At 47.6% G+C, this 288,358-nt stretch overlaps 1 protein-coding gene across 5 annotated transcripts; it reads right to left on the reverse strand.

The window, feature by feature from the left end:
- Positions 1 to 6,607: 6,607 nt before the first annotated feature.
- ARNT2 (aryl hydrocarbon receptor nuclear translocator 2) lies at positions 6,608 to 199,843 on the reverse strand. Of its 5 annotated transcripts, XM_073801465.1 has the most exons (21): positions 199,373 to 199,594; positions 173,186 to 173,321; positions 152,733 to 152,847; positions 145,824 to 145,871; positions 132,902 to 133,115; positions 129,014 to 129,227; positions 94,992 to 95,094; positions 92,146 to 92,211; positions 91,718 to 91,803; positions 53,115 to 53,191; positions 50,857 to 50,991; positions 48,304 to 48,378; positions 40,879 to 41,030; positions 30,778 to 30,850; positions 29,366 to 29,489; positions 23,939 to 24,038; positions 20,341 to 20,479; positions 19,473 to 19,638; positions 8,600 to 8,736; positions 7,913 to 8,002; positions 6,608 to 7,013 (listed from the first exon to the last, which is right to left on the reverse strand). In XM_073801465.1, the coding sequence occupies exons 3-21, from the start codon at positions 152,843 to 152,845 to the stop codon at positions 6,915 to 6,917; spliced, it is 2,211 nt and encodes a 736-aa protein (XP_073657566.1). In that variant the 5' UTR covers positions 152,846 to 152,847; positions 173,186 to 173,321; positions 199,373 to 199,594; the 3' UTR covers positions 6,608 to 6,914. The 5 variants fall into 5 exon arrangements, with proteins under 5 accessions (XP_073657566.1, XP_033708121.1, XP_033708125.1 ...); XM_033852230.2 differs by lacking the exon at positions 173,186 to 173,321 and having other exon boundaries at positions 199,373 to 199,843; XM_033852234.2 differs by lacking the exon at positions 173,186 to 173,321 and having other exon boundaries at positions 152,783 to 152,847; positions 199,373 to 199,593.
- Between the last annotated feature and the right edge of the window lie 88,515 nt (positions 199,844 to 288,358).

Consider the following 288,358-nt stretch of genomic DNA (forward strand, 5'->3'; position numbering starts at 1 on the left):
TGTTTCCCTTAATTACTAGTGAGGTTCAATCTTTTCTCGTGTATCTAATGCCGTTTGCGTTTCTGTGAATTGGCAATTCAAACTCTTTGGCTATTCATCTACTGAATTGTATTGATATGTTTCTTATTGATTAAAAAATATATTTATTTATTTGGCTGCACCAAGTAAATCTTAGTTGCGGGAGGTGGGATCTTTTAGTTGTGGCGCGCAGGCTCTTAGTTGCAGCATGCAGGATCTTAGTTCCCTAACCAGGGATTAAACCCACGCCCCCTGCATTGGGAGCGCAGAGTCTTAACCACTGGAGCACCAGGGAAGCCCCTCTTATTGTTTTTTATGAATCCTTATATTGTGAATATTCTCTCTCAACAAAGTGAATACCACTTTGTTGGGTATATGGATTGCAAATATTTCTACCAGTTTATTGGTTGTCTTTTCCATTTCTTTAAGCTGATTATTTTTTAATGAGCTTAAACATAACAGGTTTTTTTCCTGGTTTGTGGTCTCTGTGCCTGGTTTAAAAACTCCTTCCCGGGCTTCCCTGGTGGCGCAGTGGTTGGGAGTCCGCCTGCCGATGCAGGGGACACGGGTTCGTGCCCGGTCCGGGAAGATCCCACATGCCGCGGAGCGGCTGGGCCTGTGAGCCATGGCTGCTGAGCCTGTGCGTCCGGAGCCTGTGCTCCGCAACGGGAGAGGTCACAACAGTGAGAGGCCTGCATACAGCAAAACAAAACAAAACCAAACAAAACCTTCCCTGACTTGATTTCATAAATATATTTTCCTAGATTTTTTTCTAAATATTTTACATATATTGCTTTTAACACTCAGATGTTTTCATCTGTGTGGAATTTATCTTTTGTATATTGTGTAAGATAAGCATATAATTACTTCTTTTCCTATGTGCTTTTCCCCAGCACTATTTATTGGAAGTCTGTCTGGTCGCCATGATTTGTAGTGCTGACTCTTGCAAATAACAGTCTCCGGCTCGCTTCAGTGGCACGTGTACCAAATATTCTCTTTTCTGAATGTGTGTACTTCCGCGTTCTTTGCGGTGTTCTGTGGATCTAGTTTTCTATCTCTATGCCAATCCACACTTTTAATTATGACGTTTCCAGGAGCCTCGTAGTTTGAATGTTCCATCTTTCTCCTTCTCTTCTTCTTCCTCGTTCGTTCTCTTCTTCTTTCTAAAATATCATATTAAAATGTATTGGCTATTCTTTTTTGTCTTCTTCTTCCATAGGAAATTGGGGATCACTTTGTCAAATTCCACAAAAAACTCTCCTGCTATGATTTTTACATCCACTTAAGTTAGACATAATTTATGCAAAACATAATTTAAAGAACCCATCTTAAGTGAACAATTTCATGAGTTTTGTCATTTAAATAACGTTTGTGACCTTTGAATTTTTAAAGTCCAATTTGTCATTTTATTGTTTTACAGGTCATGCGTTTGGTCTAGTATCCAAGAGATCTATGCCTAACTCAAAGACGCAAAATTTTCTCCTGTGTACATTTATTTTATTTTTAAAAATATTTTCTTCTTAAATAACCACAATCACTTGGTGATGGGGTGTGTGCACCACTTCTCAAAACTTGGAATCGGATGGATTTCGTCACCTTCACTTCCTGTTCCGCACTTACTTTCCCTGTAGTACTTGCTTTTGTTTGGTTTGGTTTGGCTGTGCCGTGTTGCTTGCTAGATCTTAGTTCCCCGACCAGGGATTGAACCTGGGCCTACGGCAGTGAAAGCACCGAGTCCTAACCACTGGACGGCCGGGGAATTCCCACCTCCCGTGTGCAATTAAATATGTGTAGTTTTTTTTATGTCAGTAGTAGCTCAATAACGCTGTAAAAAATAACAATGCTAAACGTTTGATGGAAAACAGTTTCCAAGTGATTTTAGTCTGCCATTTTGCTAGAAGCCAAATGGTCCTCTTTCAACAGAGAAGGTTAGATTCTGTAAGCATTTACTAGAAGTTTGAGCATATTAAAATACTAATTTAATTATGGGAGAATTTTAAAAAGAAATAATTACTGTAGAGGTTTGAAGAGGACAGTATACACAGGGTTTTGTAATGAGACCTAAGATCAAATCTTGGTTGTCATTTCCTTCCTGTGTGTTCTTAGATAAGTCACTTAACTTCTCTGAGTCCCAGTTTCTTAATCTATAAACCAGGAATAATATCCACAGAGCAGAGGTTTATAATGATAATAAAAATTGCATTTGCAAAGAGCCTTCTAGAGGGCCTTACCTAACATAAAAGCCAAGAATTATTAGTTTCTTTTTAAACTTTACATAGCTAGACCCCCTGACAGAGTCACTACACCCTTCCCTGGCTACAACACAACACAGCCCTTAGGAAGCGTAATACGAGATAATCTCCCAAACTCCAAGAGTAGGTTCTACGAATTGTTCAATTACAAAGTTGGCCTGGGCTATTCAGCGTTCAGAGCAAAGCCATTTTTATTGTAATGAAATTTTAAAAGGCAGTTACATTAGTCACACATATACACAACTGACTTAATAACTGTTAGTCATAGAGAACATTCAAGCAATACAAGTGATGATTTATCCACAGCACAGTTCACATTCATAAGAAGAAAGGTTAAAAGAGAAACGATTAAGTGCTTAAATTGTCCACTGAAGCTCATCTGTGAACTCTCCCGCTTTTGAAGGAAAATGAGATTGTTACTGGTAGCAAGCTGCCCTGGTCCTGTGAGACGCCCCCTTTTCCCACCTCCACAGTCACTGGCCCATAGGCTCTGGCCCCAAGACCCAGGCACACCTACATGTGAAATTGTGCCTGCATCGTTGTGTGATGCCCCTTCAAGTTGCCCCAGACGCCTGGCAGCCGGGGAAAAGGAGGACAGCCAGTTCCCTTCATATGCAAGATGAGAATCTGGCACAGGGGGAAGGGTTGCAACGGACAAGTTGGGTTGTCCCAACTTGTCAGGGCACAAGTCAGGGCACAGCGACCTCATGACCAAACCCATACTTTCTAGTAGAACAAGGAGCATTTCCATCCTGACTTGTTACTGGCTAGGGCTGTTAGGTGACTGGCTTGGTCTTGCTAATATGACAGGTCGTAACTGTTAGCGGGCAGGTGGGCCCAGGGGGGAGAGGTTCACTGCTCATCTGCTGGCCCAGGTACTGATGTGTCTGGAAGGGAACACACTCATTTCCCCGGGGCCTGCCTCGTCTCTCGGCGAAGCCCGGCCGCAGCACTGATAGTGTCCAGGGTGGCTCGTCTGGGGAACACGGTCTCTTTATTGGCACAGGAGATCCACGCTCCCCGATGTCTGTTCCATCAGCTATCAGAATCCTACTCGTTGCAACAGGTATTCAGGAAACAACAGAAGGGTTGAATTTGATAAACCGGGAAGCAGAGAAGAATGTGGCTGTTTGTGATGCTCTATTGCTCCCTGAAACCAAAACTAAAGACAAAGCTAGTGGGGAGCAACACAGAGGCAGAGTGTTCTAGAACCTCCGGAGCCACTGTCGCAGTTCCCTAACCAAGTCCAGGCCGAGCCTCAGCGTGGCTGCGTCTGCGTCCTCACCAATGGTTCAGGCAGCCACCATCTGGCCCTTTTGGGTGGAAAGTGTTCTGCTTGCTCAGCCTAAGGAAAGCCAGCCGAAGGCCTAGTAGCTGTGAGATGAGGTGTGTGTGAAGAAGACAGTCCCAGAGCCAAAGTCCTAGGTGTCGTTCACCTTCCCAACCCAGCTTTGCCTCCGTCTCCAGTAGGAGAGGGATCAGGGCCAGAGGCCACGCTGACGCAGGGGCCGTGGTCAACCTGGCCTCCTGGCTGGGCGGGACTGGCGAGGGAGGTTCTTCTGCAAACTGGGGTAATTAGACCCTCTAGGGCTTTAATTCTCACCCCAGTTTGTCTTAAAATTCCTTGGGGAGAGAATCCCTCAGACGTGGGATCCTCTGGGTCTTCTCTGTTCCTTAGTGGCTTCTAAGAATCACAACCAGAGAGTGGAATGGGGAATAGAGAAAGTAGAGAACTCGAGCTGTGGGTCAGACTGCAGTCAGACTCCCCTCGCGGGCTCTGGGGACAAAGCTGGAAGGGGGACGTTGGGCTTATTTAGTCACGATGCTCCCCCTTTATGTCTGGCTTTCAGTCGCCCATGAATCCTTGCCTTCTAGAACTGGGTGGTCCTCACCCTAGATGCTGTGTAAGTGGGTGAAGTAGATGAAAGGTCCCTGGGGGCAAGGCTGTCCTTCTCTGTCCCTTTTTTTTTTTTTTTTTTTTTTGCGGTACGCGGGCCTCTCACTGTTGTGGCCTCTCCCGTTGCAGAGCACAGGCTCCGGACGCGCAGGCTCAGCGGCCATGGCTCACGGGCCCAGCCGCTCCGCGGCATGTGGGATCTTCCCGGACCAGGGCACGAACCTGCGTCCCCTGCATCGGCAGGCGGACTCTCAACCACTGCGCCACCAGGGAAGCCCCCTCCTCTGTCCTTTTGCATCCCCTCAGCACCCAGCACAGCCCAGGTGGGCTGGGCCTAGTCGGCGTGCCGACCAGTGTGTACCCCTCAGAAGATCCCCAAGTGCCCTCTGAAACCAGAAGGAAAGACAAACATACCCCCACCCCCCGCCAACCTTCCAAACCCAGAGACTAAAGCCACAGGAAGTCCACTTTCATTTCACTGAGAAACCATTCTTTGATCCAAAAGCTATTCTTGTGCCTTTCTGGGAAATAATTAAGCCCACCGCCTGAGGCAAGATCAGGGCTGGGGGTAGGGGTGGGCAGAGGTGGCCCCAGGGGCAGAGCACGCCCGGGAGCCCTTTGTGGGTCTGGTACTGACAGGGTGTGTGGAGTTTCAGCCACATGCCATTTTCCCAGAAGCCAAAAGGCTCCTAAGGGTGGAAGGATATCATGTGTGTCTAAACCCCACGTCCTATCACCACTACATACAAAAGGATTAAGAGCCACTCTAGAAACTGTAACGTCAGTGTTAATTTAGAGCCTAGGAACCGGGATCACACAAAGCTACCGGACAAAGGCATTCTCCTGAACAATGGTGGACTATTATAGCTGGAGCTCTCCAGGCAAGACTCGGCACACACCCCCTCTGGGTGCCAGCCAGGGCTGGGCTTTTAATGCAGAACTTTCAGAGGATGAGAGCAAACGCTCTCCCCTGGTTCCTTACTGCAGGCCAGGCTCACTCCCCACTCAGGCAGCCTAGAAGCAACTCCATTCTGCCTGGCCCTGTTGTTTCCCAGCCAGGTGCCTGACAGGGGTCGCCGGAAGGGAAGGCTTTCCCCGTGGATGGGCTCCTCCAGCTGCCCTGAGGCAGCCACGCACCGGCAGCGTCTCTCCCCTTTAGGAGTCGGTGAGCTGATGGGATGCTGATGCAGGACAGGAAAGGAAGAGAACATGAGAGTTTCTTTCCTTAGCGTCAAGGGCACGCGAGGGGCAGAGGTAAGTAAAAATGGAGGGATGGATTCTTCAATTGACCTCCTCAAATCTGAGGGAAACACAGCAAGCCAGGGACCGGGGGCTCAGAGGTCAGCCAGGTAGAAGCTTCTAGAAGTCAGCTCTTACTCTTTCTTGAGACCATCTGAGGAATTCAAGGCCCTGGCGAGTATGCGGCAGAATCAGAACTGGAACCAAAACCGGAGCCGGAGCCCCGCAATCCCCCCCCACCCCCTGCCTCCGCCCCCCATGATGCCACTGTTCCCAGCCGGCTGAAGAGAGGACGCTCGGGCGGCCTGGTGGGGAATGTCTCAGAGCTCCCACCTCCACGCACAGGGTTCACCCCTCAGTCATCTCCAGAGCTTGGTCCCAGGAAGGCACCCTGTGGCACAGAAGGACCGGGAGGCCTGGGCGCCCTGCCCTCCCCCTTACACCCCCATGGGGGCCAGGGTCTCTGTGAGCTCAAGGGGTGCTCCCTGCAGCCATCGGGCGGGGACAAAGCCCGGCTCTCACCAACAGGGCAAGGATGAGAAACCTGGCGGAACCAGGAGAGGCCGCTCTTCAGACACAGAGAGGAAAGGGTGGGCACTCTCGTGGGCTCTGAATCTGCACGCCGGGGGGCTTGGACCAAAGAACTGACCCGTCAAAGTGAGCAGCTCCCGGCCAGGACTCCTGGTGACGCTGTCAAGTGCCCGTCTGCTCAGGTCAGCCTGTCCGCCCGGTGCCCAGGCCCTGGGCCCTGCTTCCTCCGGCCACAGGGGGTCCTGCTCAGCTTGGACGGGGCTGCACATCCGGATGTCACTCTCGCCACACACCCTGGATTCTAGACCCTCACTGTGGCCGCACACGACAGACACGGGGCACAACACATCCGTCAGGACAAGGATTCACATCACACTGCACCACGTACACACGTCTCACGGCACGACGGACGCACAGACAGACGTGGCTGAGACAGGGCCCAGAGGAGCCGGCGTCCCCCCCCCGCGTCCCCAGGCTCCTCCTCTCCAGCTCCGAGAACAAAGCCTGTGCCTCCTGTTCACCTCTTTCCCCAACACCCCCTAAGCCCCACCCGGACACAGGAGTTAAAGGCCCGAAGAAACCAGATTCCAGCTTCCTGGGCAGGCCTGAGGGTGCCGCTCGGGCTCTCTGAGCTGTAACTGAACTTTTTATAGATGAAAATTGTCTAATATGAGATTATTCACAACCAGGTTTTAAGAACCCAATGGGCTCGCCTCCCAAGCACAGACAGGTGAGATACAATAAATACTACCAGCCCCCAACGTCTACTGGGCTCCTCGTCGGTGGCCGAGCAGCTGCAGCTGTGGGTTAGAAGCTGAGCAACACCACGGCAGTGAGGGGAACACGGGGGCGAGATGTCTTCTGCTGGGGGGTCCCGTGGCAGGGCAAGCAGGGCGCGGGGGGGGGGCCCGTTCACGTGGGCGTAGATGTCACAGCATGGGGGGCACTGCCCGGTGGAAGCCTCGCTCTGTCCGCAGCTACTCAGAAAACGGCGGGAACATGCCCAGGTCAGCAAAGTCTTCAATGTTATAGTTGCCGGTCCCCTGGGTTGGATCTCCTGGCATGGGCAGCATGTCCTGCAGGAGAGAAGAAAAGAAAGGGCAGGGGAGTCGGCCCATCCTCCTGGACACCGGCACGTCCCAGGAGCCCAGCCAGCCAGCCACCCTCACGGTCATCTCTCTAAGGGGGCGGCCCAGGAACATGCCACCGGCCACCTGAGGGATGCTCTGAGACGGTCCTCAAATGTCTGAGATCCTGGGAAGCTGTTCTCTCCTGGGAGCTGTCATTCCAGCACACAAACACAACGTCAGGACACGACCTTTCTCTATTTAAAACTGAGCCAGGGTGGACGAGAGGCCCACTGGTGGGGAGAATCCAGCTTGGTGCCAAGCAAGGTACATACAACCGACGATCAAAATGCAGCAGCACTGCAACATGGGGAGGGGCAAAAGGAGGGCTACGTGTGTGAACAGCTGAGTGGCCTGTCTTCACTGTATATATCTAGGGCAAGGCCAAATCCATGCAAGGTTAGACTTCACCTTTAACAAGTCCTTCAAGTTCTCTGGGCCTCAGACTACCCAACCAGAAAATCCGAGGAGCTATATTTCCATCCCTTATGGCAAATGTCCCAAAGTGTGTTGTGTCCAATTCTTGGCCCATGAGATACTCTGGGAGGAAAGAATTCTGTGGACAAATGAGTTTGGGAAACAAGGTATACTTTGCCTACCTCCTAAAAATCCTCAGTCCTCGTTAGTATAATAAAGGCTCTGATAAGTCCTGCAGTCAAGAAACCGAATAAGTCTGTTTAATCATGTTTCACAAACTTATTTGACCAAGAACTCTTTTTAGCATCGTGACCATGAAGAACCAGGTTAGGGGATTCTGCCTTACATGGCAGTTGTGAGGCATAAGAATGGGCCGGGGTTGAGCCTTATGGATGGAGGAAGGAGGGGCTAATCATTATAGGTCAGGGTACCTCTCTGCATATGTAAAAGGATCCTGCCCCTTTGCGGACCTGGAGTGACATCTGGGTTCTAGACCTTTGTCTCTGAAGATGCTGCTCGACCTGGTGGGAAAGGTGCTTGGGATGAGGGTGGGGTAAAGGGAAAGCTCTCCCTTGAGAAGGGGGATCTTAGTCTGCGGGTCTCAGAGCCCTACCACCAGATGCTTCCTCCCCCATCCTCGCTCTGCGGGGCAGGCTCTGGGACATGACAGAAGGCACCTGGGGCTCCCTCATGAAGACCTGGTGGGGTGGATGGCGCATCAGCCGGTTCATGCCCCCAACAGGAGCCTTTCCCCAGTGAGAACTTTTCTGGCTGAGAAGTGGAGCTCCGAACACCCCGAAGGGGCTGCGTCCTGCACCACGGGGCCGCCGGCAGCGTCCACTGCTGCTGCACACTTAGGTCAGGGCTGCCCCAGGCGCGAGGGATGGACCAGGAATGGCTCAAAAAACTCAGAGTGGCAAGGCGCCCAGGCAGCCTCACGAGAAGAGCCGAGCCTCCTACTGGACCCCCCCAAGTCGGGGCTACTACCTTCCCTGGGAGGGGCCGGCACTCACAGTCTCTATCGGCAGTCGTGCTGTGGCAGGGAGGCAGAGACCGAGGGGGACAGGAAGCAGAGAGAGGCGCCGGTACCTACGAGAAGGCGGTGCTCGCTGATTTACCTGGAACACTTCAGTCTGACCCGGCGGCTGGTGGGACGGCTGCTCACCGCTCTGCTGTCCGTGGTGCTGGCTTTGCCACTGCGACCAGACTTCCGAGGGCCGCCCTTGGAACTGCCCGCTACCTTGTCCACTTTCAGCTGAAAGATCCGACGCACAGGACACTTCCTTTAAAAGCCATCCCGTGGCTCTGGGAGACCTAAGAACCACTGCAGCCCAGAGGGTCCCACATTTCTGAAAGGCGCGTTCCATCCAGAGCTGGCTGACTGTGTTCGCTGTGCCCCTCTCTCTCACGCTGGCTGATAGATAAGAAGTTGGCTGTGCACCCGAGAGCTGGATGGGTGAAACAGGAAAGGGGGCTCTCTGGCGAATGGCGCAGGGACCGGCTGGACAGGGTGGCTCTCCCTGCGTGCACCTGCCAGGTGACCAAGGCCGGAAGCCTCAGAGCCCTCGGCCCTCTGTGATCACTGTTGGAGGCTTGTTTCCGTGGGGCCTGTCTGTGGCTGACAGCAGCCCTCTCCTTGACATGCACGAGAAGGGAGAGGCGGTCCCTGCCACTCTAGATGCCCCTGAGCTCACAGGCCGCTCCTTAAAGGAACCTGGCCCTGACAGAGGAAGAGCCTCACTCAGCAAGCCCTGACCTCCGGCAGCCTCGCTGCCTTTTGGGCAACTTGGTTGAAGCCACATGGGGCGTTCCACAAGGTCCTTCCACGGGGGTCCAGAGCCATGGCCCTTTCTGCCCATCTCTTTAGCTGAGGGTCTCTCAGCACCACTGGTTTGGGAGGAAAGGCATTTGGGTACAGCTTAGACAAGAAGACAGGTCTCTTTGTGGGAATCAGCAAATTATAATTTGTAAGTGAGAGCAACCTTGCTTCTGTCTACACTTTACAAAAAATACCCCATGGAAAAACAGAAACGAAGAAAAATGAGCAGAATTTTGTCTAAAACATTTAAAGATTCAACCCGAGGGGGTAGTTTATCCTAAGGTGTATAAAAAAAACCCACAGGAACTTCTTCTTGTTCCAAACCATTCAATAACGTTTTGGAGGCAATGGGCTCACTGTCAAGCTCTGGGTGGCAGGACAGGCCCCATCGTGGTTCCGCTTGCTCTTTCAACAGTCCTACCGATCACAGGCGACCCTACGCACCACCTGATGAGCGAACACTGGGTTAATCTGGGGGATGGCTAGACAGTGCGCAGGGGGAAGCATCAATCCCTCCCTCTCACACACATACATCTCACCTACTGCCTGAGATATAAACGGCTTTAATAAGACATACACTCCCTTGAAAGCTTCACCACTGGTGCCTTTCAAGCTCTGCACGATCACAGCTGGTAAAGGGGTTTAGAAAATCAGGGAAGGATACAATTCCCTATTTCAGCACAAGAGGGATTTAAATCTGTCGTGTATGTAGGATTCTGTTGTTAAAAAAAATGCGTCTGGCTTTGCTGAAATGCCTTTACCTGAGACTCTCTCATGAGACTCCCTGGGCCAGGAGGAGCTGTTTCATAGAATCACGTCCCCTGGCCCAGTTTCGGAATGGGACAATCTAGAACAGGCCTGGTACGGCAAGATTAAATGCACAGCGGCCCCAGCTGGCGCAGTGAGGGAAGCCCTACTGGCCAGACACTCGGTCCCCATCCTGGAGGCCCAGGAGGCTAAGCACAAGCTGGGCCACCTGTTGCTCGGAGGGAGGATGGATGGACACAGCCACCTCTGCTGAAAGCAAGGCTGGGGCACAGCATGAGGTCTGTCCTCACATATTCAGAGACGACTGCCTCTCAGGAGTCCTCCGGCTTCCTCCAGGACCTTCCTGCCACAGTGATCCGTGCTGGAGTCCTGCCCATCATGAATTCATTCTCTCCACTCTTCTTTCCTACGTGGCCTGAGTGTGTCTCCCAAATTCATACGTGGAAGGTCCAGCCGTCAGTATCTCAGACTGTGACTGTATTCAGAGAAAGGGCCTTTAAAGAGGCGGTTAAGGGGACCTCCCTGGTGGTCCGGTGGTTAAGAATCCACCTTCCAATGCAGGGAACCTGGCTTCGATCCCTAGTTGGGGAACTAAGATCCCACATGCCATGGGGCAACTAAGCCCATGTGCCACAACTAGAGAGCCCGTGTGCCACAGCGCAACTACTGAGCCTGTGCGCCACAGCTAGAGAGAAGCTTGCATGCCGGAACTGAGATCCCGCATGCCGCAACTAAGACTTGACGCAGGAAAATAAATAAATAAATAAATAAATAAATAAATATTTTTAAAAAAGAGACAATTAAGGTGAGATGAGCTCATATGGGTGGACCCTGATCCAATATGACTGGTGTTCTTATAAGAAGAAGAAATCCGGACACAGGCACAGAGGGAAGACCATGTGAAGACCCAGGGAGAAGGTGGCCATCTACAAGACAAAGAGAGAGGCCTCAGAAGAAACCCACCCTGCTGACACCTTGATCTCAGACTTCCAGCCTACAGAACAGTGAGAAAGTAAGTTTCTGCTGTTTAAGTCACCCAGCCTGCGGTATTTTGTGATGGCGGCCCTAGCAGACGAGTACAGGCTCCTCAAGCCCCACGTCTACCTCTCCTTCCCTTTGCTGGCCATACACACAGCGTCTTCTCACCTTTCCCTCACTCCTCCACGCTCGGCAATCACTCTGCAGCGAAGTCTGTATAGCCGAGCCCAACCCAACAGAAATTCAAATTCAATTCTCATTGTTAAGCTCTCTTGGGTATCGACACTTATGACCACCACCTTCTTGGAACTGTTTGGCTGACCTCTCCGACTACACCTGAGTTTGGTTCCACCACCTCCTACGCCACTCCTTGCCAGGTGTCCCCTGGCTCTTACATACGTCTCCACCCCTGAACATGGGCTGAATGCAGAGGTCTGAGTTAGGCCTTCCCTTTGATCAGCAGACAGGAAGGGGGCAACCTCTTCTATCCCCATGAACTGATTCGTTGATTCATGGGCAGGTATTTCCCGAGCTCCCACTCTGATCCAGCCTCCAGGCGAGTACTGTACATACACTGGGAAACAAGACAGTTCCTATATCCAAGACAGTTCCTAGGAGCTTACAGCATGGTTGGGGGAGAGGAGTAAGCAGCTATGTCCATCCAGTTGTAAGCTGCTACAAGAAGGTTGAGCAGAGCTGTAATAAGAAACCTCTTAGGAGGGATACCTAACCTAGTTATGGCAAGTAGAAAATGCTTTTCAGAGACTTCACTTGAGAGCAGAAGGGGAATAGTTAGTAGTTAACCAGGCGTAAGGCTTGGAGGTGGGGTTAAAAAGCATTCCAGACACAAGGATCAGTCCGTACAAGACGTGGCAGTGAAGAGGGTCCGTTCCACCCAGGGACCTACAGGAGGTTCCGGACGCCAAAGGGCCCGGAGAAGTGTGACCCAGCTGGAGGGCACACCAGGGTCAGGTCCCACACCATGAGGGCAGCAGAGAACTGCTGAAGGCTCTTAAGCTGAGGTGCGTCGCACACAGACCTTCACGTTTGGGAAGGTCACCCTGTCAGTGGACGAGGGGACAAGGTGAGGGGGAAGAAGCCCAGGTAGCATGAGGCTGCGGGAGTAATCCTTGCAGGAGGTGACAGCAGCACCAGACGTGAGGTGGAGAGAAGCGGATGGATCTGAGGTATTCTGGGGAGAGAGGTTCCAGGACTTGTGGACTGATGTTTGGCTGTGCTGAGGGGCGTGAAGGGAGGACCTGGGAGTGGCAGACTCACATCTCACATCTCTGGTGGTGTTCACAGCGCAGCTTCTCTCCTAAGCTTCGGGTCCATCTATCCACCTTAGGAGACGTGTCTAAACAGTATGACAGACACCCTGGACCCCTCACGCCTAAAACAATCGTCCCACCTCCTCGGACAGCCCAGACGGGGACACCACGCCTGTCAACTCTTTGCTCTCACCCAGCCCTCACGTCCAGTCACTCGCTGGGTTCTGCTGCATCCCCAAACACCCCTCCGCCCAGTCTCCTTCACTCCATCCATTCTCACAGCCGCCACCAGTGCTCCGAGCCGGGCCAGCACCCAATCTCCCCCAGACCCACGCAGCTACCGGGGTGGTCTTCCTACAACGGCATCCGCTGCTTAGAAACTAACACAGTCTCCCCTCGCCGCACCCACCCCCACCCCATGGGAGTTCCCTGGCGGCCCAGTGGTCAGGACCTGGTGCTTTCACTGCTGTGGCCCCGGGTTCAATCCCTGGTCGGGAAACTAAGATCCCACAAGCCACGTGGCGCAGCCAAAAGAAAACAAAACAAAAAAACGCAGTCCCCCACCGTCCACGTTCTTCAGAGGGGGCACACTCGAGCCTTCGGCACATGGTCCCTGTTTTTCAAACCCCATCTCCCCCTTCTTTGTGCCCCCAGCCCCTCTCACCCTAGTCACATGCCGTTGTAGACTTACCCCCCGCCCCAAACACTGCGCACCGCTCCGTCGCTGTGCTGCTGCACCTGTGGTCTCTCTGTCGTGGGCATCCTTCCCCTGCCCTGTGCCTGCAGGAATCTACTCACGCTCAAAGTCCCGACTGAACGTGACCCTGCACGACTGATTCCCTCAGTCATTCTGTCTTCTCCGCTCGTCTGCAGCACTTGCATTGTCTCTCGGGATGGTGCCCATCGTGCTACACTGACTCATCCCCAGATGGTGAGTAACTTAAGGCCAGAGATCTTATCTACGTCTGTCCCAGGCCTTACTGAGTATCCTGCCTGGAATAAAGGAGGCTTCAATAAGTATCTGCTGAAGGCAAGAATAAAGGAATGGAAAAAGGAAGGGTAAGAGGGGAGGAGGCAGAAACATGAACATTCTGTACACTTTTACTTCTATTCCCCTTTGAGGCTTCCCGGACATCGCTGACTTATAATGAAACAAAAACACATTCTCTCATCAGTCTTCCTCGGTGATAGCCAGAGACAGGGTAGCGTGGAGGGGGCATGAAGATTAGAGGAAGATTAGCTCTCCATTTGTATCTGGGGGTGATTCTACTAATTACAGGGACAAGATTGCAGAATAAAAATTCTTAAACTTCTGGGGAGGGAAGTGCTCTTCTTAAATGTGTGCAACAGAAAAAAATCAAGTAACTGCATTGCTTTAGAAACAGCATAGACTAGCTAAGGAAGGAGGGAAAGGACTTAGTATTTTTGGAGTACTGACTATGTGCTAGGCATCGTGCTGGGTACTTTCTAGACACTATTTCATTTCATTTCTTCTTCACTCTGACTCTAAGAGATGGGTCCATCTTCCACGTTTTTCAGATGAGGAAACCGGGGCTCAAAGATGTCAAGAAATATCCCCAACTCATTTAGCTTATAAATGCCAGAGGCAGGGTTTGAACCTAATCTTTCTGACACTGAAGCCCACGTGCATTCATTTGATAAATACAGCTTTCATACTGAACCCTGACTATGTACCTGACACTGAGCAGTGTGTTGGGGATACAATGGATTGCAATGGCCCAATCCACTGAGACAGAAAGATGAGTACGTAGGCAACTGGAATTGTTAAGAGTGCTTATAAGGGAAGCAAGGGCAGTGCGGAGGGACAAAGGAGCGAGACCTAACTCAGTCTGCATCTTCCTGGAGAAAGTTACATCCAAAGACATCTGCAGGATGAGTTCCCCGGCCATGTGGTAGGAGAGTTAAAGGGGAAAGCCCTCCCTTCAGCCTCTGCTACTGAAAGTTTTCCTGAGCTGCATTAGTGACCTCTCGGATTAAACAACGAGTCATAACTACGACATGACCTCTCCCGGATGACAGAGCCATGTGGGGTCTTAGCCTAAACCCTGGCTCTGACTGACCTGCCTGCAGACACCTGGTGAACAGGGCATGTTCATGGCCCGCCCTCAAGATGTACCCACAAGTTCCTTTCTGGAAAAAGCCCCAGTGTTAACCAACATTCCTGTGTTCCCTTATTGCTCCCAAAGCCATGTATATGGCTGCAAACCATGAGCTAGGTTCTAGCCATGCTCTGTTTCTTGTGTTCTGTGGGCTTCCTGCGCAAGGCCTAGGCTGCTACAGTCCTGGCTGGATGCCTGGGCCACCTGCCAGCCCAGGGGTCCAAATAGAATATATTTTTAGGCTGCTACAATCTGGGCCAACTGGGTGGGCTTTTAAACCAAGAGTCAGAATCTTCAGGAGCTTGTAGATTTCTAGGTTGTAGAGGGAAGGGGATGACAACTTCCTTAAAAGAAAAATTCATTGGCACTCAATGTTATAATTTCACTTTTGCTAACTAACATTTTCGGTGAGATTCATCTGATTTGGAAGTTGCCCTAAGAGTCAAGGTTCACTTGAAGTCCAGCTCAGAGGTCCTAAGCGGTTGGGTTTAGCTCAGTGGCTCTCAAGCAGGGGTGATTTTGCTGCAGCTCAGAAGCCCTGCTGGATAAAGACAGCAAAGAGCACCAAAGGGGCAGCTTATCCTCTTACGAGCGCCTCCCAGGTAAAGGCCTCCCTGTGGGTCTGAGCCAAGAGCTGCACCTCACAACAGGGATCACACGCTTCGCACGATTTCTGGTTAAGATCTTTTTTTTTTTTTTTACATCTTTACTGGAGCATAATTGTTTTACAATGGTGTGTTAGTTTCTGCTTTATCTGGTTAAGATCTTGTCTTTTCATCACTAACTAGTAAGGGTGGGATGGTCTATAATTCCCTCAAATTATAGAAATTGAAGAATTCCCAGGGCTGAGTTTTGGGGGCAGGAGGTGGGGAGCAAGAGGAACAGGGTGTCTGCAAACGTTTCGGGTTATTGCAATCCCCTCTCAGTGCGTATCCTACCCTGCTTCCCTATCTCTAATTATTCATCCTATTTCTCCCTGAAAGAATCTTCGGACATTGCTGGAATGACGTATTCTTTCAATCTTCCTCTCCAAGGTAAATCTGCTAGGCCAGCTGTGACTTGTGCTATGCGGGAATGAGGTATTTCAGCTACCTCTTCCTAAACTGAAAGGCACATGGGGGACAAAGGAGAAGCAATGGACACGCCTGTGTCTGCCAACTTACTACATCAGGAAGCACGGGGGTAAGACAGCAATGTAAGTAAGTCCCAGCCCTGAAAAGACATATATGCGGCCCTCGAGCCAAGGCAGGGAATGAAAGCCTGGCCTGCCGCAGCACCCCTGAACCACTTTCATCGTGCAACTCGTCTGCCTGGCTCCCTGCATTTCTCCTAGAAACATGGTAATATCAACAAGCAGACGCCTGCGGGTAGTTGAAACAGAGGATTAACCAGTTCAGGGATTCGCATCATATAAATCTTCGGCAGTTATCATTTGAATGCCTCCAAACTCTAAATCCACCCTCCTTTGCCCTGCTTTGTGAAATGGGAACTGGACCCTGGAAACATTTCTCCTTTGCTAGCTGGTGCAATGTTAGGCTTTGTCAATAGAGGGAGCTGGAGAGACAGGCCGGGCACAGCAGAGGAAGTGGCTTGTCTTCTGGTTCGGGTGGCTTTTCTGCCCGGCGTGTGTCTACCAGCAGCGTGCAGGAGGCCCAGGGGCACCCACTCTTCAGCAAGCATCCTCAATCACCCAGAGGGCTGCAGGCCAGCTCCACCCTGCCGGCGCTCTCCATGAAACCTCAAGCCACCTGGTGCGGGGGTCCACTGGCTCTGGTCCACCTGCGCCCTCTAGCTGGTGTAGGAGCACAACACTGCCAGGCTGCTTCTGCAGACCTGCTGCAGCCCACAGCCTCTGGCAAGTTTGTTTACCCCCAGTAGCTTGTGTGTCCTGTGGTGGATACACCTTCAACAAGGTGAGGCTTCATGGGGTGTGGTCTTCTCTAGGCTGCCTTGCTTGAAACCCTCAGGCCCAACCAACAGGCCCCGAGGTACAGCTGTCTCACCCACGCCCTGGCGGAGGCCTGGGGAAGCCACTCAGATCTGCACCTACGGGCCAGGGTATGTCCATTGCAAATGTAAGCACCACCAGCTGTTTTAATGGTTTCATATTTATTTAATAATTAATGAAACTGACCTTTTACCGAGATTGCTCTGCTCCCTCCCCACTCCCCGACTCCCATCTGCTCTTCCCTGCAGCCCTCCCCTCCGTGCTCTGGAGCAGCCGTCCTCGTTAATAACACACCCCTCAGACCCTTTCCCTAATCACGCCCCCTCTCTTCTCTGACCATGACGGAAGCTTGCCTCCTCTCCTCCACCAGGACTCCAGACACAAGGATCAGTCTGTACAAGACGTGGCAGTGAAGAGGGTCCGTTCCACCCAGGGACCTACAGGAGGTTCCGGATGCCAAAGGGCCCGGAGAAGTGTGACCCAGCTGGAGGGCACACCAGGGGTCAGGTCCCCCTGCCCTGGAAGCCCTCTGGGGCAGAAGCTGCTTGTTTTACCCACACGCCACAGATCCCGTGGTCCGTGCGCTCTCCAGGCCACATCCACACCATGGTCCTCCACCCTGCTGTGAACTCTGACCCCTCTGCCTGGGCCTCCCCCGCCTGCACTGGGGGCTGTCCTCCAGGAGCCTTGCATCACAGATGACTCTGGCGCCCACCCCGCTGAAGGTCCTCCTCCCTACCTCCAGCCTGAGCCTCCCGCCTCCTCAGCTTCCTGTCCCCACCTCATCGCTCCACCTGAGCTGGCTTCCAAACACACGCCAACTGTGTCCTTTCCCACTCGAACTGCTTCTGTGAGGTTAACAAACAAGGTATTGACGGTAAGGCCCCAAGAAGCTCCGCAGTCCTTATTTTCTCTACTTTACAGTGTCTTCCATGCACTCATTGAAAGGGTTCCAGCCCCTTTCTCATTAGTATAAATCAGGACACATCCAATTCCCGCGTTAATTCTAAGATACCCTGAACGATGGATTAGAGAGAACGGCCAGGATAGGGTAGTGATGGGAGCACAGACACAGATGGCACTACCTGGCTCCACAGGCATGATGCTACCACTGACCAGCCGTGAGGCCTTGGGTAAGTTATCTGACCTCACTGTGCCTCAGTTTGCTTATCTGTGCAATGGGAATAATCGTAGTTTCTCCCTCATAGGGCTACCATGAGCTTTAAGTGAACTCAAATGTGTAAAGTGCTGGGCATGTAGTAAGCATCTGTAAGAGTTAGCTACTGTCATAACTATTATTGTTATCATCCGAGTGTGAGATAGCTGGATGGCAGCTGTAAAAATGGTTGCTGAGCCTGGACCCCGTTTGTGTGATCCTGTTCTTGGTCTTCAGGTTGTACGGTGGCCTCAGCCCCACGCTTTGTCCTTTCTGTCTTCCATCTCCATTTGCACTTCAGGGCCTAGCATTTGCTAAGTGGAGACCAGACAGATTCACAGAGCTAAAGGCCCTAGTCATTGGGGCAGCAGGTGGCTTCCCCTCTTTTCTTGCTAGAGCCACACTGAGGTGCTTCTAGGCCTTACGGGGTGAGTGCCAGGTCTCCTCTGAGCCTCTCCTCACCCTCCTGCCTTCAGTAGGCCTCGGCCGCTGCACCTCCAGCACTGGCCTGCCGTCTCTCTGTTCCCATCAGTCTCCCCTGCCTCCGTGTCTGCACTGCTGGTCGGAACCGAGTCTCCTTCCCTCTGTTCCCAGGGCTCAGCCCAGGGCCTGGCACTCAGGAGGCCCTGGCACTCAGGAGGGCCTGGTGAGTAGGTCAGTGCCAGGTGGGCCCTGTGCTTCCAGGAAGGACTAGATGCCTGCATGCCAGGTGTGCCACGGCCGCCTTCAGGACGAGGCTGGGGCTGGGGGAGGGTGGGCGGTCTCTCCGTATCCCGGTGAGGGAGCCGGATGCAGAGACCGCAGGGAGGCGGGACTGCTCCTGGGAACCAGAGGCTTCCACCCTCAGGGGGGATCTAGGTTGAGGGCCTGGCTGACTTGAAAGCAACTGCCTCAGGGCTGCTCCTTCCTGAAATAGGGCTCTGTGCTTCTAAACTCACCGACTAATCTAGCAAGAATATTTAAAGGCTGAACGTGAGAACCTGCTACAAGGAAATGGGATTCACGCTGAGGGGACAGCTGAGTCCAAGGGGGAGCCACAGATACGGAGTCGGGAAATGCTGGGCCCCCGAGACCTCGAGACCTCGGGCTGAGGGGCCGAAGTGCTGCTATTAGTGGTGGGGACGGAGAGGGCGTGCGAGCAGCTGCTAGGAACAAGGCGCTGCTCTTTCCTAAGGCTGACACGGCTTAAGGGGAAGCCTGCAACTCAAATGGAGATTCAGATGTTTGGGCGCTGCTTCGTGCTCCCTCCCCGAGCACGCTGTTGGCTGTCTCTCTCCGGGGACAGCACTGCGGGGAGATGGGCACCAGCTCGGGCTTCTTGCCAGTCCCACGGTCCCTTCTGAGCCCCTGCCATGTGACATGGAACCCGGACCCTGGCAGACATGCTGAGGGGGTCCATTAAAAACCTGCAGGGTGAGCAGCGGTAAGGGCTCCTGGGAAGGGCACCGCAGGAAGTGGTTACTTAACCCTTTATGGCCTGAGGTTGTGCAAACAAAGCTAGGTGAGATGTTCTTACGTGGGATAGGATCCCTCTTTTAATATTAAAAAGTGAACTTTACGGTGTTTATTACTTACACAATTGGTCATCCCTATAACCTATACTTCTCTAGTTTTTTGAAATAAGACTATAGGGTTTTTGACTTGGGTGACCTAAAAGTCCTTGCCAAGGGCCATAAAGGGTTAAAATAGCATTCAGATGACATCAGCGCAAGGGAGTAGAGCCCCAGAGCCTCCACAAAGCCGAGGTCTAGGCAGCCAGTCTCTTAGGGACACGACTGGCCTCCAGATCGCCAGAGAGAAGAGGCGCTTGGAACTCTCCAGACCTGGTACCAGGATTCTGGGAGCCTGGGGCTCAGACCCCCAAACTCAGAATGTTCAGAAAGCATCTTTGCTGACACTCCCAGGCATTCTTTCCCTCCTTCCCCACCTACCGAACCCTGGAGTCCTGTTGGCAAGACTGGAGTAGGCGTTCCCGCTGGGCGAGGAGGTGGCTGGACTGGAGAGAGGACTGTAGGAGGAGGGGTCGGCCGGGTAGGTGTGGCTCGTTCCAATCCCAAAGGGAGAAGACTGAGTCTTGCTGGACTGGGAGGGGATTGGCTGCAATCGGGATGAAGCACAGAGATGGAGAGCATCAGCAGCAGGTGTCCCCGGTCCACGGCCTGGGCTGGTCACTGCCACCCACAGCGGCAGTCCCGCCCTGGGCCGATAGTGGCTCCAAAGGCCCTCCTGGGCCTGCTGGGCACAAGGCCTGGGATCAGGCCACTGTGTGCCGGCCCAGGAACCACAGCACTGGGGCCCTGGATCTTTGGGGCAGGTCTGGTTGACATTCATGCCCAGGGCTACAAGGATCTAGGCCCTCTGCCTTCTGCTTATGGGACCTTGGCAAGGACTCCCTCGGCCCAGAGGACAGCCGTCCTCACAGCGACCACACGGAGCTGCGTGTGTCCCAGCGCTGATGTTCTCACGCACTCCTGGGCCAGGGAAATGCAGGTCCCGAGTGGTGAGGGGCTCGCTCCTGACTGAGGACCTCTGTGCGCCCACCCCTCCCTCAGGTTCCCCAGGACTTCCCCGAGACTGCCGGGAGAAAAGGCTGCTGAAAGCGGACTCGGTACCATTGCTGGGGACCCAGTTCTCAAAGTACCCTTAGGGTGGCCAGTGCTCCTGGGAGCCCGGCTGCATTTGGGGTGGTCAGCTGCAGCTCAGAGTGCCGCCCCTTCTCAGAGCTGGGATGCAAAGCACAGCCCAGGTGCTCTGCACCCTCTGGGCACCCGGGGGCAGTGCCCTCGCCGACACCCATACCTGTCCGGGAAAGGGTGGCCGGCTACCCGCCCACGCCACCTGGCTCTGGTTTAGCTGCCGGGAGATCTGGGACATGTTCTGGCTCGTCGAGGAAGAGGACTGGATGTCGTTCACGCCAGGCACGTGCACCACCGAAGAACTGCAAGGGAAGCAAACGCATTCGTCCCGGGGAGATGCCCCAGCTCCACGCGCCCTGTCCCGGGCCACCTCTCCCGGAGCGCACCGCTCTCTCCCACCGGAGCTGTGCGTCACTAGATCGAAGGCCCTCAGGGGGAGCCCCTGGTCTTCCTTCTCTCCCCCGGGGCTCCCTCAACCCACCACTGCTGCCTCTTTTTCCCCACAGGGTCTCCCCCTCACTCTCCTCTACGAAGTCCCAATCCCACCCCTCTGTGTCTCTTGCTTTCAACGGATGATTTCCAGAAGAGAGCAGCTTCTTGGAATAAAAATGAGTCTTGGTGTCAACTTGCTCTCTGTGCTCTGGTTAATTTCTTCCTTTGGGGCACCTATAAAGCTTAAGGATTCAGGAAATAGGCCACAGGCTTTCAGAGAAAAGAGCCTGTCAGTGGAAGCCTGCTGGGTGGGGCCTGGACCTGTCCGCCCCCATCGCAGCGCAAACTGCTGTTTACCTCTTTTGACCCTTCAGTGAATCTTCAGTTGAATCCAACAAGTCCTTAGTAGACACCTGCTGTGTGTGCCACCCGTGCTCCCTGCCTGTCCTCCCGCAGGCTCAGTCCCTGACCGCTGTCTCTGCCCCTAGGCCTGCGCTGGCTGCACTGCTAGGCACGGCTTCTGTGAGATTTTCCCAGTTCCGCCAGTTACACAACAAGCTCATTACAGATAAAGGAGACCGGGGAAGACTTGCGTTTCATTTCAGGCTCTTCCTCCTGCCTCCCCAGGGCCAGCTCCGCACAGGCAGAGTGCTGGGTGCCCACGAGCGAATCACGTGGGAGGAAGGGGGCTAATCACGGAAGGCCTGGGTGGAGGCGGGTTTTCAGCCAGGTTGTAAAGAATGGAAGGTTATAGACCAGTAAAGAAGACCGGGTACCGTTTCACCAATTGTATTACAATATGTTTTCCATGCTATCCGGTCCCTCTTAAAATAAGGAGAACTCAAAGATGACAAGACATTCCTGCACTAACCACGATCAAGGGGCACTTCATTCCCATCCTCCTGAGAGCACTTCCTCACTTAACACAGGACTCCTTGCCCATTCTCCCTCCTGATGAATGTGTGAGCTCAGAGGGCCTTTTCTGATCACTGTTCTCTGGGGCAGGGTGGCCCTCGGTGCCCTCCCAGCACTGATTGGAGAGCTGGCAGTAGCCCCGTGGGTCCAGGGAAAGGTGCCCTGGCTAACGTACGCACAGGGCCCACGGGACCACAGCAGGACTTGGGCTGGGACGTACTTAGGGATGTGCCGCCACAGCTGTGCCGTTCTGCTGGGGGCTCGGGGTCATTCGTCCCGTAGCCCTTCCCACTCTAACCAGCTCAGGCCCTGCAGATTTACAGGAAACTGCCCATCCCACAGGCGTTCTTTAATTATTATTTATAAATTTATTTGATTGATTTATTTTTTATTTTTGGTTGCGTTGGGTCTTTGTTGCTGCATGAGGGCTTCTCATTGCAGTGACTTCTCTTGTTGCAGAGCACGGGCTCTAGATCGTGGGCTCAGTAGTTGTGACGCACGGGCTCAGTTGCTCCACGGCATGTGGGATCTTCCCAGCCCAGGGCTCGAACTCATGTCGCCTGCACTGGCAGGCGGATTCCTAACCACTGCGCCACCAGGGAAGCCCTCTTTAATTAAGCCATCCATTCATTCTATAGACCAGTATCTAGTGAGTGCCTCCCCAGTGCCAGGCTCCACATGGGGGCTGGCGTCCCCCCCGGATTCCTTCCTTACACAGCCGTCCAGACACCAGCCTGCCTCCCCTTCTGGTAACTGCCCTCCACCCCGTCCCGCTCTTTTGTTTCTGTGATGACAGTCCACACAGGCACAGCACCTCCAGCTGGACCGTCTCACTCCTTCACTGCGCCCCCCACACCCCTGCCACCCTGAACTTTCTCCAGGACTCCGCTTCCTCAAGTGCCTCTTCTCCCACAAGTCATCAGTGATGGAGTCCGAACTCCCGGGCGTGGTATTCGAGGCCTCCGAGGTCTCGTTCCGTTTCTCCCAGACTCGAGGCCTCCCCATCTCTCCTGATCCCCGGTGGCTGGGTGCCCGCCCTGGCAGCAGGTGGCCACCTGACTTTTGCTTCTGGGCAGCCCTCCCGCCCCCTGCCACGCTGCCTCGGGCTGTCCCTCCTCACCTCTGGCCTCTGCTCCGTCCCTGCTGCCCTCTGTGCAGACGGCAGGGGGTTGCGGGGGAGCAGCAAGTGTTATGAGGACTTGGTGAACACGGGCCTAGGCTGGCACACAGCCTGGCACGGAACTACAAGTGGTCACTGTGTGCTGAGTGCACGAGTGACACAGCAGCAGGGCAGAAGTCTGGAGCCTCGGCCAGCGCTCAGCAGAGCGGGGTGACCGGCAGTGATGACGGCTCAGGAGCAGCTCACTGCGGGTTGTCGTCTTGTCCTCCTGTCCCCAGACCAGAGAGTCGCTGCCTGTTCAGAGACTCAGAACAGGTTGCAATCCAGCGAGGCCCAGCTGCACGGCTGGTCAGAGTCACTCCAAGATCTCAGAGGCTGCTGTTCCAGGGCACAGCTGCCGAGCTGCCTGCTGCTTCCCCAGGAGGTCTGTCCACGGACCAGCGTGGAAGCACGAGCCTCATCCCCTTAGAGAGGGCAGCCCCGGCCCGGACCTCTCCCTGGGGTGGCTGGTCCCACCTGCCCAGTCCTGCTCCCTGCCTGCATCTTATCTGAAAACTCAGCTCCGGCCAAGTCAGCCAGAGGCTGGGCTGAGGAGCCCCATCCTCCTGGGCACGCATTTGAGATGCTTCGTCTAGTGAGTCTGCGGGCATCTGATGCTCAGCTGAGTACCCCCACACCCTCCCTGAACGCTGCGGGTCTCTCCTCTAGCCATTCTCCCCAGCCTGTGCTCCTCTTTCCCCGGCAGGCAGTGGAGCCAGGCCTTGCCTCTGGTGGTGCTGTCATGGTGGTGTTGTCACAGCTTCCTCTGTGACCTACAAGAGGTCCCTGATGCTAAGAACCAAGACATCCTGCCTGTACCTCCCATGAGTGGCCCTTTAGGCTGAGACCCCAGGCATGATGGGTCAAGTTGTCCTCTCCCCATTGGAGTTGGCCATGGCCTCAGAACCTGCTGCCTTGTCAGGTGTCCCCAGCTCTGCCCCATCTGGGTCCTGGCTAGAGGCCACCCCACTCCCTTCTCCCCAGCAGGCACTGCTACACAACGCAGTGGCTGGCACCTTTCACATCTGATATAGAGTTAACTGACACCATCACTTACGGTGACTCACCTAGGGCTCACAGGGCAGAACCGGAGCCACCGGACTCCTGAGCCTGGCCCGGGCATGTGGAGGCGTAAGCACGAAGTGAGGTTTGCAGTATTTGTTGCACGCAGAGCCAAGCTCTGAGACCCAGGGCTTCACTGGGTAGGGGGGCCTCTTCCTCCCCTCTTGCCTCGCTGCCCGCCCCCACCAGGTACCTGAAGGCCTTTCCCGAGTGTCCCGGGGGAAACGGGCTGCCTTGGGAGTAGATCTGCTGAGTTCCTGCTGCAGAAGCCGAGCTCATCATCTTCTTCTCCGCTGGGAAAAGCAGAGCAAGGGTCACATTGGAGGAGTTCCTGCCCTGCAGACCCCAGGGCAGGGAGCCCCGAGCACAGATGCAGGGGTGGCGGGCACAAGCAGGAGGGCACAGGCCCTGGGCAGCCCAGCCCATCCCCATGCGGCCCGCCCCACCCTGATCTCTGCAGCTGCTCTTGCGGGCCCCCGGCTGTTCCCTGAAGCCTCAGCTGGGCCACAAGCTGTAAGGCAGGCTCTTTCCGAGAGTCGGGAAGATGAAAAGAACTAAAGAGGGTTCTTCCTCACACAGTATTTTACGGAGTTCTTCTCACATGGGGTGGGTATGATGCCTCTCATATTTTTTTTTTAAGATTTTTTTGATGTGGACCATTTTCTTAAAGAAGTCCTTATTGAATTTGTTACAATATCGCTTCTGTGTTATGTTTTGGTTTCTTGGCCACAAGGCATGTGGGATCCTTTTATTATTATTATTATATGTTTGTGCTTTTTTTGGGGGGGGGCCGCACTGGGTCTTCATTGCTGTACACGGGCTTTCTCTAGTTGCGGCAAGCGGGGGCCACTCTTCGTTGCGGTGCGCGGGCTTCTCATTGCGGTGGCTTCTCTTGTTGCAGAGCACAGGCTCTAGAGCGCAGGCTCAGTTGTTCCACAGCATGTGGGATCTTCCCGGCCCAGGGATCGAACCAGTGTCCCCTGAACTGGCAGGCGGATTCTTAACCACTGGACCACAAGGGAAGTCTGCCATGTGGGATCTTAGCTCCTCGACCAGGGATCGAACCTGCACCCCCTGCACTGGAAGGCGAAGACCTAACCACTGGACCGCTAAGGAATTCCCAATACCTCTCATTTTATGCGTGAGAAGGTGCAGAGCCCTGATTAAGAGGACAGGCTCTAACATCCAGCTCTGCCCTATTTATCTGGGGTGTGGCCTTGGACATGTTATTTAACCTCCTCCTGTCTCCGTTTCCCCGAGTGAAAGATGGTGATAATAATAGCAGCTTCCTCATAGGGCTGTGGTGGGAATTCAATGCGTTAGCATAAGTTAAGTGCTTAGAACAGGGGCCAGTATCAGAGCCAACAGCGTTTAAATGTTTGCTATCACTTGCTAGTGTGGAAACTGAGGCTCAGTTTGTCCAAGCTCACGAGCCAGTGAAGGAGGACTCAGGGCTTGAATCCAAGTCCAGCACTCCTCCCACTGGCCCAGAACCCTGCCTGACCCCGCTGCCCTAACCCAGCAGGTGCTCCAGCTAACCTGGAGCAGCCCCGACCTGCGTTCCTTCCCCTTCCACGAGGGTTTCTTTGAGAGGCCAAGCTCCTCATACAAGTGAGAACACTCAGGCCAGCCAAGATGCGTAATAGTGGACGCTTCTCTGCCACCGCGGAGTGCTAGGTAGGAAGCTCAGCTCAGCAGTCTCTCCCACAGAGAGAGGCTGAAGAAATGGGCTCAAATCCCAGCTGGGCTGTGAGATCTTAACACGAGGAAGAGGGCGGTAGTTTGAGAAATAGGAGTGGGAACGGGAGCCTTCTCACTCCCTCTGGTAATTGAGGGGTCCAGGGCTCTCCGAAGCACCCTCCCAATTTCCCTAGAACCTCAAAATCCCTACGCGTCTTATTCCTATAGACCCTAACATCCCTGCTTGCAACAAGATCTTGGAATAAAGGATATAAAGGCAATTATTTTGCGCCTGGACAGACCCCACGTCTGCACCTGTCTCTGGTTGCTGGTGGGGGGATGGGCAGAGCGGGTGGATCCTCCAATGAGTGAGCGTGAGAAGTGATGGACGCTCGGGCTCACAGGCTTGGGGCCCAGAGAGCTGGCTTCAGGGGCCACGTGACAAATCGCCCACACGAGTCAACAAACCTCTGTGATGTTTTGAGAAACCGGAGGCACTGAGCAGTTTTCCTGGTCCCTTTTCTTTTGCTGCAGTGACGGGGTGCTCATTGGGAAATCCTTACAGGATGGAAAGAGATCAGACTCGGGTGTGTATTGCTAACCCGATCATAAGGCCTTGAATCTTGGAAAGAAAGAGATGAGGCTAAAAGCTGCATGAGTTAGGAAGACTTCTGGACTTCTCTTGACTATAAACAAGCCACTTTTTCTCATGTATTTAAGGTTTTTTGGTGGTTGGTTAAATAAGAAACATTGTTTTTCTAAATGCTCCAGGACATCTGTGGGGTACAAAATTACATCTATCTATCTATCTATCACTTAATATATATACACATAAAATTATTCAATATTCCATATCTTTATTATTTTGATCTCCATGATTTGCTAGAGATGAAGAAAGGCATATTGAAATCTTCTGCTGTCATCTGGCTTTGTCAGGATCTCTTGTGTTTCAAACTATTTTTGGATTTCATATTTCATTGTTCATGACATTTATATCTTCATTTTAGGTTCCATCTTTTTTTTTTTTTTTTTTTTTTGCGGTACGCGGGCCTCTCACTGTTGTGGCCTCTCCCGTTGCGGAGCAACAGGCTCCAGATGCGCAGGCTCAGCGGCCATGACTCACGGGCCCAGCCGCTCCGCGGCATGTGGGATCTTCCCGGACCGGGGCACGAACCCCGTGTCCCCTGCATCGGCAGGCGGACTGTCAACCACTGCGCCACCAGGGAAGCCCTAGGTTCCATCTTTTACCTGTATACAATAGGCTTCTTTCTCTGCTTTCCTCCTTGGTTTTGGAGAGCATCATCACCACCCGCTCTTTCCGGTTCCATACTTTCATTTCATCTTGTTTTGGTTATATCACATTTTGGCACCATACTATTCAAGAATTATCCGTCAGAAGCCCTTGAGCATCAACTTATTTCATTACTCGTGCTATTCATATTTTCTTGCTCTCTTTATTTTTCTCCTGAGTGTTTTGCAAGTTGCTAAAAATTTCCTTGTCTTTTCTTGGAAGTGGTTTGGAGGCGAGACCTCTTTCCTTCCATCTTTTTTTTTTTTTTCCATCCATTAGCGGTTATGTTTAAACATACTTGAAGTTATATGTCAGAGATAAAATAGGATAGACTGATGAGAAATGTCTGTTTCTAGTCCCCTGATCCAAAGTACGTATCTTTGCTGAATTGACTCTGGTTTTTATTTTTAAATATCTTTTTTATCTTCTAACAATGTTATATTAATTCCAGGTGTCACTAGTTTCACTTTTTCATCGCTACTTCTTTTCCAACCTATCACTTCCATTCTTGTGTTCCATATTTTGATTCATTTCACAAAAAGCACAGTCTTCTGCAAGTAATTTTTTTCCAGGAAGTATAAGTAGATGGTGAATGTCCGAGAAGGTCTTTCTGTTGCTTTTTCATATAGGAAAGCAGCTTGGTTGGTGGGAATACTCTTGGATGACATATTTTCCTTCCCTTCTTTTTCCTTTTCTGTTAATTTTTTTCCTATTTTGTCATCTTTATGGGAAAAGGTCTATGTTTGTATAATATGAAAATTTCAAATGGGTTTCCCAGAAATGCTGTGGGTATCTGACCAAATAGTTCAGGCTTATCTGAGAGGAAGAGGAACTTCTGCTATTGTTTCCTCTTGCTGGACGAAATTACGTTTCTCTATAAAAGTCGAGGAAATACCGCTGTGGGCGGGCGGCATATCTGGATGGCCGGTGGGAAGCACCAGAGGGGAGCCTCCCCGTCGTGCTAACAGGTCTGTTCTCTGTTGCTCTTCTCAGCTCGGGCAGCTCCAGCACGCTCCCTACTTTCCTAGCATCTGGCTCACAGCCACGTGGGCACGAGGGCTGGGGTCTTCCACTACAGGTGCTGGCAGCAGGAGGCCTGAGATCTGCTCTCTCCCAGCTGCCCGGGGCCTCTCTGTTCCTCCCTGTGGCCCGTGCTGACCCCAGTTCCTTAGCCCTAGGAGGACGCTCATGGGGGTCCCTTCCCATTACCGCGTTCCCCACGCTTCCATGGCGTGAGTCGGCCGGTTTCTCCCTTCAGCTGATCCCGATTACACTGTATGTCACAGATCACATGAAAATGGAAGCTTTTCCCTGAATTTTGGAACTGACAAAGACATTTCCAAGTTTTATATGTTGCTGATCTTAGCGGCAGTCTGAGTGGGCGAGTGAGGCAGCTGCCCACGTGGCTTCCACGTGGCACCTGAACTTTGAACAGCACCATTTTCTTTTTTTAAAAAAATTTCTTATATCTTTTTATTGTTTATTTATTTAGTTTTGGCCGCCCCTCGCAGCATGTGGGATCTTAGCTCCCCGACCAGGGATTGAACCCGAGTCCCCTGCAGTGCAGGCACAGAGTCGTAACCACTGGACCTCCAGCGAAGTCCCAAGAATGGCGCCATTTTCTCTAACTGCAGAGCTAACACAGGTGAGCACCCCAGTGACCACCATGAAGGATGCGCCGTGGAACACCCATACAATGGAACACCACGCAGGCGGTAAATACGATTCAGACCATTTAATAATCTAGAAAGACGTTCATAATAAATTGTCATGTGAAAAAGTAAGCTACCGAACAGCAGGAGCTCGATTTTGTATATAAAAAGATTTCACATGTGCAGAAAAAGACAAAAAGGACGACTTTTAAAAAGTTAAAAAAGATTAAATCTGGGTGGTAGGATACTGGATAATTTTTACTTTCCTCTTTACTGCATATTTTTATTTTAAAATGCGGTCCTCTCTGCATGAGAGATTAAGTTGAGATTCTTTTTTTTAAATAAATTTATTTATTTTTGGCTGCGTTGGGTCTTCGTTGCTGCACGCGGGCTTTCTCTAGTTGTGGCAAGCGGGGGCTACTCTTGGTTGCAGTGCGCTCACTGCGGTGGCTTCTCCTGTTGCAGAGCACGGGCTCTAGGTGCGCAGGCTTCAGTGGTTGTGGCACGTGGGCTCAATAGCTGTGGCTCACGGGCTCTAGAGCGCAGGCTCAGTAGTTGTGGCGCACGGGCTTAGTTGCTCCACAGCATGTGGGATCTTCCCGGACTGGGGCTCAAACCCGTGCCTCCTGTATTGGCAGGCGGATTCTTAACCACTGCACCACCAGGTAAGTCCCAAGATATATTTGTTTTTTATAGGGACATGTCTTTGTCTTCATAAAACTAAATTCTACCATGATTAATACAGCTCATTTATTCCAATTCCTCAAATTTTGAAGATGAGATGTCAGAGGCTCCAGGTTGGTTGCCCCAGGTAACGGGTAAATGAGAGGCGAGGCCAGGAGTAGAGAGGATCCACTGGAACCCCTGGATTTGGTGCTACTTTTCTACCCTATAGAAGTCGCTGTAAATTCACCCTCAAGGGTGGCTGCCTCCAAATGGCTGGACAGCAACTATAAACCCCACAATCTCACGACCGCAGCATCCTTTGGAAACTTACATGCACTGATTCCTGCAAACATCTCGGCAAACCGCGGATCTCTTTCCTGGGAAAAGATTGAGTCTGCCTTTTCCACAGACTTCCCGGCCTCGTGAACCCCGGCTGGTAGGTTGGAGACAGGAACCTGTTTGCACATGAAAACACAAGAGCATCCTGCGTGTGAGGGGCAGAGCAAACGCTCCCAGAGGTCACCTGTTTGCCTCCACCAGATCCCCCTCCCTCAGAATTGCTGGCGTTTCAGCCTTCGGTGTTGTGTAGGGCAGGAGCTTTTCTGTACAGGAAAGCCAAGAACGGACGGGCGGGGGTGTGAACGAGAGGTCACAGAAAGGTCACTGGAGTCCCACTGATCACTTGGAGAGAGAGAAATAAAAATAATCAACCTAGTCTAAATATCGGGAAAAGTGAACATAAAGTTTAATTGGAGAGAGAGGCCAAATACCAACACAAGCTGCGGTTTCTCCCGCAGTGGGGCCTGGGGAGATGGGAGAAGGAAAGGGGACAGGGCAGTGAAGTGGGAGACACAGGCTGTGACCGGACAAGTGTGCTGAGAACAGAGCGGCTCAGACTAAAGGCGGGAGAAGCAGCGAGGAGGCTGCAGGGCTGACACAGTTCAAAGCCGTGCTGGCTTAGGGTTCGGGTTAGGGTTAGGGTTAGGCTTAGGGTTAGGGTTAGTTCCCACACAGCCTCTGCATCTCAGTACCAGTAAGTCCCCTACATACGAACGAGTTCTGTTCCGAGAGCACGTTCTTAAGTCCAATTTGTTTGTAAGTCCAACAAAGTTAGCCTAGGTCCCCAACTAACACAATCGGCTCTATAGTACTGTACTGTAATAGGTTTATCCTACTTTTCAAACAAATACTACATAAAAAACAAAACATAAAGAAGACCTTTTTAATCTTACAGTACAGTACCTTGAAAAGTACAGTAGTACCAGCTACATCACTGCTGCTTTTACGCTTGCTTCCGGACATCCTGGGCTTGAAATAAAGATACTGTACTACTGTGCTCTCTACAGTACTGTAAAGTACACAAAAGCACAGTCACTTGTAGAGGACGCACGCATGTGACAATGTACGCCAGACACGTGAGCTAACTTCCGTGACTGGACGTGCGAATGCACGTCTTTGAAAGCTCGCAGCTTGAAGGTTCGTATATAGGGCACTTACTGTGCTGGCTGACCGCGTCTCCTAGCGCTTCCTGTTTTACACTCTTCATGGCTCGGCTCGGCTCTGCATGGAAGAGTCACAGCCGACCCCCCGCCCCACTCCGGGGACCAAAATACTTTTTGCAGGGTGGGTAGAGGGAGAGACAGCACCTCTTGAGCGGAGGGGCTCAAGCTAAGGATGGGATTTAGTCCGCAGTCCTTTGGTTGGAGACAGTTCCAACTGGGAACGCGCTTTCCAGAAATTCACCTGCGGTAAGTCGTAGGATGACAACCCGTCTCTCTGGTGCACCTCCAATTCCGCCTGCTGCTGCTGAAGCTGCCTGGGAAACAAGGAGTCAGCAGTCACGAAGAACAGAAGTGGTGCTGACGGGGCGGAGCCACAACTGTCCCCGCTCCCCAAGGGCACAGACGGCAACGCCCGATGGATCTCTAAGCTGTTCTCAGTTATGACTGATTTCATTATTTTTATGTCCCAAATCAAGACCCCAAGCCTTGTCTTTCAAGTGTAGGCCGCCAATATTTAGGAAATAAGTTTTGATTTATGACTTCATTTTATGCAGGGTAAAAGACACCAACATTAAAAGAGAAAAACATTTAAGGCAAAATTCAGAAAAGCCCAACGATGCTGTTGGCTTCAGCCAATGCTTGTTTCCCTGTAAGCTGGTAGGAGGTGACATCATCCCATCCAAGTCTCACGCTGAATTTTCACAGTGGTTACTTTACCCCACATTAAAATGAAGAGATGGAAGCCAAAAGAGGCCAAGCGGTTGTCCCAGTTGGCTGACCAGCAAGTGGCTGTGACACGACAGAGCCAGGATCTGACCTCACGCGTCTGACCCGGCTTGCTCTGCTCTCTGCACGGTACTGGGCTGCTGGACTTGGGAAACCAAAAGACTACTTAGACGGAATGGTTGCTTGACGTCTTAAAGTATGGAAACTGGGTTACTTTCAAGGCACAGTGAGTCCTGCAGCTCAGAGCCTAAGAAAGGGGCAGGATGACCCTTAAACACCAACAAGGATGTCAGACAAAAACTTACTGGCAAATTACTGACAAAAATCAGTCCCCCACCCTTGCCCGTGCATCAATTTAAAGGACATGAACAGACCATTCAAGCATAAACAAATAGGTAATATGCAATATGTATACATATAACATGTATATACGTATAACAAGCAAGTAATTAGGGAAATATTTTCACCACTAAAATAAACAAAATAAGTGCAAATTAAAATAACCTCGAAGTATAATTTTTCACCTACTAAGTTAGTAAAAACATGCTTAGTGTGGTGGCTCGGTGTTGAAACCACTCAGCTCACACTCTGTAGGAGAAGCGTGTGTGGACGCAATCTTCTTGGAAAGCAGTACGGCGACCACATTAGGAGGTACGGCCAGGGTCACGCCCTTCCCTTCCAGGTGGTCCCCCTGCTGCTGGGGTTTCTGCTAAGGAAATGATTCAGGGGCAGGAAACAAGAGCTATCCACGTAAAGCTGGCTATAATAGGGGAGTGGCTTGGTAAACTACATAAATTAATTTGCTGAGGAAATCCTCCACGGTCACCAGCAGTGGCCACTGTGAAGACCACCTGGAAACACCAGAAGGTGTGATAAGAGTGTGTGGAAAAGTTCAGCACGAAATGTTACGGACGCTATGATTACGGCTACAAACGTTATGTCCTATGTGGGTGAACAAGATTTGGAACATGGAAAAAAATATCTTAAGTGCTTGCATTAATTGGACAGAGTTTCGTTTTCACTATTTCACTATTTTAAGTCAAGAATGATCCTGGGGGTCCCTTTGTACATCTTTGGACATCAAGCTTTTCTCATCCCTGGCCACGCCCTGGACAGGGAGGTAGCAGGACCCCTGGAGGGACAGCTCACAGATTCCCCCCGCCTTCACTCGGGGTGTGAGGTGCACGGAGAGCTCCCTAGACACTCCACGGGGAGGAACGGAGGGGTGGGCTGGTGTGGATCGGCTCAGTCAGGGGAGCAGGTCCCTGCAGAGGGGCCACCGCGAGCTCGCAGTGGGATAACTGCAACCTCAATCAGCAGGATCTGGAGGGCCCCCCTCCGAGGAGCGGTGTAGTTGGGCCAGGGGGAGGGCAAAGACGCCAGCGTCCACTGTGCATCCGCCCCAGCCCTCTGCTACGGCTCTGCGCTCACGCAACTCACGTTAGCCTCACCGTGAGCTAACCCTCGAGGTAGATATTTTAGAAACTCCCTTTACAAGTGGGGAAACTGAGGCCCAGAGAGGCTACCGGGCTGCAGAGACTGGATGGCGCTCTTGGAAGGGGTGATCAAAGAGGGTGTAAGGAAGGGGTTACTTGGCGGGTGTGGGACGGTGGTAAGGGAGACTCGGCTTGGATACTGAAGAACCCCTGGGCTAGCAGCAGTGGGGGGAAGCCCAACTTCCCCCCGGGCTGAAGGGGCGGGGGAGCCGGCAGGGAGCAGCTGCCTGATGACGGATGCAGCCTCCCCTCGCCTTGGGCGGTGGCCGGCCTCCTCTCACCCCACTGTCTGCAGCCTGTCCCTCCACTGGCCGGACAACTGGAAGCCCTCTCGTTCCTGTCCATAGAGTTCAACGTTGGCCCTTCCCGGGCACATAACAGGGCAGAGTGTGGAAACAAGGTCTCAAAGGGCAAACACGAACGTCAACACAACCGTCAGGCTGGTAGGTGGTGAAGACTGAGAACGAAGAGACTTTCTAACACCACGTGCGGAAGCATTCCTTTTCCTGACTATTCTCAGCAACTAGGAATGGAATGAACAGAGGGGATCTGGTCCCCAGCTCCCCAGCTGGAGCAGTCCCTAGTACTGATACATCATCTCAGATGGGCCACTGGCCAGTCTCTGCCCGACCGCCACTGTCCTGGGGAGCTTGCTACTCCATTTGTAGACAGAAACGATATAAAAAGTCTGTCCCCAAAACAGCCCAAATCTACCTTCCTACAACTCCCAGTTTGAGTTCCAATTCTGCCCTGGAGAAACACAAAATAACTTGAATTGTGCTTCTCAACTCTTTTTCTCAGCATTCAGAGATGTACGGTCCGAACACTATTCACTCCTCCAGCCGTGCCTTTCACTTGGTGCCCCTGGCGTGTGTGTCCCCTGTAAGGGAAGGCATCCTAGAAAAGGACCCCAGTTGGAGGACCCAGTGAATAGTTTATTTGGAACTAAGCCCGGGTGAGCCATGTCTTCAGTGAAGTGTGCTGAAATATCTACGCCAAGCTCTGTGCCAGGCACTGGAGAGAGGATGATGATTCAGAACCTATGTGGTCTCTGCCCCTGGGGAGCTGACGACCTCCAGAGGAAAACAGACAAGGTGGCAAGCAATTGCGGTATGCTGAGTTAAGGCCACAACACGGGAAGAATGAGGTTCTATCTGAGCACACAGTATGTCTTCCCACCTTGGTGTGAGACCCCAGGGAAAAGGTTAACAATAAAACCAGCTTCCTGAGACTGCCCACCAGGCAGCCTAAGCCTATGCTTGTAACACCAGGAAACAGGAGCACTAAAAATAATTTTCAAAAAAAAGGGATATTTCAAAAACATTTTAAAGAATCGATATAATCATCAATAGAAAAATCACAGCTTTCTATATTTTCTTATTCTTGCTTGACAGTTTTGTTTTCTTTTATTTTGATTTACATCTTGAAGGCACCCTCATCTTTCATTTGCAGGGCCTCTAAAATCTGAGTGTAGTACCCAGAGCCAGTACTTCGCTACTGTTTTCACATCTCTGCAAAAGTCCCATTTTACAGATAAAGAAACTGAGGCTCAGTGACACAGCTCTGCGTGGTGCACACAGGACTCAAAGCCAAGTCTGTCTGGTTGCAGACCCCGCACTCTGTCCCACAGGTGTAACAGGAACCATCATGTCACGCCTCCCATTCCAGAGCTGTGGGCCCCACAAGACAGCACCTTGAGCCACCAGGTGGGAGAGAAAAAAAGACCTGTGCTTTGGGATTTTTGGAGCAGTGAACTCCCCTTCATGGTGGGAATCCGTGGACCACCCTTTCTTCCTTTCACAAGTTTCCCAGGGCCCAACCTTCAACCCACAAGCATTTTTCCAAGAAATAATGACCACTACTACCTTGTGGCTCAGCCTTGGTGTCCAGTCCAAGCACAGAATCTTGGTGAGTGGGCAGTTGTGCTGCGGTGCCTGGGGCCTGGCCATGGGGTGAACAGGGCAGAAGCCCAGACCTCTCCACTCACCCTGCTGTGTACTCTGGGGCTGGTCTGCGATGCAGGGAAGATGGGCTTCTAATTTGCACAGAAGTGTGGTCAGGGCCTGAGGTGTTACGATGGGAGTTTGTTCTCAGCTCTGTTGCTCTGGGGGCTTTGAGACCACAGAAAGCAACTTTCACCGTAGAAGGAAAATAAAGTCTCGGGCTTGGCTGGCAAATCCCAAGGATGCTAACCTCACTCCCCCTGTGGTCCGGACATCAGATTCTCTGTCCCGGCCTTTGGTTTCCGCTTCCGTAGCCGAGTGCATGGGGAAGAAATGCTGACCTGCAGGCCGCCCCATCCTGAGAAGAAGCCAAAGGAGATTTCTCGGACATTTCACGGCAACGGAATAAAAATAAACCTTGGTGTGCTTGCAAATTCCAGAGAGGGAGACAAACGGCAGCTCGGCTGCAAGCTGACTGACAGTGCACGGGAGGGACCTGAGGGAACCGGGCTCCCACTGCCCCCGACCGCTGCCCCCTGCCCCCTGTCCATTAGCTGGGGGACTAGAGCTGATGATTAGAAACCATCAAGCCCAGGCTTCCTGTCCGTGTGGCCTCCCTGCACGGGAAGGCGCAGGATGTTGGGCAGATGCTGTCAGTTTATCTCTGACGCTCCCAGAATGGAGGCTTTTACTCAGCCTGAGTAAGTGAGCAACCAGCCATTAGGGGGGCCTCCGGGGGCAGCGTGTGGTCGCACCCCTGGGTGGAACCGGAATCCAGCTTGGAGCCATCTAGGGGCTGGGCAAGCTCAGCTGGCCAGAGCGAGGCGAATAATACCCACCATTGACCGAGCGCCGTCTGCGTGCCCATTGTGAAGGACTCCGGGTGCCTGTCAAGGGCTTTGGAACTGTTCTGATCAGGGACAGGGCGCAGTGTGAGTGTGGCTTTAGAGAGATGGCGTCTGGGGCCGGATGGAAGGCAGGAGGAACCGGTCAGGAAGGAGGACGGATGCTCACCCAGGAGATGGCAAAGGCCTGGATGGGGTCATCGGAGAAGGGGCAGAGGAGGAGAAGGAGGGCCAGAGAGGACCCCAGACGGAACCTGGGGGCCGGTTCTCTGCCAGGTTGTCTGTTGCAGGCGGATGAGAGGGCAGGACCCAAGACAAGTCCCAGGATGGGGCTTGGTGGCTGGGTGTTTTGGCCCCTTCCCCTTCTCTAAGTTCTGCAGAGACCAGGAATGACACCTTCCTTGTAGGTCTTCTTTGCTTCCTTTTACTCCCTGCTCCCACATCCTGCCAACTACCGGCCAGGTGGGCTGGGCCCGAGACAGCCGTCCCTGAAGACGTGGGGCTGGACGGCGGGCCCTGAGACGCCCACTGTGACTACGGGCGCGGTGGAGTTTCAAGGACACACACACACGGGCACAACACGCAGCTGTGGTTATGAAGACCCACAGTGACTTTGCAAGGGGCTGTCGCACAAACAGGGCTCAGACCCAGCAGAGGCAAAGGGCTGCCTTCCGTCCCCGCTGAGGAAAGCACAGCACCTGGGTCGCGCGAATGACTCCTGCTCCGAGACGCCCACGGCTTGTCTACCTGAAACGGTGTCGATCACTAGACCCTAAGACGTGGGCACGTCTCAAAGTTGTGCCACCAGTGTATGAAATGGGAGTCTGTGTTTTCTGGACTTCGCTCCATTTTCCTCCATCAACGTACCAGGAAAATAGGCAAGGGTGACAAAGAGGTCTTCTTTTCGGCAGCTTCAAATGCTGACCATTAACACTCCATTTCCCTGGGGAGTTTCTTTCCGATGCTCCTGCCTGAATGCAACTGGGTTTGCAACCCCCCCTCCCCCGCCCTGCCAGCACAGAGCACGTAAGGACCTCTGCATAACGAGTCTGCCTACTGCTGGCGACGTTTAGCCACAAATGTGAAGCAGGGCGGACAGTTCTCGTGACAGTTGTCACTGCCCTCTACTGTTCACAGTAAACATTTCCTACCATCTTTACCCACTGAAGACCTTTTGGTCCAGCAGACAACAGTTCAGGCCTCTGGTGTGAGGCCATGTGCTGAGGGACATCGTCACCCCATCTAACCTCAGTGAGCTGCCAGGAGCAATCGTCCTGAGAAGAGATGTAGGGACACCCCCGGGGACAGAATGTTCTGTTTTGTCAACGATGTCTGACTTCCAGGAAGTAATCAAAACCTCTGCCTGTGACGGCTTTTACGAGGAAGGGCTTCTCTTTCCTTCCAGGCTCCGCTGTAGCGCTACCTGCTGGGGATGCTTTCTCGGAGGCCCTGTGTGGAAGCGTGAATTCTCTGTCTCCCCTGTGCCCTCGTGATGGCGTTTTCACCTGTCCCTCCCTCCTGCTGCCTACTTCTCACGCTCTCCACGTGATGGGAGCCTTCCGAGGGGGCGGGATGGTGGTGGTGCAGAGACCAGAACAGAGGCGTCCTGAGTTTACTGGACTCCTGGCACAGTGCTCAGTGACTACCCACTGCGCTGAACTGAGTCGCAACAAGGCACGCGACCGTGATGGCTGAAGCCCGTATTCATGTTAGAAGTGAATGAATGGTGAAAAGGGTAAAACTACCAAAACCCCCCCAAAGGGAGCTTCAGTCTGTTCTTCTGCCCTAGGTCTAGAGGACTCTGCCCGGCCCCCAGCCTGGGACCGTGCTCTCCACTGCAGAGGGAGGCCCGCACTTGAGCAGGTTCAGTGACAGGTGGGCTGTTCCTGCCACACCCTCAGAGGTTCTCTCGCAGCAAGCCACAGACATCAGGCACTACACACGCGGCGGGCGTGGGGCAGGGAGGCAGGCAGGGATGAATGGAAGAGAAGAGGGACAGGATCGTAGCAGGAGGCACCTTGCGCTAAGAGCCAGTCAACAGGTGGGCATCAAGAGGGTGGGGGCTTCCCTGGTGGCGCAGCGGTTGAGAGCCCGCCTGCCGATGCAGGGGACACGGGTTCGTGCCCCGGTCCGGGAAGATCCCACATGCCACGGAGCGGCTGGGCCCGTGAGCCATGGCCGCTGAGCCTGCGCGTCCAGAGCCTGTGCTCTGCAACGGGAGAGGCCACAGCAGTGAGAGGCCCGCGTACCACAAAAAAAAAAAAAGAGAGTGAACGTTGTAGGAGAGTGCCCACGGCTCAGAGTGCGTGGCCGGCCTGCCCGTTTCCACGGCTTCGGGCACAGGCAGCTGGCGGGGCTGGAGAGGGGCCGGGACAGGCAGGGGGAGCCTGCAGGTGAGCTGTGGCTTGAACAGATGCCGAGCAGGTCTGTTGCTCTCTCGCTCGCTTCAGCCTCGTCCCCCGGGGCTCCCACTGCCCGTCCCTGGCTCCAGGCCAATGAGCACACCTGTTACCTTCATCCTAGGAGCTCCTGGAGGTCAGGCCTGTGTCATCCCCTCTGTGGAATGAAGAAGGAGCCATGGGATCCTGAGCCCTGCCCGTCTGACTCTTCCTCCTGTTTCTTGAGATTCACCATTTTCCCCAAGGCCGGGGCGGGACATAGGCCTGGCACTAGCGGGTGCCGCTCGGCTCTCTCTCCTGCCCAGGTCGGGGGAAGTGGGAGAAGCAAAATCCCCTCCATTTGACTGAGTTTACCAAGCAGTGACTAGACAAAGTCAGTTATTAAAACATAATGGCATTATCTTTTTGCATACCTGGATCTACAGCTATATTTCCCCCTGTTATTCTCACCACCAGCAAAGTCCTGACTAGAATATGGAGGTGTAAGAAGAATCAGAATCAAGTAAGCCGAGGGATAAGATGTAAAGAAAGAGGAGTAGGGACTTCCCTGGTGGTGCAGTGGTTAAGAATCTGCCTGCCAATTCAGGGGAGTTGGGTTCGAGCCCTGGTGCGGGAAGATCCCACATGCCACAGAGCAACGAAGCCCATGCGCCACAACTACTGAGCCTGCGCTCTAGAGCCCGTGAGCCACAACTACTGAGCCCATGTGCCACAACTCCAGAGCCTGCGCTCTACAGCCCACAAGCCACAACTACTGAGCCCATGCGCCACAACTCCCGAGCCTGCGCTCTAGAACCCGCAAGCCACAACTACGGAGCCCACGCGCCACAACTACTGAGCCTGCACTCTACAGCCTGCGAGCCACAACTACTGAAGCCCATGCGCCTAGAGGCTGCGCTCTGCAACAAGGAAAGCCACGACAATGAGAAACCCGTGCACCGCAATAAAGAGCAGCCCCTGCTCGCCGCAACTAGAGAAAGCCCACGCGTAGCAACAAAGACCCAACGCAGCCCAAAATAAATAAATATATAAATTAATTTATATTAAAATAAAAAAAGGAAAAGACAAAAAGAGGAGTTGGCCAGACAGTCTGGGAAGAATGACCAGTGAGAACGAGTTATTGATGGGGTCCCTGGTGGCTGCTGGGAAAGCAAGTTAGCGGAGCTGGGTGCCACAGCCAGGCTCTCGGGGGTCAAGAAGAGATGCATGGTGAGGGGGCTCCAGTACAGACAGGTGGCAGGGCCAGCTGGGAGGAAAGCAAGGAGGATTGGCAAGACAGGGTTTTTCCAAGATCAGGAAGCCACGTGGCTAGGTGAGGGCCTGGGAGGGAGGCTGTGGCGGGACTGGACGAGAACCCAGGGGCCACGGGACACAGAGGATGCACTGGGAGCTAGAAAGCAAATGGAGGGCTTGGCCCTGGAGGGAGAAGCCAGCAGAGCAGGAGTGGAGGGGATGGAGACAGACCCCCACATGAACGCGGAGGGCCCTGGCTTCTCTGTTCGCTGGAAGGCAACACGATGTGCGCAGGGTTCGAAGGAAGCGCGCACTTAGCGGATCTGGGGCAGCCCGTAGAGAACAAGCCAAGAAACCCGAGCAGCCGCGGCAGGTGGCAGAGGGGTTGCCGCCACCTCCAGAGCATTGGTGCTGACTGCTGCAGACCCCACCGCCCAGGGCTGCTACTCCGCCTCCAGAGCATCGGTGCTGACTGCTGCAGACCCCACCGCCCAGGGCTGCTACTCCGCCAGGGCGATTCACACACACCGTCTACGCGCAGGATCCGAGGCGGGGGGGGGGGGGTGTTCTGTTATTCTCCCCATTTTACAGATGAGCAACTGAGGCTTCAGAAGAGCAGGTGACTTGCCCAGGTGGGAGCTGGGATTGAAACCCAGGTCACCTGTTCTCTGAGGGATCTTGTGTGGACCCACCTGTCAAGCTCTGTGCCTTGTGGCCCAGGAGCTGGGCCAAAGCCGAGACACTGAGGGTGCTGCCTGGAAAGGAGGCTGCTTTGTGGGACGTAGATGGGAACCCCCAAACCCAGGGAGCTGGGATATGGCAACGGAGAGCCCTGAGGGAGGCCAGGAGGTCACAGTGAGTGCCCGGAGGCATCAGTGCCCGGGGGGGCTGTTAGCAGATGAGGATGGGAGGTGGCCAGGGTGGGAACAGACTCCACGGACTCAGTGTTGGACCTGGGAAAGTGGAGGACGGCAGTGCACTGACCGGTACGGGGAGCCACGGTGACAGTTTCACCAGTCAGCTCATCGCATGCCCCTGAAGGCTGCCATTCCTGCCACACACCTCAACATCATTTTGCCTTTGTTCCTGTTGGTTCTCTGGACTTCTATTTCCTCGAGAGGAAGTCCGGAGAGGAGGCATGACCCGCCTGTATCTAGGAGCCAGACCTCATCTAATCCTCACGGGAACCTGAGAGGGAGGTGTTATCACCCCTTGCACACGTGAGGAATGAGGGGACACAGCAGTCAAGATCACATGGCTGGGAAGTCAGGGGGCCAAGACCGGAGCTCGGGTCTGTGTGTTAACATGCGTGGGACACAGCGGTGGTGACGCCAGCAAAGATCTTGGGAGGACGGCGCCAGTGATCAGGCATAAGAGAAACCACGTGTCCCGGGCGCGTCCACCCCCACGCCGCCTGCCCCGACACCCTAGCGCTGCCAAGAGGCTCAGCCTCACTCCTCTGCCCCCGGCTTCAGCAGGACCACGAAACCAGGTCAGGCAGCAGGTACACTGCGGAGGCACGAGGAAGCCCCCAGCTCTGCCCTGCTGCGCTTGGCAGAGAAAACAGCATGGGAAACCAGAGCACCTCGAACCGACTGTGCTGACGGAGCGGGAGGGCCACGGGGGTCATCGCTCAGCGCTGGGGTCTCACACCTCAGGAGGGAATTGAGAAGGGGGTCCCGGGAGGGGAAGGTACGTACTTGACATTGGTGTTGGTGCAGATGATGTACTCGATCTCATCAGAATAGGGGTTCTGGAAGGTGAAGCTGCTGGTGCGGATTAACACCCACTCCCGGTTCTTGGTGCGGAATCGATACATGACCGACAGCACTTGGCCTTTCAGCTTCACCACCTGAGCAAACATTTGGAGAAGGAAGTCAGCAGGAGGAAGGATGGTGCCAGACAGAGGAGGGGGAGGCAGCCAGCGGGAGCTCAGGACAGGAGCATCGTAGCCAAAGGCAGGCACGGAGGGAGGGTGGGGGTGGGAGAGAGCGGTCACCTGACTGGAGCCCTCTGTCCACTTCCCCCGTGAGGCCGGGCACCGCATTTAGGTTGTTCTGTCGCCACCGTGTGAGAAGACAACTAGTCAATGCCCATTTGATATCAGAACGTTTCAGCGTTTACAAATGAGATCATGAGAACCCTGCAAGCTGGGGGGTTTCCCTTTTTGCCTTGGCTGCTAGGGCACTCTGGGTTTGGTGACAGTGCTCCCGTGAAGTAAGGCTCTCATACTCAGCTATGGTGTGACATCGTATTCATGGGTTTATTTATTCATACCTCTCATTAAGAAATTCTTAAACGCTGTTTAACATTGTAGATTGGATTAAATATACTCTCTGGGAGGAGATAAAATAACTAATTTCTATGCATTATCTCTTTGTATGCATGTATCTATTATTGCCCTTTTTCTGTTTTTTGGCTGTGCTGTGTGGCACGAAGGATCTTAGTTCCCTGACCAGGGATCGAACCCGTGCTCCCTGCTCCCTGCGTGGAGTCTTAATCACTGGATTGCCGGGGAAGTCCCTCTACGACTTCTTTTATGTTGCAGTATGGTTTCCAGAATACTTCCAAATGTAAACCCTCACAAGAACTAGGTGAGGTGGGCTTTACTATTTACAGAGGATAACGCTGAGTGTCACAGAAATAAAATAAGTTGCCCAAGATCGGACAACTTTGGTGGAAAAGCTGGGACAGGAACCAAGATCTTGCTTCCCAACCACAAGCGCGTTTCAGCGGACACACGGCTGGCTTTCCTGCTCTGTGCAGACACACACGATGTATCACACACAGAAACCCGGAGATGCGGGGGCGGGCGGGCGCAGGTGCAGAAAGCAGCCGTTCTCAGGGGCAGTTCTCAGCTGAAGCAGGAACACGAGGAGGAAGGACACAGATGGCTGGTGCGTCTGGGCCTGGCTGTGCTCACGCACCCAGGACAAAGCAAGGCAAACAGGAGCGCCCCCTCCTGGCCTTCGGGATGGGAAGGCCCGACTGCAGACCATAGTGTGACCAGAGATGAGAACGGGAACCTGGTCCTAGGGGTCGGGGAGGCACTGGTGCTGTATTCCAGGTTGGATGGCCGTAACAAGTCTGGGGGCAGGGACCCCTCGGTCACCGAGTCTCCCCCAGCCTCAGCCCAGGGCCCGGCACAGAGCAGGCCCCTCGAGCACATTTCCTGAGCCGACCTGATGCGTCTTTGGCCCTGTGCCCTGGGCTGATGCAGCCGGGGCGGCCATCCTCTCTCTGCACCACCCCTGGGGAGAAGGATGAGATGAAACCTGAGGGTGCTGGGCTCCCTGGTGGGAAAGTCCACGTGATAAAGAAACCAGACCAAAAGCGCAAGGAGGGGAGACCCTTCCCGACACCTCACGTGAGGAAGCCTAGCCGTGTGGCGAGGCCAGGCCGGGCACTCGGGGGTGCCTGCCAGCCGGCCTGCAGCCCCAACAGGAAGCTGGCCAGAGGTCAAGGCCATGCGCCCCTCAGGTCGATGTTCTGAGGGGTCCTCCTCTGAGTCTGCACAAAGCACACAGGACACAGGCAGCGCCCCCGTCGTGAGACCACGTCTTCCACGCTCTGAAGCTCGCGGATGGAACCTTTTCATGTTTCCTCTAAGCAGGATGCCTGAGATGGTGTGAAATTTTTTAACTCCATGTGACAAACACTCCCAAGGCACGGCGTGTGCAAGCTCCGCCCTTGGAGCTGTGGCTAAAGAGCCGGGGGAGGGAGTGCAGCCCTGCACCCGCCTCGGGGCCGACGGGCAAGCATCTGTGCGTGTTACCTCACGCAGTCCTCACAGCAGTATTTTGTGTAACTGGAAACTGAGCCTCAAAGGAGTTAACTATCCTGCCAAAGCCTTATGACTAAGGAGGGGCAGAGACAGGATGGGATCCTGGGTCTACCTGACCCCTGTGCCCCTTGTCTTTTCTTGAATCACTATAGCTGAGACAGAACACTTGTCCCCAAAGAGCTTCTCACCTAGCACAGGCAGGGCAGGTGCATGGGTAACTGTAACTCAGAGAGAGCAAATACCACTACAGAAACATAAGATTGAGGCAGGAGATAGATGGGTCCCAGGCTCAGCGGCTGGAGTTTGCCCCGCTGTGGGCAGACACTCCAAAATTGCAGGAGCGAGAGACGAGCTGGGCCCCACCCAGATAAGAGATAAAAGACCACATATTCCTCATCCTCGAAGTCAAGGAGACCTTCCCGACTACACACGTGCAGAAAGGCTCCTTGGAGGTCAAAAAGGAAAGGGGAGCCACCCCGTAGTAGGTGATGTCAACCTACCCGTAGGCCTCTTCACTAGAATCCACCTTGGCTAAAAGATGCGCGCACACATGGGAGGACCCTGAGATCAATCAAATATGGACTCAGAACCGGGCAAAGCAAGGTGACTGGACAAAGGAAACGGGAAGAAATGCCCTCTATAAGTGATTCTCTCTCTGAGCCCGCCCGTGTGTCTATCCACACATATTCTTTTTCCTAATGAACATTTTACTTGTTTCACTGCTTTCTGTCTTTGTGGGATTCTTTTCTGCAAAGTTGAAGGGCCAGGGCCTTGTCACTGGCCACTGGTCTAGTGGCTAGGATTTGGTGCTCTCACTGCCGCGACCTGACCTCAATCTCTGGCCGGGAACCGGAAGCCCTGCTTCAAGCTGCTGCAGGCCGAGGCCACCTGAGATCAAGATCAGGTTACCAGCAAGTCGAGGAGACAGCCTTTCTCAGGATCCAGAAAGGGTTCCTGGAGGGAGATGGGTTTGGGTAAAACGTTGGCAAGTGAACATGCTGCGCCTTCTGGGGAGGGCTCTCCTGGCAGAAGGCGCAGCGTGAGCAGATGTTTGGGGGCGGGGAGACCTGAGGTGCGATGGGGGATGAGACTAGGCACGTTAAGGCAGTGTGGGTATCACAGTCCAGGCCTGGAGGCCAGGCTGGTATGTTCAACTGCGCCTTATTCAGGTGCGATGCTAGTGTCCTAGATCACAAAGGCCAGGCACAAACCCAGCCTAGCCCAGCTCTTCCTGAGAACAGCCTTACTCATCACCACCACCACTGCTACCACCGTCACCACTGAAGGCATCTGAGCAGAGAGAAGAAGGAACCTGTCTTAAATCTCACTGGGTTCCACTCTTTCATCTGACTTCTAGGTCAGCTGGGATCCAGAGAGGGAATCCAAGAGCAGACACCAGAGCGAACTCAGGATTCCCAGCCAACCTCACAAACCAACCACAGTATTCCTCACAAACTCGATCCTACTCTAAGGTCTCATGTCAGGGTCATTCAAATACTTTTGTTTAAATCCAGAGTTCAAGGGCTGACTCCGAACTGACACAGCCTCCTCCGTGCTTTTGCAAAAACAAGCCGCTTCCCTTTATCAACATTTGTCCCTCACCCCGACCACTGGTGGCTAGAACCCAAAGAACACAAGCGAGGGGCCCAGGCCTGGCGCTCCCCAGGATGTCCCTGTGGCTGCTGCCTGCTGCCCGCTGAGCCCTGTGACCTGCCCTGGCTGCCGGCTCTAGGGCGTGGTTGCTTTGGCTTTGCCTCCTGCCTGAGGAATGAGGTGACTGCTCTCAGAGCGAGGGTTACTTAAGCCAGATACCAGCGTGGGATCGATGTTAAATTCCTTCTTTTCTTTTAAAATCTCAGGGGTGCTGTCAGACGGTGAGGCCGGTGTGGGGCTGTGGAAGGAGGCAGGCTCCAGCCCTAGATCTGTTATTGCCTTGCTGTGTGACTCGGGGCAGGTGACTGAACCTCTCTGAGTCCTGGTTTCCACTGCAAAAACGTGGGGCTGATAATATACTGTGAAGGATTGAGGATCATACAGGATAATGTATGACAAAGGGTCTGGCTGGTTACCAACAGTGACTGGGGTGGGGGGTGTCCCATCACTGTTAGAGCTTCATTTCCATATGAAAATGAAGCCAACCCAGTCCAAAGAGGACGATGCTAGACCACACGGTTTATAATAATTTCCACATATGTAGCAAAGGTGGCATAAGAGATATACTACAGCAGTGTTTATTGAATGTTTAACCATTCTGATTTCCCATTTTTTCCAAACTGAAAGTCACCTGCTGTGGGTGATGGTCCATTTAGACTACTTTATTAAGACCAGTCACATGCAAACACCATAGCCAGCGGTGGAGACGATGGCGAAAAGCACAGATGTGGAGCGTGCCCACAGGGAGCTTATGTTTTAGTAGAGGAGACAGAAAAAAAAAAAAAAAAGGAAATCAATGGACAAAGAAAACAATTGAAAACTGCAACAGTTGCTGTGGAGGAAAAACGAGGGACTGAGAAGGAGGTTAGGGGATCTTTCTCAGCTAGGGTAGTCACTGATGGGGTCTCTGAGGTGACAGGAGTTAAAACCTAAAAGCTAAGAGGTGTCAGTCACGTGAAGAGTGAGGGTCAGAGGAAACACGTGCAAAGGCCCTGAGGTGGGAGAAAGCATAATGTGTTCAAAGAACCAAAAGAAGGCCAGGGTGGCCCATGTGTAGTGAACACATGCGGATGAGACACGCAGGGCGAGGTTCCTGCATCCGTGGTGAGTAAGGGGCTTGGACCTGCTTCTAGGTGCCCGGGAAAGCCGCCGGCACTTTTTAGGTAAAGATGTGGCGAAATCTAATTTACGTTTTCAGAATGGTTTGGCCTGGGACGAGAGTAAAAGCAGGCAGACCAGCCAGGGAGCTGCTGCAAAAGTCAAAATGAGAGATATGGACGGGTGGCCTAGGCAAGGTCAGTAGGAGCGAAGAGAGGGAGAACGGGGCGGGTTACGGGTGTCTCTTGAGGTGTAACAGGGGCACTCGATGGCCTGGATGTGTGGAGGGAGATCAAGGGAGGAGTAAAGACTGTTTCTTGGTTTCTGGCCTTTGCAACCCGAAAGACAGTGGTGCAAGGGAGACTGTGGGCTGTGAGGAGAGAATCGAGCATTCTATATTTGAAGGTTAATGGGCATTCGAGTGCAAGGGTGGGGTAGGTGCCTATATATCCGCAGGCGATGGTCTGGACTGAAGTCATCCAGTGGATAAAATCGCCTGGGAGAGTCTGTTTCTGTTTTGTAAATAAGTTCATTTATATCATTAAAAAAAATTAGATTCTGCCTATGAGTGATATCATACCAGTATTTGTCCTATGTACAAAACAGAAACAGACTCACAAACTTATGGTGACTAAAGGGGAAACACTGGCGGGGGGAGGGATAAATTAAGAGCTTGGGATTAACATACGCACACTACTGTATATAAAATAGATAACCAACAAGAACCTACTATAGGGCTTCCCTGGTGGCGCAGTGGTTGAGAGTCCGCCTGCCGATGCAGGGGACGCGGGTTTGTGCCCCGGTCCGGGGGGATCCCACACGCCGCAGAGTGGCTAGGCCTGTGAGCCGTGGCCGCTGGGCCTGCGCGTCCAGAGCCTGTGCTCTGCGGCGGGGGAGGCCACAGCAGTGAGAGGCCCGAGTACCACAAAAAAAAAAAAAAAAAAGAACCTACTATATAGCACAGGGAACTCTACTCAGTATTCTGTAATAACCTATCTGAAAAAGAATCTGAAAAAGAATGGATACATGTATACGTATAACTGAATCACTTTGCTGTACACCTGAAACTAACACAACATTATAAATCAACTATACTCCAGTAACATTTTTTTTAATGAAAAAAAATCGCCTGGGGGATATTAGAGAGAAGGAGAGAAGGTCAGTAACGGAGCCCTAGGGCATCATGGCTTGGAGACGCAGGCAGAAGAGGGACAACAAAGCAGTCTGACAGGTGGAAAGAAAACCAGGAGCTGGTGATGTTTGGGAAGAGCAGAGCGGAGCGCGCAGGAGGGGTTACGCGATCTGCGTGCGCAGGAGGCGTGTAATTGGAGCACTAGATCTATTTGTGCAGACATACCCAGGCCTTTAATAGGAGAGCTCAGCTGTCAGAGGCCCTCATTCTGAAACACTTGTAAAGCAGAATGTCAAGGACTTATTCTCTCAGATGAATGACGAACTATTATTCCCTCTTAAAAAGTCATTTAAAGGCCCCTCTGCTGTAACATTACCCGTCCTTTTCTTTGCGGGGGCTGAAGCGAGTCGCCGGAGCCCTTTGTGAAACTGGCTCTCTCTCTCTCCTCCCAGGTGGACCCGGGCTCAGGAGGTGGCAGGTCCTCAGTGAGAAGCCTGCCCTAAGGTGCTCCTCCTTCACTGAGCTTCACTTGACTCACCTGTAGCATGAAGATAATAATGCCCATCTCCCGTGACTGTCGTGAAGATTCAGGAAAGCAGTGTGTGCGAAAGGGATTTCCATAGCGCCTGGCACGTAGTAGGTGCTCAATAAACAGCAGCTGGTCATAATGCTGCTCGGGATGCAGTCAGTAGTGTGGCCTTCCTCTCAGACCCTCACGGTCATCCTCAACCCTTCTCTCTCCTTCACTGTCTCTATCCAAAGCATCACTAACCCCACAACCGCCTCCTCTGCTGCTCCTACCCCATTTCAGGTCTCACCGCCTCTCACCTGGGCGACTGAAGCAGGCTCCCAATTTGTCTTTTGTTCCAGTTATTTCGTACCCTTGTCTCTTCTGCATACCTGGGCTGCCAAAATTGTTTTTCAAAAACACTGCTCCACTTCAAATCCTCAAGGGAATCCGCACTTAAACGACTCAGGAGAGGATTTAAGCACCTCGCGATGGCACATGAGGCCCTTCAGAATTTGGCCTCACCGGCCTCATCTTTGACCACTGCCCACCTCCTCCCCACAAGCCGGCCAGGGTCACTCCAGCCGTGAGGAACTACTCGTAACTCGCCCAAAAAGCCATGCTCTTTTGCATCTCAGGTGCTGGCCCCTCAGAAAGAATGTCGTTTCTTCTCTGCTCATCTTTTAAGACCCATCCCAATTGTTGCCTCCCCTCGGAGCCTGTTCCGGCCTCTTCCCCACACTGTCAACCTCTCCCTCCTCTGCTCTTCTCCCACGAACAGAAATTCCTTCCTGATGGTCTGCCGTCCCCGCTGGACTGCGAGCCCCTTCACGGCAGGGGCCCCGACTGATGCCTTCGGTGGGACCCTGCTTGGCCTGCCTGGCACATCGAAGGACTACATCCGTGTGTAGCCGGCTTCTACGTCACCTGTAAATGAGCACTGGTGGTACCTGCTGAAAGCTCTCCCGCAGATGGCTCTGGTCCTCAGAGTGGCAGAATTCCAAAATGTCCTTTCCTAGAAGATCCTAAACAAAGAGACAAGCTTTCATCATCTCCAATCCCACATTTCATTTTTTTATATCTCACCGTTAGACAAGAGCGCTCACATACACCCCCTTCAACCCTTTAGCTCACACCATCATTAGGGGAAAAAAAGCGGATGCAAATTTTCTCTTTGAGCAATCATGGAGCTGGCGTCTGGTACGCTATCCTCAGTCCTCTCGGCATGTTCAACACCGACTTCTAATTGTGCTAAGGCATTAGAGCAGCGGCTTCAAAATGCAATTTTATTTTTGTTTGCCTTGGAGAGGCAAACTGCGCAGGCAAACTGTAATAAACATTTTAATAAACAAAAAGAACGCAAATGATAGCACGAGGTCAGATGTGTTGCCTATGAAAACTGGAATTGTTTAAATGGGGAAACTGCAGCTCTCTCGTGCCTGGAGAAATGCTGTTATCATAAAATAACTGTACTTGCTAAAAGCCTGTTTACTACCTACCTTTGCTCCTCTATGTTTTATTCAGAGGACCCAGCATTAACCCCAAACAAAAGTGTTTTGCAATGAAACCAACTATAAAAAGATAAACCGTCAAAAGGCAAATGCCTTGTAGGAAAGTGGTCCAGTTGGAAGTGCCTTAAATGGCAAAAGATTTAAACTAAGTCATCGATCAGAACCCAAATCCGCAAATGGCCTCAGTGGGAGCGGACACTGACACTGAAGTCTTATTTGTGTGCCAAAAAGCATCTAGATGTCCATGGAAGGTGCCAGCGGATAAATGGATCTGGCTGGAAACAGAGGGCCATCAGAGGTTATGGTGATTTTGGAAACAGATTAATTTTCCCCATCATTCCAATCCAAAATCTGAAGTTTGCCATCAACCTAGAGATGTAGAATTATATGAATGGTTCCAATATTTCAATTTGGTCTGTTCTAAAATATATATGTGGGCTTCCCTGGTGGCTGATAAGGAAACTGGGGCTCAGAAATGTAAAGAAAGTGGTCCACTCTTCCGGTGAGTCCAGGGTGTGGCCAAGGCAGTTTGAAACATTTTAGACGCATTGTACTCATGACCTGGAAGGATCTGTGAAATTAAATCTACATGGGAGACTTCCCTGGTGGCACAGTGGTTAAGAATCCGCCTGCCAATGCAGGGGACACGGGTTCGAGCCCTGGTCCGGGAAGATCCCACATGCCACGGAGCAACTAAGCCTGTGAGCCATAACTACTGGGCCTGTGTGCCACAACTACTGAAGCACACGTGCCTAGAGCCTGTGCTCTGCAACAAGAGAAGCCACCGCAATGAGCCTGCACACTGCAACAAAGAGTATTCCCCGCTTGCCGCAACTAGAGAAAGCCCGCGTGCAGCAACAAAGACCCAATTCAGCCAAAAATAAAATAAATAAAATAAACGAATTTATAAAAATATATATATAATTAAAACACCCATATCAACATATCCCAAACTTTGTTCCTTTTTTTTCTTTCTTTTTTGTCCAAATGCTTTTTATTTTGAAACTTTAAATCTACAGAAAAGTTGAAAGGGTGGTATAATAAACACCTGTGTGTTGTTTAGCTTGATTCATCAATTGTCAATATTTTGCCACATTTGCATTTTCCTCTTTCTTTCATATATATGTAAACATAAATATATAAGTGAAACATAAAATATATAGAAATGAAATATCTTTCACATACACATATATTTTAAAATTTTTTGTTGAATCATTTGAAAATAATTAGCAGAAATCATGACACTTCCCCTGAAATATGTACCTCATAAAAATGACACCATCTCACAAATCCATAATATACCATATTATGCCTAAAAAAAATCAATAGTTATTTGATAAAATCACCCATTATTCCATACATATTAACATTTCCTCCCAAATGTCCTTTATAAGTCTTCAGGCTGAGGACCCAATTAAGGCTCTTACATTAATATTATCATTCTATCTCTTTGGTTTATCTTAATTTGGAACAATCTCTCCTGCCTTTTGGTGTTTCTTATGACTTCTGTGTTTCTCATAGACTTTTTTTAAAGAAAGGCCTTGAAAATGTGCCCCCTGTAAAAAGAGGTTCCAAATACATTTGAGAAACAAGCAGTTAGACAAAATTAATTGAACATCTTTAAGACTTTTCAGCATCTTTCACACTAATATACTTTTAAAGTTTCTAAGGAGATTTTCCGTTTGGTGTTAATCAAACTTAATTGATCAGAGAGCCTCTTTTTCATAGAGCATCTTAATTCTAGTTTGAGAAAAATCATTTAGATTAAACGAAGTGGTTAGGACAAAAAATGGAGAGTTAATTTTAAGCAGTGCAGTGGCATACAATGTTCTTTTTTGCTTTGGAACGACATTACTGTACCCAGGTAGGGAGATGGATTTTTACCCTGTGTTTCCCTATATTGTGATGTACAATATCTCGAACAAATGAAGTAGGTGCATTTTAAGTAAAACTAAATCTCTAGCTGACTGCCATGAGCTCAAAACCACCTACCTGGGGTTGGTAGCCAATCACACTGATGCATCTTGGGTCCACAAATGTGATGATCCCGTCAGAGTTATGCCGGGATAAGAATTCCGTTGGCACCGACATCCCGCTCATGTCCATGCACACAGGAGAGCTGGTCACCTGGATGGAGAAATCCACAGGGAGGTGGTGATGGAGACTGAGTTAGAGAATGGGAACAATCCATGTGGATTTTTTAAAAAATTAATTAATTTATTAATTTGTTTATTTTTGGCTGCGTTGGGTTTTCGTTGCCGCGCACGGGCTCTCTAGTTGCGGTGAGCTGGGGCTACTCTTCGTTGCGGTGCGCAGGCTTATTACGGTGGCTTCTCTTGTTGCGGAGCACGGGCTCTAGGCGCGCGGGCTTCAGTAGTTGTGGCATGTGGGCTCAACACTTGTGGCTCGCGGGCTCTAGAGCGCAGGCTCAGTAGTTGTGGTGCACGGGCTTAGCTGCTCCGCGGCATGTGGGATCTTCCCGGACCAGGGCTCGAACCCGTGTCCCCTGCATTGGCAGGCGGATTCTTAACCACTGCGCCACCAAGGAATTCCCCCATGTGGATTTAATTTCACAGATCCTTCCAGGTCATGAGTACAATGAGTTTAAAATGTTTCAAACTGCCTTGGCCACACCCTGGACTCACCGGAAGAGTGGACCACTTTCTTTACATTTCTGAGCCCGTTTCCTTATCAGTCCCTGGGAATTAGGAAGTTGTAACCTCATAGGGTGGTTGTGAGATTCAGAGCGACACTGCACGTCAAACCCTGGCACAACACCTGGCACACAGCTGGTGCTCAGAAATGTTAACACCCTTCCCTTCCCCCACCTTCCCATTACTAAGGATGGGAAATGAGTCTTAAGGAACTGGTCAAAATATTTGGAAAGTCTATATTTGTGAACTGAATTTACCCAAGTGTTCTTTCTTCCCCATTTGCAAGGAATAACCAATGCTTATCACATGTGAATGGAATAGCTTATTCATCTGTCTGAAAATGGTAAGACCTAGGAAACCAGGGATGTGAAAGGTCAGTGTCCTCTGAACTACATCTGTCATGGCCCCTTCATCAGTACGGGGAGGGCCCTCGATGCCACAAGGAGAAAGACTGAGTGGCTACTGTGTGTGCCAGGCATGAAGCCAGCGGACTTTATATACATTATTCAGCATATCTAATTCTCAAAAGATTAAAAAGACACATTTTTTGCCCTTGAGGAGCTTGCAAGGAAGGGGACTGCCCTCAACTAACTATACGAACACAGACAGTGAAGAACTGACATATAAACGTAATGCCAGGCGTGTAGGGAGGAGGGGGTGATTCATTTTGACTAAGCAGATAAAGGAGTCATTTCACTGGATCTTGAAGGATGACGAAATAGGAAGTAAACAAGAGGAGAAGGAGTTGTAAAAGGAGAAGAAGGGAAACAAGGAAACACCAGGCAGAAGGAACAGCCCATGGACACCTGCAACAGTGGGGAAGTGCACGGTGGGCTTGTGGAAAGGGCGTGCTGTCGTTTGGGAACAGGGCATGAGGGGGGAGGAAGGAGGTGGGGCTGTAAGATGAGTGAGTGCTTTATCTTGCAGATGATGGGGCAACATTCAAGGGGATTAAACAGGGGTGTGAAACAACAAGGTCCTACTGTGTAGCACGAGGAACTATATTCAGTATCTTGTCATAACCTATAATGGAAAAGAATCTGAAAAAGATATACCTGTCTATGCAATGGGTTGGCCAAAACGTTCGTTCGTGTTTTTCCGAAAAACGTGAACGAACGTTTCGGCCAACCCAATATCTATCTATGTGCCTATGCGTCTATCTATGTCTCTGTCTATGTATCTGTTTATCTATCTATATTTCTATTTATCTTTCTCTATATATCTGAATCGCTTTGCTGTACTCCTGAAACCAACATGATATTGCAAATCAGCTATACTTCAATAAAAAATATTTTAAAAACCCGGGTGTGATGTAAGCAGAGCTCAACTTTGCAGTAACTGGCGCACATGTGGAGACGGACTGACTCAGGCCCTCAGTGAAGCAAGGACAGCTTGCTTCTGCTGCCCGCAGCTCAGAGTCCCTGCCCCCCTTCTTCTGCCAGATTCAGCCTCATCCTTCTCCCACAGGGTGAGACACAGAACCCAACAATACTGAGGACACAGGAGTTCGAAAAAGGCATCCAAACCTACAGGCTCTTGCTCTTTGCAATAATAAGCCTTCCCTGGAGATCAAAAAGGCTGTGAGCTTTTTCTTACCTGGAGTCTTCCAATTGCCACAAGGCAATATTTACTGCTTTGTCCCACGTCGGCATCTTCTTCGGGTATGGTCATTCCTGAAATGAGAAATGCCAGAGTCATCAACGACATGTCCAAGATGAATCGAAAAAGGGTAAAAGCGTCCATGATTTTATTTACACAGTCAAAGATACAGATCCACTGTTGACCCTGCAGGGTCTGGGAAGCTGCCAATGAATTAACCACCCCTCGCTCATTTCCTGCTCCTCTCTCTGCCTGATGTCTTTTGATAATTTCACGGTACATTATCATCTGCATCTGTGGATGATGCAGAGGGATTTAAGGAAGATGAAACAAATTATTCATTTATACATTTGCAAAACTTGGCTAAAACACTTGGTTATAAGAGAAATTTCGATAAGAAGTGTATAGGGGCACTTCAAATTATGTAAATATTTCACTTATCTGTTGCCAAAAATCAAAGACCATCAGAGGCAGAATCATAAACAAAAACAAAAAACAAAACTCACCAAAACCAAAATGACTAACTTGCCAGGGAAGAGAACATAACCAGTGTTCACCCTTCTGATGTAAAGTCAGGGTTTTCGAGGGATAGAAAGGAGAAACTGATTAAGCGCTAAAAACCAGTGCTCTGGACAGGAAGGAATTGGTTAAAACAATCCTCATTGTTGTTGGTTAGAACTGTTGTAGTGAAACAAGCATTCTGCTCTGATATCTCCTAGACAAGAGCTGTTAAGTAGAAAATTCCCTTTTATACTGCATAACACTTAACGTTAAGTATTTTCGCACTGGGTCAGATCGAAGGTTCACGGTGATGGAATCACACAAGCACAGTGACAGCCCATCACTACAGACTGTGAAGGGAGTGTTAACACGACTCTAGCTGTAAGGGCCAGAGAAATGTCACTCCCTCCTCATTCCCACCACCCTCTTCACACTCCTCTCTGCCTCCCCCGTCCCCACCCCCCTTCCCCCGCTGGAGGTAACCAGCCCCTTATGTTTCTGCTTTATCTTTTGCTGTATTTCTTTTGCACAAATGAGCATCTGTCTCCTCTTCTCCTATGAAGGGCAGTGCACTGTAGATGCTCTTTCGGGCTTTGTTTATTTCACTTCACAGTATGTCCTGAAAGTCACTCCGTAATTATTCATAGAGCTCCTCCTTATTCTTTTTTCAGAACTGCATATTGCTGCATTATGTAGAGTAACCAAGGTTGAATACTACCACCCTCTTATTATGAACATTTAGGTGTTTCCAATACTTCGTAACTACAAACAAGGCTGCAAAGAATAATCTTGTGCACACACATTTTCTTAAGAATTGGAGGTGTAGATACACCCAGAAGATACACCTACCCTAGAAGCGGGATTTCTAGGTTACAAGGTAAGTGTATATGTACGTAGTTTTGTTAGGTGTTGCCGAATTCCCCTCCAGAAGGAGTGTACCAATGTGCATTCCCACCAACAAGGTATGAGAGGCCTTTTTCCCCAGTCTTGGCCAACAGAATATGCTGTCATATGATTTAATTTTGGTCAGTTGGATAGGTTAGAAATGGTATTCCAGTGCTGTCTTAATTTGCATTTCTCTAATTATGAGTGAGTCTGCACATCATTTCATATGTTTGAGGATCATTTTTGTATCTTATCTTTTAGTGAATTGTCTATTTGTGTATCTTCCCTATTTTTTTTTAAAAGGTTTTCTTTTTTCTTTATTTATATACTTTAATTTTTGCTGCGTTGGGTCTTTGTTGCTGTGCCTGGGCTTTCTCTAGTTGTGGCGAGCAGGGGCTACTCTTCATTGAGGTGTGCAGGTTTCTCATTGTGCTGGCTTCTCTTGGTGCAGAGCACGGGCTCTAGGCGCACGTGCTTCAGTGTGGCACATGGGCTCAGTAGTTGTGGCTCATGGGCTTAGTTGCTCTGCAGCACGTGGGATCTTCCTGGACCAGGGCTCAAACCCGTGCCCCCTGCACTGGCAGGCGGATTCTTTTTTTTTTTTTTTTGCGGTACGCGGGCCTCTCACTGCTGTGGCCTCTCCCGTTGAGGAGCACAGGCTCCGGACGCGCAGGCTCAGCGGCCATGGCTCACGGGCCCAGCCGCTCTGCAGCGTGTGGGATCTTCCCGGACCGGGGCACGAACCTGTGTCTCCTGCATTGGCAAGCGGACTCTCAACCACTGCGCCACCAGGGAAGCCCGGCAGGCGGATTCTTAACCACTGCGCCACCAGTGAAGTCCCCTCCCCATTTTTCTATTGGGATTTTGATCCTTTGCCCCTCAATTTTCAGGAGTTCTTCGTATATCAGGCATATTAAGCCTTTGTGGTATATGTTGTGAATATGTTCTCCCGGGTGGGCCTTTGTCTTTTGACTTCCCTTACGATGATTGAAAAAATTTATAATTTTTATGTAGTCAAATTTATCTATCTATTACCTCTAGTATCTGAGTCATAATTAGAAAGCCATTTCCTACACCAGGGTTAAAGAGAAAGTTAGCCCTGTTTTCCTCTGACATTTTATGGTTTCCTTTTTTACATTTAGATCCCTAATCCATTTGGAGCTATTCTTGTGTAGCGGTGTGAGATATATTGGATTTAATTTTATCTTTTTCTAAATGGCTATCCAGTTGTCCCACTAACATTTATTAAAAATGCAGTGATTTGAGATGCCACCTTTATCATACTATAAATTCTAGTATGTATTTGGGTCTAATACTGGGTTTTCTCTTCTATTCCACAGGCCAATTGTCCACCAAGCATTAGTACCACAGGATTTTAATTACAGAGGATTTATTGTATGTTTTAGTCTCTGGCAGGGCTATTCCTCCCTTGTAGTTTTTCTTTTTCATTGTTTTCTTGTCTATTCTTAGACGTTTATTTTTTCACACGAACTTAGTATCAACTTATTTAACTCCATAAATAGTTTGCTGTTTTTATTAGGACTGAATTAAATTTATAAACCAACTTCAGGAGAACTGACATCTTTATAAAGTTGAATTGTCCTACTCAAGAACAGGGGATGTTTTCCATTCGTACACCTGCTTTTGTGTCTTCCAGAACTGTATTAAAAACTTCCTCATATATACTTGTACTTTGTATACTTATGAAAATTCCTAAGTACTTAAATTTTTTTAAAAATTTAAGTGTAAATGACCTATGAGTTTCAGGTGTACAACACAGTGACTTGATGTTTTTATAAAATGATCACCACACTAAGTCTAGTTACCATCTGTCACCTTAAAAGTTGTTACATTTCCTATGCTGTATGTTACATCCCTGTTACTTATTTATCTGATACCTCTGGCATTCGTTTATCCTCTGTATCTATGAGTCTGTTTCTGTTTTATCTTGTTCATTTGTTTGTCTTGTTTTTTGGATTCCACATAGAAGTGAAATCATATGGTATTTGTCTTTTTCTGCCTGACTTATTTCACTTAGTATCAATATAATACGCTCTAGGTCCAACCAGGCTGTCACGAATGGCAAGATTTCATTTTTTTTTTTTATGGCTGAGTAATATTTAGTTGTGTATATATACCACATCTTTTTTATCCAGTCATCTATCAATGCACACTTAGGTTGCTTCCACATCTTGGCCACTGTGAATAATGCTGCAATGAACATAAGGGTGCATATATCTTTCTGAATTAGTATTTTTGTTTTCTTTGGAAAAATGCCCAGAAGTGGAACTGCTGAATCAGATGGTAGTTCTATATTTAATTTGTTGAGGAACCTCCATTTTGTTTCCACAGTGGCTGCACGAATTTACATGACCACTGACAGTGCATGAGGGTTCTCTTCTCCACATCCTTGCCAACACTTATTATTTGTTGTTTTTCTGAGAATAGCTATTCTGACAGGTGTGAGGTGATTATCTCACTGTGGTTTTGATTTGCATTTCCCTGATGATTAGTGAGGTTGAGCATCTTTTCATGTGTCTGTTGGCCATCTGTAGTCTTCTTTAGAAAAATGTCTATTCAGACCCTCTGCCCAATTTTTAATTGGGTTGTTTGCTTTTTTGATGCTGAGTTCTTTGTATATTTTAGATATTAACCCCTTATCAGATATATCATTTGCAAATATCTTCTCCCATCCAGTAGACTGCCTTTTCATTTTAATGCTAGTTTCCTTCTCTGTGCAAAAGCTTTTTAGTTTGATGTAGTCCCACTTGTTTATTTTTGCTTTTGTTTCCCTTGCCTAAGGAGACATATCCAAAAAAAAATTGCTAAGATGGATGTCAAAGAGCATAGTATATTTTAGTTCACAGAGTTTTATGGGTTCAGGTTTTACATTTAAGTCTTTAATCCATCTTGATCTTTTTGTGGTATGGTGTGAGAAAGTAGTCCAGTTCGATTCTTTTGCATGTGCTGTCCATTTTCCCAACACCAACACATATATGTACGCAAGCCTTGCTGGCCTTCAGTGCCAGATGTCTGGGGGCTTGTCTTCCTGATGCAGGACTCTCAGTCCAGGGAGTCCGATGTGGGGCTTGGACCCCTCACTCTATGGGGAGAATTTCTGCAATTGTGATTATCCTCCTGTTCGTGGGTCACCTCCCTGGGGATGTGGGTCTTGACTATATGGCATGTTTGCCCCTCCCACCCATCTTACTGTGGTTCCTTCTTTTTTTTTTTTTTTTTTTTTTTTGCGGTAAGTGGGCCTCTCCCGTTGCGGAGCACAGACTCCAGACGCGCAGGCTCAGCGGCCGTGGCTCACAGGCCCAGCCGCTCCGCGGCATGTGGGATCTTCCCGGACCGGGGCACGAACCCGTGTCCCCTGCATCAGCAGGCAGACTCTCAACCACTGCGCCACCAGGGAAGCCCCTGTGGTTCCTTCTTTATCTCTTTAGTTGTGGAAAATCTTTTCTCCTAGTCTTCAGGTTGTTCTCATTGGTAATTGTTCTGTAAATAGTTGTAATTTTGGTGTGCCCATGGATGGAGGTGAGCTCAGGGTCTTCCTACTCCCCCATCCTAAGTATTTCACCTTCCTTCTTGCTATTATAAATGGGGTTTTCTCTACCCTTACGCTTCTGTGTATTGTTTATGTATACAAAGACTATTGACTTTTGTATATTAACTTTGTATTGTGTTACTTCACTGAATTATTGCTTCAGTTAATTTTATTATTGATTCACTGGGCTTTTGTAGGTATATTATCATATAATTTAAAAAGATAGTTTTCCTTCTTCTTTACACAGTTTTTGCCTCTGATTTCTCTTGTTTAATTACATGGGCTAATATCTCTATTACAGTGTTGACTAGTAGTAGAGATAGTGGGCGTTCTTGCCGGGTTCCTGATCTTAGTGGAAATGTCTCAAGGGTTTCTCTGCTTTATTCAATAAGATACCTAAAAAATTATCTCTGAATTACTGTTTGGCATTTTTGAAAATCTCTTTAATGCCTTGCTTCATAGTAGATTGCTGTATTCTATTACCTGCTGTGCACAAAATCTATTACAATATGTTGTTTTACTTGAGGAATATGAAGAAAATATAGCCTCACATGGGGGCTAGTTGGAGGGGGGAGAAGTTTTTTAAGGTAATTATTGATATTCTTCTTTGATAGTTTCCTGAACCTTGACAAGTGATAGTTTCTTAAAGGTTAATTGAAATGTGATTTGCTGACTATATCAATGCATTTTTCACACTCTATTACGTGAAAATAGATTTTGGTCTAAAACTTTGACTGGATCTTTTACCCATACATGATTCTGAACATCATGTATTGGTCATTTGGAAAATACTCGTTTACCAAATTACACAGATCTTCTAAATGTTGACACATTACATTATACAATATAAAAAAAAATCACACTTGTTAATTTCACCATGTATCGCATCAGAAGATATGGTTAGGTATTGGTCATCATGATGGTGGTGGCTACAACTTTTCCAAAATTCAAACTTTCACTAGAAAGTTTGAATTTTATCACTGACAACAAATACTATCAACTGCTTTCCTTGAAGTGACAGGCTCATTTTAACTTTTTAAGAAAACTACCTGCCAAACACACAAGTTTGAATAACCATAGTTTGTTGTCATTCTTTCAAGTAAAAACACGGTGTTTGTGAAAAAAGCAGCTAGTTCAGCTCACAACTCAAACAACTGCACGAGCGCTTTTCCTTGACACAACCAGCATGCTTTGGTATGCAGCAGAAGTCACATTATACATACTGACAATTTCAGACTTTAATACAATTAATATTATTAATATTTTTACTTCTTCATCAAGGACATTCTCAAGTGAAACCAGCACTTTAAAATTAAATTTTGAAATTAATTTTTCCTGCAAGTGAATGGTGATAAACCCCAAGCACGAGAAATGTGAAAATTACACCAGGGCACATCATAAATGTCTCAAAACCAGTGATGAAGAGAAAGTCTTCAGGACTTCCCTGGTGGTGCAGTGGTTAGGAATCCGCCTGCCAATGCAGGGGACACAGGTTTGAGCCCTAGTTGGGGAAGATCCCACATGCCATGGAGCAACTAAGCCCATGCGCCACAACTACTGAGCCTGTGCTCTAGAGCCTGCGAGCCATAACTACTGAAGCCCGCGCGCCTACAGCCCGTGCTCCGCAACAAGAGAAGCCACCGCAATGAGAAGCCCGCACACCGCAATGAAGAGTAGTCCCCGCTCGCTGCAACTAGAGAAAGCCCACGCGCAGCAATGAAGACCCAACACAGCCAAAAATTAATTAATTAAAAAGAAAAAGAAAGAGAAAGTCTTCAAAGAATACAGAGGGAAAAAAAAAGAGACATGTTTACATACAAAGGAACAAAGATAAATATGACAGTTGATTTCTTGTCAGAAACAGTGTAAGTAAGAAGATAATATTTTAAAGTATTGAAAAAAAAACCTGTCTACTTAGCATTCTATATCAAGTGAAAATATCTTTCAAAAATAAAGGTGAAATAAAGACTCCTTCAGACATACAAAAGCTGAAATAGTTCAGCACCAGCACACCATCATTATTAGAATGTTAAAAACATCTTTATGCCACAGGAGAAATAACACCACATGAAAATATGAATCTACACAAAGGAATGAAAACCACTGGAAACGGTAACCATGAGTAAATATGTAAGTTTTTTTTTCTTTTTTTTTTTTGCCACACCACGCGGCATGCAGGATCTTAGTTTCCTGACCAGGAATTGAACCCAACCACCAAGGCATTCCCAAGATTATTTTCCTGTGAAATAAATCAGTAATGTAAAAGCCAGGAGGGGAAAACATGGATGCACACTACTGTGAGATTGTTATACTGTACGTGAAGTGGTATAATATTGCTTGAAGATAGACTCTGATAAGTTAAGATGTATATTATAAGCGCTACAGCAACCATTAAGATACCAAAACAGTTACAGCTAATAATACAAAAAAGGAGATACAATGAAATCATAAAAAAATTCAAAAAGAAGGCAGGAAAAGAGGAAAAAGGGAACAAAGGACAAATAGGAACATAGAAAACGATCCATAAATGAACCATAACAATAATCACATTAAATATAAATGGTCTAAATGCCCCAATTAAAAGGCCAAGTTTATCAGATTGGATAAAAAAGCAAGACTTAACCATATGCTGCTTAGAAGAAATACTAAAGATCTAAGTTCAAGCTTATTTGTGTCTTAGATGGTTTTTAAACCCTTTTGGGGGTAGTATCCATATTCTTCAGTTTCACTTCATGGAAAGTTCTCTAGCATGGTATATGCCACTGACAATATATGACACAGAAGTCAGGGTCCTGGAGCCACACTGGCTAAGCTCCATCTTAGCCTGCATTAAAATGAGGTCCGTGTGACGTCTCTACACCCACCTTGGGAGAGGCCTCTACGTGCTACAGTGCTCATGAGTGGTACGGCAACTACTGTCATTGACTGCAGTTCCAGAAATCCCTTGAGAAGGAAGTTAAAGTGTTAGAAGACTGAATGCACTGATTCATGTCCTCCTTCACTGATTTGTTCATGCCCATCTTGATAAAGTCTTATTCAAGAGAGGGCTGCAGGAGAAACAGTGACCGTAAGCAACCGTCCCATCCACTCTTTTATCCTCACCCTCTCCCCATGCCCAGCTCTTCTTCTACTGAATCTGGCTGACAGTGGAAAAAGTCTTGAGGGGCGACTTGACTCACACCACTCCTCAGGTTCTGCAGTCTAAACCAAGTTCAGATCAGAGTTTTTCAAATCCTAGTTTTTCCAGAAAATGGACAAGTCAGTATCTTGGTTTAGGGTCAACCCAAAAGCAGAGCCTGAGACAGGACTTTAGTGCAGATAGTTTACATGGGAGGTGAGTGCAAGAAAGGAGGGGCGAGACAGTGAGGAGAGTGAAAGAGAAAAGGAAGAAAAACCAAGATCAGGGAAGCACCTCCACACTCCGGGCTTTGCCTACAACTGGACCAACTGTGACCCTTGCAGGGGAGTCCCTGGTGCAGAGGAGAAGGACACCACATCGTTTTGGTTTTTTTAAAAGGTATATATATATTTATTTATTTGGTTGTGCCGGGTCTTAGTTGCGGCAGGCGGGCTGCTTAGTTGCAGCAGGCAGGCTCCTTAGTTGTGGCATGCATGTGGGATCTAGTTCCCTGACCAGAGATCAAACGCGGGCTCCCTGCGTTGGGAGTCTTATCCACTGTGCCACCAGGGAAGTCCCAGACACCACATCTTGACATGGGATGCTGTCAGCCTGAGGTGAGTCTGAGCTCGCCTGCTGCATGCAGCTGAGGCTGCAGTGCCGTAGGGCACCAGTGGTGTCTGTTAGAGTGACCCAGCCTCTCCTGCCCTCTGCTTCCTTGTCTGAAATGGGTATGAAATAGCTCACGTCATGCTGTGAGGCTTGAATGAGAGGATGCGTGGAGTCCCCAGACCAAGGCCCGAATGTCAGCTTCTTTCTCACTTCCCTGACCTCACTCCCCAACTGCTGGTAGCAGGTACATCTGTGGGCAGTGGGCACAGATGCATCTTTGCCACACTTAGGATGAGGGTGCAATACCATTGGCCAGAAAAGGAAGCAGAGAGGACAGCATGAAGAAACCATGTTTTTCTGTTCTATCCTTTGGAGGAATCGGGCAGGATGAGGCTCTCATTGGCTGATACTTGAGACCATCTGCCTAGAGATATCACAATCCATTTGTTGATTCGTTCTTTATTCCACCAATGTTGACTGAGAATTTTTGCAGATTTTAAAAAAAATAGCCACAAATGCTCTTTACATACCTTCTATCAAGAGTTGAAGTTAGATTCCCTTGTGACTACTTTGACCAATAAAATACAGTGGAAGTGACACTGTTTGGCTTTTAGACAAGGGATCCCCGACACTGAGAAGCAGAGACGGGTCATCCTTACTGCACCCTGTGTCAACCCCTGGCCCACAGAAGCTGCGAGTATAAATAAAATAGTGGTGGTTTTATCAATAAAATAAAATAAGGTGTCTCAATTAGAAGGTGCATCTAGAAGTGTAGAAGAAGACAGTTGATGGGGGCCCAAGCTACAAGTCCCTTAAGTGTATAAACAGGCTCATCTGTAAGAAGGCATTTTAATCCACCAGCTATGATTATGTTAAAATAATCCCTTGGCTTTGCACAAATGAGGTGTAAAGTTGCGACTTATTAAATAAATAGTTTGGGCCTTCACGTGGGCAAGTAATCTTTAGTTGTGAATGAGATCCAAGTTTGTGTTTGCAAAATTTCCAGAAAATCTTCAGCAAACTCAAACTTCCTTAAAGGAATTTATTTATGTGCCTGTCTGAAGGGTCTCCTTAAGACATTGGACTCAGTTTTCCCATGAAAGGGTTGGCATCTAACACAGTGGAGACAAACATTTGTAAAGGCGGTTCTGACACAATCCCACGAGCAGCTGTAGGGACCCAACTGCCAAGAAAGCTGTGATCATCGTTGCTCAGACCACCAGGGTCTGGAAGTGGCTGCGGATGACCACAGGACGGCAGGGGCAGGCTCTGGCGCTGGCAGGTGGAAAGGATTCGGGATCAAGCCCTCACATGCTTTTCTGATGAAATGCCTCTGACAGGGCAGTGATATGCGATCTCCAGATTATCATCTAGATCTTTGGATTTTCTCTATTTTCCAAGCGTTGCTTAGGTAATGCTCTCAAGCTACACAGGATCTTTTAAAGGGGTTTTGACTTTCAGTACTCAACAATAAAAAGACAAATATCCCCAATGAACAAAAGGGCAAAGGATCTGAACATTACTCTCAAGAAAGTATATGAATGGCTAGTAAGCATGCGAAAAGATACTCAACATCATTAGTCATCAGGGAAATGCAAATCGAAACCATAATGAGATACCACTTCATACCCTTTAGGATGGCTCTAATAAAAAAAATGCAATAACAAGTGCTGGTGAGGATGTGGAGAAATTGGGACCCTCATATACCGCTGGTGGGAATGTAAAATGGTGCAGTCGGTTTGGACAACAGTCTGTCATTTCCTCATGAGGTTAAACACTGAGCTACCATATGACCCAGAAATTCCACTCCTAGGTATGCACCCAAGAGAAATGAAAACATAATGTCCACACAATCACATGTACATGAATGTTCACAGCAGCAATATTCCCAACAGCCCCCAAGTGGAAACAATCCTAATGCCTGTTAACTGATGAATGGATAAACAGAATGTGGCAAACCAAGGCACTGGAATCTTATTTGGCAACAAAAAGGAAATACTGACACATGCTGCACCATGGATAAACCTCAACAACACCATGCTAAGTGAAAGCAGTCGGTCACAAAAAGTCACATATTCCATGAGTCGATTTATATGAAATGTGCAGAACAGGCAAGTCCACAGATACAGACAGTAGATTAGTGGTTGCCTAGAATTGGGGGGAAACAAGGCATAGCTGCTAATGGGTATGGAATTTCTTTCTAGGATAATGAACATGTTCTAAAATTATTTCTAATGATAGTTGCCAAACTACGTGAATACACCCCAAACCATTGAATTGTACACTTCAAGTCGTACACTTTATGATATGTGGATTATATCTCAATGAAGCTGGTACATAAACAAGATTTTGAAAAAAAAGGGAGTAGAAGTAAGGGGAGTAAAAAAACCACTCATAAGACCTACCACAAAAATATCAAAAGTGATGTCTTGGTATATTTCCGTCCAGTCTTTTTGGAGCAAATTTAGAAAACTATAGATAAATAAAAGGACAAACATTAAAAGTTAACCTTAATTATGTTAATATCCTTATGTCCTTTACTGTGTGTATATGTGTATAATAAAATGTCTTTTTTTTTCTTATATTGTTTTATAATCTACTTTGGAAACTTTCCAGCTTACTGAGAAAACCTTTCACTGCGTTGAAACATTTTTGTGTTTTCATTTTTCTTGTACGGATGTGCTGTGATTTGTTTAACCCAATCTCTCTTATACTTAATGCATTTAGTTTTCCCCCAGTTTTTCACACATACAAGAAATACAATTACTTGCATCCTTCTAGACAAAATCTTGGAGCATGTCAATGATTTCTTTAGCATAAAAACCCTTGGAGTGAAATTACCAGCTCAAAGAGTATAAATGGTACTTTATTACTAGTTGTATTTGCTTCTCTCTGATTTTCTTTGAACATGTATTTGTTTTCCATTTGTTCTTTTATGGACAGCCTGTACGTGATTTTTGCCATATAAAAGTTCTGTTTGCGGGGTTTTTCCACATTGATTTTAAAACTCTTGTTATATATTAAGAATACAGGACTTCCCTGGTGGTGCAGTGGTTAAGAAGCTGCCTGCCAATGCAGGGGACACGGGTTTGAGCCCTGCTGCAGAGCAACCAAGCCCGTGCACCACAACTACTGAGCCTGCGCTCTAGAGCTCACGAGCCACAACTACTGAGCCCGTGTGCCACAACGAGTGAAGTCCGCGCGCCTAGAGCCCCTGCTCCGTAATAAGAGAAACCACCGCAATGAAAAGCCCATGCACCGCAACGAAGAGTAGCCCCCGCTCGCGGCAACTAGAGAAAGCCCGTGGGCAGCAACGAAGACACAACGCAGCCAAAAAAAAAAAAAAGAAAAAGAATATATATGGGTCTCATATAAGTTACTATCTATATTTTTTCCCTTTAAAGTGTTTTCTTTGTTTATTTCTGCAGAGAGTATGATTAAAGTATAGATAATCAAAACTGTCAGTTTTTACTCTGTGGTTTTTGTCTTTGGGGGTCATTCTTTGAAAAGCACAACCTTTATCCTAAGATTATGTAAAATATTCACCCATATTTTCATACAGTACTTTTATAGTTTCATATTTACCTTTAATAAATCTGAAACTTATTTTTGATATGCTGTATTTGATGGTTTTCCAAATGATCAGTCAGTTGTCCTCAAACTATGTACTAATTTTTTACTTTCTAACTGAAAATGCATCTTTCATCACACACCACATTTCTAAAGATACTTGGGTCTGTTTTAGGTCTTTTATATTTGTTCAGTAATTGGATTTATAAAATTCATTGATCACATCTTAATTATTTAGGCTTTAAAAAATATTTTCACATATGGTAAGGCAATTACTCCCCAGTACTCTGTTAATCAAAATTTTATTAGCTACTTTTGGGCTTCCCTGGCGGTGCAGTGGTTGAGGGTCTGCCTGACGATGCAGGGAACACGGGTTCGTGCCCCGGTCCGGGAAGATCCCACATACTGCGCGCGGAGCGGCTAGGCCCGTGAGCCATGGCCGCTAAGCCTGCGCGTCCGGAGCCTGTGCTCCGCAACGGGAGAGGCCACAACAGTGAGAAGCCCGCGTACCGAAAAAAAAAATTTTATTAGCAACTTTTATATTTATTTGACCATATGAATTTCAGAATTAATTTTCAATTAAAAGAAATCCCATTGGGGCAATTATTAAAGCTGTATTAAATTTATAGATTAGTTTAGAAAAAACTGAAATCTTTGTAATACTTAAACCTTTATATCAAAGAATACACGTGACTCTCCACTTAGCTATATTCATATATAATTCATATATTAGCTACATTCATATCCTTCAATATTATTTTGTAGTTTAAGTGAAGAAATCTTCTACAATATATTTCATGTTAATGTTATTAGCATATATTTTAAATTGTTGCTATTTTTATAGGTGGGTATTTTTTCATATGCTATTGTCTAATGTGTTACTGATTTTTTTAGTATTTCCTAAATGCCTTTGTATTCAATTTTCTAAAAGATTTTCAGTAGATTGGATTTGGTTCTTCAGCTAATCATATCATTTGCAAGTAATGTTAAGTCTATCATCATTTTCTTTCTTTTCTTCCTTTCAAGTAGTTATGCTTTATTTCCTTTCCTTTTTAAAAATAAATTTATTTATATATTTTTGGCTGCATTGGGTCTTCATTGCTGTGTGCAGGCTTTCTCCAGTTGTGGCACGCAGGCTCAGTAGTTGTGGCTCGCGGGACCTAGAGTGCAGGCTCAGTAGTTGTGGTGCATGGGCCAGGTCACTCCACAGCATGTGGGATCTTCCCGGACCAGGGCTCGAACCCGTGTCCCCTTCACCGGCAGGCGGATTCTTAACCACTGTGCCACCAGGGAAGTCCCTATTTCCTTTTCTTATTTTATTGTCTGGAGTAGAAATTCCAAAACAATGTTGATTAATAGAGGTGATACTGATCACTCCTCTCATATTCCTCATTTTAATCAGAACTCTTCTAATATTTCACCATTCTGCAAGATATTGAGTGTTGGTTTCAGATATTTGTTTTGTCCGCATCAAGGAAACATATTTCTATTATTGGTTTACAAAAACTTTTTATTTTAAAAAATTAATAGCTAAAATTAATTAGCTCTCTTCCTTTGATTAATTACATTAACAGATTTCCTAATGTTAAAGCACTAAGGTAGTCTTGTAATTAATACGTATACGTATAACTGTTAATTTGATTTGCTAACATTGCATTTAGCACCTGTATGTTCATAAATGGAATTGGGTTCATGGTTTTCTTTTTTAAAATGCCCTTGTCTGTTTTTGTATCAAAGTTGTGCGAACTTTAAGAAACGAAGCAGTCCACATGCTATATCTCTTCCTATGCTTTTTAAGTGTCTAAATAATTTGCTCATAAAACCTCTAGGCCTTGCACCACTGGCGAGAGCAGTTCTTTGTCAGCTTTTGCAATTTCTTGCCAAGTTTTGATCTCCTCTCATTAAAAAAAGAAAACAAAAACCTTTCTTTGATTCGATTTTCCCAGAAATCAGCTTTCTTCCCAAAGATTTTAGCATGTATCAATCTAAATTATGCACACTACGCTTATAAGTTTTTAAACTTTCTCTGATAAATCTATTCACCCTTAACATGCACTTCTTTTCTTTCTTTTTTAAAAAAAAAATTAGGAATAGACTTGTCAGAGGTTTTCTCTTTTACCAGTCTTGATAAATAACTATTTATCAATAGGATAAAAATTTTGTTTTCTAGTTTAATTTTTAGCACTTCTATTTTTTCATTAATTCTATCCTTTAAGCTTGCTCATGGTATTTTGTTATTCTTTTTCCATGTATGTAAGTTAAATAAGTTCTATTTTCATAAGTTAAATTCCTAATTCATAAGTTAAATACCTAGTTTTCCCACACTTAATAAGAAAAGCATTTCAAGCCACAACTTTCCTATAAACACTGTTTTGGCCACATCCACTAAGTCTTGATATGGAATGGGGCCACGGTGGTTAATTACAAAATAGTCTTTAATGAGAGTTTAATTTTGATTTCCATCCTGCACCAAAAGTCAGCCAGGATAGGTTTCTTTGTACAAATACCATAACTGGTTTACCTTTTCATAAGGACACAAGTTGTATTGGATTAGGGGCCCACACTACTCCGGTATGATCTCATTTTAACTTAATTACATCTGCAAGGACTCTATTTCCAAATAAGGTCACATTCTGAAGTACTAGACATTAGGGTTTCAACACATGAATTTTGTAGGGGGACCCATTTCAACCCAAAACACCTCTGTGAATACTCTATTCTTGGCCTTTCTAACAGGTTAGACATGACACAAACCTAGCATATGAACGGGGAGAACCCGTTCCTGTACTCATGACAAGTGTCACTAATTGGTTATGGTATATTTTCCCTCTAGTTATTGCAGCAGACCCAAAACAGTTCATCAAAGTGGGCCATAAAATAAAACGTATTTGCCGCTTCTGTTTTCTTAGCTTAGTGTTTTATTATAAAATTGTACAAATTATTTCAATAGTAGTGATTAAATAACAATTTAAAATAGTGGTATTAGTAAACCTGGGTTCCTTCTGAGTAGGTATTGCAGGGTACATGAGCGGAAGATGCAAAGAGAAATTTAGTCACCAAACACTCACCAGTCCCCCTTTGTGTTCTAAGCCCTGTGCTCAGTAGCTTAAATAACACAGAGATGCATATGATCTGGTCCTTGCCTTCCAGGAGCGCTGTTATAAGCAGGGAAGACAGACAGATGCAAAAATGCTATAATGAAAAGTTCAACATGACACAAATAGCTTCACTGGGAAGTTGTTGGGAGAATACTGGTGAAGGCTTTATAGACAAGGATTCATCAGAATTGGGTGTGTCTGTCTGGTGGGACCGGCGGAGACTGGGGAAAGATGTCTCCAGGGATGGCGTCAGGGGGAAGAGGGTGAAGTATGGTGTCTTAACGAGTCGGGCACAGTTCCATATAGCGTCAAGGCTCTGAGTCCCATGCAGAGGCTCCAAATAAATGTTTCTCATGTAAGAAAAAAGCCTACAAAAGCACCTCATCCACCAACAAATTATATGTTTATCAATCTCAGCGAACCGGAATAAGGTCTCTACGCAGCCCTAACAGACATGTCAAAGGCCGTTCACTACAGCCCGGGCACTTTACTCTCAGGAAAAGCTGTCAGTTCCCAACTCACAACCTATTTTATTCCTTTTGCCCATGATACTGACAAGTTGTGCTGTTTGGTTGTCTAGACCATGAAGGATGAGAACCAGCAATTTGTGATTGGATGGGACAGTATAAAAATAGGCACATGGAGGGCTTCCCTGGTGGCGCAGTGGTTGAGAGTCCGCCTGCCGATGCAGGGGACACGGGTTCGTGCCCCGGTCTGGGAAGATCCCACATGCCGCGGAGCGGCTGGACCCGTGAGCCATGGCCGCTGAGCCTGTGCTCCGCAACGGGAGAGGCCACAACAGTGAGGGGCCTGCGTACCGCAAAAAAAAAAAAAAAAAAAAAATAGGCACATGGAAAGTAAGAATTATCTACCAGTAGGTGAATTTGAGGACAGAGAATCCTCACAGAGCATAAAAAGAAACAAACAACAACCCAAAAAAACAACCGACAAAACAACAACTACCGCAGGGGAGGCAGCAGTGGGCTGACAAGTCCTGAGGACATCTTTGAATTGTCCTTTCAATTCCTGTCCAGCTCTGGACCTTTGTCATGCCAGCTCTGAATCATCTGGGAAAAAGATGACAGCATGTTCTGGGCCTCTCATTTAAGCAGAAAAAAAGTTCTGTGCAATGAAAGATACTGCAAACAAAAGTAGAAGATAAACGACAGGCCAGAAGAAAATATTTGCAACATATAGTAGACAAAGGATTAATATTCATAATATTACAGAGACCTCCTACAAGTAAATAAGAAAAGCACAAATCACTCCGCAGGAAAATGTGCATATACCATGAACAAGCAACTCACAGTAAAATACAAGTAGTCGATATACCCAGGAAAGATGCTCAACTTCACTAATGAAGACCATCCAATTTAAAATATGTCATCTGCACCCCCGCCAGAAAAAACTATCAGACTGGCAAAACTTACAAAAGAAGGAAAACATTCAGAGCTGGTAGGAGTGTGGAAACATGGACATGTGTCCTGCCTTGTAAGGGAATTTGATGATATCTATTAAAATGTATTTTATTCCACTATTCCACTTCTGAGACTATCCTGTAGAAACACCAGCACCCACAGGCAAACAATCGTGTGCAAGGATATCCACTGTGGTATCTTTTGCAAGAGCCCCAAACCGAAAACGGTCTTTTTTTTTTAAATTTTTTTTTGGCCGCACCATGCGGCATGCAGGATCTTAGTTCCCCGACCAGGGACTGAACTCCTGCCCCCTGCATTGGGAGCACCAAGTCTTAACCACTGGACCGCAAGGGAAGTACCTGAAAACAAGCTTAATGTTCTAATTTGGGGAGCAGCTGATGGAATATTACACAGGCATTTAAAAGAATGAAGTAGCTCTCTATGTACTAACTTGGAAACATTTACGATATCCATGAAAAGTAAAAAAAAAAAACAAACAGGCTGTGAAATAAAATATACACATATGAGCTCCATTTTTTTTAATATATAGAAAAATGTCTAGAATAAGAAGCACTGGGGTGTTATGAACTGGTTCTTGGGGGTAGAACCAGGGTGGAAAGGGAGACTTACTTTTTACTTCACAACCCCTTAAATTTTTTTAAAAATGAGTTTTCAGGTGAATTTTACTTTATTTTTAAAGATTTTATAGATCTTGAATTCTTTAACAAAGATGGTCTGTTTTATAGTAATAATAATAAAAAGGTGATTAAAAAAAAGGCTGTCACATGATGTTTGGTATTTAAAAAGGTGGGCTTCACATACCTGGGAAATTTTCCCAGTTTGCACCTCACTGTCCAACAAGGTTAGAAACATGAGCGTGGCGTACTTAACTTCAGACTTTAGAGCTCTGCCCCGATTACCTAATTGAGGGAAAATGCACGTGATGATGGCGGAAGTTTAATTCTCAAACATTTGGTAGAGATGCAACACTTCTTGCCAAATTAGCTGCCATTAACTCATGAAAATTAACGTGCATCTTCTTTTGCCTGAAGGGAAAGTTGTAAAGGAGTATTTTCTGTATAAACTTGGACTCAGAAGATAGAGCTTCATTTCCAGTAAACTGTAATCTGTAAACAAAGGGCTAAGGGGCTGTAACAATAAAGCTGCACTGAGGTACAGCAGAGACGTCAGGAGAAAGGAATTCGGGGGCATGACAGCCGCCCCTCTCCCCGCCTTGGTGTCACCATGGGTACAGAGAGGAGTGGGCCATGAGGTCCCCCAGTCCCCCTGCCCACTTCGAGGCCCCTGAGTATGTGTTATCTTCCCTGACAGAGGAGGGATTTCGATGGAAAGCAGTGGGCTGTGTTCCAAAGGAAGCCAAGGACACTGAACCTCTCATCCTCTCCGTAGTTCAGCTGTAGCACTTCACTGCTATTTTTAGCTTTCAGTTATAAAAAGTTCACAGATAAATGACATGCTCCCTTGACTGGCTTCTCCCCCATTTCCACCTTTCAGAAGCTGGAAACCCTCACCAGGGCCAACCAGGCATCTAGAAGGTACGGCTGTGCCTAGCAGTCCACCTGCCACCCATCCCCGCTCTGGGGCTCCACCATGGCTCCAACCTCTGGTCACCATACTTCTGTCTTGGGCAGGCTGGGGACCGGCTGGCACCAAGAGTTCCTCCATGACGTCAAAGTCTGCTGATTCATCACTCACCATAGCCGGTCCCCCTCGTGGCCCTCACATCCTGATTCTGCTATCACCTCTCACCACCATCAGTGTCTTGCTGCATTCTGCTCCACAGTCTTCCCCCCATGAAGACGAGCCTCCACCTGGCCTTGTTCACCTTTCTCAAAACTACCCAGCTCCCAGATAAGTTCCTTCTACTCAGTCCTTGGGAACCGTACTCTTTGCAACTGAAGACCGGAACCTTTGGCCGTCTACCTCTCACAGGCTCTGTGACGTGGCTGCTTCCAGGGCACCTCCCTGACTGTGACCCCCTCCCCAGGAGAAGCTGCTTCTTCCTCCAACAGGCCCTGGTCACAGCCCCTGGTCCCCCTCCAGACGCTGCCTACACACAACCCTCCCGTTACCAGGGCTCCAAAGACTCTTCTCCCAACAGGTACTCCTACCGTGCTTTCCTCTTCAGCCCCGCCTCTCCCTGACTGTGGTCTACTCTATCGCGACTTTCGCCTTGCCAAAGCACAGCCTTGACCGTATTTCAAGCCCCTTTTCCAAAAACCTCAAAGGCTCCCCGCTGGTCACCAATTTCAGGACCATTCATTCCACCTGTGAAATTGATTCTAGCAACTACTACCTGGAAGACACATCTCAGAATCTGTTCCGGCGCAGCTCACCCGAGTAAGAATCTGGACAGTGAGGAAGTGATAAGTGATACGAAGGGCAAATAAGTTTGATAGAAGCATAATATGACTTTCTGTTACAGGCTGGCTGAGCTCTTCTTTCTGTCCTGCCCTGCAGTGTACTGGCCACCATGAGGGTCTTTTAGAAAGTGGTCTATGGCCTAAGCACGTGGAGCAAAGAACGCACTTGCATCCACAGGAGAGAATTTTTCCGAGCACAGCCGCTGAGCACTGTAGGTTACCTCTCAATCCGGGAAGGTAGGCAGTTTCTTTATATTTGAAATGGTGGTGACAAGACTTTCTCTGTATGTCAGGGGCAGAGGTGCCACTAGGAAGGCCTCACAATGAGTGCACTGAGTGGCAAAACTGGTTCCAGGAAAGACGCTTTAAAGGTAAAATGGTCATCATGTCTGGCATCGACACTGACAGAAGACAAGTCTATGGGACAGGGCGACTTGCTGGTGATCAAGGGCTCCAGCTCTGGAGTGACCAGAGGAGTCTCAGGTCAGGAACCCTGACTCCTCTATGTACCGACTACAAAGCCTTAGGCCTCTGTCAGTTTCAGGAAATGGGAATAATAGTAGCTATGATCTGTGAAATAGGAACAATTACAGTTCCTCCTCTATGGGGCCGCCTTGGGCATCAGATGAGAAAGTACACATCAAGCATTCAGCACAGTCCCTGCCACATAGGGCTTAATACATCCAGCTCTCGTCTTTGCTGTGAGGCTGGTAATGCCTTCCCTGGCACTGGTCAAAAGACATGGAATCATCCCATTTCTGAGCGAGCCTCTTGGTAGCTGAGCTCTGCTTGGCTGCAGGCTTCCCACGCAGGGTTTGGGCTGTGGTCAAGGGGAGGGGAGAAGTGTTGGGGTCAGCTGAGATGCAAGAGCCTTGAAGGGTTTTCGATTCTTCCTCTATAGAGAGGAGGGGCCGGCTCAGGGTAACGCTGAAGGTTCTCTTTGACTCTGACATTCTCGGTCCGAACACCAGGTCAGAGTTTGGCCATGCGATCAGTCAAGTTTGACATACCTTCTGAGCGCCTATCAAGTGCCTGACGGTATGCTACACACTAAGGGTTCAGCATGCATGAGACCGGTTCCTACTCTCAAGGAGTTCATGGCTGGAGCGGGAAACAGAGAACCAGAACCAGATCATCACAATGCATGTGGTTACTGTTATAACAGAGAAAAAAACACGCTGCTTTGAGGAAGGGCGGGCGGCCAAGGCTGGAAGCCAGGGCCGGGAGGAACTGTGTCGGGAGGGAACGCTTTCCTGGCAGGAACTGCAACATTTCTCAAAGTGGTTTTTAATAGGAACAGGATAATCCTACCATTTTAACAGATTTCAACGATTTCCTAATTGGTTTCACAAGCCCATTCTGCCTGACGTTAAATTACCTTTTCTTTGGAAACACTTTCCACTAATGCCAGGTCTAAATAAATCTTGAGTAACAGAAACAACACTCAAGTTTAGTGTAACTGGAAACTGCTGTTTGGGATGAAACTTAACATCGGCCAGAAAGGCTTCTTCATGTCTTACTATGGGTTGCATTAACTCTGTGCAGACACTCACGGAAAGTTGGGTTGTTTTTCAGTAACACTGGGTGGAGTCTGTCCTGGGATTCACATCTTCACATGTGAATTAAGACGTATTTTTTTCATTCCACCAAATGCAGGGGGAAAAAACAGCCACTTGTTCACAGTATGTTTCCAAAGTGTTCTCTGAGGAATATTAATAAGTTTTAGGGGAAAAAAAATGATTCTCTGGCCAAATACATTTGGGAAACATAGTTTAAACAAAGATCAAGAGGTTTTATCACTGTAGGCCTTCTCAGGACATATGCAACTTTGGAGTACTATTCTCTAGGAGAGAGAAAGGTACTCAGATTATTGACCAGGGAATCCTTTCTTCATGGTGTATCTTTGGGGACTGTGATCTCAGAATATACTTTAGGAATCGCTGGCCTGCAGGTATGTTGCATTTCAGGGTTCCTGCTGGGAACCCTAAGGAGCTGGATCCCCCCACTTTGCAAAGCAGAGCTTCAAAGTACAACTGGTGCTTTTGGCTCCTAAGAGCAAACTGAGACCACTTGAGTAGCTACCTGTCCCTCCCAAATTACTGTGGAAATGACCAGAGTCTGAGATAGGAGAAGGATATGTCAGTACCAGAAACCAGGGAGGATTACCTTAAAAGACCAGCAATTGGGAGAAACTGTTGAGGTATTGTTTGGGCAACATGGGATTGAGGGAAGAACTGAGTAAGCTATGATTCCCTGCACATGAAGGAATAGGGAGTGTGTGGAAGGGCCCCCAGCAGGACTAACCTACAAGCTTAGAGCTGCTTCGGCTCGACAGTGGCACAGAACGGGCCAAGTCTCCAGGGAGAGCCAATCTTGACCTCACGCCTCCCAGGAGACAGCACGGCGGCAGAATGCCAGTGTGTCCCATCAGGGTTGCTTGTGACTTTGGTCACCTCGCCCCACCACTGGCCCTCAGCTACAGAAAACTGAACTCCTCGTCAGGTAACAGTAAAGCTAAACGTTCCTCTTCTGCCCTTGTCAGGGCCTGAGAGCTCTTACTAGAATCCACATGACCAATGATGGAACCGTGCTCAACACTCGATGATGGACGCCCACACGGCGACCTCGCTAAGGGGAGCCGCGTGGAAAAAAATCACAAGCACGTGGACAAGAGAAGACTGAGTTAAAGAATCACAGCAACTGTTCCCACTAAAGAAAAGACTTTTTTATTAAAAAAAAAAAAAAAAGGAGAGGAAAAATCTAAACTCAGCTACTCAGTGTGACTCAAGAGGACATAATGCTTATGAAAAAGGCACAGCCTTTATTCAGCAAGGATTGAGTTCAGATGAAAAGTGTAATGGCCAAATTATTAAAATATTCAATGGGAATCATGAATAGAAGACTGGGGCTGAGAAATTCTCCAAGAATTTACAACAGAAGGATAAAGAAATTAATACGATGAGCAAAACTCTCAAGTGGTAGGGAGAACAGATCTAGGAAACGGATATGGAACTTCCGGGTGTGAGTAGAGCGGGCTGAGAAGCAGCGGCAACTTGGAAAGATCCAGACAGATTTCCCCCTGGTGAGGAAAGGCTTAAGTGTGAAAACTCTAAGGGCCCATCCAACTCCAAATAAAATTCATGAAAACAGATCTACGCTAGACATATCTAAGTGAAAGTCTTGAATTCCAAGGGTCAACTCAAAACAAACTACAAGGGTCATAGTGGGAGAAAAGAATAACAGCCTACGGAGAAAAGAGAACTACAGGCTGGCCTCAGACCTCTCTACAGCGCTGACGTCTGAAGATGACGGAGCATTGTCCCCGGGTTCTGACGGAGAATCCCGTGGCCCACGAAGCCTTCATAGAGCCATAAAAGAGCAACAGGAGGAACTTCTCACACGTCCAAGGAACTGTGAAATGTAGCACCCACTCACCCATCTTGAAGAAATTATTTCAAGGCTCATCCTGGCACTGACATAAAATATGGAGGGAGCACGGTCAAGAAGCCAGGAGAGGGGAGTGAGGAAACCAGGGAGGCTGATTAATTGTTGGTGACATAGTCCCAGACTTTACTGCAAATGGCAAACCTATTTCTTGAAAGATAGATAATGTAAAATAATAAGGACCATATATCTAAAATCTAAATTACGGATCTAAAGCCCAGATTATTTCCACGTTAGTTGGCTGGGGTGGGGGAGGCAATCTAGTGTAATTCTTAAACACACAGACTCTGGAGTTGGCCTCCCTGGTTTTGTTTTTATTTATTTTTAGAAGTTTTTTTTGCCGTGCTGTGCGGCATGCAGGACCCTAGTTCCCCGACCAGGGATCAAACCCGCACACCCTGTGCTGGAAACGCAGAGTCCTAACCACTGGACCGCCAGGGAAGTCCCTGGAGTCGGTCTCCTTGGGACCGAATCCCAGCCTCACCACCCACCAGCCATGTGCCGAGCACGGCCCCAGCCTGCGGCCTGCTTTTCCCCATCAGCTCACACTTCCCCCCTGTCCGTACACTCTCCACGTGCCTCTCCATCTGCACAGCCACTGCCTTCATTCAGGCCTCACAATTTCTCCCTGGGTTAGTCCTCTCTGGGCCCCCCTGCCATCAGGTGTGTCCCTCCCCTCCTCTCACTTCATTCCAACTTCTAGAATGATCTTTAAAACCTTCAGTGGCTTTCAGTGACTCTCCATAGAGAGCAGAGAAGGGTCCAGACTCCCAGGCTTAGCACAGAAGGCCTCGCCCCCAGGATCTGACTCTACCCATCTGTCCAGCCATCCTCCATACCAGCCAGTGAATTATACACAGCTCCCAAGACAGCATCGCTCTCCCACCTCAGAGTATCAGGAAGGCCTAGAGCCACGACCCACCTCTGCTGCTTACTGTGTGAACTGGGCTGATTAAGTCGCTATGCTAATCCTCCGGCATCTCCTCTGCAGAATGGAGATAACAATGCCTGGACCTCATTAGGGTTGTCGTGAACACTGAGGCACGAAGTGCATAAAGTACTTTGCACAGCACCCGCACAGAGTGGGCTCTCACAGATGGAAACTGCGATCATCGGTGTACCTCCTCTGCCCTATGCATACCACTCTCTGTGCCTGTAAAGCACTTCTTCAACTAGCAAACTCCCATCTCTCCCTTATGTTTATGTTTCAGCTCAAAGGTTACTCTCTGCCTATTAGGCTTTCAGTGAGGCTTGGCCATAGCGTGTAGGAGTGAGAAGCCAACCTTGACATTCCCAGCAGATGGAATCTACCTCCTACACGCTTTCCCCTATGAATACCTCTGTTATGACCCTTGATCCAGGGCTTTGCAATGACCTGCAAGCCTACCTGTCTCCTCCACTGCACTGTGAGCTCCTTAAGGGCTTACTACGTCAGACTCACCCTAGGAGCCCCAGGACCTAGTAAAGTACCTGGCCCATGGCAGGTGATCAGAAAGTATTCACTGAAGGAAATGGAAGGGTGGCTTGTGCCCTGCCTAAGAACGAGGAGGAGGGGAGATGTGGCCAACCGCTTTTCTCCATCTCACAAGCTAAGTTCATGGCTCTGATGTCTCACCAGGACATCAGAACGAGATCATGAGCAGGAGACTGAGTCCTGATGTGCACATGCAACCTGGGCAGGACAGAACTGGCTGAGGGTTGGAGAGAGCAGGGATCCAGGCTTTGCCTCGTGGGTGGATGTCTTCAATACAGACAAGCAGCTTTTGAAGATTTTCAGATGAAGGAAAAAACCAAACACACTATGTTCAACAAGCAAACCGCAAGAAGGGCAGGGCTGCTGTCGATGAGCTCGTGGCAGGGCTGAGGTGTCTGGTAAAGTGACACCGTAGGCCTGACCACTGCAGATTCTAGCTAAAACCCCAAAACAACTTCAGGCCTCTGGCATGCTGCGGCCGAGGCTTACTGAAAGTCTAGTGGCACAACGCAGTAGAGCGCCAGCCTCACTGATGAAAAAGCATACGAGGCCACCGAGAACCGAGCCTCTCGCTGACCAGGATGGTCCCAAGGGGAGGTAACCAGATCTTGGTCAGGCACTCCCTCCACCCGGGCAGACCTTGGCTCTCCTGTGCAGACACACTGCCAATTAATCAGAGATTTTCCGTGGATGACTCGGTGATGAACCAAGCACGTCAGATGATGGTTACTGGAAAGGAGGCCTCTGTTACAGAAATGGCTTGTGGCTCAAAGCTGGATTCCAGTCTTCAAAATGCAAGGTGCCAGGGCAGTGACAGGGGGGTGGAGACAATTCACATCTTCAGAATTTCAAAGTTTCCCTTGGACTCTGAACATACCTCACAAAATGTAAAATGCGGGCTTCCCTGGTGGCGCAGCGGTTGAGAGTCCGCCTGCCGATGCAGGGGACACGGGTTCGTGCCCCGGTCCGGGAGGATCCCACATGCCGCGGAGCGGCTGGGCCCGTGAGCCATGGCCGCTGGGCCTGCGCATCCGGAGCCTGTGCTCCGCGGCGGGAGAGGCCACAGCAGTGAGAGGCCCGCGTACCGCAAAAAAAAAAAATAAATAAAAATAAACAAAATGTAAACTGCAAGCCACCGTGGGTGCTTTCTTCTGCACCTATGGGGATGCCTTCTTTACTATCTTGAACACAGCGTTTGTTCTTGAGACTGGAGGGTTAGACAAAGCAACTGTGGAACTCTGTTTTTTCTTTAGTCATACCCCAAACAGTTTAAGTGAAACCTACGTAGTATAAGCTGATGTGAGGCCCTGGGAAGGCCATTGTGTAATAGAAAGGGCTTCTGGAATACAGCAGCATTTTTTGCAATGTTTATGTTTACCGTGGAGTCACAGGCACCAGGCAAAACCTCGAGTGCAGGACTCACCGGTTCAGAAATAAGCACACGTGTTGCGAGTGGGTTGTCAAAGAATTACTTATGAGGCCCTTGTTGGCTGCACAAAGTCTACTGCTTCTGCTCACCTTTAGAGATTTCCAAGATGGCCTGTAGATATTGTTCACAACTTGGGTGCTCAGGAATCTTCATACTTCCTAACGAAGTCATTGTTTATAATTAAGGAGCTGAAGCCCATGAACAAGCAGGGACAGCGTTCCTCGTGGACATTTATGAGGCATCGTTCAAGCATCCAGTGAGCTGCTGCTCCAATGCTCCAGTTTCATGACGTTATTATAGGGCAAGCATGCCAATGACCTCATTTCAGTCACCTCATCTAGGCCAGATGACTATCTGTACCCTCTCAAAAGATTTCTGGCAAAGTGGATTCTATAAATATCTTTGAAAATTCTGGCAAGAAATTCTTTCAAATACCCATTCCCTTAAGTCAACTATTTCTTTTGTCTAGGCAAGACTCTTTCCTTCCTTCCTTTCATCCATCCATCCATCCATCCATCCAGTCTGTGTGAAATACATTCTACGTGCTAAGCACTGCTTGAGAAAATGAAGCATGCACTTGGTCTTAAGAGATCTAAATGTAAGTGCAAGATAGTGGGTTATATGTGTAAAGCATGGAGTTCTCAATCAACAAACAGAGTATTAACAGCCATGGAACAAGGTACGTCAGCTCAGGACCCTGGAGGCATGATATAATCATCACGTGTGGATACAACTTTACTTTCTAGAACCTCTATCTTTATAGAAACACAACAACTAAATACAACAACAAAACCAAACCAAAAAACAAACAAAATGACACAATTTCTGAATTCAGTGCAAACCACTCAATCCAATTGTCTGAAATGCTGTTTAGAAAATTCAGCTTGATTTCCTAAAAATGTCATTTTCTCTGATTATGAAAGTCAGGTAAAATTTTGGAAAACATAAGACTGAATAGAGAAGAAAAAGTAACCAATAATCTACTACACAGAAATAACAATGATTAATATTCTATGTACAATTTTTCAATGCATAGATACACTATTCATTTATAATTTAAAAATAAAATTGGGACCATGATGTTTATGTTGCATGACCTGTCTTTCTTTGTAACACTTCTTAGCACTTTGCTTCATTCTTAAATATCTTTTGAAAGCATGCCTGTTTAATGGTTGTCCAGTAGCCTATCATGTAGATGTTTCATGCTATTTTCAGCCAATTCTTTATTATTTAAATTTAGATATTTAGAATTTTAGAATTTGAAATTTAGAATAATTCAAGGTTTTCACAATTATAAATAATGTTTAACTATACAACACACACACATCTCTGATCAATTCCCTAAAATAACTTCTTAGAAGTACAATTCCTGTATATTAAGGAATGCGCATTTTAAGGCATTTAATATATACTCGCAAGTTATTCTACAGAAGGTTTGTACTGATTTATATTCCCATCAGCAGAACATAAAAGTGTCCATTTTTCTAACCCTTACCAATACTGTGTGTTTTGTCTTTTTAATTTTTTGCTATTTGATAGGTAAGAGGAGATGGTATAAAATTATTTTAACTTGCGGTTCTGATTAACAGGAGGCTGAATTTTTTCCAGATGCTTAGTGTGTGTATGTATTCATATTTGTATATGTATTTAACACCCTGTTCATAGCTTTTGCTCATATCTCCCTATTAAGTTAAAATCTGCCTTGTGCTTTCTGGAACTATCCTAAGTAAGTTTAATTCCTCCTTCATATGACAGCCCCTTAAATACTTGAAGACAAAAGTCATGTCTCACTTTCTCCAAGATAAACACTTCTGGTTCCTTCAACCGTTTTTCCTGTGGCAAAGTTTCAAGGGCGGTCGTTGGAGAAAATGCATAACAAATCCTCCTGCCCCTGTGACCCTGTACCCTCCAGCACCCTCGGGTACAGAACTCCACGCGACTCCAGAAAAGCATGCCCCAAATCCTCCTGCTAGACTCTCCGGATGCAGTCACCTGCCTACACCTTGGGCATCAGCCTCCTTTCTCCTGCTCATCCACAAGGATACTGTGGGTTAGTTTGACCACGATGGTGGCATTTCCTGTGATGTGTAGGCCTGGCGCTCAAATGAAGTGGTAGAAAAAAGCACTTTGACGCCAGAAAAAGGAAGAGGAATTGCCTGGTATGATGAGCATGATGAGTTCAAATGAGGAAAGCATCAAGAAGGAGATGGCCCGCTTGTCCCGAGACGCTGCATTTGGCAGGACTGGGGTGTCTATGTAATGGGTCTCAGGAGCCCAGGAAGCCTCTCCTGACCCCGGGACAGTTAGGGACCTTTCCTCTGTCCCAGGGCTGACTACCTGCCCACTCTCTCCTGGAGTCACCTGTGCACGTGCTGGTCCCCCACTAACACATCTTCACGCTCCCTGAGGGATGGGCTGTGTCTGGTGCCCGAGAGCCTTGCTCAGCAAATTGCACATATGAGGCCATCTCCTGTGCTCGGTGAACTGAGTCCCTGCTGGAAATCTCTCTCCAGGCTGCCCACATCCCTTTGTTCTTATTTGCTTCTCATTGGACAACCTTCCAGTACAAATCTGTTGTCTCAAGTACTGCCAAACCTCATAGATGCCCTGGACAATGGACATGGGCATCCATGCCAGTGGCGAGGAAACCCCAGGGCATCACAGAATCGCACCTGACTAACATGTCAGCTTCGGAGAACTCTTGCTGAGAACATGCATCTGATCAGTTTGACAGCACTGTCTTGACAGTGGATCTACAAAGCTGAGGTCCAGGCTCTGGACACTTGTAAAGGGACTGGCGCCTTCTGAGTCCCTGTCCTCGAGTCCAGCCTTTAGGCAAACAACGGCTTGACAATGTTGTGCATTATGGTCTAAGTAGAAAAACATATACAAATAAGATATAAATATAAATAAAACTGATATATCTATATATCTGTAGATATTTATATACATATGTCTCAAACATTAAACACTGCCAACTCATCACAAGATTAACATAAAACCTCACACTAAAGGCCTAATTACCTCAGTTCCTATTACCTAATGCATCATGTCTGGATATCAACAAAGATTTACAAGGTATGCTAAAAAGCAAAAAAAAAAAACCTCACAGCCTGAAGAGACAACTAAACACCAGAACCAGACTCAGATACAACATGGATTTTGAAATTACTAGCCTGAGAATTTAAAATAACTATGATTAATATATTCAAAGTGTTAATGGAAGATGTAGACAACATCAAGAACAGTTGGGTCATGTAAGCAGAGAGATGGAAACTCTAAGAAAGAATCGAAGGGAAATGCTAGGAAAAAAAAAAAAACCACTGTAACAGAAATGAATGCCTTTGAAAGACTCATCAGTAGACTGGACATAGCCAAGGAGACAATCAGTGAGCTTGAAGATGTGTCAATTGAAATTTCCAAAACTGAAATGTAAAGAGAAAAAAGAATAAAAAAACCCAGAACAGAATACCCCTAAACTGTAGTCCAATTTCAAAACATATACATGTAATTAGAATACCAAAAGGAGAAGAAAGAGAATGGAACAAAGGAAATATTTGAAGATATAATGTCTAAGAATTTTCCAAAATTAATGACAGACCCCAAACCACAGGCCCAAGAAGCTCAGAAAATACCAACCAGTACAAATAATGAAAAAAAAAAACCACAAAAAAGACTAAGCAAACTACACTATCATATTCAAACTGCAGAAAACCAAAAACAAAGAGAAAAATCTTGAAAGAAGCCAGAAAAAAAGTCCCACACTACATATAGAAAAACAAGGATAAGAATTATGTGGACTTCTCATCAGAAACCATGCAAACAGGAAGAAAATGAAGTGAATATTTAAAGTGTGGAAAGAAAATAACCACCAACCTAAAATTCTATATCCAGTGAAATTATCCTTCAAGTGTGAAGGAGAAATAATGACTTTCTATGAAAAACAAAAATGGTGAGAATTCATCACCAGCAGAACTGTCCTGCAAGAAATGTTAAAAGAAGTTCTTCATGAAGAAGGAAATGATATAGTTCAGAAACTCAGATCTACACAAAGAAAGGAAGAGCATCAGAGAAGGAATAAATTAAGGTAAAATAAAATATTTTATTTTTATTATTCTCAATTGAGCTAATAGACTTGTTTGTTCAAAATAATAACAGTAACAGTGTACAGTTGACCCTTGAACAACATGGGGGCTAGGGATGCTGACACCCCACCTAGTTGAAAATCCATGTATAACTTTTGGCTTCCCCAGAACTTAACTACTAATAGCCTACTGTTGACTGGGAGCCTTACTGATAACATAAACAGTCAATTAACATATTTTGTATGATATATGTATTATATATTGTATCCTTACAATAAAGTAAGCTAGAGAAAAGAAAATGTTACCAGGAGTCATAAGGAAAAAGAAAATACATTTACAGTACATATATGTATTTGCTGAAAAAAATCCACTTATAAGTGGATCCACGCAGTTCAAATCCACGTTGTTCAAGGGTCAACTGTATTGGGCAATGACAGCCTATGGATAAGTGAAGTGAATGCGGGCAACATGAAGACATGGGAAGGAGGAAGGAAGGACACTTAGCTATAAGGTACTTGCACTGCCCATGAAGTGGTATGATATTATTTAAAAGTGGATTTATATTAGTTGTAAATGTATATTTCAAACTTGGGGCAAACAATAAAGATAATTTTAAAGAAATATAATTGATATGCCAAGAGAGAAGAGAAAATGAAATCATATAAAATGCTCAATGATGTCGGATAAACCGTATGTCCTGGAATTATTTTAGTAGGTTTCAGTAGTAGTAACTGTACTTTCCTGCTTGTTTAGATTATTTCTGGTGAATCTTTGTCAACAGTTCCTTTTAAATACAGATCAATAAGTTCCAAAAACCTACCAGTTTTTGATTCTTCAATGTAAAAATCCTTAAAATAAAGGCTGCCTCTTTAAAAGAAAAGAAAAAAAAGCCCTAAAAAAAGGAGCTCACAGCATGCAAATGAGGTATTGAACTGGCATGTTTTAGAATTAGACAGTTTGATCATAAAATGTTTGAATCAGATATAAAGTCAACACCAGCTGGACTGAAAAATAAATAAATAAAATGCTCAATGAAAACTAGGGAAGGTGAAAGAGCAGGGAGAAAAAGAAGAAACAAAGAACAAATACAATGAATCAAAAACATGCTAGGTATTTTTCTAGATTCCACATATATGCATTAATATCCGATATTTGTTTGTCTCTTTCTGGCTTACTTCACTCTCAGCTCAGTGCTCTGTGACAACCTAGATGGGTGGATTGGGGGGCGGGTGGGAGGGAGGTCCAAGAGGGAGGGGATATAGGTATACATATAGCTGATTCACTTCATTGTACAGCAGAAACTAACACAACATTGTAAAGCAATTATACTCCAATAAAAAATAAAAAAATAAAAAAAGTAAACATTGAGCTAAATTTAAAAAAACATGTTAGGTATGAATCAAACTATATCAATAACCACATTAAATGTGAATGGTTTAAATACACCAAATAAAAGATTGTTAGAATGGATTAAAAACACTAGACCCAACTATAGGTTGTCTGTAAGAAACTCGCTTTAAATATAAAGACAAAGTTCAAAAGTTAAAGGATAAGAAAGATATACCATGTTAACACTAATCCAAAGAAAGCTAGAGTAGCTATGTTAATTTCAGACAGAGCAGAATTCAGAGCAAGGAAAATTATCAGGGATAAAGAAGGGCACTACATGACAAAGGGGTCATTTCTTTAAGAAGACATAAAAACCCATAACCCGTACGAGCCAAACAACAAAACGTCAAGATATGTGAGGCAAAAACAGGAAACTGCAAGGAGAAATAGGCCGAGCCACTATTATAGTTGGAGACTTAAACACCCTTCTTCCAGTAATTGATCTATCAAGCAGGTGACTAATCCATAAGGATATAGCTGTCCTCAACAGCACTATCAATCAACCTGATCTAATTGACATTTAAAGAATACTCCATTTAACAATAGCGAAATACACGTTGTACTCAAGCTGACATGGAACATTCACTGAGCCAGACTACTCTGGGGGCCATAAAGTGTCCACAAATGGTTTAACGTTGTATATATTCTTTTAGCAACAGATTTATTGAGATATAATTCACATACCGTAAGATGTGCCATCTTAAAGTATACAATTCAGTGGTTTTTAGATTTGCAGAGTTGCGCAGCTATTGCTACTATCTAAATTTAGAACATTTTTGTCACCTTGAAAAGAAACACTATATCTATTAGCAGTCACTCCCAATTTTTCTCCACCTGGAGAAACCCAGAAACCATAAATCTACTTTTTGTTTCAATGGATTTGCCTATTCCAGATATTTCACATAAGTGGAATCATGAGTGGCCTTTTGCGTCTAACTTCTTTCACTCGGCATGATGTTTTCAAGGTTTGCCCATATTATAGCATGAATCACTACTGCATTGCTTTTTATTGCTGAATACTATTTCATCATATGGATATACCACTTTTTATTTACCCACTGATGTACACATGTGATTTGTTTCCACATTTTGGTCACTATGAATAATACTGCGATGAACATTCAGGTACAATTTTCTTTGCGAACGTATGCTTTCAATTCTCTTGAACGTATATATATATATATATATACACACACCTAGGAGTGAAATCGCTGAGTCATATGGCAACTCTGTGTTTAACCTTTTGAGGAACTGCCAGACTGTTTTCCAAAGCAGCTGCACCATTTTACATCCCCACTGCAAAGTGTGAGGGTTCTAGTTGCTCCAAATCCTTACCAACACGTGTTATTGTCTGTCTATTTGAACCATCCTAGTGAGCGTAATAGGTATTTCATTGTGGTTTTGATTTGCATTTCTCTAACGACTTGAATACAATTATCGTTTCAAATGTCACTCTGACTTTACAGAGTGCTCTGGGTGACAGATCATAGAAAGGATTTGTGAGGCTCCCACCACCTTCGCAGGATTGCTCTTTTTAGAAACCTTTGTTTCAAGTAGCAGGACTTTTTTTTTCGGTTACAAAGATCACTATGTTCTAACTACAAAGGAAAATAAGACTATCTTCCTGTCTCTTTCTTTAAGAATGCATTTCTGGTGAAGTCAAGATGGCATACTAGGAGGACGCGTAATTCGCATCTCCTCACAACTAGGGCACCTACCAGGTACCAATGGGGGACCACGGACACCTAAGGGGATGGAGGGAACCCCAGCGACTGGCTTGCGGGATCTTGGTTCCCAGGCTGGAGGTTGGGCCCGAGCTCCTGTGGTGGGAGCTCTGCGTCCAAACCACTGGACTAACAGAGAACCTCAGACCCAGGGAATATCAATCGGAGTGAGGCCTCCTGAAGGTCCTCATCTCAGCACCAAGACCCAGCTCTATCCAACTGACTGCAAACTTGAGTGCTGGACATTTCAGGCCAAAAAACAAGTAAGACAGGAATACAGAACCACCCATTAAAAAAAAAAAATGAAATGACAAAAACATTCGTTACAGACAAAGGAGCAAGGTAAAAACCTACAAGACCAAATAAATGAAGATGAAATAGGCAAACTACCTGAAAAATAATTCAGAGTAATGTTAGTAAAGATGATCCAAAATCTCGGAAACAGAATGGAGAAAATATAAGAAACATTTAACAAGGATCTAGACGAACTAAAGCGCAAACAGTGATGAACAACACAATTACTGAAATTAAAAATACTCTAGAAGGAATCAATAACAGAATAACAGGCAGAAGAATGGAGAAGTGAGCTGGAAGATAAAATGGTGGAAATAACTGCTAGGGAGCAGAATAAAGAAAAAAGAATGAAAAGAATTGAGGACAGTCTCAGAGACCTCTGGGACAACATTAAATGCACCAACATTCAAATTATAGGGTTCTCAGAAGAAGAGAAAAAGAAAAGGTCTGAGAAAATATTTGAAGAGATTGTAGTTGAAAACTTCCCTAACATGGGAAAGGAAATAATCAATCAAGTCCAGGAAGCACAGAGAGTACCATACAGGATAAATCCAAAGAGAAACATGCTGAGACATATATTAATCAAACTATCAAAAATTAAATACAAAGAAAAAATATTGAAAGCAGCAAGGGAAAAGCAACAAATAACATACAAGGGAATCCCCATAAGGTTAACAGGTGATCTTTCAGCAGAAACTCTGCAAGCCAGAAGGGAATGGCAGGACATATTTAAAATGATGAAAGGGAAAAACCTACAACCAGGATTACTCTACCCAGCAAGGATCTCATTCAGATTCGACGGAGAAATTAAAACCTTTACAGATAAGCAAAAGCTAAGAGAATTCAGCACCACCAACAAATGCTAAAGGAACTTTTCTAGGCAGAAAACACAAGAGAAGGAAAAGACCTATAATAACAAACCCAAAACAATCAAGAAAATGGTAATAGGAACATACTCCGATAATTACCTTAAATGTAATTGGATGAAATGATCCAGCCAAAAGATACAGACTGGCTGAATGGATATGAAAACAAGACCCATACATATGCTGTCTACAAGAGACCCACTTCAGACCTAGGGATACATACAGACTGAAAGTGAGGGGATGGAAAAAGATATTCCATGCAAATGGAAATCAAAAGAAAGCTGGAGTAGCAATTCTCATATCAGACAAAATAGCCTTTAAAATAGACTATTACAAGAGACAAAGAAGGATACTACATAATGGTCAAGGGATCAATCCAACCAGAAGATATAACAATTGTAAATATTTACGCACCCAACGTAGGAGCACCTCAATACATAAGGCAAATGCTAACAGCCATAAAAGGGGAAATCGACAGTAACACATTCATAGTAGGGGACTTTAACACCCCACTTTCAGCAATGGACAGATCATCCAAAATGAAAATAAATAAGGAAACACAAGCTTTAAATGATACATTAAAAAGATGGACTTAATTGATATTTATGGGACATTCCATCCAAAAACAACAGAATACACTTTCTTCTCAAGTGCTCATGGAACATTCTCCAGGATAGACCATATCTTGGGTCACAAATCAAGCCTTGGTAAATTTAAGAAAATTCAAATCGTATCAAGTATCTTTTCCAACCACAACACTATGAGACTAGATATCAATTACAGGAAAAAAACTGTAAAAAAAACAAACACATGGAGGTTAAACAATACCCTACTAAATAACCAAGAGATCACTGAAGAAATCAAAGAGGAAATAAAAAAATACCTAGAAACAAATGACAACAAAAACATGACGACCCAAAACCTATGGGATGCAGCAAAAGCAGTTCTAAGAGGGAAGTTTATAGCAATACAATCCTACTTCAAGAAACAAGAAAAATCTCAAATAAACAACCTAAACTTACACCTAAAACAATTAGAGAAAGAAGAACAAAAAAACCCCAAAGTTAGCAGAAGTTAAGAAATCATAAAAATCAGATCAGAAATAAATAAAAAAGGAATGAAAGAAACAATAGCAAAGATCAATAAAACTAAAAGCTGGTTCTTTGAGAAGATAAACAAAATTGATAAACCATTAGCCAGATTCATCAAGACAAAAAGGGAGAAGACTCAAATCAACAGAATTAGAAATGAAAAAGGAGAAGTAACAACTGACACTGCAGCAATACAAAGGATCATGAGAGATTACTACAAGCAACTATATGCCAATAAAACGGACAACCTGGAAGAAATGGACAAATTCTTAGAAAAGCACAACCTTCCGAGACTGAACCAGGAAGAAAGAGAAAATATAAACAGACCAACCACAAGCACTGAAATTAAAACTGTGATTAAAAATCTTCCAACAAACAAAAGCCCAGGGCCAGATAGCTTCAGTGGTGAATTCTATCAAACATTTAGAGAAGAGCTAACATCTATCCTTCTCAAACTCCTCCAAAACATAGCAGAGGGAGCAACACTCCCAAACTCATTCTACAAGGCCACCATCACCCTGATACCAAAACCAGGCAAAGATGTCACAAAAAAAGAAAACTACAGGCCAATATCTCTGATGAAAATAAATGCAAAAATCTTCAGCAAAATACTAGCAAACAGAATCCAACAGCACATTAAAAGGATCATACACCATGATCAAGTGGGGTTTATCCCAGGAATGCAAGGATTCTTCAACATATGCAAATCAATCAATGTGATACACCATATTAACAAATTGAAGGATAAAAACCATATGATAATCTCTATAGATGCAGAAAAAGTTTTTGACAAATTCAACACCCATTTACGATTAAAAACTCTCCAGAAAGTAGGCATGGAGGGAACCTACCTCAACATAATAAAGGCCATATATGACAAACTCACAGCCAACATCGTTCTCAATGGTGAAAAACTGACTAAGATCAGGAACAAGACAAGGTTGCCCACTCTCACCACTATTATTCAACATAGTTTTGGAAGTTTTAGCCACAGCAATCAGAGAAGAAAAAGAAATAAAAGGAATCCAAATTGGAAAAGAAGTAAAACTGTCACTGTTTGCAGATGACACAATACTATACATAGAGTATCCTAAAGATGCTACCAAAAAACTACTAGAGCTAATCAATGAATTTGGTAGAGTAGCAGGATACAGAATTAATACACAGAAATCTCTTGCATTCCTATACACTAATGATGAAAACTCTGAAAGAGAAATTAAGGAAACACTCCAATTTACCACTGCAACAAAAAGAATAAAATACTTAGGAATAAACCTACCTAAGGAGACAAAAGACCTGTATGCATTAAACTATAAGACACTGATGAAAGAAATTAAAGATGATACAAGCAGATGGAGAGATATACTATGTTCTTGGATTGGAAGAATCAACATTGTGAAAATGACTCTACTATCCAAAGCAATCTACAGATTCAATGCAATCCCTATCAAACTACCATTGGCATTTTTCACAGAACTAGAACAAAAAATTGCACAATGTGTATGGAAACACAAAAGACCCTGAATAGCCAAAACAATCTTGAGAAAGAAAAACGGAGCTGGAGGAATCAGGCCCCCTGACTTCAGACTATACTACAAAGCTACAGTAATAAAGACAGTATGGTACTGGCAAAAAAACAGAAATATAGATCAATGGAACAGGATAGAAAGTCCATAAATAAACCCACACACATATGGTCACCTTATCTTTGATAAAGGAGGCAAGAGTATACAATGGAGAAAAGACAGCCTCTTCAATAAATGGTGCTGGGAAAACTGGATAGCTACATGTAAAAGAATGAAATTAGAACATTTCCTAACACCATACACAAAAATAAGCTCAAAATGGATTAAAGACCTAAATGTAAGGCCAGACACTATCAAACTCTTAGAGGAAAACAAAGGCAGAACACTCTATGACATACATCACAGCAAGATCCTTTTTGAGTCATCTCCTAGAGAAATGGAAATAAAAACAAAAATAAACAAATGGGGCTTAATGAAACTTAAAAGCTTTTGCACAGCAAAGGAAACCATAAAAAGATGAAAAGACAACCCTCAGAATGGTAGAAAATATTTGCAAACGAAGCAACTGACAAAGGATTAATCTCCAAAATATACAAGCAGCTTATGCAACTCAGTATCAAAAAAACAAACAGCCCAATCCAAAAATGGGCCGAAGATCTAAATAGACATTTCTCCAAAGAAGGTATACAGATTGCCAACAAACACATGAAAAGATGCTCAACATTACTAATCATTAGAGAAATGCAAATCAAAACTACAATGGGGTATCACCTCACACTGGTCAGAATGAGCATCATCAAAAAATCTACAAACAATAAATGCTGGAGAGGGTGTGGAGAAAAGGGAACCCTCTTGCACTGTTGGTGGGAATGTAAATTGATACAGCCACTATGGAGAACAGTATGGAGGTTCCTTAAAGAACTAAAAATAGAATTACCATATGACCCAGCAATCCCACTACTGGGCATATACCCAGAGAAAACTAGAATTCAAAACCACACATGCACCCCAATGTTCATTGCAGCACTATTTACAATCGCCAGATCATGGAAGCAACCTAAATGCCCATTGACAGATGAATGGATAAAGAAGATGTGGTACATATATACAATGGAATATTACTCAGCCATAAAAAGAAACAAAATTGGGTCATTTGTAGAGACGTGGATGCATCTAGAGACTGTCATACAGAGTGAAGTAAGTCAGAAAGAGAAAAAGAAATATGGTATATTAACGCATATATGTGAAACCTAGAAAATGGAACTGATGAACCGGTTTGCAGAGCAGAAATTGAGACACAGAAGTAGAGAAAAAACGTATGGACACCAAGCGGGGAAAGTGGCAGGGGGTGGTGGTGGTGGTGTGATGAATTGGGAGATTGGGATTGACATATATACACTGATGTGTATAAAATGGATGACTAATAAGAAAACAAATAAATAAATAAATAAACATTTAAAAAAAAAACCCCAAAAGAGTCAGGTACCACATTGTTCATTGCAGCACTATTTACAATAGCCAGGACATGGAAGCAACCTAAGTGTCCATCGACAGATGAATGGATAAAGAAGATTGTTAAAATTGAGTTATTTGTAGTTAGGTGGATGGACCTAGAGTCTGTCATACAGAGTGAAGTAAATCAGAAAGAGAAAAACAAATACCATATGCTAACACACATATATGGAATCTAAAAAAAAAATGGTTCTGATGAACCTAGGGGCAGGACGGGAATAAAGACACAGACGTAGAGAATGGATTTGAGGACACGGGGTGGGGGAAGGGTAAGCTGGGACAAAGTGAAAGAGTAACATTGACATATATACACTACCAAATGTAAAATAGATAGCTAGTGGGAAGCAGCCGCGTGGCACAGGGAGATCAGCTTGGTCCTTTGTGACCACGTAGAGGGGCGGGATAAGGAGGGTGGGAGGGAGATGCAAGAGGGAGGGGATGTGGGAATATATGTATGCATATAGCTGATTCACTTTGTTATACAGCAGAAACTAACACAACACTGTAAAGCCATTATACTCCAATAAAGATGTTAAAAAAAACGAAAAAAGAATGCATTTCTAACAGGATACCATGGTGAGGTGAAATAACATGAGATCCCCTGGGAATGAATATGCAGGTTCTGCTTACCTGCTGGAGGCCAAGCCTTGATGTAGCCTGTGCAGTGGACCACAGCATACTGGGCTTCTCCTTCTTTCACAGGGCCAAGGCCATTCCTAGAGAAAGAACTTCTGTGAGGTTGTTTTCGACATCTGGGGGTGAGGCAAGGATGTCCATGACTCTTTTGGTATCTAGGTTACTGGGTTCTCCTGTTGGCCTTGTGGTTTTCAAACTTGACTTCCCACCATCCTGTTTTCCCTCCTCCTACATGGTCTGAATATGCAAAATAAATCCACCCAACTCCCTTTCTCATCTCAACCACTGCAACCCTGATGTGCGGGTCTCTTGGTGCTCTCCAAGGCTAAGCCCCGTCTTCAAGTCCGGCTACTCCTTAGCTTAGTGCATTTAAGCTATCTACCAGCACAGCCCCAAAACATACATCAGAAAGGCTTACTGACCTGAACCTTTTCCTCATGGTGGTTATTCTGTTTAGAGGAAGGTGGTCCAAAGGAGCATTTCCACACCTAAGATTTGATAAATATATTAGAGTGAGTGAAGACCTAGGCAAGTTTATAAAGCACATAGTGCTGCAGGCAAGTATATGGGCCTTATCTAATGCGAGCACCCTGTAGCCAAGTTCTTTCCAAAGTGCAGAAGCAGGGTTGCATGCCTGTGAATTTTGATTGTCACTGAAGGCAAGAGCCATTCTGCACTGCACATGGAAATTGCCTCAGGGCCCAGCCCAGGAGCCGCAGACATCCAGAAAGACACTAGGAGGATCCTGGCCATGCTCCGTCCTGCAGATCATTTCAGTGTAACTTGGTGGCTTTCAGGAAACAAGGGAAGAGGGTGATGACAGCAACAGTGTCTCTTCAGGCCCGAGCAGAGGCATCAACTCAAAACAGATGTTGCCAATTGATGAACAGAAGCATCTTCTCAGCCTTTAGCTTCACAGCGTGGAAACTGCCTCCTCCCCTGCAATGTTCTGGCACTAGGAATAAGCAGACAGCTGCAGGCCTGCGGATGGCAAAGGTCAGAGTGGGGACAGGGAGGGATGAGTCTGGAATCAGGGCTTTCTGGGGTCCTTCTCTGGGAGGCAGGGGACGTGAGGCGTCCCACTGCCCACTCTGGTAGCACCTTTTCTGCCTTCTCCATAACTCTCTCAGCATCCAGGCTCTGCATGTCCAAAGCCTGCACTGTGGCCAACCTCTGACCTGTGCTCTCAGGACGTCCACTCTTTACATGCGCTTCCACTTCCCAGCTACATAGCAGGTAATGCCCTGGATGCCTCAGTATTCAATACAACAAAGATAAGAGTCCAGTTATACACTCTGAGACCTGGGATGGCTGCCAGCACGAGCGTATTTTCACAGCAGGTCAATCTAAGACATTGCTGCCTGGGGATGCCCAGTGTCTTCCTGAAACTAAGCTGCTTTATTTGGAGGCGAAGACCATGCTCTCAGCAGATGGCAGTGCTGCACACCTTACAGGTAAATCCAGGTAGTGTGGGTCTGGCACTGGGAAGAGCTACCTAGAGCATGTCTTGAGAGGCACCAGGGCAGGAAGCGGACCGCCTGAATCTGGTCGACAGGGCAGTGCTAATGGCACTGGAGGCTACTCAGGAATGGTGAACTTGATGCTTCCAATAAATTCATTCACAAGGCAACTGCTTAGATGGTGCAATTAAGAATTCACATTGCTGGTGCTAGACTGAATGTCCATCAAGCTAGGATGGGCCAAAGCACTGTGGAAAGCCCTTGCTGTGTCGGACTACATTAACTGATGGCATTCTGTCCCTGGGTGGACACTAACGCATGTGAGTCGAGCCCCCCAGCTTGCCCCTGTAGGCTGAACAGAGGGAAGGCAGTCTGCGCAGACTCAGTGCTAAATCACAAGGAGATGCTCGTGTATTGTCACTCCAACACCGCCTTATGACCTGAGGCAGGCGGTGAAGGGGATTCCATCCGTGTCTTCTGGAAGCATTCCAAATGCTCAGCCTGGAGAGGAGCCGACGGGGAGGAAAGGACAGCCATACTCAAGTCCTCTGCCGGTTCTCAGGACTCAGCTAGAGGTTAGAGAGGCAGGTCTCCCCTCAACACAGGCAACCTGTGATCTGAGATGGCCTAGCCCGTAGATTAACAGTTTTTGTTTAAGAAGTAGAGTTGCTTTTGGGCTTCCCTCGTGGCGCAGTGGTTGAGAGTCCGCCTGCCGATGCAGGGGACACGGGTTCGTGCCCCGGTCCGGGAGGGTCCCACATGCCACGGAGCAGCTGGGCCCGTGAGCCATGGCCGCTGAGCCTGCGCGTCCGGAGCCTGTGCTCCGCAATGGGCGAAGCCACAACAGTGAGAGGCCCGCGTACCGCAAAAAAAAAAAAAAAAAAAAAAAAAGAAGTAGAGTTGCTTCAAAAGGTGACTTTGAATTAGTGAAAATATAGACTTATTTTAAACATCGATTGTCTGTAACTTCATAGTTCCCAACAGATGCTCAAGTGGTAAGTCCCCGTCCCAGAAGCAAACCACTGGAGGAAGGTGACGGTAGTGAGTGGCTCCACTGTGCCCGGCCCTGAGATCGGAGCATCGGGAAGCTTGGCAGGGGCGGGGAGGAGGTCGGAGAGGGCAGGAGGCGCTGGAGCTGAATCAGGATTGGTGTGGACTTGGGTGGCCTTGTCGGGAAAAGTGCTCAAGAAGAGCCTGGGAGAGCACGTGCCCGGGCCAGCGGGGACCGACTTCTTTCCTGGAGGAGAGGAGGACGCCCGCCTCGCTCACCTGCCTGCAGTTCCAGCTGCCGCTGCTTCTCCCTCTGGGGTCCAGTGATGGATCCTCAGTCCTCGTATCTGGGAATCAGCAGCAGCATCTGGCAGTGGACCACGCCTTCCTCCTGGAAACTTCCTTCTCCCTCTCTTGTTCCCTGCCATCTGCCCAGCCGCTCCTTCTCAGTCTCTGCCGGTTCTTCCTCGCCTCCCTGGTGCAGGGGTGGCCTGAGCTCAGAGCTCTTCTCTAGCAACACTCATTTCCCAGGTGATCTCATGCGGTCTCGGGGCTTTAGATACACCTCACTGTCGTCAATCCCTGACTCTATGGCTTCAGCCCCAAACTCTCCCGTGAATTCCTGAACTATATGTCCAACTGTCGACTCATCTTCTCCATTTACAGGTGAGACAGACCAAGAAGGAGAAGGCTTACATGCTGCAGTCAGATGACATCACCAGAGTGAAGGTGTGATCTTACAGCCCATCAGGACTCTCAGCGGAGGTGAGAAGGGAGCAACCCCATCAGAGCCCAGCCCACTGTTCCCCCAAACAGACCTCATCCTGCAGATGAAGGACCTCCGGGAGCCCATGCACATCCTCATGGATGACTGCTGCCCTTCCTTCTTGACCGTCCCAGTCTTCAGGTCCAAGATCCGGCCTGAGAGAGAGAGAGAAAAGGACATTTGCATAAGTCTCTGCCTTTGATTGGGGTGGGGGGTGCAGGTGCAGGGAGAGCTCTGCAAATGAAAACACAGGGGGCAACACAAATCGCAAGTCGTTTGTTTCTTGGAAATCCCAACATTCTTTAAGCAATGAAATCCACACAAGTCAAATGCCTTGTTTTCTTCAAAGAGTGGTCCACACTTGCTGCCTCTGCATTGTTCAATTCCATCACCACCAGTCCCTCCAATTCGGCTTTCTCCCCCACTGCTTCATGGGAACGGCATTCACCAAGGTCACCAACAACTTTCTTATTGCTAAATCCAAAACGCGTTCTCTCTTTGACTCATCTGACTGCTTGGCAGAACTTTACTCAACGGCACAATGATTCTCAAAAATCCCCCCTCTCCTTGGCTTCTGACAAGCACTCTCCACTCTCCTCGTGTCTGCCCCTTCATCTCCCAGGGGCTCCAACCTCAGCCATCTTCTCTTCTTGTTCTATGCATCCCCTGTGCGATTTTATCCACTCCGAGGTTTTCATGATCACCTCTATCCTAATGACCCTACGTCTACAACTCCAGCACCAAGATCTAAACCACCAGCAGCTGACTGTATACCTCGAAGGCAGCATCACCCACTTCTCCCCAGATACGCGCAAAAGCTTCTCCATCCAACGGCAATTAAAGCCAGAATTCTAGACGTCATCTTACCTTCCTCTCCCTCGCCTCCCGCACACTCAGTCGGTCCATCTCGTCTGGCTCATCATTCCTCGAGGGGGACTCACTCACTTCCAACCCCCAGCATCCTCTCTCCTCAGTCCATCTTTCACACAGCTGACGGCTGTCTAGACAACACGCATCTGACTGTGCCCGTCCTGGCTTAAAACTGCATTGCTATATGGTAGGTCCCTGTTGATTATCTATTTTATATATAGGAGTGTGTATAGCACAGGGGACTCTACTCAATACTCTTGTAATAACCTATACGGGAAAAGAATCTGAGAAAGAATATATATATATATATATATATATGTATGTGTATAACTGAATCACTTCGCTGCACACCTGAAACTAACACAACATTGTAAATCAACTAAACTCCAATATAAAATAAAAATTTTTTAAAAACTGCATTGCTTACAGGAGGTCCTTACAGAGTCCATGATTTGAGCCCTGCCTGCCACTCAACCTCATTTCCCCTACACTTCCTGGTACCCTGTCCAAGAGAAACATACTAAGAGCCATCTATGTAATTTTAAATGTTCTAGCAGGAGCATTTTTAAAAAGTTAAAAGAAGCAGGTAAAATTACTTTTAATAATATATCCAAAACATTATCCTCTCAACATGTAATCCCTGCAAACATTACTAATGGGATGTTCCACATTTTCTCATACTAAGTCTTTGAAATTGGTGTGTATTTTACATGTAGAGCATATCTCAATTCCGACTGGCCCCGTTTCGGGTGCTTAGTAACCATATGTGGTTAGAGGCTTCCCTGCAGTACAGAGAGCGGCTCTGGACCGTGGCCTCATCAAAGCACTCACCAGGCAGGCATATCTATAAGTGCCTTGTGCCCTCACACATTTGCAGATATGGTCCTTTCTGCCAGAAATTCTCTCTCTGTTCCACATGAACTGTCATCCCGGTGAACTGCTACTCGTCCTTCAGCACCAGTTCACATGTCACAACCTCTGGGAAATCTTTTCTAAGTTCTTCAGGCAGAGCTTCATGTCCTTTTCTTCCTTCTTCTCCCTTCCTCCCTCTCTCCCTCCCTTCCTCCTTCATTCCTTCCTTCAGTATTTATCAAATGCTTTTCATGAGACAGGCATCTTGTGAGGCTCAGGGGATGCACATATGTGCAAGACCATGTCTACCACCATGTCTGGTGGAAGAAACAGACATTTATAACACTTTCCACATTGTATCGTAATGATTTAATGACATGTCCATTTTCCTTGACCTTGAGCTCTGTACCTTGAAGAAAGGAATCAAGTTTAAAATGTTGTGTCCTAGCACCACTTATGGTGTCTGATTCAGTGTACAATCAGCCCTCCGTATTTCATGGGTTCTGCATTCCCAGATTCAACCAACCATGGATGGGAAATATTGGGGGAAAAAATTCCAGAAATTTCCAAAAAGCGAAACTTGAATTAACTATTTACATAGCATTTATATTGTTATTACATATAGGTGTTACAAGTAATCTAGAGATGATTTAAAGTATACAGGAGGGGGACTTCCCTGGCAGTCCAGTGGTTAGGACCCCACGCTTCCAATGCAGGAGATGTGGGTTCGATCCCTGGTCGGGGAACTAAGATCCACATGCAAATACTACACTGCTTTATATAAGAGACCTGAGCATCCGTGGACTTTGGTATCTGTGGCGGGTACTGGAACTAATCTGCATGGATACGGAGGCTCGACTGTATACGCTTGCTAGTTGAACTGAGTTGTTTTTACCCATCCATAAGAGGACTTTTCAACACAATTGGCATTAAGTAACATGCTAGTATAAATGGGTTGTTACCTCCTTGTTTCCCTGCCCCTACGTTAAAACACACACGCATCTGCACCCATCACCCGCTGTGCTCTCATCTCAGAGGAAGAAATGCTGAATCTCAGTGCGGCCTCCCCACCCACAATGGGCTTTGTTCCATCAGCCAGAGCCCTCCAACCCAGTTATTTCTAACGTCTCCCCTCCCTACCATCTGCTCCTTCCAGTATTCAAACATCATCAAGTATCTTTCATCATCGGTGTCTCAGGGTGGGGTGGGAACAAATAAAAAATCCTTCTTGTAAGTTCCCATCCTGTCCCCCAACTTCTGAAGTTCCCATCCTCCCCCTAACCCCCGCAGTCAGAGCATCCTGTCCACGTGCACTGCCTCCCGCCCCGCTCCTCCTGATGGCTTGGCCCCTGCACTCTGCCTTCTCTACAGCTCACAAGGCTGCTCCAGCCTAGACCACAGGGTCCCTGTTTGTTGCCACATTCAATACACACTATTCAGTCGCTCTTGCTTTCATCCCTGACCTTGACCAGTCCCTCCTCCTTGGAACATTCTTACCCCGGGACACCACTTTCTCCTGCTTCTCCTTTGCTGGTTCTCAGCCCTTGTGGTGACTCTTTCTCCTCAGCCCAGCCTGGCACTCCTGGGGTGTGGGAGGGTTGGTCCTTTTCTCTCTCACTCTCCCCAGGACCCTCTAGTAATGTTCTGGCTCCCCTACGCCCTACATGCCGATGACACCAAGATGTCATCTCCAGCCAGACCTCTGGGAAGCTCCTCTGTGTCCAACTGTCTCTTGGGCATCTCAGACACCTTAAACTCCACAGGTCCAAAACCAAGTCCGTCCTCCTGTCCAAAGCAGCCAGAGCTCCCTTTTCCGTAGTTCCCTGCCTTGGTCGTTGGCACTACCACTACTCAGGTGCTCCATCTAGAAACCTAATAGCTAAGAGCGTGGACCTAGCTTTAAATCCTGCCTCCTTCACTTACTGTGTGACCCTGGGCAAGTTACCTAACATCTCTGTGCTTCAGCTTCTTCGTCTGTAAAACGAGGATAATAATAGCACTTTGCTCGGGTGGTTGTTGCGAGGATTAAATGGGTTAATGCTATAAAGTGAGCATGGCTCATAGAAAGCGCTCTATAACTGCTTATTAAACAGTGAGTATGAAAAACTCACTCCAACATCTGGTCAATTACTAACGTTCTGTGAACTCTCCCTCCTGTACACCTTGGTCTATGCACGTCCATCTGCATTGCTACTACTTAGATCTGCCACCGCTGTTCCCCTGGATGGAGTGCTGCAGCAGCCTTGCCCCCTTCAATCAGGCTTCTGCACAGCTACCAGGAGTCTTTACTTAAAACACAAAAATGACAATGGTTCTATGCCTTGTGTGACCCCCAGCACTTAGCTTCTCTAGTCCACAGTTTTACTCCTGCAAAATGGAGGAGTAGGATCTTACTTTCAGGATCATTGTGATACAATACATACACAAGTGATCTGCACACAGAAGGAGAGCAATAAGGGTGAGTTTCCCAGCAGACTTCAAACAAATGATCCTGTCACACTCCTCCTTGAAAACCCTTCATGCTCCCCACGATGGATTCCCAATAAAATCCAAGTCCTGCAGCCCAGTATCAAAGGTCCCCCAAAGGGACTTTCCTGGCGGTCCAGCGGTTAAGACTCTGCGCTTCCACTGCGGGGGGCGTGGGTTCAATCTCTGATCGGGTACTAAGATCCCGCATGCCACATGCCGCATGGCATTAAAAGGTCCCCCAAGATCTGGTCTCTGCTCACCTCACTCTACCTGTCACCCCCTCCTGCTGACCAGTCACTCACCACCGCTCAGCTCCCTCCCTGGCATACAATGACTCATCATGGGTCCGCAGGGGTTGCTCTCACCTCTCAGCTCTGGGCCTTCCCTGCAGCTGCCTTGGGACCTCCCTTCCCTTTGCCTGACTAACTCCTATTTATTGTCACAATCTACCCAAGGTGTCATTTGCCATCATTTAATACATATTTATTAAACACCTACAATAGGTAAAGCACCAATATAAGCACAAAAAGCTAACCAGGCAAAGGCCATTCTGTTCCAGCGCGTGAATAGACAGCAAAAACCAAAGAACGGGAGGGAAGGGAGGAGACAGGAGGAGAGAGTGCGTCGGGAGGAAATACGTGCTAGGAACAAAATAAAGTCAGAGTGAGAAAGTGGTCAGAGAGCCACACCTTTGCAGTAAGCAGTTGAATGGTTTCTATCACTTGAAATTGAAAGGTCCTTGAAGAAGGCCGCCCCCGCCACCCAAGTGACTCCCACTGCTTCGAGCAGAGGGGAGGAAGCAGGGGCGGCACGCAGGGTTTCGGAAGGGGCGTCAACTCTCCTTCCCCAGCACCTGCAGCAGCTGCTGGGACACTGCAGCCTTCGCTCCCCAGCTCCCCACGTGGACCAGGGCCCTGTAGGGTGCGGGGTGAGCAGCCCTCCGAACGCCGGTAGTCACCATCATGCCCACCACAGAGCCACGCATCTTTAAGCAGGAGGTGCACCCCCAGTTCAAGCCCGTCGCCCGGCTCTCTGTCTGCTGGGAGCTCTGGCACCATCCCGCACGGAGGAGGCCCGCCAGCGTTTGACACCTGTCTGTCTCACTCACAGACGTCTTCTTTTTAGGGCTGTTTTAGTGGAACTTGTCACTTGCTTCATCATCTACCAAATGGCAAATGGTTTCAGCTGTGAAGCAGGCCAGCATGAAAGTCTGTCAAATTCCAGAGTGTGCTGTGAAAATAAATCACAGCTGCGAAGCACATGAGACCTGGAACATGAGGAAATGAAAAAACACATTTCCACGGTCTGCTGTCCTGACCCTGAGGGGCAAGAGCTTCAGCGTTTATTTCTCCGTGTGCTTCTCCAATTTCCTCAGGCACAACGAACCCCCATTCCAGGCTCCTTGGGAATGGAAAGCATGCCTACTTTATGCAGTAGGTGTGTTCCTGAAAGGCTTATGGAAATTGGATTCGTGACAAATTTAATAGCAGGGGAGATGTATGAAGGGAGGGGGCCGACCCCCGGCTCTGGGCAGTGAGTCCCAGTGTAATGGACTGAGAATCACGCTCCATCCCATGGCAACTGGGTGTCGACTTACTTACAACGGGGCTCCCCAGGAGAGAAGCAAGCATGGAGACACAGCTGCTATTTCTACCGCTCTTAACCTTCTTTCCTGACCCACAGAAACCTTGGTCTGCTTAGAACCATGGGTCTGGACTTCTAGGACTGGTTCCCAGTGGGTCCCTAGAAACACAATCAACCAGGCCAAAGCTGACCCCTTCCAGAAACTCCCCTGACGCCCAACCTCATCCACTGGGTCAGGAGGACTCGCTACTTTGTAATCCTGTCACTGGCTGCTGTCACCGTGATTCCCATCCTGCTTTCCTTTGGCTGGTGCCTAAACTCCCGGCCACCCTGGTCACCTCTCTCTACTCTCTGTCCTCTTCAACCACGACGATCCAAGCCCCCTGTTCCCCTCCTCCCTCATCTCCTCTAGGTGCCCTCTGGAACACGCACTCTGAAATAAACGAACTCCTATATCCTCAGCTCCTTTCAGAAGCTGAGGGCCTTTCCCCAGCCCCCCCGACTTAACAGTCCAGCCTGACCTGCTTGCTCCCCTGGCAGCATTTCTTCGGAAAAGAGACTTGTTCTCTCACATCCCATATGCTACGGGGTCAGAGGTAGGTCTGCCATCTTCCTGGGCCCCCAGAGCCCTTCCAAACCAGCACTCCTCTCATATGACCCCAGGCTCCTTCCAGACTCACCATGTCAGCCTCGTTCACCTGCAAGCCCTCTTTTATTTTTTTTTACAGTAGTTTTTAAAAACGTTTTATTTTATATTGGAGTATAGTTGATTAACAATGTTGTGTTAGTTTCAGGTGTACAGCAAAGTGATTCAGTTATACATATACATGTATCTATTCTTTTTCAAATTCTTTTCCCATTTAGGTTGTTACATAATATTGAGCAGAGTTCCCTGTGCTACACAGTAGGCTCTTACGGGTTACCCATTTTAAATATAGCAGTGTGTACACGGCAATCCCAAACTCCCTAACTACCCCTCTCCCCCCGTCCTCTGTCGTCTTCAAACCTCCGGGTCACTGCTCCTCTTTCATTTTTAGATGTTAGCACGTCACTCATAGTCCTTCTCTTCACCCCAAGACCTGCTGTCACCATGGATGGGTTCAGCCTCCATGTGGAGGACTCCCCTAACATCCCTGCCTCAGTATCTGTCCTCCTCAATTCTGATATGTTCGCCCCACTCCATGGCAGACTCCACGCCCACCACCGTATGCTGGAACCCACAGGCATCTACAACTGCTCCCTGGGAGAGTTTACATTCGAACATCCCCTTCTGGACCACAAATTTCACACCCGCTGGTCCTTTCACTCTGGCCCTCCCACTTCACCAGTTCTTTGAATTCAGACAGGCCAGTGCCGAAGCCTCCCAACCCATCAGCTCTTCCTGCTTTCAGTACAGAAGCCACGAGCTTCTCTCTGAGCACGCGCACCCAGCCGGTCACCAGAGCAGGCAGGTCTCACGTTACACAATGGCCCACTTTTCCGAAGAAGCCCCAGAAATCTTCCAACGCAACCAGCAGTTGTGGAAGCAGATATTTTTTCTGAATTTGATGTACAAAGCAGAACCATCAGTGAGTGAATAACACATCCCAAACCTGAAGTAGGCTGTTTCAAAGAGAAAGGCTGGGAAGGATGGGAGACACAGATCCTGCAGGTGCAGTTGTGGGAGAGGAGCAGGTCACTTCCTTTCTCTCTGTCTCAGTCCCTTTAACTGGAAAGCAGGGTCAGACCTGCCTACTTTGAAGGTTCTGTGGGGATTCGAAGACTTACACATAAGAGCTCAATAGTCTGCTTCGAGAATTACCGTATAAATGACTGGCAGACCCCAGGCAGCCAATCTGTGAGCCCTAAGATGACCGTCCTGGACTACAGAGCACAGGTCTGAGAGGCTCTCCTAGAGTCAACCCAGCCCCTGCCCCTTGGCTTCTCTAAGGAAGATTCTAGAATAACGCATACTATACTGTCTCAGGCTAAAAGGTTGAAGAACTACTTCTCTCCTTAAAATACTTCTTTAAAATTCTAGAACTAAAGTGGTCTTTTTAGAAAAATCAAACACACACACACACACACACACACACACACACACACACAGTAAAAACCTCAGATAATCTTCCTCTCTAGAGAAAAAACTATTAATACTTCGGTGTATTTCCTGTCAATCTTTTTCTATGCATGCCTGCTCTTTTCTTTTAATTAAGTGAGGTTTCATGGTATATGTTTTTCCATTTTATATTACAACATAGACTCATAAAGGATTTAATCATACATATGATTTGAAAGGCTCTGTGATATTATTTTGAGTAGACAGTTTACCACGGGACCTTAAGTTGTTCCCAGGATTTTTACGTGGCAACTAATACTGTGGTAAATAACTACAGAGAAAAAACTAGCCATATCAGCTTAGGACAGATTCCTGAAAATGGAATTACTGCATCAAATGAAAACATTTTCTTAAGGTTCTTAATGCCAGGTCCTAGTGAACCCTGCAGTTAACACATTGACCAATATTCAGTGTTTCTGCTCCATGAAATGGAAGAATTATGACACATCCTGGATTTTAACTATACTTTTAAAAAGACAGTGAAAAAGCATAAGATGCTTCAGAACAGGAGTTGGCAAACTCTGACCTATGACCCAAAGCTGGCTCACTCTCTGGTTTTTAAATATTTATTGGAACACAGCCATGGCCATTCACTTATGCACTGCCCATGGCCACCTCCATGCTAGGACAGTAGAAATGAGTAGTTGTGAAAGAGACAATATGGCTCACAAAGCCAAAAATATTCATTATCTGGCCCTTTACAAAAAACATTTTGCTGACTCCTATTTTAGAAGAAGAATGATTATAAAGAGTCCAACAACAGAGCACCTTTTTCTACGGGCAGAGGGCCCTTCTATAATTGTTTTCAGTAAGCTGATTTTTAAGTAGTATTTTGGTCAGTAGTAACTTTTTGATAAAAGAAGAATCAGAAGTTTGTCTTGGATAAGATCACAAAAGAAGGCTTTGTGCTCATAAAACAGCTCCCCAGGCTATAACAGAAATACAAATATAAATTAGAATTATTTCATCAAAAGAATCCTTAAGAAAACTGGAAACATCTTATCTTGGTTTGAAAAGGAGGAAAACAAGAGAAAATGATTAGCAACAAAAGCAAAGCGACGGCTCCATGATGGACAATATTTGATGTCCTTCCAAAAATGTGTGGCCCCTGAAACGGGAGCCCAGGGGCTAGAGGAGACTTTGGTTGCTGTTCCAGTGACAATGTGTTCTCATTCTCAAAAGGCTGAGCCCAGCCATTCCAGCAGCTGTGCACACAGGAACACATACCCCACAGCAGAGGAACCTAAGCAGAGTGCACAGGGCCTGTTCCAGAACAAACTCCAGAGCACGAGCTACAGCTACTGAGCCTGGGAGAGAATGGGCCTTCTGCTACCGAGGGTGGGTACATTTTCCTATTTTTCATTATCTCTGGCAGGTGTTTGGACACAACTGAGGGTACAAATATACCAATTCTGAAGTTGTAGCCAAGCTATTTTCTTCTCAAACCAGAAGCGGGGGTCTCTGAACGGGCAGTAGAGTTGCTAAGGACAACTGCTCCTCTATCCACCCAGAACCTCCCCCACCACAATGTTCTTGTGTTATTCCTTTTTAAAAAAAATATTTTAATTTTATTGAAGTATAGTTGATTTACAACGTTGTTGTGTTAGTTTCAGGCGTAGAGCAAAGTGATTCAGCTATACATGTACATATACTCATTCTTTTTTAGATTCTTTTCTCATGTAGGTTATCACAGAATATTGGGTAGAGTTCCCTGTGCTACACAGTAGGACCTTGTTGGTTACCTTGTGCTATTCCTTTATTACGGAAGTCAAACGAGAAGCTGCCATCTTATACGAGCCCATCTCCTGGGACATAGTGATTGGCTGAGTGTTGGGTAACTGACACAAGCTAGGCCAATCATAGCACCTCATCCATCCTGTGCCCACAGTGAATGGGTGAGGGCTGGGCAACCTGACACAAGCTGGGCCAATCACTGGACCTCACTCCTCCTCTGTCCATAGTGACTGGCCCCAAGACTAGGACATGGTCCAGCCAGGCCAATCAGAATCCTCCATAGGCAAAATGTGACCATTTCTACCTCTCCCCTTTTTCTTTAGGAATCTGAGCACAGCTTTTTCAGCAGCCATGATTCCAGCTTCATGGAGAACTGGATCTAAGACAATGAAGCTGACTCTAAGAAAGCAGTGAAGACATAAACCAGTGAAGGAGTTCCTTCGCAGTGTTCACATCATTGATGCCAATAAGTGCCCTCTTTAATGCCTAAAGCAGTTCAATTTTAATTTCTGTTACTTGCAGCCAAATAGCCCAGACCAACACAACAATCTCCGGCCTCTGACAGAAAAGGAAAGACAAAGGATTCACTTTTAGAGGATTTTAGGAAGGACCAGCGATTATCATAAAATATTATTAAACATTTTCTATGCATTATTTGTTTGGTCTACATCGCAACCCCGGGAATTAGGTCAGATGGTGTACCGAGGTAGAGTGGGGAGAAGGAGAAAGGGCATCGGGAGTCACCAGCCTCAGAGGGGAGAAGTATTTTATCACCGATATTGCCGAGAACTGCTGGTGCAGGGTGATAATAAAAAGCAGATGACCTCTTAGTAGGCTTTGGTATTGTTTTTTAATTCTCTATAAACAATGCGGCCCTTTATTCCTGGCACCCTGGGCAGAAACTCACAACAACACCCCCTCCTTGCTAGCCCCTGGGTAGGCTGTATTGTTCCCATGGGGAAACTGAAGCCCAGAGATACTGAATAATTCAGCCAAGATGGGTCTCATCACTGGGGAGTGGGGAGTCACGATCTGAACTGGAGTCTGTGCTCGTCACAGCAGCGATTGCTCAGGGGACCTGGGAGGCCATATCCCTCCGCAGATGCTAAGATAGCAGCCACCAAACGGAAGCAGATGGGCAGGCAGGGGGGCAAGAGGTCAGCCATCTGCAGGGGATCGTTGCCAGCCCGTAGCTGCTTCAGGATCAGAAACCTGGACTAGGAAAATGCAAGGACTTTCTCCTTGTAATTCTTAACTGTGTGTGTGTTTCCTGCTTTTCCGTTTTTCCCTCTGATTTAATAGAGACCTGTAGATTATGCTAGCCTGTCTCAGCCATTCCTCGGACATCACTGGAATGGATTTATGTCTATATTTGGATGGAGTTATGGAAGGAGCAGCACTCCTCGGGGCAGACATGGTTAGAATGACCACACCTGCCCGTCCTGGCTTTTGCCAATGTCCCAGCATAGTTATTAGGAGGGCCTCTTTTCACTCCCAAAGTGTCCAGGTTCGGATGATAGACTATATACATATGTCCCTCTTTACAGGTGATCTCAGAGGGAATCAGAGTGAGAGATGGATCTCACCCTAGGAAGACTGAGAAACTCTGCTAGATTCGAGGTCACCTAGCCCTCCTGTCCCTCGCTCGGCCCCTCTGCTCCTGGACAGGTCTCCATTTTGTCTTTAGAGGTAGCGGGCAGTTCTCCAAGAGCCTCTCAGGAGAACAGGGTGTGCTAGCAATGCAGTCCCTGGTTCAGCGGGACATGTTCACAAAAAGCAAAAGCTCACTCAGCTTTGGGAAGGGGGAGTTAATGCTCGGGCGGAGTGGGAAAGCGCCATTCTAAAGGAACCCTCTGGGGGCCCGAGCGGAGCAGCTGGCTGAACTCATGCTGCTCTGGTCTGAGCTGCACCGGATTAATGCTACCCCAGGAGCACTGCCTGAGTCACAGTCAAGGTTTCGACTTGTTGCAAATGCTTGGAGATGAACATGAAAGTGAAGTCTCGAGATGAAATGTATCAGAAAGCGCTTCTCCTTCCCCTTCCCTCTAAAATTCTTGCTCTAGAAAGAAGGCCTTTCTTTTTCACCTTTTCCTCATCAAGAATACATTCATAATTATCTCGTCTGCAACGCTGCTCTACTATTTCAAATCCACATGCAACCATTTACTGGTGATGGCAGGATGTGAGCTTCTCAGGGCAGGGGTCCTCTCCTATTCCTCTGGGAACCCCCGACAGCCCAGGGAATGCTCTGCCCCCTATTACCTGTGTTCCTTTCTATTGCCCTGTAGCAAATTACCCCACACCCAGAGGCTTAAAACAACACCTATTTGTTAGCTCACGTTCTTTAGGTCCAAGTCTGGGTGGACTTGACTGGGTTTTCTGCTCAGGGTCCCACAAGGCCAAACTGAAGGTGTTGGCTGGGCTGGGCTCTTGTCTCGAGGCTCTTGGGAAGACGCCACCTCCAAACTCATTCAAGGTCTTGGCAGGTTCAGTTCCTTGCAGCTGTTGGACTGAAGTGCCCATTTCCATTCTGGCTTTTTTTTGTGGGGGGAGTCACTCTCAGGGAGACCTTCACAGATCACTGCTCACGGCCCCCTCCACCTTCAAAGCTAGCAACGGTATCCTTCTTGTGCTTTGGATCTCTCCAACTTTCCCTTCTGTCACCAGCCAGAAAAAATGATTTGCTTTTTTTTTTTTTTTTTTTTTTTTTTTTTTGCGGTACGCGGGCCTCTCACTGTTGTGGCCTCTCCCATTGCGGAGCACAGGCTCCAGACACACAGGCTCAGCGGCCATGGCTCACGGGCCCAGCCGCTCCGCAGCATGTGGGATCCTCCCGGACTGGGGCACGAATCCGTGTCCCCTGCATCGGCAGCCGAACTCTCAACCACTGCGCCACCAGGGAAGCCCATAATTTGCTTTTAAATAGCCTACCTGATTGGGTCAGACCTACCTGGATAATCTTCATTTTTTAAGGTCACCTGACTTGGGACTTTAATCACATCAGTAAAATCCCTTCCCAGAAGAACCTAGATTCATGTTTGAGTGAATAATCGGGGGCAGGGGGCAAGCTTGGGGAACCTTTGAATATACTGCCCACCATTTTCCCTAACATCATAGCTACTAAGTCCCTTAGGTATGAACCTTCAAGTTGTGAACTTTCAAAGATGCGAACGTGCGTTCCATCAACATCAGGCGTGAGTGAAACTGCATCGTGCCCTCCATCTCCTGTTGCTGACGATCCTTCAGCTCTAGCATCTCCCACCTCCTCGCCCTCCTCCAGTAACTCTTCTTGCCTGTTCACTCGATGCCAGCCCCTGGATGCCAGCTATTGTTCTGTACTACTGTACTTTTCAAGGTACTGCACTGTAAGATTAAAAATGTTTTCTTTATTTTTTGTGTTTGTCTTTTATGTGTTATTTGTGTGAAAACTATTATAAACCTATTCCAGTGCAGTACTAGAGAGCCGATTGTGTTAGTTGGGGACCTAGGATAACTGTTGGACTTATGAACAAATTGGACTTACGAACGCACTCTTGGAATGGAACTCGTTTGTGTGTAGGGGACTTACTGTACTTGGTCAGATGACTTGGATCTCTTCGTGTCCCCCAGGCCAGGTGTCTCCCACACGTTTGGTGTCCAATAGCTCTGTCCTGAATCGCCACCACCTACCACGGAGGTTAAGCTGTCATGACTGTATGGTGGCTGAATTACAATCTTCATGTGCTCCAATGCATGTCCCATGAGTCTTTTTTCCCCCTATTTTCTAAAGGATTCCTGAAGTTTTAGGACTAGGGCTTCTGTCTCAGAGCACCTCCACCCACCTCAAGCCTCACTGCATCTCCCTTTGGCAGTAGGAAACCTGAGCAGCTACTGGAAGCCGAGCTCCTGAGATCTCCTCAACAACACAGAGGCAGTAAACAAGGGCCCTCCCCTAGTAACCTGGGCCCCTGGTTCTGTCTGGTTATCCAGGCAGGGAAAGCTGGGTGACATCCAATGAATGGCAGGCTGTGTGTCACACTAGCCGGTTCACAACTATTTATACACTGGGACACCGGCACTTGGCTCTGGAAGGGGTTTCGTAAGGAAAGACACACGGTCTAATGGCAGCAACCGAGGGACGCTTCCTTACCCAGCTCGAGTTACACGTTGTGTTAAACTCTCCCCACCTGGACCGTATGCTGGGTAGGGTTCTTCCATATCACATCCGGTGCTCATGACTCAGGCTGGCAGGAGAGGAGGGTGGTTGGCCCGCGGTGAATTTGGACAAGAAGGGACTACAAAAGGCAGCCCAATTGCCCTGAGATGGAAATTCACCACACAGAGCAGCAGTTTTTTGTCAAAATAATATTGTCGAAAGAGGGCACATGGAAGCTCATGAACATTGAAAGGCTCGCAGGGAGCAAGAATCTATGAACTGGCTCTATTCCATAGACACTTCAAAGTGCACGCTCCAGCGGCTCACAGTTAGGGGGAGACAAGGCACCGTTCTCTGCCAGCTATTCAACCAACTCAACTGAGGGCTGGAGGAGAAGTCTAGACCAAGTGCAAAGGCAGCACAGAGCAGAAAGAGAGTGCTTCACGTCAGAGAGCACAAAGGGGTATCAAGGGAAGCTTCCTGGAAGAGGCGGCATTAGAAGGAGCCCTGGAGGTCCAGAGAGGCGGAGCTAGAGGGGAGGGGTGTCCCAAGCCAAGGGATCTGAGCAGGGTGCAGGACAGTGGAGGGAGGGGTCTGCAAATGGGGTCCAGTCCTGTCCAGATGGAGCTCAGCGGGAGAGAGGCTGAGGCCCAGCCCCAAGGCCCAGAAGACCAGAACGCCGTGAACAGAAGCAAACAGAAGAGTCCAGCCTTCAGGGCTGTTCCACTGTCCTTCACACAGAGGCAGGAGAGCCAGAGATTCCAGATGTTTAGGAAATGTGCTTCCGACAGACCCAGCCGTCCCCTGATGTCTTTGGCAACCAACGTTGAATGTGCTTTGCACAGGCCACATCGTATTGTAAAAGCAAAACTTCTAACTGTCCCAGAACTGTCTGGGGAAATTCGTAAGATTTATATAAGAATAACAATAATTTCGATTTCAGAAGCAAAAAACCTGTAAGGCTAGCATTACTATCCAATGTTGCCTACCTCTGACACTCAGGGAAAGAGAGACGCCAGGCTTGGGATTCACTGTCCCTAGTATCCAGGGACAGTGTTCAGTCCGCAGCAAAAAAAAGCTTGCTGGCATGGACAAAATATTGTTGCCTGCCTTTCAGGTAAACAACAAATGTTGCCTGCCATCAAGCCATCAGCCACTGCAGCCGCCTTATGGTGCGCCCTGAGGGGATTCAGGATGGAGAAAAACAGGATACTGGCCCCAGACGGTTAAGATGAAATCAAAGGAATGATTTCAATGAGCCCAGACTCATTGCATCTTCCCATACACAGAAAGGACTAACATCCTTGAGATGTCTTTTTTTGGTGATTAACAGTAATTTTCTTCATGTTCAACTATCTGGTTTTATTTGTTTGTTTTCGTTTTTAGCAAAAACTCCTGTACGGTATGTCCCCTACATACGAACGAGTTCCGTTCCGAGAGCGCACTCGTTAAGTCCAACTTGTTTGTAAGTCCAACAGTCAGCCTAGGTACCCAACTAACACAATTGGCTCTACAGTACTGTACTGGAATAGGTTTATAATGCTTTTCACACAAATAATACATAAAAAACAAACAAACACAAGAAATAAAGACTTTTAATCTTACAGTACAGTACCTTGAAAAGTACACTAGTACCAGCTACACCAACGGGCTTTGAGGCTTGCTTCTGGACAACCTGAGCTTGAAATAAAGATACTGCACTCTGTACAGTTCTGTAAAGTACACAAAAGCGCAACCACTTGTAGAGGATGCACACACGGGACAAGGTATGCCAGACACATGAACTAACTGACGTGACTGGACATGCGAACGCACGTTCGCATCTTTGAAATCTCGCAACTTGAAGGTTCGTAGGTAGGGCAGTTACTGTATGTCCTGGCTCTTCCCTTACCTCTTTGGAATGGTTCCTCAGAGCAACCTGAGAGACTGATTCCCAGGCTATAGTCCTCAGTAAGGTCTCCGAATAAAACGTAACTGTCAACTTTTAGGTTGTGCTGTTTTTCTAAATCAATACTGGGAAGAAGTGACCGTTGGCAAGAGCCATCATGATCACTGAGCAGAACCAGGCTCCTGGCTGACCCACAGAGTGAACTGTTTTCGGGGGTAGGGATAGGTTTGAGGGGAAACATCCCTCCTCTGAGCCCTTTTGCTTTTCTGGACCAAGGAAGCTAGTGGCTGGGGTTTGGGTCAGGACTCTCGTCTGCGGCTGTGAAATAACGAAATACGCAAAAGGGCTCACAGGGACCCTTGGCTAGGGCTGGCAAAGAGGACTGAGCACGGTGACTAAGAGGCCCCGCGGACACTCAGAAGGAGCCTCCCAGCCAAGCAGTCTGGTTTTTGTGTCAATCTTTCCATCTCCCCACTCCACCATCTGGGGAAGGTGGTAAGGAGTCGCTAACTGGGCAAGGAGTAGGCAGCAGCTCTGCAAAAGGAGGGCGGTGAAATCAGCACAGAGCATCAAAGGGATAATTGCCTTGTGTGCAGGGACAAGCCCAAGACCAGAACATTTGGGGCAAATCCGTACCAAGGATGGGGCAGACAGCACCAGCAGGCGTGACAGGCCACACCATCTCATCCACCTAAACAACAGCTCTCATACCTCGCTGAAAAGCCCCAGAGCCTAACAGCTTTCTCCAACGCTCACATTCCAAACATGACGTGGACTAACTGGAGTGCCGCGTGCTGTAGCCCGCGGCTCTGCTATTCATTATAAAATCGTCACCCCGCAGTCCCCCCTGTGGCCGGCCGGCACCTCTTCTGCTATTTAATCTGTAGACAAAGTACAAATTCTTCATCCTGTTTAGAATGTGCTGGAGTGTGATTTAAAGAAATACATTCCTCTTGGGGTATCATGCTGCAAAAATGCCAGAAATGCAAGCCTGAGGGCGGACGATTAACCCTACTCTCTGTCCTCTGCTGCAGAGAGGCTGCCTGGTGCATGGAAAGAGCCCAGGTTGACATGTAGCTCAAGAAGGCAACTTCAGGTCGTGCTTCGCCTCCCCTGCAAATGGCTAATGAAATGCTCAAAGAAATACAAAAGCAGCAGGGACGATGCGTACCCATGCAGAAAAACAGTGGAAGGGGTCTTGAAACATGGATCAGAAACATGGAGGGATTTCTGCAAGAAACAGCACATCTAAGGATGGGATGAGAATGAATACGGCTCAACAAATACAAAAGAATGGGCTGCCTGGGAAGGAAGGGAAAGGGTCCCCTAAAAGAAACCTCTAAATCTGCAAGCAGGGAAGAGACTAGGGGGTCAGAAAGCAGAGAAGTGGTCCAGAGTCTGCACCCAGAGAGGCCAGGGGCAGAGCTCTCACGTCACCTTGACTTACAGCAGCCAACCTGCTCCACGAAGAGGAGGAAAGGCCGCTTCCAAGGGGCAGCATGCTAGTGAGAGGAGTGGGTGATGCCCTTGCCAACTTGAGGCTGCCACAACCAGAGCACACAGCGGCCCCTGCCTGCACAACCTCATAGCCCCTGCCAGCCAACCAGACCCCCAAGCTAGACAAATTAAGTTTCAAAGAAATATACAATGACTTAAATCATCTCAAGTCTTAATAGATGTTAAGAACATAGGATGAATAAAAAGGTGAGGGAAGGGGAAGGGTAGCTTAATAGATGAAAAGATTCAGTACCTAAAAAGGGAGGAAGTGATCTGAAAAGTTGGAATAATACCACTCCACTCCATGAAACACATTCCAAGAAAGAAAACAATATTTCGAAATACCAAATCTCAGCGATATTTGAGGAGATCTTTCATAAATAAAAAGAGAACAACCTGAGACCACGAAAGATTAGTTTTAGATGAAAAACATGATTTCAGGATTGAAAACTCAAATGGAGGCAGTACAAAGTGATACTGCTGAAAGCTCACTTTGCTGAATTCGAAAGCTCCGAAGAGAAACTGCCCCAGACATCACGGAAAAAGAAAAAGGAGGTGAGTGTGATAAGCAAACCTCTAACATTCTGAGGGAACAGTCAGGAGATCCATCACGGGAACTGCAAAACAGAGCTGACAGAGGAGAGACATTCAAAGAAATATAAGGACTTCTGCTTCCAGCCAACACAGAGTAACAGAGGCCAGATTTGCCTTCCCTTCCGAAACAGTCAAAACAACTGACAAAACTACTGAACAGTTGAACACAGAACAGTAGTGCTCAAAACACTGGACATGAGGCAGCGAAGGACAGTGATCTGTGAGAGACAGGAAACACACAGGTTGAGCCCTACAGTCCCCCACCACACTGCCTGGAGAACTCCAGGCTGCACCGTAGGCACAGGGCACCCAGGCTGAGCCCAGCGGACTCCCTGAGTTGAGGAAATCGAGCTGACAGACCAGGAAGACCAAGCAGCTAGAATCCACAGGACAGAGTACAAGGAGGGAGAGAGGTCCACAAAGAGAACCCCAGAGATCTGTAGAGGGTCCCCCTTGACCTCACATGCATGTGAGGAGATTATCTGAGGACAGGGAAAGCACCAACTGAAATATCAGAAAGGACAGTAAAAACTTGAACACTGAAAAAACTGAAATTCTGGATACAAAAACTACAATGTCTAAGATAAGAAATTCACAGGATGGAATTAATAGCAAATCAGGTATCACAGAAGAAAGAGTGGTGAACTTGGAGACATAGAAAAAAACTATTTAAGGTGAAATACACAGATAAAAGGATTTTTAAGAAGAAAAAGAAACAAAGATAATAAAATAAAAAGAGCATCGATGAACTGTGGAACAACTTCAGCCAGTCTAATGTACAGGTAACTGGAGTCCCTGAAACAGGAAAGAAAGATGGAGATAGAAAAAAAATATGAAGAATGAATAGCTGCTATTTTAAATAAATTTGATGAAAACTATAAACCTGAAGACCAAAGAAGCTAAATGAACCCCAAGCATAATAAACATAAGAAAGCTGTACTAAGCTAAATCATAATCAAATTGTTCAGTACCAATGACAAAGAGAAATACCTTAAAACCAGCCAGAGAAGAAAAGCGGAACAAAGATAAAGATGACAGCAGGTTTCTCATAGGGGTCAATGCAAGTGACAAGACAGTAGAGCAAAGATACTACCAGAAAAAAAAAACCCAAAACACAAAAAACCTGCAGACCAATATCCCTCACGAACATGGACATAAAAAATTTTAAACAAAATGTTAGCAAGTCAAATCCAACAATATGTAAAAAGTATAATACATCACATCCAAGTAGAGTTTACCCCAGGAATGCAAGATTGGCTTTACTTCTGAAAATCAAACAATGTAATCCATTGCATGCACAAACTAAAAAGGAAAAACCATACTATTATCACGATGGATGCCACAGAAGTATTTGACAAAATCCAACATCAATTTGTAATAAAAACACCCTGCAAACTTTGTGTAGAAGATAACTTAACTCAAATCTCAAGTCTATGAAGAACTGAAGCTAAGATAATACTTAATGTTGAAAGACTAAATACTTTGTATCATCATAAAAAGAACAAAGATATCCACTCTCACTACTTCTTTTCTACATTATATTTTACATATAAGTTCTAGACAATGCAATCAGGCAAGAAAAAGAATCAATTCTACTTCTATATTCCATCTATTAGAACTTTAAATGAAAAAAATACCATTTACAAAAGCATAAAAATGCAAAATACTTAGAGATAAATCTGACAGATGTGCAAGATCTGTACCATGATAATAACAAAATAATGCTGACAGAAATGAAAGAGAAACTAAATAAATGGAGAGGTAGACAGTACTCACGAGTCAGAAGATTCAATATTAAGATGTCAGTTCTTCCCAAATTGATCAATAGATTGGATGCAACCTCAATCAAAATCCCATCACACTTTTTCTGTAGGATCAGACAAGCTGATTCTAAAATTCATATGGGACTGCAAAGGACCTAGAAGAACCAAAATTACTCTAGAGAAGAAGTTGGAAGATGAACACTACCTGATTTCATGAAAGCTGCAGTGATCAAGACACTGTGGAGCTGGTGTATGAACAGACAAAGAGATCAACAGACCAGCATAGAGAGTCCAGAAATAGACCGACACACACAGCGATAAGTGATTTTTGACAAAGATGCAAAGGCAATTAAGTGGAGAAGGGACAGTCTTTTCAACAAGGCGCTAGAACAATTGGATATCCACATGTAAAACAAAAACGGCTTCTCATGAGCATTACATGAGACATATTTGTGAAGTTACTTCACAGAGCACCTCAGGTAGTATGTATATATTAGTTCCTTTCATTCTTGGATTCCAAATAAAACCATTTCTTTCCCTGCACCAGAAAACGCATAAAAATGAAAATCGGAGCATGATAACGTGCTCAGGGACTGCTTCTTGCACTTTGAGTAAATTCTAACGCGTAATGGTCCTCTGTGGCTGCCACTGGCCTGGTCTTTCCCCCGTCACACTCCATGGCCTTATTCACCTCCCCAGACTCGACAGTACCTTCCCTGCCACAGGGCCTTTTCACGTGTTGGTCCCATGGCTGGGGAAGTTCTTGACACTCCAGGCCCTACAGATTGCTAATCCCTATTCATATTCTTCAGGTCCCAACTTAACAATCATTTCCTCAGAGAGGACTTTCCTTGTGCCACTCTCCCCACTACTGCTAACATGGGAGTCGGGGTCCCCTCTTACTGTGTTTAGACTCTTGTTTTTTCCCCTTAGAACACATCACCATTTAAATTCTATATTCGTCTGACCATGTTTGCTATTTTCCCCCAGCCATACCAAAAGCTCCATCATAGATGGTGACCACGTTTGTTTCACCCACAGCTGTATTTTCAGTTTCTAACACAGTGATGTGCGCTAAATAAATATCTGTTGGATTAAATCAAGACATGCAATTTGCCTCCCAGGAAGAGGTTTCCCCTTCATCCATGAAGAATTAGTGGTCAAGCCCTGGGAGCTGGCTTCTGCCTTGGGCCTGGCTGTTGCCAGTGCTAGAGAGCTGGGACAGTGGGGAATCCAAAGACTTGCTTCGTCAGGCTGTCCAGGACAAACCTCAGCTGCTTTTGTGGGCAAGCCTGAGGATCCTCATCTCCCACCTCGGGCTTCTTTACTCCGAGGGATGTCGTGGCCACTGCTATTATCCCAGCCAAGTTCTCTGGATCTCTGACCAGCAGATCCCTCTTCCAGCTGCTGGAGGTGCTTCAGCTAACGGCTCACACGTGCATCTTCTCAGAGGCGTGTGCTTGGAGCCACTTGGAAGCCGCCTGGCCTAAAGGTGCCAGGGAGTTACACGCACCCCTCGAGGTCTGTGACCAAGGACAGCCCTCTTCCTTTCCTCCAGGTGGGACAAACTCTGGCGCGAGCTCCCTGTGGCATCAGGCTGAAGCTGACCTCTCCTGAACCCAACCTGGCGTGGCGCTGCCTCTGACCCACACTGCCTCTCCCTCACCATTCCTCTTCGGGGGCTCTTTTAGGAGGTGTGTGCACGAACCCCCAACCAGGCGTGGTGTCTGGGGACTCCACCTGAGACCGAGGCTGCCGGCTGCAGAGAGTGGATGCCCATGAGCTCTGAGCACGCAGCACAGGCCAGGCACCGTCTTAGGCACCAGCCGTACGCCAACCCTGAGGAGGAAACCAAGGCCCAGGGAGAACCCGGCCTCTGTTCAAGGTTGCCTCGCCGGGCGAGAGTGAAACCAGGACCCAGACTCATGGCAGACTCTGTCTCCCAAGTCCATGTCCTTCACTCGCCACCCCACGTGTGTGTGTTGTGTGCGTGTGTGCAGACTCCCAGTCCTATCAGACAAGTCAGCTGTGCTGGTTAGAACAGGGGCTGGGGTGACCAAACTGACTGAGCACAGGGATATTATCCCAAAGCAGACAGGGCTGTCTGCCGAGGCCGTCAGCTCTGCCCCTGCGGACATTCCAGAAGGAGCCAGGCGCCCACTCCAGAGGCGTGCTCTGGAAGGAGCTGTGTGATCCAGAGAAGAGTCAGCTCGTGTGGCCTCTGAGGTCCACACGATGCACAGCTCTAGTGACTCTAGATCCCCAGAATATGAGCCTTCAACTCAAGGTTAGAGAATGACACTGTCTGTCACTCATTGGAGAGTAACTTACATCATCACCAGAGAGAGGAGAACTGAAACCCACCCGTCAGATCACAGCCTGAGAAAACTGGTGGATAAGAAAAGAAGAGCCAGGACATGGAAGCAACCTAAGGGTCCATCGACAGATGAATGGATAAAGAAGGTGTGGCACATATATACAATGGAATATTACTCAGCCATAAAAAGAAACGAAATTGAGTTATTTGTAGTGAGGTGGATGGACCTAGAGTCTGTCATACAGAGTGAGTAAGTCAGAAAGAGAAAAACAAATACCATATGCTAACACATATGTATGGAATCTAAAAAAGAAAAAAAAAAGGTTCTGAAGAACCTAGGGGCAGGACAGGAATAAAGATGCAGACGTAGAAAATGGACTTGAGGACACAGGGAGGGGGAAGGGTAAGCTGGGACGAAGTGAGAGAGTGGCATGGACATATATACACCACCAAATGTAAAACAGATAGCTAGTGGGAAGCAGCCGCATAGCACAGGGGTATCAGCTCGGTGCTTTGTGACCACCTAGAGGAGTGGGATAGGGAGGGTGGGAGGGAGATGCAAGAGGGAGGGGATGTGGGGATATATGTATACGCATAGCTGATTCACTTCGTTATAGAGCAGCATCTAACACAACAATGTAAAGCAATTATACTCCAATAAAGATGTTAAAAAAACAAAAACAAAGGGAAAACCGAATGTAGATGTTTTCCTCAATTAGCTTCTATTGAGAAAGCAATAAACAGGAAAGGTCAGTGCTATGTGTGCATTTTTATTTAACCATTTGGCGTGAGTCACAACCTTTCAGAGGAAATATGTCTCTTTTTTTAGTGAAACCAAAGGAAACTATTTTAATTTTCTTGATCACGCTGGGGTTTTTGCAATCAAGTTATTTTTAACCAAAGCATTACACAATGTGACCATCACGTGAGAATATTACTGAAACCGAAATCATACCAGCAGGAAGCAATGACTCCATGTGTCTTTTCAAATGTCCTAAACTAACTCCAAATAATTTCATCTGCCTAAAAACAACGCTACTTATAGATTATTTTTGTTATAGTTTCCTCTCATACGTGGAAGGAAAAAAAAGGTCTTTATTTCTTGAGCATCAAACTTAGGACAAAAGATACCTCATTAAGAAATGAAGACTCTTGCAAACAGGTTCTAAAATGCTGAAGCTGCTCGTTTTTCAATCGTGTTGCTACACGATTGCATTTTTAACATTTTGTTTCTTTGTTATTTTGATCTTGCTGAAATCTCTCTCCTAGTGTAAAACAGATGAGGCTGTATTATTTGATTGGATTGGGTTTTATCTGGCAGGGATACACCAGGATACAGCAATTCTCAACCTCTAGTTCACACTGGAATCACCAGGGCTGCTCTTACAAATATAGATGCCTGGGCTTGACCACAACATAATTAAGATCAGAGAAACGTGGTGAAGCCCTGACATTAGAATTTTTAAAACATCCGATAAAATTCTGATGTGCATCAAGCTTGAGAACCACTGTGTCAGGGGCTGGGAATTAAAAAAACGTATTTACAAAGCAGTTGTGTTTCAAGCGCCTCTTGCATGTTCCTCAGTTCAAGAAAAGCCAGGATACAGACATGAGCATGTAGAGAACAGATCTTTAGGGGGTGATTTTAGCGTTTCAGAGAAACGCACCAGTGGTTCTTTGATATGGTTAAATCTGGGCGTGCATCTGAAGCAAGATTTAAAGTTCTCAAGTCTAATTCACATACCTTTATAATGGGATGGAAAATGTGTATGCTGACCTATTTAAGAACTGTAACCTCAGGCTCCCCCTTTCTCAGGGAAAAACTGCTCTTGCTAGTTGGGAAAAGACTACTTCTCTCCCCAGATATGGCGGCCCTGCTCCCCTCTCTTCTCAAACCTGGCTGCCCAACTGAGCAATGGTACAGCCTGGGCAGAGGCCGAGGGCTCCCTCGATTCACCCAGGGAGGCTCTCACTTGAAGGGGAAGCGGTTGGTTCTCTAACACCAGAGGGGAGAATCCACTTGGCTGTACATAAATACAATGAACACAACACTCCCAGCGGTGGCTGTTTCACCTGCATCCCTGGATGTCTCCCTGCCTTCCTGGAAGCCCCTCTGTGCAGGAGTCTGTGCGCCTCTCCGTAACTTCTCTTGCAGAGGTGTGCTCCATGATGAATGGAAAACCCAATCATTCAGGGCCATTCCTAGGCAGGCCTCTTGCAGACTTGTAAAGCTGGGCACACTTAAGTTTTGGACCCTTTCCCAACAAGCTGTTACTCCGGACAACGCAGGACAGGTCCCGAGACAAGGGGAGGCAAGGACAGGAAGAGAAAAGAGTCTGGGTCTGGTGAGGGGATGGGTGCCCTACCCTAGCTGCAGGGTCTGACTCCAAAGGAAGCCTCAGGAAACGCAGGCACTGTGGCTGCACCGACGGTCTAAGTCCTACATCTGGAAACTGATTCTGTACCTTGAAGACCGGCAGAGACAGGCCCGAGCAGTCCAGGTCTGTGTCACAGCAGAACATGGCCCAAGCTGGAGGACAAACTCCACCTCCCCTCTCGGATGTGCCCTGCTTGTTCCCTGCCCTCGGCCATCCTAGCATCGCCCAGCTCCCTCTCTAGCTTCAGGCCCTGACCTGGACCCCTGACCTGGACCCCTGCTCTCTCCCCGTCTGAGCCCGCGCTCAGCCGCGGCGACCTTCCAGCGCTCTCAGCACCACACGGCCTTGGCCCTGGCTCTGGACTGTGGCTGGCTCTGCTCTATCCGTGAAGACAGTGCAAAGTGGCAGGTCTGGCCCAAGACAGGGGGCGGTGGGCGGGACTCAGATATCACGCAGTGAATCAGGTCAGAACGAGGGCAGGCAGAGAGAGACGGAAGCCCAGGCTAGGAGCTGGAGGGAGCGTGAGAGGCAGGAATGAGACTGCCCATCCCAGTCAGGAGGGGTGACTGAATGCCAGGCCCCACCAGCTCTGAGAGGCTGCTCTGTATCCTGCCTTCGGGCAGGCTTCCCCCTCCTTCAGATGGATGGGGGCGAGCGTCAGCAGGTCCAGCCAGAAGGAAGTGAAGCGGGGGGCGGGGGGGGGGGAGCAGGAAGGAGAGGAACTGGGAGAGCACAGCCCTACCTCTGCTGAGGCTCAGATCTGAAGGAGCGCCATGCATAGTTGGGGGAGGGGCACGCAAACTCCACCCCACCCACTGGGCTGCAGAACCCAGTCCTGGGGTCGTGACACTGTCGACTCACGCTGCAGGGTGACCCACAGTTATACACGAGGAACAACACTGAGTCTCTTCGCTTCCCACTGAGTCTCTTTGCTTCCCAGCACTGTACACTGAGCACATTCTGCACTGTAGCCAAGTTGATCATGAAAGCAGGCTGATGGGTCCAAAGCGCTCCACTGGGGTGCAAACGCATGACAGGAAGGGATGAGCTTTGTGACTTGATTCAACATGACACGTCGGGGCCATTGAGGGGGTACCTCCAGCTCTCCCCAGTCCAACTCACTTCTGGTGGAAGAAACTTGTCAGTGACAATCCAGGCAGCAACAAAAGGTCACCAAAGGCCCTAGATCATCAGCTTTTAAAACATAATTTGGGTAGAGACAGAACTAGGGTCAGTGGATCATCTCCCCCTGTTGGTTTTGCTGCCTAAACATGTCTTGAATCTCCGACTCCCCTGCGCCTCCTGTACTGGCTTGAATGGTAGGTCCACAGAATGCACATCTACCCAGAACTTGTGACTGTGACACTATTTGGAAATAGGGTCTTTGCAGCTATAACCAAGTTAAGATGAGGTCATACTCTATCAGGGTGGCTCCTAATTCAGTACATCTGGCATCCTTGTGAGAAGAGGGAACTGGACACAGAGACACACACGCCATGTGATGAGAAGGCAGAGATGGGAATGATGTGTCTACAAGTCAAGGAACGTCAGGGATTGCTGGCCACCATCGGAAGCTGAGAGAGTCTGCCCCAGAGCCTACAGGAGGACTCGACCCTGCTGACATCTCGATTCTGGACTTCTGACCTCCAGAACTGTGAGAGAGTAAATTCCTGTTGTTTTAAGCTGCCCAGTTTGTGGTAATTTGTGACTGCATCTCAAGGAAACTAAGACACCATCCTAACCCCCGTCTGCATCACCGCCCCAGGATAATTCCCACACCCTCGTTACCGTGACTCCCCCCACCCAGGCTGGCTCCCACACAGCATGTTCTCCACTCTGTAGCCGGAGTGAGCTTCTCACAAGCACCATGGATCCCGGGACTCCTCTAGTTGAAAACCTGCAGTGGTCTGGGTACTTACTGCTCTGGGACTGAGCATCCACCCTCCTCACCCTCCACCGTCTCCTCGGGTAACATTTAGCTCCCAGATGTCACTAAGCCTCATTCACTCACAAGAGCCCACTCCAACCTGCCCAGATGAGCCAGGTCCTATGTTATTTGTTCTCCACGCCCCCGCTGGACTTTTCCTCCTTAACACTTGTCATGGTGTGTTGTGTGTGTTACATGTGATTATTTCTTTGCTGTCTCTCTTCCCCACTAAACTTTAACCTCCAGGAGAGCCAGACTGCGTCAGTTTTGTTCACCACTATATCCCCAACACTCAGCACAAAGTGAGTTAGTACTCAATAAATATGTGCTGGATGAATGAATGAATGAATGAATGAACCAACAGAACAAAGAGAGAAAGAGAGTAAGCACTTCTTCAACCCCTCTCCTCCTCCGGAATGTGTGATGGGGGATCTCAAGCACAGGGTGGGAGGGGGAAGCCATCCTTTCATAACCGGGCAAAACTCAGAAAGGTCAAAGTCTACCCACCTTCCCTTGTCAACAGTGCCAAAATCCTAAGACAGGTTTTATAGGGGTAAGAAGAGAAATAAAGCAAGCAAGACAGATAGTTTGGAAAACCACTGATCCACATCAGTGTTTAAATATAATTTTCAGTTATTTAAAAGTGAATGAGGGCTTCCCTGGTGGCGCAGTGGTTGAGAGTCCGCCTGCCAATGCAGGGGACGCGGGTTAGTGCCCCGGTCTGGGAAGATCCCACATGCCGCGGAGCGGCTGGGCCCGTGAGCCATGGCCGCTGAGCCTGCGCGTCCGGAGCCTGTGCTCCGCAGCGGGAGGGGCCACAACAGTGAGAGGCCCGCGTACCGCAAAAAAAAAAAAAAGTGAATGAAATCTCCACAATTCTCAAACACAATCATTAATACTATCCCATATGTCCTGTCGTGCATGCTTCAACGCAGTCCTGTAGGGGACATATTATTGTCTTCATCTACAGGTGAGGAAACTTAGCCCGGGGAGATTAAGTCATTCACACAAAATAAAGGGCCATGAACCGAACTGTCACCAGGTCCATCTGACTCCAAGCGTAGGGATGCTTCCACGACCCCCAGGGGTCTCCCCTCAGCCCCCGTGCCCACCCCATCTCACCCCTCAGCCGCCCTGGTGAGCACACACGCAGGCTGGGGTGAGCTCTCTCTGCTCTCCCTGATGGCAGGGAAGCTGGCCGTCCAGCCACAATCTGCGACGTGTGTGAAAACAATGCCCAACTCCTTTATCCGCGGTGACACCAGAGTGATAATGAACCCAGCAACCCAAGCTGGAAATCTGTCCGGATTCATGAGATATCTTCCAACATAAAATATGTGAGAAAAACACAAACAGCTCATCAGCAACAACATGCTATGTATGTAGCAAAGCAAAACAAGGCAGGTTGTATAAATATTTAACAATGAGAAAGAACTGAACTGGCGCCAGAGAAACATCTGGGATAACAGATCTAAGTAGGTTGCGGTTTCTAGTGGAAAAGTCACTAGGAAGACATGAAACTAACCAGCTCGTGATTCTCCGATTGCGCTCTCACGTGCATTCACCAAGCACCTCTGGCGACCCAACTCTAAACGCTGTTTCCGGTGGCCTAAGTGTTTACTACACAACTGGGCAATTTCTAAGGAGCCTGAATCAAATAAACATGCTTTGCTTGCCACTAAAACACTTTATTTCTATTTCAGCAGAAACCCAATAACAGTGTTAATAGTTGACTCAGATAAAATAGGGATTTTTTTTTGGGGGGCACATCTATCTACGTTACCTAATATGGCAAGAAAGGGACTGATGAATGTGTTTAGGAGTTCAGAGTCTGGCGTTAGTCCAAGGACTAAGTGTGGCTATTCCAAAGAAAATAAGCTATAGATTTGCAAGTATGGTTTTCATGAAGTTACCTTCATGACTGACATTTGGAAACAGACTATATTTTTCCAGAGCTGATATCACAGGGGTGGACTTCATGGGACCCCTGGGGGACCAATTATTGGCCTGACATTCTTCCCGGAAGGACCCAGCTGCGTGGCTGAGTCCAACACAGTTTCGTCCTTGCCCTCCTTTGCAAAGTGTTACGACGGAGGCCCAGCTGCCTTGGGTGGGTGAGGCTGAATGCTGACTGCCGTCAGCTCTTTTCCCAGGCGGGCCTGCTGTCCTCTGCGGTGCCACGCGTAACTAGTTTGCTTCTGCTCCAGAGGGTCCGCGAGGGCGCGGTGTGAGCCCCCCCTCAGCTCCTTGCTCTCCTCCTCTTCTGCAGGGGAGGATGCCAACTGCCGACCCTGCAAACCTCCTCCTGACCCTGGTGGAGAGTCTGCCATGTGTGGACTGCAGAGCGAGGTCCCAGGGCTGCGGGCTGCTCTGTGTATGCTCGTGCCCCTGCCTGGCCAGCCAGCGCCCTGGGCATCAAGCCTCCAAGGGCTGCTCCTCCAGCTGCTCTCCCCAAAGGCCTGGCCTCGGGCCCGAGAGCTGGGCAAATCCAAGACGGGCAGCAGAGGTTGCTGGGGCCGATCCCACCGCTTCCTGCCGGCCCCAGCAGTCGAAGGATGTCTCCGACCCCAGCAGCTGCAAGACCCCAACCACAACTTGCTAAATTCTTTAGTTCAGGGCTTCTCAATCTAGAATGTGCATATAAATCCCTTGGGGATCTCATTAAAATGTAGCTCTTGAGTCTAGGCCCAGGGGGCCTGTGATTTCTAAGATGCTCTTAGGAGATGCAGGTGCAGCCTGGGTTCATATCCACTAAAGTGGTAAAAACATGCTATCAGAATGTAAGAGAGTTTGTTATAGTTATTAATAGTTCCCTGTTAGGGTTCAGTGAGAAAATAAAAGCAAAACGTGCGATGGGTCCCAAAGGCGTCCCCTCTCGCGGACGAGCAGGGAGACTGCACAGCAGATGCAGCATCTTTAACCTCTCCCAGAAACAGCGTGATGACAGGTCAGCCGGCAGAGCTGGCTGAGCACGGCTTCCTGGTGAGCTGCTATCTGTGCCCAGACCGCGGCCCGGCCAAATCCTGTGATCCAAGGCTGAAAGTATCTCTGGACTTCAGCGAAGCTCTCGGGGAGATAGGGAAGCTTAATCACAGCTGATTGGGACATGTGAATCACGCACTGGAGCTTTCCAGCCAAAGGCCTCAGGGACCGACCTGGCTGGGGCTCTCCCCAAACTATCACAAATAATTTGGAACAATTAAGAAATGGGGGTCCATTCATTCAACAACAGCTGGAAACTCCTGTCGGTGATTGGGAAGGAGAGGCTGCATCCCAAATGACCTTTCTATGGCCATGCAAAACAGGTAATGGTTGAATGAATGAATAAATGATTTTTTTAAAAAGTATTTATTTACTTATTTATTTGGTTCACCAGGTCTTGGTTGCGGCAGGCAGGGTCCTTAGTTATGGCATGCAAACTCTTAGTTGCGGCATGCATGTGGGATCTAGTTCCCTGAACAGGGAGCGAACCCGGGCCCCCTGCGTTGGGAGCACAGAGTCTTAACCACTGCGCCACCAGGGAAGTCCCCAATGATTTTTAAAAAGTAGTGACTGGATAAAGAAAGAAGGGGAAAGAGGAAAGAAGGAAAGAAAAGAAAGGAAGGAAGAGAGGGAGGGAGGACGGAAGGAAGGAAGGAAGGAACGAAGGAACGAAGGAAGGAAGGAAGGTTAATCCAAACTTGGCTTTACACTCTTTGTGCCTTTGGACAGTTCTAACTATTGCAAAGTTCTTCCCTATACTGAACCAAAAGGCTGACCCAATTCTCTGAATGAAGGAAGAGTCAAGCAGAAACAGAGCCACAGAAGAGCAGAGTGGGGAAATGGGCCAAATAAACCTAGTCTTGACGAGGCCACGGGTTATCCTCTCCCACGTCCGCTTCCCAGCCGGGGCCACCAGGCACTTCCTGCGCAGCACAGTGTCACTGACAAGGCGTTTCCAGTTTCTGCTCGCCAGGATCAGCGCTTTCCAGAGTGGTGGTGAGTGGGTGGGGTCTTGGGATAGATATGGAAGATACAGAGAAGGACTCGCTCTCTCTGAACTCTGCTGGGCAGGTCTCTGTGCTGCTTGCCCTCTGACCCCACCCCTTGGGCACATCCAGTTATAGTCAGAGGCTCTGCCACCATCTAGAAAGCCCGGGCCTCCCCTTGGTTCCTCTCCTTCCACACAGTAAGCTGGGGCTCAGGTCACTCCAAGACCCACAGTAATTATTTCTGCAGCCCCTCCCTCCATCAAACTTTTACCTGATCACTGCCCTCCTTCATACCTGACACTGGCTCCATCTTCAGCTCAGAATCCTTTAACCCCAATATCCCCAGCATTCCCAGTAAGAGGAGAAGGTGCTCCCCGTTCTCCAGGAGAACGCCCATCCTTCCCCATGGGCATCACTTCTAACGCCCAGAGCCTGGCTCTCCCAGCCAGGGCCAACTTTTAGTGACTGCGCTAATTTCCTCTGGGAAATCACATCTCCCCACCTCTTGGGTCCAAGTGCCCTGGATGGAGAAGCTGGCCTCACACCCTGGCTCAGACTCCCTAGCCACCGGAACAGGGCAGAGCAGGTGTCCCAAGCTGGTCCAAGAGAGCCAATCCTGGGACATCTGCTGGAAGTACTGGGAAGGCTAACAGCTTCTGCTGGTGTTGCAAAGTTAGTAGAACATAAACTTAGAGCTTCTAGTAAACACCTCTTTTGTTATATGAGGAGAGCCTGGGTGAGAATCAACCCTGCCTGGGAGCAGCCCCACTGCTGGCTATAGTGTATATCCAAAAGGACTGCAAGCAGGATCTCAAAGAGCTATCTGCACTCCCACGTCCACTGCAGCATTGTTCACGATAGCCAAGATACAGAAACAATCCAAATGCCCGTCGACAGATGAATGGATAAAGAAAATGTGGTCTATACATACAATGGAACATTATCCAGCCTTGAAGAAGTTAGTCTTACCATTTGCGACAATAGGTTTGGACCTAGATGACAGTATGCTAAGTGAAATGAGCCAGTCACAGAAGGACAAATACTGCCTGATTCCTCTTATACGAGGTGCCTAAAGTGGTCCAACTCATCGAGGCAGAGAGGGGAATGGTGGTTACCAGGGGCTGGGGGGAAGGGGAAATGGGGAGTTTGTGCTTAATGGGTATAAAGTTTCAGTTATGCAAGATGAGTACGTTCTAGAGATCTGCTTTCAATACTGTACCTAGAGTTAAGGATGCAGTAACGTGCACTTTAAAATGGAGTAAGGAGGGATCTCGTGTTCAGCGTTCTTAGAAAAAAAAAAGAAAAAAAGGAGAGGAAGGAAGGAAGGGAGGGAGGGAGGAAGGGAGGAAGAAAGAAAGGAAGGAAGAGAGGAAAGGAAAAAGAAAAAAAGCCATGAAAGAGCACAAGGAACTTTATGGAGGTGAAGGATGCCAAGGCCACCATCCAGGGTCCACTCCAGGGACATTTCTGTCCAAATGTGGTTCACTCTGCCCCTTTAAACATTGCCAGACACATTAAGACTTCCCACAGACAGAAGTGTCCACCCAACTCTGGTGAGCCCGCTGGCTAAACCCTTGACCCAGAGCCTGACCTGCCCTTGACCATCACTTCCCCCACCAACTGCCCCAGCTGGGTCTCCTGACTGGTTTCAAAAAGCCACATCCTGTGTTCAAACACTGAAGTCTGGAAAAAGACAGCTCTTTCCACAGAAGGTGTTTTCAGCTGTCAAACCAACACTTCCTGGCTGCTTTATTTCCCTTTCACATCCCTCCCAGATATCTAACTTTACAAGGTGTGTTCCCAACGATTTCTACAGGGAGTTCTCTAATTCACCCCGGGCTGGGGGATGGCAGAGCACGTCTTTCTTTGCGTCTGTTTCAGCGCCGTTGTTTTACAAGTACGGTCACGTGTCACCATTTCAGGAGACACGAGATAAGCACAATGTAGGCTCTGTCCTCACACCTTAATCCTTTATCTTCTCCCTCCTTTTCACGTATCATTGATAACCAACACTGAGAAGATGACTATTATCGTTCAGAAACAGTGGTACTGCTGTCACTTTTGACAACATCTGATTCAGTCTTATCATAGGTGTTATGGACTGGACTGTGTCCCCCCTAAATTGATATCTTGAAATCCTAGCCCCCCAGAACCTCAGAATGTGACCGTATTTGGACATGGGGCTGTTAAGGAGGTGAATAAAGTCATATAAAGTCAAAAGAGTATGGCCCTAATCCAGTAGGCCTGGTGTCCCTATAAGAAGAAAAAGGGAGTGGGACTTCCCTGGTGGAGCAGTGGTTAAGAATCAGCCTGCCAATGCAGGGGACACAGGTTCGAGCCCTGGTCCAGGAAGATCCCACATGCCGTGAAGCAACTAAGCCTTTGCACCACAACTACTGAGCCTGCGCTCTACAACCTGCAAGCCACAACTACTGAGCCCATGCACCTAGACCCCGTGCTCCGCGACAAGAGAAGCCACTGCAATGAGAAGCCTGCGCACCACAACGAAGAGCTGCCCCTGCTCGCCGCAACTAGAGAAAGCCCGCACGCAGCAACGAAGACCCAACGCAGCCAAAAATAAATAAATAAACAGGGAGAGACACCACAGATGTGTGGACACAGAGGAAAGTCCACGTGAGCACAGAGTGAGAAGGCGGCCGTCTACAGGCCTGGGAGAGAGGTCTCACCAGAAACCAAACCTGTCAACACCTTGATCTTGGACTTTCAGCCTCCAAAACTGTGAGAAAATCAATGTCAGTTGTTTAAGCCACTCAGCCTGTGGTATTTTGTTACGGCAGCCCTAGCAGACCACTACAATGAGCAAAGCACTGCCTCATTTGCTCACCAGGCTTCTGCTGAAAGCCTACTGCATGCCAAGCACCGAGTAAGGCTCTGCAGGCAGACACAGGAGTGGATGAGAATCCAGTGGCTCTCAGTGTGGCAGGAGGAACACCACCGCACAAACAGATCTATCATAAAGTGGAATGCAAGCATCACGGTATAAGTCAGCTCTACTATAACGCTTGTTTTGAAAACGCAAATCTGTTCCAGTGCCACTGATCCACTGGGGGACAATTTGAGCAGAATGTGAATTTTGTGTTTGCTTATGCATGATTTCATCTGCAAGACATACTAGATGAACACAGAAAACTGCACCCAGCTGAACTCAGCCACATAGGAATTCACAAAATGCACACACTCAGGCACACAGCAGCCGCCTCAATTTACCGTGTGTGTTATGAGCCGTAACCTGTCCAACATCTGGTGTTACAGTTTTTGATTTCTGCCTGATTTCACATGACTGTCCTTGCACCATTTCACAGGAACACCCAAGTGGCAGCCCTTCTGAGGCTTGCTTCCATAAGTAAACTTCAAGTCAGTTTCAAGGCCAAGTGTCATATTTATGGTGATATTTATAAATTTCTTAACCATCGAATGTGTCAAGCCGTGCTCCCATTTTTATCAGGTTCCTAGTTTTGTTCTTACCTGTCACTGACAAATTTTTGAGTGTTGTGTTCCCAGCCCACTTTCTCCCACTAAGCCCTGTGGGTTTTGTTTCACGATTCTGTTTACTGCAGTGATTTTTATGACATGCATTTTGGGTTAGAGCAGAGCTGACTGTATTTAAACGTCTCAATGAGAAATTTCATTTCTGGTAAGTAAGGTCTGGGAAATCAGTGCCTATAATCAGGTTCACAAATAATCATGCACTTGAGGCATAACCCTCATTTCAGAGCATGTGGTTGTGACTAATGTGTCAAGAGCGCTTCCTAGGGGCGACATGCCCTAATTGCAGGTAAAATATAGGAAAAAAATGATGTATTAAAAATGAAGTTTTAAAACATTACAGGATGAATGAAGCTATTACACAAGCTAAGTCAAATACATCCCTCACCTGTAGGCAATTTTTTCTGACCTCCAGCTTCCTGATATGTTTAATGAAAGAAATTTTTCTCCAGGGAAAAGTTTTGAGAGAGAGAGAGAGAGCTACACTGACCTGTCATTGAGTTTTCTGAGGTGCACAGCTGCTCTCTCAGCTTCTCCACATCGTCAGGATGCACCTGTTCATAGAGGGTGCTCCCAAACCACTCTGACTGGGGCTGGTTCAGCACGGGGGTAACGGAGTCAGACACATAAATCACTCTCCCCGTCTCAGCCGCCACTACAAACAGAAATCCATCAGCCGCTTCAAGGATGAGATGCTTCAGTTCCTGGGAAGAAAAAATCATGATTAGGACCAAGCATGGACAAACCCAGGCCAATTAAATAGTCTTATTAGCAACCTTCAACTTTTATTCAGAAATTCATTGTGAGACACAAACAGTTTTGGGGCTTTTGTTTGTTTGTTTTGGGAAGATGAGCTGTAAAAATGCATGAAGCTTATACTAGCCCTAAGATACAGCTACTCCAAACACTGTTAACCCTGTCTTAACCAGCCTCTCTTAGGGAGAGAGGAAATTTCCAGCCCAGGGGAATGAGAGAGCAAGAAGTGATCACCAGGAGGTGTTGGGTTGTCAGAGGTGTGAATGGCCTCACCTACATATTCAAACTGCAGTCATGTCATTGGAGCAGAAGGGCCCGGTACACACGGGGCTCATGGAAGGGAGGGAGGGATCATAGGAAAGTGGAAGGAGAGAAGGAAAGGCACCAGGTGTCTCCCCAGCCACCACCTGCCACACTCAGAGTGCACTCATTCTTCTTCTCTTCCTTCCTTTCTGAGCTGAATGCTGGCGGCAGATGTAAGAGTATCACCTTACATCTGCATGTCTGTCAAACTTTCATGACTCCTTGACAGCCAACATCTCAACAGACTCTCAGAGTAATCCCAGAAGGTGGCAGGGCACCTAGCATTGTCCATGTCACTTTACAGTGAGAAGAGAGGCTGACTGCACCAGCCCTGGAGTCACACTCACAGAGCTCATGACTGTCAGTGAAGGCAGGAAGGAAGTTGCTTGGGATCAATGAATGGGCAGCAGGAAGCCTGGCCATCATCCCGAGAGGGACATAGAGGGGGCAAAGTCAACTCTGTTATAAAGTCTTCTCTTTGCAGGGCCTGCAGGCAGCTCAGGTGTGGCTACCTACCCTGTCATTCTCCCATCAAGCTCAGGAGCCCTTTCCTGCTGAATGAAAGGGGCTCCATTCCTGCAGGAGTTGGGGGGCTATCTCTTCCCCGTGTGCTGGGGTCCACAGCCGCCTCTCTAACAACTTCACACACTGCTCAGGGCCCAAAGAACAAAGGGATCCTTCCAGTCAGTGGTTGGCAAGCACTTTTTGCTGGGAATCCTTTGTTCACGTGTAATCTTAGGTGGAAGCCCCTCTGGAACAACAGAGTAAGGGCCATCTGCATGGAGGCAAAAGACGTGGAGTCTAGAGCATCTGACCCCACCCTCAGTGCCCGTCCTGAGGGGGCTCCAAAAGCCCGAAAATTAGAACATGTGAGTCTGCTGGGGAGCAGAAACTGGGGAGATTTGCCAGCGTCTCTGAGCCCTTGGCCGAGTCAGAACTGTAACATCCTCTGTCTGGGAATCTAGCGTGGAAGCAGGCTGTACAAGCATTTTTTTAAGGAAAAGTTTATTTTGTCCATTTCTCTTGCTTGGCCTTCTGCTGTTCCATGTCGCTTAGATGTTTACTCAGTTCAGAAGATTGGGTCAGAGGTTTTACTTTCAGTATGGAGAAGATCTTGCCAACAGGAAGGACTGTAAAAAATGAAACAGGTTGTCTGGGAAAGTAGAGAATTCTCTGTCTTTGGAGGAGAGGAAGTGGACGCTGATGCCTCCACGTAGGTTTTCACAGTTTCAGCCCTTTTGCAAGGACTGTGGGAAGGGCTTATGGAACAGAGCCTCACCCTCATCACGGGCCCCTCCTTCTACACCCTCCTCCCCGGTTTTTGTCTTCTGGGAGCACGTCACTCATGACCAAGGTCCTGTGCCTCGAATCCAGAATGAGCCTTGCCTGTATTCTCCAGTTAAGCCAACAGTTAGGTCTAAAGGCACGGACTGTGGCATGAAAGGAGACCATCAGCTATGGCCCTTCCACTTCACCGTGCAAGTCTGGGCTCCCTACTGAGCATCTTCGGCTTCCATTTCTTCACACGTTTTCTTCAGTGAGATTCTGTGAGGTTCAGTGAGATCTTACACGTGAAGGACTTAGTAAAGGCTTGGCACACAGTAGGCGCTTAACACTTGTAGCTGCTGTTGTCATCAACAACCTACCTGGGAACCGAGAGAGAAAGATGGGGAGGACTCATGTAACTTGCATAACTGCCTTCTCTCTTCTCTTCACTTTCTTAATCCTGAGTCACTTACAGGTAAAGAGATTAATGTCAAATATGGACCCTGGCAGGTCCACGTAAGGATTAAAGAAATGCAGAGAAAAAGCTTTTCACGATCCTAGTGGTCATAATGCATTTCTGTCTGCTCACCTGCCAGCTCTCCATCCTTCATTCCACTGCAGCCCCGTGTTAAACATTCTCCTCTGCTGCCTCCCTGACCTGTCTCCACGACCCTGCCCGGTGGGAGCCATCACTGTGGTCCTTTTACAGAGGTGGAAAGAGGCTGGGCCCTGTGCCCTGGACCACCGGGCCCCGTGGCCTCCCAGCGAGGGTCACTCTGCTGCCACACCTCCTCACACCTCGAGGTGAGGAACACGTGGGCCCTGGGATGACCCAAGCCCTTGCTAAAATGCCTGCCACACAGGAATACATGTTAGCTCCTCTCCCTTTGCTCTTTTTCTAAACCTAAGTCCTGTGACATGAACGGATTCTTCACACTGGCACAATAAACGATTCTGTCTCTGGACACGCCTTCCTCACCTGTTCCTCCAAGGCTCTGTGCTCACTGGTCTGCTCGTGTCGAATCCCTTCCTCTCCCGTTTCTGTGCATCTTCTGGGGCTCCTTCACAGCCTGCCAGGGCCAGCTCTCTCCCGAGAAGCCCCCGACGAGACCTAACACTTCCTACCTGCATCCCCGACAGCACATCACTTCCCTTTCCCCTGCCTGCACCATATACAAAGTGCTCTCAAGTCCATCATCTCCTTTATCCTGCAGTACCCCTCAGAGTCAGGAAGGCAGAGAGCTCATGTTCATCCACAGGTGAGCAAACAGAAGCTGAGGGCATCTGATGATCTGCGCTACTACTGACCAGCATGGAGAAGAACCATGACCCAGAACACAGGCCTTCCAGCGCAGGGAACGGTCAAGTTACAAAATACTTCCCACTGACCATTTCCTGGGTTTGCTCTTCCCAACTATGCAGCTCCTAGTACAGCTGTTAAATACATGGTTTGGGGGTCTGACCAACCTGTGTCAACTCCTGGCCCCACCACCGGGGACTGACGCTCTCTAAGCCTCCAGTCCACTTGCTCATCTCTAAAGCAGGGATGAATTACAGAGGCTTCCTCCTCGGGCTAGAATAAGGATTGAATGAAATCCTGCACAGAAAGATCTGACTTTGACCCCGGCTCAGGGCAGAGGCCTAAGTGCTGGCTGTTAGGATCCTTGCCACTATGATTGTTGTGACGGCTACCAAAACGTTGATCGCCATCATGATCACCACCGCTATTCTACCACAGAAGAGCTGTGGTTTTGCTTGGCTTTCTCCTATATTAGCATGCTAAGCACAATGTCTTTTTTTTGAGTGATGCCTTATTAAGGTACATGGGAAATTTAAAAAGCAGAGGACGCAAAATCAGACAAACACCCCTGGAAGAGCGTTTCCTAGTGAAGAATGGAAATAAAATCCCCTGGTTTCGTCCCTACCTCAGCCTTTAACCCTGTTTCCCCACGTAGCTTATTTCATCTTGGCGATGCTGTCAATCATTCTCTCCCCTTCCAATGATGCCATTACCGGGGAAGAAAAGCACGCAGGCGAGGGACGAACGGGGTACCTGCTCCGTCAGGAACGAAGGCTTGTAGGCGCCGTCTGTGGACTTGTTCCCGGTGCCCCGCATGGACTTCATGTGCGAGACGGCCATGCGCAGGATGGTGAGCTTGTCTGGCTTCCGGGCCAGCGCGCTGCACGTGGGGACCATGTCAGAGAGCTCGGTGATGTACTGGGTCATCTTGTTCCGCCGCCTCCTTTCAATCTCACTGTGGTTCTCTCTTCCCGAAAGCACGAGATCAGGGGAGGGGGAAAGAGAAGGATCAGACTGGGGGTTACTGTCTGACGGTGTAAAACGGCACGTACATCGTTAATGCCAAGTCATCAAAAGACTAGCTCGTAATGGCTAATTCAGTGGCTTTGAACACATCTTGGGCAGAGCAGCTCCCCGACACATTAGCAAGTTTCTTTCTCGGGGGGTGGGGTGGGGACAGGCTTCTACAGATGCCTCAGACTCACCTCTAAATATGTACTCAAAGCTTTCCACTGATCCCATGTACCTAAGTACTTCTTAATAAGCATAAAGAATGAAGACATTATCCTTCAGGCATCAAAGTGAACTCAACATGCTTTCCACGTGCACCCACGGATCTGTACATGCTACGTGTGCGCACACACACACACGTACACGCGCACACACACACGTGCACACACACCGAATGTAGTTACCATCTGCTCAAATACGTGGTTTACTTTGACCCGCAGTGAGAAACATGTCTAGCCTTGCCATTCTTGGTGTCACTGAACAGCCACGCCACAGACCTACGTCACATCGAGTTGTGAACAAGCCTTCGCACTATGTGCTGCACATCTTCTGCAGCTTAGTAACAGAACAGGTGCATCCCGCTCACTAAACAACGGAGAGCCAATTAAAAAGCCCAGCACTGCCAGGAATTCTGAGAGCAACCCTCGCTGACGTGTTAAGATGCTAAACTAGCAAAAGGGATGATAGCATGTTTCTGTCTCGAGATTATCACCTCTAGGCTTGAAAGGGAGTGACAGCCAACCCAGTTCAACGACACTGAGACAAAGCTGTCACCTTGGATAAAAGAACTGTCTAAAAGTACATCACACGTCCGTTGTAGGATTTAGGGTTTCACAGGTGCTCAGAGTATGAGGGTGACACTAAGCAAGAAAGGAAGCACCCCAGGCAAGGCTGCCTCACACACTGCATGTATCCATGGGGCTTCGCACCCCACCCTCCCAGGCTGGGAGCAGACGCCAGGCAGGCCTGATCACAGGCAGGGGTCATGTGAACACGACAAACCAAGGGGGAGGAGCTAAGCCGGGCGGCCCGGTGAGCACCTTCTATACAAAAAGCACTGAGCCGGTGCACAAGGGGGAGGGGACGAAGGAACCAGGGAATGCCCCGCTCCTATCCTAAAGCAGCTAAGTACCAGTTAGGATGGTAAAACATCACCTCGCATAGTAGAAATGAAGGCAGGATGGGATTAAATGCTCCCAGAGGCACATGGAAAGTAAAGACCCCAGGAGAGAATAAGAGAGGAGAGGGGGAGGTGCTCCTGGAAGGGCTGGGGGAGGAGCTGGGAGGGAGCAGGTAAAGGGGGCGTATTCTGGGGGGAGAATCAGCAGGATCAAAGAAAGGGCTGGAATTGGGATGCAGCCTCTGTGGGCAGGAGCAGACAGGCCTGGGTGCAGGGGCGGTCCTGGGGCTTGGAGGAGAGGGCCGAGCAACCAGGAGCGTGAGAAGATGGGCTGGTAACAGGGCCTGGGTCTCCCACGCCCCTCAGCGGGCTGCTGGGGAGAGGTTCGGAGGTGGGTGAGTCCTGCGGGGAGGCAGAAGGAGAGGGCAGCTGAGGCCAGCAAGGGGACTCCTGGGGCAAGGTCTCCCCTCCTGCCCATAGTGAGGGCCCTTGGCAGCGGACTAGGGAGCACAGGAAACAGCCGGAGGCAGCCCAAGCACCCCTGCTGCACGGGGCAAGGGAGGATGCCCGCTGTTCGGGAGAAACGGCTCTCGGCTCTCAGGTTCCTGGGCGGGGGCTCGTATACTGTGGAGAGAGTAAAGACAACCAAGCAGAGGGGGTCCATCACAGAGACGGGGCAGTGGGGAGAAGGGGGCAATTGGTCAGGGGACTCCTGTGTGCCCCAGTCTTCATCACCATCACCCACTTGTGCCCTCCACACACACCTGTCACAGGTGGCCTGGAGCCGCTGGCCCAGTGTGCACTGTACACCGGGAGGGCCTGGGTGAGCTCGCTCGGGGGCGTGCTCTCCACCCTGCCAGCCTGCACCTCATCGAGGCAGACAGGAGCGGAGACGGTGTGCAGAGAACGCTGCCTGGGACTGCTGAAGGGTGTCTCGGACAGAAACTCTGGCCACGCAGGAACAGTACATTACGATGCGGGATGCACATCCCTGCCGGGGAGCCCTGGACATGCTTCCCCGTATCTCCTGCTCAGAGACACTCCCGAACCCTAACTTGCTCCTACGGCTTGCCGTCTAAGTTCCACCTCCTCAGCTTGATTTTTAGGACCCCCCCTGCACCCCACGTCGGGGCCCACCCACTTTTCCGCCCTGTGTTCCAGCAGGCGCTCAGCTCCTTTACTCGCCTCACAGCACAGGAATGCGCTGTCCCCTCTTCCTCACCTTCAGGGCAGCCCACAGTGAAGTGCTTCTTCCCCTCACACTCGGTCTGCGTCAGATCTTTTCTAAATACCTGCCGGTTCTCTTCTACCTTCTCCCGGCCCACGCCCACCGGCTGGTACCACTTCTCACCCCCTCAACTCGGTGCCACCAGCCTCCGCAGTCTGGTCACCTCTTTCATCTCATCGCCCTCAGTTCAGTCTGCGTGCTGTGACTGGGTGGATATTTCTAAAGACGCAAACCCAGCTCTTCCCTTTCCAGCCCTTCAGTGATGCCCCAGACCCACAGGGCCAAGTCCAAGCCCCTGGCTAGCTACCACAGCAACCGCGCCAAGACTGGACCAGGGCACGCCTGCTTCTGATCCTATTTCCAAAAGAGCCACAGACCATCTCGCCTTGTAAACATCTGGGGGGAAGAGTCTTTGTGAAGTTCTTAAACATGGATCTAAAGCAATTTCATCCCTGCACTGGATAAACCCAACTCGTGACATCAGGTGCTTGACGGAGACGCGAGGGCAACTGTTTAAAACCGACTGTATTGACTGACCAGTGCAGAAAATGCTCCAATCGTTTCACGAAATAAGACTGAGTTATCAACAGAAGGTCAAAATGACGAAGAGCTGCCAGTTACCTAGCAACAAGATAAATGAGTGTAGCTACGGAATCTATTAAAATACGTATATGTCTATTCATATACATGTATGTATATATAGGTCCGTTTTGAAAGATCACGGAGGCAAGAAACAGGAAAAACACCCTCTTGGGAAAACAGAAGGAAGTGTCCCCAGGACCCAGGCCACATCCTTCACAGGGTGTGGGCCGATGCGGGGTCTGCTTGGAGGAGCTGCAGGGGCAGCCTGTGCCCTTGGCATCTGAGTTTCGTGTGCCCCACGTGCAGCATCAATAAAGCAATGAGCCCCTCTGTACGTGGGCATGGGGCAAGGGCTCTGCAGCAGTGACAGCTGAGGATGCAGGCACAGCCGTCGGCTATAACACCTCTGCTGGGACAAGAGGGCCCCCAGCCTGGCCCAGGAACACGGTTGCAGAAACTAAGGGCAAGAAAGAGGAAGTGCAGCTGCACGCTGCCTTGGGTTTCTCTTCCAACTTGGCTCCCAAGGCTGACCTCCTAAGGGTAATCGGAGCAGTGAGATACACGTCCATCCTGATTAAATACAAAATAGGGCTGCTTTGGAAATCTCAATAAAGATCTTCCTTCAACTCCGCGGATGGCAGCTGAGTCTCCCATCTCTGGTGGGAAGGGAACGACAGACCTGCACAGGCAGACGGACAGGACAGCTCCACGCCGGGGCCAGGTCTCCCGGTCACCACAGACCCGAGACACCCGGGGCACCTCAGGGTCTGAGCGCTGGGGGCGGGCAGGCAGGACAGACGCTGACAGACCAGCAGAGGCAACACAGAGTGGGCAGGCAAAGACACAGCCCCTGTGCACAGCGAGTCCCCCACATACAAACCTTCAAGTTTCGAACTTTCAAAGACGCGAACGTGCATCTGATTCCAGCGGGGAACCAGAACCTGTGCCATCCACGTCAGGCGTGAGTGACATCGCAGCTCGTCCTCCGTCTCCTGTTGCTGACGATCCTTCAGCTCTAGCATCTCCCACCTCCTCGCCCTCCTCCAGTCAGTAACTCTTCTTGCCTGTTCACTCGATGCCAGCCCCTGGATGCCAGCTGTTGTACTGTGCTACTGTACTTTTCAAGGTACTGTATTGTAAGAGTCAAAATGTTTTCTTTATTTTTTGTGTTTGTCTTTTATGTATTATTTGTGTGATAAGTATTATAAACCTATTCCAGTACAGTACTAGAGAGTCGACTGTGTTAGTTGGGGACCTAGGCTAACTCTGCTGGACTTACGAACAAACAGGACTTACAACAAAAGTCCCGAGAAATCTCCAGGAACCCGAGGGCCCCAAGACCCTGCGTGCCCCTTAGGCAGGCCTGGCTGAGAGGAGCGTGTGGTAAACCTAAGTCCTCCAGCTGCCTCTCTTTGCTCTTGTCACCAGCTGTGAGCCCTGGGGGTGGCAGACAGCCTGACACCATCAGGGACACGACCAGCTCCCTCTCGGCCTGGTCACCCACACGGCCAGGTCCCAAACCTGAGAAGTCAGTGCTGACACCCACCCCCCGCCATTGCCAGCTTAGTAGCTCCACAGGTGACAGGACTGTTGGTAGAGCAGCCCTGCTCCAGGTGGGACCAGGGCCACGTTCCTCTATGACACCTCAGCTTCCACCGCCACCTCCTGACACACGCGCTGCTCTCCAGGCCACCATGGTCTCAACAACAGACCAGCAGGAAACAAGCAAAACGCCTCTTCTGTCCACTTGGATACACACGGCCAAGCAGCAGGAAAGGTCTGATTCGGTAAAGGTCTTCAGCACTTCTCACGCGAAAGAAGCATCCGTCCCCTCCAGCCGGGGGGAGTCAGACTGTGGGAGGAGACCCTTTGCAGAGGTGCAGACCATCTGTCCTTCAGGACTGGGATGGGGAACCATCCTGACCATGGGGGGAGGATTTGGGGGGGCGTTCCAGATTTTGGGGGGTTTCCACACGAGTCCTTGCTGGCTGACAGCAGCCTCAGGCTCAGACTGGCCCTGGCTCCTCCTCCCTGACACCAGGAGGGAGACTGTATCTTGCAAGCTTTCAGGGAACACCCTTCCTGTCCTGCCCAGCCCTTCCTGGGTGGCAGGGCAGGGCACCGTGAGAGCCATGAAGGCCCGAGGAGGGCATTTTGGGCAGCCCCACGGTGACGCTGGTCACAGGCCCTGCGGAGGGGACCCACAGAGGCATGTCCAGCGAGGCAGTTTCCCTGGGCTCCAAGGCTTCTGCAGAAGGAGCAAAAGATGCTTCCTCCTTGGGAAGGAGGCAGGAACCCCGCCCCCAGGAGCCATCCACGGCATGGTTTTCTGCAAAGCAGCTGCAAGATACCCCGGTGTTTAGGCCGAAGATAAGGCTCACCCAAGACACAGGGAGATGGAGTCTGAGAAAGCCCAGGTCCTGCAAAGAGGAGGCCCAGGCCCAGTCTCTGATCACCCCCATTCCGGTGGGATCACTTCCCCCACAGCCTCCCAAGGCCTCTCCCACTGGTCACTGCTCTGGTCCTCAGGACCGCCCTTTGTGGAAGACGACCCTGAGCTCAGAGAGGTACTGACGTCCCAGGATTTGAACTAGGCTCCTCAGGAGAGCGCTGACTGGTCCCAGCCTCAGAGCTGGAACAGCCGGGGAGACTGACAGGCAAAGATACCTAAGGCTCTATGGGGAAGAAAAGGCCTGGCGGCTTCTAGAGAGACACAGCTCAGGACTACTTACGACTCCAGAAACGATTTCCTCCCCTTCTCCACAAAGTCTGGGGTTATCCAGGTACTGTCATTGCAAATCTAGGCTAGTCTCTGCAGGAGAAAAGCGGGAGGAGCTGGGGTTGCTGAGCAAGGAAAGAAGGGCATCAAAACTGAAGTCAGTGGCACGAGAGCCCAACATCTACGAAGGGGTGACTGGTCCAGATGGGCCTGAGGGCAGAGGGTTGGCTCCACCTGAAAGGAGTTCATTCCAAAGCGTTCTAACTCCAATCCTAACCCCAACCCACTGAAACGACAAGAAGGTCTCAAGCTAAACCCCCCAGTAATTTGGTTGCTCATGGGCTACACCATGCCAGGTTCTACCCAACTTCTCTGCCAGACTTCACTGGTTCATAAGAGCTAAGGCTGTCGAAGCCACTATGGAGAACAATATAGAGGTTCCTCAGAAAACTAAAAATAGAGCTACCATCTAACCCAGCCATCCCACACCTGGACATATACCCAGAGAAAACCATAATTCGAAAGGACGCATGCACCCCAACGTTTACTGTGGCGCTATTAGGGCATGGAAACAACCTAAATGTCCATCGACAGAGGAATGGAGAAAGAAGATGTGCTACCTATATACAATGGAATATTACTCAGCCATAAAAAAGAACGACATGATGCCATCTGCAACAACATGGATGGACTACAGATTGTCATACTGAGTGAAATAAGTCAGAAAGAGAAAAACAAATATCGTATAATATTGCTTATAAGTGGAATCTAGAAAAAAGGTACAGACGAACTTATTTGCAAAGCAGAAATAGAGACACAGAAGTAGAGAACAAACTATGGACACCAAGGGGGAACGCGGGGGTGGGACAAATTGGGAGATGGGGATTGACATATACACACTACTATGTATAAAATAGATAACTAATGAGAACCTGCTGTATAGCACAGGGAACTCTACTCAATGCTCTGTGATGACCTAAATGGGAAGGAAATCTAAAAAGGAGGGGATATATGTATACATGTGACTGATTCACTTTGCTGTACAGCAGAAACTAATACAACATTGTAAAGCAACTACACTCCAACTAAAAAAAAAAAGAAAGAAAGAAAAGAAAATCACAGTCCAGAAAAAAAAGAACGAAGGCTGTTGAGGCAAGGAGAATGTTTGGGAAGGTTGGCAGTGCTCACCTTGGGTGTTTACTCGGCAGTGTCAGAAGGCTCAGCTGAATCTCTCCCTGCTCTAAACGGAGTCCACACGGCCAATCCAGGGTGTCCCCCACAAGGTTACTGATAAGATGAAGTCCAACAGAAAAGGGCAATCCAGGCTTCCCTGGTGGCGCAGTGGTTAAGAATCCGCCTGCCAATGTGGGGGACACGGGTTCGAGCCCTGGTCCGGGAAGATCCCACATGCCGCGGAGAAACTAAGACCCTAAGCCGCAACTACTGAGCCTGTGCTCTAAAGCCCATGTGCCGCATCTACTGAAGCCCCCGCGCTCTAGTGGCCGTGCCCCGCAACAAGAGAAGCCACCGCAATCAGGGGTCTGTGCACTGCAACGAAGAGTAGGCCCCGCTCGCTGCAACCAGAGGAAGCCCGTGCGCAGCAATGAAGACCCAATACAGCCCCAAATAATAAATAAATAAGTAGAAAAAAAAAAAAAAAAAAGGCAATCCTTGCTCCTTCCCAGCTGCCCTCTCTGCATCAGAAGCACTTTGAGCATCTTCCCACCTCGAAACAAAATGCTCAGCTCTCTCAGCTAAGATGGACAGACTGAGAATTCTGGGACATGACAATCTTTTTCTTTTTCTGCCAGGAAAGATCTCTGCAGGACAAGCCCACGTTGCATAGTTTTCCCTTATCAATGGGGTTTTGATATCAGAGCTCTAAATAAAACAGGGTGGTAGATTCCCAGGGAAAGATTAAACTAAAACATCATCGCAACCCACAGAGCCAGGAAACAAAATGCCCACAAGCGTAAATACTGCACAAAACCAAGAGGAAAATATCAAAATGGGTGTGATGAAAAAGGAAAAGTCAATTCTGTGGAAACTTTCCTAGCGTGGGCAGCTTTACTTTTAGATAATGTCAGAGGGTCACTGGCAAAAACCCTACAAAAAAATATAAGGACTCCTGGACTGCTGCAATTGGGTGACACTGTGTCCCCAGGGAACAGCTGAGAGTCACACAGATGATGGATGGAACCTCGGGAAGGTCAATTGGAGCCGGTCCTCGAAGGGTGAAGGGTGAAGGGTGGAAGAGAGACTAATAAAATTCATCAACGAGGTCTTTTAGTTCCAGGTTTGTAGATGGTCCCATGCACTATAGTAGAATTCACAGTAACAGATGTGAGAACTCCCTGCGAGATCTCCTGGGTCTTCTGAGAAAGGGTGCAGAATGAGTGTGAACATGGTTGATAGCACGTAGCGACAAAAATGAAGGGTTTGGGAGTGAACACTTGGTTGTTCCTAAGACATAAACCCAACATTTAAAAAGATCTCTAGTTTTCATGTTTCCACTCTTCTGTTTTAATGAACATTACACACATACACGTACACATGTATGTACATATATGTAAGTCACACGGAGAGCATGGTGTGTAAAGTTGACTCTCTTGATGACAGCTCTGGGATGCCAGCTGTCCTGTGTATGAAACAGTATTCAAGACGCCACTGAGGGACTTCCCTGGCGATCCAGTGGTTAAGACTCCGCACTACTAATGCAGGGGGCGCGGGTTCGATCCCTGGTCAGGGAACTAAGATCTCGCATGCCGCTCAGCGCAGCCAAAATGAAAAAAACAAAGAAACAACAACAAAAAAGAATTAAAAAAAAAAAAAAAGGACGCCACTGAGCCCAGCTGCAGGCACAAGAGGAGATTTTGGGACTCACTAGATTATCCACCAAGGGGGCATTAAAGTAGGAAGAACCCTGAGCCGCTCAGCATGATGGAAGAGCTCTGGCCTCTCCTCGAGTGTAGGGATGCTGGATCTGCTGGGCAGGATTTGCGAGCGCCTCCCAGGGAGACCAGGGCTGTCCGCGAGGGGACGGGGTCAGGGAGGGGCTCACGCTGGCCTCCCCGAAGGCGGGTCCAGCCCCACTCACCGCCCCCCCCCCGGGAGATTCATCTTCGGAGAAACACTTCCTGGTGTATAATCAGTTTTCCCAGAGATGGAGAGCTCAACCCCAACCGATGACAGGAGGATGACTTGGCAACTGGAATTCCCAGAGGCGTGAGGTGGAGCCCAGCCTGGGAAGGAAGGCCGGCTCCGAACGCCCACTCCCCTGACGCTCCCACATACCTGTCTCGACCACCCTCCAGGCTCCTTGTCACCGTCCCCACCAGCCACCCAGGCGACAGCGGGGACCTGCACCAGCCCGCCCGGCTGTACCACCTTCCGCGTCCCCCTTCTTCTCCAGCAGCCATCCCCCCACCCCTGAGCCTCGGCCAACCTCTCCCAGAGCTGCGACTCCCCACTTCGTGAACACACCCGCTGCTTCTCCAGCTCCCTCAGATTCCCACAAAAGCAGAAGGTTCTTCGTTCATCTGCAGTGGGCAGAGGCTTACAGGTGTGCCTGAGAGGGAAGTCTGGGATGCCCCAGGTTGAATTCCAACGAGGCTAATGGAGGAAACGGAGGTAAAAACGTTAGACCCCGACTGAAATTGCAGACCACGAACGTGGGGTGGCACGAGCTGTATTCCAGTCTACTCCCCTCCATGTTCTCCCAGGTCATCAACCCTCCCTTCTCTCTGCTCCTGGCCTTTCTTCCTTCTGCAGCTGGACCTGTAGCTTGACCTCTTCAACGGCCCTCTCATCAACATCAACCACCTTGCTGACCCCGCCCCCCTGCTGGACCCCCCGGGCCTGAGTGCACAGGCCGTCTGCATCCCCCGGCATCCAACCAGCTGGGCGCTACTGGGGGAAAACCGCACGCTAACACAGTGTGCTAGGGTGTGGGGTCTACGGTACAGTTCGTACACCTCTTCCACCCAGGCATCCCAAACTTCTCTCTCAGGCGCACCATTAAGCCTCTGCCCCTGACAGCACACGGCCTCTGCTTAACCAGAGAGGAGGAACCATCAGAATGAACCCCTCAACTCTCCGGACACCCAGCAGCATCACACTCAGCTGCACTTGCAGCTCCTCCTCTCTGCGGCCAAGGATGGGTCGTCCCCCTGCTGGGCTTGGAGCTATCCCTCCCCTTCCCCACTCCCTTGACCCATCTCTCCCCAACCCCACTCCAGAACCTTCCAAATCCCCGGTTATACTCACTCTTCCCCCTCCCCGTGGACATGTGCTCATGGTCTCTTCCCATCCTTAAGAGTGGTCTCCCTCCCCAAGCCCCAAATGCCCTCTTCCTTTTTTATCCACATCCAAGCTGCTCAACGAGCTGTCTCCCCCAGGCTTCAATTCTGCATCCCCCAGTACGATCCTCCGCCCCTGCAGACTGGCTTCTGCCCACCAGGTTGCCCGTAACTTTGTGTGGGAGGTGGGAAGCATCCGGGGTCAGCAGAGCCCTGTCCTGCGTCCCACAGCCCCCAGAGCGGCATGAACCGGTGTGGAAAGGAGGGCTGAGGCCTGGGGATGGTGCAGCGGCCCTCAGGGCATTTCTGGCCCTGGAACACATGTGTGTGCGCATGTGCGCGTGCATATGTGTGTACCTGTGTGCAGCGGCTGGGTACACACACGCACATGTGCACGTGTGTGCATGTGTGTGGTTAGGTGGCTGTGGGCAGCTTCATGGCTACTACCTTGTTCTTCCTGAGACCTGCTGTGATCAGGCAGGAACCAAACCCAATTGATTTACCTCCTATGTGGCTGTGACCGCATTTCCCATATCCGAAACTGAGACACGACGTCTGACGAGAGGCCGGACGTTTGAGTTGGGACCACCCTTGAGAAGCCCTGGGAAAGCTGGCTGCACACACAGCAGGGGGACAGAAATCACAGCCTAGCACCCTGGCCCGATTCTGAGACAGCAAATTCTGCTGGTGAGATGCCCGCATCTCAGCCACCCTCTCTGCCAGGGCCTCGCCCAAGGGCTCCCTAGGCTGATTGTAAGCACAGGAGCGGGAAACAGAAGTGGCCCCGAGGCAGGCCATGCCCGCCACCGGCAGGAGACGGCCTGCAGCAGTCTCTCCGACCCTCTCCTGGACGGCTGCCAGAACAGCTCGCAAAGCGGAGGGCAGGTAGCCTCAGTCGCCTCCCCAGCTGGGAGCAGCTCAGATGCCCCCTCCGGCTGACAGGTCCATCAACTCTCCGACGGTCACACACTGAAGTGGGCCCAGGCTTCCGCGGGTACCAGTGTATGTTGGAAGCATGTCCCATCGTTCCCTCTTATTTTCCATGTGCAGGGGAAAGGATGCGGTTCCCAGAAGCCTAGGTTTGAACCCTGACTATGTACAACCTGACTCACTGGCGGGCTTACAAGACAGTTTCACAGAGTCTAGGGTTTCTGTTTCCTCCTGATGGGACCTCAAACAATGAGCTCTCTGTGTCCCTGCACTGTTATTTCATCACTGACACTGATCTTCCATGTCAAACAAACGTCACTCCTCGTCTCTCTTCCTCCCTCTGTTCTGAGACCCAGGAACCATCATTTCCTGAGGTCAACAAGCGATGGAATGTTATCTCAAGGGGAATTCTGATCCAAGAAACCACAGGTCATTGTTTCCTTGTAAAGGGAGGCTGTGTAAGGCGAGCGCAAACTAGGCTGGGGAGATGTGGGCCCTCATTTCCGAGGCTAGCTCTCTTTTCGGGAACAAAGCACTCCCTGCTATTAAAACTTATCCTAAGAAATGGGTGGACATCTAAGCTGGGGTTCTGTCTGCACCAAGGGAAAACGAATACACGCTTTTGTTGTTGAAACTCGTGTCTTGATTTGATTAGAAACTCCGGGGTCATTAGAGGTCAAAGCGTGCTCCACCTTCCCTGTCCTTCTCACCCAAGCGGAGCGGGGAGGATGGAAGGCAAAGTTCTCGGGGAGGAAAGCGTCTCAAGTGACAAGACTTTCTATGGACTTGGAGATGCCAGGAAGCCCAGGAACAGGAACGAGACGCATGTTCCTCTTGGATTTGGGGAAGGGGTGCTCAATCCACACCCACAACACAGGTAAAAGGTAGCCAACCAAACGTAACTGCATGGGGATGAGCAAACTGGCGGAGGCCATGGGTCTGGGGCTCAATATGGACATCATTCTGCTAAAAACACTTATAAAATAACCGAGGTTGTCAATCCAAACTGTGGACTGTGCGTACCGGAGAAAGGTACCCGTAACCTGGGGTACGTTTTCAAACGCATCAACCACCAGGAATTAGGAGTGCTTTGATGGGGCAGTGGGGGAGGAATGTCAAGGCAGGCCCTTCCATAAGTAAACTGGGTACAGATGGGCATTTTGCTAAGACTGATCTTTGCCCTTTTCTCCGTGTTGCCAAACTTCCTCCCGTAACTTGAACAAAATAATAAAGAAAAAAAAAGCCACGGGGCTGGGCCGGCCTTGTCCTTCATGTATGCGGTACATCTACCACCACCGGCTCCCACGGGCCAGTATCCTTCTGTGAGGTGGTCTGTTCTCAGGACAGCCCCACAGAGCCTAGTTAGAGATGCTGTCACGTGGCCAGTGAGTGATACAGCTCTTAGGAACGTAAGGTCCAGTTTTATATCCTACATCCAGAACAGGGCCACCCAGGTTTCTTATATTTCTCCTTATTTTCCACGGTAGAAAAAGAGGCTTTATCTTGACTGTTTTTCTAAACTTGAACTCTTGGTCTGTCTTTTAAAAAAGAATCCATTGAAACGGGCAGTCAGTATTTAATTCAAAAAGCCAAAAGAGCTAATAATTCGTTACTTAACTTTTGATCATCCAGGCTGGGGTTGGCAGGTTTGCTAATAGATACCTGTCCCCGGGCCAGAGGCAATGGCTTTCTTTCAATGACGAAAGACATTTAAACCCCTGTTGGTCCCAATGAGGTGATAAATGGTCTTGGCTTCTTTAAATCTAGGGAACATAAAGTAAACTCACCTTGAAAATTTGCTGGGACCTTCTCCATCTTCATCATCAAAGTCCATTCTGAAAAGTCAAGATCACGAGTGAGCATTCATTATACGTAGGACATTTAACTGGACACATGAGCTGGTGTCGCACACAGGGGGTTTTATTTGGTCAGATTGCTCTCCAACAATCCCAACCCTTGGCAGTGCAAAAAACAGTATCTCTACACGGTCATCGTACAGGTTTGAGACAAGAAAGGGCAGAATGAAAGGTCTACAGCACCAGTGCCATTAATTATATGATTGGGGACTTCCGCAAAAGTGCTGGAATATCAACTCGAACCCTTCTAGAACCCTATACAGGCTGCCAGTGGGTTGCTCAGGCTGTGCTGGAAAAGTCAAACACCCCTTATCTCCCACCACCTTTGGGGATACCTGCTCCCCTCCATACCATTTATTCCACAGGGAGACTTCCTTCTTTAAATTATTTTGTGGTATATTAAAAGACTGAGAAAAGCCCAAGAGGGTTTCAAAAACAGGAAGTTTTAAGGGCAATGAAGGGATTATGAGGGAAACATATACTACTGGTTGTGCCATGTGAGGACTTGGCTGGCGTGGATGAGTCAACATGGAAAGGGCATTTAAGGCCATTAGCCTATAAACTCCAGGTCCAAGTAAATGGGTGTGCGGGAGAAACAGTCGTTTGGGGCCCAAGCTACTCAAAGTGCCTGTCTGCTTACTGAAACTCACCCAATAAATACTCAAGATTCCCACTTCATTGGGCCTCTCCAAATACACATAAAACAAAAAGTTTTGATAGATATTTCTTTAACTGATGTCCCAAACTCTCCTTCTCAAAAAACAAACAACAAAAAACAGTCCTCTCTAAGGTCAGTTAATTTTACTCCTGAAGATGTTAGAGCAGAGCAGGTACTTATTTAAGGTGTACCCAGAGTCTTCGGGAACAAAACAGAAATGGTACAGATGTCTTAGCTCTCCTGGACATTTGAGGGAGGTGGGATTCCTTGGGGGAAGAACGTCTCAGAGCCACTGCATGCCCCATCTTGTTCTCAGTGGAACCGAGGGACTAAGTGGGACAGTTTCCGTGGACCCCAAGCAGAAGGGAGGTCGGCCTGCCTGGTGGCCAACAGCTTGCCACCAGAGTGGTGGGTGTGCTCTAGGACCACAGCTGCATATGCCAGGGCTGCTGGCCTCACAGGGAACGCGATCTCCCCCTCAGCTCTCAGGGTCGGGGCCCCAGTGGGTAATGGGTGATGGGGGGAAGGCACAGGGCACCCGGGCCACCAGGAAATGGCCAGTTGCATAGGAAGAGCCACCACGGGACAAGCACGTGGGAGAGGCCCCTAATGAGATAAATCGTACTCTCTAGGCTTTGGGGTTACTTGGGGGACCTAGAGACTGTGATGACATAGGGCAAAGGAACATTGTCTTCTTTAAAATGGTATCACATGTTTATTTTTGGACTGTTTTATGTGCAGTGTGGCCAGAGTTCTAATGTGAGTTGAACTGATGGGATCCCCTGCCAGTTTGGAATCCCTGATTTCCAGGCACCAGGGCTTGCGCTGGCTGCGTGGAATAAAAGAACAAAAGGCATTACATAACCGGGAGAGATGACAGCGATGTTAACAAAAATACTTCTGCACAAAGAGGAGGGAAGACCGGGAAGAAGAGTGATAAGAAAGGGAAAGTAGAGTTAAAACACCACTGGGAGAGACAGACATGCACCCCCGCTACAATGCAGACTGGGCAGCCGGGCACCAGACAGCAGCTGCAGAGTCACCTATGTTGTGGGAAAATGGTGGCTGAACGCACGACTTTCTAAATGAAGCAGAGTCATCAATATACTGCTTAGCTACTAAGCCATCACCTCACCTTTCCTGAAAAATCACGTCTGGGAGATAGCACCAAAAATCCTGCTCCCAGAGCCTCTGGGCCTCTGCAGAGCTACAGAACCACACTGCCACCCAGTGTTCATCACGGGTAAGAGCGACTTTGCTGCAGACATGAAGGTTACTTAACACCCCTGGGCAGGCAAAAACAGACTAGTGTTAAGAAAAAGAACTCGCACTTTCAAAATTCTAATGGATTTATGCAAGCATTTAGCAAAACCTCAAGTGGGTGTGACATGTACAGTTATCTTTAAAATGCCTTTCAGGTCAAGTTGATACGAGCGTGATAATCTGGCTCCTGCAAGATACAATTGATTAAGTCAGCCTTCCCTCCTCAGGCTGCACGATCTTTGGGGTATTTAGGGAGACCAACTGTCCAGGTTTTCCCAGAATGTGGGGATCTGTGGAGGTACTGGGCTTCAGTGCTAAAACTGGGAAGGTCCTGGGCCAACCAGGACAGTTGGTCACCAGAGTTTTCATTAAGGACAGCTTGTCTCTTTACCTGAACCTCATGCAGCAGACGGATGGGGAAGCAAGCCATACGGTAAACGGTCCCAGTCTGGATCAGGTCAGCGCAGTTGAGCAGAGAGTGTAAGAGAGGGACGGCCAGGCTCTGGAGCTGGAGTTTTCTGAAGTCTACTGAAAACTCAGGAAGCAGGATTTGGCTATGAAAACTTAGGGACCACAAAACTGTGCCTTCCCACCTGTGTAAGCGTGTGATCACACGTGCGCTGCCATCACATCTAGGAATTTTGAAATGCATAATGTGGGCGTGAACTCAGGAGAGCAATCAGGACACAAACGACCGTTCAGATCCTCAGGGTAACTCACTTGACCCCAAAGCGGTCTCACTGCTCATCAGCCACACAGAAAACAATTCAACTTCTGAGGACAGAAGGATCTTTCGGAGGAGCGCTTGCCAAGACGCTGCCTTTGGGTCTTCTGCCACCAATTCAAAGGCTCCACTTTAAATATGACTACAATAGCTGTGCTTTCCTTCTGCTGTAAAAACTCTGAGTCAATCATCCTGTATGTCTTTTATGTGTCTCTATTATAGTTAAGCATCTGGATAATAAGGGAGAGAAATCAAAACATGCCTTTTAAGTCCTATTGTATTCACTTTAAAGAATTTGGTACAATAAGTGGATGATCTAAGAGTCCTCAAAAGGTGGGCTGAGAATGCATTTTACCTCACTTTCCTGTTGCTGAGCATGGATTCTGACCTCGATAAAAAGCCGTGAAAAGCATTTCTGAGCCTGCAGCTAGTTACGAGTGCGTGCTGCGGACCTGCCTGACAGTGATTGCATAATAATAATAATGCATCGTCAAATATGAGTCAGCAAATCATTCACTTATGCTCTTATGAGAGAAGATGAGATGCCGTGCCAACAAGGCTGGTTCTAGAGTGCAGCAAACGAGCGACCCCAGGCCAGCGTGAAGTTGCTGCTGAAAAAAAGAGAAGTGACACGGGTGCGAGCCAACACCCTTCCTTCAGGGCCTGGGCCAGCTGACTGGGGCTACAGCAACACTACTGCAGAAATTTGAACCATGCAAAACATCTGCTTATGTAATATGTCTTTTACTCAACCACATTCCAGCAGCCGTGGGGTTAGACTGCAGGCAGACGCTGGCCTACTGGCCGCACACAATTTGGAAATCGTTTCCCTCCAATGACGATATTTTAGAAGCCCAACATTTGCCTCCAGGGCAGCGGGAAGGGGCTGGTACACCCAGTGCCCTCCAGCCTCACCCTCCCTCCCCACCAAGGGCTGACTCTGGGGATGGGCACAGCCTGTCTAATGACAGCCACTTCCCCTGTCACTTGAAAAGCACCAAGTGTGCCCTGTGGATGCCCCCCCATGCCGTCCCACCGCCTCACTGGGATCAGGGAGTTCTCTACAAAAACGCAATCCAGGTGACTTGCTTCTGGTCACTTCTGCCACACATGTGGAATCACTTTTCAAAGAATCTGAAACTTCTGAACCTTCACCTTTGTCCCAACTGCTCGCAGAGCACGCTGCTTGCTAAGATGCTTACTGGGGGAGCCGTCAGGGGACAGGGAAAGAGCATTCATCAGAGGATCCACGGCGCTGGGCCAGGCATGTGGCCGGGGCATCCAAACCCCACGAGGGGTCACTTCTACTTGGCTCTAAAACACTAGGGCTGGGTGGTCATCCTGGGAATCTGGGACACGTCCCTCCACCGGAATCACCAGGTCAGAGCGGGAAGACCTAGGCAGGGAATAGGGGGCGGGAGGCAGGTCCTTACCTCTCCCAACCCCCCACTCCTTTGCTCTCTCCTTCTCCCCTTCCCTGCGTCTCCAGCTGTGCCCCACAGTCTCGGAGAGAAGGAGGAAGAGCACCGTGGCAGTGACGGGGGAGCGTGCATAAACGCGCCATGGTGCAGGGGTGGGCGCCGCAGTGGGGTGACCTGCCTTTTTTTTTGGAGGGGGGTACGCGGGCCTCCCACCACCGTGGCCTCTCCCGTTGCGGAGCACAGGCTCCGGACGCGCAGGCTCAGCGGCCATGTCTCACGGGCCCAGCCGCTCCGCGGCATGTGGGATCCTCCCGGACCGGGGCACGAACCCGTGTCCCCTGCATCGGCAGGCGGACTCTCAACCACTGCGCCACCAGGGAAGCCCGGGGTGACCTGCTTTTTGATGAATGTGACTTTCGTCAGGACTGAGAGCGCAGGCTGCGGTCTGCGGGGCGTTATCACTGCTGCGGTTGTTCTACAACCGCGGTGGCCTCCATCACAGAATTTCAGCAAAACACGTAAAATACCAGATGTGAGAGTTACTATGGAAACTGCCCTCTAAAAATGGAGGTTTCTTTGCTGAGACGCAGAGGATACATCCCTTAGTCACAGGGGCTTAGCAGAAGGAAGCGCGGTTTGCCTGCTCTTCCTTCTGACGGGGAAAAGGAAGCAGGCGCACGGGCTCCAAAAATGAGGAGCATAAAGGACGAGCCCCCGAGGAGGTCGGCTCCTTGATGTGCCTTTCGGAGGCGCGGGCCCTCATCCTGCTGGTTGGGTAGCGTGCCAGCAGTTGCTGTTCGTCCCCTTGAATCCCTGGTTTCTTTGCTTGCTGTGGTGCTTCCTTGCTTCTAAGTGGAAGTGACCTCTGGGCTCTGTCTCAGTCCACCCCAGGTCCCCCTCCACCTCCAGTGTCACGCCGTGCATGTGTGACCTGGTAGGGAAAGGGGCAGCCTGGAGGACCTCTTCAGAAAGGAGACCGAGTCCACTGTCCGGTCATCAGCTCAGGCAGCAAGCAGATGTTAGGGTCTGGACGCCAGGAACTCGGAGGTCAAGGAGGGCAGGAGCCTCAGCTCGCCACAGCCCAGCCCTGAGCAAAGCGTAGGCCCAGCACACACCCTGCGGGAGGGGTGGCAGAGGCTCAGCGACGACTCCCCTGCATGGAGAGGGCTCCTTGTCCTGCAAATACTGGGCCCCAGCATCTCTGCCTGTCCTTGGCCCTGGCCCAGCCCACCTTCCTGCATCAAAGAGTCCTGTGCTTCCTCTTCTTAAAAAGGATTGGGCCAGCAATGAGGCTCTGTCCCCAGGGAATGGAAGTTAGCAAGCACAGACATTTAAAATAATTTTTAAAAGGCCTGGCATCTTAAAAAAAAATTCAGTAAGTTTATATGTTGACATCAAGTGCATTCTTTCAACAGCCCACACTCCACTGAGCTTAGCACCTAGCTAGCAAGGGTAGCTGGTTAAAAGAGGATGTCTGGGTTTGTAGTCAGCCCCAGGGCAGGCTGCTTCCTGCTCTAAAGCTGATCTCAGGAGTTCTGCCCCAGGTACCACACTGCTCCTGAGAGCTCTGCTGGTCCCGCTGGAAGGAACGCTGACCCTGGAGGGAAGCGAGCTGAATGGAGGGGAGAAAGCTGGGGAACCAGACTCCATTACCCTCTCACTAATCACCAAAATCTTAGCCCTTCTTTTAAAGACTACTACACACACAGCAGTCTTTTCACCATCTCAAATTATAATGCTGAAGGGGCTTTTTCATCCTACTCCATTCCATTCCAGGTCCTCATAACATACCTGCTCCCCCTCCCCCAGCCCCGTTTAAGAATCACACTGGTTTAAAAGCGACTCTTAGGTTTAAAATGATGGACCATTTTACAAATGAGCCTGGACCTTTGTCTTCCTGGGGAGACCTGGGTTATTGGAAATTGCATTAATAGGACAAATTGATTCTACTTCATGAAAGTATTTGTCATCAAATATTTCATTCTATTTCAATGTCTATTCTATTTCATGAAAGTATTTGTCTATCAAATATTTGTCTCTCAAATATTTCATTGAAAATAAAATTGATTCAATGAAGGAAAGGGGTTGGTTGATATACAGAGTCTGAAAATGTCGGTTATGTTTTTCCTGCAGGGATCTGTGTTGGTTGATCGGTTTCGTAGATCTCTGCACAGCTACAGACACCATACATCATGAGTAGATGTCGTTTTGGGTTCCATCAGTTTAGGAATGATGGTCTTTCTGGTCCCACCAGAACTTAACACTGTTACCAACTTTACTGGCAGAGCAGGTTACGATGTAAGCCGCCCAGCCTTTAGGTGCTGGGCTAGAGCCAGTTTTTTGGAAAGGAATTCCTGCACACCACCTAGCAAAGATGGGTAGACGGAGCAAAGAACAGAGAGCACCAGAGGGATCTTTGCTGCCCACAGGGGCTGAAGCTCGACCTGCAGGGCTGCCCTCCGGCTGGTGGGCTCAGGCAGAGGGATGGGTAAGTCCCCTCCCTCAGAGAGATGGCCTGAGCAAAGCCCAGCAGGATCACAGAGCCACTCTCACCACAAGGACAAGCAAACAGAAGTCCCCAGCTGGGTGCCGAGGCCCAAAAACACTCAGAGGCAAATCACATGCATAGTTAGGAATCTTGCAAAATCTAAACAGGATGCAAACTGCTGAGCTTTGATTCTCCAGGAGGGGGAGAGACAATATTTTCCTAACAGGTCAAGAGTGTTGCTCAACATGTATTAAGCCCAATTCCTGGAACCACCGAGGTTGCTTACCCAGAACGCCGCTTTCCTCCGCGGGCGGGCATGGCCCCGGCCATCCTCACCTGTCCAGTGGCCGCCATGGGGGCGACGGGCAATGTCACCGATCCAGGGATGTCCGAAGCCATTTCTGCAATTCAGCAAAGATGAGAGGTTTTGTTAATGCCAGAAAAGTCCAAGAATAAGCAAGAAGCTTGTCCGGCAGACCAAAAGCACCACCTGGGAGGAGAATCCAGGGACCTGGGTCCTGGGCCCATCATTAGTCACGTGACGCAGCTGAGCCCTTCCCCTGTCTGGAAAAGGATATCCCTGGGCAGTATGCCCATACTTAGTTTAGGTGGTTAAAAAAAGAGTTCGCGCAGCTAACTTAGCTTTCATAAAGAGCTCCTGTCTCCTGTCACCTGGAGGTGGGTAAGACGTTCAGGAATCCAGGCATGTGGCCAAAGCTTAAGGGGAAGGACCCCACTGCTGGTCCCAACTACTGGTAGCCCACATGGGGCCAACCCAGAGAACCAAAAGAGCCAATCCCCTGCAGCACCACCACTGATGCTCGGTCCTCACCCTGGGCATCTGTGTTCAAGCAGAAAGTCTTGTTCCCCTCTCTAGGTATGGGCTCAGAATCCCTGAATACAGAGCCCCGCCTGGCCCTCCATTCATGACGAGGACAGTGAGGTCCAGGGACCTTAAAAGCATCCCTTCGGGCTGCACGGTAAGCCAGTGACAACGGCTCTCCACAGCCAGGACTTTCTGGGAAGAAATGTTAATTTAAAGAATAAGTATGTCTTTGTTTTTCTCTTTCTGACTTACTTCACTCTGTATGACAGACTCTAGGTGTGGTACAAATGAACCTATTTGCGGGGCAGGAATAGAGACACAGGACACAGAGAACAGACATGTGGACACGGTGCGGGGAAGGGGAGGGGGGGATGAACTGGGAGACTAGGTTTGACAGAAATACACTACCATGTGTAAAATAGATAGCTAGTGGGAACCTGCTATAAAACACAGGAAGCTCAGCTCGGTGCTCTGTGATGACCTAGATGGGTGGGATGGCGGGGGTTGGGAGGGAGGTCCACGAGGGAGGGGATAGATGTACACATAGAGCTGATTCACTTCATTGTACAGCAGAAACCAACACAAGGTTGTAAAGCAACTATACTTCAGTTAAAAAAAGAACAGGTATGTCTGGCATTAGACGAGAGTACCTCTCCAGTACATCTTTATCATAATGTATTATTGCTTATAAGCTAGAAACTTTCAGAAGCTTGTTAAGACCAAGGTACACATCCCTAATGTCAAAGAAACCACAGTTAAAGAATTTCTCCTTCCCACTTTGTGGAGAGTTCTTGAACTCAGATGACCTTTCCTCAGACCATTAAATGACAAATGCAGTACTCCAGGGGCCTCTCTATCCTGTTTATTGTTCTTGGGAATGACTCCCACAGGGCTCTATTTTCTCAGCCCAACTCTTATTCAGGGCAGAAGGGAAGCAACAGTCTACGAAAATGTATTTCAGAAAGACAGTCTGGGATAAAGACAGGGATCTGGGCCCTTGTTAGTGAAGGAACGTTGGTGATGCTCAGAAGTGTTAAGTTACTGCTCTCCGCCCCCTCCCAGAAACCACGGAGGCATCTGACTGCTGATCCACAGTTATGTCTAAAGACACTGTGTTTAATAAACACACTCTAAGGTCAACCTGAACTACTCCACTCAAAAGATCTGTAGAAGAATTTTACAGTACTAATAAACAAAATCTTAATTTAGCTACTCCACTATGTTCACAAAAATTTGAGAGCTATTAGTTTTTTGTTGTTGTTGTTTTTGGTTTTTTTTAAACTAATGTACACATTGGAAAGTACTCAAGGAGAAAAAAAAAATCCCTTTCTTAAAGCAATCCTCTCCTCTCTAAACAATTCCTGTACTGGATTTGTGACAGCTAGGCAGTATGAACAGCAATGACCTCATAACCTTATATCTGCCTGCTTCTGATAAGAAATCTGTATTTCTTTTCTGCAATGGAGGCTAAAGCATGTTAAGTCCATTAAGTCCCAAAATTAAAAGGCTGAATCACTGCCAGTGCAAACATGGGCGAAAACAGAAGTCACTGCTTCCCAAAGTAAGTCCCACAGAACATCAGGACCTTAAGATTCTCCAGGAAAAAGGGTTGCGTGGTCAAACAGGTTAGGGAAAAGCCACACACTTATCCCCCTTCTCGAAGATTTCAGTGCCCACCAAAAAAACACACCGAGAAGTCCTGATATAAGGACGTTTGTTTACCCGTGACTAAGCCAGCGTATCATAAAGGTCTCTAATGGTGGAAACTCTTAAAATGTGTTCTCCGAACAACTCATGTTCCACGTGACACTAGTTTAAGTATTTTAAAGTCAACTACCTCATTCCTGCCTTTGAGTTAAGGAAACGTCAGGCTGGAGGAGATCTTTGCCATTGTCTGCAGACCTGGAAAGGCCCACCCTTTCCCTGTGTGGTTACCCTCCAGCTCGGAGGTGGGGAGTGGGGAGGAAGGAGTGGAAAACGGAAGGCAATGTGCAGTTAGGAAAGAAGCTGATATCTGTCCCATTTTATTTGGGGAAAACAAAGGTGCAGACGGTGAAGTTCCACAAAAACCCTGGCTATGGGGCAAGGGTTGAGGAATATGGAAAGTCCAATCCTTTCCTCAGACAGATGAGGGAAGCAAGGAAAAAGAGATTAAGTCACTTCCACAGGTGCCCACGGTGGACCAGGGCCCGGGCCAGGGGCAGGCCCAGTCTTGCTGTCACATCAGCATCTTATTCTGCTGGACTGTTTCCCATGATTAAGTTTCACTGGCCCAGAAAAAGAGCCAGCTCTGCGAAGACAGGCCCACACCAGCCTGCCTCCATCAGACCCCGCTAGGTATATTCTTGTGCCCTCCAGGCTTGGTGCGAGATACCAAGTGCACGTGGACAGGCAGACACAAGTAGTTTCTACCACAGAGAAAGTGTATGCTTCATGAAGGCCATGTGGTGGATACGCTGAGTTGGCTACAATCTTTACATGTGATATGCATGTGTCATAGAGCCCATGCACCATGGGATAAGGGGAAGGGAGCAAGGGAGCCTTATATGCAAATACATCGACATAATTTGCAAATGAGAGGCACATACACATCTCCAGCAAAGGGGGCTGCACACACAATACAGAAGGATGGCAGCTCACCATCCACAATGTCCAAAACTACCCCCTCCCCGCTCCCGCATTCAAAAAGCATCTCTAAGAAGACCTGACTCATTCTAGGTTTACATTTTCTCCTGTACACTGCATCTGTATATCATGTACCCGTTTCCCTACTGAGACTCAGTGGTTTTTTTCTCTTCTATTTGTATGATCTCTTTTTATGACAAAGATACTAGAGCTTTGCCACATTTTCTGAAAATCTTTTACAATATTTTTCCAATCTGTTGCTTGCTTTTTTAGGTTGAGAGATTTTTTTTTTTTTGAGAGAGATTTTTTAATACTAGAGAAAGCTTTAAGAGGTAGAGTTTTAAGATGTATCGGTCAGCTTGGGTTGCCATAACAAAATACCACAGATGGGGCGCCTAAACAAAAGAAATGTATTTTCTCACAGTTCAGGGACTGGGCAGTCCAAGATCAAGGTGCCAGCCAATTTGGGCGCCAGTGAGAATCCTCTTCCTGGTTTACAGACCACCTGCCCTCCGTGTCGTCACATTTTCTCTTCTTCTAAGGCCACCAATCCTAGGGCCCTACTCTTATGACCTCATTTAAACTTAATTACCTCCCATAAGCTCTAGCTTCAAATACAGTCAATGGGGGGTGGGGGTGGGGGTTGGTACGGTTAGGGCTTCAACATATGCATTTTGAGAAGATGATACAATTCAGTCCACAGCATAAGAAAAGATCAATTGTCCTAACCTCATTTATTCGAGTCCTTCCTTTTCCCCATAAGTTTTTTTGATGCTCCCTCTTACATTTTATTTGTACATAGAAAATGTGTCTGTTTCTAGAATATCTATTTCCTTTTTTTGTCAATTACCCAGTTATCTATACTTGCTCTAGTATTGCACCATCATAACACACTTAGTGATGCAAGTTTCTCTCACTGCTCTTACCTTTCAGAATTATCTTTGTTCTTCTGGCTTATTCTTCCATTTAAATTTTAGAATAATTTGATTAAGATATAAAGTTTAACCTCCTTTGGAAATTAATTGGATTATCTTGAACCTACAAATTAATTTTGGAGAAAAGTGACAGTTTTGCAACATTTAGAATTTTCAACAAAGAATTGACATAAGTCTATAATTTACTCAAGACTTCCTTTTTAGCTCAATAAAAAGTCTTGCATTTTCATCATATAGATCCCCCCACTTTCTCATTCAGTTTATTTCTAGGTACTTTGTGATGTTATTACGATGTGATGTTGTGTTGTGTATTATGACCATTGCTACTAGTGTGAATGAGATCTCCTTTCCCAGATTACTTTCTGATTGGTTACTAGCTATGAAGATAATTGTGCTACGATAACTCTGTCATGCTTGATGTCAACTGATTTGACCAGCAGCTAAGATAGGTGTTGCCCTCCCCTCCCTTGCTGTTCTGTGTACGTATTATGCTTTCAAAATTTGGCTACAGAGTTTCTAGGGCCATTGCCATATGTCCTGCCATTTCACCAAATTTTTTAAATTGTTGTAATGATTCATCATTAATTCTTCTGAATTTTCTAATTTTACAAATCCTATGGGGTACAAATAATGATACTATTTTCTCACTTTAAATAGTTAAAGGTTTAATTTCTTTTCATGTCTTATTTCACTGACCAGAACTTCCAGAATATTCAATAATAATGACCAATAACTGGGTACCAGAAAGGCCACAGGCTTTGCAGCGAAACATACCTGGTTTCAAATCACAACTCAAACAGTTCCTAGCAATAGTCTACTTCAAAGGATCATTTTAAAAATTAAGGATAATGTATATGAAGAGCCTAACACAGTGCCTGGGAGGGAAGAAAACTCTCAGGAAGCAATGATTAAAATTATCATGATTATGGTGATGGTAAGCAAACTTGCTTGGCCCTTGAATTTAATTGTAATGACCTGCTGGTTTAAGACAAATATGCTTTACGACATCAAGGAAATCTACTCCTATCCCATTTTCTTAGTGTTGTCAAGGAACGGATGTCTCATTTTATCAAATGCCATTGTGGTAACTAAAATAGAGTTTTAGGTACGAAACAAACCAAGTGAAAGATGCAACCGATGAGACTAAAATTCACTTTAAAGGTTAAACTTTTCTCTAATGTCTTTTAGGAGCCACTCTTAATACATTCAAATAAAAATATAAAAAACATGTCTCTCTCATCTGTAATCTACATTCATATCTACCAATGTGATCAGCTGTCAGCCTTCTTTGGAAAAATGACAACTGCTCCCCAGATCTGGCAACTTTTTCATGTGACTCGAATATAAGTTACCAAATCTCTAGGACACCCACCCAGGAAAGGTGGCCAGAGGAAGGTCACTCACCAGGTGAGGGTCACCCGGTGAGACCCTCACTCAGAGGTGAGGGTCTCCAAGGCAGAGCCTGGTTTTGTTTTTTTTTTTTTTTGGCTGCGTTGGGTCTTCACTGCTGCTCTCAGGCTTTCTCTAGTTGCAGCAAGTGAGGGCTACTCTTCATTGCAATGTGAGGGCTTCTCATTTGCGTTGGCTTCTCTTGTTGCAGAGCACAGGCTCTAGGCACATGGGCTTCAGTAGTTGTGGCCCACGGGCTCAGTAGTTGTGGCTCGCGGGCTCTAGAGTGCAGGCTTAGTTGCTGTGCAGCATGTGGGATCTTCCGGACTAGGGCTCGAACCCGTGTCCCCTGCATTGGGAGGTGGATTCTTAACCACTGTGCCACCAGGGAAGTCCCCGAGCCTGGTATTATACATTTAGATGGAAAGTATCCCCATAAGCCCATTGTTGATTTGCTCCAGGGCTATTGAATTTCACTCCAAAAGGAAGAAAAGTGGAACCTTGACCGTAGCACTGAGCAGAGAGGAAATCGAGTCGGATACCTACTGGGTGACAATGTGGCCATGGTCATACCTTGCCCCTGGGGGTGTACATGAACACAGCCTTTGTGAAGGATGAGTTGGCAGTATGTGTCAAGAGACATTAAGTTACCCTTGCCTCACAAAAGGATGCCACAGCTGTGTGTGTGTGTGTGTGTGTGTGTGTGTGTGTGTGTGTGTACTCAATATATGCACAGAAAAAGACCGGAAGGCAGATACAAGTACATCAATGTGTTAAACTTGGCTATTTTTGTTGTGGGAATTATAGGTGGGTTTTATTTTCTCCTAAAAGCTCTTTTTGTTTTTGAATATACAAGGTTTTTTTCTTCAACAACATGTGTTAATTTAACATTAAGCTAATGATGTGTTAATTTAATGACCACAAACAGAGAAATACGTATTTTTAAAGGGTTTCATTGTAAGCCACAGTCGAAAGCATATATAGCTGGAGAGCTAGAAGCAGTGAACGTATGAGACAGAGATAAAGGAAGGGGATACCTTTTTAATAACAAGAGTGTCCAACAATGGAATGGACTGGCTTAATAATAATGATAAACATCCTATACAAAAATATGTAAAATATTTCTGTATAAAGGTAATAAGATTTATGTTGAGTGCTCGCTATGTCCCAAGCTCTTCACGTGTGCTTTACATCCAGCCTACAAGAGAGGTATAAAGTCAACTCGTTTTACAGACGAGGGAACTTGGGCAGAGAGAGGTCAGGGCCATGCCTCGGTCACATGACTGCAAAGCAGCAGAGCGGGCTCTCGCCATTCAGCCACCCCCTGCTGGGCCCTCGCCCCTCAAGGTGCTCAGGCAGAGGCTGGGCGGCCAGCAGACCCCTTCCCCAGGTGGGGTGGGGGCAACCAGAGACGCTGTAACATCAAGACTCTAAATCACAGGCCCAGGTGGAAGCTGCGTGACATGCAGGAAATGTCCATGCTTTGGGGTCACGGGCAAGCTGTTCATTATCCCTAAGCTCCAGTTTCCTCATCTATAAAAAAAGGAATATCCCCACATCATGCACAGTTACTGTGGGGATTAAGGAAGATCCCTCATTTAAGACGCCTGGCAGTCTACAAGCCACAGAATGCCAAAGACTGTGGGCAACCACCAGGAGCAATGAGATTGGCATGGAAAAGAGTCTTCCTCAGAGCTTTCAGAAAGAACCAAGCCTGCTGACACTTTGATTTCAAACTTCTAGCCTCCAGACTGTGAGACAATAAATTTCTGTCGTTTAAAAAAAAATAAAGAAGACTGGCAAATAAAAAATAAAAATAACAGATGCCTGGCAGAAGTTATTTCCCCTTTCCCCTTTGACTTTCCCCCCAAGAAAAGAATATTTTTTAAAGCAGACATTGTGTGTGTGTATTTTTACGTAACCCTTGAGCAAAACTTAGCTTCTCTGTGCCTCAGTCTTCTATCTATAAAATGGGCATAATAAGAAATAGTAAATCCCTCATGAGGTTGCTATGAGGATTAAAAAAGCTAGTACCCATAAAGCACTTAGAACGATGTCTGGCACACAGTAAGCACTTCTAAGCGTTTGCTAAGTAAAACACACACACAGACACATACAAAACTTACAATCATTTTCTTACGGTAAGGAATTAGGTCACTTCTGTGATTTGATTTCTATGGCTCTGTCTCAAAGGAGTGCAGGAAGGGTGACAGTGGGCCACAGAAGAGGGGGGTGGCCACGGGACTGACTCCTCTGCAGCCCCACGTGCAAAATGCCCCCCAGGGTGATGCTATTACAGGGAGACACGGGGGCTGCCACACACCCGGGCGGCCTGAGCCGCGGTCCTCGTCCTGTGCTGACCTCACACTGCCTCCCTGCTGAGAGCTCTGCCTTTAAGTGGCTGGCCCACCCATAGCCCAGGGAGGGGTCAGCAGACAGGCCCCAAGTGTGCCTCCACCCCCTCTCCCAGGTCTCTGCAGGGCTCCACAGATGCACACCCCCCGCCCTGGACTGAGGTGGACACGGCTCCCTCCTCACCACACCGTGCTCTCACCCAGGAGAGCCTCACCTGAGCAGGTGCACGTGCCCCCGTCACAGCCCTGGGACCCCACGGTCCCACACAGCTCCACACTGCCTTCAGAGGGTTCACGAAAGCCAGCAAGGGAGCCCAGAAATCCCGGATGAACCACCCGCGCCCACTTGACTCTGGTTCCCTGTGGGCAACCCAGGCGGGCACTGGCAAGGAATTCCATTGAGAGAAGCGTGGTGGTCATGGTCCGCACCTTGACTTCCCCCGCAGTTGAGGGCTGACCACACGTAACAAGGAGAGGCTCTAGTGCCACTGAAACATGAACACATCCTACGGACCAGAACACCACGTCAACATGCATATCAATCCTAACAGCAGAGGAGGAACTGTCAACTGTACAAGTAAGAGTTGCCACGTGTAGGGACTTCCCTGGTGGTCCAGCGGGTAAGACTGCACGCTCCCAATGCAAGGGGCCTGGGTTCGCTCCCTGGTTGGGGAATTAGATCCCACGTGTATGCCGCAACTAAGATCCCTCATGCCACAACTAAGGAGCCCACATGCCGCAAGTGAGACCCAGCACAGCCAAATAAATAAATAAATAACATAAATATTAAAAAAAAAAAAAAGTTGCCACATGTGGCAAAGTCACTGCTCCCCTTCGGGTCTCCCCTCAGGGTCTCCTCACCTCCCATTCTCCCTTCAATGCCCCGCAGTCAGGCCTTTGTCCCTGTCACCTGGCTAGGGAGCTGGCATCATCTCAGGGGTCTCATCTCTGCCCCCGCCCTTTTCTGTGGGGCGCAACTGCCCACTCACCATCACCAGCATTCTCTCCTGGGTTGCCAGGGGCCGCATCCCCTCCCTCCCACCTCTCAGGCCCGCCTTCTCCTCTCCTTGGCCAGCTCCCCCTCCTCCAACAGGCCTCCAGGCACTTACACCACTCCCTCTTCTCTGTTCTCCCTCCAGGTGAACCCATTCAAGCACCAGCATCAATACCATTTCTGTGCTGATGATTCCCAAATCCAGTTCTCAAGTCCTGCTGTCACGTCCTAAAGGTCTCTCCATCCTCTGGGTTCTCTGCTGGCCTATCGCAGGGTCTCCTCCTTTGATCCCTCTGCATCTACTCTCCCACTCTTCGCACAGGAGTCTGAGCTGACCAGTCCACCTCTTACTTCTCTCCTCTAGCGGCTTCTCTTTGCTCTCAGCACAAATGTGGAGTTCCCTGCAACGATCAGCCAGTTCCTGTGTGGCCAGGCTGCTGTCCACCTCTCCTACCCACCTCTTCGGCTCTGGCCACACAGCCCTATCAATCTTATGAACACACTGTGTTCCCTCCCACCTCAGGGCCTTTGCACATGCTGTGTCCTGCGGCCAGAAAGCTCTCTTCCATCTCTTCACCAAGTTAACTCCTAACGGTCATTGAGATTCAGCTCAAACATCACTTTTCCAAGGAAGCCTGTCCTTGGCCAATCCCTTCCCCTCCCATTCTAGGTCTGGTCCCTGGTGACTCATTCTTACTGTACCTGTACTTCTCCTGTGAATGAATGAAGGTCACAGCGGTCCAGATGACAGATAACAGGGCCTGAATGATGGAGCCACCCAGAGGGCATTCAGGAGGAAGGAAATGATGTTACTGCCTCAAAATACATGATGTGTCACTGTCAGAGCCCAGAAAGGAAGACTCTAAAAAGCCTTGGTCACCTGATCCTCCTACACTGAGACTGCATGGGGCAAAAAATTTCTGGAGGAGGAAGAAAAATACGGTTGGTTCGGTTGCATATTTACATCTACCACACCATACACTTGATATATGGGGACTCTGCAGCAAAGGAGAGGTGAGATCGCTTACACCTTCCTCTGTCCATTTATTCAGAGGGTCACGCACTAAATAGGCATCTGGTTCTAGTCTGGCTTCATTGCTATGCGACTCAGTTTCCCCATCTATTCTCCAACTAAGAAATGGGGTTAATCAGGACATCCCTTCCTTCTGCAGAAGCTGCTGTAAGAAAATGGGGCCTGTTTCAATTACACACAGCATTTGCAAAGCTCTGATTTTGAGCCAGGAGCTGTGCTACCAGCTGGTCGGTCAGAGATGAAAAGACCCCATCCTGCCGCTGACAGGTTCAGTCTTGAGTGTGATGGAGACCCAGAGCCAGGTAATTTCATACTGAGAGCTGTGTGCTATGCAAGAGACTGGACACTGGGTAGTGGGAAGGACCAGGAAGATCCAAGAAGGCTTCCTGGAGGAGGCCACACCTGTGCTATCCTGGCAATGGACAGCAAACGCTTCAGGGAGGAATGAAGCACGATATAAAAGATGCCCTTTTCCTAAGTGTATTCCTTTGATTGCTCCAGAATTGGTGAACAGACTCATTCATGCCCCTGCTTTGCGGGGCATGCCCTCTTGTTCATGTCCAGTCACTGGCGCTTTCTGGCCTTTTACCCCAACTGCAACTCCCAACAGGATCTAGAATTATTCCCCCACCTCAAATGCAACCGTCTTGTATAGCTCCTTGCTCAGGATCCCTGGTCATAACCAACGACAAATGCACAAATAGACAGAAATATCTCCATCTACAGCAGTCCCACCCCAAATGCCAGTATTGCCCCCAACCCAGGAAATGCTGTTTCCGTTACACACAGGGATGGAATGACTGCCTACCCTTACACAAAGTTGCAGGTTTTCAGCTCATTTCAACTGCAGTACAAGCTGAGGCTTTTGAAAGCTTCACCTGAATACAGAAAACAGATCTAGCTTACAATGCAGCATCTAGCTAAGGACTATTTCACATTTCAGATGCAGACACAGTGTATAGAATTCCTAAAATACAGTATAGGGAGCAAAAACCTGGGGGAAAATGTGAAACTTGAGAGCATTACAGATGAAAAGAACATGAGGAAATGAAAAAACATTTTGTTCCCTCCTCCACTATTTCATGTGAACCTAAATAAGAAAAATATCCCTTGATCTTCACGTTGCAAAACAATGTTATTGACATGCAAACTCTCACAATACAATGACATAATTTTTTTTTTCTTCTTCTGCAGTACGAAGGCCTCTCACTGTTGTGGCCTCTCCCGTTGCGGAGCATAGGCTCCGGTCGCGCAGGCTCAGCGGCCATGGCTCACGGGCCCAGCCGCTCCGCGGCATGTGGGATCCTCCCGGACCGGGGCACGAACCCGTGTCCCCTGCATCGGCAGGCGGACTCCCAACCACTGCGCCACCAGAGAAGCCCTGACATCATATTTTAATGAACGTTCAAATAAACAAAACCCAAAAGGGTCTCTCCATGGTTGGGAGGGAGTAAGGGACAGCTAATCAAAGAAAGACGCTCTCGTCACTATTCATTTCTCTTAGAACAATTCTTTTCGCAGAAAGCATAAAAAATTTCACAGCCATACCTTTTCAGAGGGATTAAACAAAGATCTTTCTTCCTTGTGACCAGCACCTTCTTGGGAGAATCTGTTTTCCGTGTAGAAGAAATGTCAGAAACCTCTGGGAGGAAATGAGCTGCATTTGTATTCCGCTCAGAAAATGTCATCACAGATCTGTTTACCTTAACTGTGGACCATGATTCAGCCGTGACAACTGTCTTGCATACTGATCAATTTATTTGCGGCAAAATTTCTAATGTTAACTGCTTAGGTTCTGAAAAATTGGTGACTTGGATTTCTTGTGCAACCACAATGTATGTTGAAATCTCTAGATTGTTATCAAAACATGTCAGGCAGAGATCAAAAAAGATTCCTCCTGATGTGCAAGGGAGAAAGGGTCCCTTCCACTTCTGGAAGGAAGGCAGGGCACATGACTCCCAAAGGCACTCCCCAGGTCCTTGCTAGACTTTAACCAGCCGTGTATCCTCTGTAAGGCAGCCCTCATCCAAAGGCGGGCTGGGTGGGGGTCTCTGCAGCAGGGCAGGAGGTGGTAGACATGGGAAGAGATGGCCAGTGGACCCAGGAAAGAAGGAAGAGGCCAGGTCCTTCCTCCATCAGCTCGTGTCTCCCTCCTGGACACAGAGCCCTGGCTGTGGGCCTGAGTCACTCCTAGCCAGCAGGCAGGTTTGGCATTAGGGAACTGGAACCAGTCCCAGGGCAGCCTGGGGAGATGCCCTCCCACCTCAGCTAGCAATGCTGGCTTACGCAGAGCCCTGCTCCCTGGCCCGAGTGGGCAGTGCTGTGCCCTTTGGAACACGGACACTGCACCAGAGCCCACTAGGGCGTTAGCACCTGTATTATTAAGAATTTTCAAATACGTAAATGTAAGAGAAAATGGGGAAATGATACAAATATTAAGGGAGAATGCATTAGCTTGTTGCCTTTAGGAAGACTGTTATATCCTTTTTGAGCTAAGATGTCTATAGAACCATAAATAATAATACAAAGCAGAATAAAAGAGATTATCAGAGTATGCTGTAATTAATATTTTTTTTTAGAGATTTGGAAAGACTGCTTTTTAAAATTTATTTATTTTTGGCTGCGTTGGGTCTTTGTTGCTGCGCGTGGGCTTTCTCTAGTTGAAGCGAGCGGGGGATACTTTTCGTTGTGGTGCATGGGGTTCTCATTGTGGTGGCTTCTCTAGTTGCGGAGCACAGGCTCTAGGCACGCAGGCTTCAGTAGTTGTGGCACACAGGCTCTAGAGCGCAGGCTCAGTAGTTGTGGTGCACGGCCTTAGTTGCTCCGCAGCATGTGGGATCTTCCCGGACCAGGGCTCGAACCCGTGTCCCCTGCATTGGCAGGCAGATTCTTAACTACTGCGCCACCAGGGAAGCCCTGTAATTAATATCTTTGTGGAGTTGTTTGGTATATGTACTGGCCTTCATAGCAATAAACTGTCGAGATTTTAAATTTTTACAATTTATCTGTTTAGGCCATGCATCTTTCAAGGAAAATTCTTATTTGGAAGTTTTCATATATGTACAAGGATGAATTAGTAGCCAGTTTTGTCAACTTTGCTACCTCCAAACTGCATGAGAGAAAACCTTCAAAATCAAGTACACCAGGCTGATCTAGAGGAAATCATCAACAATCTAGATGCAATTAAGAAAACAAAGAGAAAAAAGAGAGGTGTTAGGGAAATATGAAGTCCGCCTGATACCTCTCGTTCCTCCCCCAAACTCAACTGCAAACGAACATCTATTTAGTATCACCGACTGCAGCATGATGAACACAGGAGCAATCAGCCGTGAACAGTGCCCATATATTATTCTGAGTCAGATGTCAACCTTTTACAATGTAACTACTACTAATAAATAATAAAATAGCAATAAAACCTATTTTTGTAAAATGTCTGGCTTTCACTCAACGATGGTGATATTCAGCTCCAGCCTCAAACACAACCAAACGTTGACTTTGATGCTCAGAGATTCAGCATTAGGTCCAATGGATTTAATTCAATGCACCTTTAATACACACATACAGCAGAGAAAGATTCTGTGCGTGTGTCTGTATGTGTGTGTGTGTCTTGAGGTCAGTACACTAAAAAGGGGACAAAGCTATATTTGAATGGTCAGATTACCTGTGATTTTTATTTCCCACTTACCATTTTTTGTATCTCTAAGTTGTTACAATTTAGAATACAGTACTCTTATGATGGGGGTACAATGCAAGTGGTTGATTTGAAAGTGAAGGAGCAGGCGTGGGCTGCTGGACCCGTGGGCGGGCTGCTTGGGAACTTAGAGCACGGAGCTGGGAAGTGGAACAGAGGCCGGCAGGTGGGAAGTCGTGCAGCACCTGCAGCTGAGCAAGCTCGCCCTGGAGGAAGGGGAAGGGGTGGTGGGCGGGAAGGGGGCGCGGCTCCAAGATGAAGTACCTGCTGAGTCCCACAGCAGGGCTGTGAGAGAAGCACCACCATCCCCATTTCCCAGGTGAGACAGTATTTATTCTTTTCTGATGAGAACAGTAGTAAATATACGTGGTCAACAATCTGAAATATTCAGGAAGGTGGAAAGAACGGGGAGATGGGGCCAGACAAGAGGAGAGGAGAAAAACAGGAGGAGAGAAACAGAGAAGGTGAGACTCCAGCCAAGAAATACTGGGAAAGTAGTCATTCGAGCTGAGGGACATGCTGCCGCCAACTCAGAAGCGGGGACGAGGGACAGCGGTGGCCAGAGGCCTGGGCCTGCCCCTTATCCCCCACCCCCAGTCCATGACTTCTCCATGCCCGTGGGCCGTGGGGAGCGAAGGCCCACTTCCCTGCACACACAGGGGGCCGGTCATTCCAGTTGGTACCATTCAGAACCAGGACCTGGTCCTGAACTCCTCACAGCTGTGCCCGCCTCTCAAACACACCCCGACGCTTACCTAGTATTTGGTCCCAGGCACGGTGTAGGCGGTGAATACGGAGAAAGGCAAGAGGGAGCCTGACAATGGGAGGGAAGAAGGACCAGCAAAGAGCCCAGGACACGTGGCTGTGTGAGAAGGGACACACAGGTAAGTCCACAGAGCCCCGGGACCTGAGGTGTCAGCACACCCACACCGCAAGCAGCGACGCCTGGGAAAGGTCCAGAGGCTCTGGAGGCAATGAGCCGGCGCACTCGTGGTGAACACTGTTTACCCAGTGAGCGACGGACAAAGCGAGTCAGACTAGAGTCTCAGAGATACCGCGGCCTTATCAATCCTCATCCAAACAAGGACACTTTTGACAGAGAGTGGCACATATATTAAACCAGACCGCACGCAGCTGTGTGTGGACGCCGGGTCCCGGACGCCACAGTGAAAGGGGTGGGTAACACCTCTGGCGCCAGGACCCATATACCATGAGCAAACGCACCCCCACCAGGACACTAGATGGTTAATGATCTGGGGGATGTGGGTCACCTGGGAACACCACTGCCGAGTTTAGACTCCCCGAACCGCCCAGCAAGCAACACTTCCGAACCTTCACTCAAACCCTAAGGAGGCGGCACTGTGACGGAGACCCCTGGAGGCACGGGGCGGAAGCAAGATCATGCTGTTACAATATGTCATTTGCTGAGCATGGGTCTCTGGTCCCCGAGGGCAGGGAGCAGTGTCTATTCATTTTTCTTAGGGACTCGACACATCTTTCAACGACTGCCATGCTCTCCTTGTTGCCATGTTTGAGATGAACTGGGTCCCGTAGAACAGGGTTCCTGGAAGCCTTGCTGAATGCTCAGATCCTAACTGCTCTTCTGAGTGATGTACCCACCTGTTATAGACTGCTTTGTGTCCCCCCCCAAATTCATATGTGGAAACCCTCATCCCAGTGGAATGGTATTTGGAGGTGGGGCCTTTGGGAGGTCATTAGGTCCTAGGGATGGGGTCCTCACGATGGAATTAGTTTCTTTGTAAGCAGAGACAGGAGAGAGCTTGCTTCCTCTCCCTGTCTCTCTGCTCCCAGCCACGAGGACACAGCAAGGGGGAAAGAGGCCAGCGCCTTGATCTTGGACTTCCCAGCCTCCAGAACCGTCAGAAATAAATGTCTGCTGTTTAAGCCGCTGGTCTATGGTATTCTTGTTATAGCAGTTTAAACAGTCTAAAACACCACCTCTGGCCTGAAAGTCAACGAGAAACAGAGTGCCTGTCTGGTGAGAAGTTGGGACTTCAGCTACAGCTGGCTCGCCCAGGCTGGACGAAGCCCCCGCCATGTCCTCGGGTAAAGACAGGAGGGGGAAGCTCTATAATGGTGAGAGCTGGGCAGAGACAGGGAAGGACGAAGGAAGGGGGTGACCTGGGTGAAGACAGTGGAGGTTTCCTGGACACCTGGATGGAGGTCATTTGCTCACTGGTGCAGAGCATCATAGATGGGACGCCCAGGCCCCTCAGTACATACATTTCACGTGAATGAATGAATGGGTGGAGGAATTAATTTTACTCTGAGTGCTGCTCCAAGGGGCACATAAAAGGTTCTCAATTATTCAGGTGCAAAATCAGCGGCAAGTAACCAATGGCAGCTTCGAAGCCGTCTCTGGGGCCCACACACCACCCATGTCTGACCCGGTAACGACCTCGGATAGAGTATCCTTATGACTGCCCGCTCCCTGTGGAGGGAGAGAGGGGAGGAAGCAGGCGCGAGACAGAGGAGTGTGGTGAGAAAGACGCACAGGAGGCACGGCTGTTTGGATTGGGAGGAAGTGGAACGGATGAGAAGCGGGGGGAAGGGAGGACGGGGACCCCACAGTGAAAGGAAGCCAGTTCAAAAGCCTGAATGGCCCCTGCTCAGCAGCAGTGGGTTCTGCCGTCCCCAAAGCAAGAGCACCAGACAGTGGCTCTTCTTGGGGGTGGGGGTGGGCGGTTCCTATGCCCTGAATCTTGGAGCCTAAGGGTTCCTGAACACTGAAAACCAAAATATAAGGGAGCAAGTGCTATAGCCCAGAGACGGAGGAAGCCCAGGGGGAGAGCTGGCAGCTGGGGAGGCATGCTGGGCATCTGAGAAAAGCGGCCTGGAGGTAAATGCAGGAGGGAGGACACAGGGCCAGGAGGAGCCATGCTGGCCACCTGCTGTGTCTGCAGATACCAAGGGATGGGGAGCTCCCTGGACAGTAGGCTTTGGGGAGTGTAAAAGTCATCCCGGGAGGAATGGGCATGAGCGGGTGAACACACCCCACTGGTACCAGCAGCTCACCTGCAGGTAGAGTCCAGGTGCGGCCTCACGGGAGAAGGACTTGGAAAGAATCAAGGAGAAGGTGGCCTTGGACGTTCCCACCTGCTATGTGCTCTGCCCACCCGCCACCTTGCACCCAGGACTTCAGAAAAAGTCATGACTTACTTCACTCTGAATGACAGTCTCTAGGTCCATCAGAGTGAAGTACGTCAGGAAGAGAAAAACAAACACCGTATGCTAACACATATACATGGAATCTAAAAAAAATGGTCATGAAGAACCTAAGATGCAGACCTACTAGAGAATGGACTTGAGGACACGGGGAGGGGGAAGGGTAAGCCGGGACGAAGTGAGAGAGTGGCATGGACATATATACACTACCAAACATAAAATAGATATCTAGTGGGAAGCAGCCGCATAGCACAGGGAAATCAGCTCAGTGCTTTGTGACCACCTAGAAGGGTGGGATAGGGACGGTGGGAGGGTGACACAAGCGGGAAGAGATATGGGAATATATGTATAGCTGATTCACTTTGTTATAAAGCAGAAACTGACACACCATTGGAAAGCAATTATACTCCAGTAAAGATGTAAAAAAAAAAAAAAAGAAAAAGTCATGTAAAATCTCCTTGAGGCACCACTTTTTACCTCCCTAGTCTAAGCTCCTGGTTACCTGCCTGCTTACCTCCACCGTCCTGCTCCTGTACATTTCCTTCCCCTCCCTCCTCTCCTCTCCCTCCCCACCTCTTCCACTCCCCTTCCCTTGCACTCCTGCTGCATTACTGCCCCCCCTTGAGCCCCTCCCTCTCCACCCCTTGTCAATTTTCTCTTGACCCCTCCCTCTGTCCCTTGCTTGCTGGTTCCACTTCTCAGCCCTTTGACATCTCTGATTCCCGCCAACCCTCTCCCTGACACAAAAGCATATGCACACCTTCACCTAAACTCTCTCTTTCTGAGGTCCCTCTGCCCTGGTATTGTCCCTCGGGACTCTATCTCTGGCTTCAAGTTTTCAGGTGCGGTCACATGCGACTGTGTGACTCCACATAGAGATGAATGTCAATGAGGTAAACTTTCCATAGGAAAACGCAGCAGAGAAAAGCAATATTGTTACACACCCTCAAGTCTATAGACGTCCAGTGTCATGCTGTCGCCTGGGGAAGGACCAGCGTTTCTCATTCAGGAAATCTTGTCAAACAGGAACAAAAAAAAAAGAAGAACGCTTCTCATTCTTTAAGTGCAATTCTTCTCATTCTTTACATGCCTTTACTTGAAAAAGAAGAAAAAAAACCGGGAACACACCCCACAAAAAGGTGATTAAGGAAATCACTATCCTTCCAGAGATATAAAATCTCCTTTGAAAAGTTTTATGAAACAAAGTGGTTTCCCTGTTGAATATATTCCTTGATGAATGTAATTCATCCATCATGCGAGAAACACGTTGTGCCTTCAGTTTTAAACAGCGAGTGACCACAAATACAAAATGTGCAAAGGAGTAACAATGTTTACATGCAAGGCATTAAAGTCTGTTTTCTTTTCAAAGTGATTACTGTATTGTTTTTGTGCTCCTTGGTACCAAAAACCAAATGGATTTGTTCCCTGTGGCCCAATTTCTGCCAGGACCCTGATACTTGAAGGGCGGAGTGGGTGAGCTCCTGGTGAAGGAGCTACTGAGGTTTCCTAGAACCATGGAAAGCTTGGGCTGGAGAGGCCTTCGGTGATCATGAGACCACACTCTACTTATAGATGAAGACCCCAGGCTCCAAGAGCTCATGCGAACATCACTCTGTGCTCAGAGGCTCTGGCCCAAGCAGAGAAGTCCCCCTCAGTCCAGACCATCTAAGCCAGAGGTCGGCACACTTCTTCCGTGAGGGGTCAGCAAGTAGATATTTCGGGCTTTGCAGGCCACGGTTTCTGTGGCAACTACTCATCTCTGAGGTTATGGTCCCCAAACAGCCATAGATGGTATGTAAATGAGTGGCTTTGGCTGTGTGCCAACTTATCAAATGATACTTGAATTTCATATAATTTTCACATTTTGTAGTATTATTCTTCTGTGGGCTTTTTTCCCCCAACCATTTAAAAATGTAAAAATCATTCTTAGCTTGTGGGCCACAGAAAAATAGGAGGCAGGCCAGATGTTGTCCATCAGCCACTATTTGCAACCTCTGGTCTAAGCAAATGAGCCCAAGCCTCCTGCCGAAGCAGGTCCCAGGAGAAGCTGAGGAACCTTCTACCTCTAATGCAGCTGACGGTGGGCACGGCACTGCCCTCCCACTGTGCCCCAGAGATGCCGGCGAACACAGCAAGTGTGTGTATTTCATCACGGTCCACACCCTAAAGAGTAGTAGTTAGATGGGAAACAGATGTTGCATTTTTACCTATTGAGAAAACCCCCAATCTCTGAGGCTGAGCTCCCGGGAGGGCTCCACCAAGTCAAACCCTCACGAGGTCTGTGGTCAGTTCCATCAGGCCACCTGAGAAGGGGACCGGGGCCACCACACCTGGACTTGACCCCGAGGCAGAGGAGGAGTCCAGGCAGAGATCAAGGGGTGGCTGGTCATTTCAGAGAGCTGCTTCTACTGCTTGGCCTCCTGCAAGATGATCCCCACCCAGCAGGCCACCCACGCATGGCCAGAGAGGGCTTCAGCCCCTGGGTGATCTTTCAAGGAGGATGAGGGATGCAGAGCCTGCCCTCGGCACCAAGACCAGCAGGAGCTGCCAACAGCAGTGCAGGCAGTGAGAGAAGGCTGCAGAGCCCTGCAGAAGCAGCTGGATGAGTGGGAACAGCTCGGGCTGGGGGCTGAGAAACAGCTGGCTGGGTTGCAGAACCAGGGTCCTGGCAGTAAGCAATGGGGCTGTCCTGGCCACGAGGCCTGAGGGGAAAATGCACAAGGAGAGGACAGAAGATGAAGCAACAGAGAGAGAGGAATCGGTCCTGGACTGCAAGAAGCGCCGGCCAAGCTGCTTCCGCCCATCCCCACCCATAGCCCCGACGAGGGACAGTCCTGAAACGGGCGTTCTGGGAGGAGGCTCAGAGCAGGCAGGGCCCCTCCGTGCCGCCTTCAGGATCCTAAAGGCAGCCCCGCAGCTACCGGGGAAAGGAAAGGCCAACGGGCTTTCAGAGGAAAGGCGCTGGCGGGAAGAGGGCCTCAGGAAGACTGCCCTGGAGATGGCGGACGGGGTGAGGGGGGGCTGGTCCTCCCGTGACCGGGACATGGGCAGGAGCAACGGCCATAAAGACTCCATGCAACCCATCATAACCCTGCTGTTCCCGGCAACCCACCTGTCGGAAGAGAGCCAGGGCCTCTGGAAGGAGACCTTGCGGAGCAGGCAGACAGCCTGCCAATTGCAGGGCCTGGGCTGCTGACTTTGCAGGGACAATTCGGGGTTTGAGTTCTGGTTTCGTTGTTGCCTTTGCAGTAAGTCCCCTACATACAAACAAGTTCCGTTCCGAGAGCGCGTTCGTAAGTGCAACAAAGTTAGGTCCCCAACTAATACAACCGGCTGTATAGTACTGTACTGTAATAGGTTTATAATACTTTTCACACAAATAATACGTAAAAAAGAAACACAAAAAATTAAAAAAAAACATTTTTAATCTTACAGTACGGTACCTTGAAAAGTACAGTACCAGCTACATCACTGCTGCTTTTATGTTTGCTTCTGTACCTCCTGGGTTTGAAATAAAGATACTATACTACTGTACTCTAAACAGTACTATACAGTAAAGTACATGAAAGCACAACCACTTGTACAGGATACACACACGTGACAATGTTCGCCAGACACGTGAACTAACTTACGTGACTGGATGTGCGAACGCACGTTCGCATCTTTGAAAGTTCGCAACCTGAAGGTACATGTGTAGGGGACTTACTGCATTGGAGGGATGGGGTGGTGGCGACAGGCGATGACTGTTTTTCTTCAGAAGAATTCCACTGCACGGTTCCCCTGACTGCTGCCCACTGCCCCACGGCGGGAGGTCACGGGGGCGGGGCGTGTGATACTGGATCCTGGTGAATGATATCAATGAAGACAAGCAGAGTGTCGGCTGGTGGAAAACTCCCCTAGGACATGCTCTGGGGCAGGAGAATGTGGGATTCATCCCTGTGCACGCACCACCCAGGAAGGGCCCAGCACAGAGCGGGGCAGACTGAGCTCGTGGGTGAGCGGACCACTGAAAGCTGCACAGGCTCTCCCAGGTACACCGTCCTCCCCCCACCCAAGGTCTGGACTGGCTGCCTAAGTGACTGCTTTCAAGTTTCTGGCGGTGGGGGGAATGGGGGGAGGATATTATGACCCTCATTCCCACATTCCCAATCCTGACGATTTCTCTGTGTCACTAAAGCTAAACAGACCACCCGAGCAGAGCAAAACCCCAAGGTCACAACCAATATCCTTGAAGCGTCAGGCAGATCCAGCCCTTCAAAGACATCAGGAGAAGGGTATGGAGAAGCCAGGAAGGAGAGCCTGAAACCATTTACACGTCAAATCTGAGACCGGCGGTGGTGGCATCTGGGGTCCTCTGGGCTCTGTCTCCTCTGGGCTTGTTCTTCCTGGCTCTGGGGTATCCCAAGAGGGAATACACCCAGGGAGATTTTGGAGGGGAAGAACGTTGACTTAGGAGCTCTGCTATGGGTTTGACTGGTCTGACCATACAAATGACGCATAGTTGACCTTTCCATTCTCCCATGGGTCTACCTTAGATCCAGGGTCTGGCAGGAAACTGGCCAGCATGGCTGGGGGACAGGGGAGAAGAGAGGCTGGTTGGGCCTGGGAAGTGGGGAGACCACCTAGATCTCAGAGCCGGGACCACACACATCATCATACGACCTGTTGACTCATCTAAGAGGCTGAAAGCCCAGTCACAGCTATGGTATCGAGTCAGAAGGCCTAGGAAGCCATGGTGGTACCAGGAACAGTGGCTCTCATCCTGGGGAGGAGACCTGAATGGCAAGAGAACCCTTCTGAGGGGACAAAAAGATCCTGATGATGGCTGGTGGTCCCTCACCGGCTGCCCTGTTGGTACTTCTCAGAGGACAGTGATGTCCTGTGGATGTGACTCCAAGGGGGGCAGGGTAGGGAAAAGGATGAGATGCCAGGCAGGGGTGCAGGGGTGCTTCTGCCGCTTCCTAGGACAGAATGGTGGTCGTGACCCTGGCTGGCATGAGAAAGGGCCTGGCTTTCTTGACTGGGCGGAGGCTCTGCTGGGAACTTCGACCCAGCAGTATTAGGCCACAGCATCCCTTTGTTCTGAAAAGCTGTGTCAGTCAAGTTCATTTCCTCTGCTTTCTATCCTAAAAGGAGGCTTGGAACATAGAAAAGGCATTCTGAGAAGAAAGAACCTTCTGGTGACTTACACTGTATCAAGTAAACCCTCTGTATTTTCCAGGCCACTTCCTGGCCTGAAGGATGTGTCAAATACACATCGAGGGTTAAGTTCATTACACGTCACAAAATTATTTTTGTCTATTTCTAGATCCAGGGGCCAGATGTGGAGATGAGCAGATGACAGAGAATGAAAGTTGGGAATTGCATATTAAAGGGATAACGTTCACTTTGAACCAACAGTGGTTCTCAGAATCCTCTGCATATCTCTTCCAGAAGAGAACGGAATTCGCCCCTATTAAATTGAAGAATCTGCTTTGTGAAGGCATGTGTCAGGGATGTGGGACACAAAGCTTACGGTCTCAGTTCTGCCAGTTCCTCCTCTGTGTGACCTGGACCCTCCTTCAGTACCACTTCCCACATTTATCAACTGAGGGCCCTTCAGCGGACAGTGGTTTCAAGCAGCTGAGAAAATCCCTGCACAACTGCGGCATAAGGTTGAACACAATGCTGAGGCTGGAACACAAGAACATCCAGGTCCCTTCTTTGCTCACCTGTGAAGCTGGGTGAGCCACACTCTGACCCACCCCCGCTGCATCTGTAAGTGATGCAACCCATGTACTCATGCCTCATGAGATCATGTCCAAGAAATGGTTAGTAGGTCAATGTGGCAATGCACGTACGAGTATGGCTCACACTACGCAGCAGTTTCCCTAGCGTCCTCTGAGTCTGTGCACAGACGTGGTCAGGGAGAACCATTCCACAGCACTGCCTCTCGTAGGGTTGGAGGAAAGCACCCAGATCTTGGGCCTCTGGCCCACAATGAGTGTTCCACTCAGTCATCAGATGAGTACAGTCCTTATTATGCAAACACCAGTGGTGTTTAAGTCCCTGTACTCAGCCCGCAGGTCAATACAGTAGACAAGCAGAGACTGCCCTTCACCATCATCAGGACCAGCTGCTGAGGGTGGGTGATCTAACCATAAATGCCAGAGAGACACGGCGAGGCAGAGCGGGGCTGGCCGGGCAGCAGGAAGGGAAGCTGGATGCAGACTGTAAGCCCTCAGATGACAGGAACAAGGAGGAATTATAGTAGAACTGAAGGGTAGCAGAGAACTTTCCAAGAGCTGGGACGGGAATGTCTAAATGCCTTATAAATGAACATGTCACCCAGCATGGGTGGGGGGCTATCGGGCCATGGCTTTATCATAGGGAACCCTGCTGTGACTACAGGGTTAAAAGAAATGACCTGTATCTTCCTAAGACGTATGACTACATGATCTTCAACTACTTGGCAATAATGTATGGACTAGAGGTTCCACGGTTAACCTCAATCTTTATATTCTAAAACGGAACTCAGTTTTTCCTTCCCGAACCATCTGGTAAGCCGACTTCCATTCTTTCCATCAGCAGAACCTCACTTGTTTTCAATCTTGAGGCTCAAAACTCCCTGCTTTCCTTCCGTTAAGGTTTTCCAGGCAGCCATCTTCTATCAGGTACCATGCCAGGCCCTGCCTCAAACTCAAAATTGAGTGGGATGGTCCCATACAGACTCAGTTTGAGCCGTGAACAAAGAAGTCATTTTTAAGTGTCTTAGGAGAGAGGGAGACAGGGACACAGAGCACACAAGCTCAGGTCTCAGCAGGAGGAGCCTCGGCCACAGAGCCCTAACCTCGCAGGCCTGCTGCCCCTCCTCACGGCCCTTCCTGACGTCTGTTTCTTCTCACTCTTCCCACCCGAGTTTACGACCTTACTGCCCCAAACGTGGGTCACTACAACAAGCATCTAACAAAAATAGTTCTGTGCTAGCGCTACGGACTGAATTGTGTCCCCATCAGAAGTCACATGTTGAAGCCCTAAAACCTAATGTGACGGTAGTCAGAGGTAGGCCTCTGGCAGGTGATGAGGTTTAGATGAGACCTCAGGGGTGAAGGCCCCACGATGGGACCGGTGCCCTTATGAGAAACACCAGAGAGCTTGCTTCCCCCCTTTCGCTACCGTGTGAGGACACAGCAAGAAGTGGGCCATCTGCAAGCCAGACAGTGAGCTCCCGTCAGGAACCAGACGGGCCAGCACCTTGATCTTGGACTTCCCAGCCTCCAAACTGTGAGAAAATGAATATCTGTTGTTGAAGCCACCCGGTCTGTGGTATTTTGTTATGGCAGCCCAAGCGAATACAGTTGGTCAACAGCACCTGGGCAAAAAGAATGCCTTTCATTTGTGAAAGGTGTTCTAAACAATTTAACTAGATTAAGAGTAGTGAAAACTTTTTTCCTCTTCGTGGACACCGAGGGAAGACAACCCAGGGAATGATGACCGCACCCTCGTGTTAACCAAGTCTTCCCTTTCCTCGGCCCTGCCCCCTCCTAGGTAGTGGTCTTGGGAGAAAGGGGCCATTAAGAAGTTGGGTTTTGCTCTGATGGAAAGAGGGTCAGGAGGAGGTGAATTCTGATGGCAGCCTGGGGCTCCTATGATTTGCTGTTCTAGGTATCCTATTAAGATAATATCCTAAAACCCAACTCTACTTGTCCAGTTATGCTCAAAGTAGAAAATATGGGGCCCAGGGGACTTCCCTGGAGGTCCAGTGGTTAAGACTTCACCTTCCAAGGCAGGGGGCGTGGGTTCGATCCCTGGTTGGGGAGCTAAGATCCCACATGCCTCAAGGCCAAAAAACCCAAAACAGAAAACAGAAGCAATATTGTAACAAATTCAATAAAGACTTTTAGAAAAATGGTCCACATCAAAAAATCTTAAAAAAAAAAAAAAAAGAAGGAAAATATGTGGGCCAGCATGACCCAGGAGCTGTTAGGAGCTACCAATAACCCACATTTATCTTGAGAAGAAGCACGGACCTCAAGAATCTACCTCCCTGGCCACAGAAGGCAATCAATCGCATTTCCATCTTTTCGCTTTTATCCATACACCAAATAAACGGTAAATCTCCATTTCTAAAGAGTACTTAATTCAATCGAGCCTCCTGGACAGACTGGGGAACCTGAAATAGGGAGCAAATATGGATCACGACCCTCAGAGGTCATCCTGTAGAGATGCTACTGACATAGCTATCTTCATCGAAGAGAGTGGAAAAGCAACGTGCGTCTTAGGGTTTCAGATTTTAAAACAGCCATTTAGTGAGCCACACTCGCAGAAACAGGAAGTCTGCTCTACATTTAAGAAGTCAAAAAAAAAAAAAAAAAGAAGTCAAAGATTACACAGCATTTCAGGCTCCCAGGAAGGACATTCTTGTCTTGAGCTATTTAAAGGCATCTGAGTCCCTGTTCATCCTCATCTTGATCATCTCATTTATGTTCATCTTGACAGAAACAAGGCTACTCTGAGCGGACCTTCAATATTGTAAAGCAAAAACACCCAGTGTGCCAAGACTTGGTCAAGAGCAGCTGGATATGGGCTAATATCCCAAGTTACTCTGCAAAAACATCTTTGTGATAAGTGTTTATTTTAACAACTCGCTTGCTGTACGTCTTATGTGATCCTTCAACTTCAGCGCTTTGTGCTGCAAAACAAGACTTATTTTTCATAAGGAATGTTACAAAATTCATGTCAGATTCTTGGAAGCAACCATAGATAGAGACAGCTCCACATTCACATCTTTGAAGCGAAGATTCTGGGTTTCAGTTGTGTCTGGAAGCCTGAGTCTGTGAGACAAATTAGAAATCCATTCTCTACCTGTTTGTCTTTTTAGGACTCTTTGGGAGGAAAACAGTGAAAGCTGTTTTGTCAATAAACCAAAGGAAAATTATGACTCAGACAACTGAAAGGAAAGGTTTTAGGTGATAGTGAAGCAGTAAGGGTACAATCGCTTTGGCTTCCACCCGCAGGTAGATCTTACAGCACTATTACAGAAAAGAGGGTGCTATAGTAACACCACGTGGGACATTGACAATGACACCGCCATGGCTGGCCTGAGAGCATCTCCAGGAGATGCGGCACAGGCTGTCCTGACCGGAGAAGCAGCCCCACTGAGGGAGAGGAGTCCTCAACTTGGACTGACTTTACCACTCTATAGTCCTGGCAAAGTGGGAAAGCTTCTGAGCATCTCCCCAATAAATACGGGAGTAAAGTGACATAAAACCAAACTTCATGGGAGTGGTGTGCAAACCAAATGAAGTAACCACAACCTGGGACACACAAAAGCACCTGATCAATTACGGATAATCAATCATCTGTTGAACTGCCTGTCCCGCCCCCTTCTGCACTTTGGGGACAGTGCTGAGAACCACGTTTGAGATATGCCCCCCCCCACACACACACACTCACAGTCCATGTGGCTAAAGTGGGACCCCAAGAGGGCTCCTGGGGTGGGCACATGCCCAGATCTGGTCTGTCAGAGTACTGCATCCCCTGGCAACAGACCCTGGCTCAGTGCTATCATCTGACTTCTGCAGGAGTTTCGCTGATGAGATGTAACTGGACCACCCCTCGGGGAGAGCCTGCCTGAGATTAAAACCAGCACAAGAGGAAGGGCTAGAGGACCGAAGGAAGGATAAACAGTGCCGTAGGTACAGTGCTAGCACCTCTGGATCTTTATCTGAAGCCAAACGCCCGTCTGGCGATCCTAACTTTATGAACAATAATTCCTGCGTGGTTTGTTTAAGCTAGTTTGAACTGGGCCGTCTGTCTTTTGAGAGTGAAAGAATCCTGGCGAATATATTGTGATTTTATTTTCTCTGAGTCTCCCCCTCCCCCTATTCCTCCTCCTCCTCCCCTCCCCCTCCTCCTCCCCTCCCCCTCCTCCTCCCCCTCCTCCTCCTCCCCCTCTTCCTCCTCCTCCTCCCCTCCCCTTCCCCCTCCTCCCCTCCCCCTCCCCTCCTCCCCTCCCCCTCTTCCTTCTCCTCCGCCTCTCCCTCTCCCCTCCTTCTCTCCCTCCCCCTCCCCCTTCATTCTTCTCCTCCTCCTCCTCCCCTCCTCCCCCCTTCGTTTCCCCTTCCCTTCCTTCTTCTTCTCCTTTTTCTTCTCCATGTCTCTCTCACACACAATAAATATTTGTAATCTGTATATATGATGAATTATTGGACAAGCACAACACTTCACTGGCTACACTACAAATTCTGTATTTGCAGAAAAATCTCACTCATTAACATGGATGGAAAAGCCCTAAATAAAATCTTAGCAAATCAAATCCAGCATATCTTACAATAATAATATTAAAAGAACCATGCAGTGTTACCATGTACCTTTTATTCCAGGAAGATGCAGATAATTCACCATTAGGAAATCTATTAATAGCTTAACTAAGAAAAAAAAAAAACAACCTGTGCTTATCTCAATAGACACTGAGAAGGACATGTGACATAACCGATCATGTGACTCATCCCTTTGACAGGTATGTGCTCCTAGTGTTACGAGTTGCTGTGTGCTTCCACACTGACTGCTCAAAGCTGCCCTTGTTCAGATCACTTGAGAATCATTTCTCAGCTCCATGTGGAAATGGTCCTCAGAGCCAGAATGATTCCAGTGATGGGAACAGCTGACATGTACTGGGCACAGACACCGTCCAGCACACTGCTAAACACTTTACATGCAGCGTCTCATTTCAACAGCTCAGCTCAACTGCTCCAGAAGCTAGGTATTGTTCTTATTCCATTTCACAGATAAGGAAACCAAAGTTAAGAGGCTAAGTAATCTGCCTAAAGTCACACAGCTAAGTAACGGCTAGAGCTAAAACGCATGCAAACCAACGTACATTGGATTTAAAAGCTACTGCTTTTAATCACACAGTACGAAATATGGCCTCTAAGTTAGGAACACATTCTCTATTTAAAATTTTATTCGATTATAAATTACAAGACCAAAAAAGCTGGAAAATATGCTTACACAAAAAGAGATAACCATAGTTAACTTTTTGTTGAATATGAATCCAGACCCCTTTCTGTACATATATAAATACGAATAAAAATAGATATATTTAATATGAATAAGATCATATTATTAATATAATTTACTTTTCTCAACTAATAGATCATGAAGCTTTTTTCTGTCAATAAAAATAGAAGTATATCATCATTGTAATGCCTAAATGATAGGCCATTTAAAATACATACAAATAATTTAACCATTATTTGTCATTGTTGGACATTTAGATTGTTTCCAGTTTTATAAACAACACTGCAAAAATCCTTTCCGTATGAGGTATTTTCTCACTCTGATTATTTTCTTAAAATCGATTAACATACTTGAATCAGAGAGTTTACACAGCTACTACCACCAGAAATAAACGAACTTCCCGGCCAACGCAAGATTTTATAGTGCATTTTAACTGTTGCCAAACTGACAAGCAAAATGTATACCTTGTTTTGACTTTTATTTCATTAGTTATCAATGAATCTAAACATAATTGTGATTATTTTTATTTATTTTCTGAATTGCTTAGTTCTTTATTTCAAAAATGGTCTTCGAGCTTTTAGTCTTCCTTTTATTGTTTGTGTATACACACATAGACTCACACACTCACACATACACACACGTGTACAGATATACATACATTGATATTAACTCTTCCTCACATACTTTAAAAATATTTTCTCCGTTGATATTTAACTTGGTCTAAGCTGACTTTTAAATTTTAACTTATGAAAAATGTTAAGATATACAAAAGGGAATGAAATTTATACAAAAAATTCCCACCTTAAGAAATAAAACATGCCCTATTGAAGCTGTAAACTTTTCCAATGGAAAAACTTCACACTTCCTTGTATTACATTTTAAATATGATTCTAGTAAACCACACATGGCTATAGGTATATATTTTTAACCTAATTTGACAATCTTTGTTTCCTAATCCAGAAACAAAGGTTTATTAATTTGTTGGGACTACTTATATGTACAGACTTACTTCTACCGCTTTTTTTCTTTTTGTCCCGCTTTTTCTGTTTCTTTTCCCCTCCTTTGTTGCCGTTTTATTGGAGATGGGGGTTATATACACCATTCTGTTCTTTGTTGTTCTGCTAGTTCGAAGGTTATATACTCTATATGCATTAATTACTACTCTAGAAATACGATTACACATACTTGGCAGAGTTCAGGAATCCTGAATAGCTTTACCTCTGATCACCCCATAAAGTACATGTTAGTATTATTTATTTATATTCAAAGCATACTTATGTTTATTCTGTGTTCATCACTCTCTTCGCTCAGCATTCCTCCCCGTGCCTGAGAACTTCCATTGGGGTTACTTAACATCTCCCAGAATTACATCCTTTACAAGCTTCTTTGATGAAATCTGTAACTCTCTTGATTTATTTATCTTGAAATGTTTTTATTTTCCTCTCATTCTTAAAAGAAAAATTTTGTAAAGTTTCGAATTCTAGGTTTACAATTATTTTCAACTAGCGTATTGAAATTATTATTCTGTTGTCTTCTGGCTTGAATTACTGCTGTCAAGAAGTCACTCATCAACCTACAGCTGACCCTTGAACAACTTGGGTTTGAACTGCACAGGTCCACTGATACGTGAATATTTTCAATAGTAAATACTACAGAGCTGCGCGGTCTGTGGTGGGTTGCATCCACAGATGCAGAGGAAAGGGAATACGGAGAGCTGACTACAGGCTGTATGTGGGTTAACCCCCCGCGTTGTTCAAGGGTCGGCTGTCACTGCCACTGCTGTGTAGGTGATCTGCCTGTTCTTTGTTACTGCTTTTAGGATTTTTCGGTGTCCTTGGTGTTCTCTATTTTCACTACATTTTCTTTAGGTTGGGATTTCTTTGTATCTTTTCCGGGATTTGTTGTAGCTTCTGAATCTCAGGCTCAATGCCCTTCGTTACTTCTGGGAAATTGTCAGCCTCTTGTCTTCGAATATTGCCCCACCCCTGTTCTCCCTACTGTCTCTGACTGGAATTCTAATTCATGCACTAAGAAGGAGGAAGCCTAATGCAAATCAAAATTACAGTGAGGTCAGAGTGGCCATCATCAAAAAGTCTACAAACAATAAATGCTGGAGAGGGTGTGGAGAAAAGGGAACCCTCCTGCACTGCTGGTGGGAATGTAAATTGGTTCAGCTACTATAGAGAACAGTATGGAGGTTCCTCAAAAAATTAAAAATAAATTGGGAGATTGGGACTGACATGTATATACTACTATATATAAAATAGATAACTAATAAGGACCTACTGTATAGCACAGGGAACTCTTCTCAATACTCTGTAATGACCTATAAGGGAAAAGAATCTAAAAAAGAGTGGATATATGTACATGTACAACTGATTCACTTTGCTGTACAGCAGAAACTAACACAGCATTGTAAAGTAACTCTACTCCAATAAAAATTTAAAAATAAATAAAATAAAATAAAAAACTAAAAATAGAGCTACGATATGGCCCTGTAATCCTACTCCTGGGCATATATCCAGAGAAAACCATAATTCGAAAATATACAAGCACCCCTATGTTCATAGCAGCACTATTTACAGTAGCCAAGACATGGAAACAACCTAAATGTCCATCAACAGATGAATGGATAAAGAAGATGTGGTACAGGGACTTCCCTGGTGGCTCAGTGGTTAAGAATCTGCCTGCCAATGCAGGGGACACAGGTTCGATCCCTGGTCCGGGAAGATCCCACATGCCGCAGAGCAACTAAGCCCGTGTGCCACAACTACAGAGCCTACGTGCCACAACTACTGAAGCCTGTGCGCCTAGAGCCCGTGCTCCACAACAAGAGAAGCCACCGCAATGAGAAGCCCGTGCACCGCAAGGAAGAGTAGCCACCGCTCGCCGCAACTAGAGATAGCCTGCGCACAGCGATGAAGACCCAACGCAGCCCAAAATAAATATAAGTAAAGAAATAAATTTTAAAAAAGATGTGGTACATATATAATGGGATACTACTCAGCCATAAAGAAAGAATGAAATAATGCCATTTGCAGCAACACAGATGGACCTAGAGATTATCACACTAAGTGAAGTAAGCCGGAGACAAATATATCGCTTACATGTGCAATCTAAAAAAATGATACAAATGAACTTATGTACAAAACAGACATAGAACCACAGACATGGACAACAAACTTATGGTTACCAAAGGGGAAAGTGGTGGGGGGGAGGGATAAATTGGAGTTTGGCATTAACTTATACACACTACTATATATAAAACATATAACCAAGAAGAACCTACTGTGTAGCACAGAGAACTATACTCAATGTTTTGTAATAACCTATAAGGGAAAAGAATCTGGAAAAGAACAGATAGATGTGTATGTATAACTGAATCACTTTGCTGTACACCTGAAACTAACACAACATTGTAAATCAGCTATACTTCAATTAAAAAAAAAAAGAAGTAGGAAGCCTAGTCTCTTTGTCTCATAGCCACTCTTTGATATGTTCTAACTCTGATCTCTATGCTGACTTCTGTCATTTCTTTCGTTCCACTTTCTAATTCATTAATTCCCTATTCATCTGTGTTTAGTAGCTATTTAACTCATCCATCAGTTTCCTAATTTTGCTTATTTTTCAATGCTATAATTTCCTGACAGCCCACTTGGACTAAATGACAGCTAGCCAACAGGTTGCCTTCAGTCAGACCTGAGGATCTGGGTAATGAGCATCTCACTGGGAACTGCCAAAGACCAGAGGCCTGTTTCCAATTTTCCTGAGTTGTGTAAGGTCCAAAGGTGTCATAAATGACCAAAGGGTGTATCTTCCCCGGAAAAATGAAAATGGATGTTCCAACAGCCAACCTGGCAGAGATGAGGCAGGTTTAATTTGATGGGTAAAAATAAAGCAGTAAGATGGGGTTTCCACGCAAGGTATCATAAGAAATTCCTATCAGTTACACAGTGTTGTTGGGTCCATTAAGGTTCAAAACCAATAAATTATAGGGTAATAATTTCTTTGTACCATTAGATGTTTTGGCAATAATTCCCTTTTTACTGATTTTAAAATTGTGATCACAGCTTTCCTTTTGTCTGCACTGGCCTGACAGACCACGGTCAGTCCTTTTATTTTCAAACCTTTAAATCACTTTTTTCAAGTTGTAAATAGTAGTACATGGTGGTATAGTTTGGCTTCTGTTGTTTTACACAGTTAGAGAATCATTTTCTTTTAAAAGAAAAGTGAATCTAGATGCTTCTTTTAAAAGCCACCGTTTTCCAGTTAAAGGAGGCTCAGTGACACATGCCTCATCCCCTCTTTCTTCCCGACACACCATTAATGACAGTAAGGAACTTCTAACCCCTAATGCCAACAAGCTGGTATTTCCCCCAAGGAATGAGACTGGAGGTTTGTTTTCTAAAGAAATATAAACCTCCCCAAAGCAATCAGGAGCTGGGGAAGGAGAGAAGAGAGAGATGATCAATCCAGGAGGTCTGTAGCTAACTAACAGAATTTCCAGAAAGAGAGGCTAGAGAGAAAGAATTTACTTAAAAAAAAAAAAAATTCAGCCCTAAAGTCAGTCTCTTGATTGAAGAGGCCCACTGAATACCCAGCACAGTAAATGAAACAAATCCCCACACCACGGTCCAAACCTTCATTTTGTAGATGAGAAAATAAAAGCTCAAAGAGAAAAAGCGGGGTGCCCAAGGGCACAAACCAGGCCCATGCCGGACAGAGCCAGGACCGGGCATGAATACAGCACTCTTCCCACCTCGCCTGCCGCCTGGAATGCCTATCACACTTCTAGTTCACATCTCCCCAGGTCCGCTCAGTCATTCACCTTCCTCCTCCTCTCCCAAACCACCCAGGGAGAGCCAGTGTGACAGTGGAAAGAGGGTGAACTTAGGATCAGAATCAGTGCCAGTCTCAGCTCTGCCTCTTGCCAGCTGTCAACTTCCTCATCTGTGAAATGAGGCTATTACATCCAGCCATCAGAACGATCCATGAAGTTCACAGATCCAGAAGCCTTGAGACAGGCTGAGTTAGTTGGCAGAGGGCACAGTATTGGCTTAGCTGCTTCTGCTTCTGTGGACCTGAAGGGTGGTCCAGAGACCAGCAGTATCACCTGAGAACTTGTCAGAAATACAAATGTCAACCCAACCCCTCTCTGACCCGACCCCGACCTACTGACAGAGCTTCTGGGACAGGGCAGCACTTGGTACTAACAAGCCACCCTCCTGGTGATTCTGAGGCAGGTCGAGTTTGAGTGACTGAGCTACCTGTGTGACTGCGCCACCTAGTGGTGGACGGGCCTAACAGCTCCTGCGCGAACATTCAGCCTGAATGACTCAGGGGAGGAGCTGCCCTCTGCAAGACTGTAAATGCTTGAAGGCACAGACTGCGCCATTCTTTCTAACCAGTATAATCCCAGCACTTAAGCACCATGATTAATAAAGGGCATACAGTTAATGAATATTTGTTGAATGGATGAATACGAATGAATAAACTTGAACAAAGGAGACACACGTCTTAACTCCTAGTCTGTCCACAAAGTGTTGTGAAAAACTGAAATGTCTTGGGATGCAGCCTGAGGCCCAGTGGCGCCAGTTCAAGAGGTGGAAGGAGACAGGGGCACCAAGCCACCACCTGCAGAGGCCGCTTCCAGGCGCCCAGGCACCGTGTCTGAGGTCACAGCAGCCCTAGGCATTCAACAGGGGACCCTCTTGGGTGGTCAGCCCATCCCAGTCTGTCCAGAGTATGAAGAGGCCAGGAGGGAGACTTGTTCTAGGGCGATGGGACCCTTCCCCCACCCCACTATGCCAGTGAGAACAGGGAGCAGAGAAGTGGGGGGCAGGGCATTACACACTGGTCTGCAGTTAGGGGCAGGACCAGGGCAGAAAGTCTAGCAAACAGGGAGGGATGGCGAGAAGGACAGTCACAACACGACAGGAGGGAAAAGCCTGGAGTCCAGCAGGGTGGGGGAGGGACTGCCCCGGTAAGGAACACAGGCAGGGCGGGGACTTCCCCAGCATTGAGCCTGGGAGGAGGAATACTGGAGCGGGGACAGCTTGCGATCCCCACATGCACAGAAGAGCCCTGGTAACATCAGACTGCCTGCTTTCATAAGCACTTTTGGTTATTTGTTCCCCACGTTTTCCCTGCCCAGCTGGAAAGATGCCCTTCACTTCTGAGCCCTGGGCCCTGTTCCGCGCCCCCGTGAAAAACAATTACAGGGAGCAAAGTCACCGCTGACCCAGTGTGTACCACGTGCCAGGTCCCACCCCAAAAGGTGTTAAACAGAACCATCTAATCCACAATGCAACCGAATGAGGTGCACCACTGTACATGTGAGGCGGCAGTGGCCACGAGAGGGTAACCAGCCAGCCCACGAGTCATGGTCACCGCATCCTCCGTGGCCTGCCTCGAGCCCGGGGGGCAGTGTTCTGCTCACCTCTGAATCCTGAGCACACAGCACAGTCAGTGCTCAATGAAGAAGTCACCGCATTTTACAGATGGGAAAACTGAGGCCTTTGCCTCTACTGTCCCCTAGTAGATGGTGTTCACATCGTCACCACTCACACAGTAGAGGAGTCTGGGTTTTTAAATACTTGTAGCAAGGTGACCCAGCATGAGCTACTGCGGTGACCCGAACATTTCCAATCTCTCTGGTTCCTTTGGGTCTTTGACGCAAAGGAAGGGGGAGCTGGGAGGGAAAGAAGGACCAAGGGAGAGAGGGAGGAAGGGAGGAAGGACAAATGGAAGCAAGGAGGAGAAGATGAAGGAGGAAGAGAAAGAGACATAGGGAGGAAGGGGTAGAGGGAAGGGGGGAGGACGGAGATTCTCAGATCTTGGGGAAAAACTCAGCAAGTTTCTGCAGGCAAATTATGCACCCCAAATATCTGATTTTTAAGTCACTAGGTCTTTCTTTATGAAGTCACAGTAAAATGCAAACTTGTTTTTAAGTGGACTATAGAAGAAACAGCAGGGGACTTCCCTGGTGGTCCAGTGGTTAAGACTCCACGCTTCCAATGCAGGGGGCCCGGGTTGGATCCCTGGTCGGGGAGCTAAGATTTCACATGTGGTGCAGCCAAAAAAAAAAAAAAGCAGCAGCAAATTCACTTCCTAAAGTAAACACAAATACACATCTAAACCTGGATATGCACCAGCCACGAAGAGCAGGACAAATCACACACTAATTACTGTTTGAAGGAAGATCCGATTGTTAATTGCAGTGTGTTTCAGGCACTGCACATGAGTAACTTACCTGAAAAGCTTCCCAATCTGTATGTTAGGAAAGTTGGTAATTAAACACTTCAACTTCCTATTGACTTTATTAGAGATATGATCATCCTTACACAGTTAAGATTATAATTATTTTATTTGTCAAGTGAAGTTGATATTTAGTTAGGAAACTGTTATCCTCACAGGCTTTAAAAAAAAAAAACCCCAAAACCCTGGGACCTGCACTTGACAAGGAGCATCTGAAGCTACCTATATATGGTGTATAGAACCCAAAGAGGTTTGCCAAGCACGTAGGGAATGGCACGTGGAACCACTAATCATCCTTCCTTAGCTTTATCTGCACAGGACCTTGACTTCATCGACTCAGAGACTCGCTTTTAAGTAATGCCTGCTAAAAGCAGCCTTGTGATATAACATCACTTGGGGGGGGGGGTTCTTGATAAAAATTTTAAAAGCAAAATCCCAACGTAATCGTGAGGCAACATCAAACAAAACCAAATTGAGGGATATTTTATAAAGGCACTGGCATGTACTCAGCAAAAATGTTACAGCCATGAAAGGGAAAAAAACAAACCAAAAAAGACAGCAGTAATTCCAGAATTAAAGAAGACTAAGGGACATCATAACTTGTAATCCTGGTTTAAACCTGGAGCCAAAAAAAAAAAAAAAAAATGTTTTGGCTGTGAAGAACAACGGTAAAATACGAATAAGGTCTGTGGCTTAGCTGATACTGTTATATTAATGCGAACTTCCTGATTTTTAAACATTTTTTAAAATATTTATTTAGGCTGCGCCGGGTCTTAGTTGCGGCACACGGGATCTCCGCTGCAGCATGCAGGATCGGTTTGGTTGTGGCATGCAGACTTCTTAGTTGTGGCATGCATGCGGGATCTAGTTCCCCGACCAGGGATCGAACCCAGGCCCCTGTATTGGGGAGCGCTGAGTCTTACCCACTGGACCACCAGGGAAGTCCCACTAACTTCCTGATTTTGATCATACATTGTAGCTCTGTAGGAGGATGTGCTAATTCTTAGGAACACACACTGAAGTATTTAGAATTAAAAGGGGCGTCGTGTCTACCATGTATTCTCAAATTGTTCAGGAAAATAAAGAGAGAGAAAAACTGAAGAAATTGATTAGGCAAAGGTGGTGAATGTTAACACTTGAGGAATCTACGTGATGGGAATACAGGAGTTCTGTGCACTATTCTTGCAACTTTTCTGTAAGCCTGAAATTACTTCAGCGTAGAAAGTTACTAAAAACAGAAAAGGAACCTTGTAGTGGTCATGCTGCTTCTCATCGGTTCGCAATTTGAGGGACTTGGAGACCAATCCATTCATTCATTCATTCATTCAGTAATATTTATTAAGCACCTATTATGTGGCAGGCTTCATTCAGGCCACTGGGGATACCATAGTGAAAAAAGAAAATCCCAACTCTAAAAGGGAAATGAAGCAACTTGAGGTTTCTGGCAAATCCCCACTTGGATGCCTTGAACTCATGATGTCTTCAACTCAACATGTCCCAAGACCAAGTCTGTCATCTCCCTGCCACCTCCACCAAAATACCAGGACCTCATCAACGTTCGCCGTCTTGGGAAACAGCACCCTACCCTTCCCATGACTGAATTGGGAACCTAGCCACTGCCGCCTCTATCAGCTCAATCTGATCCATCATCTGGTTCTGTTGGCTTTACCTCCTAAGTATCTCAGGGATCCACCTGCTTCTCTCCATGTCCACTGCCACGTGGAGCAGGCCCCGGTGGTCCCCTCCCTGGACGGGGAGGATGGATGCCCTCACCAGGCCGGCCTGATTCAACAGCCAGAGGGATCTTTTCAAAATCCACCTCCCAGTACATCACAGCCCTGCTCACAACACTTCAATGGCTTCCTGTTGCATTTGGACACAAAGACACCTTTCTTTTTCCTGATACTTACTTAAATAATACCCTCGTGCATGTGACTGTTTAATAAACGGCCGACTCTCCCCACAGTGAGCTCCACGGGGGCCGGGACCACGCCTGGCTTTGCACACCACTGTGAGCACAGAGTTGGCATTCAATTAATATTTGTTTAATTAGGTGGATAAGCAATTAAAATACTTAATGTCGGGCTTGGACCAGTGAATGGAGTGTGGTACCATTCACTGCCACAGGGGACCTGGGGGAGGCGGGCGTGGAGGAGGTGCTGGCTTTGCAAAACGTGAGGGAGAGGTGGACAAGACGCCGGGCAGGCAGCGGGAAACAGAGACCTGTGGTTTGTGAGGCTGACTTCAGGAAAAGGCACGTACTCTGGTGCTAAATCGAGCTGTGCGCCCCGAGCCATTCCTGTAACACACGCTCTCTCTGCCCTTCAGGAGGAGCTGGGGGGCGGGGTCACATTCGCTCCTGCCCTCTAACAAGCCGCCAGTCATGTGCATAAAACTGTCCCGCCCCGCCTGCTGTGGACACTGGCTGAACACACGTGTGGCCAACCTACTTCGCTCAGCATCCCTCTACACGCCACCGCCAGCACTGGGCACCTCACCCTTGGTGCAGGGGTGGCAGAGGGGTGCCCGGGGAAGGCTGGCTGAAACAAATTAGAAGTTTTCTGATGTGAAATGCTTTCAAAGAGAGAGAACACAGCTGTGATCCTTGATCACATTCATTCATTTCATTCTTTCTGGGACTTGGAATCCATCAAGCATATCAAATGATGGCAAATGAGTCCAGACTATGCCTCGTTTTAAACCTGCTGATGTGATAGAAACATCAGTGCTGTTCTAAAAATAATAATAAAAAATTCGGGCAGTTCTGTTATTTCACATTTAAATTAACTTCCATTACGGATCTCATAATTTTCTGAGAAGTAGCATCTTGTTTCTAAAGCCACCATGTTTTCGTACTCTGAAGTGGTGGTCTCGGGGGCCAGCCCCTTCATTTCTGCCAGCTGTGTACCCCATGGAACTCCCGGGTTCCTTTCTCAGTTGCCACTGCCCAGAGGCTTACGAGAAGTCCTGTCCGCATAGACCAGGGTTTCTCAGCCTGGCACTGGTGACATTTGGGGCTGGGTCATTCTTTGTTGTGGGAGCTGCCCTGTGCACTGTAGGATGTTTCGCAGCGTCCCTGGCCTCCACCCCCAAGATGCCACCTCCCACCCTACCTCCCCACCCACCCCTGATGCTGTAACAACCCGGAATGGCTCCCAGTCGATAAGCACTGTGTGGACACATCTCTGGCCCCCCTGGGCCAGGGTTCTTAGATGCTCTGCCACTTGGCTCAGAGTCTCCGAGAGAAGAAAGAGAATAGCATCTGATGACGGCTATGAATGAAATAAATGGGGGCAAAATGAACTTCGCCACTTGCTGTCGCCTCAAAGTCTGGAACCCAGCTCACGTATTGCTGTCTGTAAGGAGCAACCACGTGGCCCTCCTGATAAATAATCAATCATTTATCGATTCCAGTGGATTTTCCTTAACTGTGGTTAGGGCAGCTTGGCAGGCCAGACAGAAACCGGAGGGAAGTTGCATTTCTCAACAGGCAGAGAGCCTCTGATGGCCACGAGTAGGTCACTGTAGGTCCCCCAGGAGTGCCCCGTGTACAGAAGACTACCCTCCTCTCCTCTGGTCCCTCACTCGGCTACCAGCAAGGTACTTCACTGACCTGGCTCCCGGAAAGCTCTGAATCCACCCACTGAGCTTGGTTTTGGCTTGGACCAACCCCCCGGGGTGCTCTTCACCCTGGACACAGTACCCCAGAATCGTCCCAGGCTGCCAACATCCAAGCCTTTCCTTTTGCTACCTGAGCCTGGGTGCAGAGGTGCCCAGTGCCACCCGCAGCTGGTCTCTATTTTTTTAGAGTTGTGGAAGAAAAGCAGGGATCATCAAAACCAAAAGCAAACACATTTGCCCTCCGTTATTAAAACGTCCTGAATCTGCATCTGAAGCGGCAGTAACTACCACAGCTTGCCTAACGCCACAGAAGGCAGGCAGGAAGGACAACACCTTACCGCGCCCTGTGCTCTCTGAGTCTGGGGGCTGGTCAGCCAGGTGGTCTGGTGGGGGATGGATAGTTCAAACCAAGGAGGATGTGTGGACAACAGACAGGGATCAGAGGTTTCCAGGACAGTTATAGCACGTGTGTTTAGGAAGGCCACGTGAAGGAAGGGAACGGGTAAGGGCAGGGCTGGGTGCAGACAGAACCCGGGGGGCAGAGAGGAGCCTGGCGGGGGCTGCAGGGCCCTGCCCAGAGCTGGAAGCAGAGCATCTGAGCTCATGTCCATGTATGCCCTAGGGACCCCAGGTGAGTCTCTGAACCCCTCTGAGCCTCTGGTTTAACCTCTGTGGAAAGCAATATAAAATAAAAACATACCAACCCACTTGGCTATGTAATTCCACTTCTAGCAGTTACCCTAAGGAAAAAGTCATGCAATTATATATTTACATACAGGGATGTACACTACAGTGTTGTGTATAATTTTGACAAATGGAAAAGCACACCAAATGTTACATGCCTAAATATGAGACTAAGTCAAAAAATTATGACAAGGCCATAAATCAGAACACTTCGGTATCTCTGGTAAGATACACTGTTCCTATTAATGAAGGTGGAAAAAAATGATATGTTCTGAACAATTCTATTTTGTGTTGACTTATGACGTTTTTTAAAGAGTCTGTAACAACATATGCGAAACTCTTAATAGTGGGTAGTAGAACTATATTGGCACTTAGGTACAGTTTCCAAATTTTTCATAATCCACACGTATCTTTCTTGCTGTGTTCAGGAGGAAAAGTGATTATGGGGAAGAAAGAAGCCAACTCCTCGGCGGGGGCTAGGAGAAGACCCCTCCCGGGCTCTGCTTAGCTGCTCTCACAACACAACTGGAGCAGTAAAAGATGCCCCATGTTACTGTACAATGTACAAGAGCAGGAATTACCTACTTGTGAACATTTTTGCTTCTTTGTGGATTTCCCTGAAAAATGTTCCAATCGTTACAGTCAGTCTTGAAAGCCACGCAGACTCTACTTATTTGCAAAGGGTCTCGCTTCCAACTCCAGGGCCTGTGGCCCCTCAATGCTGCCTTTCTGGGACCCGTGTCAGCCCCTCCGGGGGGGCAGCTGGACGGAGAGCCAGCCCGGGGGACCTTATCTGTAACTGCCGGTGATTACACAAGCCATAGCAACGGTTTTGCACACAGAGCAGAAGGCCCCAAAGGGGAGGACCTTTGTGGGGCTTTCACAGGGTGGGGATACGGGTTTTCCACCACTACCAGCTGGTCTCCAGGCTACTACCAGTCTGCCCTGCCCTCCTTCTGGGAAGAAGGATAATATCTGTGTTTCCAAGGCCTTATTATAAAGTCTCGAGGCACTGCTGTGGGGACAGATTCTTCTGGTAGGGTTTTCAGATCAAAATCAGTTCCCACCAATAAAAATCAGAATCTGGATTAGACAGCACTGGTGTATTTGGTTTCAGAGACCCACAGATACAGTGCACATGCTTTCTGTTCTTCAAGGTGGGCATTTCAAGGCAGTCACATACGAAACTGTGATGCAACTGTCTGGCGTCCAGACATTCACTCATCAGCAAACCTTCCCGCATGCCTTGCTGTACAGGAGGCAATATGGTAGATGCTGGGGCCACGTCAGCGACAGATGCCTTCCCTGCCCTCAGGGGGCTCCCAGAGCTGCACGACACACAGGCATGGATCAAACATCTAGGTGATTTACTGTTTCATTCCGCATGAGAGGAAGAGCTCCAACCCAAGTCCACCCTGCGGGGCCCTGGTGGAATGCATTACAGGCTCACTTGATCTGGATAAAGGGGTCAGGAGGGCCTTCTCCAATGGAGTAAGATAAGAATTCAAGCTGAGGCCATAAGGAAACAAAAGGAGTCGGATGGGGAGATGGTTAGGTGTGGGGAGGGGCTGGGAGAGAGGAGGAAGGGACAGGTGAGCAGTTTATCATCCCAAGAAGAGGAACACGGCACAAGCAAAAGCCCTCAAGTGGGAAAGGGCTTGACTAGAAGCGGGAGTCCATTTCTATTCATTGAACAAGAAGTTCTGTGTGTTAAACTAGTGCATCAGCCTGACCTGCACGGCTCCTACCCGCTTCTGTGTGAAAGCGCTCTCAGCTCCTCACACAGCATATCCCATTCCTGGGCAACTCTGCTGGACATTCCTTTCCTAAGGACGGCCCAGCACAGAGCTGACACTGTGAGTGGAGTAATGCTTCTGGAAAAGATACAGAAATTATTTCTCCGTGCATCTTGGTGAATCTCGGCACAGGCCGACAATGAAGCAGTAATGGAGGCACTGCTGGGGAACTGAGGGGATTTGGTCCAAGTGTTCCACTCTCCTTGATCTCACTTTCCCCAAGGAAAGCATTTAGAGAAGCTGCTCTTTACTTATTTCTCCAGCCCAGATCCCTTGGGCCCACACGGCCCTCGGTCTCCCCAGCGGCTCCACCTCTGTGTCTCCTGGGCACCTGCACCCAACCGTCTAATGCAGGAACCTCGAGCACACCCCACAGCCACGTGTGCCTCACTATCTTCCCATCACCTCCCACCACCCAGCTGTCAGGACAGAAAGCTGGGACTCATTCTTGACTCTTCCCTCCCCCTCAGCACCCTCTCCCAACCCTGTACCCTACAGTTATGGTGCTACCCGCAAAAAAGAGGTGCTGCAGGCACCCTGCCCGACTGCAAGGATGGCCGAGGATACAACTAGTGCCCCTGGAGCTGCTCGGCATGGCGTCCTGGCCCCCAAATATATCTCAACTCCATCTCCTTCTCTCCACGCCCAATGCCACCCCCCGTCCACGTTAGCAATATCTAACGGGACCCTTGCTTCTCCGCTGTCCTCCTTCCAGTCTGCTCTCCAGACAGCAGCCACTGCGGGTGGGATCACGTGTCTCCACTGCTCAATACCCGTCTAGCTCTCTGTTGCTCTTAGACTTGAACCTCAACCCCATACCCCAATCCATGCCTCTCCGTGAGTGGTCCCCCACACCCCCGTCGCCCCTGCTCACCCACCGTCCTCCGGCCACCCTGGCCTGTTCTGGCTCCTCGAACCAGCCCAGCTCTTCCCGACCTCAAGCTAGCGCAGCTCCCCGTAACTGACACATAGTAGTTGCTTAATAAACACTGACTGAGGAATAAATCAATCTCTTGTTTAGATATCACTCCTATCTTTTGACAAGTGCTAAAAGGCTGTTGGTTCATCACTGGGCTCCCTGGCACATGCCTAAAGGGCAAACTCTGTATCATTTTTTACTGGAAAAAGAGACCATATGTTTTACGTACAGGTGGTGAAGCAGCAAAATTGACTTTTTCTTAATGCACGGTATTTTACTGGTTCTAGATGCAATCTTCTGAAACATCACTGAAATGGAGGAGCATTTTACGACTGATAGTACATCATCATTGAACTGGCAGCAGTATTTTCTGGGAAGCACATAAAATAACGATGTATCTTGCAATCAAGAGACTTCTAGAAAGCACGAAATGCAGTGTGTAAAGACGTTGGACATGTATGTTCAGCTCGTTTGGGTGTTCCACCTCTAGCTGAGGCAGTGCTGCTGGGCAGCTTGCAATCACAGCTAGCATCTCTCCAAAGTTCTAACTCTACCCCATCGTTCTTGCGGGTCCATCTGGGTCCCTGAGAGCACTGAGAAGACAAGCACTTGACGGTTCCCCAGACTTTCACAAATCCACCCACCCACACACCCACCACCAGCTCTCTGAGACCCTTCCTAAATTCTCCATAGGCCAAACTCTCTCTTTTTGAGGGGCCCAGATTCAGAAGCTACCTCCCTACAAAGCTTCCTCTCATGATACATACACACCTAGTCAAGTTCATTTCATTCCACCTTTTGTTATAAACCTGGTCTTGACATCTCCCCTATTAGACTCAGAACTCCCAGAGGTTGAGGAAGGGATGTTCACATTGCCCTCCGCCCTGCACAGTGTTTGGAAGGTCAGAGGTGTTCAATATGTTTGCTGAACCGACCCGAATATCCCTCCATCCAAGGCAATTTGTGCCAAGAATCTTCTGCACTATACAATCAATTCCAAACTAAAATGCCAGAGACCAGAAACCTGGAGGGGGAAAGAAATCTAATAGTTGATTTCAGAAAAAAGTAGAAATTCTAAATCTCTTAAAACATACCTCTGAAGTTTAAAAATGTGCAAGCCTTATTAACACTCTGCAAATACTCATTTCGGAGTGTGCTCCGATAATGCATAATTCCTAATGATCACTGGTCTGAATTTGAACCTGAGTCCCTCATGCTTAAATGACACAAGATTGAGGTGGAAACAATGGAGTTGGAAAAACAGTCCCCTTCCGAACTGTGCCATTTCAGCTGCACGTACCCTTTCATGCATGAAACTAATTCAAACCTTCATTATTAAATACAAATCAGAAATGCTTAAAAATCACCCAAAGGAAGTGAAACAAATAATACATATATACGGAACAGAAGATTCTAGAGTTCCATTCTCTAGTCTAGAGGACATAAGTTCTTCCTATCTAGAAAGAATAGAGAAAATCAGCCACTACCATAATATTAGCAACGAAGGTAGGGGCTGCAATGACCTAGAAATAGGGAGGGGTCAGACGCCCCAGGAGAGGGGAACCAGACCAGGAGTACTGCGGCAGATGCCATGAGAAGAACGTCCAGAAGACAAACCCTTCCTTCTCCAAAGACCACTCCTCCCCCAGAGTAACTGGTAGAATCTGAAAACCCAAACAGGGGACCTAGAAGGGGCAGGTTAGAGGTTTGAACCTGGCTCAGATCACCTGAATACGTGAGAGCAGGAAGATTCCGACTTCACCTGTCATTACCTAGACCCCAGAGTGCCCCTGCCGTACATCACAGACAAGCATCATTGCAAATGGGTCTGCTGGTGTGCCGTGGTCAGCCGCAGAGAAAGGAACAAGTGGGTAGGGGTGCGGAAGTGACGGCCTGTCACCTTTGTACCCTGGACACAGATTAGCAGCAGAAATAAACCTCGGTGCCTCCCAGTGCATTTGCCTGTGTTCACTGAGCTCTTATTCTTTGCAAAGCAACAACATCTGGGGAGGGGGGGGAGGTGGGAGAAAGAGGAGGAGGCATTCAACCAAGCATCACATGACTCATGCCTCTGAGAGGTGGACTCTGGGTGTCCAGCTCGGGCACCTTGCCTCTCTTGGTGGTAACTTGCCAGGAAAAGTCTGAAACCTCTCTCTGGGCTCTAACCTTTAGCTGTATCCCTTGAAACTACACCCTTTCCCCAAAGAGGTTCGCGATTCACACGGTGAGAGAACAACCTGCCCCACAGATTTGAGGGTTACCGCGGAGGGCCACTCAAAGACAAGACGGGTGGGTAAGAGAAAAGGCGACCCCCTCAAGGAGTTTTCCCTTGAGAAGGTCTCACCATGCTCAAGATCTCTGGTATCTCTGCGAACAGAGAAAAGACACAGACATCACTGTCCATCAAGCAAGCCAAATTATTTTATTATTTTGCAAATAATAAAAACAATGCCCTGCACTTGCTTGATTCAAGTGTCCCACAGTCCAAGGCACAGACATTTGTGTGCTCAGCACCGCCAAGCCCAGCAGCTGCCCCGTATTTATTCCATTAAGCTCACGGAACAGTGTTATGGACAAAACGCCTTAAACGGAGATGTAATGGTATGTACGTATATGTGTATATGTGTAAACATATATATATATATATATATATATATATATAAAATGTACATTGCCTCTGATTCTATTCCTATTTCCAACATAAACCTACATTGGACTAAAATATCCTCATTTAACTTCCTTCGCTTTTTCTAATGTCATAACATTTAAATCGATCAAGTTGCTATTGATTTTTTTTTTTTTTTCCTATTGATTTTTAAGCAGCTGAACAGGTTGAAATGGCAGGCTTCGGTCGCAAGCAAACTGGCACAGCTGTTTTCAAACAGCGTCTGGACAGGGAACTCATCTGTTCTTCCAAGACTCCCTACTTTGCTAATGCAACCTCCGTCCTTGGAACTACTGAGGCTCTTCACCTCGGTGTCTCCATGGACACCCCACCTCAGTGCCTCCTAGGCCACCCCCTTTACCCTTACCCCCAATCTAAGCAGTGCAAGTCTGAGCTCCTCCACCTGCCCAATGGTGCTGTCCTTCCTCTTTCTGTTCCAAGCCACTGCCGCTAAGTCTCACCTCCCCAGCACCTGCCTCATTTTGACCCCGCCTCCCCGCCTCCAGTCTTGCTGCCTCCTTTCCATGGTACCTCAACTTAGCTGACAAATTAATCTTCCACAAGTACTGTGACCATGTGGCTACCCTATTCAATACCACAGAGAACTCTCTCATAACGTGTAGGGCAAGAGCCCATACTCCTTAGCCTGTCCTTCAAAGCCCTCTAAAGACTGGCCACTGCCAAACCAGTCTGTGTGATATTCCACTGCTCACTTATACCCCTAACGCTCCAACCACCCACTGGCATCTACACACGCTCAGAGTAAGTCCACCATAGCTCACGCCATCCCTTGTACCTGCAAGTCTTTTCAGCGCCGGGCTCTGTGTATTCAAACCTTCCAGTTCTTCAAACTCCAGTTTTAAAATGTCCAACCTCCAAAAGCCTTTCCCTTACCACTTTAGATGGAAGGAATCCTTCACTTCTAACTCGTATGACACATTTTTTTTCTTTGCTAGGCATTGTGGGTGTTCACCCTCCCACCCACCCCACGACCTCCCTCTACGGGGAACTCCCTGACCACTGGCCTCTCTCTTCCTCTCCCTGCATCCTCCACAGGGATCTAACACCATGTCATGGCCAGAGCAGTCACTGCACAGCACCCAAAACTTTGTAGCAGTCTGTCTAGGTGTCCCCCTTTCCATTCTCGGACACCCTTCAGGCTGTCCTATTCACAAGGTAGGGCATTTTCCCAACTAAAATAGAATTTCCCTGCTGCAATTCCAAAGCAGGTCAATATTCCCACCTGATCATGAACTCTTCCCATTTTTTGAAATCTGCCCATTGAGCACAGTTGTCATAGACGGCACCCTGAGAACAGGTCAGCCTTAGAAAGCAGAGGATGTTGAACCGGCCTGGGCTTCTCCACGCTGCGTTTCTACAGACTGTGTGCGTGTGTCCATTGAAGATCAGGATACATAGTAGCTAGTCGCAAAGGGCGCAAAGGACCAGCGCTTGGGGAGCGGGGCGGGCAGGGGAGCATCCGGGGAGTTCCACCCTGTTGAATCCTGGGTCCAAACTTTTCCCTCGGTCAACGCGGTACCCTCCTACCCGCCCCGACCGGCAGACGCCTGATGCCACAGGGGCCGCAACAGGAAGAGAAAAAGGCGTCGGATGGGGGAGGCAAAGCTGGGTATTTTCGGAACTTAAGTGGATCGTGGACTGGCCCTTCTGGTTCCCAGGGAGGCGAGGCCAGCGTCCGCCGCCCGCGGGTAGGAGCTGGCGCGTCCTGGAAACCGGGATGGGGTTAGAGATTGGGATGAAGATGCCGCGGCTGGTGCTGATGCTGAGGCTGCCGCGCAGAATGACAGCCGCTCCCCCCACCCTGCCCCAGGGGGTGTCGAGCGCCCGGCTCCGCGCTCCCGGGGGCGCTCGGCGCACCCAGTCCCTCCGGCCCACTCCGGCCCCGGGCAGGGCCTGCGGGCTGCGATGGGGCCCGCGGCCACTACTCACCCGGAGGGTTGACCGCCGCCGGGGTTGCCATCTTGCTCGGAAGGCTCGGCGCGCGCCGGGCGGGGACGAGGAGGGGCGGCGCGGAGCCGGGAGCCCCACCCGGGGCAGGCGAGGCCAGCGCAGGCCCAGGCGCCGCCGCCGCCACCGCCACCACTGCCACACAAAGGACGGCGCGGGCGGGCGCTGCCTCCGCGCTCTCCCGCCGCCGCGGCCGCCCGCCGCCCCCGCCTTTATCGCCTCCGCCCCCTCCTCGGCCTCCTCCTCCCGCTTCAGCCTTCGTCACGCGGCGGGGGGTGCCGGGCCGCGGCTCCCCCGGCCAGGCCGCAGCACCGCGAGACTTGGGGCCGCGGGCGGGTGGGGCGACCCCCGAGTCTGGGGCCGCCCCCTCGGGCCCGCGCAGGTGCCCAGGCTTGAGCCGGAGGCGCGGCCCCTCCCTTGTCGCTGGGTCCGGGTCTCCCCCACCCCCGGGTGTCCGGGACGCATCACGGAGGGGCGCTGTCCCCAGGCCAGAGGGCCGGGGCGGAGAAGGTGGGGGGGGGCAACCTCTTAAGATGCAGAGGGACGCGGGTCTCGGAGACGGAGAGAAACAAAGGCGCCCCAGTGCTGCCCACTTAGCATGCCAGGGCCGTGCCGCTCGGCTCCCGCGGCTAGAGACGCCCAAGGCCACGGGCACCTCCAAGGCCACGGCCACGGACAGCTGACGAGAGCACTCAGCAAACACCCTGGCAGAGGCAGCCGGCCCGGGAATTTGTGGATGATTTGGCTTTGAGAAAGGCTCTCAGCTCTGCTTTCCTTCTTGCGCGGTGGCTGTCATTGGCTATCACCTGAACTTCTTGCAGGAGCCTTATGCGACCACCTGAGCATTTAAAAGATTCTCTAAATGCTTTTGTCGGCATATCCTGGTAAAGTTAGGCTGTAGGGAGCTTGGAGGGATTGTTTCTCTGCCAGACGGTAAGCTGGCTCTTAGGAAGAAGACTGGCACCCTAGTGGGTGCCCTGTGCAGGTTCCATGGAAGAGTGAACACATCCCAGTGAGAGCCACAAAGGGCAAGATGGCCCCTAAATGTAGACATGTTTGCAAAAACATCGGTCTGTCTGAAATCCTTACGAAGAAGCATTTGGAGGGGTGGGTAGAGAAAAAATGCTTGGGGTATATTTTCGCATAAGCATTGTCTTCCGGAGAGTATTTGACACCACTGATTTGACTAACACGTGCTTAATATTCATTTGTTTATCGATTCCACGAAACTGAATGTCTGTTGTGTGCCTGGCACAAAGCTAGGCATTGGTCAGACCGTGGAAAGAGAGCCACAGGGGCTCTGCCCTCCCTGGACTTCTAAGGTATTTGCACTCAAGAAGCAACAGCTGCCTGGGGCACCTTGTGGTCACTGGTGAATGAATGAGGCCAGAGAGAGGGTGGAGTGATCAAGAAAGCACAAACTAGGCCGTAAAGAAATGAGCAGAATGTGGAGAGGTGGAAAAGAAAGACACTTCAGGTGAAGACTTAAGGCATGTGTGCATCCGGCATCACGACAGGCCAGCTCCAGACAGATAACGAGAGGGAGAGAGAGAGCAACTCGGGTATCAGCTGGAACCACCCCCATCCAAGTAGCTGCCCCTGATTTCCCCAGCATCAGTCAAATGAGAGCTCAGGCTCTCTTCCACATACTCCCAACCGGCAACACCCTCAAAGACCCATGTGCACTTAATAAATACACGGTCTACCTGACTGAAGATTTGTTAGGGTAAGTGGAAGAGGAGGCTTATTGCACTCCTCAAGCAAGGTAAAAATCCACCTTCAATGTTTCCGCTACCCAGAACGATCCCCTTTTAGGAGCCGCTCCCCACTGGCAGTTCTGTCTGTGGTGGCGCATCTTTACATAGCCCCCAGCGTCACTGTAGCCCTGCTCCCACCAAGCTCTTTGCATTCTCCGACTTTCCACACCCCTCAGAGGTAAGCAAGGCCCTCTCCTTGGTGTTCACGCATCGTCCACAACATGTGGCTCATTTTGGTATTATCTCCAAACAAATACATTTTTAATAGTCTCCCTAAAAAATAAAAGTGTAGTAAACATGACCATTACAGCTGCACGCACACATATATTTAACTGTGTTGCTGCCCTCTGCCCATTTTTCTAAAACGTTGCTCTGCAGATATCTTTAATCCTTCTTCTTGCATTTGTCCATGGCAATAAAAGGTAGAATATGGACAGCTACAAGAGGCTGGGACACTCACCATGGTCTGCTTGGAGTCTGCCGTGCTGCGGTTTTCAGTAAGTAATAAATATGTCTGCGTTTGAACAGAGAAGGAGGCATTTCATCCTCTCCCCCAGTGACTACATCTTAGATCCTCTCCCCCAGTCACTACATCTTAGAGGTGGAAGGGACCTTTGGCATCACCCAATTCAGCCCCCAGAGTCTGCAGATAAGGAAACTGAAGCTCAGAGTAGGGAAGTGACTTTCCCAAGGTCACACAGCTCAGTAGCCAAACAAGACTTGGAATTGAGTCACCCACAATGCTGGGATTTGGTGGGGGGGGGGGTGGTGGAGGGGTGGAATGGGCAGGGTTTTGTGAAGGGATAGAGGAGTGGGTGATTTGGGCCCTCACCATCTCTCTTGTCTCTCGGTGTTAAATAGGTAACTACCCAGAAACATCGATTGTGGATGCAAACCCCCCACTCTTAAGTAAGCAGTCTGAAATGGAGCAGTTAGTCATTGTTGAATACTGAGTGTCGTTTGCACAGTACAGTGGTCTTGTGCTAATTATGAGAGCTAGTAGACTGTGACCGGTTAACAGGCTCAGGAATTCCACTCAATGTTTAAACAACCTAGAACTCTTTTAAATTCCAAAGGAGGCTATTGCTTTCGAAGCTGAGATTTGCATTTTTTTTTTTTTAATCAACGCTGAACCGCTGGGCCCGTAGCACACGATTCTGGGTACGGTATTCCCAGAAATGACTCGGGGTGTAGGCCACAGTGCTGATAACACTAGGTAGGGGGAAGAGATCACCTTGCCTCTGCTTCGTATCCCTTTGATATAAGAGACAGGACTCCCACTGTATAACGTATAATGATTCCAAGAATTGTTATCTTCTTTTAACTTTAACATAGCAAGAGACCAGGAAGCATGACATGAAAATGTATACAGCAAATGCTACTAGAAATTCAAGAAGGAACTGACAAAAAGCACAGTGGCAGCGCAGGCTAAGCTTTTTCTGGTTGTTGATGGAACAACAACAAATGCTAATGTAAGATATGTTGATGTGAAGTTTGTTGTTTACTCTCAGCCATAGTGTGGGACCGTAGACTCTGCTCCGCTAGCCTGAGCGCAACTCTTCCTCTTAGCATGGGCCAGAGTCACCCGGCCCCAAGGGGAAAGCATGTGGCTATGACTGAGTGGGCTTGGAGACAATGACTAGACCACAATGGGACAGGCATAGTCTTCCTCCCTGGAGATGTCTGTCTCTTGGGAGTTGCTCTCATCCTAAGGCCTGAACTTCTTTAGGTACTGGTGAAACATGAGGGAAGGGGGCAACCATTAAAAGAACGACATAGCCGTAGAACGTGACCAAAACTGGTTAGAACCAACGAGATCCAAGGTGGCAGAAGATCTGACTTCCAGTGGACCTTGAACCTCATTATACGTTCATTGTAATGCATTAACATAAGCTAAGTGACACACCAACTAGCGCCATGATAGTTCCAAGGCCAAGTTCAAAGACCAAAAAGTAGGCAGTGGCCCAATTCCTGTAAATCCCCGCCCCTTCCCCCAAATAGGTGGAATAATCCTCCCCCTCATTAGCCTACGAAATTACCCAGCCCATAAAAACTAACCACGCCCTATTTCGGGGCCTCTCGCCTTCTGAGGTGGCCCACACGCTGCCTGTGGAGTGTGTTTCTCTCTAAATAAATCCACTTCTTACCTACCACTTTGCTTCTCACTGAATTCTTTCTGCAACGAGACATCAAGAACCTGAGCTTCATTAAGTCCTGAGACCGGGTGTGTGATCTCTGTTAAAAGGCCATGGGTTCCTCTAGCACTGCTGATGGGAATGTAAATGGATATGAACACTGTGGAGAACAGTATGGAGGTTCCTTTAGAAACTAAAAATAGAATTACGATATGACCCAGAAATCCCACTACTGGGCATATACCCAGAGAAAACCATAATTCAAAAAGACACATGCACCCCAGTGTTCATTGCAGCACTATTTACATTAGCCAGGTCATGGAAGCAACCTAAATGCCCATCGACAGACGAATGGATAAAGAAGATGGGTACATATATACAATGGAATATTACTCAGCCATTAAAAGGAACGAGATTGGATCATTTGTAGAGACATGGATGGATCTAGAGACTGTCATACAGAGTGAAGTAAGAAAGATAAAAACAAATATCATATATTAACGCATATATGTGGAACCTAGAAAAATGGTACAGATGAACCAGTTTGCAGGGCAGAAATAGAGACACAGATGTAGAGAACAAACGTATGGACACCAAGGGGGGAAAGTGGCGGGGGCGGGTGGTGGTGCTGTGATGAATTGGGGGGATTGGGATTGACATATATACACTGATAGGTATAAAATGGATAACTAATAAGAACCTGCTGTATAAAAAAATAAATAAAATAAAATTCAAAAATAAAGACTGTGGGTTCAAGTCCCAGTCTGGGTTGTGGCCGGGTTCGAGTCCCAGTCTGAGTTCCACAGTTTTACTGGGGCAGCACGTGCTTGCTCTTGCCCTTTTGCTGACTTGCTGGTGGCATCTGGACTGGCCTCATCTACCACGTAAAGCAAAGACAGCCTAGCAGGGTAGACTCTCAGCTGCTCTGACCTCCAAAGCCAGACAGCCCATGTTCAGATCTCAGCAGCTCTACTCACCTGCTGTGGGAGTTAAACGCTCTGTGCCTCAGTTTCGTCATCCATGAAACAGAGACAATGGAGCGCATTCACCTGAGAGGAATTTTGTGGGAATTAAACGAGTTAATATTTATAGAAAGCTTAGAACATTATCTGGCATGTGGTTGGTATAACTTACTTGTTGATATTTTTGCTGTTATCAGAGAGGTAAGGTTCAATAGCCTAGGGTAAGATGGGGTAAATTGGAAAAGAAAAAAAAGGAATTCAAAACCACAGCAACTCCCCAAGTCATATTGGCTCAAAGGAGAGACCTTTCATGAGATGCTAAATACACCCAGATAATACACAAAGTGAGCAAAACACAGAAGACAGGGATCCAGTTAGACCTCAGGGAAACTGGGAACAAGCATCCGAACATTGCCAGGACTCACTGTGCCCATTTTTCTCTTCTCCTCTTCTTTGTGGGTCATTCCTTCTCACTACACACCACCTTCCTCCACACGGTGCAGAACATAGCTCCTGAAATGTAGAGATGAAACTCCCTGGCTCCCACGAACAGAGAGCAGCTGAGGCTGGCCCTGGCTTGGATGCCTACCTCTAGCCCAGCCGTGCCCAGGAGGCAGGTGACCTTGACTGTCCCACCTTGGGATAGGAGACCTGATCATGTGAGAAGAACGCAGCTCCTGATGAAACCTTGTGGCTGGAGCCACAAAGAAGCAGCGCTCAAAAACACGGGGATGCTGTTCCGAGAGAAGGATGAAAAGGCTAGGGGACGTACCCATGGACGGCCACTGCAAAGTGGGTAAGCGTTAAAGAAAGAGAAAAAAATTAACAAGGAGGAATGCAGAAGGGGATTTAGCAAGCCCCAAAAGAAGCACTCACCAGTTACTCCAAGGGCTAAGCCTTTGGAAAGGACCTTCGTGTATCCGCTCCACCTACCTATCCATTTGACCTCTGACACTCACTCTCCACCCCCCACCAACAATTATGCTCCAGTAAAGTCCGGTACTTGTCATTTCCTACACACAACATAATGCTTCCTTTGCCCCTCCCCCATGACCTTCTCACTCATCGGTCACCATTTGTTGATTGGCTTCTCCCTTCCAAGCAGTGACTCCATGACTTCTTTCATGGAGGGGCTCCATGTCCCTCCTTTTCCTTTACTTTAGCATATATCTCGCTGTACTGGGGTTAATTTTTTATATGTTTTTTGCTTCATTAAGCTGTGAGCTACTGCCTTCATTTTTCTTTTTTTTTCTCCTTTGGTACCTAGCTCATATCCTGACCCATAAGAATTATTCTAATATTTATGGAGTGAGTGGTTGAGTAACTTATCAGACATGAGTGATCATACAACCCACCATGCCTCCCCAATGTGACTGTCTTGACAGGATACACAGAACGAAATGTTGCTTCTCTCTGCAACATCTTACACGTTTCCAGCGATAGGGAACCCCAGCAGCTCTATCTTTTTAACTCCTCTTGGCTGGGTTTTTATTTTTAATTTCCTGCTATAGTTCTTTTTCTTTCTTTTTTTAAATTAATTTTTATTGAAGTATAGTTGCTTTACAATGTTGCGCTTTTCTGCCGTACAGCAAAGTGAATCATCTATACGTACACATATATCCCCTCGTTTGTGGATTTCCTTCCCATTTAGGTCACCACAGAGCACTGAGTAGAGTTCCCTGTGCTATACAGCAGGTTCTCATTAGTTATCTATTTTACACATAGTAGTGTATGTATGTCAGTCCCAATCTCCCAATTCATCCCACCCCCCCTTTCCCCCCAATGGTAACCATAGTTCTGATCCATATTAAAAGCTACATCAGTTACCCTTAGAGAACAAGAGGGAAATGAGTATGAAAAGAGGTATTCTACCCAGTGCTCAGCGCTGTATGCAGTGTAAGCCTTCCTTTTCTCCAGGTGCATGAGAACGGTTTCAGCAACTCCACTTCCAGTAGGAATTAGAACAACTCCTCTCCTACGTGCCCCACTCTCTGACTTTCACATCACTCTGACACTACTATTCCACAGGCTCAGGCATTTTTGATTTGGCTTTATTAGTGAAGAAATAGAACCTATGTGAAATTATTCATATTTTGATAGATAACCGCTTTCCTGTTTGTATTAATCCATTTTGGAAACCACCTCACAAAGGACAACGATTTTCTTTTTCAGCCTAACAAGATTCTCCGGGTGTTTTAGTAGGTAATACTAACTATTATGCATTAGGTCTTTTCCCATGTTATACATTTACAGAGGTAATTTTTGCTTAAAAATACCAAGTGAATTAATGGGGTTAATGATTAACCTCCCTTTCCAAGTGATATTCGACATTCTGTTGGCATCCACACTGGTTACTCTGATACAACACGTCTAGACCAAATTCATTATCCAACCAACTGGTCTGCGACTGTTCAATCACTAGCATGCAAATTACTACAAATAAAAGACAGGTGACAATGACTTCCCTTCCTGTAGGTCACACTGTGAGAGGGAAATCTGTTTCTGTTCAAGAACATTTATTTGGCAAACGTTCAGTCTCACTCACTGAGGGGTTAGGTTTTGGTCTTCTGAATATCTACCTGTTTTAAACACAGTCATAGACTTTGAGAGGTAAACCTGAAAGCCCATCTTGTGTGTAATTTAGAGGTAAACCTTTGAAACTTTCCAGTTCTTTCTGCTTATTGTATCTATTAGGCAATTAAAGGTTAGAAACGGCAAGAGACGTGTACCATGTTAGCATCCTGGGCAAGGTGGGTATCTTATGGCCAGAAGGAAGGGGAAGAAATCTCTAAGTCCTCCATTATGGTGCCTCAGAGTACGACACAAATACCCACCTTATTAGCAAGAAGTCTAGTCTTTCACCAGGTTTCCCGTGACCAGGCATCTCTGGGGGTCCTCGAGGAATTTGAATTTCCCAGGAATCTGTCTTGGTTGCCTCTTGCCACCCCAGGTGGCCACCTCCCTGCCACATCTTAGTCCAGACTTCTCTCCTGGTCAGCACCTGTCTCTTCTAGGAACCCTGCTAGATTTCTGCTCTACTGGGCCCTACTGCCAACACCCTGGCTGCCGTCCCGGCTTGGCTCTAGGGCAGGCTCTGCTCTCCTTGTTTACAAAGGGCAACTCTGTGCCTTCTTCTCACCTGTGAATGGGACCAGAACTCAGAGTATCTCTAACTACAGGCCCATGTGCTCCAGAAACTGGCCCTTCTCTCTGCTGCTAAGTCACCTGCCACTTGCACTGAACATCAACTTGTCATCAACTGAAAACCAAGCCAAACAAATGAAGCACAAACCAGGGGCATGTTGGTACCGCGTACCTGGCCTTACCTCCACGTGCACACCTCCCGCCACCCAGTGCTCTGGCCTTCTCTGCTCCTTGAAGTCCAGAGTCCCAATGTCTTCCAGCTCCCAGAAACCTGGGAACATCCCTCCCTCAGACAGTTCAGAGCCCACCTCAATTCCTGGTTTAAGATTTCCAGCTTCCCTAGAGAACTGAAAGTGGAAACATGCATTCCCTTCCTGACCTACCAAGATGTGGGTTCCTCCCCGCTGTTCCTGGGGACTGGATAAGACAAGGATGAGACTGATAAGGGTACCCTTCCCTAAGCATGGGTTTCTCAATCTTGTAAGTCAGATTCCCTGTTACAGAGACTGTGGGATGATAGCAAGGGTGGGGCTGGGTCTCCTCATCATCATGTCACTGTTTAAGCATAGCATCCTGCAGGATTGAGGGAAAATGAGCAAGGAGATGCTTAGGAGAAAGCACAGATCCTCATATGGTCTCCATTTCATCACGTGAGTTTCTAAACTTTTAATTTAAACAGAATATTTGTCCATCAAATTATATTTGTCTTACATGATCCTTGAATGGAAAAGTAATACTGACTATCCCTATATTCATTGTGAGAACCATTCGGCTCTGGCCCCTGTATAGTCCCTTGGCACTCCGTTGACATAACTCAGGAGAATTCGGTCAGAGGGAGAGCCAACCCACAGGACAGTAGCATCCTCGCTGTGACAGGTCCCAGACATTGTTAATTCAAGGTATCTTTGAAACCCTCACTTTTTTCTCTTTTTCAGGTGCATTCCTAATCGAGAACTTCCGCAGTCACCCTCTCACGGTGCCCAAAGAGAGGAGCTGTTTGCCGAGTTGCCATGGCCATTTCTGAAGTTCTGATCAGAGCAACGGGATCCTGTGCTGAGAATGGGACCCCCACCTCCACCCCCAGCCCAGAGTTCAGGGGGTGGGAAGTCAACATAAAATAGATAAAGTTGTTTAAAGCAGATATTGACTTAAAAGAAGATCTTTATTTGTTCTAAAGCAGAAAGAACGGGACTAGAAAATCTAAGCAAGTCCTGCCGAAGATAAATACATATTCAAATAAACAAAGAATAGACTAGTTACAACTGACAATTAAAAAACCAACCAACAAACAAACATACTCAAGAACTCCTTTGGCAACAAAAAGGAATGGTCTACGAGGAGCTTTGTCAAGCAACACGCAAAAAGCAAAGTGTGTCCAAGACTCCAGTGGGATCTTAGGACCTGTTCATGTGGCTGGTTCCTCCCCTTGGACGTATCAGGCTGTCATGACTCAGTGATACTGGCCTCAAGGCCATCTTTCTAATCTCCTATCACTCAGCATCTGGCCTGTACCCCGCTCCCTCCTCCACCCCAAAACACACACACACACACACCCCCCGCCCTCGCAGCCTTCAACCTATGATCTGGTTACCTAAGGACGTAATGAACTGGCCGACCCTTGGGAGCACCGTGGCATTTATGTTCCCTATTAAAAACAGATTAGCATTTGGTCAGTTCAGTCTGTCCCTCAACACCTGACGAGCTCTGCTTAAATTAAAAAAAAACAACAACGTTCCAGACCATGGGCAGTGTTCATGCCCTGACGTGATGCCGGGCATCCCGTGACCTCCCTGGAGAAGATCCTGGTCTCACCAATGTCTAATTTAAATCAACACAATCTATAGGACAACTATAGGACATTTGTAGTCATGTGACTATCTGGGCCTTTATCTACACATATACCTGTATAAAGGGTGCCTAAAGAGAGAAAAATTATTTCTGTATATACTTCATTTAACCCTTTATGTAAATCTTTGCTTATTATCATTTTACAGATCTGGTGACTGATATTCATAGAGGTTAAGCAACTGTCCCAAGGTCACAGAGCTAAATCTTTGAACCCAGGTTGATCAGACTCAAAAATGCTTGCTCACTCAATCTCCAAGTGTTAATCTATGCAAAAAAGAGCCCCTCACTACTGATAGATGTTATAACATACAAACTAGAAAGGTAACTTCCCTGCTAAGCCCTCAACGCCCCAGATAAGCTCTGGTCACGCAGACGGCAGGAGCCTGCAGGCTGCCCACTCTGAGACCCGGTTGTTGTGGTTTCGCTGGTCACTAGCTGAACACACGCTGTGATAAGTGCCTTGTCCCTTATCCTGTTGACAATGTCAGCACACAGATTCGACCCCAGATTGTTGAACTTTCTGGTGAGATCAGTAGTGAACTGAAATAACGTCTCTAAACAACTTCTCTAAAGTACAAAGTTGGGTTTCCTAAGGTTTATGATTGGACTTTGTGTTTTATACCCTCAACAATTGGGCAAGGAAGCTCTTTGGGTCACAGTAGCAGATGAGCCCCCAAATTGCACAGGGATGCAGAGGGACACAGCCGATTCGCAAAAAGATGCTGATGGCAGCATTTTATTTAATAGCTCCAAACTGGAAACAGCCATGGATAAGAGAATGAACAAACACAGTGTGGTGTGTGCTCCGGAGTGGAGTAATACACAGCAGTGAAAACGAATGAACAATGGCTACTAACATCAACGCGGTTGAATCTTAAAAACAACTTTGAATAAGAAAAAATAAGTTTCAGAAGAATACGTAAGCATGATTTTGGTTACATAAAGTTAAAAACATGCATGGTTAAGGGATACATACACATGTGGTAAAATTAAAAAGGTAGCGGAGGAATAATAAGCACACGACTCAGAAAAGTAGGGAGAGAGGGAGAGGAAGGAGGTCCGGGCCGGGGTGCATGGGGCTTAGACATCTGTCACGTGCTACTCCTTGAGCTCGGTGGTGGACACGCAGGTTTCACAGGTGAGAACCCATTTTACGGCTGCTCCTTACACCTTGCTCATGTATGGTAATTATAATATGTCATGTGCCCCTTGCAAAGGAAAACACGCAATGAACGTATTTGCTCCTCTGCAGCCATAGGTGTACAGTCTGCTCCTCGACATGAACACGCTCACCCAGGTCTTTCATTCATTCACGTTGCTGCACACAGACAACTGGACTTATCCCCTTGCCTTGTCTCCAAAAAATATGAAGGGATTTTGTGTGGACAGAAGCTATTCTAGTCAGCGATTCGGCTTTGTGTTTCTCAAGGATACCTGATGACCTCTAAGTGGTGCTTTGTGAGATGCCCAGGGGCCAGAACTCACAGATTCAGTGAGAAAGTGAGAGCAGGTGCAAGAGCAAGAAGTGCACAGGGAATCGGTTTCTCACAATTACTGATGATGGTATTAGTATTGAGATAGATAGATAGATAATACATACATAGATGATAGATAGATGACGGATGGATAATAGATATAGATGACAGGTAGATAATAGCTAGATAGATGGATAGACAGGTAGATAGATGATAGATAGATGATGGATGGATAACAGATATAGATGACAGATAGATAAATAGATAATAGCCAGGTAGATGGATAGATAGATTGATAGATAATAGATACATAGATGATAGATAGATGATGGATGGATAATAGATATAGATGATAGATATATAAATAGATAATAGCCAGGTAGATGGATAGATAGATGATAATAGATACATAGATGATAGGTGACGGATGGATAATAGATATAGATGATAGGTAGATAATAGCTAGATAGATGGATAGATAGACAGGTAGATAGATAGATGATGGATGGATAACAGATTAGATGATAGATAAATAGATAATAGCCAGGTAGATGGATAGATAGATAGATAGATAGATGATAGATAATAGATACATAGATGATAGATAGAGGATGGATGGATAATAGATATAGATGATAGATATATAAATAGATAATAGCCAGGTAGATGGATAAATAGATAGATGATAGATAGATAATAGACACATAGATGATAGATAGATGATGGATGGATAATAGATATAGATGATAGATATATAAATAGATAATAGCCCGGTAGATGGATAGATAGATGATAGATAATACATACATAGATGATAGATGATGGATGGATAATAGATATAGATGATGATAGATAATAGCTAGATAGATGGATAGATAGACAGGTAGATAGATAGATGATAGATAATAGATACATAGATGATAGATGATGGATGGATAATAGATATAGAGGATAGACAGATAGATAATAGCTAGATAGATGATGATGGATGGATAATAGATATAGATGATAGATAAATAGATAATAGCAAGGTACATGGGTAGATAGATAGATGATAGATAATAGATACATAGATGATAGATGATGGATGGATAATAGATACAGACGGTGATAGATAATAGCTAGATAGATGGATAGATAGGTAGATAGACAGATGATAGATAATAGATACATAGATGATAGATGATGGATGGATAATAGATATAGAGGATAGATAGATGATAGATAGATAGATAATAGCTAGATAGATGGATAGATAATAGCTAGCTAGATAGCTAGATAGCTAGACAGGTAGATAGATAGATAATAGATACATAGCTGATAGATGATGGATGGATAATAGATATAGATGATAGATAGGTATAAAATAGCTAGATAGATGGATAGATAATGGATACATAAATGATAGATATATAGAGTCAAGCACTAAGGAAACAATAAATGGCTGAGAAATAACTGAAATTCCTAACAAGAGTAAGGCAGCTGAGCCACGAGGCACAGGCACACAGTGGGCTCCAAACGGCCCCTAGAGTGTGCCCGGTCGTTACACTCTGCCAACGCAAGGCATTGCTTATGTGAAGTAACGGTGGGTTACAAAAACAAAAAGGCAGGAAGAAAGAAACAAACACTATGATTCCAATTCTATGAATGTGCATATCAGTAATGAAAAGTCAGAGGGGGGGGAATTTAGAATTGGTCCAAAATGAGTTTAATACACTTTCCATCCATTTTACCTCCTTTGAAGTGGTTTATTTCCCCAATTTTCTATTCTCTTTTATTTTGAAATAATTTCAGGCTCATAGTAGAGCTTTAAAATAGTAGAAAGAGCTATCCTACCTTTCACCTCCATTGTTAACATGTCACGGCACTTGTGTTCTCGCTTTCTCTCTATATATACATCTTCACATTACTTTTCTGAACCATTTGAGAATAACTGGAGACATTGCAGCCCTTTCTGCGAACTACTTCAGTGTGTATTTCCCAAGAACAGGGACTCTCTCTCACGTAAACACATTATAATTATTAAAATCAAGAAGTTATCACTGATGAAATAATTATCTACTCATTTTTTCCCCCATATTACCCAAAAAAGTGTTCCTTATAGAAAAAAAGAATTCTGACTTAGAGCCCAATCCAGGGTCACATGTTGCTATGCTCTGTAGTCTCCTGTAATCTAGAAATGTTTCCACTTTTTTCTCTAGTAGACTTTTTTCGGGGAACAGTTTTAAGAGTCAGAGAAAAATTGAGCAGAAAGTACAGAGTTCCCATACACCCCCTGCCCATGCAAGCACAACCTCCCTGCTGTCAACATCATGCACCAAAGCGGTACCTTTGTTACAACTGATGAACCTACGTTGACACAGCGTAGTCACTCAAAGTCCGTAGCTTACATCATGGTTCACTCTTTTTTTTTTTTAATTGGAGTATAGCTGCTTTACAATGCTGTTAGTTTCTACTGTACAGCAAAGTGAATCAGCTCTACGGATATGTATATCCCCTCTTTTTTGGATTTCCTTCCCATTTAGGTCACCACAGAGCACTGAGTTCCCTGTGCTATACAGTAGATTCTCATTAGTTATCTATTTTATACATGGTATCAACAGTGTATATATGTCAATCCCAATTTCCCAGTTCATCCCACCCACCCACCCTTTTCCCCCTTGATGTCCATACGTTTGTTCATTCTCTACATCTGTGTCTCTATTTCTGCTTTGCAAATAGGTTCATCTGTACCATTTTTCTAGATTCCACATATATGTGCTCATATACAATGTTTGTTTTTCTCTTTCTGACTTACTTCACTCTGCATGACAGTCTCTAGATCCATCCACATCTTTACAAATGACCCAAGTTTGTTCCTTTTTATGGCTGAGTAATATTCCATTGTATATAGGTACCACAGCTTCTCTATCCATCCCTCTGTTGATGGACATTTAGGTTGCTTCCATGTCCTGGTTATTGTAAATAGTGCTGCAATGAACATTAGGGTGCATGTATCTTTTTGAATTATGGTCAGAATGATTCACGCTTGGTAGTGTACAGTCTATGGGTTTTTAACAAATTTATGACAACATTGATCTTACTAATATGGTATCATACAGGTTGTTTCACTGCCCTAAAAATCCTCTGTGCTCTACCTGTTCATCCCTCCCTCCCCCTCGCTCCCTGCCCAGAACTCTGGCAATCACTGATTATTTTACTCTCTCCAAAGTTTTACCTTTTGCAGAATGTCACGTAATTGGAACCATACAGTACAGTCAGCCCTCTGCATCTGTGGCTCCAAATCCACAGATTCGCCCAATCTCTGATGGAAAATATTAGGAAAAAGACATTCCAGAAAGTTCCAACAATCAAAATTGGACTTTACTGCTCGCCTGGCAACTATTTACATAGCATTTACATTGTATTAGGTATTAGAAGTAATCTAGAGATGATTTAAAGTATATGGGAGGACGTGTGTAGGTTATATGCAAATACTGCTTTATTTTATATAAGGGACTTGAGCGTCTGTGGATTTTGGTATCCAAGGGCCGTCATGGAACCTATTCCCGCAGATACTGGGGGACACTGTATGTAACCTTTTCAGATTGGCTTCATTCACTTAGTAATAGGTTTCCTCCAGTCTTTTCATGACTTGATAGCTTTTTTTTTTTTTTAGCACAGAATAATATTCCATCATCTGATGTACCACAGTTTATTGGTTCGTCTACTCAAGGGCACCTTGGTTGCTTCCAAGTTTGGGCAAATATGTATAAAACTACTATAAATATCCACGCACAGACTTTTGTGTGAACATAATTTTCAGTCCCTTTGGGTAACTACCAAGAGGTGTGATTGTTGGGTCACATGGCGAGAAACGGTAAAGTATGTTTCAATTAGTAAGAACCTGCCACACTGTCTTCCAGGGTGGCTGTACCGTGCTGCACTCCCACCAGCGGCTGAGAGTTCCTGTTGCTCCACATCCTCGCCAGCATTTGGTGTTGTCAGTGCTTTCGCTTTTCACCATTTTAATAGGTGTGTGGTGCTGAGATGTTTCCATCGACATTTTAAAAACATAAAAGTCTTTGTCCATGGATCATATATCTGAGTCCATGGCTGAACTGGCTGCAACAATGACTGTGTAGTAATGAAGTTGCATAACGCATTCATTGCTGGTGGGGTGATCTTCATTAACCATGAGTAACATAGCCAGCTGAATCTTTATTCCAAGTTGGGATCTAGTACACCTAAGTTATCTACATAATTTAGTATCAACTTTGGTCTCAATTTTTCATTTATTTGAGACCAAACATACATACATTCCTAAAATAACTGTATAATTATAGCCTGGGTATAATTTATTAACTTAATCAAATTATTTGATAATTTACATATACAGAGCCATCACAAAGTATTATCGTAGCATTACTAATAGCTACTATTTACTAAATGCTTAATAAGTGCCAGGCACTATTTCAGGGTTCTATTTGAATTTTTCTCACAGCAACCCTGGGAGGAAAGTGCTGCTACAGTATCTCATGGATTTAGGATGCACGTTTCTGAAATCGAGACTTATCTTCCAGTCAGTGGTGTTTCACAGTCCGTGTCACATTGACACAGTCATTTTTCTCTATCTAGACACAACTTGGACTAAAAGCCTTTTGTTGATGCTTTCTGGTAAGAACAAGAAAGTACAGCATCAAGACTTGCAGAATGTCCTGAAGACAACAGTAGGACATTCTTGCAAGAAGTGCTCCAAATTCCACACTGCTGAAGGCCCACATGATTATACTGTACAGAAAAACATGGACACTGACAGCTCTGAGGTGAAACTGATTCAGAAGAAGGACACTGAATGTGACCAACTTTTAGGAGAAGAATAAATATATGCATAAGAGTGATACATGATTTTCTAAAAAGTCTCTGTCTAAATAAATCTAAAACATCTCTCAATAACATGAAATAAAAATTTAAATGCTAAGAAAGTATCACGTCAGTTTAACTGTCATTGTTTCTTGTGCATGTGTGTTTTTTGTTGTGGTACATCAATCAGTAACGTATTTTACCATTGATGGCGTCTATGAAATACAGTACTCTTCCCATTGTTCAGAAGAGGAAACAGAGGCTGAGGGTGATTAAATAACTCACCAAGCAAGTAAAAGACAGAGCCAAGATCTTCACTCGGGTCTGACTGCACATCCCAGCTCTTAGCCAGTCTGTACCCCACTGCTCACAGCTCAGTTTTTGGTATTATGGTGTCAACTTCCTTTGCCCTGTGAGTCACCTAACACAGAGCACTCACACAGATACCTGGCTGTGTCTCGAGGCAGTGCAGGTTAACCAGATACCTTCAAGCCCGTCAAGATAATCTTGGGAGCAGGGAACTGGCATTCCTGAGTTCTTTCTACTCATGGGACCATTTGCAAATTGAAACAATGGATTCTTTCAGTCTCTTTTAAGAAATATTCATTATCTCAGACAAGACCTGCGCCTCAGGTCTTTTTCTGGAATTTCGAAATGAAAATCAGAAGCAATATTAACTGCAAGATAACGAAAATGTCTGTGTAAACTGAGTCAAGAAAAAATACAAGATATAAATTCAAGGAAAAGATAGCTTTGGGGAAAACATAAGCAGAATATTCTCGGCTTGTGTCCCCATAGTGTTCCCCCCAAAACATTATGACCCACGAAGCTGCATGCTCACTGTTACTGCAGCTCGAATGGTGACGCAAGGCACAACACACAGCTTGAATGCTCTTCTTTTGTTTGCTTCTTGTACCTCATAAATATGTTCAATTATTCAAATTAAATTGTATCGAAGCCAGCTCAGCCCAAAAGATAACATTTCCTGCCCTCCCAAGGTATTTTGCCCTATTTATCCCAGAACACAGTCAAAGAAAACATACTTTGAGAACTACTCTCTTGTTTTGCTGAAAGCAGAATGTGCAACAAAGGACACTGAACTTAATTAGCACATTAACATAATCACATCAAGCATAGACGTAGCACTTGACAATAGGAAATTGGGTAAATCAAAGCAAATGATTTCAGCCCCACGCTTTATAATTAGACCAAAAAAAAAAGAAAAGATAGCTCAAATGCTGTCAGATGCATTTACTGTAGTTGTTCCTAATTTATGAGGTTGGAATTGTTGACACCAAAAGAGTGCTTAAATTTCTCTCCATATTTAAATCAGTCAAAAGTTTAAGCACACATACTTTCCTACTTAGAGGCTTCCTTCTGACCTTCTGTGCTAAATGTAGATGCTCTTCTGCTTTCAATAGCATCCCCCACTGGAGCTATAATGCTACTGTGAGAAGTTTTACAATGAAAACACATGGTCATGCAGATTTCAAGAACTCTTTAACCCAAGAGGCAGAAAGTGGGCAGAAACCTGGTGGGAGTTTTCTAGGCTGAACTTGTCGTGTATTTTGGGTTTTTGTTGTTGTTGTTTGTTTGTTTTTAAATCTTTATTGAATCTGTTACAATATTGCTTCTGTTACATGTTTTGGTTTTTTGGCCGCGAGGCACGTTGGATCTTAGCTCCCTGACCAGGGATCGAACCCACACCCCTTGCATTGGAAGGCAAAGTCTTAACCACTGGACCACCAGGGAAGCCCTTTGTCTTGTATTTTGTACCAGACTTTTTCCAGGAATTTGCATGTATTTACCAGTCTCAGCTGCTTCTTCTCAGCCTATTTAGGCGATTTGGAATTATAGGTCATTTTCTTAGTGGAGGCAGAAAAATGTGATACATCAGATGCTATTTTTGTGACAACTCAGAAGTTAACAGGCAAGAGACAGAACCCACAGACACTAGAGTGATAACAAAACACAGGTGTTGGCATCACACAGACCTGGATCTGTCACTTCGTCGCTGTGTCACCCTAAGCAACTTGCTTAACCTTTGCATTTAAAGTGGGAATAATGACACCTAGTTCATTGCACTGTTATGGAAACCTGCCGAGACAGTATAGGTAACACAGCACCTGGTACATGGTAAACTGCTCACCAGAGGTACTAGTCAGAAAAAGAATGGGAAGGTCACTATGAGGATAAAACGTGAGAGGTGCTTTGAAGATGAATCCAAGGAACGGGCACGGGGTAACTCTGCAGAGCCAGTTCTTTGCTATGCACATACAAAAGGAAAACTTCAGGACAAGCTCAGTCCCAGCTTTCCTTCTGAACCGCTTTGCCTCATCTAATTCCCGGCCCCTCATTAGATACTGTGCTCAGTCTCCCTGGTTGTTGTTTGATTATCCCTTAGACTCCGCTTCACCCTTTGGGTTTGGGGTTCCTTCCAATTCCTACGCTGGTTGAAATATTCCTTCAATGCTCCATTTCTTCCCATGTCTTCCCTCTCTTCTCCCTCTGACCTCCCCCAGCACTTTATCTGCACCACTCTTCCAGATCTGGTGATATTTTGCCATTTCCATCGCTGTCTGTGCGACTTGAGCAGTGTCACTCGCTGGACAGTAAGCTTCTTGAGGGCAAAGGCTGCATCCCCCATTCATGTCCCAACCTGATGATTTACACTAGGGGGATGGTTTACCCAAGGCATGACTCACTTTCCCTGAGAACTGCCCATTGCGAGCAGAGTGCCCTGCAGTTGCCACGTTGCTATGTGGCTACGGTTGTTTGGATTTAGGGAAGACATACTTAAATGTGTGGGGCAGCCATTTTCCATCCTGTTCCTGGAGAAGCAGAGAAAGAAAAATGGAAGAAAGGCAAGAATGAAACAGACACGCAGGGAGAAAGAGATGGGGAGAGAGGACAGTTTGAGTATCTGAGGGCTTTCTGGCTCTTGGGTACCATGAATGGTCCTGTGACCATCAAGCCTTAGGGCTCCCCAAAGCATTCCGGAGCCCATCTCTATTTTTCGTCCTAAAGCCACTTGAGTTGCTTCCCTTTACCTGCAACCAAATAATTTTAATTAAGACAAATCTGCATTCAACAGAACTTCTGACTTTTCATTGTAAAATGTATGACGTTTTGTCATAAAATTGGATTTGAGTTATGTAAGACTGGCCTCCTTTATCTTTGCGCCATTACAAGGACTGCTCTTTCTTCCTGCATTGCACAAGCTCGTATTTTAAACTTGGTGGCATTCTTTCTGCACAGTCATTTGATTCAATGTTTACATGCCTGCAGACCTCACCCACTGAGAGTCCTTGAAGGCAGGACTCTACAACCTGAATGCCTACGGCATGGAAGAGTTCATTCCCCTTTCCATCTGTAAATGCCAAATGGGCATTTTTCAGGTCTCCACACTTGAAGGTTTGCAAGAATGTGCCCAAACTGGTGTTTTGGGAGAGCATATGGCGCTATGGGAGAAAATGCTGTTCTAGAAACAGTACTGAAAGATGGGAAGGGGTCTGGTTTCCCACCGTTCTATATTCTTGGGCTTGAAGAATTCTCAAGCACTGTCTTCCAGGCAAATACTTTGTTCATGATAACCAAAGAAAAAGAGCAACAGTTTGGTAACGGTCAATGAATAATTATATCGTTCATTTAAAAATTCTTAATATCACTGATGCACAATATGAGACCATAGGTGTAAATGAGAAAAATACCACATCAACTTCTTTCCAAATGGGGCATAGCATTCTCTACCCTTTTTTCTAGGCCAAATGCTCGCTGAAATTTTGTTTTCCAGCACAGTTTAAAACAGGTTCTAAAACAAAGATGCTTGACTTTGAAAACATATATCCACTGCGACTGAACGCATCACACACATTATTCATTGGGAGAAATTATAATTCTCCCTGGGGAGTTTTGGGGGGAATCTTGAGAACAAGAATAACCACTTGTTGGGAGTCCATCTGCTCCTGGGATCCTGTGTGCATTACTGCTAACACACCTGACGACACGGAGAACGTATTTTATCACTGCCCTTTATATGTGGGGAAACTGAAGATTGCCCAAGGTAATATAGCTGTAGCTTGAGATCGGCTACAGCATATTCATACGTAGGTATTGGTAGGTGCCACAAATCTGGGCACCCCCCCCCTCCCCCGCAAACCCTCAGTGGCCAGTTGTTAAACATTTAGCCTCACATCACAGGCTGTGAAGCCCCTGGGGCTCCGGTGGCTTGAAATCCCAATGATTTGAAAGATCCTACCCAGGAGGTCAGCTAAACAGTCTAGCCTCCCCTTCTTTCTACCTTATATTCCTTTTTCAAATATTTATTTAGTTTGGCTGCGCTGGGTCTCAGTGGCATGCGTGCGGGATCTAGTCCCCCGATCAGGGATCGAAACCGGACCCCCTGCATTGGGAATGCGGAGTCTCAACCACTGGACCGCCGGGGAAGTCCCTCTCCCTTATATTCTGACGGGGCTGCTGCCCAAGAGCCTCATGGAGATAACTTCCATTTGCCCCCCACAGCTCCCAGATCGGGGGCGGGGGGGTCCCTGTAAAGAGAAGTGATCACCACCTAGATTAGTAGTTCTCAAAGGGAGGCCCACACACCCGCAACATCAACACCACCCGGACACTTGTTAGAAAATTTCAAATTCTCAAGCTCTTCCCCAGACGTCCTGGATGAGAAACGCTAGGGGTGAGGCCCGGAAATGCGTGTTTTAACAAGTCCCCTAGGTGATCTTAATGCTTGCTCGACTTTGAGAGCCACGGGGCTAGGTTGTCATGATGAGGGTTGGGTCCAATCCATGAAAGGAGACAATACATTTAAAACCAAAACTCTGCATCAGAGGATTGGAAAGAAGCTGGAATTGGAGGCAGGATGGCAGAGCAGCTGGCTCAGGGTAAGTCTGGGATTCTGTGAAGGATTGGCTGGCGTTCCCATCCTGGGTTTGGGGAGAAGCTGATTAAATGCTATACTGATCTCCCAGTTCATCCCACCAACCCCTTCCCACCCTGGTAACCATAAGTTTCTCTTCATCTGTGACTCCTTTGCTGCTTTGCAAATAAGTTCATCTGTATCATTTTTCTAGATTCCACATATAAGTGATATTATACGATACTTGTTTTTCTCTCTTTCTGACTTCCTTCACTTTGTATGTATATATGCAGCATATATATATATATGTATATATACTATGTATAAAATAGATAACTAATGAGAACCTGCTGTATAGCACAGGAAACACTCAGTGCTCTGTGGTGACCTAAATGGGAGGGAAATCCCCAAAAAAAGGGGATATATGTATACTTACAGATTCATTTTGCTGTACAGCAGAAACTAACACAACATTGTAAAGCAACTATACTCCAATAAGAAAATTTTTTTTAATTTAAAAAATTAAAACTAAAAAAGCAAAGTGTTTTCTACCAGCTATTTACCTGAGAGGGTCTTTGTAAGGATTTCATCACACACGTGTAAAAGGACACAGTAACTGCTGTCTTCCTTACCTCTTCCCTCCTCAGGAAGCAGGAGTGGATGCTAACAGGTCAGGGCTCATGTCTCCATACTCCTTTCCTGGTTCCATTTCTCACTGTGTAATAAAACAGGGAAATAAGCTATCAGCTGTGAGAAGATGAACCCAGGAAGTATTTCTAGGCCAGAGCACCTTCGAGGTCCAATAATCCAAGTTGAGGTCAGCTAATGAGCTTGAGACTAAAATGACGGGTTCTTTACCAGCAGGAAGAACAGGTGGTGTTAGGCAAGGCCTCCTTGAACCATCAGGCACCCCAAGAGGTGCTGGAGGTTTATATCATAAGTCAAAGGCACTTCCAATCCAGTTGAAAAGGTTCAGGGCAAAAGACTTTCTCCTTTGAAAGTAGAAAAGGGCCCAGGACCCACAAGTTTAGTGTACTTCACCTGGGGCCAGCTTTGCGAGTTTGGGTCTCTGTCCATGGCTGCCTTCAGAATCAGGCCTTTCTAACTGTTCACCTCTCTCCTTCCCAGTGCTTCTGTGGCCTCTGCCAGTCTTAAAGTTGTAGTTTACACAGCTGTTTGCCCAACCTCAGAGGTGGCATATTTTCCGGGTGCTAGGCACAGAGCAGAAGTGCCCTTACGTCCTTTAACAGAAAAGCTGCCAAAAGGGACACAAGGACCAGAATAATCCTGAGACCCCTGAGGAGAAGAAATCAGGGTGGAGGGCTGTCTTTGACTATGGGAGGTTCTCGGGGCTCAGGGGCTCAAGGTCACTGGGGTCATGCCCGCTGCTGGGAAGTCTTTTAATAGCTCTGCAGCTTGGTGTGTTGAGTGTCAAGTACAGAGGCTCAGGGAGCCCAGGAAGACCTCGGACAAATGCCTGACCCAGCAGTGGGGGAGATCTTCGCTAGGTGACAGTAATATTCCTGGGATCTTTATTCCGAGGATTTTAGTTTGTACACTCTTGAGTGTTAGGAGATAAGAAAGCTGGGACTAGGGAGGTTGCCTAAAGGAAGAGGCTCGTTTCTCGCCCTGTGGGATTTTATTCAGGGCCCTTTTTCTTTTTGTTTTGTTTGTTTTAGCAAATAAAACTTTAAGCAGGGTTTGTTGCTACTGCTGAATTTTCTAAGTTCATTTCTTACCCAGAAGTGAGATCTGGAGAGTCTGTTTTAAGCTCATTCAGACAGTTCTTTGGTCTAGGAATAGGACAGTCTGTTCACAGCCAGCAATGACAGTGGGGAAAACTGAAAGACCAGGCAGGCTTTGCTGCAGATTCCTTGTCATTTAGCGCCATCTCCTTCCCAAGTCTACCATCTAAACCACGCAGGACAGTGGAGCTCGTGGGAAATCAGAGGCCAGTCTCACAAGGGACCCTATAAGATGCAAAGCTCCCACTTTATCAGCATCAAAATTACCTGAAGATATTGCAAGAAATGCAGAGCCTCAGGCCTCCCACCCCAAGGTCCTGGGCAGCGGTTAGCACATGGACCACTTTCTAGCATCTTCCATAGGATTCCTACAGGCTGGGCATCCAGGGCCTCAGAATCAGGTGAAGGTGAGGACAAAGGAGAACTAATGGATTCTCACAAGGAAATTAAGTGGGGAGGGGTTGGGAAGTGAGGCGGGGGGAAGAATAAAAGAAATAGAGCCGAAACAAGATCTAGGAAAGTACATCATTGGAAAGGATCCATAAATTCTAACCATGGATCGTGTGCTGGGCACAGCTGCAGTGGACAGGCCCAGGGCCAAGTGGCAGGGCGGTGCACAGTCATAAACCTGCTCTCCCTGCAGTGTCTGCTCCCAGAAGCCAAAACCCACCAAAAAAGAACCTCAAAAATGCCAGGATGTCCACAGGGGACAACATACAGCCAGACCTGCTGCAAGGGAGGTGGCCAGGCCCAGCCCTACGACCCTGGCCCTGGGCACGCAGCAATTCTGGGAGGCTCCGGAAGAACACAGTGTGGTCTCGGGCCCCCCAGCTAGGGATGAGTGCCCTGGGAGGACCCTCCAGGGCAGAGCCTCCAGCCTGGAAGCGTGTGACTGTCCTGACTGTCCTCCTCCTGGTTTTCGACCCCAGGCCCCTCGCCTGGGCGGAGGCAGGCACGTGTGTGACCATCCCTCCCTCACCCTTCCCGAGTCACAGTCCAGAAGCATGCTGGCTGCCAACCCTCCGCCATCCACCTGTGGCACAAGCACTGCCAGGGGCGGCTGCTACCTGGATCTCCCGGGGTCTGGGTTCCCGGCCTCGCCCTCCTCAGCCGCCAGCTTCCCCTCCTGTGGTTCGTCCCGGCAAAGCCCGGCGGCCCAGGGATATTGGGCAGGCTGGGCTGGTCGCTGGAGGCACTAGGTGCTGGGTTCCCAACCTGCCTTCCTCGGGGTTTGCAACTGAGTGGATGGTGACCCCTCATGTCCCCTACCCCAGCCCCTAAGGCCCTCCCCAGTGTTCATTCCAGTAATGCGTACCCTTCTGATGGGCAGAGCAAGGTGGGTAGAGTACGACCCAATTTCCATTAAAAAAAGAAAATACTCAACTCAAAAAAAAATCTCTGTGTGTGCCTGTGACTGTATACAGATATATCCAAGCAAGGAAAATGCAAGGAAGGATACACAAGTATTTTTGAAAATTGGACACATTAAGACAGGAAGTGTAATTTACATATGAGGAGGTGGTTGCAACTATAACTACTTCTTTTTAAAAAATCTGTATTTAAACATGCTATAGAAACGTTAAGACCTTCATAAGTTGAAAAACAATAAATAATTTTTTTAAAGTTCAACAGGCATACGCTTTGAATGTGTCATTTTAAAAAAGAATGACGTTCGGTTAACATCTTAAAGATATAAATAAACTTATTTTGTCTTAAAGAAAAAAAACATAGTTGAATCTATTTAAATACGTTAAAAAGTCTTGTAGTTGGATTCAAAGATTTCAATCAAAGGATGAAAGCACACATAGACTATACAAAAGTCAGACCCAGCAGAATTCTCCCTTGGTATTCAGAGACAATGACCTCTCTCTGTTCTTTATACCTCAAAATGATCAGAGTATTCTGTGAGGGTTAAAACATCATTCTTCAACATCTACCGAGTGTACATGTCAAGGGGTGAAGAAGGCTGGACACCACATGCAATTCAAAATAACGTGTGAGGGACTTCCCTGGCGGTCCAGTGGTTAAGACTCTGCGCTTCCAATGCAAGGGGTGCAGGTTCAATCCCTGGTCGGGGAACTAAGATCCCACATACAGCGTGGCACGGCCAAGAAAATATAAAAATAAAAAAAAATTTTAATAAAAAAAGTAATAACATGTGAACCACCTAAGATTCTTTACTCTGATAGGCACCAATCCCAACTTCCTGCCCCAAAGAAAATCCACCATGGTGCATTTTAGGCCTAGAAAATCCACCATGGTGCATTTTAGGCCTTTTGTGGACTGTACATAGAGGAATTTAACTAGGAGTATGCAGTTTGGGGGGAAAAATTTTTTTTCAGCCGAAAGGTTTTTTGGACAGTGGGAAAATTCCAGCCAGCCTCTGCTCATCCTGGAAATGCCAGACCATCCCCAACTGGTACCTGAGAATCACAAGTTTTCCTTTTTCATCATCAGAGCCATGCAGAATGGATCCTGCCTCAAAGCCCCGGCTTCCCTCCACTACAGACCCTGTCTCTCTCAGAATCCCTCTCCGTCCCTCTGAGAAGTACAAACAGGACAGCCTATGGATGGATGTGCCAGGCCTGGAGCCCCTGCCCACACATCCTGGGCCCTAAAGCTTCCCTATGTCACTCCTCTCACCTCCCAGGGACATGGACACACCTCTGGCACCCCCAGGACTTCCCAAGCCCTAAGAATGGATGCTGTGGCTGTGACTTTGGTATTTCTGCCCAAGATGGAATCTGGGCCTGGACATGCCCCTTCCCATCCTCACCTGGATCATCTGGGCCATCGCTGTAATTCCAGCGTTGAGGGGCCTCACCCCCTCTTCTGCTGCTTCATTCTCAGCCAGGTGTTTCTTCCAGTTTTCTGATCTCAAGATAGGTCCTACCTGGATACCACCGGACAAAGAAAGAATAAGTGCCACGGATGTGTTCATCAGCAGAAGGTAAAACCTGCTCTAAAGGGATGAACTAGTTCCTAAGCTGCTTCCATTGCACCTGAGAGGCTCCCTTGCGAACTGTCCAGAGCTGGATCCACTGTTCTGAGAAGGGCACAAAACCCAAGCCCAGCTGCCACCTCTACTCCCCTCAAAGAGGAAACCGACATCCCTCCAGCCCCAATTCTCCCAGGGAGGCCAGAGGACTTGGATGGTGAGCTGACCTTCTCTTAGAGGCCCTGCCCTCCTCCTTCCTGCAGGGCCTGCACTCCTCCTCCTGCAGGGCCTCCTTCCTGCCTCTCCCTGGAAGTGGCTGGGAAGGGATCCTGCTGTCTTGGCAGAGGGCTTGTTCCCATGGCTCTAGTGCAGGCTGGTTCCTCCACATCCTGGAGTCCTTCTGCGCCCTCCCCCAAGGAATCAGCTACACCCCCTTCACAGCCTCTCCTCTTTAGAGCTGAGGCCCCCTCCCAGTCCCCAGAGTCCCCTGAAATCCCCTTCTCTTTCCCGACTTACGCCGTGGCCATCCTCAGGGTCTCCATGGGACTCATCCTCTAGGTGAGGCCTCCAATCTCTCCTGGCGGGCTAGCCTCTGCCCTGACTTGGTATCCGGAGTCGGCTGTCCCAAAGCCCCGGGTCCCTCCAGGCATTCCTCCTGGGCACGTGGAGGGCGAGAGCGGACCCCGGAAGCAGCGGGTGCAGGGGCTCCCGGAGGCGATGAGGAGCCGGCCCCGAAGGCTGTCGGGACAGACCCAGACCTCCCAACCCTGCTCGCCGTCCGGTGTCTGAGCGCAGCCCTTCCAGCGCGCGCCCCCGCCTCTGCCGGGCCTCCTCCGGCAGCCGCCTCAGCGCCCGGCTCCGGCCCGCAGCCTGGCCTCCAGGCGCCGACAGCTTTCCTCCTGGGCCTGTTCCTCCCGGGCCTCGGCCGCCAGCAGGTGCCGCGGGGCGCGCAGCTGGCAGCGTCGGGGCCGGCGTGGCGGCATCTGGGCGGCCGGCGTTCCGGTAGCTCCTCGGAGAAGACACGGCGGCCGGTAAGCCCTCCTGATCCCGCGCTCGGCGTACTCCACCGCGGGCCGGGCCCCGGGAACGCGCGACAGCAGGCCTTCCGGCGGAAGCCCGTCTCGCCAGCCACTGGGGGTGGCCGCGCGCCTCCGAGACGGCGGGCGGGCTCCAGGCTCCGGAGCGCCGGGCAGGGACTCGGGGTCTGCGAGGCTGGGCAGGGAACACAGGGTGCCTACTGTGAAAACGCGGGGAGGCTCGTCCTCGGGGGCGCCGGCGTTCCGGGGCTACCAGGCCACGGCCACCCCCTGCACCGTGCGCACTCGGGTGTCATGGGCACAGCGCACCCGCCGCCTCTCAAATCGCGCCCAGTATCTGGACGAGTGAGAGGTCCGCTCCATGGAAGCCGAGGACCGAGACCTCTCTGGTAGTCATGGCGTCTTCCTGGTCCCGGCGCTCGGGCTTCTTGATTCGGACGTTGCATGCTTCGTGGCCTTGTCCTCCGGGGTTGAGGCTTCTGAGGACAGAGTGTGAGTTACATGAGCTCTGGGGCCTAGAGCCTGGTCTCTATGCTCAGGCCCTGGTCTCAGGGGTCCCTGGGGCCTCTCCATCCCTACCCTCCTCCACCTCTGGAAATCTCATCACATCTTGCAAGGTGCTGGGAACGCTGCTGGGGGAGATGGAGTCTCATGAGCGCAGTGGTACCTCATACCAAAAGTCACTGGGGAGACACTATAAGACAGGTTGGGAGCTGATGTTCGTAATTGGAGGATCTTCAAGTTAATTTTTTTTCAATATCTGTTTAATGCCAATGAATTTTGTCCTTTAGCACATGGAAATCAGCTGTTTCCCCAGAACCTTCATATTATTATGTTATTTCTGTGAGAGATGTTGTCTGTGAAGTGATTTTCTAGTACATTTAGGGTGTTAGCATACAACAGGTGAAATACCTCTTTCCAACCTCTCTTAAAGAGAGCACTTATAGAAGGATTGTACTTCAAGACATAATAATGTGTATACTTTGTTAAGGTTCTTGCATGTACACTTCTTCCCCGTGCCCTTTTTAAACCAAGAATCAGTAGCAGGTGAAAAACCTTCTCCAAACAAGCTCCTTGAAGGTGTCCCTGTGAGATGAACTCCATCAGTATGGAGGCTTCTGGGGGCCCTGATCCCTGCCTCCATGGCCAGTAGGTGAAAACCTCATGGAGTGCATCTGCGTGGGTCAGACGTGTCAGCTTCAGGGTCTGTGCATGTTTCTGATAGGAGGGTAGTTTGGAAAGCTCAGGATGCTGAGAGAGGTGGAGTTGTGTGTTTCTGCGGGTAGAGAGAAGTGAAAGGTCCAGGGAGAGACAGCAGAGGGCGAGGAGGAGCCTAGGAAGGTGTTGGAGGCCAGGCCAAGAAGGGAAGGGGACTCAGGACTGCGCCAGTGGGGGCAGGACAGGGAAAGGGGAGAGAAGATGGCGGACATGGTCCAGGTGGCAAACTGGCTGTGAAAGTGGGATCTGTGGCAGAAGCACCGGTTAAGTGGGAATTGACCTTGTGATTCTGATGTGACCCCATGTGTGCGCTGCTGAGGTCCTCGGAAGAAGTGGGTAGAGGCCATACAGGGAGGTCCGTGGAGCTGTGGGAGGGAGTCTGCCCAGACCTTTCTTTCTCTCCACTGGGGACAGCTGTAGGCCCACCGGGGCAGGGACCCTGCGGCCGCATGGGGTACCGTGCTTCCTCATGCCACCCACTCCCATAGCCTCCTGGTCAACTGTATTTCTTAAAGCTGCACATGATGTCTTAACTCATTGTCAGTAGAAAACGTGATGACTTGAAGGACAGACCCCAAACCACTTCCTCCCCAGCCCCACACCCACTGCCCCACTTGCCCACTTGCTTCCTTTCCAAGGACACAAAGCAGGAAGGTCTCAGCCTTGAAGAGCCGAGTTCCTAGTCTCAGCCCATCCAGGAAAGGCCCTCAGACTCCCAAGAGGAAATTCTTAGGTTCAGTCACTCATTCCTTCATTTCTTCATTCACGTTACACACTGAGTGAATTGTCTCCTAAAGGGCGGTTCTTTCTCAGTGAAAGCCTCAGTGAGCCTCACCCCTCACGCCAAATCCTTCACCTTCACTCTCCTGGCCCCCTGTCCAGGGAAGGCAGACCCGTGGCTGCCAGGCTCCATCGTCCACCAGACCATCTTCCCCCCGCTTACCTGGACTCTTAGAGAAAGCCTCTTCCTCCCATTGCCGCTCGTTCATCCTGTCGGGGCGAAGGTGGCCTAAAACATGGTCTCCAGAAGGACTTCTCTCCTTCCTCCCACTCTTAGGTGGTGTCTCACCCTCTCTCAGACTGGGGAGTGTGATTGAGTCCTGGGTTTCCGTGACTCGGCAGCTACAGGCGCTGTCCCACAGGGAGATCTGGGAGCCACAACCTCTCTGGGAGCAGTTGGGATCTGAGTGGGCTCCCAGGCTTCCAGTAAGCCCTGTGTGATGCCATTGCTGACGTAGCTCAGTTCTGAGGGCCTGGTTGGAGCCTCAACATGGCAACAAGAAAGCATGGCAACGGTTGAAGCAGGGATGGGATGGGCTTTGAGAAACGATTATATGATGATTATAGAAGGAAAAGACTTGGAACTTTTCCCTGCCCTCAAGGAGGTTCCTATCCATTTGGAGAGAGCACGGAGTTGCAGAGAATGGTACAGACCGCGATGGGCTAGTGCTTTCTCCCAGACTTCTCATCTGACTCTTTTCTGCCCCGCGGCATGTGGGATCTTCCTGGACCGGGGCACGAACCCGTGTCCCCTGCATCGGCAGGCGGACTCTCAACCACTGCGCCACCAGGGAAGCCCAGAGTGACTTACTTTTAATGAATAGAGTGAGGCAAAAGTGATCGATGTCACCTCCCAGATTTGGGTATAAAAGTTCATGACTTTCCCCTTGGCCGGCACTGTCTCTGGCCCTTCTTGCTTCCTTGCTCTGGTGAAGCCAGCAACCATGTGGTGAGCTGCTCTACGGAGAGGCCCACAGGGCAAGGAACAGACACAAAGCTGAGCGCTGCCGACAGCCACATGCTCTGGGAGCAGACCTCCCCCAGTGTAGCCGGGAGACCACCAGAGCCGCAGCTCACAGGTAGATTGCAGCCTTGGGAGAGACCCGGAAGCAGAGCATCCAGCTAAGCCACACCCAGAATTCTGTCCCACAGAAGCTGCAACACAGTTACTGTTGTTGTTTTCAGCCAGCGTTTTGATGTCATTTGTTGTAAAGCAGTAATGAAGCGTTTCAGAACGAGCGTCCCCCAAACGTGTCACTTTTGCATGTGGATTATTTTGAGCTAAAGGCCAGTGAGACTCAGCAGGTTCAGAGAAACGTCTGCCCCTCCCTTAATGGTAGTTAAGGTATAGACAGTGTAGGAGTTTTTAGATTGAGGGGTCTTTCCCAGAATGAGAATTATTACCAAAGATAAGTTTTGATTTGAGTGCTGCATCTGTACATCAGGGTAGACACCTAATGACCAAACATCTGTTCTTCTTCTTCTTGTTGTTCTGTGAATGACCCTCTTGTCCTTGGAGGTCCCAGGCCCCATTCCTTAGCTCAGGATGACATACATACCTCATTTTACCTTTCTGTCGTTGAACATCTGTATGTACAAAATTAAATTTGGTTTCTCTCCTATTCATGTCTCATGTCGATTTGATCATTAGACCAGCTGAAAGAACCTCTGAAGGGTAGAGGGAAATTCTTCCTACCCAGTACGTAGTAGGGAGCTAGAACAGTTACTGTTGTTCCCAGTACAGTACACACATAATCATGGGGAGACTTTCGTAAACAAGACAATACGTTAAAAGAGAAAAGATAAATGTATTTGCTTGAAAAATAATGCTGTTTTAATTTTACATGGCAAAAGATATCAAATTCAAAGTAACTAACTTCTATTTCACTGAGGAAACTGAATATCATCAATTCAAAAGACACATGTTATGCTGGGAAAAAATATTCAACACAGATGGCGGATAAAGCATTGGTATCTATAATGCACAACCTAACTTTTTTTTTTTAACATCTTTATTGGGGTACAATTGCTTTACAATGGTGCGTTAGTTTCTGCTTTATAACAAAGTGAATCAGTTATACATATACTTATGTTCCCATATGTCTTCCCTCTTGCGTCTCCCTCCCTCCCACCCTCCCTATCCCACCCCTCCAGGCTGTCACAAAGCACCGAGCCAATAATATCCCTGTGCCATGCGGCTGCTTCCCACTAGCTATCTACCTTACTACGTTTGTTAGTGACAACCTAACTTTTTAAAGGAAAAAGAATAGGAGATTCACAGGAAAGCATAGCCAACTGGCCAGTAAGCCTACGAAAAGATACTCAAAACCCTTTGAAGTCTGAAAAAAATCACAAAATAAATAATGCGTTATCATCTTAAGCCCATCAGGCTGACAAAACTAAAATGAATTGTAAACTCTCCCTCTGGTAAGCTTTCAGGGGAAAGAAGATTCTGACACACCACTGATAGAAATGGGAATTTGTTTTAGACCACTAGAAAAGAGTCTGGCAGTAAGTTTTAAAATTAAAAACGTATTCTTTGAAACTATAGTCCCTCTCCTGGGATTCTACCCGTAAGAAAAAGAAGCACCAAAACATAAAACTTCACATATCAGTACAGGGATGTTTACTTCAGCATGTTTGTAATGGCCAAACCCAGAGACAACGTGAACCAGCATCAGTCAAGGAGACGTTGATATAAGGGAGCCGCATAGCATCCTGGTGTCCCGAGCAGGTAAAATGAGGCTGTGCGGCAGCTCCTTCTTGAACAACAGGCATGCGTGACGCAATCTCACTCATGCAAAACAATGATACCCTAAGTGTATTTTACTCACACATGAGAGAGAGAGAGGCAGATAGGTAGATAGACAGACAGACACAGACATAGTCAGGAAGGAGACAGGGAAATAGGAAAATACCCATTAGGTTCTAACGTGTGTTGGAATCGGGGTAGAGACAGAGCCGGGGGAGAGACAGAAGGGAAGAAGGGCCGGGCAGGCAAAACAAAAAGAGAATTTAAATTAAAAATGATGTCCTGAGTAAATACAGCACAACCTCGTTTGTGTAAATATTGTGTGTGTGTGTGTGTGTGTGTGTGTGTGTGTGTAAGGAGATGTACAAAAAGGTAATGACAGAAAGGTAATGGTGACTCTCTCAGGAGGTCTGATTTCAGGGACTTTCATTTTTTCCTTTATACTGTTTTGTACTGTTTTATTTTCCTCCCCAACACACATGCATTATTTATATAATCAGGGTGAAAAAAACCCTCAAAAATCTATTTTCACCATGGAAATGAAGGAACCCATTTATCATTTTTATCAGTTTATATATTGTACTAGTTCTACAGAAGGTTTTATTTGAAAAAAGAGTTCTGCAAAGCACTGCTCTGGACAATAGATCCTTTCTCCCTAGCCCCCAAGCCCACTGGAATTCCAGAAGAATAGATTGATATCTCTGTTTGCCAGCAAAAAAAAGTGAGTTTTAAAGGATGACAACTAGACTTGTGGTGGTGACCACTCTCTGGTGTAATCAGAGGTTGAATTATAATGCTGTACACCTGAAACTTTTTTTTTTTTTTGCGGTATGCGGGCCTCTCACTGTTGTGGCCTCTCCCATTGCGGAGCACAGGCTCCAGACGCGCAGGCTCAGTGGCCATGGCTCACGGGCCCAGCCGCTCCGCGGCATGTGGGATCTTCCCAGACCGGGGCACGAACCCGTGTGCCCTGCATCGGCAGGCGGACTCTCAACCACTGCGCCACCAGGGAAGCCCCTGAAGCTTTTATAATAAAAATTTTTTAACCTAGAAAAAAAACTAAATTTGCAAAAATGAATAATAAGCAAATGACTGTTGAATTAAAACACATTGCAAATTATAGTTTACAAGACAGGCTAAAACTGGCAGCCACAGGCTGCCTCCAGCTCAGGGATGATTTTATGAGGCTCACACTGTGTTTCTAAAAAATGAATTAAATAACGTGACTTCCTTGGCGGTCCAGTGGTTGACTCCATGCTTCCACTGTAGGGGGAGTGGGTTCAATCCCTGATCAGAGAACCAAGATCTCACATGTCTCCTTTAGCTGGGACTCACGCTCTCCACCTCCCATACTTCCCCCTGGGCCCTTCCTCATGTCACCTGCCTGACATCTGCCATCATTCTAGGTGTCGACCCTGATTTACCGCGATACAAGGGACAGGGAGGGCCAGAAAGTGACTCTGGGGCTCACTATGATTGCGCAGGCAATGAGTTCCCTAGGATAGGACCAGGATAGGAAGCTTCAACTTCCCACAGGACCTAAGATTTCCAGGTTGTTGCAGCCACATTCTCAGACAATGGCTCCAGCAGCTGCACCCACATTCACACTGTTGGTCCCTGTGGTTTGCGTGTCCTTCGCCAGTAAGGCTTCTGTCTGCCAGCATGGTCCTGTGCAACACACACCCACAGCAGGGCCAGGGAGCAGGGCGAACCCCCAACCTCATCTCTCCATGAACCTACCTTTTTGTAAGTTCCTCCTTCCCTAAATAAAGCCTGTGCGTGAACCTATACCAGGTGATGTGGAATTCATTCAAGGCCCTGCTGCCAGGCGATTGCAGTATTGGTCTCCCAATCCGTCCTCCTTTGGGAATTCATCTCCTCTCAGTCAGGGAACGTCAGGCAACAGCTACGTTCTGGTTGCACCCTGGCCCTGACTTAGTTCATCACCCTTCTCCTGTATTCTTCTTCTTCCACCTGCTGCCCAAGCTGATGTGTGCTGGCAACGTCAGAACTGACAATCTGGTTCCAGAACATTCTCAGTGTTTAGGTCGACACGTGCCCCAAGCATGATCCCAAGAGCAGAAGCTCTCAGCCTTCACTGTGAGGTTCCCCAACTTAATTGCTCTTGATCTTAGCTCTTCATGGCTCAGCGCAAAGGGACCTCACTTTGTTCTTAGCAGCACTGTGTCTGCTGCTGTGGCCCGCGTGGGGATAGGGTTCTCCTCTCTGATTTAAAGAAGGAAAAAGAGTGTATTGGGGGCTGAGTTCTTTCTGGAAGAATCCATGTGTTTACTCAGACAGCCTTTCTCGTTCTATTCTCCCCTTAAAAAAATGCCCCGAGTTTGCATGGGGGCTTCTTGCCAAGCTGTAAGTGTTTGAGCCACCATCTACAGGCTACTCTAAGGCCATCAGCATCTCAGGGGTTGTGGTTGGTAATATCTGCACGCAGGGAAAGGGAAAACAAGAATGCCTCTCTGCTAAGTTGCTGTGGTCATCTATGTATGTCTAGAACGGTTGTTTGGGAAAAGAGCTGGAAAGAGAGGTGTGGACCTTGGAGAGAGAGACTTCCCCTACTGGGGTGTTCACAGAGTTCTCAGGAAAAGGTCTTCTGGGGCCTGGGCTGGTGGATTTATTTGTGGAGGTCTGAAATGGGTATCAGACCAAGAGGTAGAAACCCAACTGAGGACTAGGGAGAGATTTGTCTAGAGCCTGAGAAAAAGGACAAATCCTGAGGGCTGAGTACCTAGAAACACCACAAGGAAAGATGGGGTTCAGAGATGGCATCAAGGAACAGGTGGGCAGAGGGTCTGCTATCCAGGACCAGAGATCCACTGAGCACCTGTGTAATGGATTTTTATAACATGGGACATACTGAAGATTCTGTTGTTTAGCCCATAACTTTTCAACCAACTCAGAGAATGGCCAGCAAAATAATTAATGATCTTCTTGGACTTGGTAGATTGTAATATCCTTCTTGTCATTTGAGCCTTACAGGAGCTATTTGTTTTGAAGTAAAGATATTAAATTCATGCTTGAGAGGATTAAGGAAGGAAGACAAATGGCCTCAAATGAAATAAACTGCTTCTAATGGAAAATGCCTCTTGAATTGCTCTAGCATTGTTGCTCTCCAAATGCCTTTTTTTCCCTTTTGTCTGGGCCTTGGGGAGTTGGACACTGTCTACTTTGGGTCAGTCACTTCTCATGCCCAGGCCTGATCCTTCATCTGTGAAATGAAAGGGGTGAAACAACATCTCAATCCCCGACCTTTAGGGATCCTGTGATTTTCCATTCAGACGATCTCTAAGCTTTAGGTTTGTATATGTATGATTGCTCACAGAATTAGAATTAGAGATTAAAGTATAAGCTTTGGGAGGTATGCGTTTTTATAGATACAGCTGGAGTGAGCCATACAGGTTTATTTAAAGGGGATTCATTTGCTCAAGAGAATGCATCCAAGTTCTTCCTTTTACTTGAGTAAAAGATAAATTCATGGCCTGAGTTCTTTTAAATTAGGTTTATTAAGCTTCAGACCACGCTCTGAGTGCAAATTAATGTGCTGTCGAGCTTTCAGCTTTATTTAATATCACTAGGAATAAATGTGATGAAATCACACTTTGTATTTCCTTTGATGGTACAGGAACTGAGATTAGGCAACCTTCCTGGAAATTAAAAACTAAATAGCTGTCCACGAATCACTCTTCCACAGGCACAATTCCTTTCTTTTCCATTTTCTAGCTCAATCACTTTTCAGATATTACTCTCTGATTTTGAAATCACTGGTCTCAAAGACTGGATGGCTATAAAGCCCAAATCATCTCCCTTCCTTGACCCATCATCACCTGTATGTCTGTCGAGTCTGCCTTTCTTGGTCCCGGAAATAGTCTCCAAAGAATGGCTTGGAGCAGTGCACCTCTGGGGACACAGCCAGCTGTGTCCCTGTCTGGAAGCCCCTGTGCCTCTCTCTGGAAGGGCCCAGGTCCCACTGCCCTGGTGAATGTATGAGGTTCACAGTGTGACAATGCTAAATAGCTTCTACGTCCGGCCTGATTGTGTACTCCACTCATACATGGATTCATCGGCAATACCAGGGCCCTGCCCTCTGCTGACCTCTCTGTGCTGGCCGCCAAGAACTCCAAGGAGGAGCGACAGTGCCTGCCCTGGAGGGCTCCTTCCTGCAGGGAAGTCTTCCCTTCCCTTCCCATCTGTCCCCGCCTAGGCTCTTTGTTCTCATGGCTGCAGGAGAGCTTAGAGAGCCTTTACTTTCCCTTCCCCATTCCCCTCAGATGGGTGAAGCAGCCCACTTGCTTTCACGCATACATTCTCAATAGCTAGGCTAGAGTCTGACAAATAGTAAATCCTCTAGATTGAATGAATTCACCATACTTTCCCAAGGTTCCTCCCCCATAGTGCTGTGCACATATAAGAGCCTCAATAAATATTTGTTCATTATTTAGGAAACAGAAGACCCCAGTTAGTAAATACCACGGTCATTATATCGATAGCAAGGGCATTGTACAGAGTCAGATAATACAGAGTGTGCTGAAAAAAAGAGTCACTGAACTGCAGGCATAATGGTTGACTTACAGAGACAGAAAGAAAAATTCTTCATTGAAGCAGCAAGAGCAAATACATATTACATACAGTGTTTACAGGGGCCAGCTCCAGTAGCACGAAGCAGAGTAATGAAGGATGTATTGGGAGTTGAGAGGAAACCAGTTGATAACTGGTACCCGGGGCGGGGCAGGGGAGAAGACATTTAAACTGAGAGGTACAATCAACAAGAACAAATGGAACAGCCATACACAAATGGAACAAATGGAAACCATACACAAAACGGAACATAAAAATATATAAAGCAAACGTATTCGATATACAAAGAGGAACTAAAATCTTGCACATTGCCTGAAGCATTGTGGGTGCTCCATAACTATTGCTTAAATGGTTTTTAAATGATTTGCCAGGATCACAGTTGCAATCGGCTTCAAAGTATCCATTTCGAATGGCTTTGGCAGTAGACTCTGATAGAAGAAGGGCCTGAGGGACTTACCTTAACGCTGTATGTGCACAGCAACGCAGAGCTGGGTTTTGTCTGTTTGCTTTTTAAATGGTATGTTTCTTTGGAATGATTTTAGAAGTTGTTGGCTGATAGAGAACATGCATAAATAAAAACCCTGACAAAGTCATTTGGCATTGCCTTTGGTACTGGGCGATTTTAACACAACACTATCAATGCATTACAGATAAAACAGATGAAACTTGAGAGACTGAATACTTACTGAATCAATGGCATTGTATGTATGTATGTATATATATACACATATATACACTGTGTATATATGTATATATATATATATATTTGTGTGTGTGTGTACATACAAATATATGTATCAAACTTTGACCTGTAAATAACATACCGTATTTTCAAGTTACAATTAATCATTTACAAGAATTGATTTTAAATTTTAAGATCTAAAAAGTAGGAATTGCTGGAGCCAAATTTAACACTCAAGAAGCAATAAAACTACAAAACATAAAACAAAAAAATCCAACTGGATATTAAGAAACACTCCGCCAAATTCTACCGGATAAAGGAGGGGGAAGTGACACCGTGTTAATATAATTGAGTATCATCAGTCATTACAAATTACATTTCAAATGTTTTTGACATCTGTCAAAATGTTCAAGATACAACCGTGAGTGAAATAATTGTAAACATTCTTTACAGACAGCATGATCTCAAACAGACCCAGATATGAGCAATCTGGGTATGGATAGGCACAGATAAAGATACAATAGACCCTCGGTTTGGTTGACAGATAGGTTCTGATATCTTCAACACCTTCTATCTTTGCTGATAACATTTAATAACTGCATAAAAATACAAAAAAACATTACAACACCTTTTCCTCTCTTATATCATCAACGTAGCAGTTGGCTTGGGGCACGGTGTAATTGTGGGGGGGGGGCGCAATTCCCAAGAAATGATGTATTTGTTACTTCAGAGCAATTAACAGCATAGACAAAATGAGTAAAGAGCAGCAATGCCAATAAGTTACAGACGCTGGACCAGTGCCAGGCTCTCTTACCAGTTAAAACATTTTGTTCCACACAAAAGACTCACAGTACATGTACTAGTCAGGGCTCTTGAGGTTGCAAGTGACAGAAACTTAACTAAAACTGAATTAAGAGGGGAAAGTGGGAAGTAGAATCTATTGACTCTTGGGACTTCCCTGGTGGTCCAGCAGTTAAGACTCTGTGCTCCCAGTGCAGGGGGCCCGGGTTCGATCCCTCGTCAGGCAAATAGATCCCACATGCTGCAACTAAGACCCAGCGCAGCCAAATAAATAAATAAATATATTTTTTAAAATAAAGAATACATTGACTCTTATAACTGAAAAGTCCAGGGGTTTCCAGCTTTAGGCATGGCTGTATCCAGGTGCGCAAACAAGGTGGTCCGTCCCCATCCCTCTCTTGCACTGCTTCCCTCTCAGATGCCTTATTTGTATGTGTAGTTAGCTGGCAGAATTCTATTCTATGGGCCACCCCAATGGAAAGAGCACATCTCCCTTCCAGCCACTGTGGAAGTCCAGGAGCTGACTGCAATTGTGCTGGCTTGGGTCGCATGCTCACTGCTGATTGGAGGATGGGATCTGCCAGTTGGCCAGGCCTGGATGACTGTGCATCTCTGAGCCCACTTGGACTTAGCTCTACCAGAGTCACGTGGGCTAAGATGGTGGTGAGCTATTTGACATTTTTTCTTTAAGTTGCTTCCTCTAGCACATGTGAGTGGATACATACCTAAACGAGGACATGGACGACCCATCCATGTCATGAGCCTTCAAGATCTCTCAGATATATTCAGACCATGCCTCTAATGTACAGAAAATACATAGCAGTGTCCAACAGAAATACAATGAACCACACACATAATTTAAAATTTTCTAGCAGCCAAATTCAAAAAGTAAAAAGAAACAACTCAGGGGCTTCCCTGGTGGCGCAGTGGTTGAGAGTCCGCCTGCCGATGCAGGGGACGCGGGTTTGTGCCCCGGTCTGGGAAGACCCCACATGCCGCAAAGCGGCTGGGCCCGTGAGCCATGGCCGCTGGGCCTGCGCGTCCGGAGCCTGTGCTCCGCAACGGGAGAGGCCACAACAGTGAGAGGCCCGCGTACCGCAGCAAAAAAAAAAAAAAAAAAAAAAAAAAAAGAAACAACTCAAGTTAATGTAATAATATAATTTAACCCAATATGTCAAAATTAACATTATTTCAACATGTAATCAATATAAATAATTATTCATGAACTATTTACGTTTTACGTTTTTTTCCATGCTAAGTCTTCAAACTCCAGTGTATTTAATGCTTACAGCACATCTCAGTTTGGACCAGCATACTTTCGAGTGCTTAATAACCGCGTGTGGGTTACTCTCTCAGACAGCACAGATACACATTATAACGAAATGTTAACATTATACAACGTTAACAGTGACAGTGTTGTTTCTGGAGACATGTCACTTTCTACTGCATATTTTCCTATATCTTGTAAATTCTCTATAAGGAGCATATATTTCTTTCTAAATAACGGTAAAGTAGTAAGAAATATGTCAAGGCCGTTCCTGTAACGTGTTCATTAATGGGATAAGGCCAGCTGAAGGGAAGTATCTCGTAATCTTCCCCAAGGGTCTGGCCCTGGCATCATTCCCCCATTTTTTTTAGTGATCAGAATAAGGACAGATGCTTCTGACTATTCGATTTGCCAGTAATGTGATGCTGAAAGCCTTAGAGGCTTCTGCAAGTGCCAGAAGCGAAAGGCCAGATAATCTCAACAAGCTGGAATGATGGCATGAATCGAATGAAACAAAATGTACACATGAAACAATGCATCCTTGATTGGGTTCAAAAAGCTAAGTGTCCATGTACAGAAATATGGAGGTTAGGGCTAAGGGAGGTCATTTACCAAAGGAATGAAGAGGTTAGGTTGACACTCTAAACTTAACATCAGTCAGTTGTTGAGGAGGCTACTAATACTGGGTACTGAGGCTGTATTAATAGAAGCAGAGTGTCCAGAACAAGGGAGCAGATGGTCTTGGTCTCTACTCAGCCATCCACCACGAAAAGTATCTCATTGTTCTGGGTACCAGGATTTGAGAAGGATGAATTCAGTCAGATTTTCCCAGAAGAAAACAAGGAGAGGGAACAACAGAAAAGAACTGAAGAGCTAGTGCCCCAAGTTTAGAAAACTGGAGGAAATATAAGGCACACTAAAAGATAGGAAAAAATGCCTGCCTCACCCATGATAAGAAGAGTACAAAATAAGGCAACACTGAGGTGCCTTTCTCCAGTGTTCAGCATGGCAGACATCGACAGTATAATGACATCATCCACTGATAAGATGACTGGGGTCCCCCTTCTACATTGCTGGAGGAGGAGTAGATGCCAGGCATATTTTGACACCCAGAGCAGATCATATTTTAATACCTCTTCCTTTGTATTTATTAACTATTTTCAGTAAAAATGAGGTCAAACAAAAAGTTATTGTTATGGCCAGAAGAGAGGTGCAGTTATTTTGTTTTCTTTCTTGAACTTCCCATCTCTAATGAATCATACCATTAAAAAAGATTAAAAGGTACAAAAATAATCATTACAGTACCAAAACAATATGGCTCAATGCTTTCTAATTTTGTTAACAAAAATTTTTAAATGTGTACATGTTCGTCTCTCAGAGTAATAAGTAATAACATTGCAGTCTCTGTTTTTAAGACTAATTTTTGTAAATTTTTAAAGTTTTCAATGCAAGTAGAAGCTTTAAGTGATCGCACAGAAGGACAGAATTGAAGTAACCTGAGTTCTGTTTCTTCATCTTTATTGTCACTGCATAATCCTAGTTTATTTTTAATCTACTGGTTAAGCCCAGGCATGTGGAGGACCATGGGGGCTTGAGACAGGATTGCACCAGAAGCCGGCCCCCATGGACATGCACACCCCGATTCTGGAAACATTTGCCTCTCATCCTGCACCAGTCGCTGACTCTGAATGGGGCCAACAGTATAACAATGAGCCCTCCAGATTAACTTTCACGTAGATAGAATGCAGTGATTGCATGTCGATTGTTAAAACCCAATAGTGACTGCAGCAATTATTTAGAATTTAGATCCATCAGAGATCTGGGGAGGGAAGAAGTCTTTTATCACGGACTGTCGCATTTCCAGTTCATGGGGTCAAAAAGAAAGCACACCAATTTTCAGTTGCTTTTATTATTGGCTTTTAAGTTTCCTACAGACAATAGAGCCCTTGTTGCCTCTACCAGGGGCCGAATTCCCCCACTTCCCTGCCCTCCATACACTACTGGGAGGCAGCAGAAATTCGTACAATACCACCTATGGAGGAGAGTGTAGAACTGTGAATCCAGGTTACAAGTGCTTTCACTCTTTCACCCAGCAATTCCACTTCTAGGAATTATACCACAGATGCTCTAGCACTGGCACGAAATAACATATATATATATGTGTGTGTATATATATATATATATATATATTTTTTTTTAAACTTGCTTTTTAATTAATTAATTTATTTATTTATTTATTTTTGGCTGTGTTGGGTCTTTGTTTCTGTGCGAGGGCTTTCTCTAGTTGCGGCAAGTGGGGGCCACTCTTCATCGCAGTGCGCGGGCCTCTCACTATCGCGGCCTCCCTTGTTGTGGAGCACAGGCTCCAGACGCGCAGGCTCAGTAGTTGTGGCTCACGGACCTAGTTGCTCCACGGCATGTGGGATCTTCCCAGACCAGGGCTCGAACCCGTGTCCCCTGCATTGGCAGGCAGATTCTCAACCACTGTGCCACCCGGGAAGCCCAAAAAGAACATATTTTTTATTCACTGTAGTTTTAAGTTTAAAAGACTGGAAATGACCCAAATGCCCATCAAAACAAACTGGTTAAAAAAAAAATTGAAAATGGTGTATTGTATCCATAGGGTGGAATAGTCTGCCGCTGGATGGGGGACAGGGTGGGTAGGAATAAATCTCTCTTCTGCTGAATCAGAGAGTCAAAAACAACAAGACGCAGAACAGTATGAATAATATGCTATCTTTTGTATACAGGAGGGAGAATGTGCACTTAAACTTACGTTTGGGTCTACACTCTGGAGAGATATGTCAGTAACTAATGACAGTCGAGGTGTGGGTGAGGAGGTAAAGAAATGGATGGATGGGTGGATGGATGGATGGATGGATGGATGGATGGGGAGAGAGAGAGATTCAAGAAGAAAGAGGTCTCAGTGGAGACATACTAGGTCTCTTCATATCTGTGCTTGCCCATCCACTTCATGCTCGTTGCATGTGTCTCCAAAGGGCAAAAGTAGGACCCCTAGGCTGAGGTTACAACCAGTGCTCTGTTTAGCTCACTGTCTGAAACAGACAAGCAGGGGAAGGAGGGTGGGGGGGAGGGAGAGAGAAAATGAGAATGAATTCAACTCAGCATTTGGTCTATTGTTTTGATGCTCTAGGGATTTGACTCAAACTTGGAGCTTTCTAGAAGCAGTTCACTAGTCTTTCCCTTGAGACATTAGCACACAGGTCTTCCTGACATAAGTCACTTAGACAGCTTACACTCCAGGCGTCCTCTTTGCAAAACATTACAAATTCTACCAAATCAAAGCAGTGGCCTGTATGTGAGTGATTTAACGACGTTCAGCACAGGGTTACGTTGCCACGCTGACTATATGGCACAGACAAATGTAGCCGAGGGTTTTTATCTGTTGAGTGTGTATTTTTAATGAAGAACCCATTCAGTTTGTCTTTCTGATGAATGAATTTAACGTCCTTTTCATAAACTTGGAAATATCTCCAGTGACTTCCCATAAATCAGTTCTAATGAGCTCGGCACAAAAGTTGAAAGTACAGGGGAAAGTTTAGGAAAACTCACGTTCACTCCCTACCTCATTTGACATCAGAAATTGCTTCTCATGGTATGGTAGAATGAGTATCCTCTCCAGATGAGTGTGAGCGTGACATGTAATCATCAATTATTAATTCATTGCATTCTACAGAAAATGTTTCATTGTTGTCCCTCAGCTACCCCAGCAGGCGGAGGCTCATGCCGTCTTACCTGCACATCTGTATAAGCAGGATGGGCGTTGACACAGACTTCAGATGTTGCCAAAAAGAGAAGTAAGGCAAATGAGGGTAGAAAACAGTGGAGAGGCTCAGGTCTTGTAAATTCATGTGCCTGGCTATGTTCACACGTGACTGAGAGTAACTCTAACATTGGTCACAGTTGCATCTCTGCCTGAAGGACAGAGACAGTCCTTTGGAGAGGAAGATTCTGAAGACTGCAAATGTATTATTAGAATCTTGGAAAGCATCCACCATTAGGACATGCACCGAAAGCAGAGGAAATTGGTCTCCTGGATGAAAATAAGCAATGATTTCAGAGAGGATCCATGATTTGTTTTGTTGTAACAGCCCATTTATCAGGGAAATAAACATTTCATTGGAATGAAAAGCCCTGTAGCTCTTACTTCTGTATTTTCTTCAAATAGTATTTAACACGTGGGGACACAAACATCCAGACCATAGCATAAGGCAACTGTAGTCCTGACTTGCCAGTAAATAAATGTGCAATATGTTTCTGTCTCTGTAACGATTTCAATACTTTAGCTTCTTTCAAAAGTGTAGTTTGCATATTGGTCTGTTTATTTGAACTTGTCTCTGTTAAAATAAAGGCATGTTTGACTACAACATAGAGGCATGCTTGACTACAACATAATGATTTTTTTTAAGAGAAATAGTAGAGGAATAATAGAAGAAAGGATCTCATAACAGATGAAGTAGACTAGGAAACACAAATCAAAAAGGCATTTTAAGAACAAATAGACAACGTTCTTCTTTATTTTAGCATATAAGTATTTTATCCATCTGGAATTAACTTTGATATATATGTCTGAGCTTCTAGCTTTCTTTTTTTTCTTTTGTTAAAAAATCTCCTCATTCGTTTTAGACCTTTCCAAAGTATCTCTCATTAATACTTCCAAGTTTAATATATGTTTGTGCTTTTTGCATTAAGGGGGAAAGGTTTGGCCCAGGCATGAGTCTTAAGATTGAAAATGGAAACAAGCCAATTTAAATCAGTATTTCACTGAGCAGCATTTAAGGCCCAAATCCATTTTCATTCCTTCCTTCCTTTAGCATGTATTTATTGAGCATCTACTTTGTGCTGGGTATTTCTTGTGCACCTATTTGGCACAAAAGAATTGTCAGAGGCCAGGACATAACTTTAAGGGGCTGAAACCAGAGCCCAAGGCCTGTCCAGAGTGGCCACAACCAAGAGGGTGCCATTTGGCAGCCATACTGAGATCCCCTTGCCGAGGTCCCTGTGGCCCCTGACTTGCTTCCTTTGTATATAACTCCCCTTTGGCGGTTTCCCCAGTTCCAGAGTCTTGGTTGTAGCTCTTTCTTTATTTTTTATTTTTCCTTTTTACCTTTTGACCCCCTTCACCCATGTCGCCCTGCCCCCCAAGCCCCTGCCTCTGGCAACCACCAATCTGTTCTCTGATTCTATGAGTTTGGCTTTTTATTTTGTGTTGTGTTTTAGATTCCACATATAAGATAGATCATGCAGTATTTGTCTTTCTCTGTTTGATTTATTTCACTTAGCATAACACCCTCAAGCTTCATCCATGTGGTCGAAATGGCAAGATTTCATTCTTCTATGGCTGAATAATATTCCATTGTATATATGTACCACACCTTCTTTATCCATTCATCCGTTGGTGGACACTTAGGTTGTTTCCATATCTTGGCTATTGTAAGTAACGCTGCAATGAACATGGGAGTGTATATATCTTTTTGAGTTAGTGTTTTCATTTTCTTTGGATAAATACGCAGAAGTGGAATTGCTGGATCATATGGTAGTTCTATTTTTAATCTTTGGAGGAACTGCCATACTGTTTTCCATAGTGGCTGCACCAATTTACATTCCTACCAACAGTGGGATCTTTCAATTTTTAAAAATTAATATTATTTTGACCACTGCTATGAAATGTCACCTTTATCATGTACTAATTTCCTTAAAATATTTAGTTTCTTTCTGTTTATCTGCCTATTTCTGAACTATAACCAAACTGGTTTAATTATCATGGCTTTCAGCCAATGCTCATAGCAAAAGCACTGACATCATTATTTTTAATTCCTCAAAAATTTCTTGCCTCATTGTGACCGTCTATTCCTTCCGATGAACTTAAATCTATTTGACAAGTTCAAAAATGATCTTCCTGTTTTTTCATTAGAATCACATTTGATTTATAAATTGGCTTTGAGAGAATTAATAACTTGAAATAACTATTCCATTGCCTAGGCATCTCTCTTCAATTATTCAAGTTTACTTTTATGTCCCTCAGTAAAAAACAAAACATTGCTAAAAATAAAGACTCAGCCAACTTCATAGTAAGTTTACTCTTTTAACATTTTATAAATTATGTTGCTATTTGCTCATGGAGTCTGTGATATTTCCTATTTAATTATTACTAGGACAAGTATGGATTTTTTGAATATTTATTTTGCAGCCAGCCACTTTATATTAATTCTTCCAGTTTTCCAATTTCTTCTCTCAGTTTTCTAAGTAGGCAATTGTATTACCTGTAAATAAGTTATGGTAATTTTTCCTTCTCCTTCCTCACGATCAAGCTTCTTTCCCTTTCTTGGTTGAATGACAGAGAACTTTCAAGAACAGGGGTATACTGAGAGTGGTGTGTAACATCATTTTCATTTTGTTCCTGGCTTTGAGGGGAAAGCCATCACACACTGGCCATTGTCTTGGGAGTTACTCCCCGCCCTGGCAGAATCAGGTTAACCCAGGTGTGTCCACCCCTGGACCTGCTCGCAGAGCTTTCCTGCGGAGGAGGCTCTGGGGGCAACGTGCCCAGGCCAGGCTCCACCCACTGTGCTTTCTGCATCTCTTTACAAGCATCTGCGATCACTGGGTTTGGTTGATCTTGGAGGGATGTGAGTGGACAGCACTGCTTCTCATTGGAGGTCTGCAGGTCGACGAGGAGGCTCTGCTCCATGTCCCTTGTCCCCTCCCTGCGACCAGCGCCAGCAGATGAGCAAGGGCCTCTCTTCCCCTGGTGGTGGTCGAGGGGCAAGAGGGGAAGCAGAAAAGGGGAAGGACTTTTTTTTTTTTAAAGGGGCATCTACTTATTTATTTATTTATTTATTTATTATTTATTTGTCTGCATTGGGTCTTTGTTGCTGTGCGTGGCTTTCTCTAGTTACAGCGAGCGGGGGCTACTCTTCCTTGCGGTGTGTGCACATCGTGAGGCCAAGGCTGAGAAAAGGGAAGACTTAGCAATGACTCTGGGTAAGTAGCGTCATGGCCAAGTTAACCAACCCAAGAAGAAAAGCAGGTCTAAGGAAGAGACGCCAGCTCCATCCACTCAGTCATTCACTGAAGAACCATCACACCGTTTCCAGGCAGTGGAGGGGCATGGTGAGTAAACTCAGCCGCACCTTCTCTGCAATCAAACAACTGCTTAAATAAATGGAAAATTGAAATGTCAGTATGTTTTAATAAGTCAGGGGACTGGGGACTATGCTACGAGAGCTTATCACTGGGGGAGGGTGTTGACCGATCAGGGGAGCCAAAAAAAGCATCCTGGAGGAGGTACCATTTGACCTTAGACCTGATGGATGACGCAGCATCTGGAGACGAGCATCCCTAACGACTCAGCATAAGCAGTTAACTCCCCTCATTCTTTTCTCCCTTCCCCTTGCCCAGTTTATTTTTATATCACGTGTCACTTCTGAATATGTGTCATTGATGGATTTGCCCATTGCCAGCCCTCCATCCCCCAGTCAACCCTAAGTGCCAAGAAAGTAGGACTGTGATTGTTTTTGTTCACCGTTGTATCCCCCAGACCCTAAAACGGAGCTTGGCACACAACGGGCACCAGATACATATTTGCTGGCTCCGTGGATGAATGTACGTGGGGCTGGACTCGAGGAGGGGAAGACCTTTTCTGACTGCGGATTCAGCCGCCACACGCCACACGTAAACATCTGCTCCCTGGGCCGTCGAACCTTCTCAGTCGTTATCCGTGAAACTCATGCTGGTCCTCCAAGCACACTCACATGCCGTCACCCTCGGGGGAGCAGCATCGCAGCTTGACGCCAGCAGTCGCCACGCGGTGGAGAGAGCAAATGGGTAGGCAGGAGAGGAAGGCTTGCTGCTGGTACAGAGTCCGAGAGGTGGGTGAGCTCCGGGGCAGAAGTGGAGGGCTAGACGTAGAACCGAGGACAGCCAACCCTTTGTACAGGACGGGAAAGTAGGGTGTGTGGGTACAAATGCAGGCGAGCCGCCAGGCTGGTGGTTGAAAGGGCGTGATCACACACAGGGATGGTAAGTGTGACCTTTAGAATAATACTTCGGACTCGTCATGGGCAAATGACACACGGACTCAGGTCCCACCGGTTGGAGGAGTGAAGTTGGGGGTAACGCATGCATTTTTTAAAAATTTTGATGGGGGTATAATTAATTTACAATGTTGTGTTAGTTTCAGGTGTACAGCAAAGTGAACACATGTACATACATACATACATATATATATATATCCACTCCTTTTTAGATATACATATATAACATATATATGTTATACATGTAACATACATATATATGTTATACATATACATATATCCACATTTTTAGATTCTTTTCCCACATAGGCCATTACAGAGTATTGAGCGGAGTTCCCTGTGCTATACAGAGGTCCTTGTTAGTTATCTATTTTATAATAGTTGTGTGTATGTGTCAATCCCAACTTTCCAATTTATACCTCCCACCCTGGCCCCCCCTCCCCGGTAACCATAAGTTGATTTTCTACATCTGTAACTCTATTTCTGTTTTGTAGATAAGTTCATTTGTAGCCTTTTTTTAGTTTCCACATATAAGTGATATCATATGATATTTGTCTTTCTGACTTACTTCACTCAGTATGTGAATGCATTCTTACTGAACAAGTTCATAAGGACTTGAGCTAATCTGCAGGAATCTGTAAAATGTTGGTGGGAAAGTGTGTAGGAGGAGTTAGGACCCCTGCGTGTGACTCCCCTTGTTGCCCCTGATCCAGCATCACGTGACCCTTGGATAAGCCCCTCCAATGATGAGTTAAAACAAGATCATCTCTTTTACCAAATTCCCTTCTCTCACTTCCCAAGAAGAGAGATTGCCTGGTCCCTGTTTTCACGTCAAGGAAGAGTGTACATGGACCAAGAGCTCCCACCCAGACTGGGCTGCTACCTGCATGTGGAAACTCAAAAACTTCCTTGGTCTTTAAACAACTCCTGGGATGCTGCAACCACAGGAAGTGAAACAGCACGACTGGCCAATGGCAAGTGGTATCATTTGGTTGAAACTTAAAACAACAGGGCCCATATGGGGAAGGAATTATTTTTAAATGACTGAAATGTCTAATTTGCATAACTTATAGTTCTTGTTCATATTTGCACCCAGTGGGTGTTATATGAATATTTGAATACTTTATGCCTGATTAATATCATTTGGTAGGACCTCTCATTGTTGAGGAGGGTTTAGACCAATTGCTTTTTTTTTTAAAGGCTGCCAGTATCTGGAAAAAGTGAAAAAGCGTCAGAATGGATTTAGGAAAATTATAGTATACCTTAAATGTTTACATTGAGTGAAACAACACTTTAAACATACACACAAAAACACAAGGCATCTGTATACAAACCTCATTTGGCAAGAAGGTGCAAAGTCAAATTTGAGAACCTTGGTGGCCCTGATCCCATACGCACCCCTACACATGCTCCACCCCCATCCCCACCCCATGTTAGGTCCTGTAATTGACATCATACACTGTTCGTTTGGTGGGCTCACCCTTCAATTGCTAAACGTCCTCCAGATAAACAACCTACTGGATTGGCAATCAGAAGACCAAGAATCACCCCTGGCCCCTCCCTTCCCGTCACTTTGGGCAGCACCTTCCCAGGACATGGAAAAAGAAAGGACAGCCAGGTAGCCTGCAGGGCCCTTTCAAGCCCTGACAACATGACTAGGTTCACTTTGGATTCCTGATGTTTTTTTGCATCAAGACTTTTAATTCATGGCACTCCACAGAGCTGGTGCTATTAAGATCAAACTAGCAAGAGGGAAGAGATATGGAAACATATGTGTATGTATAACTGATTCACTTTGTTATAAAGCAGAAACTAACACACCATTGTAAAGCAAGTAGACCCCAATAAAGATGTTAAAAAAAAGATCAAACTAAACTTTCAGGCCAATGGTTGCTCCCTCTCACCCACATAAATGGCCTTACTGGACCTCGTGTTCTCTCTCTGCGTCCATGGCAAGTTCATCGTGGGTCACAGCAGCTCTCTACAGACATTGATTTGTGGCGGAGAAGGGGACACTCTTACTGAGCGACAGAAGGGGCATCCAGGCCTCCTGCGCCAGAGGCTGGTGGGGAGGCCAGACGCGTGCCGTCATAATCACGATCAAGAAATGCCAAGTTGGGCTTCCCTGGTGGCGCAGTCGTTGAGAGTCCGCCTGCCGATGCCGGGGACACAGGTTCGTGCCCCAGTCCAGGAAGATCCCACATGCCGCAGAGCGGCTGGGCCCGTGAGCCATGGCCACTGAGCCTGCGCGTCCGGAGCCTGTGCTCCACAATGGGAGAGGCCACAGCAATGAGAGGCCCGCATACCGCAAAAAAAAAAAAAAAAAAAAATGACAATATAAGTTTATATGTTTGAATATGCATTGTGGTCACTCAGATGTGCAAAGAAAAGGCAGCTTGTTTATGCTGTTTCTGATGTAATCTTCCTCACGAACCCAGCCCAGCTGGGTGATGTCACCGGTTGGCACAATGCCCCTTTGCCCTGAAAAAAAGGCCCTGGGGGCTGAATTCTCCACCTTCCAAGCTGTCTCTTTGCCCTTCTCCTGCCCAGCAGGGGAGGTGTGGGTCTTTCAGCCTCACTGAGTGAGCTGCAGATTGGGTCAGAATAAGAGTCATGTTTTGTCCCCCTTTTCCCCGTCCCCAGCCTGGTCACAGGCTGAGGCCGAGTGAGGCAGGAATCCCTCACCCTGGGGTCCGGGCCACCCGGACCTGTGCTCACGTTCTGGGTGCTGCTGGGGCTTCTGCAGGAGGATGCAGAAGCAGAGTTTGGTGTGCACAATATTTATCAGGGATCCCACCTGTGAAAGCAACGGGGAAGCAGGACCAGGCAGGGGAAAGCCAACCTGGGCTGCAGCCCCAGCAAAGTCCCAGCCAACCGAGCTGTTCTCTCTGGGGCAGGAAGGGGCCCGCAGAGAGGGCTGGGCTTTTACACCCCTGCCGGGCGCAGACCCCGGGACACCTAGGACCTTGGTGAGGCAGGTCTCGGAGGCTGAGGCGGTGCCCACGGGGACAGCAGGCCCTTCCCTGAGGGGGGTCTGAGGTGATGGAGAGCGGGAGGTACCTGGGGCTGCCTGGCTACGCTTTACTTCAGGCTCCTGCCAGACCTCAGCCTGGAAGAGAGGCAGTAGCCGCTCAGTGTTCAGCACCTCCTCCCCTCGACCTCCAGGATTTGGGCCTGGACAGAGCAAGCCGCAGCCCACACGCCAGCCGCGTCTCCCTGCTCCGTCCACAGCACCCCCTACCCAATACCGCAGCTTCCTCCCTCCCCAGGAGCAAAGGGAGAGCTCCCCAGAGCTCGAAGAATCTTCCAAAAACATGCCCCTTGTCACACACACCTTCACTGAGAGCAAAGCTGACTCCTTGGTGGTCAGGCTTGTCCCTCAGGCCATGTGGGGCTCAGCTCTGACCCAGACAGAGACTCAGATGCCCCAACTGGGGTCACTAGGGACCACAGACCAATCAGCCTGTAGCCAGGAGCTGGGTCCCGTGGACCAACACACCACTGGCATCCTTTCAAGGAAGAAGGGCCGTGACCAGCCCACCACCCAGATGGTGTTGACGGCAAAGGCAGCTGGGAAATAATCCACCTTCTGTAGGACCATGAGCACAGAGAGGGGTGAGTCATTTTTCAGTGCCTGGGAAGCCTTTTCAGCTTGGCACACAGCAGATGGTGCTAAGGTCAAGACCAGGAAGTTATTCAGTTCACTGAACACAGATGCCATTTGAAACTCAGCCCAGCTTCTTGCAAATAGATATCCTTGATCACTAAAAAGACGGCCCCCACCTCCTCCCATTCCAAGCCCACTCCACACATCCTGGCCAAGTGCATCCTGGCACAACCCTACCCATGCCACCCACATACTCAGGATGGTCCAAGGTCTCCCTGCAGACACCCCCCACCCAACACTGTGCCAGCCACACTGTCCCACTCACTGCTTCTTTTCTTTCTTTTTTTTTGTTTTGCCGCACCACATGACATGCGGGATCTTAGCTCCCCAACCAGGAATCAAACTCGTGCCCCCTGCAGTGGAAGCACAGAGTCTTACCCACTGGACCGCCAGAGCCAGAGAAGTCCCTCACTGTTTCTCCTTACACATATAACTTTGAGATGTAATCCACATACCACAACACTCACCCTTTTTAAAGTATACAATTCAGTGGGGTTTAGTATGTTCAAAGTTGTACAACCATCGCTACTATTTAATTTCAGTGTATTTTCATTATCCCCTAAAGAAACCGCATACCCATTAGCAGTCACTCCTGATTTCCCCGTTCCCCCAACTCCTGGAAACTACTAATCTAGTTTCTGTCTGTACAGATTTGCCTGTTTTGGACATTTCAGATAAATGGAATCATACACTATGAGGCCATCTGCCACTGGCTTCTTTAACACAGCATAATGCTTTCAATGTTCATCCATGTTGTGGCATGTATCAGTAATTTATTCCTTTTCGTGGCTGAATAATATTCCATTGCGTGGATATACCACAGTTGGTCTATCCATTCATCAGTTGATGGACATTTGGGTTGATTACATTTTTCTGACTAGTACTAATGACACTGCTTTGAATATCTTTGTACAGATCTTCTTCAACTTAACAAGCCTGAGGTTACATCCTGATAAACCCATTGTAAGCTAAAAATATCATAACTTGAAAATACATTTAATACACCTAACTTATAGAACACCATAGCTTAGCCTAGCCTGCCGTAAACATGCTCAGAGCACTTACATTAACCTACAGTTGGGCAAAATCATCAAACACAAAGCCTATTTTATAATAAAGTTTGAATATCTCATGTAATTTATTGAGTACTGTACTGAAAGTAAAAAACAGAATGGTCGTCTGGGTCCAGAATGATTGTAAATATATCAGTTGTTTACCTTCGTGGTTTTAGGGCTGGCTGGGAGCTCTGGCTTGCTGACCGTACCCAGCATCAGGAAAGTATCTACTGAATATTGCTAGCCTAGGAAAAAATCAAAATTCTTTTCTTAAAAAAAATTTTATTTATTTATTTGGCTGCGCTGGGTCTTAGTTGCAGCATGCAGGATTTTAGTTCCCTGACCAGGGGTCAAATCCTGGTCCCGTGCACTGGAAGTGCAGAGCCTTAACCACTGAGCCACCAGGGAAGTCCCAAAATTTGAAGTACAGTGTCTACTGAATACATACCACTTTCTCAGCATCGTCAAGTCAGAAAATCCTAAGTCAAACCATCTTAACTCAGGGACCGTCTGTACAAGTTTTTGCATGAACATGTTTTCAGTTCTCTCTGGTATATACCTGGGAGTGGAATTTCTCAGCACTTGTTAACTCTTATGTTTAACATTTTGAGGAAATGCCAAATTGTTTATCAAAGTGAATGTACCATTTTGTATTCCCAGCAACAGTACATGAGAGTTCCTATTTCTCCACATCTTTGCCAAAACTCTTTATTGTTTATCTTGTTTATTTTAGCCATCTTAGTGGGTGTGTAATCGTATCTCATTGTGGTTTTAATTTGGATTTGCCTAATGACTAATGATGTTAAGCATCTTTTCATGTGCTTCTTGTCCATCTTGAAGAGATACATGATGATGATAGATAGATAGATAGATGATAGTTAGATAGATAGATAGATAGGTATTCTATCTTGTATACATCTTTGCAGGAAAGTCTATTCAGATCATTGCCCATTTTTAATTGGGTTGTTTGTCCTTTTTTTTTTTTTTGTGGTACGCGGGCCTCTCACTGTTGTGGCCTCTCCCGTTACGGACCACAGGCTCTGGACGCGCAGGCTCAGTGGCCATGGCTCACGGGCCCAGCCGCTCCGCGGCATGTGCGATCTTCCCGGACCGGGGCACGAACCCGTGTCCCCTGCATCGGCAGGCGGACTCTCAACCACTGTGCCGCCAGGGAAGCCCTTGTCATCCCTTTGTAGGTTTGTGGGGAATATGAAATTACCAGGCACAGGATAAGAGTATAGCAGACACAAACAATTGGGGTCCCCTCCTTCTTCCGTAGCTAGAAATGACAGGTTATTGTCCTGTAATCTGAACCGCCAGGCTCTCCTGAGGCAGGTCATCCGAGGGTCATCAGTGGTGGCCATGGCCATGGGAATTACTGTAAAGGGTACCCGGGACTCTCACCTCACTACTTCCTCGCTGACCCTTTTCAATGACAAATTCATCAGCCTTAGGGAAGAAGACAAGAACTGATCACAGACAGAGACTGAGTGGTCTGAGATTTCATTTCAGTCTCTCTCCTTTCCTACCCTAAGCTCAGAGCTTTTTAAAAGTCTTATCTCTCCGCTTTTCCTCTCTTGCATCAGCTCTTACCTTCGTGGGAGCACAGCTTACTTGAATTAGAAGTGCATCCCATCTGCTAGACAATGCTGAGGTTTGGAGTCTGGAGTTAGATAGAGGATATGGGGAGATGCCAGCAGTGCCTGGAGCTGTACCTCATACCCAGCCCCGAAGGGGAAGTGGAGGCACAGGGAGTGAAGAGGCAAATGGTCTTTTTGGAGAGGGGATTCCTTATGGATCTTCAGGGGACTGTGGGCTTTTGAGCAGGCAGTGCTTCCTGGGAAGCATCCATCCAGACCCACTCCCTCGTAGGAGAGTCAGGAACCACAGACCTAGGATCAGGACTGCGATGAGAGCTCTGTGAGTTCCGGAAACTCTGCACTCCGCCCGCCCCCAGCCATTTGCTACTGCCTTCTGCTTGCCCAGAGAAGGAGCCCCTTAAAGCAACAGTGCGTGCCTGTCTCTGGAAGTAAAGGAGGAGGGAAGCTGGGGCTCAGCCCCACTCCAAAAGAAAGCCCAGAGACACAGGTGGGATGAGGAGGCCAAGTTCTCAGAGGACGAGTAACTCTAGACTCCAGCAAGGATGGAAAAGAGGGTCCACAGTAACCGGGGACTCTGCAGCATCAGGGTTCCTGAAGGGCATCACCAACTCGAACCTAATCTTCCTGGGAGTCGGTACGAACCTCCACACCACCTCCCAACACACACACACACACACACACACACACACACACACACATACACACACATACACACACATATATACATACACACACACACATGGTCACCCGTTCTGGGCTGAAGGAGGAGACGAGGGGCCCAAAGATCTCTGTACTGAATGAGGCAGATCCCAAAGAGGTCAGACTCTTCCGGGCTGAACTTTCAAACTCGATGGTTCTCGAATCATCTGGGATTGTGCTTGAACAAAGACGGCTGGGCCCTTCCGCCCAGAGACTCTGATTCAGATCTGGGATAGGGCCCACGAGTTTGTACAACTAACAAAAATGAGAATTCCCAGGTGACGCTGATGCTGGGGTCCTGGGGCCACCCTTTGGGTTCTCAGGGGCTGCTGTGGTCAGGCTGCAGGAGCGTTGACAGACTGGAAGGGCCTTGGGAAAGCCCGGAAAAGAGAGGAGGAGTCATGGAAATCGGTGCATGACATCCTGGCAGGTGCCAGGACAAAGGTTGTGACAGCAAAAATAAATGGGAAAGGGTCAGATGGAGAGCAATTTCTTTTGCCTGGAAAATTCTACAGCCCTTAAGGCTCCACCAGTCACAGGATCTTTTATGCTTCCTGTGAACCTGCTGGCATTCCTCCAAAAGTTAAACACAGAAAATTACTATATGACTCAGCAATTCCGCTCCTGGGAATATACCCAAGAGAACTGAAAACACCTGCCCACACAGAAGCTTGTATAGGAATGTTCACAGTGGCACAACAGTCACACAGTGGGAAACAGCCCCAGAGTCCATCAACTGGTGACTAGATAAACAAAATGGAATATTATTCAGCCATAAAAATGGATGGAGTACTGATCCATGCTACAACACGGATGAACTTGAACACATGCTGAGTGAAAGAAGCCAGTCACAATGGACTGATATTTTGTCATCCAGTCCTGTAAAATGTCTACAGTAAGCAACTCTGTGGAAACAGAATGCAGATTAGCGGTTACCAGGGTCTAGGGGGTGAGGAGAAGAGGAAGTATCTATTTTATGGGTGTGGGATTTCTTTTCGGAGTGAAGAAAATGTTCTGGAATTAGACAGTGGGATGGTTGCACAACATTATAAATATACTAAAACCCACTGAATTGTACATTTTAAAACACTTCAGATTGATATGTACACATTGCTATATTTAAAATGGACCTACTGTGTAGTACAGGGAACTCTGCTCAATATTAGGTAACAACCTAAATGGGAAAAGAATTTGAAAAAGAATAGATCCATGTATATGTATAACTGAATCACTTTGCTGTACACCTGAAACTATCACAACATTGTTAATTAACTATACTCCAATGTAAAATAAAAGTTAAAACAAAAACAAAAAAATTAAAAAATAAAATACTTCAAATGGTGGATTTTATGTTATGTGCATTTTACTTCAATGAAAAAAAATTTTTTTAATAACCTGCTTACATTTTCTTTCTCTCTAGATCCCCTTCAGGAGGGCAAGACTTGAATCCAGGACTTAGAAAGGAGTGTTCACATAGGGAAGAGCAGACTTTGAGGGAAACAGCTCAGAGTGAGTGCCCTGCCTTCATTTACCATGGCTCAGTAACGCCTGTAACTATGGGGCATGGAGAACAATTGCTTCCGTCCCATACACACAGCTCCTGTTACACAGCAGGAAAATGCCAACCTTCTCTTGGGCATCTTACGTTAGAAGCAAACATGCCTTACAAACAACAGCCTTGCTCCTGGTGGCAAAAATCAGTCCAGGGGACCAAAGCTGCCTGGCTTTATTATGGAGTCAGCGGGAGGGGTGGGCAGCTGGCCGCAGCCATCAGTGAGACTGCAACCCAGCACAGACTTGATACAGACAACGCAGCCTTCCCCCACCGAGGCACTGAGTCACTGAGCTTAACACAGGGCACCTGAAAAGGACCATGCCCTTCCCTCCTTCACTTGTTTGTTCATTTAGCATTTACTGAGCAACTGCTACCCGTCAGCTGCTGTACTGGGTGCTGGACAGCGTTAAACGAGTCAGGTGTAACCGAGCTGCTTCTCCTCTACCTCTGTGGACACAGGGAGACTCAGGTGAGGCACCTGCCGGCCTGCTTCCATCTCAGGAAAGCACTTCTGCACACACTGCTGTAGCAAGCAGAGGTATGGGTAAGGTATGGGCTGGTTTATGCTGTGCAAAATTTAACCAACAGATCTAGTGGTTGAATGCTATGAAATCTATTTCTTGCTCAAGTTGTCCATGACCAGTAGGGGTCAGTAGGGAGCTCTGCTCTATACAGTCCTTCAAGAGCCCTGACTGATGGAAATTCTACCATATTGTGGCTGTACTGTTTGGAATCCATGGCTTTCTCCATCACCTGGCAGGAGAAGCAGGTGCTGAGAAGCCTTTGCATTGGCAATTAGAGGCTTCATCCTGGAGGGGACACACTCATGTCCACTCACAATCCATTAACCAGAAAGAGTCAAATATAACCCTCCCATGTGCCCAGGAGGAGAGAATCACTGTGGGTGAGCACTAGAAGCCTCCACGATAGTCACCTCCAGGGGAGAGCACTCATTTCTTCCTGTGGATTTGGTGGGTACAAATATCACAACAATGTAAGTAGTAAAAAATGCAAAGGAAAGGCTTCCCTGGTGGCGCAGTGGTTGAGAGTCCGCCTGCCGATGCAGGGGACGCGGGTTCGTGCCCCGGTCCGGGAAGATCCCACATGCCGCAGAGCGGCTGGGCCCGTGAGCCATGGCCACCGAGCCTTCGCGTCCGGAGCCTGTGCTCCGCAACGGGAGAGGCCGCAACAGTGAGAGGCCCGCGTACCAAAAATAAAATAAAATAAAATAAATGCAAAGGAAGATGTTCAGAATCCCATCACCCTAACAAATCAACCATTTTTGATTTTCATGTTTTTTCTCTTCCTTCCACTATTCATCTGAATAAATAATTGTACATTGTTGAGTGGTTTTCATCATGTTTTGCTCATTATCATATGACAAACATTTTCCTACAATCTTCATTAGCATTACTCTAATAACTGGCAACCATTTCAATTGATGCGTCCATCTTTAATGACTTTTAACTATTCTCTCACCCTTGGCGTACTCATTATACACCAGGCTCCGCACTCACGTTTCACCTGTGCAACCTGGTTCAGTCCTCACAGCACTCCTAAAATGCAGACACCCGTTTATCCTCCTGTCCAGGGAAGGAACCCGGGACGTGAAGATGGTGAGTAAAGAGCCCAAACCCTCTCAGTGAATAAGTAGCAAAGCCAGAATTTGAACCCACATCTGTCTGGCTCCAGAAGTTCACCCAGCTGGTCTCTATTGTGGATCTCGCTTCCAGAAAACCTTCGAGTATCTCATGGCACCAGAGCTTTTGCTGTTGCCCTGCACCCCACAGAACCCCCCCCCACCCCTTCCCTGGCACATTAAGACCTTCCCCAAAGCGGGTTCCCAAAGAATTCCAGGTATTGGGATCTTTACTAAGAATTTTCTCCAGGAGACAAGAGAAGGTTACATTGTAAACCATTCAGCAAGACTTTCTGAAAGCTTGTTCTAAACGTGTCTTTCTCAGAATGTGTATATATATATATGTATGTATATATATATGTAACTGAATCACTTTGCCGTATGGTAGAAATTAACGCAACATTGTAAACAACTATACTTCAATAAAATAAAATTTTTAAAAAATCATGTCTTTCTCTCTTCACAAAATATGAGCCCCTCTGGCAGCTGTTTGATAATCCCTCCCTCCACCCCCTTCCTGCCTCTCCCCTGCTGCCTCTCTCCAGAGTCCTCCCCCTTATTCTGCTGGAGCTGCAGCTCCAGAACCTCCCGAAAACTTGTCCTCTGCTTCCCAATCCTCTCCCAGATAGTTTCCTCTGGCTGTATCTCTTTCTGGGCCGGGATCTCGTACCCTCTCCCGGCTCTCCAGTTCTCTCCACCTCCCGCCCCCTTCAGCAAGAGGCGATCCTGGATGCCCATCCAAGATGCAGGCCAGCTACGATGTTCCCCGTTTAAAAGGTGACAGGAGGGTGGTATGCATGACTAAGGTAGTCAGGGGTCTTCCATGCCATACCCTTCCCCTCATACTTTAGTGTATTTCCTGAGGGCACGTGGGTACTGCCCGGAAACAGGCTACAGAACAGCAGCACCTCCATACCTCCTCCTATGGTACGAGGGACCATAGGCTGGGCTGACATCTCCCTCCTGCACCTCCTAGCTTTTTATGGTTTTGCTAGTAGTAAGAATGATATTTTTTTTCACTGGCATTTCTAACTGGTTAGTAAATGCACAGGAACGCTGTGAATTTGGGATGTTTATTTTGTAACCTGCCAGTTCCTTGGAAAAGACTACTATTTCACTCAATCTTCAGTTTGGATTTTCCATCTAAACAATCACATCTGCTGCATATAGTCATCGCTTTTCTTCTACTTCCCAATTTTTTTAAAGCCCCCCCCCCACCAATTTTTTGTTTTACAAAGGCACAACTTCAGTGTTTTTACACCTTTTTCCTTTTCTTGTCTGATTGCATTAACCAGACTTTCCAAACCAGCCTCTTGGTCTTGCTCCGAACTTTGATGGAAACGTTTGTCTCGCTATGAAGCATAATGCAGGCGGATCCTCTGAGAGAGGTATCTGCTTTCCCATGAAGGAAATATCTGATGGGAACGCCTGTGAACGGCATTATCAGAGAAGCCCAGGCTGGTCTGTGCGCCTGAAAGGGGCTCTTGGGCCCCCCTCCGCGCTATCCACGCTCTGGTCTGGGGGCTGAAGTTTCTCCCTGCGTTTCCGCTTGAACAGCATCCAGCTGCCTCGCCTTTAAAATGCCAGGGCGGCCGCGGCTCCGCTCAGAGCCCCCCTCTCGGCGGCTGGCCCGCGCTCGCCCGCGCCGCCGGGGCGCTGACTCAGCCGCAGCCCGGCCGCTGCCCGCCGAGCCGGGCCTGGACAGCTCCCTCCGCGCCCCGAGCCCCTGGCCGGCACGCGCCGCAGCGAGCGCTCGGGACGGCCTCGCCCGGTAAGCATTGCAGGAGCATCCCGGGACCCGCCGCCGCGGCGCCTGCGGGGCTGGGGCGCAGCGCGGTCCGCGGTGCCGCGGCGTCGCGCGGGTGGGTTCTCGGCCGCGGAGCCAGCCCGCCGGCCACAGGCGGAGGATCTGCTCGCTGGGGTCCCGCCGGGCCCCGCCGCCCCCTCCGCGAGGGGACCCGCCTGGCCAGCCGGGACCGGGACGCCCCTCCTGGTGGCACGGCGCCCGGGGCGCGCCTCGGTGGGCACGGGTGGGCTGGCAGGTGGCAGCAGCCTTGGGCCGCCCGGGTGGGAGCCGCGCCGGGCTCCGCGTTGCAGCGGCCCCAGTCCTGCTTCGGGGCTTGGGTCTCTAAAGCGTGGAAGAGCGGTGTGCTGTGTTCAAGGCGTAGTCACTCTCCTGCGCCGTCCCCTCTCCCTTTGGGGGTCCTCGGCCCCTCTCCACTGGGGGGTTTAAGGAGTCTGAGTTGAAACTGAATCAAAGTTAGAAATTTCGTTAAGTTCAGTGCCTAAAATTCAGTCCCTTCTTGTGGCTGACAGTATACCTGGAACAGATTTTTCTCAGTGTAGTTGATGAAGGTCACATTTGAGGTAACTTCTGGGGAAAGTTCTGTTGGTGGCAGCCTTTCTAAAATGTCAGGCCCCGTTGGATTTTGTCCTGATCTGCAGCGAAAAGCCTCATACAACCTTTCAAATATTTTTTCCCTTGTCAGTGTAGAAGTGGAGAATGACTGGGTGATTTTGGGGGAATGCATTATGGAACTGAATTTTATAATAGTCTCCATTGCTCATAAGGAAAGTTCTGGAAGGGAAAACCTGTCAGGAAAGACCAAGGTGATACACCTTCTCACTAGATGCTCAGTAAGGTCACAGTGTGGCTTTGGACCCAGAAATAAAGTCCCAGGCAGGGCCTCTCCTGGGAGAGATTCCATTCTAGTCCACTTCTGCATCAGCTTGAAGGATCTTCTTAATCACTGTGTGGGTGTACCCGAACCTCCCCAGATTCCAACCAGAAAATCAGAGTATCTATGATGCAATCTTACTCGTTTACATAAAATATGTACCCAGGAAATTAGGGGGTTGATGCCTAGGTGCCAGGTAACTTGGGTCTCCTGTACTTTCCCTCCGTCTCTTTAAGCCACCACTCGAGATGAGCTGTAATAACCTGATTGGTGGTCTTTGCAAACCTACAAAGTGGGTTTAGGACATCAGAAAGCCAAACATCCAAGGCCTTAGATGTCATTTACGAGTTGGATTTGGAATAAGGCTACATTTTCAGGGATGGCTCAGCCTAAGACGTGTAGCAGCTTTGAGGAGAAGGAAAATTGTCAAGAAAAAACCTACCCTGGAAAACAGTTCTGGAACCAATGACTTCACAGTTATCCAAAAGAGATATTGTGGGTCAGCTGTTAGTTGATTCTATATGATCTTTAATATAGTCTTATTCCAAACGATTCATTTCCCAGTCACTTTTTTTTCAGGTGTATTTAATATTTCTGAACAACGTCCAAGTAATGAATGCTTGAAGTATAATGTGTCTCTGAACTCAAATATGTTTGGAAATTTATAGCAAATTTCCAGCTATTAGATAGTTAAGATGTAAATTTAAAATAGACAAGGTTATGGTAAAATAAAGGGCTTTTAAGATAGTAGGAACCTGAATTAGCCTGAAAAGAAATAGTTCTATTAACTGCTTATAAGTTGTGATTCAGAGGACGGCATTTCTCTCCAGTTCATTTACTTACAGGGTTAATGAAAAACGTAGCCACTCTGAATATACTGCCCCGCTAGTTAATTTTTCTCCAACAAATATTTACACGGCCAGGCCACACTGTCACAGCACAGACTCAAAATCTGCAGTCCTTAGGTGGTCTGTGTGTAGTATCGTTCAAATTCGACAACATTTCCAAGATTTACATGGAGAATGAAATGGTATCAAGGAAAATGTCCTTAAATTATCCTGTCCGGCCACAATAGAAAGAAGAGTGTTTCTAAAATTGACAAAGTTCCAAGACTCTGAGGCTAATGCTCTAGTAAGTCCTGACGTGTAGGGAGACCATAATGGCTCTGAATTTTGGCATCGCAGGCTCTGGAAATGGTCCACGTCAGTGAATTTTTTACCTAACTGAAGTTCACATTAAAACATTAAAAGCGGCAACGTTTTCAAATATTTGATTTGTTTGGGAAGAAAATATCCCTCAAGTGCATCCCGTGCTTCCCTACAATTAGAAAGCTTGCTAATGAGAATGTATGCGTTTCCTGACGCCTGGGGACCAGCCCCGTGAAAATCAGTTATCTTGTGTCCATAGCGGAGAAGGAGCCCTGACATTTGCATCCAACAGATCAGCATTTAGTCCTGGCTCTGCCTGTGCTCAGATGACCTTGACTTAATCGAGATGCCTTTCTGAGCTTCTGTTCTCTCATTTATAAACCCTAGGAGAACCGATACCTAAAAGTCAGTTCCATTTGTTAAGTACTTACTGTATGCCAAACATTTTATACATGCTGTCATTTAATTCCCAGAGAAACAATTATCATTCCCATTTTCCTGATGAGGAAACTTATGATCAGAGAAGCAACTTGAATTACCCAAGGTTAAAGGGTAGGAAAGCTGCTCTTCCAGACTGGGATCATCTGATTTTGAAACCTATATTCTTCTGACATAGCAGATGAAGTTGCTAAAACGAAAACATCCCTGATGTAGAGTCAGCACTCAAAAAAAAACAAAAAACAAAACAGAACGGTAGCTGCCGTTAACTATGATGACCAGTTCCACTTTGTGAGGGTGAAGTTAAATGAGGTCATTCACATTTCAGCCTGGGAAGTGGTCCCTCTGTAACTGGTCTCTATACAATCAGTTATGACATGGAAGCTCCTAACTCTTTCTGAGACTCGGTTTCCCTGTTTTAAACTTAGGAAACCATTGCCTTCTTTGCTGGGTGGTTGTGGAAATCATAGTTGGTGATGTATATGAAAGAGCCTAGCACATAGGAACGAAGCCCTTGTGGACCCCCCTTCCGGAGTCTGCCCCTGTCTTTACCACGGACATCCGTGCTCCATAGGTTTCCTCTGTGTGTTCTTGAACACAGGGCCCTATGCTGTCCATTCCTGAAGGCGGTCCCCCCAGGAACAATGATGCTTCAAGCCCTTCAGATGGAGCCCCCTTGGAAAACTTATTTCAAGGGAAATATAGAAGGCCAACATCCTTGATGGGAACAGGTGAAGTTGGGATCCCTCATGCCAGCATCTCATAAGAGACCCCTGTAGCACAGAGCGGCGTCCATACAAACAAGCATCCTTCAGCGTGCCTGTCCCCTTTAGTCATGTCCTGCCCTCTTGCTGACTCAATGACAAAAGAGTGAACGTGCCCCTGGGTCTCAGTAAATGACTGGCCTCAAGGCACACATTTCATGTTCAGTATACAGTTTACACTCTGTTCTTATGGAATTAAAAAAAATTTTAATTCTTTTGAGATTTTTTAATGTTTACATTATTTTTAAGTATTTTATTCTACTCCATAATACAGCTTTGTGTTAATATAAAGCAAGGCAGCCTACTACCAACACCACTCTGGGAAGGAAGCGCCCTTCTATCCTGGGCCACACCCCCTCCGTGGCATGCATACCCCCTCCATGGTATGCATACCCCAGGTAGGGAGGCCAGGCCCTAGACGGGTTTGGACCCTTCCTCTAAAAGATCTGACTCCTAATGCCTTGGCACATAGAACCCTACAGACTCCAGAATAGCATTTAATCCTTGCCCTTGGGATGGCGTGACAGAAAGGAGCCCTGAGTTTCCCCTACAGATTGAGCAGGGTTAGAGAAGCAGCCACTCCTGCAACCCACGCCCATGGCAGACATTGGGATTGAAATATGATGTTGTTTCCGTGGACATGAACGTGGACATGACTTTTCATGCACAGGTAGCCATAACAAGTTGACCAGAGGTGACATTCTATTTGTCCTCCAGCGGTTGGCATTAATAGTCAACAAGTGTCCTGGAAGTGTATGGCCTTCATCATGACATCCAACTCTCTCCGGTGACACTGACTTCTCATTGGCTCGGATTGAGCTCCCTGTGTGCAAACGGATTGGACACATCTGTCACGCCTCCTTCACTTGCCCAGAGCAGACGTTGCTAGTCAATCATGACGTTCTTTCCCACGCAGCCAGAATGAGGCCTCAGAATCTTCAACAACTGCCTGGCGTTGGCTCCTGAAATGGTATTTCGTTGGGCATTGTAGGCAGTAAGAAGATACTGGGGAGTTTTAAGGGACACTGTGGAGTTTTAAGACATAGGAGTAAGATGACGGCCCCCTCACCTTTCCCCAAGCCGTCTTATAAGCCATAGGGACATTGACAAAATCTACCCCTGTGCGGCTCAACATGTCCCCAAACTTGCTAAGACAGAAGTACCAGCCTTCAGTGGTGGCCTCTAGATTATCCTGATGCAGTGTTGCCAGTGGACCTCGGGGAGCTCACCTGTGCCCACCTTGGGCTGCCTGCATTGAATCAGGTGTAGCTTGTACAAGCAGGACATCTGTGTTAATTTCCTGGTACTGTAACACAGTCCGCAGGCTGTGGGCTTAAACAACAAGAACTTACTTTCTCGCCATGCTAGAGGCAAGAAGTCTGAGATCAAGGTGTCAGCAGGGTGGGTTTCTTCGGAGACCTCTCTCCTTGGCTTGCAGACAGCCGCCTTCTCCCTGTGTCTTCACATCTGGCTTCCCTCTGTGTGTCTGTGTCCTAATCTCCTCTTCTTATAAGGAGCCCACTTGTATTGAATTAGGACTCACCCGTATGACTTCCTTTTACCTTCATTACCTCTTTAAAGACCCCCATCTCCAAATACAGTCACATTCTGAGGTCCTGGGAGTTAGATCTTCAACATATGACTTGAGGGGAGCCGGGGACACAATTAAGTCCATAACAACATCTGAGGGAATGATGCTTGAACCTGGCCTGTTTGAGAGGGTGCGGTCCAGGCTGGCACAGTAACGAGACCCCATACAGAGGACCAGCCACAAGTACCAGGTCTCTGGAGGGCGTGGATGGACCTGCATCCAAACCTCCGTCATTAAGGCAGTTGTTCAGCTTCCAAGATGGCCCTCCTCTTGGAAATAGTCTGCTCCCCTCTCTTATTAACTGATGTTTGGGAAGGGTGCTCTTGTCCAGTGGGCCAACGAACTGGCCAAATGGACGTTCTGGATTTGACTCCCAGGAGGTGACCTGGGCTCCATCAGTATCGACCATCACCCCGTCCCCTCAGTGCCTCCACTCCCCCATTCAGACGAGGGGTTCCCCACCTGTGATTCCAAGGAAGGAACCCTTAGGGTCCTGCTCGGTTACAAAATGAGGTGCAAGGGATGCTTTGTGGCTTCCGGACTGGGTTAGAAAAGGCCATTCGACTAATGCCGGGGACACGAGGGACTCTGGGTTTCCAAGTTCCCCGGACCTGGCTCCAAATCTTAACTCCACTGCTTACAGCTGTGTGACCACGGACAAATCACCCCGCCACTCTGAGCCATAGCTTTCTCACGCATAAAATGGAGATACGAACGCTGAATTCCGAAGTTCCAGGAGGAGCATACAGAAGAGAACACGTGAAATCAAGTAGCACCGCGCTTACCATGCAGCAGGCCTGCAGAAGCGCGTGTGCAATCTGACTCTGATTGTACCTGACGTTGCAAGAATGAAACAGAGAAATTCTCGAAGAATCGGCTGGGAGGCTCGTTGTAAGATTCACATTCAGAGGCTCAACCCGGCACAGAGCTGACAATGCATGTTTCAACAAGCTCTGAGAGAGATGATTAGCAGCTAAACTTTGGAGCCTAAAGTTTGAGAATCACACCCCCTGCTTGGGGAAATTAGCACTGTTTGCACCCCTGCTTGATTTAAACTGTGGACCCCTCCAGGTCCACAGCTCCTTCTATCTGGACAGAAACACGAATGCTCTCTCTCCTTCTCGACCTAGAGAGGCACATTCGTTCCCACAACGGGCTTCACTCAAGGGCATTTTGTAATTTCCTGTTTTCCACAAAAGTCACGACACAGCCAGCTGTTAGCACGACCTGTAGCCAAAGCTTTGCTGTCCGGGCTGACGTGGCCTCAATCTCCGTTGCACCAGCCCTGGAAAATCACAGAAGGACAAACAGCGGAGGCTGTATCTGGAAAGAAACCTGTGCTTCTGGGTCTAAGGCAGTTGTGTCTTTGACCATTACTTTTTACCACAAAAGTCCAATTTCAATCTATTGCTCTAATTTCAATCTATATGTTCATCTTTGATCTGTCTTGTGGTATCTTCTTCACCTTTATACAGAGTAAACTTTGAAATTATCTCAGTTTGCTTCTTTGGAGGAGAAAGATTTTAATAGCTTAATAGCTGAGTCCTTTGGATTCAGAGCAAGGAAGGTTTACCCTTTATTTTTAAAGGTATTTGCTCTGAAAAAAATTTTTTTCTGGTATTCAAGTTATAGATATACTTTGTAGAAGTTTGGGGAAATACCGAAAAATAAAAAAAGGAGGAAATAACAACTACCTGCGATCCCCAGCACATCACTATCATTTTGGTAGTTCCTCCTGTACATACCTTTTCCCCCATGTACACATACCTTTTTGGTGTTATTTCTCATTTGCTTGTTTACATAACTGGAATTTGTGAGCATAAAATCAATGACTTGTGTCAAGAGCAGAGGATGCTGTAGGGCTCGGGGTGGCCCTGGGGCAGGGCTCACTCTTGGAGAGAGAGTTTGATGAGGACTTTGGACGATGGGCAGGGTTTGAGCAGCACAGGTAGGCAGGGTGGCATTTCAGGCAGCGAGAGTGGTGGCAGAAAGAAATAGGGGCAGCAGGGACAGAGCCTCAGGGTGGTTTTGAAACATGTCCACAAATTCTTTGACACTCATTCCATCAAGAGGTGGAGCCCATGCTCCCCCCACCCCCACCCCACCTTGAGCCCAGGCGGGCCTTCGTGGCTGCCTCAGTGAATAAAATTGTTAACACGAGTTTGTGTGCCCGAGACACCGTGAGGATGCACAGTGAGGCCAAACAAACTGAAACATCGGAGTTTGGAGCGGAGAAAGGTTTATTGCAAGGGGACGGGTGGCTCATGCCCTAAAATGCCTCGAGCTCCCCGAAGGGTTTTGGCAAAACCTTTTTAAAAGCCAGGTGAGGGAGGGGATCGCAGAGTTCACTGATGGGCTGATGATGAGGGAACAGGGTGGTGTCACAGGGGTTAACTTTGTCAGTCCTTAGGCTCTGGGAGGCCTGGGGCAATGTGCTCATGGTCATCAAGTAGTTAACATCTTCCATTTGATGGGGGGTTTTCACATCTGCAAAACAACTCCGGAAATTTGCATCAAATACTGTTACCTAGGTACTTCAGAGAGGAGCTAAAGCAGAGAATCTAGGGGGAAGGAAGGCCCCCTAGGGTCCTGCTCGGTTACAAAATGAGGTGCAAGGGATGCCTTGTGGCTTCTGGACTGGGTTAGAAAAGGCCGTTCGACTAATGCTGGCCTCTCTTGGGACACTTGCTCTGTGACCCTTGAGCTGCCTGAGGTCGCCACGTGGACAGACCACGTCACGGAGGGCAATGCCCGAGGAGCCTGCCTGCTCCAGCCCCCGCTATGAGTCTTCCCAGCCTGGACGTGAGACCCGTGAGCGACGGAGCCTTCCAGAGGACCCCAGCCCCACCCAGCACCCGACCTTAACTGAACGTCAGAACTCCGAGCAAGAACTACCCAGCTGAGCCCAGTCAGCCTCCAGCTTCATCAGCAAAACAAATGACTGTTATTTGTTTATGAATAAACAACCAGAATAAGTCTCTTCAGGGACCATGTTTATTCCAGTCTTGAGGCAAACACACGATTGCCAAGGCAACACGAGGATGTCTGGGGTCAGAGCCTAGAGGCTCTTGATGCCCAAGGCCTGATTTCCCCAAACTGCTCAGCTACAAGTCATCACCTGCAGAGGGATAGAATAACGGCACCATCATCTCTACATGTGGGCACTATGCTTAGTGCTTTCTGTGACGTCACTCCTCTAATCCTTACTTGACTCTATAAGGTTGCTGCTGTAACCATCACCCTACTTTACCCGTGAGGAGACTGGGTCACCAAGAGATTAAATAATTGACCCAAGGTGCATTGCCAGGAAATGGGATCGGGGCTGAGATTCAAAACCCAGGGACTGGCTCCGGTTCCTAGTCTCAACCTTTATACCCTCTCCCTGTCCAGGGAGGGCTGGAATACAGACGAGATCGTATATCTGAAGGTGTAGGTACTTAGCGTATCAGGGGCTGAACTGACCTTCTCTGTGGCAAAGATCTAGTCCAAAGAGCTCCGGGAGGGTCTGCAAAAGCAGCGACATCACCAGGAAACTTATCAGAAACGTAAGTCCTAGTCACTGTGTCACCTTTGCTTTGATTGCAGAGGACTGTGTCTGGGTCTGATTAACCTTTCTTACAACCAGCACTGTGCAAAGCTATCCAATCCTTGCTGACCAGTCCACCAGCATCACCCTTTGCTGTGAGCCCTTCTGTACAGACTCAGAGAGTCTACCCAGTTTTCATCAATGACGGTCCTTTACTTTCCCGAAAAAGAGACCCCTTAATTTTCTGCATGTCCTCCTGGGAGAGGGAGGTCTGGCTCTGTCCCCCGTGTCTTACCTGCAGAGCAGGCAGCTACAAGCCCAGCCTGCCATAGTCAACCGTGTGTCAGGCTGCCCCTCCCCACGGTTCGGTTTATCAAGAATAATAAAAGGATGCTTTTAGGGCTTGTTGATTTCAACACATCCTTTACCAGCGTGTCCCCCATCGTCCTGAGCTGGGGGGTTTGCACATAAATTCTCAGGCCTCATCTGTTCACTTGAATCTGGCTTGCTGGGCTCAGAGGAAAGAAAGCATTAGCAGACTGTGAGAGGATTGCTCTATGTTCTGCAGAAAACAAGCCGACATTTTCAAGGACTCTAAACAGAGAAGGGTGATGAGTAATAACAGCTGGACTCATCTTCCCATTTCCCACACCCTTGGTGACTGGGATGTGAAATTCGGCCAGGTGTTGCGTGACGATCTCTGTGCGGACGGGGAGATCCAGAAGATGGACGCTGCGCTGCGCCGTGCTCCAGCGGAGCCAGACTCCTCTCGCTCTGCAGATGGCCCAGAGCGTCAGACTCCTCCAACACCCGCTGCTTTCCCCCAGGAACCGCCAACACCATTCTTTCCACTTGTGCAAAATGCTCTCCCATGTTTGTTTTGTTTTTTTGCTTTTTTAAGATAAATTTATTTATTTTATTTTATTTATTTTTATTATTTTTGGATGCACTGGGTCTTCGTTGCTGCGTCTGGGCTTTCTCTCTAGCTATGGCATGCGGGGGCTACTCTTCCTTGCGGTGCACGGGCTTCTCATTGCTGTGGCTTCTCTTGTTGCGGAGCACCGGCTCTAGGCGTGCAGGCTTCAGTAGTTGTGGCACGTGGGCTCAGTTGTGGCTCGCGGGCTCCAGAGCGCAGGCTCAGTAGTTGTGGCGCACGGGCTTAGCTGCTCCGCGGCATGTGGGATCTTCCCAGACCAGGGCTCGAACCTTTGTCCCCTGCATTGGCAGGTGGATTCTCAACCACTGTGCCACCAGGGGAGCCCGCTCTCCCATGTTTCCTGCTCCATCTAAGCCGGAAGCCCCGAGAGGTGGGTGTCACTGCCCCATTCTCGTGAGGAAGCACAGCGACCCACCCAGGCTGCCCCACTGGTCACTAGCTCAAACTGAGCCCAGTTTGAGATGGCCACGTCTGGTCTGCATGCCACCTCATCTCACAGGCTCCCAGTTGGGAGGCATTCTTTACCCAAGGGGGTGGAGAGAGATGCTTTTGCATCTGAAATTTTGCAGGAAAGGTAGGAAAGGAGGTGATGACACTAAGGCGTTTGGATTCTCTTAATGTGTCACTACCTGGCTGGCCCTGGAGAATATCTCTGACCTCTTGTCCAAGGCGTGTGCTGCAGCTCTTGGGCACCAACCTGTGAAGACTCCCCCATTTCAGGGTCCTGCCCACCCCACTCCTCATTCACCCACCCAGTGGCCACCCTTCTAGGTCTCCTGGGGCCTGGTTCAGAGAACAAGGCAAGGTGACAGTGGACAAAGGGAATTCCCTGGGTGGTAAAGTGTCTAGTAACCATTGGAGTGGCCACTGCCCAATGTGTAATTTTTCCAGCATACCTTGGAGAGACCTAACTTTGCATTTACCAAGCTGGGGGAGCTTAAAAGCTCCCAACAACCAGGCCACATAGGAGACCCTGGAGGCTCCGGAAGCCAGGCCTTGCTGGTTGTGCTGACCCACATCTGTTCTGGGGGAAAGGTCAAGGGAAATGCACAGCCTCCTTCCTGAGTGAAGAGGATGTGGTTGAAAGGAATCAGAGGATTGGCAGATGGAAACTACAGCTCAGCATGGTCACAGATGAAATCTTTGACAAGTCCAAGGCTCTGGACCTCCCTGGGTAACAAAGATTGCATGTTCTAACTCAAGACCTGCTTCTTTAAGCAACACATGCCTGGGATAGCAAAATCAAATATCTCCAGAAGCCGGGCAGGGGACATAATGACTGAAGGAGGCTGGGTCTAAGACAATAGGGAGTGGTAGAGACTGTGGAAAATGAGACCCAGGAACAGTCTAAAAGGGACACTGGCAACTTAGCTCCGACTACACGTTGCCGAGCAGATATGTAGGCCCAGGATCGCCAGACCTGACAATCTTCCAAAAGCAGAAATTCTGAATCTTATCTAAAATCTCCCAATGGCCAATTCTTTAAAATTAAAACAAAATTAAACTCATAGCCATTCTGCAGCCCAAGCATAGCATAACTTTGCCCAAATCTACCAGAGGACACTTTTGTGACCTTGGATGTCCACACTACGCTGACGTTGTCTGGTGGAGTGACATAGGAGACCCAATTTAGAAAACAGACAATTCAGAGCTGTTCTGGTGAGGAGTAGCCGGATGGGACCATATCTTGGCCGCCCTTTGCTGCCCCAGGGGGTGTTGGCCCTGAGACCGTGGAAACTGAGGATTCTTCCCCAGGCTCACAGGAGCCCCCTGGTGGGCCAGGAGAGTTTCTGCAGGTTTCAAACTAGCCACGAAGTCCCTGAAAGCAGAGTGAAGGGCGTCTGGGGTGAAGGAGCTCATTTCAGGACCCGTCCATCTGGCCTGCCTCTCAACAGGGTCAGTCACTTGGAGTGACTGTGATGCAGTCAAAATGCAGTCTCTTTAGGGTGGTGTCCCCAAATCTTCTCAACCTATGTCACGTATAATGGGCTCAGAGATATCTGCCTGGATAAGGAGGTCTCTCTGAACCTCAGTTTCCCATCTATAAAATAGGAATACTAGTCCCCACTCTGCCCACCTCCCAAGGGCGTTATAGGAATGCAAATGGGATATGGATGTGAAAGTGTTAGATGTGAATCAAGGCAGAAGATAGGGCTTATTGCCATTTTGCGTGTCTGGGTTCTTGGCTAGCAAGAGCAGACGAACTTGACTTTGGTCCTTGTCTCCTCCTTCCCCAGCTGCACTAGGCAGGCATCCAGGAGGCAGGCCCAGCATTATGGATTTCTGAATGTCAGAAGTCACATCAGGACGCCGTGGTTTTGCCAGTGGCAGTGTGTTTCTGTCATGCTATGGGTAGAACGGGTGGGCTACTGCAGGGGGCCCACACTGGTCTTGAGGGGTACCTGTCTCCTTGACAGTCAGAGAGCCCGTCCAGTCCTCCAGACACTGGGTGATGGCAGAAGGTAGAGTAGGGGCCGCCATCCTCACTGTCTCCAGCCACTGAGCATCCCCTCTGCTCAGAGGGGTGTACGGGGGTCCCTGCCCTCAAACGGGGGGAGGAAAGGAAGATGGGCACATGACTGCTGAAGCTTTTCTATGTTGGACCAGAGCACACACTTGAAGCCGAGCCATAAGGAACCCGAAAGGAGATCTTCAATTCACATCAGAAGGGGTGGTTTTGAACTTGGCCTGAAATATTTCTCTGGGGAGTGGGCTTTAGAGGCAGAAGGGTCTGTGTGAACAAAGGCATGGACGTGGGGAAAGATGATTTTTTTTTGGAACGAAGATTTTCAGTTTAAGAGGTAAGAGATATATTCATTTGTTCATTTTAATTGGCATTATTATACATTTATGATTTTTTAAGATTTTTTCCTGATTTGATCCAATGAAAAGACCAAGAAGCAATACACCCTCGTAGCACTGAGCATCCCTAGGACCCAGATTTTGGTACCTAAGTACAAGTTCCCATTAAAGGGAGCCAGTGCTCCTTAGGGAAATGACTGATTCTAGGGAATGTTGCTAACTGATGCCAAAGACATCTTGTTGATCTAAAAAGCAAAGAAGATTTCAGGGACTGAATGATGTCAAAAGCTTATAAAAACCAGATTAATAGGGCTCCCTCTGGTCAAAACTGGGACAATTTTTGCCTGATTCTACTTGACTTAAACGTATTGACTATGTGAAAATCTACTGAATCGATCAAAATATTGTGTTTGTGAAACACAGTGATTGGAGTATAATATATGAGAAAAGGAGAAGCAGGAGACAGGAAAGGAAGCGGAGGGGAGGGGAGGGAAAGAGAGGAGGAGAGGAGGGGAGAGAGGGAACGGGGGAAGGAGGAAAAGAAGTGAGGGGAGCGGAGCAAAGGCCACCCTCCCGCCTAGACACCCACTGCCTTAGGAAATCTGGACTGTTAAAAATAGGAAGGCACATAGCACAGGGAGATCAGCTCGGTGCTTTGTGACCACCTAGAGGGGTGGGATAGGGAAGGTGGGAGGGAGATGCAAGAGGGAGGGGATATGGGGATATATGTATAGGTATAGCTGATTCGCTTTGTTATACAGCAGAAACTAACACACCAGTGTAAAGCAATTATACTCCAATAAAGATATTAAAAAAAAAAATAGGAAGGCCTTTCCTGCGAGCTCCCTGCCCATCCAAACCCTATTTGTTCTGGAGGGGGTGGGGGTGGGACTCTGGTGGGAAGGCTTCCCAGGAGACATCCCTGCAGGGCTCCTCCTGCCCTGAGCACCAGCGCCCTGGCCCTGGGGAGTGGTCTGAGTGAGCGGTCACACCCAGGGGCTTTGCTGCCCATAGATGAGCCTTTGACCTCCCACCCACTTCTTAGTTGCTATTGGCTGGGCCATTGCTAGGTTTCTTTCTTTTTTTTTTTTTTTTTTTCCATATGAATAGAGGTTTATTATTTGTAGAGCACAGTTCCAATAAAACTGGGAGACTTTTCAATATCTCTCCCTTAATAAAGAAAAATTTTAGTAAACAAGATGACAAGGTATCCACATTATTTGGAGAAAAATTGTAACACACCTTGTAAAACAATTCCTGAAATTGAAGAAGGTAAATTAAAATGATTATTCTGGACTACTATGAATGATTTAATGTTTTATAGGTGAATTTCTTAAAAGTCACTGAAGTTTATAGCAGAGTTGTATTTTCTATGTGTTAATACCTGTGTGATACCCTGGGAATCTGTTTCTTTATTTATAAAGCAGAGGTACCGTGCCTCTCCCCGCCCCCAAGGCCTTGGCCAGGGGGCGGTGAATGAGCACTGAGGCTTTCGGCACAGCAGCTGGTATTGGCTGGATTCCAGCACTTTCACCCCGTAGCGCTAGTCTCCCAGCGGCTTCCCCTCAGGGCCTGGCACGAAGCAGGACCCAAAGGTGAAGGAGGCCAGGTTGCTCCTGGGGACTTCTCTGTGTCCCAGGATGTCTGGGTGGCTTCAGAATAACGATGCTGGCTGCTGAAGAGAAAAGAATGCCCCTCGTCAAGGGCTGCTTGAGCGTTTATTCACTGGTTTTATTTTCATTTACAGGTGACACGTGTCAGTGGTTTTTATATCTTGTACAAAGTGCCTGCAATAAACAGATGCATTTTTATTTTATTTTTTTTTCTGGCTGCACCTTGCGGCATGTGGGATCTTAGTTCCCAGACCAGGGATCGAACCTGTACCCCCTGCAGTGGAAGGGCGGAGTCTTAACCACTGGACCGCCAGGGAAATCCCAAACAGATGTATTTTTAAAGAGCTCTTATCAATGAATCAGTGAGACAAATCAGCTTCTAAAATCCTTTTCCCCTTAAGAGATGTCTGGAAAGTTCTCAGGACTTCCAGAAGGGAGTCTCCGTGGAGAGACTTCTCACTTTACACGGTGATTAGGAACTGATTCCGCTGCAAAGAGCTTATCATTTGGTGGGAGGCGGGGTGCTGGGGGGAAGGTGAGCCTGCAGTTCAGTGTAACAGATCCGCAGGCGGGGGATCAGTTCAGCGTGGGCTGTAAGCCATGTCCCCATCGGGGTCACCTGGCGGAACAGGCAAAACAAGACAGCCATATAGAGAGGGAGAGCTTGGTCCTCCCTGGGGATGAGGGACGGGCAGACACAGATTTTATGAGCCCTAAAATTTGTACAATTCGGGGAGCCCTCCTTCATAAAGCCACACAAAAGTATGAAAACAAAATTAAGAACAAAAGAGAATCTTTATTTCGAATGAGGAAATAAATCACAAACAATGACAAATAATAAAAACATTTCAAAAATATTTTTGTTTTCAAAAAAAGATAAAAACCCTACAGACATCACAAAATCCATAAAAATTAACATAATTTTATAAATTCACTGCTTGCCCCACCTGGATGACATTCTTATTCCTACATTTTGGGCTGAATTTTGATCTCCCCTTCCTATTTCAACGACTTTGGTAAAATCATTTCTACAGAAAACAGAAATCGTGTCAATCTCCTTTCACAGTTGGCCAAACTGATTTCTTGGGGGGAGGCTTAATTTCAAATGTTTCTTTTAGCTTTGCACCTCATTATTGATAATGTCTTAAATTATCATATGTGAGGAAACCTCTATCATGGTTTTCTCACTTATCAGGGGTTGAGATTTCAAGGCATTTCCAGTCTTCTCAGGCGCGGACTGATCGTAGCTATTCTGAATGATGACACGCAGCCAGCTGTCTTTTTTTTTTTTCTTTTTTTTTTTTTTTTTGCGGTACGCAGGCCTCTCACTGTTGTGGCCTCTCCCGTTGTGGAGCACAGGCTCCGGACGCGCAGGCTCAGCGGCCATGGCTCACGGGCCCAGCCGCTCCGCGGCATGTGGGATCTTCCCGGACCGGGGCACGAACCCGCGTCCCCTGCATCGGCAGGCGGACTCTCAACCACTGCGCCACCAGGGAAGCCCAGCCAGCTGTCTTTGATGTCCACACTACAGGGGGGTGTTCAGAGCTTCCTCACATCTTCATGGGTGTCAGTATTTTATGCCAATGCAGTAAGAAATCAGTAAGAGCCACACAGATGGCTGAACTAGGCCATTTCAGGCCAGGAAGAGCGGACCCAAGACAAAGGTGTAAAGTCCACTTTGGGGAAGTCCGGGCAGCTCGGGGGGTCCATGAGGCAGGAAAGCACATGGGAACAGATGCAGAGTGGGAAACAGTGTCAGAGGCTGGCAAGGCTCTGAAAATAGACTAACCTGCCTTTGCTTAAGGAATCCAAGGCCTGTCCATGACCATCAAAGCATGGGAAAGCCAATACAGTGGATTCTAAAGATCAAGTCAGACAGGCCTCAGTTTCAATCTTCCCTGCCACTCTGTAGCCAGGGAAACCCAGCTACACATGGCATTTTTATACACAAGTCATGGTGGACCAGGTAAATATATTCCAGTGATCCAAACTGAATGTATTTCCAACGGAACTTCCTCTTGGCCTGATCCCCCAAATGCCGCTGATTCTCAAAGGCCTCAGACTGGAGGGGAAGTGAGCCCGGTGGTGGGCAGCTGGAGTAGGAAGATGCAGTGTTCTTAATCATTTGAAGTTAATATATCTTGCTTTTGCAAATTTTGCTAAAATACATGACCATGAGAACATACTGTGAGAGCACATACCTCCCAAGGTCTTAGAAGGGGCCCATGCAAGTGAGGGGCCCTGAAACTTAAGCACCATTAGCCTTATGGGAAAGGCACCTCTGAAGAGGGACATAGAAGATCTGGGAGGGCTTCCTGGAGGAAAGGGCCATTGAGCTAGGCCTAGGAGACTTTTTTTTATTTCCTGTGTAACTGTCAATTTTATTTAGTTTTATTTTTTAATTTTAAAAAACTGCACTAAAATATACATATCATACAATGTTACCATTTTTAAGTGTATAGTTTAGTGGCATCGAGTACATTCACATTCTTGTATAGCCATCACCACCATTCATCTCTGGAATTTTTCCATCTTCCTAAACTGAAACTCTTTGCCCATTAAACAATAACTTCCCTCACTCAGGCCTAGGGGACTTTGGCTGGTCAATGAGAGTGAACATTTAAAGTGCAGGGACTAGAAGGAACCAAGGTCCCCAGTGTGTCAGGAGCAATGGAGAGGGGGCAGGGCGGCTTGGGCAGAGCCAGGCCACAGCGGGCCTTGAAGTCTTGGCCAAAGGGCTGACTTGACCCTAGGGATGATGGAGCTGTAGCACGTTGGTGATTAATGCGGCCCTTTGACATGGCTAGTCTGGCAGTGGGCATCGGACAGAGAGATGGGCCGCAGGGGACCAGAAGGAGGGACCCGGGTCAGAGCGCTAGGGCTTATGAAAGAGCGGGAAGGGAAGGTCTGGACAGGGAGGGCTTCAGAAAGCCGAGCCTCCGGAGCTAGGATGTGGCTGACAGAAACAAAAGGTCCACGAGAACCCAGGCAGCACTGCTGTCACCCATCACTCAGAATGTGAACAGGTGTCACTTGAAAGAAAAAGGAAGATGCGGCCAAAGAAATCTAGGAAACACTAATTATGAAACAACTACACTGAGGAATGGATACAGAAGCTGTGGTACATATATACAATGGAATACTTCTCAGCCATGAAACGAACGAAATTGGGTCATTTGTAGAGACGTGCATGGACCTAGAGACTGTCATACAGAGTGAAGTAAGTCAGAAAGAGAAAAACAGGTATCGTATCTTAACGCGTATATGTGGAATCTAGGAAAATGGTAGAGATGATCTTATTTTGCAAAGCAGAAATAGAGACACAGACGTAGAGAACAAATGTATGGACACCAAGGGGGAAGGTGGGGGGGTGGGATGAATAGGGAGATTGGGATTGACACATATACACTATTGATACTATGTATAAAATAGGTAACTAATGAGGACCTGCTGTGTAGCACATGGAACTCTACTCAATGCTCTGTGGTGACCTAAATGGGAAGGAAATCCAAAAAAGAGGGAATATATGTATACGTATAGCTGATTCACTTCGCTGTATAGCAGAAACTAACACAACATTGTAAAGCAACTCTACTCCAATAAAAATTAATTTAAAAAGAAAACAGCTACTCTGGATCTCTTGGGGCCTCTAACACAGAAATCAGCACACTTTTTCAGTAATGGTTTGGATAGTAAATATTTTAGGCTTTGAGGGCCATGTGGTCTGAGGCCACTGCTCCCCCTGCCACTGCCATGCAGAAGTAGCCATAGATGTGTACACGCAGGTGTGGCCATGTTCTAGGAAAACTGCACTTATGGACACTGAGATCAGTATTACATATCCTTTTCATGTGTCGTGATTTCAGTTTTTTTGTTTTTTCAACTACTTAAAAATGCAGAAACCATTCTGATCTCATGGGCTATGCAAAAACAGGAGGGGACCAGATTTGGCCCACAGGCTATAATAAGCCGATGCCACTGTTCCATATCGGTGCAGTGGGAACATCCCAGAGGGACCAAGAAATGGGGTGTTTCCCAAATGGACTGAGCAATACTCAGGGGATCCCTTCCCTGTTCCAACATGTTCCAGGGAATGTTGGGCTAAGAATTTGAACCTGCAGGATTCAGTATGGTTCTCAGCCGCTACAGTTTCAATGTTTGTGTCCCCGCCAAATTCATATATCGAAATTCCAACTCCCAAAGTGATGCTATTAGGAGGTGGGACCTTTGGAAGGCGACTGGTCGTGAGGGTGGAGCCCTCGTGAATGGGACTGGCACCCTTACCATAGAGAGAGTTCCCCGGCCCCTTCCACCGTGTGAGGACACAGTGAGATGTCTGCAGCCTGGCAAAGGGCCCTCACCTGTCTGTGCTGATACCCCAGTCCCTGGCTTCCAGCCTCCAGAAGTGTGAGAAATAAACTTCTGTTGTTCACAAGACACCCAGCCTGCGGTATTTTGTTATAGCAGCCGGAACAGACCGAGGCACCAGCAAAAGACAAGATAGACAGCTGGCTGAGGAGTATTTTGCAGTGCTTGCTAGGAACCAGACTCTCTTCTTAGTGCTTTATGTATATTAATTCTTCTTAATCTTCATCACCACCCCATGAGGTTGTTACTGCCGCTCTTCCCATTTTGCAGATGAGCTAGCTGAGGCTCAGAAGGGTTCAGCAGTTTGCTCCAGGCCATCATCATGAGGGGACAGAGCCAAACTCAAGCCTTTTGAGAGGAGGAAGGGGTTGGCAGGGTGGTGGGGCGAGGAGAGGGCTGCCTTCACTGCAGAACTACACACTGGCGACTCCACGCAGCCAGGAGCAACATACCGGGACACCCCAGTGAAGATGGCCCTCAGGAGAGAGGTCAGGCTGGAGATAGAAACCGGGACTTGATTTCCCCTGCAGCCTTCCAGAGTGACGTCATGCAACTCACTCCCAGCTGCTCCCTGCCGGACAAGCCCACAAGTAGGTTACGCAAATAAACACGATTCAGGGGGAGCTCGTTCTGAGGTGCTGAGCTGAGGAGGTCAGCCAGCCTGGACAGTTTTCCCCCGGGAGACACAAGTGCACCATGGCCCTTGGATCAGGAGGGCACCTGTCCTGAATCCCTTCTATAGCTCACATTGGGATGTGCTTCAGGGACCCAGAGAGAGAATCCCATTTTCTAGGCTTCTGCTGCTCCGGTGTCTGACTAGGTCCCTGTCAGCACTGGGGTAACCCCACAGGATACCATAAATGGAGGAACACAGGAGGCCCATACACTGGTTCTGTCTTGCAGCCCCTCCCCCTGCCCCATCATCTCCCCATGACTCCACAAGGAAGAACAGCTGAGGAGCAGGGAAAGAACTCTGGTTGCAAAGCACAGAGAGGCTACGCAACCTGACCAAGGTCACACAGCCACCAAGAGGCAGAGCCATTACTCAAACTCTTGGGGTGGGGGCCGCCCCTCAGCCTGCTGCTCTCTGCAGCTCACTGTCCCTGCCTCACTGAAGAGGGCCACGACCAAGAAGCAGGCTTGTGTCCAGAACTGAGCTAGGGCGTCTGGAACACTGCGGGGCGTTGGGAGGGTGAACCGGTGCAGCAGTTGTGAAGAGGGGGGCATTTTGATAGAGGTGATTTGACACAGCCAAGGTGTGGCGTCCCAGTTTTTACTTCTAGATGTTGTGCATAATAAGCAACCCATCTCACCCTGTCCCTGACCCAACCTCTGCCCAGGCTCCATCCATCCCTGACCTCCATCACCCTACTAATTTAGCACAGTGCCTGGTTTTTAAAAAATATTCAGTGATTTGTTTTCCGAGTTTCGTCCAAATGCCCCTGGTCTCAGAGGATCAGCCTCCAAACTGTCAAGTTTCCATAACCAATCCCTGTCCCCAAACCCTCCCCACCCCCAAGAAGTCTGCAAATGCATTGAAGGAAGGAGGCTGGTGTTCCTTGGTTTCTGGCTTCTGCACGGTGCCCTACACGCAAGGACGGAATCGGCCAAACCAACCTGCCCGTTTTCCTGGTGAGGACACCAGGCTCGGTGACTCGCTCAAGGTCATTCAGCTTTTCCACAGTAGATTTGCTCCCATTCTGAAGGACACTCTTCTCCTCTGTTTATGAGAATGGAGGAGGTAGGTAAGGAGCCCTGTGATGGTGACCCCATTCCTGACCAGTGTCGGAACTCGTGGGGAGCCCTGTGGATCCCCGAGGGCTGTGGACACCCACAGGGGTGTCATCTGTCCTCACAGACATCTTTGCATATGCAGATGAGTCTAGCAGCTTGAAGGTGCGCAGCCACGGTGGCTGCCTGCCTTGGAGGGATCATTAATTTCAGGGAGATTAATTACTCCCGGGGACAGCCAAGTCAGTCACCTGCAGCTTGCCTCTGTGGGTCTGAGTCATTGTGGGGAAACAGGCTTGTGTCGCTCTCCTGAGCCCCTCGACCCAGCAAGTACAGCCAGCGGAGTGCAGCCCTCAGCCCTCTGATCCAGCTTTGGGTGGAAGGAATGCTTCTTGGATAATTCAGTCATTGTGGTTGTTCCTTTGTCAGAGGACACCAGGTGATTTGCTGTGTGGTTGGCTGTGTTTGGGGGAAGCCAGCACAGAGAGCCAGGCAGGTGTGCAGGCGGAAAGTTGGGAGCATCTTTACTCCTGCCGTCATCTTGGGGGACTCACACCTATGGAGGGACCATCAAAACAAAAATCAAAGCAACAGCAAATATTTTCGTCACGTGTTTACTCTCTGTTGGACACTCTGCTTAGCACTTTCGACATACATCTTCCTTTATTCTTTTCAGAGATCCAGTGAGACTCATTGGGATATTTTTATCTCCATTTTAAAGATAAGGAGACTGAGACTTGAAGAAGTTACATCACTTGTCCAGTGTCACATGGCTGGTGCGTCAGGTGGCCAGAATCTGAGCCTGGACATCTTGTCCCAGGACCTGAACTTGTAACCACTTCACTCCCCTCCTAAGAAGGGGACTGGTTTCTGTTTTCACGTGAGAAAGGGCTTTGAGATGTTAAAACAGCAAAAATGGCTCAATGTACCTGAGTCAGCCCGACTGTTTATGAAAAGACACTCCCTGCTGAGGCTCTCCAGGAGGTGGAAGGTTTTCTTCCGGAGGATGAGGGGCACGAAGAACCATGCGTTTTCGGGGAGTCCTGTCCCCAAGGTTGTGGTTGAGGCCTGAAAGGGCCGCCTGAGCAGAGCTGTTGGATCACATGTACTGCTCATCTGTGTCGTGCGAATCAATTTCATTATGAGGAGAAGAAAGGTTGATTCTCTCCATTTAAAAGAAAAATCTGTTAAAGGCTCTTTGCCGGTGTTGAAAAGGTAAATAATTACATAAGGGCACAAATGAAATTGCTGTGAAATTAGAAATGTAGGTTCAACTTTCTAAACATCTCTTTGGCCGCTGGTCTGATGTAAGACATTTGGATCACTGCAAATGAATGAGACTTTGTAAGTGAGTCCTCCGAGCTTCAGAAAAAGAAGGGAAGTTCACAAAAGCCAAGGGTTTTCCCTTTTTCGCTGGCTGCCTTACCCACACTAGGCTGGTCCTCACTGCCACTACCCTCGTTCACAGCCCTCATCATCTCTCTGCTTGTTGATTGCCGGTCTCCAGGTGTTCAGTGTCCCAGGCAGACCCCACCCCATTCCTGGGGCGTGGCTCTCCCCATGCCCACCCCAAGTACTTCCCTCCAAACATAGGAACTTACTATTCAGAGCCATTGTGGATCCCCACGCCCCAATGGCCCCAGAAGCACCACACTATCCGGGTGCCCAGACTGGAACATAGTCTCATGAACCTGTTTAGCTTGGTAACCAAAGCAATCCCATGGTTATTGCTTTAACATCACCATTAATGGAAACGCGTTTCCAAAATATAAACTGTGCACAGGTATCAGCCATTGCTGTTCTCAGCGTGCACAGACCTTTCCCTGGTCGCAAGATGGAAAATGTTTTTACGAAGTTAATGGGCTTTTCTCTTTCACCTTCAACCGGTTCATCCTGGGCAACGATCTGCTGGAGAGGAGATTAGAATGCCACAGGCAGCATGCAAAAGAAAGGTCACGCTCATATTCAGTTCCTGACACAATCAAAAATACAATTATGCAGCAGAATAATAGGCTTGCAAGCCAGGCTATTTTCCTGAGAAGAAATTTTCCAAATTCCCTTATTTCCTTCTTTATTTAGCAAATCACAAACCAACTTAGAGTAGTTGGCTCATAAATTTCTGCCGTGGTTTAGAACCTTGTCTCTGTTCTTAATGAGATATTAGCTGCATTCAAGAAGGCGAATCAGACTCAGGGGAAGTAAAATTAGGAAAAAAAAAAGAAGAAGGCAGGACAAAAAATGGCAGGGGGGGGGTGGTGAAAGAGAGATTGAAGGTGGTGAGATGTGTCCCCCAACTTCTCCACACTTGGACTTGGCAGGGCAAGGTGCATTGGAGAAGTTGAAGGATCACTGAGGACTGAGGGTCCTTGCCCCTTGGGGATGGTGAGACACACACAGAGAAGCAGTGGTCAGATGCCAGAGCAGAGTTAAACTCGATATCAATAACAGGAAGGCAACCGGAAAATCTCTAAATGTTTGGAAATTAAGCAACACACTTTTAAAAAACGTATAGGTCCAAGAAGAAAGCGCAATGTAAATTAGAAAATATTTTGAGCTTGTGGGTTACAGCTAAAGCACTACTTATGGGAAAATGGATAGCCCTAAATGCATAGGTTGGAAAGAGAAGAAAGGTCCAACTTCAATGATGTATGTTTCCAACTGAAGAAGGTGGAAAACGAACAGCAAAATCAAAGACCGTCAAGTAAGCGTAGAAATCAATTAGATAGCAAACATACAGCAAAGCCAAGGGTTAGCTTTTTTAAAAGATTAATAAAATCGGGACTTCCCTGGTGGTGCACCGGTTAAGAATCCGCCTGCCAATGCAGGGGACACGGGTTCGAGCCCTGGTCTGGGAAGATCCCACACGCCGTGGAGGAACTAAGCCTGTGCGCCACAACTACTGAGCCTGCGAGCCACAACTACTGAAGCCTGTGCACCTAGAGCCCATGCTCCACAACAAGAGAAGCCACCGCAATGAGAAGCCCGCGCAACGCAACAAAGAGCAGCCTCCGCTCACCACAAGTAGAGAAAGCCCGCACGCAGCAACAAAGACCCAACGCAGCCAAAAAAATTAATTAAATAAAATTTTTTAAAGAAATTAATAAAATTGATAAATTGGTGAAGAAAAAGAAAGAAAATGCTAATTATTGATACCAGGAATTAAAGGGCAGCATTACAATAGATTCTACATATACTAGAAAATAGTGAGATGGGACTTCCTTGGTGGTCCGGTGGTTAGTACTCTGCACTTCCACTGCAGGGGCCGCGGGTTCGATCCCTGGTTGGGGAACTAAGATCCTGCATGCTCCGCAGCACAGCCAAACAATAATAATAAATAAATAAATAAAAATTTAAAAGAGCAAAGAAAATATTAAGAGAGTGGTATAAACAAACAACTTGCAGTCAATTTGACAATCTGGATGAAATGGATACATTTCTTGAAAAACACAGCTTAGCAAATGTAGTGGTCCGAGTGTGGTGGCCTTGAAGTTTGGCTTTCTCGAGCTCCCCTGCTTTCTGTGTGGCCTCTGAGACAGCACCGAGGCTCAGCACCCCATCTCAGAGACTGAAGTGAGCTGCACGGCCATCAGGCCGGATGGAGGAAAGAAGAGGGCTCAGAGACTCTACAGTCAGGGAGCGCTGGTGAGAAGTCATACCAACCAAAGAACCAAAACACCACCGCCAAGCTACAGCAGCTGACAGCATGAGCAAAGAAGAGTGAGATGGGACCTAGCCCCAGTGACCAGGGGACGAGGACAGCCACCACACCCAGTGCCACAGGACACATAATCCACACACCCCACCTCCCTGGAGCCCAGACACCACCTTAGAGAAGGATGAACTAGAAGACTCTTGGAAGGACCTACCTTTTTTTTTCCCTAGAAAGCCCGACTGTTGCCTTAAGGTGCTGCGTACAATCATCAGATCAGACAAAATTTAAACTGTGTTTGACACTTGGAAAAAGATTACTTCAATAACAGGCAAAAAAGAAAGACGTTACATTTTCTCCGTGTATCAGAGTTGTGATGGGAATGATTTTCAATTTTCATACATTGTCTCGTTTCCAAGAGGACAATAGAAGTGTCAATGTATAATTTTCAAAAAGTTAAAATCGGACTTGCCTGGTGGCTCAGTGGTTAGGAATCCTCCTGCCAATGCAGGCGACATGAGTTCTATCCCTGGTCCAGGAAGATCCCACCTGCCGCGGAGCAACTAAGCCCGTGCGCCACAACTACTGAGCCTGTGCTCTAGAGCCCACGAGCTACAACTACTGAGCCCATGTGCCTAGAGCCGGTGCTCCACAACAAGAGAAGCCACCACAATGAGAAGACCGCGCACCGCAACGAAGAGTAGCCCCCGCTCGCCACAATTAGAGAAGGCCTGTGCGCAGCAACAAAGACCCAACGCAGCCAAAAAATAATTAAAATTACGACTCTCATGCAAATATATAAAGTGAGCAATGATTTATTCAATTCATTAATGAAGAGACCATCAGGATGGTAAGGCTAGCTCCAAGAGAACTGGAAAAAGTAAATTATTCCAAGTCCCTGAAAGAAAGCTGCTTGAATACAGTTGCTGATTTACATACAAAATTTTTAATGTCTTACAGAGCAATAAACTGTAAGCTCTGGAGTGATCTTTTCTACCAGGCAAAATTCTTTGCCTTTGCTATCAGGCAAGAGTCATCTGCATTGCCATCAGTTTTCTACAAGTTACATCTACTCTTCAGATTTGTAAAATAGTATAATCAATAAATAGTAAGGAGCAGATCAAACAGAGGCCCGCAGCCAGAGAGAATCAATACAGCCTGGGCAGGCCTGCTAGACACAAGCAACACCCAGCCAACAGAGAAAGGTCGTTCAGCAATCCTATGGCCCCATTTCCAAATCTTGCACACTTTTTCTTAACAGAAATGGGTGAGTATATGTTGACATTTGTGCCATTTGGGAAGCTGTGAGTATTCAAGTGACAGGAACTGGAAGTCCTCATTCTTTTCAGTGGTGACATCCTTCCCCCACCCCCATCCCCAGGGGCATTTAGAGATTCAGTGTGACACTGGTCCTCAGGCAGAAGGTAATTTGCAATTACACGGCTACAGATCTGCAAACAGAACTGATTCTCTACCTTATGTAATTCTGTCAGCTCAAGAATTCCAGAAAGTAGCTCTAGAAACGAATCAATTGATTTGAGCAAAGTCTATAAAAGTAGCTTGTTATTTTCTAATAAGTAGCCAAGCCTTAAAGAAAATTAGGTCCAGGCCCTTCAAATAATTCAGAACAGCACCAGGAATCATACTTCGCACCACGCCCACCATTGCTGTTTTTCTCAACCAGGACACATACCTGCCTCACCCTAATCAGCTCCTGCTGCCTCACTTCAGTATAAGGCCTTCCAGCCTCAATGTGAAAGGATTTAGTATCTCGGGGAACATCGTCCAGCCCAGATGGAACTCTCTTTGTTTGAGATAAATATAAGAAGGAATTTTTTTAACGATAGGTATGTATCTTTTATATTTTTTGCACCTGTTGTTCTCCCCTAATCAGCCCAAAGCACAGCATCTCAAGGATTATTCATACTTTGTTGTCCAGCAGAGGTTAACACAACATTGAAAATCAACGATACTTCAATTAAAAACAAAAAAGCTAAAAGAGTGGGTTATTCAGCTTTTGACTACCATATACCACAGTAGAATTTCTTGGTCAAGTCAATATCGCTTTGAAAGCTAGAATACCAAGGGAATAGGAGGTTATCACCCTTTCATTTCCGTGAGACTGTCAAGGTCATGGAGTTCTTCCATCCTACAGAGAGGATGCTCCACCACAACCCCCCTCCCCCTCCCATCTAGCCAGGCCAGATGGCTTGTGGTCCCAGGGTGGAAGGAGAATACGGTGGAGAGAAGCGCTTCTCAGACTCTCCAGCGAAGACCCTGTTGTTGCCGGGTTTCCCCTAAACTCCCATCTGCGGTTTTACTGCGCATGATCAGTACTCAGCTTGTACCACGTGACTCATACTTAGCTGGTCAGTGCGGTGTCCCAGGAGAGAGTCCGCTGTCACACACTTGGGCGTCACTGCAATGTCAAATTGCTGTCAAAGTTTCCTAACACTCACTCTCAAGTCTGTGCTGACCTGGTGTGAACCAGGAAGTTCAAGGACAGACATGAAGCCTGCTGTAAAACAGACGGAAAGCCTGAAGCCTGTCCCTTCCAGGGCGAGAGATCATGGGAGGGAAAAGGGGGACAAGGAAGGTGAGCATGTAGAGTGGCAGGATCTTGTATCCCAGCCTCACATGCCTTGGGGGTCACACCTTAGGGGCTTTCAGAACGCCCAGCTACATGTAAGGAGCTCACAAACATGGGGCCAGGAGCTCACTTTCTGGGCATGTGGTGAGGGAAGTTGCAGGACCTAAGATAAACCCACTGATGGTGACATGTGCAGGAGAAGTGGCACAGAGGTGGTGAGATCACAAGCCCGAGGTCGTGCTCCTGGGTCCCCACTGCCTGTGCACAGTGTGCAGGGCACCTAGACATCACTGCGCATCCTGGGGTGTGACATGTGACAGGGTCAAAAGCCTAGGGTTAGGAGGAAAGTAGGACCGTGGATGAGGACCTGGAAATAGGGGCAAAGCCCATCATTCCAATAGTCCGGAAGGGACCAGGCACACTGCAGCAGTCACTGTCCTAGGGAACGGAAGCCAGCGAGGATCCAGAGGGGGACACGTGGATCTGAAGGTCCTCATTGCCCATTGCAAGGCCGTCGTAACCACTCGTGGACACAGATGTCAACTAGAGGAGGAGGAGGGGGGAAGAGAGGCAGAACTCCGAAAGCCTGCACGTTTACCTAAAGATATGGACCATCGAAGTCAGCCTCAGTGGGAAGTGGAAAGTTGAACGACAGATAATGAATGAATGAATGAAACTGAAAAGCTGAAGGAAGTAGAAGACTGTGATATTGTTAATGAGTCTGTCCCGTACTGCTCACCAGGGTGGGTGCCTGTGAAGGACATTCAGTCTGCTGTAGGAAGCACAGGTACTTTTTCTTTGCACGCCAAGGTTACTGGGTTTGTTTTGTTTTTCTCTGTAACATTAAGGAAGGAGCTGCAATTCAAGAGTCAGGGGAAGCATGTAGGAAACTATGTATTTCACAGAACAGAAGTAATTTTTAAATAAAATCTGCTAGGCGCACTCAATAAAACTCAGTAAACCATGATCCCAACAAGTAAGATATGAAGACTAGAGCAGTTAATAGACAAAAGAGCAAAGATATGGGCGGGGGTGGTGACGGTTGCTCATTTCAAAATGAAGAATTGCTTCCTTGTTTCCTTCTCTTCATTCTTTATATCCCACTGAAATTACCAAAGAAATAAAATGGAGACACAAACGCCTGTAGCAGTGCAGGAAAAGGAGTCAGGGTGTCCTCAGAGGAGCAGAAGAGTATAACAATTTCTGGAAGATATGAATCAGATGGGAGCAGGTGACAATCACTGGTTGAATGCTCAACACTTATGTCAAAAGTTGACCCCCGGAGGGATGTGGGATTTATCTCCAGCAGCAGCAGAAGGCCCAGGGCCAGAGCATCTGCTCAGCCCTGGGGCTCAGGAGAAACTGAAAAACTCCAATCTGAGAGCCGTGCCAGGGCCTCCTGCACGAAAGGCTTGCCATTTGCCCCAGGGTCTCGTGCATGGACTGCTTCCTAAATGAAGTAGAGAATTTGCTCTTGGAGACTGCTAACCCAAGTACGAGGGCCAGGGGAGGGGGGGGGGCACCCCACCAATACTGAGGGGGAGGGGAACTCTTAGGAAAGAACCAGACCTTGCAGCAGCATCCGCAGGAGAAGGCAGGTTGAGCGATGGACATTAGAGAAAAACAAAAGGGTTTATAAAGCTCTGCCCCGAGCCCAGCAGGGAGGATACAGGCCAGGAAGGTGCCCTATTCCTTCTTAATTGGCTGCAATTGGGGATTTGCTTCTAGAGCGGATTTTGAGCTGCCCACCTTCCCGTGGGAGGAGGGAAGGGCTAATCTCTTCCTTCTGTTTCCGGCCCAAGTTCCCTGAAATAAAACTCGCCTCGTGCTCCCCACTTCAGTCACTGTGCCCAGGGTGGACCCTACCTGTGGAGCCCTGCAGCTCTTAAGAGCAGATGGCTGGGTATGTGGAACCAAGGCAACTGCTGAAGGAGCCGCAGCGGCTTCCAATATAAATGGATCTCCACCTCCTTTCGTAGAAGTGAGCAGACAAAAAGATGAGGACATTCAACATCCCAACGAGCTGAGCAAGGCTCAGGATAAAGCTAAAATAAGAAAATGGGGTTTTGGTAAAAAGAAAGACAATGGGGCTTCCCTGCTGGCGCAGTGGTTGAGAGTCCGCCTGCCAATGCAGGGGACACGGGTTCGTGCCCCGGTCCGGGAAGATCCCACCTGCCGCGGAGCGCCTGGGCCCGTGAGCCATGGCCGCTGAGGCTGCGCGTCCGGAGCTTGTGCTCCGCGACGGGAGAGGCCACAGCCGTGAGAGGCCCGCGTACCGCACAAAAAAAAAAAAAAAAAAAAAAGAAAGACAATGGAACAGGATAGAGAAGTCCATAAATAGATGGCTCTGGTTATCGATTGCTGTGTAATTTGCCACCCAAATCTTGACTTAAAACAATAGTAACCTTTCATTTTGATCACAGATCTGGGAGGTGAAGTCGGCTCCGCTAGGCAGTTATGGTTCAGGATCTTTCAGGGGGTGGTGGTCAGACGGTGGTTAGGGCTGGGGTCTTCTCCAAGTTCTTTCACTCCCGTGTCTGGCACGTGGGTTGGGAAGACTCACACAGCTGGCACTGGAACAGCCTGGCTCTTCTGGCAGTCTCTCCACATGGCAGCCCTGGGCAGTTCCTGGCATCATGGCACAAGGCTCCCAGAGCCAGTGCCCAAGAGAGAAGAGCAAAAGTTGTGTGACCTTTTCTAACCCAGCCCCGGAAGTGACACAACATCCCTTCCACCTCATTTTATTCACTGAGGCAGCCACAGAGGCCCATCCAGGTCCAAGGGCCATGGACTGCCCCTTTTGAAAGGATTTGTGGACATATTTTTAAATCTGTACCTCAACCCAGTTATATGGGTCACTCGACTTGCAGTGAAGGGGCCACAGTAATACAGTACGAGAAAACACGGTGTTCTCAATCATCGGTGCAAAAGAGATTGGATATCTGTTTGGGAAAAAAAAATGAACCTTGCTTAACACCAAACACAGACATTTATTTTAGGGCATGGCAACATATATAATTTCTGGGAGCAAACAGGAGATCTTCATGATATTAGGGTAGGAAAAAAATTCTTTAAAAGGATATAGAAAGCACTCACCATAAAAGGAAAAATTAATCATCTGTATTTTATTAAAATTAAGAACTTCTGTTCACTAAAGACATCAGTAAGGGAATGGAAAGGAAACACAAAGACTGAGAGGAGATATTTGCAATATATATATCCGACAAAAGTTTCTTATCTAACATATATGTCATGCCTACGAATCAGAAAGAAAAAGACCAATAGCCCAACAAGTAAATGCTCCAAAGACTTAAATAAGCATTTCACAGAGGAGAATAGCCAACTAGCTAAAAAGGAAAGGAAAAAACCCTCATTTCATATTAGGGAAATGCAAATAAAACCCACACTGTACCCAACAGAATGGCTGAAATTTAAAAGTCTAAAAATACCAAATGCTGATGAGGATGCGGAGGGACTGGAATTGCTGGAAGGAATGTAAATGTGAACATCTACGTTAGAAAACTCTTTGGCCAGATATGCAGAAGTTGAACATACAACTACTATACAGTCCAGCAACCTGACTTCAAGGAATACAACCAATAGAAATGGGTACGTATATTCACCAAAAGATAAACAAAGAAGTCCAAAAATTTCTTAGCAGCACAATTCATGATAGGCACAAGGTGGAAATAACCCAAATGGCCCACAGCTGTAGAGTGAAAAAATAAATTGTGCCATGATCACACAGTGGAGTACTTCACAGCAATAAAAAAGATCTATTGATAGATGCAGAAATACGGTTTAAAAATTATAGACAATAATTTGAGTGAAAGAAGCCAGACACAAAAGAGTACACACTTCATTTCATTTATAGGAAGTTTATAAACAGATAAAACTAATCTATGGTGATATCAGAATGTGATTTCTTCTGGGGAGCAGGATACGTGTGTGTGTGTGTGTGTGTGTGTGTGTGTGTGTGTAACAAATATGCCAAAGAAATTATATGAAGTAGTC

The sequence above is a fragment of the Tursiops truncatus genome, chromosome 2 (genome assembly GCF_011762595.2).
Source record: "Tursiops truncatus isolate mTurTru1 chromosome 2, mTurTru1.mat.Y, whole genome shotgun sequence".
Lineage (NCBI taxonomy): Eukaryota > Metazoa > Chordata > Mammalia > Artiodactyla > Delphinidae > Tursiops > Tursiops truncatus.

Excerpts from the sequence above, each read along its gene's own strand:
- ARNT2 (XM_033852230.2), bottom strand. The coding sequence starts at position 199,403 with ATGGCAACCCCGGCGGCGGTCAACCCTCCGG. Across the intron at positions 92,212-94,991 it reads TCCTTCATCTGCAGGATGAG|GTGTGGAAATGCTCCTTTGG; the intron begins GTCTGTTTGGGG and ends ATCAAATCTTAG. Across the intron at positions 30,851-40,878 it reads TGCACCAACACCAATGTCAA|GCAGCTTCAGCAGCAGCAGG; the intron begins GTACGTACCTTC and ends CTTGTTTCCCAG.